This window comes from Python bivittatus, unplaced genomic scaffold (genome assembly GCF_059951505.1).
Source record: "Python bivittatus isolate LINGU-HERP-01145 unplaced genomic scaffold, Pbiv_v1 ctg000700_np1212, whole genome shotgun sequence".
In the NCBI taxonomy this organism is placed as follows: domain Eukaryota; kingdom Metazoa; phylum Chordata; class Lepidosauria; order Squamata; family Pythonidae; genus Python; species Python bivittatus.
The window spans coordinates 87,589,663-87,829,269 of NW_028277098.1; the positions used below are offsets into that span (position 1 = coordinate 87,589,663).

Consider the following 239,607-nt stretch of genomic DNA (forward strand, 5'->3'; position numbering starts at 1 on the left):
CAAACTTTTTTAAACTGGAACCAAACTGTTTTAGCCTGTCTAGGCTGGCAGCCTTGGACTTGCATCTGGATATTTTTCTATGGCATAACATTAAAAATGAATGAATAATTTTTTAAAAGTTCTTTCACAGAGCACATAATTAAGCTATAATGTTCAGTGATACACAAGGCTCCTAAATCTCTTTGCTTCTGGCTCCCAGCAATCAGATATGGCTAACCAAGAGCAGAGGGAGGGGGATGTGCCCAACAGCAGCCTGAAATGGCCAATAAGAACTTCTCACATCTCACCTGTTACTGGGAACTGGATGTTGGATGTTAAAACACTAATTTAACACTGGTAGAGCTAATAATGATTTAACCTTGTTTCACTCATGATCTGAGGACAAGATTGATTATGTTCTGTCAAGTTGTTGTCAACTCTTAGCAACACAGAGATAGATTTTCTCCCTGACAATCTGTCCCTAACCTAGTCTTTCAGGTCTTCCAAGAGTGCACTCATTGCCACTGTAACTGATTCCATCTACTGTGTTGCTGGTTGTCCTCTTTCCTTCCACCTTTCCCAGCATTACAGCCTTTTTCATAGAGCTGGGTCTTCATATAATGTGTCCAAAGTAGGATAGTTTAAGCCTGGTCATTTCTGCCTCAAGTGAGAACTGGGTTGATCTGTTTGATGATCCATATGTTTGTTTTCTTGGCTGTCCACAGTATTCTCAGGAGTCTTTTCCAACACCAAAGTTCAAAAACATCAATACTCTTCCTATCCTGCTTCTTTAAAGTCCAACTTTCACTTCCATAGAGTGTCACAGCGAATACCATGGCTTGCATGATTCTGATCATTGTAGGTATATTGACACATCATTGCATTTGAATATTTTTTCCAAGGCCTTGGTGGCTCTCTACCAACTGCTAGTCTGTGGCATATTTCTTGACTGCTTGTTCCTGTACTGATGATGGTTGATCCTAAAAGGCAGACGCTATCCACCACTTCTATATCTTTATTACCAGTTCTAAGGCTGGTTGTTCTACCTGTTGTTATTATTTTGGTCTTCTTTATATTTAATTTTAGTGCTATTTTTTCATTGTGCTCCTTGACTTTTATTACAAGGGCTTGCAGATCCTTTGCATTTCCATCACCATAATAGGTTTCTAATTCCCAATCATTGAGGAACTTTTAAAGAAAAATTAAGTGCCAATTTGCTATCTATTAACACTGCCTTAAATTGCCTTCCTGAAGCAACTGCCCTGTCTGTCAAAGGACTTTCAGACTCCAGTGCCTGAAAGGCTACATAACACACTCCTAACATAAATACTTAGAGGTAGTGGTTAAGACTGATTGAAATGTACATCAAAACAGTTGAATTCACATATTATGTTAATATGGTGCTTAGTGTACTCTGTGTTAAGTCAAAATGTGGCTTGTTTAGTTTTGGCTTAGCAAATGTGAATCCAGCCACTGTGGTTTAATCACAAACCATAGTTAAAGGAACTCATGCTTAGTGCAGTGTATGAACCCAACCAATATAAGCTTCAGTCTGCCCTGTTTCATATTAATAACTGCTCTACTATATTAAAAAAAAGGCCACCTATATGGAAAAATAGGTGGAAATGTTAATCTTCCATCTCAAAGGCAAATATCTTTTTAAATATGATAAGAGATTATTCATATAAGTAGTTCTGTCTGCAGTTGGAGGTGACTGGGTTCAGGGAACACTGTACTGTGTGCTGTTCCATTATGTCTTTGAACTGCACCTATTAAGCCCTTATGGGCCTGAATGCACAACGTTGGCTTGTATTCAGCTCAGCAGCTCAAGTTCAGAAGCCTGCCTTAACTTCACTCATGAATCCCAAAGTCCCAAAGCTGTTTGGAGGAATGTTGGATGGGTGATTAATGCCTTTTCTCTGGGAGGTGACTAATTTGTCCATTATTTTTTATTACTGAGGCAAAGCATTCGAAGCACATTACTCGGAGCTGTTAAAAGTCAGATCCATGGATTCTGATGGTTAAATATGTAACAAATCTCATTTTTATCCTGCAGTGTCCTTCTAATGAAAAGAGCAAGTCATCCTCCTCTTGACATTAAAGACACAAAGTTGCATTTTGACTTCTGATTCTGAAAGCTTATCTAGAAGTCAGAACAAAGCATTCTGGCTCTTGTCTGTCACATCAACCAGGATGACAACAGGCCTCATGAAATTCAAACCTGAGGACAGTTCTTCCCTCCTCTCCCTGCAGCTTTTACTTTTTTTTTTTCATCCATTCGAGGAGGACGGAAGAGGGAAAGGAGGGTTTTGTGCTGTAAGCCTACCTTTCAAAAGACGTAGAATAGACTCTACTGGCTGTGATCTTAAGATCAGTTTAAAGTATGGGCTGAGTGTTCAGTCATGATGCAAACTCTGTCCCTTATACATTTATTTATCCATCCATCCATCCATCCATCCATCCATCCATCCATCCATCCCTTATACATTTATAAGCCAGTTTGGTGTGGTGGTTAGGCACCAGGCTAGAAAGCAGGAGACTGTGAGTTCTAGTCCCACCTTAGGCATGAAAGCCAGCTGGGTGACTTTGGGCCAGTCACTCTCTCTCAGCCCAACTTACTTCACAGGGTTGTTGTGGGGAAAATAGGAGGAGGAAGGAGTATTAAGTATGTTTGCTGCCTTCAATTATTTATAAAAATAAGAAAGGCAAGATAAACAAAAGTACTAAAGTACTACTATATCTGATATTGTAACACCACAATGCATGTTTCCTCATTTTGATATTGTCATGGTTACAAATAGATGCCTATGAAAGAAAAATAGCTTTGCTAGTTTCTTCCAGGAAAAACAGCAGAGTCTTTTTCTTAATGCAGGGGTAGCTTTCACAAACTCTGAGAAGTGAATGATGGTGACAGAAGGGGCATCTCACTTCCAGTAACCCCACCATCCAAGCCAAGTGATGAAGTCACTTCTGAGATGTGATGTTACATGTACTCTCTGACACTCTTCTGCTGCTTCTCCTTGGGCACCAAGTAAGGTGATATTGGCCAGGTTTTGCATGGTGCAGGTATAGGAGGACAAGGGACTCAGCACACCCATCTTAAACTTGTTTTGACTCCTGGTGACTTCTTGAAGAATCATGTAGTTGGTTTGCCACTGGGATATCTTTTCAATTTCCAAGCTAAGCCTACAGCCTTAGGATGTCTCTCATCCAAGGATTAACTAAGTCTAAACCTGCTTAGCTTTTTGAGATTGCCTTAAGTCAGTTAGTTAGCTGAACCACAGGAAACCAAAAATCCTAGCCCCCCACATGGTAGTAGCATAGCCCCACCCACATTGTATCATCATTCCAGCCACTGTATCCTTTGGCTCTTAAAACAGTCTACCACCAAAAAATTGCTCAACTGCCTTAAAAGATGGATTGCAACCCTCACCAAAAGGTTTGCTAACTTCAAATACTTAATCAAATTCTAAGGGGAAAAGGCACATCAATCAGCTAAGTGACAGAAGCAGATGAAAACATTAATTAAAAGTACATTGCAGTAAAATTAATCATGCTATAGATATCAGTGATGCTAAATAGTATATAGCTCAGTGGAGCAGAAGGCATACTCTGGATTCTTTAGAAGGTTGTAGTAGAAGTAGGAGAAATGAGAGATTCAGATATTTCTGACCAACTTTTGTGTTCACGTCCAGGTTTTGAACTCTTTTGAGCAAAATAGGAACATAGGATAACTAGGATTAAAGTTCTCACTAGAGGTACAAATGACCCAGCTCAAATTATCATATGAAAAGACCTAATTTTCTTGCAAAGTTTATACTGCTGGGAAATGTGGAAGGAAAGAGAAGAGGATGACCAGCAGCTAATCTCATTTCATCCCACCTAACAGTTCTTCAGATCTTTCCTTTCTGAAGACAAAACCTTGTTGCACCTTGCTGCCGTTCTTCAGTGTTATTCTGCTTGGTGGGCTTACAGGGCTTGCAAAAAAAAATTAGCAAGGATAAGTGTGTGCATGTGTGCAGGCTTTAGCACTGTTTTTGTATAGCTGGCCCATGGGCCAGCTAAATGCAACTCTTGTCAAATTGTCAACAGCTGCAGAGAGGACATTCAAAGAGCAGCACTGTCCCAGCCTCACATATTTGTCTGGTTTAAGGTTGTAATAAATCCATCAGGCTTATTTCAGAGTCATAAATTCAGTTTCATAAATGCATGAACAGGCTCACTGGGCAAATGTGTTTCAAGGAGCAACAAGAGAGAGAGTGAAGATAAACTGAGTCAAATTCTCAAATTTCTTGGCTGCAAAAGTTCTAGGTCAGGAATCCATGGATGCCTTCACAAATTGGCATTGTTCCAGCAAGCTTACTGAGGCCTACTTGCTCTTTAAATACCAGATGTTTCTAATTCTTCCAAGCATTGCTGGGCCTCACCAAGTCTAGTTTCCTTCAGCAGATTATTCCTGAGCAGGCTTGCCAGATCCAGCTACTCCTTGGCATAGCTGAGCACTCCTCTGCCTGCCTGCCTGCCTGCCTTTGACCCAGCACTCTAGAAGGTTGGGTGATGGAGGCTCCTGGTCTGGAATGGTGATACTGATTGCTGATGCAGCATCATTGTTGGGCCTTGGCAGCACAGAGTCTGTCTCTTGGTTTGCTTCTTCCTGGTCCTCTGTCATCTGAGGGGGGCTCTTGAGTCCAGATGGTAAGCACAAGTCAACAACTCTGAAGGTTTGGCAGGCAAATGCACCAGCTATATGGAAGCGCCCATACCTTAGAATAGGGCAGTAACATTTGAAAGATCAAGCCTGAAACTCTATCTCCTATTCTTACAGAGGGCTTCAGGAAGGTGGGGTGACCTGATGGGAAGGAGTGAGACTACATTTTTTGGCCCATTATTCCAAGTTTTGGGGAAATTTAAGGGTGGAAATAGAAGTGAGAATCTTTCTTTCCAAATGCAAATAAGGGTCCCAGTTGTGTTGCCAAATGTCAGCATTAAAAAGATTGAAATTTAATTCAGTCTGAGGCAACTTTTCACACTTGGGGTAGTGGTTTAAGGATGGGACTCAGAGTGCTTTGTCTTCCTGAGGCTTATTGCTCCCATTCTCATTATTAATTTTGTATGTGCATACACACATGCACACACATACACACTGCTGAAAATTAACCCCTCTGTCACCAGAGCTCAGCAGTATGGTCTCAGGTACTGAGGTAGCATACAGCTACATGAAGCCTACTTACTTTTTTTAAGCATGAAGATAAATTTGGTCAATCTTGGTTTTGGGAAGAAAAAGCAGTTTGTAGAATTAGAGCCTTAATTATTGATGGAAACCTTGTTCCTGCTGAAGTTGCTGATTGTATTTTACAAAAGTATTTGCCCCAGATGGGTTGGTTTAGTTACTGGTTTCAAATGACTAAAATGCAGTTCATAAGCTATCTAGATCTCATCAAGACCTTAAAGAACATTTTGATGAATAGCCAAAATTTACTCCATTTAAAAGCAAGGGAATCTCATTAATATTATATAAAGCTCTTACATTAAGAATAACAGACTCTTAAAGGTTTTACAAGTTCTAGGAGAATTATTTGGGATTTGAATGATGTATCTAATTGGAACTCTTTGTGACATAGAATTCCATTAAAATGCATTCAGCAAGTCATAAAGACTTGACTATGAAGATCATCCTTAGTGCAATACATTCCACTAAAGTCATACTATATAATTTGTGAACTTTCTGAATTATTTTGGCACGCCTATAAACAAACTGGTACATATTCCATTTTTGTTGGCAATCGCCAATCAGTCTTTTTAGGTCAAGGCTATTGAAGGAATTCGGAAATCTACCCAGCCATGTTTCATACATAAGCCTGCTCTTGGCTGATTGTCCATATTCCCATATAAATTGATGTGACATAAGAATTTGATGTAATTCCTCTTGTTAGCTGCCAGGTTTGTTATTGCAAAATGCTAGAAAGCTAACATACATCTTTCATTGGACCAGTGGTACCTAAAAATGTAGGCAATTGCTCTGACTGAAAAATTAGCAACAACAAAGAGCTATGGGAAAGCCTCACAAAAAATAAATTTATTCAAAATCTGATCACCATTTATGGATACATTAATAGCAATGTTCCTATTGGATTACCGTTGTACAAAGGAGATTCTAGAAAGCAATAGTGAATATGAATTTTCAAAATGCTGTATTTCTCATTATTACATATGCATTCCTGTTTATCTGCCTGCTAGTCTGTCTATATGTCTGTCTATCTACTGGCACATCCAGACATCCATGTTAAATTGAAATCCATCAGTCCTTGAGCTGAGCAGAAAAGGATCCTTGTATAAAATTTGCATCCTTGAGGGTCAAGCCCTATTCTGTTCAGTTTTTTGTTAATAGTAATTTCATTGAAGATTATAATTTGCAATAAAAATGAATACAAACTAAAATAAAAGAATAAAAAGAACTAATAGAAGGTGCAGAAAAGGGGAAAAAAGATAAAAAATGTGAAAGAAAAATAGAAAAGAAAGAAAAAATAAAAATATAGTAAAAAGAAATATATGTATATATGTATATGTGTATATGTGTATGTATATGTGTGTGCACAGCCACACAGCCCAGAAGACCCACACCAGCCATCATATGCCAGCCGTGAAAGCCTTCAACAATACATTTACATTCCTTCCTTTTACTTCTAACGATCTTGATCTTTAGTCCCTTCAAAGAATGTCCTAAAACTTGATTTTTTTCATTTTTTCTTTGTCCCTTCTCACAAAATTCTTCGAAGTTTTAACAAGCCTCTTTTATAATCAATATAGGAAAAATATCCAGCTCACTCTCTTGGTTTGTTATTTCTATATCTCTTTTAATTATTAAGACATCAGCCAGTTTCTTTTGTGTATCAAGCGTAACAACTTTTTCTATGTCATCCTTGTAGCCTCTCATTTTTAAATCCACTTTTAAATCACTCTCAGTCATGTCAGATAATACCTGTTCCTCTTCCATAGCATCTTTTAAACACAATCTGTCTGTAAAGGTAGACACTCTTAGAATTAACTTCTGGTTCCATTGTTCAATATCCTTCAATATGTCAAATTTTAAAATATTTTGCTTCATTCTGTGTTAGTAAATTGAATTTGAGCGTTCTCCTCCTCCGACTGTAATCTTGAGCTCCTTCTAGTTCCCTCTAGTGAGAGAGGAATTACACCAGATTTACTTGAGAAAACGTTTGAGCAACTAGGCAGTAAGTTACCTGAATCACTTGATACTAAATTGAAAATTTCACAGCTTTTGAAAAAAAAGAATGGATAAAAGATGAGAGAGGAGATGAAAGAAGTTAAAGAGATGGAAAGCTCTGTAAAACAAGTGTCTGGAAATGTAAAACAAATGAATGATAAAGTTTTTGTTGCAGTCTTCTCATGAGCAGCAACTGTCTGGAGCACTTGTGGGTGATCTCAAGTCCTCTCCTTATTCAGAGAGGGATTATGAACAACTGGTCCACTCACCGGCTCTTCATTCCACCATAGTTGTCGGCTCTACTTTTCATGGAGCTGTCTTCAGTCCGCCATTTCTTCCCCCTATTCTGTTCAGTAATGAAGCTAGTGAGTGGTGGTGACCTTACAACTTTAATGTTGTCCAGGTGAAAGAAAGGGATGGGTTTCGTTCCTCCCATAGCTTTATAGTGCTGTCACCAAGTCTCCCCTTAACCATCAATTAAGGGGACCATCTTAATACGTATGAAGAAGTAGGGTCAGGCAACTGTGAATGCTTTGAATTGTGGGTTTAGCTACTTTACCAGGGCAAAGCTGCTCTGTGCTTATGACTCCTCACTTGGGCTATTACTGAATGTGAGTCTGGCATTGTCTTGAAAGAGCAAACTGTCCAAAAATAGCCCAGCTGACAGATCAAAGGTATGTAGAAGAAGCAGGAGGTAAAGTGAGAGGGAGAGTTCCCCGACCACATCATTAACCGCATAGTCAGTGAAGGCAGCTAGATTGTGTCCACAGAAAAAAATTATGTTGGGAGAAAAAGGGAGCACCTACTTTTGAACTGGAAAGTTGAGTTTAAGCTGCCTTGCTGTGAGTTGGGGTGAAGCAGAGGCAATTTTGTGAAGGTACACCCTATAAAAACAGGATCTTCTATTTCCAAATTTTTATTCTTGGTTTTCTATTTTCCTTCTTCTTTTGTCATTTTTTAAACTAATGTTTTTATTTCTAGAAATAGGAAAAAGGAGAAGGAGAAGGTGAAGGTGAAGGCGCAAAATTCAGCTGTGTAGTGAAGATTCAGGCCTCAGTAACTGTATTTTGTAGGGAGAAACTACACACAGTAGAATCCCCTGTGTACAGGGTGACCATGGGGAATGGTTTAAAAAAGTCAAGGTTGTGGCCATGACAGTGTGATGCACATAACAAAGAGGGGGAGCTTTGACTGCACTGTCATGGCCACCATGTTTACTTTTTGACCACACCCTGCAGACACCTCTGCCTTTGCAGCAGCATCAGCAGGGGAGCTGGGGGCAGAGGGCAAAGTGAGAAAAGCAACATCACACTGTTGCATTGCAACCCATCCAATCTTTTTGAAAGGTCTTCATGATTTACCTGGGGCAGAACCTGTGTTGTGAAAACACAACACAGCTTGCTCCATTTTGCTGACACCCACAAGCCTGCCTAATTTGATTCTTTCTCATGTACTCATTAAGTGGAAGAAAGAAGCAGGCTTGGGGTGTCAGTACGGATGCTACCCAAAATTAATAAACAATTGTCATGGTACTTCAGAACATTGGTTTTGACTGGAATAACTTGGCAGCAAGCTAAAAATATTCATGCTTCCTATTACAAATGAAAATAGACCTTGCATGAGAGTGGCTGTTTTTCAACAAGAATAGAAATTAGTTGTCATAAAAATGAAGAAAGATTTCTACTAAGGCAATATACGTAAGTTTTAATCCTGCAGGCTTCTTTTAACAGTTCCATGGTATCATAAGAGAATCCTATGAGCTTTTTCAGCATCTTCTTTCTACCAAGTCTCTCTCCAAGGAGGGAGATTGAATTCACTGTATCCCAGATAAAAATGTTGTGTTTTCTTTTTTTAAGACAAGAGTACCTATATGAGTTAAAGTCAGTCTCATTTTTCTCTTGATAACCAGTGTTGATGACATATGGTCAGCTCTTTTTAATACTTTTCCTTTTGGTTTTGGTTTTTCTTGCCCATTATGAATGAGGAATTTCTAGGAAAGCAGGGACCTGTCAAATCATTACTTTGAGGGGCTTCCACCTATCAAAACATAAAGGGTTTCACTCTGCCTCTGCTTGTCGCCTCATTACAGTGCAATCAATGAGGAATCACAGAATCATAGAGTTACAAGAGAACTTGGAGATTATTTCCCTGCTAAATATAGAATCTGCAGTGCAGCCACAATAACCAGAGAGATTACTTTCCTTTTTAACTCTTCTAAAATTCTTGAAGTGAAAGAGATTTCAGGAGTTCCAAACAGATCCTACCATTAGGAGATTTCTCTCAGTGTTTCACAGAAGTCTGTTTTCTCTGCAATTTCCACTCATTAGTTGTAGTCCCACTCTGGGGATCAACTGACATTGCTTGGACCCATGTTATATTTAACATAGTTTGTTTAACCATGGTTTATTAGCTAACATACAATTGTCTGGGCTTAGACAATAAGCCAGAACCAAACAAACCACATTATGGTTTAAAGTGGTGTAGGAATTTACTCACTACCACATGGCATATTCAGCTTCAGCATACCCTACTTTTCCCATCATTCTTCCACATCTGAGGAGCTCCCATGCAAGAGGTGTGTGTGTGCGTGTCTGCAGGGGATCAACAGGGTCAAAATGGCATGCATGACTGGGCAATTGAAGCTCTGCCTCTTTTTATGTGCATGCGGTACATGTTGCCCTGTTGACACTGGTGTCCCCCCTACTCCCTATTCCTATCCAACATCTTTCTCTACAGTTTAGAGGAGAGTTATTGAGAAAGGACAAGCTTCCATTTTCTCAGAAAAAGTAGATTAGAAATCCTTCTTGCTGCCCCCCCCCCGACTTAGGGGAAGAATTAAGTTCCTTTCCCCATGTGTAGGTCGTCCCATTATTTTCCTCCACAGTCACAACAAGGGACAGCTGCATCATATATATTAAACATTTCCTTCCTCCCTTCCTCCCTTTCGTATGGCCCTGCAATCCCAGACTCTTGGCAGCTTATCCTAGAACTGGAGTGTTGAAGATCAGACTCCTCTGGCTTCATCCATCAACCAGGGGACTAAGACACAAAGAGACTGATCCCATCTTGGCAAGGGAAGTTCAACCTGCCCTCCAATACATCAGCAAAGAAGGAGCAGCTTCAGGGAGCTTACATTGCTCTGGTCTGCCAAATCAAGCATTTAGCTCTCATTGACTGTTTCTCTGGCCAAAGGAACAGGGACTGCAAAGGGAAAGCACAAACAACGGAAAATCAGCTGGGTCCAAGCTGGGTGCACATGCTATCTTATAAACGTCCCCTTGAAGAATTTATCTCTATCCTCTTCCTTTTCCTCAGGGTCTCCTTTTTTTAAAGTGATGTAATCCATGGGAGATCAAATAATTGCCTGAACAGCAGGATGAAAATGTAGTTCATAAGTAAGTAAAAGTATAGATAATGTCAGTACATTTCCAGAAAACACCTTTCCATTGCAAAGCTCCAGTGGATGCATCTGGTTTGTGTGTAGACTAGCAACAGCAGTACTTTTAAGAGCAGTGGCTTCCATTAAAAAAATAAATTTACTCCAAATCCCTAAAGTTCTTATTTTGACTGTTTCCACAGCAGCAATGTAAGTATTACCATATTTTGCTGCGTGCTCTTCCAGATGGAACAATGCTCTTCGGTGGGCAAAGAGATGCTGGAGAGCCACCCAGTATGTTCCCTTCCATATTTGTTCACATCAAAATGCGCAAAGTATGCCTACTTTATACACATTGGAATACGCGCTAGCTATAGTAAGTGAACACCCCTTTCATCAGGTAGTTTCTGAACAACAATAAAAAAAACAACTCTGCTGCATCTTGCATTGAGGTAGGCCCAACTGTGATTGCAATGCTCCAATTTTACCTTCCTCCTTTGTGGATAATAGTTGGTTTCTAGAACAGAAAACACTGTATTTAATCCTGCAAAGTGCAAGGGAAATTGGTGGTACTATATTCATAGAGTTGTACGTCACTCGCTTTCCATTCTGTAAAAGTACTAGGCACACTGACATTCAGTAAGCCTGAATATCTGGCTTTCGGGGCGGGGCTGGAGGTGGAGGAGAAAAGGCCTAGTAGCTCTTTGGTGGAAGGAATAATAAGTAAATAAGTCTTCATTTCTCTTTCTCTTTCCCTTCCCTCCTGGCTCCATGAATGTGAAAACAAGACTTTGTGCCACTGCTGTGTCCCATATTGTAAAGTTTAAATTAAATGGCAGCAATCAAGCAAAATGTTTGTCTTCTTCTGCTGCCTCATCTCAGTTCCTGTAAATATGGGGAAATAAAAGAGATTGGCAATGCTAAAAATCTAATAAGCAAATTAATTTCTAGCACACCAAGGTAAGACTAAGGCCTTCTGAGTGAACTGTCTTGCCCACCAACATTGTATGATTTTCAGCTTCTTCAAAAGGAACAGTATTTAAAATGCAAATAGTTTAAATAACGTAAATGGAAGGGGAAGAAGTTTCTACCTGGGCTCCTGCAAGTGCATGTTTCTATGCACACGTTTTTTAAAATACATGTTTGCTTGTTTACTTATATACTGCTGAAACATCACTCACAGTGATTTACATTCATCTGAAAGAACTTTAAATTCCAGCTAATTGGCCTCATCAGCTTCTGCCAATAACCAGTAAAAGTCAGGGAAAGAAGAATGACTGATGTGGATTTGGATCATACCACCCACCTCCATCTTACCCATTCTTTCCTGTTCAGATAGGGGCAATCAACACTTAATTACTGAACAGTTGCAGACACTCCACCTGGATGTGCCCAGAGCAAATGAATCATAGCAGAGATAAATCAGTTTGAAAGAAACACCCAGGTTTTGAAAAAGACCATCTTACGGAAGAGAGGAATGCTGTCTTCTTAACTTGATTATCTCAGCAGCTCACTAACATAAAGGTATATCTCTTACTTGGATTTAGGTCTACCTGTGCTGTATAGCACATTGGGGAACAATTGCTCTCCAACAATTTTGATCAGCTGAGACCATTTCTATTTCTTTGCATGTAATTCTCATGTTTTACAGGGCTTCTTTAAATGTTTTGCACCAAGTCTTGTGCATCTTTTTCTCTTCCCTCCAGCACATAGCTGCCTTGGGACAGCATTTGTTAGGCAAGCATTGAATGTGACCAAAAGGTATACCTGTGCTCTAATACAATGTCCTGTAGCTTGCACAGGATGCTTCTTTGTAGGATCCCCTCCCTGGTGATATAATCACAGAAGCTATTGCCAAGGATCTCCTTTAGGCAGTGCTGGTAGAATACCTTGAGTTTCTGTGCTATCCATGTTGTCATCTTCCATTTATTGGTGTATACAGTAATACTGTTGATAGAAAGGCAGTATTGCAGAGCTGGACTTTCAGGACAAAGGAATAAACCACTGAATAAAGTTTGGAAACTTGAAGTTCTCCAGAGGTTGTTGGACTGCAGCAACTGGCAAAGTCAGTAGCCAGGGATAGAATAGAATCATAGATTTGGAATAGTCTTTAGGCCGTCAAATCCAATCCACTGCTTAATGCAGGAATCCAAATGGCTATCTAGTCTGTGCTTGGACACATTCAATAAAGGGAGCTCACCAACTCTCTGGGCGGTTAGTGGCATTGTCTAAGTGCTCTTACCATTACAAAGTTTCTTCTAAAATTCAATTGGAATCTGGGATCTAGGATTCAATAATACCTGGAAGGCTACTGATTCACCACCATTGCAAGAGAAACTTTGTCCTTGAGAGCTTTTTGAGCTGATGGGACATAACTCAACTGGTGCCCTCCAGCTGTTTTGGAATTATACAATTATGAATGTTGTGGATCGCTATCATAATGGATGCTCTTCAGCCTCAGTAGTATTGTTGCTATTGGTTGATTATGCTAGGGGTGCAATACCCAAATCCCACATTTTGTAAAACAAGATGTTTACCTGGTTTCCTGGGAGTAGGTCTTGCTGAATTGAATAGGATCCTAATCTGAATGAAAAGCTGATATGGTGCACCTCTCTTTGTCTTACGATTTATAGCTGCCTCCCCAGTAGCAGCACCTTATTTATTCTTGATCTTGGAAGCTAAGAAGCATTGCCATGGTTAGGATTTGGATGAGAATTCCAGGGATGTTGGCTGGGCTAGGAATTTGGAAAAATATCCTGGAAGAAGGCAATGGCAAACCAGTTCCATAATGCTGCCAATAAATCTGCATGGATGCCATCAGAAGCAACTAAACTTGATTTAAGGGCATCTGAAGTTTTTAAAACCTATTGTTAAGACCAATTTTCTCCAAACTAGTGGTAAACATAGCCAGAGGGCTCAGGAATAAGAATTTGGATGCTGGACAAGCATAACGTAAATGAATGAAATATATTAAGCCAGCTTCACAGAAATCATGGCCCATAAAGTTCCACTGAATATTATGAAAAGAGACGTTGAATACATACAGTCTTTCCACCATGAATAGCAACATTTGTGGTATAAATTGTACATGGCATGCAATATCATGAGTTTAAGCCATGTACAATTTTTCCCTTCTTGAACATCACCTTCAGTAAGAAATGAGCTGCTTTGGAAAAAAAAAAAAAAGCGTATTATTTTTTTCTGAAACTCTTCCTGCCAAGGTACGTTTTTCTTTTCAGCCACTGCTCCAGACTTAGACTGACCTTGAAAATATTAATCAGGATCCTTGTGAGGGTAAAGAGAGCTGGGGCAAAGTTGTTGAGGGAGACAAAATAACCCAGAAGAAAATGTTAAGCATTTTCTTCCCTCCCAGATCCAAATGTCTGTCTTCTAAAGGGATTTTGGAAGACAAAAAGAGCCATTCAGGTTTAATGTAATCTGCAACTTGCCCTTCCATTTTGGAGCCATTGATTTTCTGTAGGTCTTGATATAATTGCATTGGCTAGATCTGCTCACTTGGACACTGATTTAAATCAGGACATTAAGCAAAGGATTTATTTAATTCAGTTGAATCCATATGGTTGTTAAAGAAAACTGGAAAAAAATAAAATAAAGCCATACAGTAGACGGAAAGACTGCAATTTATTAAACTGCAAAAAAAAAAAAAAAAACCCACTCCACAGAAACCTGAAGGTACAGGGTAGAAATATGGCTGTAGAGCCACAAGGTGGTGTTCCCTTACCTTATAATCATTTCCTGTATACTTGAAATGCAATGTTCATAGGCAACAAAGGAAGAGGAGACTGGATTTCTCTAAAAGCAGTGTTTCTCAACCTTAGCAACTTTAAGGTGTGTGGACTTCAACTCCCAGAATTCCCCAGCCAGCATGCTGGCTGGGGAATTCTGGGAGTTGAAGTCCACACACCTTAAAGGTGCCAAAATTGAGAAACTCTGTTCTAAAGGTTTTATCCAGTCTGTTGCATGTGAAAAAATGTTGGATGTAGGAACATTCCTTGTGAGGGAGTGTTTCTGAGAGAGGAATCTAACCTGAGCAAGGATTAGGGAAGCAGGTTTGATAACTATAACCAAAAGGAAATGTATTTGCAGGCAATACATTATATCGATAGGCAAAGTCTAGTAACTAGCTAACGAGGTCCTCCCAGGAAGAGAGCTACAGGACATGGGCTCTGTGCATGTGTGACTGGGAAGAAGAGCAGAAGAACTGACCTCAGATTAGCAATCTCTTAGAGAAAGCGTCATAGGAGAAGAGCCATCTATGGTGGCAAAAATCAGATGGAGCCTGGTAGCTCCTCTTCTGAGTGTTGAACACACACACACACACACACACACTCATTCATATATATATTTCACCCCACCCCACTCAGTCCAGCAGAAGGGGCAGGTTGCAGACCCCACCGGTCAAGGAATTCCGATTGGTGGGGTCTAGGCAGGGGGCCTTTTCTGCTGTGGCTCCCGCCCTCTGGAACATCTTGCCTCCCGAGGTCGTGTGCCCCCTCTCTCATGGCCTTCAGAAAAGGGGTTAAATCCTGGCTCTGCCAGAAGGCCTGGGGGCCAGATGGGGGCTCGCACCTGTGGAGATGGCTGGTGGGGTGATGGGTTTTGGCTCCCCCCCAGCATCTTGAAGGTTTTAGGGCTAAAATTTACAGGGGGGGGTTAGGACATTTGTAATGCATGTTTCTATTTTAATTATTTATGGATTTTAGCCATTGTTGGAGGGATTGGTGTTTTTCCTTTTTTGTTATTGTGAGCCACCCAGAGTCACCTGTTGGGGGAGATGGGCGGCATACAAGTTTAACAATAAATAAATAAATAAATAAATAAATATTCATATATATATATATATATATATATATGCACGCACACACACATATACATACTGTATAATATATATATATATATATATATATATATATATATATATGGACCATTTCATTCATTGTTGCAAATGCTGTTCACACAAATAAATGTCTTTTTGTTTCTCAATGGGTGGAGAAAACAACACCTCAGCTGCTGAATAATGAATAGTTATTTATCCCAAACAGCCTTGCTGTCAAATATCAGTTCGTGAGCTTGATAGGCTGTATTTTGCATTTGTCTGTTTATTTATTTATGTATAGAGTCATTTGTATGCAGCCTACTCATCCGACTCAAGTGGCTTACAATATAAAAACAGAATACGTAATGAGTTAAAACCATAAATAACCCCCCCCCCCGCTGACACCTAATTGGGGTTCTCCACATCGTCGTCGTCATCATCATCATCATCATCATCATCATCATCAACATTATACACATATGTATTACCATACATAATATTTCATTCCGTTGGGTAGGCATTGAGCCTTAAGACTAATTTTCAGGAACATAAATTGCAATTTCAATTCATTACAAAAAGACCAATATGTCTTTACTGATATTTTGCTGTATATATATATATATATATATATATATATCAAACAGTTTTAGCCTGTGCGAGCTCATCCATCACAAACACACACACACACTTGTAAAAAAAGAAAGCTAGCAGGCAAAACAACTAGAAAAAAATCTAACCACAGAATCTAAGGCATTTGTCTTAAATGTTTTGTTAATGGTGTGGCACCTGTCAGATTCAGCCGGCGCAGCACGGCCGGGGACTTGCCCAGCTGCGTTGAGTCAGTTCCACCGCCCGAGCGCAAGCAAAGGAAAAAGGGGAAGTGGAAAAACCGCAAACTGATTAATGGGCCAGCTGGGACCGCTTAACTAAAACCGCAGAGTGGATATTTTGTATCTACCCCAATTAACCTCAGCCGCCGTAGACAAAGGGTTGAGCAGCGGCAAGCGGCAAAGCGATCAGTGCATGATTGGGAAAACCCCGGCTTTGCGCGCAACAGAAAGAACCCAGGAAGACCACGACCACGCCAGCGGGGTAAAGCAATCAAAGACAAAGGAACTGAACTGAATCTGCTATCTTGGCGAAGGGGGGAATTACTGCGGGTGATTTGTAACATAGCAATGGAGCAAAGCGTGGGAACAGGGGGACTATAAATTGTATTGCAAGATGTGCCAAGCCAGTCCTGGCTTTGTCTGTAATTACGTACGTTACGCTTGAGTAAACTTCTTTGTTGAACACACGTGTCACGAGGCACCTGCCTTATGGAACATCACCCCTCTACCCCCACCCCCACCCCCAGGTCAGACTGGTTCCATCCCTATTAACTTTTCACAAGTCCCTCAAGACTTGGCTACGTCATCAGGCTTGGGGGTCCCAAGGGAATGGTAAGTTGTTCAGATGGCTCCACTGTTGTTAATATTTGTTGCTCTCTCTTTGCCTTTTTTTAATTGTAATATTAAATTTTTAATAGTTGATTGTTTTTTATATCATTGTTTTAAAAAAAAAATTATAGTGTGCTGCCCAGGGTCACATTTTGTGAGCTGGGTGGCTATATAAATATGATGAATGAATGAATGAATGAATGAATGAATGAATGAATGAATGAATGAATGAATAAATAAATAAATAGGTTAGGATAAATAAGACTTTAAACTGCATATATTTTTAGGGCTGTGCATGGTTCAAAAAGAATTCAGAAGTTGTGCCTCAGAACATGTGGGGGCATGAGCATAGCACCTTATTAAAGCAGCCACGTCTCTTTTCAGATTTCTGTGCAAGCTTTTGAAAAAGAAGCAGCTGCTTTAACACAGTACTGTATTCATACTCCTGCAAATTCTGAAGCACCTCTTCTGAATCATTGTTCAAACATGCAAAGCCTAAGAGTTATTTGCCTCATCATGGAATGGTTTCACGTTGTCCCAACCAGTTTAGCAAATCAGAATCTTCCATATTTAAGGCAGCAGGGTCCATGTGCAAGGCAAGTGCTTTGGAGGCACTTGGAAATCTGGAGATGTGCTACGCATGCGAGAAGGGTTTTGTTTTTGTTTTTGAGTAATTGCTTCTATGCACTTTTCCTTAAGAATAAAAAGCAATCTCTAAGTTAATAAAAAGCAATCTCTGAACCATCTCTGGGGGTGGGAAGCACATTAAATGTTGGAGTGCATGAAGGGAAGAAAAAAATTCACATTGGTCCTCCTCCTCCTGGCTTACCAGGTTAGGGAACAGCCTGATAAAACAAGGTCATCCTCATCCAGTTGTGACTCAACCACCTTCTATATTCTTCCTTGTATCAATCCCTTTTATTTCAATAGCCTGAGAAAACTGTCTGCTGCAGGTTCCTACTGATCTCTCAACAGAGGCTGAGTTTCCATTGCTGCAGGGCTGCTATGGTTAATCTGTATTACTAAGAAATAAGGCTAGATAAAAATATGTAGCAATAAGATTCCTGTCCAGGGGAACAAAATGTAGCCCAGAGCAATTTCACTGACAAAGAGAGAAAAGTTTGGATATTAGAGATCTCAAGGAGTGGTATTTGCTTAAGTAACGTCTAAAGAGAAGGGAAACCTTGCTCTCTGAGCTTGGTTGTTTGTTTGCAGACGTTTCAGTACCCAACTAGGTAGCATCATCAGTGTGGGATTTTCTCCCTGTTTATATACCTCACCCCCACCAAAACTGGCAGGGCAAGCTACTGTATGTAAGCAGGGAGCAAACCTCACACTCCCTCGCACTGATGATGTTACCTAGTTCGGTAATGAAATGTCTGCAAGCAAACAACCAAGCTCAGAGAGCACCAAGGACTCCACAGTTCAACCCTGAGCTACAGATATTCTCTTCCATTAGTAGGGAAACTACTGAACAATTCTAAAGTATATGTGACCCAACAAGAGGATACTTTTCAGTTGTTCATACTGGAGATAATAACATGGATTTAAGTTGTCTTCAAGCTAAGTCAGATCAAGGTGGATTCACACAATTTTCCCTTGGGTGGGAACTTTTGAAGAGGTTGTCTGCTACGGAGGATTGGTTACTCCCTTTCCAAAATTGTTTTGTCCTGATTATAAATTAGGGGAAGTAGTGAGAACTTTGTGGCGCTCCACATGTTGCTAAACTACAGCTCTCACTAGTCTCAACCAGTGGATAGCAATTCAGCAATATATGGGAAGTTCATTGTTTCCTGGCCCCCAACCCACATTACAGGCCTTGGATCCAATGGACAGCTTCACCTATTGCAGTAAACTTACGTGGTTTCTTTGTGGGCTAGCAAAGGGTGGTTTTTAAACCATGTTTGAGCACTGTCTCCCCAATTTGGTGTTCTGCAGATGCATTTCAATACAGAATTCTTATCCAATATGGACAAAAGACTCTCTGGGGATTCTGTCAGTGCCAACGCAACAGAAGGATACTACCTTGGGGAAGACTGGCTTTGCCTTATGGGAAATTGAGGCCACCACAACCCATTCAGCAAAGCATGGGTAAAACAAACCATGGCTCAGTGTAGTGGGTTGCAAATGTATGATGAATGGATCTGTACCAAAGTTCAGCATTCACTAAAATAGTCTTGCAGTTGTGTTCTCAGATGCCCAGTTGGTAGCAATTACTTTAAATATCGCAGATGCAATTGCTCCTTGATCTGCAAGGGAGGCCATTCTCTGGAGCAGAGACTAGTTGAGCAAGTCTACCCCCTTGTGGCAGAAATGGAGAAGACCTTTCTGTGCAGGTAGCTCATGTTTTGTTTTCAAGGTTGTTACTGGGAAAATGGCAAATAGTTCATGATGGATAAACCACTGGGTAAACATATCTTGTGTTTATGAGAGACGCCCTAGCATCTATACACTTTTAAAAAATAAATTCCATGCAAATGCTGATTGTGTGAATGGTGACATGGCAAACCTGGTCCCTATAACATGTTATGACTTAAAAATCACACTGTTAGTTTGCTTTTTTCCCAGATTACATTTCCATTAGTATATTCAGAAACCCTTTTCTCCTTCTCCTGGCAAGTCTTCTGTTCATTTTTAACTATGAGTCTGGCAGAAATATGGGACATGGCAATTTTTATTTTTATTTTTTTGGCTTCCGATATCAGTAGTGGAGGCAGCTTTACCTATCACTATGCAACTGTTGAAGGCTCTGAACTATACCAGAATGAAGTGAAGAGACCCTTGATAGGGAATAGTGATTAAGGTGTTAGGTTAGGATTTGGGAGATCCCAGTTCTAGTCTATCCTCAGATGGCTTTGGGTCAGTTGCTGTCCCTCAGCTCAGCCTACCTCACAGGGTTGTTTTGTGGTGAACAGGAGGAGGAGGGAAGTGTGCTATGCATGTAACTTTGAAGTACTGAAAAAAGTTGGGATATAAATGTAATAAAAAAAAATTTAAACTCTTGCACTTAGAATACACAGAAAGAAAGACAAGGTAACAGGTGAGTTTATTACAAGAAATAAAATATTGGGAGAAATAGATAAATGGAATTTGAACCCAAGAAAAATTGTGTTCATACAGAGGAGGGTGAAAAGCATGGTGGCAACCAGATCAGGTCTAGATACGAGCTAGTAAAGATAAGAACTGATCTGCAGAAGGTTACAAGAAAACAATTAACCATGATCAGACAAGGACTGGAGGACAGCAACCAGAGATAAGAGAGTTAACAGTTAACTGCCATGCAGTAAGCCACATTTGACCCAGCAGCTTAAGAGTTGAAGTGACAGGCACTGCTGAGAGAGGGTAAAAGGACAAGCTATACAGGACTTTGTTGGAAGACCTCCAATTCATACATGCAACTATCATCTATGGAGCACCCCTGTCTTCTCCATCCTCTTGAACAGTGGGGCAAGTGAGTATGGGTAAGCAAGTGAATGTGTGCGTGCATGTAATGCTTTGGGTGAGTGTGTGTGTGTGCCTTTGAGTCACTGTTGACTCTTGGCAACTACCTGGACTAGTCCCTGCAGTTTTCTTGGCAAGGTTTCAGAAGTGGCTTGCCATTGCCTGCTTCCGAGGGCTGAGAGAGAGGGACTGGCCCAAGGTCACCCAGCTGGCTTTGTGTCTAAGGTGAGACTAGAGCTCATGGTCTTCTGGTGTCTAGCCTGGTGCCTTAACCAAGTGTTCCTCAACCTTGGCAGCTTTCAGATGGGTGGACTTCAACTCCCAGAATTCCCCAGCCAGCCTTGCTGGCTGGGGAATTCTGGGAGTTGAAGTCCACCCATCTTAAAGCTGCCAAGGTTGAGGAACACTGCCTTAACCATTACACCAAACTGGCTCTCGTATAATGCTTAAGCAGATGCAATTAATAAACCTTTTTAAGTTAACAGAGATTCTCTGTGTGCTGTGTGTTCCCTTAAGCATTTTGTTACAGCACAAGTTCCTACATTTGTGTACCTCTATTGATCAATGGAGGAATTTGTAACAGGTTCATACATTACAGTGAGCCCCAGTTGGACTAACCATAGCCAATCTTTCTCAAGCAGCGTATTTTAACCTAAGAGTTTACCAGAAAATATACGTATAAAAAGCTGAGATAGTCCTATGTTGATGTTTTGTTTTTTTTAAAGAAACCTTTGCTAGTTTCTGAATATTTTCTTCCTAAATATTGCTTTTTTTTTTTTTTTTTGCTGTTATCTTTGTTTCCTGGATACAGCTGCCTTTACATTCGATCTATTGGCCCACTTAAAATGAACCAAGGCAAGTGCTTTTTAAACTTTGGGAAACAATGACCTCCTTCCAAATAGAGGCACATAATCTCGCAAGGATAAAAAATTAAAAATTAAAAAAAGAACTGAATGTTGCAAGATAAGGATACACGTATCGCTCCTGCGTTGTGGAAGAGCAATGAAAGCAAGAGACAAAGCAAGAAAATGTTATGTTACAGCCATTTGCATGTTTACTTGTATAGGATTGCAGCCTTGGAGTCTTAAATATTTAATGGAAATAATTTTGGTGATGTGAAAAATTCAACCTTCTTTTGATATTTGGTGTTGCTTGAGATAAGCCTACCTATTTAAACAATGCTCTTTTCTCTTCTCTTCTGACATGCTTTGCTTTCAATTAGGTCATGCATCACCCAGTTCCCTGAGCAGTTAGGCTCATTTATTTGTCTAATCTAGTATATTGCCAGAAATATCAACAGATTTCATTTCCAACTGATTCCACATATGCTTAGTGTTACTATCATATACAATCAAATCTGATTGATGTAACAATGCCCACTGCCAATCCTTTTGCTCCATGTAGGATTACTTCAAGAAAGAGAAAGGATTTTTTTTAAAAAAAATGAATATATTTGTTAGGGTGGGAATCTTGCAGAAATCCATGCCTGAATAGGATGCACGAAAGCTCATTCCAAAACCCTGCCGACTATACAGAGACCAACATTGGAGAATATGCAGCAATGGAGATATATTTACCATAGAAGTCTAACTAAATTCAAGTTCCCTGACACACAACATTACACAGCAAGGCAAGCTAAGACATTTTGAATATGGATTTGACATGTGATTAAAAAATAACTGAACAAAATGATCCAAATAGATATAAGTGAAAGTTTAAGGCAAAATACTGTGTAAATATCTAAGTTGTAGTTAGTGGTTGGGAAAAAGGAAAATGAAAGGAGGAGAGAGGATGTGCTACTGAATGCTTCTTTTTACAATGTATTTTTTTTTTCCATTACAACTCAGTCTTATCTTACTTCAGTTTATGCTCTATCAGGCTGCTCCTTTCCTGAACTGGACTGAATATCTTTTTCTTTAATTACTGCCATCCTTGAACACACATTGTCGCAGGAAAGGAAAGTCTTGGTCCGACCCTGTAATTCAACATTCTAGCACATCCTTTCTCATCAATTTCAGCCAATTCGGGTGAGAAACATCCAACACTGAGGTCTTACTGGGTCCCTTCCAGGGGCTAAATTGAATTGAGAAAAAGTGAATATTTGCACAAGGTGTTTTCCAGATAATATTTCTACATTTCATGAAAAATTGACATAGGAATATGCAATGCCTCTTTTTTTGGCTAGAAATACATACTTGCATGATGAATCACACTTCCTACATAGGGATTGTTGGGAAATATATTAATAATACTAGTTCCAGAAAAGGAATGCATAATTGGTACTGGAATTTACTGACACTCATGTAACAAAGAGAACCCTGCAGGAAAAAAAATCTTAATTAATTAACCTTGGGCTTCATGACTTTGCAAGATGGTAGGAAGTAAGGTGATAGTTATTTTAAGAAAAATCCTTGGCTTGAAGGACTTGGAGAAGGAGGAACCCTCCCTATTCTCTTAAGTTTGCCTCTGCCAAGCTGGGCTGACAGATGTTCAGAGCAGCCCAGCTAGATCACAGTGTGTAACCAACCCTGGTCAATTTCCAAAAGCTAGCAGGGTCAAGCCTTGTTCAGAATATCAGGAAATCCTAGGATGGTAAGAAGACTGGGAAGCCAGGAAAAAAATTCAGAGCAGGCAACCGCAAACCACTTCTGCATATATTGCTGAGAAAGCTAGATGGAGGTTCCCAAGAAATCAAGAGGAGTCAAGCTCAACTCAAGGGAGGCAAGTTTTAAAATCATGTGACCAAGTATATGGGACAGGGGGCATTGATTTGCCCCATATACTTGGGTGTACCTGAGCACCCTTTTGGAGACACTGGCCATAGACCACAGGAAAGAAAGGGGGACCTTTGGATATTTATTGAGGTGGCTGAATAAGTAACATCAGTGAAAATTCATAAGATCCATTGATGCAAGGTCATATACAGGTAACAACATAAGATCTCTCTCTTTCTCTCTCTCTCTCTCTCACATATACACACACACAAATATTTCTATCCCACTGCACCCCAAAGACTCTTGGCAACTTCCATGATACAAAAAATTATTTTATTTATTGATTTATCACATTTCTATCCCACCACAATCCAAAGACTCTTGATAGCTTACACAGAACATCAAACTGATAAAATATTCATGGTATAAAATTCCATAAAAACAACAAAAGCAAACACCCACCAAACCTAAAGATACAAACAATAAAAATAATAGTTAAAGATGGCATGATAAAAATCAAGGGAAAGCTCGTTGAAACAGTGCTGTCTTTAAAAACTTCCAAAATATTCACAGAGAGGGACCAGCCTGATCTCAACTGGAGGGGCGGCTTCACAGTGTCAGCATTGCCACCAAAAAGCAATTCAAACATTCATGGTACATTCAGCATAAAAGGTTTTAAATCTACAATATACAATCATAACCTAGTGAGTCATTCACAACAGTCAGAAGAAGAAAAAAGACAAAGCAAAAAAAAGATATATGAAAGAATAAAATACAGTATAGTGTGAATCATGAACTCGACCGGAATGCTCTCCGAAAGAGCTCTTTTCAACATCCATCTGAAATTCATCAGAGGAGGCTCATTTGACCTCCCTTCAGAAACTCTTCCAAAACACTACACTAAAAAGCAGTGCCTGAACTCCCTTCATCTCCCAGAATCACTGATTAACCACTCCCAGAAAACACTGATGTACTTGGCCTTCATCTCCCAGAAGTATGAGACCTCCAGGAGTTTCTCCCTAGATGAGGGGAGGTTGAGCTGATTCAAGCTGGGGCAAGCACTTCTGCAGGCACCCACGGGTCAAGCCATAAAAGATTTGACAGGTCAAAACCGCCAGTTCGCTGCCCACCAGCCAATATTGATGTTACATGTTCTCAATGTAACACACAGGCTGCTGCATTATGGGCTAGCTGTAGCTTCCAAGTTGGCAGCTCTGTGGAGAGCAGGCATTGCAAAGTCTCAACAAGTGGTAGGTGATGAAGGTTTGTGTTACTGTAGCCAGGTCCTCCTGCACCAGTCCCCTCCATCCATCTGCTGCTTGAATAGGACCCCCAATTTGCTAACCTGCTCTTTTCACAGGTGGTGCAAGCCCATCCAAGGATAACGCTGGGACTGATATCAAAAAGGCTTCTTTGCATTCTTCTCCCTTCCTCTCCTGCATCCTACCCTCTCTTGCTTCCTGACAGCAATTCATCTCTGCATGGCCTTTAATGCAATCCTGGGGCGAAAACAAGCATCCAAGAGATCACCCACCGGGAGGAGGCTAAGCCTGCCTTGAGTATCAAGTTTTCTGCTCAATTAAAGCTGTCCTGGGAGGTATAAATAGACTTACTAATTGCGCTGATATTAATATTGCTACCAGTGTCATGAAGTTGCATTACACAGGGAGTGGAAATTGGCTCCGCTGAAAAAACAGTAAGAAATCTGGCAACGGAAAGGAACAGGAACAGATGTCTAAGACGGTCTGCACCATATGCTATATTCACACGTGCGGGCAGATTGGGGACTCAGTTGCCTAACTCCACTGCTGGGAAATGCCTACTCTGCTGCAACTCCTTGGATGGCCCATTGTAAAACATGGCCTACAAAACCACTAAGATCTTGTCAGGCAGAGACGTCCACAGGGAGCTCAAAAAAATCAAGATGGTGGCCATGACCACCATCGCATGCAAAAAGAGGCAGGGCTTCAATCACATGGTTGTGGTGGCCATTTCTACTTTTATGACAACCTCTTCCCCCCCTTGCAGATGCTCCTGTGGCCAGATATCTATTTGGACCATTTATCCATCATGTTCAGGATTGTCTGTTCCACCCAGCAGCACTTCTAGACAATCACATAAAGCCACAACGTCTTTAACCATTGTTTGCTACATAAACCATAATAGATATGGTTTCTGCATAATGCCAAGCCATAAGCAATAGCCAAGCATTGGGTCTGCATGTTGTATTAAGTGAAAACATTAAGAATTAGTGAGATATGTAAACCAAGTGGAGGGGTTCATACTACACACTACTGCAGTGTTTCTCAACCTTGGCAACTTGAAGATGAGTGGACTTCAACTCCCAGAATCCCCCAGCCAGAATTCTGGGAGGTGAATTCCACTCATCTTCAAGTTGCCAAGGTTGAGAAACACTGCAGTACAGTATAATGGCATTTGTTTGGATTGTGTCCTATATTAATGTATCCTGCTGTGATTTATTCAATCTGATGAAGTTTAGTAGCTGCTCAGTTTTTCCAGACATCTCCTCTATTTACATTCTAAGCATTCTGGGTTGCTGTGAATCCCAAATACGATAAAATGTCCAGGATTCCGCAATAATGTTTACAATTTCACCTTACCAGACCTTGCACAAGGGGCACTGAGGCAACTCTGCCCCATCTTTCCTAACCCACGTTTCTGCCCAGCAGGAAGTGAATGAGTGGTGATTATGCCAAGCTGGGTATCCTACAGACTGAGAGATCTGCACAGTGCCAATAGCTCACCTGTTTGCAACAAAGGGCACAATCTCTCCAGCCATAGGTATCATGCTCCAAGCCAGGCAGACAAATCCTTCTCTGCCAGGGCGAGAAACCAGGGAAGTGGCAATGGCTGGAATGGTGGTGTGGGCCAGTGGGTAGAAGGCTTGGAACATTGCACTGTCCCTTATTATCCAGCATAGGTCGTTGGTAATTGCGGGTGGGTCACAGAGGATGGCCCCCCGCTTGCAAAGCGCTAATCATATGAAGCACATGGAAGCTTCTGTGGTTCCGGTGGCTTGATTGGCCTGCCTCAATGCGATGGGCATTCTGGGCTCCAGATGGCCCAGGAGACTGCTGTGAGTGGCTTTATTTCTGCTCACCACTCATTGCAGCTCTGGGCTGGAGGAAGGGGGCAGGCAGCTCGGCAACAGGGGTCATCCTGCATTCCAGAAACAACCATGCAAAGCACTGAAATACACCTGAAGTGTAGGAAGTGTTGGACACTGGAATCTACTGAGGGATGAAGCCAATGCTTTTGGGAGGAGAAAACTCCTACTTTCTCTTCCTACCCCCACCACAATAAGTAGTATAGGATCTAAGATATTAAAAAAAATGGTAGCCACAGAGTAAGTATGGTTTAATAATCTAGATTACTTGCCTTGTTCTGCCTAACGGCAGGGCTGGCTGTGACACCTGGAACTGCTTTAAGGAACCAGAAGAAGGGAGGGGTGATAAATTGGGGATAACATGGCCGTATCAGCAAGCCACACATCACCTCTTGGCAGCCTGCAACTGGCATGGGTTCTGCAGTTGCTGCCCTACTTATGATCCTGTCAGGAAGATCATCTGGGAATCAGGACATGGAAAGACATGGCATGGGAACCAGCACACTGTACTGAAAGCATAGCTAAACAGAGACCCAGTTTCATCCCCATTCACTTGGGCCCGTGGCTTACTTTGCCCCAATTTGTTGATTAAATCACCATAACTGGTTCTGTTAGCTTTCAATCATGGTTGGTAAACCACAACAGCTGGCAGACTTAGGGCTAGGGCTGGAGAGGCAGAGTGTGTTCTGGGATAGGGGAAGGGGGGCAACTATCAATCAATCTGGTGTAGTCTGCTATGTGCAGCACATTGACCTCTGTCCCAAATGGTGCATTATTTTTTTTTTTAAGCAAGTTCAATTATAGTAGCATAAACAGATGTCTCAGCCCTTTGAGGTAGTCCAGACAGAAGCACCAACCGTGAGTACTAACACTACCTTTATTGTAAGGTTACAGTAACAGAATCTTGCAAGTCTGAAAGCACATCTCTCCCCCGTCACCTTAATGGTCCAGGAAACTAGGGACGGTCCCTTCTGAGATGCGTCCAACGCCCTGTTACCTTCTGTGGGCTGAGATACCTTTTGCAGGGTGGTTGCCTAGTCTGCGGCTCTTCCTTCTGCCTCCCAAGGTCATTCCCACGTACCATTACCAATGAGGGCCCTGGGTATTGCCATTCTAGGCATAAGTTTTTCAAAAACCTCATCAGCTATGTTATAATAATTTCCCCTTGGTGGGTGCAGTTGGGTGTATTGAAAGTTGAATAGTAACTCTTATCTCTTTCTGAAATCACGGCCTTGCTCATATGAGCCCCTAACCCTAAACATGCCATGCGCAAATGTGCACAAGCTGCCACTTTTTTCTCCTCCTTGCACACAGCCCTTCTACCCAAACTTTTGGGTTCCTGGTCTAAACTTGAAGCAACCACCATTTGTGGTTCTGAGAACTTGACCCCCCCCCCAATGGTTACAAAGCCTAGTTTGCCCAGATCTAAAATGGCAATAATGTCAGGTTTAGCTTTACCTAGTAAGTTTTGCCTAGTCGGACTTGGTGAAGCAGCAGTTCATGAGAGGGAACAAAATGGTGGCTCTCCTGGGCCCTTCACCAAGCTTTAGCTTCTCACGAGTTTGGAAGTGGTATTCTCTATCCTGAGTAGATGGTAGGTTTCATGATAGCATGTGAATGAGGATATGAAGCAGGCCACGTCAGGCTTGTGTTAAAGAAGTATAAACATCTGTAAATGCTCCGTCTCTAAAATCATGCACCTTTTCTGCTCTGCTCTTAAACATGAAAATTGGAACCTTGCGGGGGGAGAGAAAAGTTGAATTTGTACAGCATGATCATATTTTGCATACCTGGCATTTAATCTTAAAAGACGCAATAGCTTATCTACCAATCCCTCCATTTACTCTTCGATTGGGGGGGGGAGAGGGGAGAGAAGAAAGAAAATGCTGCCCTCACGTGGCAATAAAATGAAATTCTCTTGCATAAAATGAAGAACCTGTGGAGGAAATGTAGGGAAGTTTCCAAAGGCCTGGATAAATAAATTAAATTTTGTATCAAGCTGATCATCTAAGATAATATGAAAGGATCTGAGTCAAATTTAAGTGTTCTGTTTTGAAGCTTTCATATTGTGAGAGGCTTCCTGCAAAATTCCTTGCTCTCACTTACAATTTTCCAGGGTTTACCACACCACCTTCCAGCTTCCTTTTATCTTTTTCCTGGGTATTGGGTATCTCCACACCAAGCAGCAGACTGCAGGATCTGCCCACCGGTTGCACTCACACTATGTGTATTACCTGGATGTCTTATACAATATTGAACCATAAACTAACCAAATGGGTTGGATTCACTCAACACACACGTACATATATACATAGTATATGCAAAAACTAACCATGGTTAACTCTAACCAAGAGCAAATACAGCCACTGGGTCTTCACCCGATCCATTTAAGTGGACTGTGTGAACACAGATGCTGTATTGTCAAAGGACTCATCTTCATGTCCTTATAACTCTAGCATGAAGATGCCCCAACAGCTGTTTTTTAGGCTAGGTTAGTGTTTGGGTGGCTGGGGAATTCTGGGAGTTGAAGTCCACACATCTTCAAGTCGCCAAGGTTGAGGAACCCTGCTTTAGAGGATCTTCTTCTTGCTTCCTTCCCAGTTTACTTTCTCCATTCTCTCACTTCTTCTCCCTCTATATTTTGCTCTCCAATTTCCTCTTGCAAGACAGCAGCTCCAGCACCTTTTTGTAGAGTTGTAGTCCAGCTCACCCAACCCCCTAGCTACCTCATCACTCAATAAGTACAAGAATCTTCCCCTTTCCACCTATGATCATTTCTCCAATATTTTTTTCTTTCCATTTGAAGAAAGCAAGAAAGCAAATTTTCCATCACTGGATTGACTGAGACCTGGCAGAAGAACATGCAGGTTTGATGAGATGGATTTGGGTATGCTGGGACTGGGTGTGTTATTTCTCCAGCTGAGCTCTAGAAGAAGGAAGAGAACAAGGACCTCTGTCCTGCTATAACCACATTTCGTTGACACTGAATTGACTGATCTTAGTAGCACCACTGGATGTCAGTTTGTCAGCTACCAGGAAGTGAGGGCACCCTTAATAATGCTTTAAGCAGGGAGAGAGCTAACACATCGGTTTGTATATTTGTCTTAGCTTAAGATTATGCTTCTGGATCCAGTAACTGTGACTGCAGGAATGTTGGGGTGGGGAGGTTGTCAGAAAAGTCAAGATGGTGGCCACAACAACATGATCAAAGCTCTCCCCCTTTTTTATAAGTGGTACACATAAAAAGTGGGACTTTGATCACATAGTTGTGATCTTAACTTTTTTGCCCCCTCCCCCTCCTCTGCAGATGCCCCTGTAATTTAGGTAACCTGGGTTAATTTAGCGGCTTGAGAAAAGAATAGGCTGCCTATTTTATTGCCTCCTGAAAAACCCTACGCCCCAATAAAACAGTTAATTATTTCTACGCAAACCAACAAAACACTCTGCAATTGATTGCAACTAAGAAAGCCAACTTTTGCATCAACAAACTGAGCTCAGACTCCCCAGACCTTTGGCTCAGCACAGGAGATTTTTGGCAGCCATTCGCTGCTCACTCGCTTATATGTGGATAAACAATTATTGGTAACTGAATCTAGAGCTGGAGAAACTTGGTTTTTTGTTTTTTTTTTCATTTCAGCTAACCACAGACAGTAATTTGGAATGTTTGCTTAGGATGATGTCAACATAGGATGGCTTGTAACCTGAGGTCCGTCCTGTCTCTCTTCACATTTCAATGGACTAATATGTGCATGTTTTCTTCCATGGTTCATAGGCAGAATAAAGATGGTCTTTATCATACAGGCGGGGAATCTCTGGCTCTGTAAATCAGGGAGGTGCAATTTGCTCCTTGAGTGGCACAGACCAGAACAAAATGTGGGCTGACCCACAGCAACATCCCTCCACAGCCAGCACAGTGTAATTGTTAAGAGTGGAATTACAATGGAGAGACCCATCAAGTTTACGGATGGGAAAAGAATGGCGTTTGAAGATGTGGTTCGTGCATTGCACTGTGCAATGTTTCATTGAACAAACTACAGTGATTTGGTTTACATATCATGTTAAACCATAATTTAGAGACCTCATTTAATGGTTAGGTCAAAATAATGTATTAAGCTTAAACGAAACAAGCCGTTAGGATTTAATGCAATGTGTGAACCCACCTTAACTTTGAGGTTCTATCCTCAGTTGACCAATTTGATTAGTGAAAGGATACATATAGCTGTCCAAAGCAGCTGGAAGGACACTTTGTACAGAACACATTAGGACACTGATGTGATAGTTACATTTTTATGGTGAGATGCAATTATGATGCATTTTTATGATTGGAAAGTTTGTGATGCTTTTATAATTTTAAGGTTAGGATGGGTTTTATTTTTGCCCATAATCTAGCAATGAGGGCAGCATACTAATATTATAAAATTATATTATTTTAAAATAAATAAACCCATAAATGAACCTGCCTCAAAGTCTGTAAAGCCATCCCATCCTCTAGAAGGCTTGGAGCAGTCATTTCTTTGGCAAGGCACACACAAAGGCTTTTCAGGGTTGTACATGTCCAGCCACCCTGTTCCATTAGAGGCCCCGTGGAAGTGCTCCCCAGGCATGCAGACAACTCTGGAAAGCCTTTGGGGCCACTGTGTGTGTCATGCACAAAATGCAGCTGTGTCAGAGAGAAGCAGTTCATTTGCACAAATGGGCTTGGTGAGGGATCCTTTCTTCTTTGCGCTGCCCTACAGTCCGATAAGATGTGGCATTGCCTAAGGAAAATAATTCTACATCTTTTAAAAATCCACTTGAATCACTGATGACCCCAAATATGTCAGATGGATTTTTTTTTCTCTTTCCTTAGAAGTGTCAGGTTCAACCATCCTGACACATTCAAGCAACTATGGATATGGAATAACTCATTAGGCAAGTCTTGCCCCTGGCAGTCGTAAATAACGTTATCATTTGATACCGCCTGCACTGAAAAATCCCCATTGGCAAAGGAATGGCATACATAAGTTGGAATTAAACATTATGGAAGCTACACCCACAGGAGTCTTACTAATTTCAATAAAATGTATCACACAGCCACAGAAAAATATTTTTGTTAACATTGCAGTTCTATGCACATTTATGTGAAGAAAAATCCCACTGAATTTCCATAAAAACATATCTTGGCTAAAGTCATATGCCTTGTTCGCTTATTTATCTTGCTAGCCACCATTTCTTTAATCATGGATTACTGACTATAGCACATTGGTAGACTTTGCACAATGTGCTCAACCATAAACCATGGTTTAGAAATCACAATGACTGAGTTCATAAGTCACATTAAACCATTATTTTACTAAGCCTAAACTAAGCCATATTGTGGCTTAATTGCAGTGCAAATTCCTAATCAATCATGAGATTCCTCTGTACAACAATAAGTGAGGTCACCCTAGAGATCGCAGGTAAGATGACCTAAAGATCATACTGAAGTTGCTCTCATGGAATAGACATAGAATAATGTCTTTTTAAAGCAGTGTTGCTCAACCTTAGCAACTTTAAGATGAGTGGACTTCAACCCCCACCCATGCTGGCTGGGGAATTCTGGGAGGTGAAGTCCACTCATCTTAAAGTTGCTAAGGTTGAGAAACACTGCTATAAAGGCACTTTGATAGTAAATCTCATAGCTGCAGGATACATCTTAATGTTTACAACTGCTGGAATCACACACTACATTCTTTATCCATTCCTTCCGTAAGGTTTCTGGCTCTGAAGAGATGAAGACAGTTTAAACAAACATTCTTTACACCATTTTAGGTTTTTATTGTCACTTTTCATAAAGAGAACCAAACCAGCATTACCTTTCCTAAAAAAAAGAAGGAGAATTCCTACACTGGCTTACATTTCGTTCTGAACATTAAATCATCCAACCGGGAAGACTTTAGCAACACTTGCGCTCAGAACATCTACTCAGAAATGTCATAATCAAGTTGCCATGCTACTAAATGCAAGCATGCCTATTCCTAACCTTAAGTTTGAGCAAACACAATAGTGACTGAAGCATTTCACAATTCAACACCTTCAATCACTTGTAGAGCAAGTTGAAGGCAGAGACCAAAAGGAATGGGAGAAGCATGTTTTAAGGAGGACCTGCAGCTGAGAAGTAGCAAATGTTCAAAGGAGTCTAATTCCAGAACCCAAGGTTTTAAGGGCATTTGAGAAGTTCTGCACCTTGAATTCTTGAAAAGCTGTTTTATGAAAAAGCAACAGAGAGAGAAGACATAATGGCTGTAATTATTTGTTTATAGATTTATACCTTTCATTTAGGAGTTGAAGGCAGTGTATATACCACTCTCTCCTGTTTTCCCCCACAACAATAATCCTCTGAGGTAGCTTGCACTGAGAAACAGCACAACTGTCCCAAAGTTTCCTTGGCCAAGCATGGCCTTGAATCTGGGTCTCCCTGGCCCTAGTTCAATATTTTAACCATTATAACACACTGGCTCTTACATAGCATGCTTAACCATGGTCTGCTTGAGTATAGTTCATTAAATAATACTCAACAGTCTGAATTAATACAATATGTTAATCCCATGGTTTACAAACCACAGTGGTTGTGTTCACCCAACATAAGTGAAACTAGCTCATTACAGCTTAACTTGATTATGAACAAAATACATCCCTTGGTTTTAGTTTCACACTCACTGCTACAGATGACCCTAAATGTGAAGGGTTACTATTGATAAGAATCCACCAAGACCAAAACATTTTCAAGGGACCTATTAATAATCCATATCCTTACAATTAACAGCTGATGTTAAGCAAACACTAGACCATTTCATGTACAGTAATTCATTATCCATGATTTCCATTATATGCCGAACCATTATTTACTCAATCTAATTTTTCTGGACTCTCATAATACACTGAACCACAAATTAATCATACTTGTTAAGTTTGTATAATATGCTAGGCTAAAACAAAATAAGCTGATTTGCGCTGTGTAAACAGAAACATCATGTGAAACCATAAGACTGTCCTAGCAATGAATGTTGCATATTTCTTAACGGCTTCATCCCAGATAGCTGAAGCCCAGGATCTCACATTCACACATCACACTAATCTTGGCTAATCAAGCTACTCATGGCTTATTTGCCGTTCCAGCTTGCTGGAGAAAGTAGATAGGTTTGTCTCTAAGCCAGTCTCATGTTTTAGCATGATGTACAAATCTTTAATGGAAATCAGTGATCATTTATACCTGGGGCAGGCAAGTGATAACAGTGCTAGGTTAATGCTGCCAGCTGGAAGATGTAGCCAAGTTTCCTTTATGACCATGGTGTGCTACTGCTTAGTTATCTTCTAAGTGAAGTAACTTCACATTGTGAATGTTACCCCTGTAGTGCCATACAGAGACCAGGTTCACACATCATGGTAAGCTATAGTTTGCTTAACCAAATTTATTAAATAAGCCTTCATTGGCTGGAAAGTGCAAAAGCTAAAGTATGCTTGTCAACATCTTGCAACCATGTTAGATTTTCTTTGGATGTGTTCACAGCATAGAAAGTGAGAAATAAGGCAATGTGGTGGACATATCTTTGAGTTTTACATTGCACAAATGGGCAATGTTTACTTAAATGAATAACTGATTTTAATCTTCTTACAATTATGTTTAATAAAAAATCATTGCAAAATGTGCTGTCTTTGAAGAAGCATTCCTCTTTTTCACTCATATTAAACAGCTATTGTTTTATTCATATGGAAGTGGGTGACTATATAATTGGTTCATCCCTGGACTGATTAAAACACATTCAATTAAATAACTCATGTCACAATCCTATGCACACTGAGTGCAATGGGATTTACTTCTGAGTAGACAGATACAGAATTGCTGTGCTCTGTAAAATGTCTGTATCTGGGAAGGTACCCAGCTTAAAAGGCAGCAGTAGTATGCTCTGCTCTGTTTTTAGTATTTGGAAAGAACAATCTTCAAATCCAAGCTACTGTGACATGCATGGATAATAAAGTGATTCATCAAGGTCTCACACAGAATGACAGTATCAAGTTCTATTCAGATCTTCTGGTTTCAACTGAAAAAAGAACCAGATGCAAACAAAGAGTCAAGTAGCAGGTGAGTGATATTCTTCAGGAGTGCATTGAAATACAGATGATATATGTTACAAACATACAGAAATATCTCCCTGTTAGTCAGGTAGCTGTTGGACAGATAAAAGAAAGATATTGTGATTTATATGAAAGACCATTTTAGACTTATTAATTTCTGTCATGCAGAAAGGTAACTACAGAATCAAGTTGCAATGTGTCCATTAAAATAAAAGCTTGAAAACTCAACCAGATCAGTGTAAGTCAGATTTATCAGTTTGCCAGAATTGAAATCATTCTTGTTTGTATTTTGCTTAGCATTTGTTTTTTTCTGTAAAGGTACATGCAATTTCAACTTTTACAAAGGATATATAAATCAGACTTCCCCAATTTGGTGTCTTTCTGACTTTTTAAAAACTATAATTCCCAGGTTTTCAAGAAATGAAACACCAAGAGGGCATCAGGTTGGCCAATAGAGATGGGGGAAGAGCAGGGGGATTGTGTGTCAAAAAGTCAAATGTGCAATCAAATCCCAAGATTGAAAGCTAGGCTTCAAACATGTGACACCCCCCCCCCCCTGCAATGGGCATTTGGAGTAACACTGAACCTTCAAGACTAATAGATCTGCTGTATTCCATGTATTCATCCCATCTCCTTTTAAAGCCATTCAAGTTAGTGGCCATCATCACTTCTTGTGATAATGAATACCAGAGGTTAATTATCACTTTAGCTCCCAGAAGCTGTAGCTGACAGAGTCCTTAGACAACAGCTATGCTAATTAGAAATGAAATGACAACCAGTCTGATCTAGTGGTTAAAATACTAGACCAGGAGTGGGAAAACCCAAGTTCTTGTCCTGCTTTAGGCACAAACTCAGCTGGGTGACTTTGGACCAGTCACACTCTCTCTCAGCAAACCACTTCCGAAAATATTGCCAAGAAAACTGCAAGGATCTGTCCATGTAGTTGCCAGGAGTTGAGTATGACTTGAAGGGGGAAAAATTTGTTTAGGACTTCTAGAAATTGGAATCCAACATGTTTGTGAAGCACCAGATTAGTCTTTTTCCACTCAGTATGAACTTCTATGTGTGGCTCTATGTAGGAAAATCAAGATGGTCAGAATTCTAGGAGTACAGAAGCTACTACAGTCATGGTATTCTGATGTCTTTAAATAACTAGAAATACAGTCTAAATTTTGCTGTGTGTAATTTTGTTGAGACCTTGCAGTGTCATCCACCATACATAAACTATCACATGCATGTAGGTTTTATGTGTGTAAATTGAGAATCCTGCAAAAGACAGACTCACTTTAGAGCATTGTTTGAACATGTGGAAATCAGCAGTAATATTGATAGATACACAAAGAGTGTATGTACACAGGACATTGCTTTATTCCAAACTGGACAGTTATTTCCTTCTTTAAAACTCTGGATTTAATGGAAAGTACTCAATAACTGTGTAAATAAATAATGCTCCAACTGCATTTTTAACATGGTTTGTTGACTGAGCCTTAGTGGCCTAGCTTGTGTACTACACTAAACCAAAAATGTACAAACCACAGTATGAAATGATCTTCCAGATTGCCTGCAAAGCCATATCATTGCAGGAATAAGTTTAAGTTTTATTCAGTAGCAATACATTCCCAATAATGCAGTAAAATCATTTCAGCTTGTTGTACAAGTAAACAAGTCTAGCTAGATCACAATATATTCCTCTGTTTAACATAAAGGAGAAAGGAAATGGCCATTACAAACCAGGGATGCCTCTTAAAGAGACAGGGCACATATACTACACAGAATGTTCTTGGTTCTCTTAATTCAAGATTATCTAATTGGATTAGTGGCTCCCTAGGATCCCAGGAAATAGGTCATTTGACTGGCAGTTTCTTCATGGAAAGCCTGTGCTTGACTAGCTGAGATCCTTCCCTATCAATTAATAGAATTGTGTTTTGTATTTATTCCTATCTGAACAATGTTAAAGAAGATGCTAATGCTAAGGAATAGTTATAATTTTACAAAATATTTTAGATTTCTACAGAGGCCCCCCAAAAAGAAGACAAAGGATGTACCTCCATTGACTGCTAGTACTCAATATTATAAACCAAGGTGTCCATGAGGGTATTGATGGGTGTGTATGTGTGGGTAGAATGATCAAAAGAGTCTTGCACCATCACAATACAAACTCTCCCTCTTTTGAACATGAATTGTGATGGCACACGAACAAAGGGAGTGGAGCTTGTGTCGTGATGGCATAATGTTGCTTTTGTAATTTTGATGGAAATCTCTGAACCTGCTGATGTGTATGATTATAAACATCCTATTCTATCTGGGCTATACTGCTTGCTTTTTCCAGTAAGACATTGTCACAAATAAGGTGGACAGTTCATGTTGATCCTAGTAACTCTGCATTATCCAGCTTTGAGAACCTTGAGACTTGATGGTTGAAATCTGACATAGCATACACGAAGCATATAGCATCTGGAAGAATTTATTGTTGGAAACGTATTGTTTTATTTAAAAGATGGGTATTCATTTCATGGTCCAAAGACATGGGGAATTTCTGGAATGTCATCATTCATCATCATCAGAGGGTCCCAATTAATAAGAAGAAGCTTTGTAGGCCTTTGTTCACATTAGGATTGTTCAGTAGTGTTTTCTACTTTTGATGGGTGGTTTGTAGCTCAACATGTGCCATGTGAACCATATGTTCCATCTGAGCAAGTTGCGGGTGGGGGGGAGGGTGGAGATGTTGAAAGATGTGGTTCTGGATCAAACTAAAATATTTGGCACAAGGATCTGCTTATAGTGTAAACTTATCTTTCCGTTGTGACTTCGTTCTGTTCTCTAGAGAAAATCAGCTTCCCCAAAGAAGGAACATTTTGGAGTGGAGAGAAAGTAAGTGGAGAAAACCTTGATTATACCCCAGCTGGACTACTGCAATGGACTGTACAGGAAGCTTTCCTTGAAGGAAGTCTGGAAGCTACAGTTGTTAAATGCAACAGCTAAATTGTTACTTGCTTCCGAAAACCAGGATAACATTATCTTCTTGCTGAAAGATATACCCTATCAATTATTTTCCAGGAACAATTTAGGATGTTGGATTAACTTTTAAAGCTTCAAACAATATGGAGCCCATTTCCCTGAGAATGTCTATCTCTGTATGAACCTTACAAGACACAAAGACTTATAGGACCATCCATGCCCTTCAACCACAGCTCTCCGTAGAGAAGCAAGAAAGTGGGCAAATGACACCACATGCCTCATCATGTAAATGATGCAAATTATGTACTTTACTGAATTTGCATCATATGAGCAAGGATGTCATCATGTGGATGGCATCAGTGTGGCTTGTACTGGATAGCTATGCCTTAACTTATGGAATTTACACTTTTCTGGAAATCGCTTAGCCCCAGTCTCTCCAGTTTGAAGAAAAGATTCAGGACCTCCCTTCTCAGGCCTTCTCAACTGAATCCAAATAATTTCAGCTGCTCTTTTAACTGAGTTTTATAACCAAACTGGGAAAGCTGAGATTTTATCTGTTATTTGTTTTGCCTGTTTAGCTTCCTTGAACATTCTGAGAGGGAATGGTAGCATACCAATTGAAATGTCAAAGAACTCAAGATGGATGAAGAATATGGATTGTCTGTTCAGAATCTCTTCTCAACGTGTTTCTTTTCCCAAGACTTCTTTTATAAATGTCCACTGGGGCTATGCTGAGTGCATTTAAAATGGAAATAGAGTTGACCTGAACCTTTAAGAGGAGCAGATGACTGGAATAACAAATGTCAGTTGGAGCCATAATTTATGTGAGTCTTAGGCTGAATCTTTAACATGAGTATTTGTAGAGGCTGTACAGTATAGTGTTCATGCTGTTTGAAGTTTAGTACGAAAGTACTTGAGTTGGATGATTTCTGCTTCAGCTACTTCATCTTCAGATGGATGACTAGTGATTCATGACTGTGAATCTCTTGCTCCAAGGAGAGGCTTCAGATTCTATCACGGGCTGAGCTTGACCTTCTCAGAACTAGACATTCAGAGCCACTGAACATTCTTAACCTGATTTACATTAAGAATCTGATTTAATACAAAGCTGGTCTGTGTGTCACCAAACCTACAGTACTTAGGGATGTTTTTAATTCAAAAGGCACAATCTATTCCAAAATTAGCTTCATCAATTTTATGTTTTGTTAAGAATCAAAGGCTGTGAAGCCCAATACTTGGCATAGCCACGTTCAGTTACCAGTGAAAATACTTTTGTACCTAAATTGATAGAATCTTCTAGTATCAATTAAGTCAGTTCCAAATCAAACCCAACTCTGGTAACTTACATGGGCATCTCAATGCAATTTCCTTGGCATGATACTGAAGTGTTTTGCCGCTGACTTCTTTCAGAGTATTTTATCTACCCTAGAACAGTATAGCATTAGCTATAATATTCCTCCATAGAATTCATTCTCATAAAGCCTTCTGCCACCCTTCTGCCAACAGGAGGAGCTCTAACTGTGAACATTTTAGGTATTTTAGATAGATTATTAGGAAACAGTGTACTGGCACACAAAGAGTATACACACTGGTACAATAGGAATTTTATACCAACCTATTGAATGAACAGTCCAAACAACCCTCCTGCCCCCTCCCCCCTTCCAAAATGTGCTTAATTGTCTCACCTGGTGTCTCCTGTGGCTGGTTGCTTGCTGCTGGCTTCATGGATCATGTTGTCAATCCCCTCTCAATCGAACATCTTTCTCCTCTTGGGTTTTCCTTGCAGATGAACTCCCAGCTCTTCACACCACTTTGTTTCCATTGCCGGTCATTACTTTAATATTCTTGCACAAATTCTTATGCCTTTTCTCCTTCACCGCTTGCTCATAAGTGGTCCTTCTGCCAGTGGGAAGATTCCCTTCCTCTTTCTCTCTTTTGTTTATCTCTTGCCACACCAGAAATGTGGGTTTGAGCTCACTCGCTCTCTGCTCTCTCTCAAATTAACTTCCTTTCTTCCATTCAATCGCCCCTCCCTTTGCTTGACCTTTGGGGTTGGGGCTACTTAAACTATAACCTGGTGTTATGTGTCGCAGGAGAATCTTCCCATCTCTTCCCAAAATCTGTACCTCTGTTTAGCTACTTAGCCACCATGAAAAAGTCAAGATGGCAGTTATGATTGCAGAGCCCTGCCCCATTTTTACATGCACTGCACATACAACCTGCATAAAAATGGGACAAGGCTTTGATGGTGCAGTCGTAGCTACCATTTTAATTTTTTCCTCCCTCCCGATGGTTGCCCCCAGTACCCATTTCAGAGGATTCTGTTTCCTGCATCCTGCAATTTAACTAGGTAGCTCATACTTCAATCTTTTCTGCTTTGCACCCCACTTCCCTGCCAACCACTGGGTTGTAATACAGTCCCAGAATTCCCAAATGGCCCCCACATCCAAATATTAACCAAGGCTGACCTTCTGTACCATTCTAGGTCAGTCAAGATCAAGTAGGTGTTGCCATCTACCTGGTCGTCCTCCAATATATTCTGTATGAAAAATACAACGATCTGTATATCCATTAGATGGATTTATAAGACCTCATTTCATTATTCATCTGTATACCAATATATATTTACTGTGTACAAGGCAGTATGCTTTGATGCAGTGCCTAGAAAGATATATAGGAAACAACTTCAGACTCTAGCCATAAAATTATATGTCCATTGCATGATAAATCATAATTATAGTTTCAATTTATACTCTGCCTTTCTGCTTAGAGGGCACCCAAGGTAGCTAATAATAAAAAATTAAACCTAAACAGCTAAAAAGCAGTAAAACAATAAATTCACTATTAACTAATTAAAACTGAAAAGGGCTGACCCAAAAGAAATGTCTTGACTCCTTTCTTAAAAGCAGAAAGAATGGGGGCCCAGTATAACTCTAAAGGGTGTCAGAGAGTGAATTCTGTAGCTTAGGAGATCCACGGGAGAAAGTTTGTGCCCTTTGTTTTCCTGGAGGAATTCTTAATTTTATATTTGAAATGACACATATGTGCATGCACTCATAAAGTGTATAATGTGAATATCTCATGTCATGCCTCTGTGTTTTGGGTCTTCCTAAAATTCATACTGTGATGTCTGGTGGTCATTACATCATCTAACCTAAAGGGCAGTTGACAGTGTTTGATCACTATACAATAGAGAAAATTGGCACTACTTCTTCAGATGGTAGTTCCAGAGGCATGCCAGAAAAAAATCCAATTCTATCTTAAATTAGACACCTTTAAGAGTGGAAGCCAAGGTTATGTATTGACCACTCCACCCCAGTGTGGAGCGGGGCTACGGTTGACCCAGTTTAGCTTCCGGTATAAACGCAGCCAACTGGCTTCTGATATTGTTACGTATAAAGTTGTATATAGTGTGGCACCAGGATACTTGGCTGCAACCTTCCTGTGTCCCAAAATAAAAACTTTTTTTATTTCAATGACCCTTTGATCCTAGTCTGATTGTGGACAACCATCTGATACTGTTATCAATGTTAGTAGTAATTTTGATTTAATGGGCTTAATGTCTATTTTTTCTTTGGTGTACACTGTCCAGACACCTGTGATTGGGGCAGTTTACAAACACTGTGCACAATAAATAAATAGTTCCCAGAGAACACCTTTTGAAAAAGGCTACTGCCTGATGTTTTGCAGATGTGCTTTCCATAAGAATCTGATGAGTTGTGGTAAGAAACAGGGTGCTGGAATAGGATTGTTTTTTTCTGAATGTTGGAGAGTTTATACCACTATGTACAAAAGTGTGTATATCTGATGAGCAAGGGGATTGGAGACTCATTTTGTATTTCTTATATTTTTGTGGTGGTGTTGCAAAACTAGATATTTTTAGCCATAGTATATAAATTTGCCATTTGCTATGGCTGGTGCAAAAACTTTGGGCAGAGAATGAATTCCGAAGCATCCTGAACCTTAGTGGAATACAGCAATATATGAGTTGGCTGATTAAAAAGTCTGCAAGCAAAAATAATCTAATTTTCTTTATGGCCTCCAAAGGACTTAACAAATTCATTGTTCATGTTAATCAGATTATTTATGCATTTAGTTCTATGTGGGCAATTGTATTGTTCTGTACAATTGTGGTTCCAACTGAAGTAACTTGCATTCTCTTTAAATCTTTGCAAGGTTTTATTCCCATTAAACCCCAAAGGGCCACACAAGCAGAGGTTATACACATACTCTAGAAGAATAGCAAGTGAAAGAGTGATGGAAAGCTTTGTTGAAGAAAAGTGTGAAATATAATGTGAGAACATTTTAATATGAGGCAAACTTGGGGTTTAGATTAGCTAGGTTAGCTCACCCTAATTCAAATAATTAGAGGTTGACCAGACAGAGTAACAAAGATATTATAATCAGCATAAAGTCTGCATAGTATGATTCTATTCGCTAACTGAATCTTGTCAAAGAGTTAATTATTTTTTGTCGTCTTCTCCTCTTTTTCATTCTCATAGGTGAAGGATATAAAATATACCTACTAAGGAAAGATGGATATTATAGAACAGTATCCTGTGAGAATGTTTTTATCATCGATTAAAAGATAAAAGATTCCTTAGATGATGCTATGCTCCACTCCTGATGACTTTATGGCACTTCTTTGTAGCCTTCTTGATAACAGTATAGAAGAAGTGTGCTATTACTTTATTTTGAGATGCTATTCAGTGGACCCCAATGCTTGCAGACTGGAATCATGGAAAATGGAGAACCTTGGACTGAACCCTGGAGTATCCAGCTGTATGTGCAGGGCCCAATTCTGCTTCACTGCTCCATGTATCGTTTGTACCTGTTTTGGGAATGTATGCATAGGACTTGGAGAAGGACTTCTACCATCATTCTTTCCTTTACATGCTAGATATTTTGTTCTTTTCATTCTGAGGGAGTATTCAAACATTGACACATTGCTTTGCAGCATGCCAGCTTCTCAAACGAAAACAGTTAAAAAAAAAAAAATAGATGGATGAGGTGGGAGTCTGAAAGCACTAAGGAAGTTTCAACTGGCACATTAATGCTTGCTAAAGTCCATGAGCACCCTGTTACCTATTCTGGCCATATGATCCATGTGCACACTCATGTCCCCTAAGCATGGCAGTAACATGCTGTGATAACTGGGTTGGTTTTTTTTTTAATGCCATGTCCTCATGATACTGCCTTCATCTCACCCCCAACCCATCACAGAGGCAGCTTAAGTCTGTAAGTATCTGTTCTTGTTTTAAAATAGTGTTTTCCCTTTTCTGCAAGCACAACCTTCACTAGCTACCCCAATCAATATGCTTTGGCAGTAATAGGGAAGATGATATGGTCAAGAACTGGGTATGCTCAGATCCTATTGGCCACTTTAGGCTGCTACAGGCATGACTGCTCCCCTCTGGTCTCTGGGCACTGTTTTGCAGGGCCATCTGCTTTTGCTGTAGAGAATTAGGCTCTTTCAAACCATGCCCCCCGGTTCTTGCCAGTTCTTTGATCTCATGGAGTTGATCCCTGGGAACCAAAGAACTGGTAGGTAAAGAGCCATTTCCCCCCACTTCTTCTACCATGGCTGCTGGTCCCCAGGTTGGCAATGAGAAATGTCCATGTTGGGGAGAGGGCGAATCTGGCTCTTTAGCTGCTAATTCTCTACTTCCAGGGATCAGCGAAGTGGTGGTGAAATTCCCTCCATTCCAGCAGCCAGAAAATGAACTGATAGGCAAATGAGGAGCTTCTGTTCTGCTACGCAGCTAACCCCACACCAGTCAAGCCCTTTCTCTGGGTACATTTAAGCATACCTCTGGCGCTCTTGTGGAAGCGCATAAGACCTGTGTTTAAAAAGACCTTTTGCCTCTTCTCCTGCCAGCCTGAAAAACAGGTTACAAGTGAGAGATGCATGTGAAGTTATTACTAAATGTGGGTCTTGTAGTGTTCCAAAACAGCACTAAACCCATGTTTAAAAATAGCTCTAAAAACAAATGACAAGTAGGTGGGAGGCCACTGGGTGCAAGGGGAAGTGGGGAGGAGGTGCCACGGCACTCAGCAACCATTGACTGTTTAGACGGAATATCTGGGAGGTGAGTGGGCGCTTCCTGATAAAGCAGGAAGTCTGACAGATTAGGCCTTGGCACTGAGGGTGACACTAAGTATGATGGTACACTTTTGTGCTGCCTCACCAACTGGGGAAAAAAAAAGCACATTAACACAACTCTGAAGAAGAGCAGTGAGCTCTGGGCCCACACACCTCATGTGCAAGACAGGTTATTTGACAGCAAGATTTCATAGCATCGTAGCTTAATCCTTGACTCTTTGTTTTCCTTAACCTGCATTCCTGATGGGAATTCTAAACTGGTATCATTTGAACCATGAAGCAGCTGTACATATTTTGGGCAACTCTCCATTTGCTTTTGTAAAAGAGTCTGCTTGACTCACGCATGACTAAGTGAGCTGTGTCAGGAGTGATATCAACTGAGCAAGACTAACTACAGATCTCATTCACAAATCCTGTTCTTTTCTATGCCGTAGTGACTGTTGCTATAACAGTCAGTTGCTAGGCAACTGAGAAGCTCCTTTGTTTCCTTCCCACTCCTTGCTCTTCCTTCTTTTTTCTTTCCAAAAGGACCAAATGCATGGCAAGGCACTTCTGGCCACTGAGTCTCCCCAGCTGTACACTTTTAGAGGCTGAGCTGACTCATGTTTTCTGCCATAACAATGACTTTCTTTTTCATAAACAACACTAATCCTCCCACATCCTCCAAAGAATTGAAGTTGGAGGTTTCTGGGCGACTACAAGGAATATTGACTTAGTACCTACATGCACACACAAATCTTTAGGATGAAGTGGAATGTAGAAATGACAAAAGGTACAGTTCACAGGGAAACTCATGAAATGAACATGGGCCTTATGCAGACAATGGGTTATATTCAATGGATGTAGATCAATTTTCCCTAATCTCCCAAATTTGTTAGGACTGTGAACTCCTAAGAATTCCTATCCAACATGGCAGTGGAGTCTGGAAGACATCAGGTATAGATGGACCTGGAATGACAAACAAAGCATGTTCATAGTAGCATTTAACCATGGCACTATTGTGTCCCCATAGCACAAAATTTTTCCCTTAGTTCCATGACATTGGTCTTATCTCTTCCCCAGCCCATCTGAGGGAAAATCGTAAGCCAAAATTAGGTGTCCTGGTATTTAAGCAGTGCCTCCCCTCTATTAATCCCATACTGTCCAAGGTCAGCTTCACGATGTGTAACATCTGTGACACTTTGGCCACACAGTATCCTGAAGGCAAACTTAGGGAATTTTAATGGATGTAATTGGAGGTGTGTTTGGGAAATGCTCTATGTTTTTTTAGCACCATCTTTCAATACCTGCATGTTGTTACTGCTTATAAAATTCCTTCTAACATCCATTTTTGCCAGAAAGTATTTGAAACAAGTTATAGGATTCCTGAACTTGGCCTCCATATGGATTACCATCTCAACTGCCAGAATTCCCAGTTCCTACAATCAATGTTAGGAATTCTGGGAGGAATAGTTCCAATATATCTGGATATCAACAGGATGAGAAAGGCTACCATGCTGTGAGGCAGCTTATATACAGTATATATAGCCCTGAAACATTCATACATTACTTCTTTTTTCCTCTATCTTTAATTCCATTTTCCCCTTTCTTGTACTGTTGAGTTTGTTAAGACCTTTGGGGTCATTAGCCCATTTGTCTTTTATGCATGTTGATGGTACCATATAAATAAATAATTTTTAAAAACCATTGGTTTCATATACCAACCCATCTTTACTTATTAGCTGCAGACCCAGCGTGTTCCCAAAGGAATATGTTGCTAATTTGGACATTTTCTTGAGCAAATGGAAGAGGATCAAAATTTGTAGTTCATTATTGCTCTCTCTCTCTCTCTTGCTCTCTCTGCCTTAAAATTTGCCAGACCTTGAGGTTTCTTTCTTCTCTTTTCTCATTAACAATGTGCACCAGTTGATATGAAATATGACCATCTGTGTCATTGCTGAAGTGAGAATACTCTGCTCAGTGTGTGGCATGTTAACATGAATTTATTTTGAGGTGTCAGATCAGAGCTCCACGTCAGTGGCTTTCCCCAAGAAGGCAATGCTGTGCAGAATTCCCTTTTCCTTAAATGAGGGTTTGGTGGGAAAGCTGTTTCCTTTATCCCAAAGACTCTTCTTCCTTTTACACAAGAAAGATTTACATGGTTATCATAGTATAAGGTTTTGTGAATCACAGCCAATGTTATCAGATGCATGGCATATGGACCTGAGAGAGGAACATTACATATTATATATTGACACTGTTGTGGGGGGTGGGGAGAAGCAGAAGGTACAAGGAGAAGTAAAAACCCAACACTACTGCCATGGCTTCAAATCCATGCAGAAAGTGAAATGAGCCTTCTCCCAACACGCTGATGGCACCACTAGGCAATGCAAAAGGCCTGGCATGATGAGAAATGCCTATGGATGCCATTGCCTGATCGATGGAAGGAGAGCACATTTTGCTTCCTATGTATATTTGACACCGTATTTGGTACTGCAGGGAGAATGATCTTACAAGGCAGCAGTTGGGCGCGATGCATAAGGTAGGCACAGTCCTCCTTCTGTCAAACTGAATTCCTGGTAAAGGTACGGGTGCTTCCATTCAAGTATCTGGCTACAATGCAGAAATGGTTTGTCATTCCCTACTTTCAGGATGTTTTCAATGTCTCCATCTAGCCTGCAGCCCTCGATTCCACAGAAGTCTCCATCCAAGTAGTAGCCAGGCCCACCTCTGCTCAGCAGGTCAGCCAGGTGCTTGAATAGTGTATGTTGGGTAATAGTAAATCATGGTCTCTATTTAATTTATTTATTTCCCTTCTCTCTCTGTCCATCCCCCCCATGGGATGCATGTTTCTTGGAACATGCTCTATGTTATAATTCAAGAAAACATGTGCAACACCACATTTCCATAAGATTATTTTGCCATTTTCCGTCTTATGCCCAAACAGGGCAAAAATGTGTCACGGCACACTTATTCTCCCCTTTGCTGTCCCCCTTGATGTTGTCTTCATCTTGTCCCCAGCCATGAATGAGACAAGCTTAAATCATCCTTAGCAGTCCTGGTGTTAATATAGTTTTCTTCCTTATTCTATCACCATCCAAGGTATATAAAATCTATTAGGCTTTGTCACTCATTAGTTTCTTCAAGGAGCTGGCAGTGACTGGGAACAGAGGCAGGATAAGATGGTGGTCAGCAACAAGGAAAGCCAATGTCACACTGATACCATTTCTTGCGCATTCAAGGATGGGCAGATAGCATACTACATTACACTTGCTGCAAAAAACTAACTTCAATAAAAGAGAATATATGTAACTGAGGGTTGAACTGTGGAATTCTTGGTGTTCTCCGAGCTTGGTTGTTTGCTTGCCCAACTAGCTAACATCATCAGTGCAGGTGAGTGTGGGGTGTGGACTAACTCCGCTTCTCCCACAGAAAATGACTTTTGGGCATAACTGCAAAGGCTTTCTGTATTGCAGCTACATATCTCAAATATTTTAGTGCTTGTACTGAAAGCCAGTGTGGTGTAATGGATAAAGGGCCATACTAGAAGCATAGAGACCAGGTTTCTTCAAACTCTGCTCTGCAGAAAATAGGGCTCAGTGAGAAAAAAATACAGTAGTTCACTTGAACACAGCCAGTTTTCTATCACGAGAGCAGTGTTTCTCAACCTCAGCAACTTTAAGATGTGTGGACTTCAACTCCCAGAATTCCCCAACCGGCATGGGGCTAGGGAATTCCGGGAGTTGAAGTCCACACATCTTAAAGTTGCCAAGGTTGAGAAGCCTGTTCTAAACCATGCCTGGAGAGTAATGGTTGCCCTATATTCAGGAGATGAGACAAGAGTTCCAGCCAATAGGAAATGAATCACTCACATGCTTACCAACGCTGCAGTGTTTTAAAAAGGAAACAAGCTTTGCCTGGGTTTCAAATAAACTCATTCAGAGCCAGAAATAATTTGTCTTCCCTCCTCAAATAGCCAACACCATGGGACTGGAAAGGTCTGAAGGTGCATTTTTACTCCACCACTTCATGTGGAAATGCTTGGAGATTGCAATGGCTAGTTGTTCAACTAGGAATGTTAATCTTCTTAGCAAAGCTAAACTGATTGTTCATTTGCAAGAGCAATTATTTGGTAGACATTCTGCATGCCTGTTGTGCATACATTCAAGCTTTAATATAGTTTTTGGAGTTGATTCTGCAAACACTCTATGCAGCTGATAAAATGGATTTTTATCTGGGTATTATAAAACTACTGTCTTTTTATTTATTAGATGTATATCCCACCTTTTCTCCAGGAGATCAGGGCAGCGTAGAAAGGGATTGTTCTCCATTTTAACTCCACAAAACAACTCCATGAAGTTGGTTGGGCTGAAAGAGAATGACCAGCTCAGATTTCTCAGGGACCTTCCATGGTGAATGTGGACTTTAACATGGGCCTCTCCAGTCTTTAACCACTACACCATGCTGGCTTTCAACCCTGGAAACTTTGTATTTAGACGCTACTGCCAGCAGCATCAGGGTCAAACTGAGGCTCCAGATAATTGCTTTTTTTTAATGAATAATTTTTATTAGAAGATTTCACAAAGATTGAAAACAACTACAGAAACAGAAGAAAAAATACAAAAAAAAAAAGATTATAAAAGGGTAAAAGAAAATGTGAATAAAAAGGCAAGGGAAAAAAAAAGGTATCTAAAGCAACTTCCCATCTTCTTTGCAGCAATTATAAACATAGCAATTGCCATCTCGACTCTCCCAGATTACATATCATAGTTCCATTTTCCCATAAACAAACCTTTTATATCAATAAATCCCAAAATCAGCAGTTCGTTTTTATCCATTTTCAGCAAAAAGTCTATAAAGGGTTTCCAGTCAGCCTCCAGATAATTACTGATTGGGTAAATGGTCCCCCAGCTCAAAGCTGAAAAAGAAGCAAAGCCCTACTTGAGGGAATATGATTGTGCAACAGGTTGCCTTAAGGGCCAGATTTGGTAGCTTGGCTGTCAAGGGAACTCTGGGCACAGCTAGTCCAGATCATGCCCCATAAGCTCTTGCTTCACAGAAAGTGAATGGCTTAATTGGATCAGTCTATCGTTCAAGGAGTGCTTAGAACGGTGTTTCTCAACATTGGCAGCTTTCAGATGTGCCAAGACTGAGAAACACCGGATTAGAGTCCCACAAAAATCTGTCCAGTGTTCCTACCAACTTCTTATGTTCACTGGATCACAATCATCTTTCTTGAACTACATCGAAGTACAAAGTACAAGAACACCACACAGGAAGTAACTGTTTGTCCTTTGATTTATTGCTGAACTTTAATAATACAAGCTGTATAAAAATATTTTACAAATAGCAAAATCACAATTAAACTTGAGATTAAAACATTACAGGGGGGAATAGAACAGATACAACCCACCATTCCTGTGGGGTTTTGGTTTTTAGTTAAAAACAGGTGAGCGAGCAGTTTAGTCGTGTGTTAATATTTGAGCAATAAAGCTGCTTTCCCTTTAGGTCTATGACTCTGTTACTGCAGCAAGCAGCAATGGCTAAGTGCAACTCAGGCCAAATATTTACCTTGCAGCCCTTGGAAATACATGTTAATATTGACTTCCTTGCAGTCCAAAGATACTTTATTCCCTCTTAAGGCTATTCTTAAAGTTAGTTTGCAATTCCTGCTTGTAAAACATGCTGATGACTAGAAAGAAGCAGCAAAGAATTATTTTGAACCAACTGTACAATTTGGTGGTAGAGCTCTTCAATTTGGCTTACAGATTTGGAAAATCAGAAATCTTTGGTGTCGTTTGAGAAGAGCCCTGCCTGATCTGACAGAGTCCAGCATCCTGTTCTCATAGACATGACTGAAATAGTCTTCTCACACTTGATACCAGCAGCTGGAATGCAGTGGCATGATCTTAATGGGTCAAAGCTGCTAATGGAGCAATGCTCATTCACACCTTCTCTCTCTCTCTCTCTCTCTCTCACACACACACACACACACACACAATACTGAGACAGTATTCTTAATTTTATCTTTAACCTGATGCTAATCCCCATTTTCAGTTAGCAATTCCAGTTGATGCTTGGTAATTCACTGAAACCTTTCAACGCTGCTGAATCAATTGTGAGACGGGGGGGGGGGATGGGGGGAGGAAAAAACTCAGTAACAGTAGACTTCATTTTGATATATTTTACATTCTACATTCTTTTTCACCATTTGATGGCAACTGATATTAGGAACGGACAACAGGAACAAGCTGAATAATTACATGCAGAACATAATTTGCATTTCATTTTCTCAAACGCAAAAATTACCAGTCTCTTGTAGGGTATATAATGACCACAATCCTGAAACACCAGTTTTGTCTGATTTAAAAAAAAAAAAGTCTGGATTGCAATCTATTGTGCTTATTATTTACAATATAATAATTATGACAGTCATTTTCCTCATCCACATGTGGAGACTGAATTATTCTAAGAGTCTTAGGATAAATTTGTGCATCCTTTTTATTGCATCCTCCTTTCTGATTATTTTTTTGTCAACATATTTTCAGTCACCTATTTTTGTAATTGTGAGGACTAACATTTACAAAAAAAACAAAAACTGGGATTGTCAAAATTCTCAGTCTCTGACAGACCACGTGCAAGAGGATTACAGGGTTCCCTTGGCATATTCCACTTCAGCCTCCGTGAATCTGTACAATTGCTCTCAGCACCTTCCTTCAACACTATGTACAATGCCCTGGAAATCCAGAGATGCAGATACAAACATGTTAAATTTGTTATATACAGGCATTCAGAAATAAGCAAACCTTTTATAAGCAGGATTACTGATTAGCCAATGAAGCAGACAATGAACATTTGCAAGTCAGCACTGCTGAAATTAGGAAAATGCCATTTCTTTGCTTGTTGTCCTATGTCCTTGAGCATCCAATGTAGCAAGATAAAGAATGATTCATGGATCACACCAAACAGGCACTAAAGCATCTATGAAGGTCACATACGGTATGAGTCTATACAGGGTGTCAGAAAATCACAGCATTGGAGGAAGCAGTGTAAGGTCTTCTAGTCCAACCCTTGCTTGATTCATTGGGAGAGCATGAGTGGAAGCAGCTGGTAAGGAAAGGATTTATTTAAGAAGCCCTGAGGGAGCTTCCTCACATGCTGCTCTCCACAGGCACAAGAGTTCACTCACTGAGTTTGACAGTACTTGCCTCCACGGAATAACTTTCTGAAGGCTTCAGCTGAAGAAAAGATACACTATTTAGAAATACCACCATGGAGATGTTTCATTATTTGTGGCAATCAGAAAGCATCATAGACAATTTCTCCTTTTAAAAAAAATCTCATAGTACAATATATATAATACCCCCACAAAAAAATACAAGATGCTAGCTAATTCTGACAGTGGGTTGAAATCAACAACTAAGAAGCAGCTTTTCTATATAACCTCATGCTCTCTTTGCAAATGTTTATAACATGACATATTCCAACAAGATGCATAGATTGGCAGAGTCCAATCAAGCCAAAGGCACGCATCTTCTCAAATCCCACTGCCACTAATGTATGAGGAAAAACAGGGATTCTCAAAGGGTGGATTACGAACCTCTGGGGGTGGGGGGTGGGGGTGTTGCAGCATTTTCAGTTGATCTGGTTGCCCAGGCAAAGCAGCCAGCAGGGCTGTCAATGTTCATTTCTACTTTGCTTGAGAGGAAAGCCCAGGAAAGCTAAACCTGTGGGTCTGGCCAACTGTCAACACCATCTGCCAATCAGCAGCGCTGTGATTGATGCCAGCTGGTGACTTCCCATATGGCATGTAATAGTATAGCTGTAATTTTGGTGTGACTATAGAAGTAAATTTCAGTATTTTTACCCATTATGTTAAATTTCTAGCCTTTCAAAATGGAAACTTTTGTTGGGTGGGAAGACAAGAGTTAAAGGCGACCAATCTACCAGTCGTGCTCGTCCAATTAAGATTAAGCCAAGAGATTATGATGAAAATGACATATCTTTTAGTAATTGGTATGTTTATTTCTTGCCCACTCCTAACTCCTATTCATTTAGTTATTCAAATTAATTCATTATTTTAGGGAGGTATAGAATCACAAAGTTTGAGAACCCTTGAGTTAAAACACACAAGATATTTTCTCTCTAAATTCAATGGAATTATACAATCTAGATTACATACCTATTACACAAAAAGATCTGGATGTTGAACAGAATAAAGCGAATAGCTAATTATTATATTAAACTACTATCGAGCAAAAGATACAGAGAAAAGTGCTTCAGTTTGTCTGAATTGTGCCCACAGGCAGTATTAACCAAATCCAAAGCATAAGTATTTTGTCATTCTTTCCATCTCAGTATCACTGTTATTCAAATAAGCCTACATTCCTCCCTCAAACACACAGATTAAAAACTAGAGGGAAGCAAAAGGAAAAAGAGATTCCTCCCAATGAAACTATATCCATTAAAATGACAAATTATTCTCACATGCAGTTTTTTCTTTGGTATTCTTGAATGTGAAATGCATTCAAAAGCGATGAAAAGCTCTTACTAATATGAGTTACCTCCCCAAACACAATCTGACTGTTTACATATTAAGATGGACGACTTCATTTTCTTGATATTGTCTATTTAGTGCAAAAGTTTATAGAAGCTCATCCTGTAATGTGTAGGCCTAAGCTGTGATTTAAAAAAATGTTGAAAAAAAATGCCATTGAGTTACAATACGCTGCTTCGACTTTAGCATAATAAAACATTAATGGAAAATGCATTATAGTTGTTCACTGGATAGACAATGCCTTGGAAGGCCTTTTGGTACAATGACAGGAAGGCACTTGTCATGAAGCTTTCAGATAACTGAGGAAAAAAGAATTTCCTCCTATGCAGCTATGGCTGTCTTCCAGATAAACTGAGAACAAATTACTCACACAAGGCAATTAATTGTCCAAGGCAAACCTTATGTTTCTTTAGACCAAAATAATAATTAAAAAAGTTTACATGAAGTTTACAAATGTTAACACTGTAGAACTATTGCAAAACCAAAATAAATAATTTCATTCATGGAACATTTCAGAATTACCTACCCTATCTTAAATGTATCCAGTTATTCTTAAAGACAAACATCTGTAAAGAAGGTCTTTGCTGCAGAAATACATATTTGGTTAAGGCTTTATTATGAACAATGGTTGCTTGCTAAATATTTTAAATCAGACACAGTAGGATAGCTTGCCAACACATAGCCATTACATTTTTGAAAAACATGTAGTCTATACTACACGTATATGAATGGATAATGCAGCAGGTAAGGGAGATGCTAAGAATACTATGCTTAGTATTCCAAAAGCTCTGTTTTCTTTAGATATTGCAGAGCAATAGACAATGAAGCAGTATGAACTATTCTGTTGTAATTCATTATGGTTCATTAATGAATGAATGAATGGTTCATATTCATTAATCCATAGAAAGTGAAAGAGAACCAAGAGCTTTATGATTACTTTTCATGTTTCAGTATGTTTTACAGAAAGCTTGGAAGAACATTTGATCAAGTAGTTGGGTCAGCAAGCATTGGAGCTCTGGATCTAACGCCAGCTCTGGAGTGATGTTTTTAATCCTCTGCAGTGATTCACTGGGATAATAACATGAATATTCCTGGTTCACAAATAATATTAAGCCATTATGTGGTTGGTTGGTTTTTTGACTTAGTGAAATATACAAACCCATCTCTATAAAGAAGCAGTATTTTATAAGACAGAGGTGGGGAATTTCACATCAAGCCAAGGTAGAAACAAACGGACACATAAGGGTTAACTACTATATATAAACCAGGGATGCCAACGTGGTAAGGAAACCAAAAAAGCAGACCTATGAAACTGCATTTGGAAACAGCTCTGCTACCTAGCTCTTGCATAGAAAAATGAATTCCAACATCATTTCAACCCCACTGAAACATTCAAATACAGCCAATCAGTACCAAATAGATTTAAAGTGGGTTCAAACTGACTCTTTTGATAAGCTGCATGGCTTATCAAAGGATTCTTGATGCAAACATAGGAGAGGTGACCTCAGGATTTCCTTAAATCAAGGAATTTGGTAAAAACTATTTTTAAGAAAGCATACAAAAGCTGAGGATATGGTTGTTTTTCCTGTGGTATTTTACTGGTTGTACAGTATTTAATTGTTCAGGCATTTAAAATAAATGGCTGGTGTGGGTCTTCCGGGCTGTGTGGCCGTGGTCTTGAAGTCTTGTTTCCTAACGTTTCGCCAGCACCTGTGACCGGCATCTTCAGAGTGCAGGAGCACAGACAGGAGCAGTTCTCTCTGTGCCACACGGCCACACAGCCCGGAAGACCCACACCAGCCATCGTATGCCGGCCGTGAAAGCCTTCGACAATACATTTAAAATAAATGTTGCCTAGGATCCAAGTAATTGCATAAGTAGTTCCACCTAGCTATGGATTTGTCACTCTCCTATACCAACCTGCCACTCCAAACTTTCCCAATTAATTGTAAAGATCTGGAAAAACATATCCTCATGTCAAATTGGGTCACACATCTACGTGCTTCTTTTGGCTTTTTAAAGCTGTCTCAACAAGGGGCAGCCCCTTAATTAAGCTTGAAACCAAGCCCTATTAGACTCAGTACTTGGATGGGAGGCCAGCAAAGAATTGCAAGGTTGAAGGCGAGACTGAGAAATTAAGTCTCTCTCTCCTTGAAGAAGGCAATTGCAAATCATTTGCACATTGTTGCCAAGGAAATTATAGGGATATATCCATGGAATCAAAGGAATCAAGCTCAACTCAAAGGGGACTTTACTTTTTATCCAAAAATGCTACCACATTTGTCAAGGATTTATTTCCTACAGCTGGTGTTTCAGAGTTTAAAAGTCAAAGCCAAGTTGTATCACATCCTTAAAAAACTCTGCAGATTAGGCAGACCAAGATAAACAACTTATCTAAAATGATGGTTTTCTCATGGAAGAACAATAACCAAGAAAAGAAGTTCAAATAGGAAGTTTGTCTGGTACTTTATACTTGGCACAAAAATGACTCCAAGTTGTGGTCTGAAATCTAGGTATCTAGACAAACATCTGAGGATTAGCTGTTAAAACAATTATGAAGTGTATTCAAGGACTGGCATTAAAGGATAATTTGAAGCAAAACTGAAAACTGATTCATATAATAAAAGTTTTACCTAACTTCCAGTAGGCAGCTTGGTTGCAACTAGGACATTACTTTTGTATTTACTACTACCCAATTCAGCTTCTTTTCATCACTTCCTTTACACCCTACTTCTTTGAATCAAGCTGAGGGAGATATGGACAAGCAGATTTAAAGATGAAGGAAAAACCTCTAGTTTCTGTTTCCAAGCCAGCATAAAATAGTTGGCGGACTATCTGTCATATATGGCAATATGGAAATAAATGGTTATTATCAGAGCTACTTGGCCACAGACAGCCTGAAGTCTCTTCCCTGACTTAAAACACTCAACTTTTCTCTACACTTGAAATGCATTATCAGTTTAACACAGTATTTTTCAAACTTGGTAACTTTAAGATGTGTGGACTTCAACTCCCAGCATGACGGCTGGGAAATTCTAGGAGTTGAAGTCCACGCAACTTAAAGTTGCCAAGTTTGAAACACACTGGTCTAACATTTACATATAAACAGCAAGTCAGTGGAGATAATTGCCAACTCTCCCTTCTTTAGAGTATTTTGCTTCTGTTAAATTTCTACAAGGTGTTTGAATGTTGCATCATTTTTGGCAAAATTGTTACTATATATTTAGTATAATGTTTGTTATAATATCCTGCCATGTGCAACCATACATTTAATTTCTCAGGTACATATTTTATTTTACAGTTGAGGATACTGAGAATAAGGGGCCATGAAGCTATGACAGTATCTAATTTCACCCTGATGGTCATTTGCACAATGAACTTGAATCATATTTATGCATCAAGTGAAACCGAGTGATACACTGAGTTTCCAATGTGATCTTTTAAACAAACAAAATCTTTTGGTGATAGTCTACATATTAGAATGCAGGGGTCGCATGGGGGCTGTTTATTATTTGAAGTGACAGACTTGTTATAAATGTTTGTCCCTGCTAATCTTGATGTAAGAACGTGCCTTGCTAAACAAGATCACCTTTAACTGCATTTTGGCTCCTACACCACAAATTGGGGGGGGGGAGGGGGAAGGCAAATATAATAGTTGTTTCTTTATTGGCATATTCTTAAAAAGAAACTGCAGAACTCCCAATTTTCACTAACTTTCATTGAAAGTCACTGAATAATGATGGATCTAATAATTTCTAACTTGATCATCTGCAAGGGTGCTTTTCCACCATAATTTGTAGCTAAGTAGCTATATTTTCTTGCATTGCATAGATAAACATATTGCAAATGTACTACTACGAGTCCTACTTTCTATGCCCATTTATAAACTTATACATTAGGATCCACTACACCCAAGAAGCCAGAATTCAATTGTTAGCCAGTATTTAGCAAGTTTTATTAGTTCTTTAAGAACCTTATTTGATGGCGTGTGGATAAGTCTAGGTGTGCTGCTAAAACATGTGGCAGAGTTGCCACCTTCCCAACTGTAGTCTGAAAATTATGCAGTTCCAAACAAGTTGTACCATGTGATTTATCTAGACTCATCTAGTTTTAATTTTGCAAGGGATGAAGGAAAGAGACTACCACATCTACTGAGCAAAAGCGTACTGTGGTTTCTTCTTGCAACAGAACTTTGAGAGAAACAACATCTAACTGCTGGATACACGGTGATAGTCCTTGGTGGAAAAAAATTAACATTCTGGAGGGAAAACACCTTGTTACAGCACAAATAAAAAGGGACTCTGAGATTTCTGGGCATTTTGGTAGCTGCTAGAATGAACACTAAAAGCCCTACGTGCTTTAACCAATTAAGTTACTCTTCATCTCACATTTCTTTGGTTAACCAATTAAGTTACTCAGCATCTCACATTTCCTATGAATGTAATTATGTCATCTTTGTGATTTTTACCATGAATTCAAAGATTTGATGGATCTGCAAAATTCCCACTGTAAAACCATAGAAGCAGTTTCCAATTCAAGTTGAGATGATTGTTTTACTTTTAAAAAACATTGCGTTATTCGTAGGGATAGGAAGGAATCTAAAATAAATCAGTTTCAATTCTGTACACTGTACAGTGAAATGCTGCATCCAAGGAATTTTAAAAAATAGAATGCATACTCCAACCAAAGTTAAAATATTTTAACTTTAACATTAATTTCAGAGTTTCAAGTATAAATTCAACTCTCTTCTGCTGATATTGGTAGGCTTTAAGAAAACTTAATTGTTGGCTGCATTGTGTTTTGAGTTTATATACTTTCTGGTCCACAGCAGAGAAAATATGGTTTTGGTGCATCTTAAGAACACAGTAAAGATACATCTTTGCAAAGATACATTTGGTGCATCTCGGAACAGAGCAAAGCTACAATCCATAAAGCTACCTTACATTTTCACAAGAAGCTGTGCCCGTATCAAATGATTTTCACCCATTCTCCATTGCAGCAGCCTCCTTGTTGCACTGCAAGTTTTTTGTTTTTTTTAAACACCTGTGAAACTGCAGAGTAACAGTCATGCTTCTGTTTGGAAAAGAGCAAAAATAATGTTGCATATGCAGATCTGTTCTCTTACATTTGGGGGGTTCAATGCTTGAGTATTGGAAGTTTTAATTTTTGTTTCTGGCTGTGTATGTGACCATTGGAGAAACCTAGCTCATTATTTTTTTATTGAGTTGGCAATTATAAAATTCATCCAGCATCCCTAACATGCATTCACATACACAACCATGCTTCAGTTCAATCCAAGTTTCTGGACTGATGCCCCTTTTCTGCATTGCTGTTTACAGTCCATGGATGCATCCGTAGACATCTCAATAAACTGTGTCAGGCACTTGCAAGGTTACATGAGAACTACATGATCTTTGGACAAAAGGAAGAGAGTTTTGTTTAATGTTTACAGTGAGAGGTGCTGAGTGGCTTACTCAAAATTGTCAGCTGGATACCAGTGCATTGTTCCTGGTGTTGAACTGGTGCCTTGAGATGATCAGCTGAGGAAACAAAAGGCAGGCGGGACAGAAGAGCCTAAGAAGTCAGGTACGGAAGAATTCTGCAAAAGTTGTCTCACAAACCTCATCTTCTATGTCTGACTTCTGGCAGGGAGTCCAGAAAACTCTTTCCTGATAATTTCATTAACTGGGAAGGGAAAGAGGAAAGAAAAACAGACAAACAGAAGTGTTACTGTGCAGAAAATGAGAAAGAATCTAAAATAAAGCCATCTGTGCGGTTGTCCATTAAAAGCTGGCAGGCAATAATGGTCATAGGTTAAGACTATGAAAATCTGAGTGCAAATCCCAACTCCTGGAGTACAGCCATGAAGCCTGCTAAATGATGTTGAGTCCATCATTATCTTTCAGCCTCAAGTAGCTTGCAAATTGTACAGAAGATGGAAAGGAAAGAAGAAACCCTTTCCTGAATTTTTAGTAGGGATGGGAGTTTTCATTTTTGGTTTACTTAAAGTAATATAAGATAACAATGCAACACTTCACTGACTTTTATAAATACAGATGTATCAACACAGATGTAATGAACTTTGATTACTGAATCCTGCCCAGATTGCAAAGAGTACATTCTTGTGAGCTCATTCTCGCAAGCTCATTCTCACTTTTCATATTTTGTACCAACTATGGATTATTCAAACCATATTCTGCAGTACCAATCAAATTGTGACTTGGTAAACTATGGCCCTGATAACTCCATAGTTCAGCCAGGTGAGGACAGTTTTAGAATGGCCCATAATGCTCCCCCTTTAAAGCTTCTTTATCTTTAGACCAGACTTAAAACTGTGCATTCCTTCAACCAGAAAAAGAAATCTGAAATAGAAGATCTCCTTTGATATCTACTATACAGACAATCAACATAAACATGCATTCCCAAGAATGTTTCACAATCCTGCCCCAGCAAAATACAAACATAAAATAATATAAAACCTCACAAGACCCAGGAAGGTACATTTGCCCCTTACTTTCCCACTATTTAGAGCAGTGTTTTTCAACCTTAGCAATTTTAAGATGTGTGGACTTCAACTCCCAGAATTTCCCAGCCAGCATATCTTAAAGTTGCTAAGGTTGAGACATAAAATTTAGAGAAATAGCAGAGATATATCTCAAAACACATCTCTTTCACCAAGCTTTTAACAGATAATTGATTTGAATGAGAATGTTTTTAATCTTAATTTCAGTTACATTGAGTTTACATTTTGTATTTTGTAATAATTGTTATAAACTGCTTTGAATATACATACAAGCAGAAAGGTGAGATATATGTTATGAATAATTATATAAAATTAATATTAATAATACCAAATCCTCTATTTTTATTGTTATACAAAATTGAAAAATACATACACCTTACTTATAACTCAGTGGCTGATATAAAAAGAGGTCCAGAATATAAAACTACCAGACAGCCTCACAATTTTGTTATAAATAAAAAGCCATCAGAGCCAACATTTCTAGAACTCTACTGGCTGATCCGATGCTATCAGTTTCATTTTCAGATAAGAAAATATCAGAATTGATGTACAATATTTACCCCAAATTTAAAAACCCTGTAGAACATTAACTCTATTTCCATGAAGTGCCAGCACAAACAGGATTTTTCACAGAGTCTCCAGGTAATGCAAGTGAATATGCCCAAGCTAAGATTGTCAATCAAGCCACGTAAACATCAGAAAATCAATTATGTCTTCTCATTTGGAAAATGATACGCATTGTCCAAGCAGTATACAAAGCACCCTCAATACATTTATATTCTCCAGTGTCTACTGAGTATGTTGGTGATTTCTTACAATAAAGCTCTGCTTACTAGTGTGTGTTCTCCATGTCTATATCCTGCACAAATTTACTTTGTTAAGCTGACAGTAACCACAAGAACTCAGTGAAGCAGTTACTGGCAGACAGTCTTGGCAAAATGTATATGAGGTTGCAAAGTTTTGGAAGTGACTAAACAACCATTATACAGTACTATACGTTAAAGACAAAGCACAGTACTGTGTAATCACTTGTAGAATATGGTATTACCATTATTGTTGTCTATGTAAAACCTACACACAGCACAGAAAGCAACAGTCTGGTTGGAACATGGTGAATCAGACTGGCTCCAGGTCAGCAAAGGAATGAGACAAGGGAGTATATTCTTCCTTTATGTATTCAACCAATACGCTGAATATTTATTGAGAGGCTGCAATGGAATAAAATCAGCATGGCTTCAAAACTGGAGGAAGAAACATCGAACTATTCCTGTTGGGAATAATGGACTTTCAAATCGGAAAGCATCTTATCAGAATTACTCAGTACATGATTACTGCAGCAAGACTTTTGTATGCACAATTTTGGAAAACCCAGACACTACCAACAATACAAGAATGGTTGCTAAAACTGATGGAAATGGCAGAAAATGATAAATTGACTTGTTTATTAAAAGAAAAATCAAATAATTATTACCTTAAGGAATGGAAACCATTGATGGACTATTTGCAAAATGCAGGCGGGGCGAAGCTTACATGGGGATTTGAAGATTAGATTATAAATGTAATGGGATATGTTTTGACAAAGAACTATTCCTATTTATTGCATTAAAAACTAGCACCTATGACACTCTTACTATTCTCAAGACCAGAGATAGATTGGAAGCTATCTATTTTTCATGCCTTTCTTCTTTTCCTTTACTTTATCTCACGTTTTCTTTTCCTTTTTTCTATAATTTGTATTTTTCATTTTCTTTTTCATTTCTGACTTTTAACCTTGTAATTTTAAAATTTCAATAAAATATTATTATAAAAACTGGAGGAAGAAACATCAATAACCTGCATTATGCTGACGACCCTACTCTGACAGCTGAAAATGCAAATGTTCTGGAAGCTCTGCTAATGAAAGTCAAGGTGCACCCAAAAAAAAAAAAAAAAAAGATTACACTTAAATATAAAGACCAGACTAATGACAACAGGTACAACAACCAGCCTTAAAACTGACAAAGAATATACTGAAGTGGCAAATAGATTTGCTTTTTAGGATTGACTGTCAACACTAAAGGAACCAAGAAATGCACTGCAGAGTAGCATTTGGTGGGGTTGCAATGAAAGCCTTAGAAAATATGCTCAGATGGGGTGATGTGCCTATATCTACAAAGGTCAGAACTCTGCAGGCAATTGTTTGCCCTATGACACGCTACGAAAGCAGAAGCTGGACTTTGAAGAAGCAGGATAAAAAGAGTATTGAAGCTTTTAAACTTTGGTGTTGGAGAAGGCTCCTGGGAATACCATGGATAGCTAAGAAAACAAACCAATGGATCATTGAACAAATCAACCCAGAGTACTCATTTGAGGCAAAATGACCAGGTTCAAATTATTATATTGTGGATACATTATGTGAAAATCCAGCTCACTTGAGAACTCTATAATGCTGAGAAAGGTGGAAGGAAAAAGAAAAGATGACCAGCAGCAAGGTGGATGGAGTGGTGATGGGAGACCTGAAGAACCAGGTTGGGAGCAGGTCATCCTGGAGAAGATCTGTTTGTGTGGTCACGAAGAGTCGACACTAACTTGATGGCACATAATCAATTACTGTTGTCATTGTTACTAGTTCAAACTGCAATCTGCATTTCTGACCAAAATTTTGGTCAATATGAAAAAGATATTGTGTTGAAAAAAATGCAGCAAAGGGCCAACCAAACTGTGCAGAAGAGTGGGTCAACTCTTAAAGGAAGCCAGGTGATACGTGAGGCTGATCTGGACTTACAAAGTGATGAGTAAGGTGGGAAATAACATGTAAAATTATAAATACCATTCAAAGATAACAGTTGTATTTCACAGAGCTCTCATTTAAACTGTGGAACTGCTTGCAGAAGATACGGTGATTGCTGCCAATTTGAGTAGCTTTAAAAAGTTATTAGGTACATTCATAGAAGATAAAGCTTTAATGGCTGTTAGTCATAATGACTATATATTAGACTTACAGTACGTTTCTGAATACCAGTTGCTGAGAAAAAGGGAGGAAAGGACTATTAGTAGAGCTGTGGAAATGTCAAGGGGGTGCTTTGTTACTTCAACAAAGATTCAAATGAAGCACCTTTCAAAACTACTTCACAAAGCAACACAGCCCCTTTGTTTCTAAGAGAAAAATGAAATAGTTGTGCTGCTGTTCTTTTCCTAATTCCCTTACCTCCTCCCTAGCTTTCTCTGACATTTCCCCCATGTTCAGAACACTGTGAACCACTTTCTATCCAGAATAATAAATTCTAGAAAACAATGAACTGGTCCTGTAATGACCAGGGACATTCTGGGAGAAAATGGAATGTTATAGTGGACACTGGAATGTTCTGTAATCAGACATGAGGTCTTGTACATTCTGGTCTGAACAAGCATGAGAATTAACTGATAGAATTCACTGGTACTTCAAAATGGGCTTAGACACCTCAGTGGTGGAACCTGATGCAATTGGCTGAAGGAACAATGGCCATTAAAAATTCCCTCTATATTGGAATGCAGCGACTACATTTTTGGCCAATCTAGGGGTGGCTCAAAAGCACCATTTGCTTCAAATATTCAATTTGCCTCAACTTAACAAGAGAACTTTCACGGACTATTATTCCTTCTCAATGAAAAAAACAAAACAAAACCCTGAAAACTACTGATGTAACACAGTGGTGCACTTTTTAATATTTTACCCATGGTTGAAAATGTATGTGGAAAAAATATTTTTTTTTAAAAAAATCAATGAACTCAAAAATATTCCAAGCTTTTCTCTTACAACTATGTAAAAAAAAGAGAGAGAGAGAGAGAAGTATTTTAGCCTGTGTCCTTATCCACACTTGTTGCATGGAACTATGTTACTAATATACCAGATTGTTCCTCAAACATCATCAGTGCATCTTAGTATATTAAGGTTATAAGTTGGTAAGTGCTTCCTGCTCTAAACATTTAATCAATGCGCACGATATGAGTAGTATTAGTGAAGGTGATAAGTTACTGAAATTGTTTGTATTTGTGATGAAGGGGGAAGTCATAGCTAGCTAGCTAGAACCAGGGCCTGAAGGAAGAACTAGAGAGGAAGTGGAAAGTCAAGGCCAAAGTGGTCCCAGCGGTGGTAGGAGTACTTGGGGCTGACTCCTAAGCTGGGAGAGGGGCTCCAACAGACCCCAGAAACAGCATCAGAGCTCTCTGTCCAGAAGAGTGCAGTGCTAGGAACAGCTAAGATACTGCGCAGAACCCTCAAACTCCCAGGCCTCTGGTGGAGGACCCGAGATTGAGGAAGACACATACCACCCATAGGGGTTTTTTTTAATTCTTTTTTATTTTTATTATTTTTTTCTCTGCACTTTTTTTCTTCTTACAGTACTTTTTAAATATTTTTCTTGGTTTGTATTAGTTTTTTATTTTCGTACCTGTAAAACTTTAATAAAAATTATTGTAAAAATATGCATGATATGGGATCAATCTGTCCTCAGTTATACTTGAGACATCTGATTAATTGCTTGTGGGTTTCTAAAACAAGACCTTAAAACACACAGAGTGAACTTGCTGACTTCTAAAAGCCTTGCAGTGTCCTGAAACTGCCAGCAGGGGGTGGTATGGATCTAGTTTCAGGAGAAACCCCCAAATGAAGACGAAACTTTTTCTTCTTTTTTTTAAAGGCTTCCTGTTTTCTCTACCCAGGAAATGAGAAGAGCAGATCTTCAATGGAAAGTTTTTGGTCTTCTGACTGCTAAAAATAGTATTTAGGTAAAAAAAGGTGGGCACCAACCTTAACAAGGGAATGGAGGGTCATTTCCTTTCTGTAAACAAGTAGGATGAAGTTGCAAGCTGTTTTATTTATCAGCACATTTGTTCACATGGTTAAGTGTAGAGAAAGAAAAAAAATCCCTTTGCATCTCTAAAGAAAGCCTTCCAAAGAAATCAACCTGTTTGGCAATGTGACATTTTTCCTGTTAGAAAGCAGTGTGATAGCCCAAAAGGGACTGGCTGGGGCCGGGAAATGCTCATTTCTGTGTGTTGAGGAGCAGCAATGGGCAAAGGAGATTAGCATTCTGATTCTGAATCAAGAAAAGCTCTCTTAATTAATTGTCCTGAACTTAATGAGGCAAAAATCTCATGGTACGGATAAAGCCACACACCTTATACATAAGCCCAGATGGGTGTCCGCAGTATGGAGTCAAAAAAGTCAAGATGGTGCCACTAAGGTGTGATAGGAGCTCTGCCTGTTTTTTTAACTTGCACATGGGCAGAGCTTTAATTGCACTGCAGTGGCCACCCTTTTGATTTTTTGACTTTACCCTGAAGATACCCTCGAGCCTCGAAAAGTTACTAGCCTGCAAAAACCAGAATATTAGGACAGGATAGTCTTCGAAGAGGCGGGTAGCATGCATTTCCAAATTGGTGCAGAGAATCAGAATGGGCAAGATTTCATTTCAAGGGGCAAGATTTCCATCAATCATTTTCGCCAAGCTGTCAAATTCAGTTCACTGAACTTGGGAAAGTTTGCTTCAAAAATTGCAGTTTGGTAAACATACTCCTAAAGGTGTGCATTTGTGTTGGCAATTTTGCCGAATGCCCTCAGTTTCTACAAATTTCCTGTAATATAATGAATCTTTCTAAATTTTTATCATACAAATTTGTATTTTATCATACAAATTTATGATACAAATTTATGGGTGGCATACAAATTTAATAAATAAATAAAACACCTTTTTCTCCAATTTGGCAAATTGCATTGACAAATTTAGAAATGTCATGTATTGGTTTTAAAATGTAAAAGTAAAAAAGCTCACACTCAGATGTGAACTATATGGACTAATTTTCTCTCAGAAAAATAAGTCAACCCCTCAACAGCTATATGGACCAACAGATACTTAGATTAGTTTTTTTTATAAAATCAAAACCTTCTACTGTACTAAAAAGTCTGTTAGAACACAATTGTGTGTCTCTCTTCCCTTCCAGCCTCCTTCTACAATTTGAAGTTGTAGACCTTTCTTTCTAAGGATGGAAAAGGAAATCTACCACTGGGGGACCCTCAATGCAATTAACCTAAGATTCTTCTAACTCTAGTGCAACAGCAGAATTATTAGCTGAGCATGAAACTTGGTTTATCAACTCTAAGGGAAGAAATTCACTGACCCTATTTGGAGATTATAACCCCAAATAGCTTATCCTTAATTTTGCCTGCACAATGAGAAGCAGATGACTGGGTGGAATCTGTAAAGCATTTTCCTAACTTCTCCAGACTAATTTCTGTAGAACTTCCCAAGTTCTAACATACCACTTAGCCAGTACAGTCTTCTAAAATGTTATGGCTTAAGCACATCTGAAGATTAAGCATATGAAGGGTGGCACATTTCTCTAACGGAGATCCTTGCTTGGTGGTCCATGCATGGATAACCAAACTTCAAGTGCATGCCAAGGTGTGATGGAGTAAGAAAATAATGTGCTAGAGAGGCCAGGCTTCACACCATTGGAGTCCTGAAGCTGATGTTGGTGTAATTAATTTTGGTGCAGTTATAAACTCAGAATCCAGTGTGGGTAATGGGCTGGTCTATGTCACACAAGTCATGCTTGTGTCTTAGAAGTGCAATGTATCTCAGGCTACAAACAGAGGTGGGGGGGGGAATGAGTTTTTTGTTTTTATTTTTTAAGATAAAGATTTTCCTCAAGGCAAGCTCGATTTTGGGTGATTAGAAGAGCACCACCTTCATGTAGTTTTCTTGGCAATAATATAGAACCAGGTTTTCCATTTCCTTCTCCCAGGATATTTTTTAGATTTCCCAGTCAAGCCTACAGCTGTGGGATTCCCTGGTAGACTTCCATCCAAATGCTGACTAGGTCTGACCCAATTTAACTCTTTTTGAGATCAGATTAATCAATTAAGTTTGATTAATTGACTGGTAGGGGCCAACTGGAAACAACAAATTTTAGCCGCAGATGAATCATGTCTGTATTTTAAAAGCCGTCTTTCATTTCAAATTATAGGAAAGGTAAAAGAAAATATAAATATATAAGTATGAATAAAATATGAAAATAAAAACATGGATATAATAATATTTAAATACGTCAATGAGTGAAAAAGCCATTAAACTATAGGCATCTTACATTTCTTTGAATGTTTTAACTATAGAACCAGTATTATTTTTTAAATTAATAAACCAAGGAAGTTGTATCATTAATTATACATTTTTTATTTCATGACTATTCTAAATGGGATGTCACCTTGCACCTTCTCCTCTATTGGAGCACTCTGTGAAATGGATGATCCCGAATCATCAACTACCTTTCCTTTGCCTACTTTGTTTTTGTACTAATTGTGAGTGCCTCCTCTAAGTCAACTATGTACTGTTTGTGTGGTTTTTGGGGTGTGCGAGAGAAATCTCGCTGTTTTTTAACCTGCTGCACATTCATGTCAGTCTCCCCGATCCCCCTGGTCCTGATATCAGATGAAAGGGTAAACAACTGTTCCAGTCTCACTTTTTCCAATCCACTCATATTTCTATGTGCTTTTGATGATTGCACAGCAGATATCTAGAGCTTATTATGACTCATTCTGCTTTTGCAACCGAGGGGAATGGGGAGACGGTGGTAAATAGTCCAAAAATTCCTGAGGCCTGAATACTGTGCTTTGATTCTTGTAAATATCTAATGAAAATGTGCCCTCGTGTAGCCAAATGGCTGGGAAATCATCCAAAAGATTAAGATAATCAGAGGTTTAGATAATGGGGAGTGCTGTGTACATAGAATTACAGTGTTGTGGGCAACAGATTCTGAAAGCGGATGTGTACCCAAGAACAGCCTGTGTTCTAGAATACAGCCACATGCACACAATTCAACCCATGTGCCATGCATTTGTTTTGGCATGTGCTAACGGAGCAACATCACTCACATTTGCTAAATTAAAGCTGCATTCACTTTTACTAGTATTCTGATGGAATAGCCAGCATGGCTTGAACTACAACCACTGAGAATATCCTTAATCTCTTCAACACAAAATACTGTACGTTTGTATTTCATTACCTGGTTGTGAGAACAGAGTCTAGATCCCTCTTGTTCTAACCTGGCTAACTTCCAGATATCTTGATGTCAGTTCCCAGAATTCTACAGCCAGATAGCAAAGAATTCTGGGAACTGAAGTCCATGGGTATGAGTTTGGGAAAGACTGATCTAGAGACCACTGCAAAGCTTAAGTTGGTAGATTTTGTCCTAGTCAATTGTTAGTGCAGAGGCTGAACACAAGGATTTAAGGGTCTATCTAACCCTGTGGTCCATTTCTCACCGTCACTGTTCAGATACTTTCCCTAAAGCCCTTCTGTGTTGCAGTTACCTCCCTCCTGGCAACAGATATTCAAAGGTATTTCACTGCAAGTTATGCAAATACGGATCTCCTGCTCTCTAAACCTGGGATAAAAAATAGAAAGTTAAAAGATGGCTTGGGCATTGTTCGCTAAGTGGGTGCCCACTTTGATAATATGCACAGCCATTCCCTGTCCAGAACAATTTCTCCCTTCTTTTGTTAGTAGCAATCAGCTTTACTATTTCATGCACAATGAAATAAGCTACGGTAAACCCACACTTTGAAGCAAGAGTCTGCGAGCCAAATTAGACATAATAAAGGCAGCCAGCTATATATCTGTCATACACTGGAAGGGGGGATGTTAAATCCTTATTTCAAAAGGGATGGGGAAGTATGAAGATAACATATCTGAAATGCTTAGGTTGCAGCCAAAGATCATTTTACCTTTTCTAAGAACAATTTTGGCTGGTGTTCTGAAAAGGTAATGGAGGCATAATGTGGCTAACATTGGGTTGAGTCATAAGTTGGGCTCATGGATTTATTAAGGCTGTGCTTCTATTTCCCCCTACTATTTGATGTTGTGTACTGTAATACCCCACCTGGAACTATAGCACATGACCATGTAAGACAGGCAAGAAATTGCTGGTAGGGTTCCCAAATATGGCAACAGATTATGCCAGAATGGGCATAATATTGATTGAGAAGAATTACTAATTTGTAGATCACCTGGGGGAAAAGTCAGAATTATAGAATGTGATCAAGCCTCTAGTCTTTGACAAAAAGGAGCTAATCTTCTTTTAAAAGACATTCTTTTCTTTGACCTGCGCAACAGAACAGAAATGCAGACAAGCGACCTGCAGAAGCAGTTCTTGTTCTGAGCACAGACCATCACAGAATGTTACTGGGTTGTTGTATAAAAATTAGTTCAGTGTAGATATGGAAGGAGTCCAATGCAGAAGAGAGGTGTGCTAGCATTGCAAGAGAAGAATATGTTCATTTTTTGCAACAGACATATGTATGTGAAAATATTAGCCAAACGTCAGATCCTAATAATTTAAAACAAATATCATGTTTTTTTAAAAACTTCAATCTTTTTGAAAGAAAACATATAGCCACCATCCAACCCTACCCCAAGTGCATTTTCCTTCCCACCAAATATTAGATGTTTCTGCAATTAAATTTTCAACTGAACAAGCAACCAAAAGGACATTTGCAGAAGACCAGCCAAGTCAAAGAAAGCTTAAGGAGAACTGCAGCTAGACAAAAGTCAGGAAAGAAAAAAGAGTAAATTACCTGGGACTTTGTTTGCTTGGATCAAAAAAGCACAGTCTTTCTGTTTCATATAATGTTTTGTATCCAGCTAAGGTGTGTATCTATCAGCTCTGAAAAAGATTTGCAAAACCATTTTTGAGAAAGTGTAACTTTTGACCCAGTGGTAAGGTCAAATGTTACAAGCTTGCTTTCTGTTTCATATTACATGCTAGCACATGGACTACTTTCCTGCACATATCTGGACTACCCAACCACCATCCTCACAAATTGCTTGTGCAGCAGGGATACAAAACGTGCTCCAAGTATTCTATGTCAGCAGGATGCAGATACAGTGAAAAGATACTAATTCAAAGTGAGTAGAATGCAAATAGTAAAACATGCCCTTGACTTTAAATACAATTATGCAGGAGGTAGAAACATGGCCCTCAAAAGAAGCCTATCATCCCTAGACCCTTGGAAAACATCCACCAGACCAATGATCAAACAATCAACAGATTAACTCTTGCAAGATTGCAAAATTTCCTGGGATTTCAAGTATTCTCACCTCAAGACTAGTGATTTTGGGAAAAAACATCTCACGTTAGCTATTTTTAACAGCTAGTTTGACTTCTTTTTTGTTTTTGTTTCAGTTGTTTGCAGGGCACCCGCACCATCAGATAAAATGGCATGATGGCCCCGGGTGCCTGAAGGGAGTGTCAACTCCTATAACAGTGCCACGTAGTTTTCACAATAGACTCATGGAAATTGTATATGATTAAAAAAAAAAAAAGATTTAGTTGGATGATCAGTAAGTTCTATCAATGATATTGGTATGAATGCCTAACCTGGAAGTATACAATTTTCAGAAGTTATGTAGTGCCTTAAAGACTGGGCCTTATACTGAATGGTATTCATCCATCAATGAATAGCATCTGGCAATGGAACAGATTATCTTTTTTCCTTCCATCCCCCTGTATATTCCCTTAATCTCTGGTATTCAATATTTATAAAAGGAGATTTAGGGCATGCATGGGGGAGGGGAGAATGGGGACAAGGAGGAATTCAGGAAATGTCTTGAAAAAACTGCCAAATATTCTTATTGCAATCAGTTTAATTTAACCACATCTCTTTTTAAATCCTATTATTTATGAGAGTTGAAACACTGTGCCAAGAAAAAACACAAACATAGTATGAGCGTGTATGAAATCAGTGTTGAACTTTTCCTGAAATGGTGTGGCATTTTTTGACATTCTCAATAGAAATTCAAAGGCTGTAGAATTCAGGCAAAGGAAGCCAGGATGTAGATAGTGCAATGCTGTAATCCAGGGTTTCTCAACCTTGGCAACTTTAAGATGGGTGATTTCAGCTCCCAGAATTCCCCAGCCAGTGCGGGCTGGGGAATTCTGGGAGTTGAAGTCCACCCATCTTAAAGTTGCCAAGGCTGAGAAACGCTGCTATAATCGCATACACTAAGGCTGGATACAGTTATTCACCACTGGATCTTTGGTACCCACAGCATTCAAATCATAGGCCCGTAACTGGTCTCAATATTTGTTTGTCTCAAGTAGGAAGTATTTGCAAAGGGCCTTTTCCTCCCTGGTAACTGCAACCCTGCCTCCAAACTTTCCTTTAAAGTAAAGGAGTATGTCTTCAAACTGTCTTATTTAATGGCACATTCTGGGCACAGGATGTTTTGATACTTCAATCCTTTTTTTTTGCACTGCCACTAAACTAACATCACAGCTTTTTGGAAATGTACTGGGGCTCCAACTGTCAGAATTTCCACCAAGAATGGTTGTCCTTGCAGTTCAAGACTACCTATAATTCCCCAATGACTTCAGTTAAATCAGTTTATGTTCTGCCGGTTTCATTCTCTCTGGTTTTTAAGCTTATTAATTTTTATTGTAACTAATGAAAGGATAAGTGATGTATGGGTGGGTGTATCACTATAAATCATTGCACAGCTATTTTACTTTTTCTATCTCTCAGTAAGAAAAAAATGCAAGCGCTGGGAAATACTGGAGCGCTATAAAGAAAAATTATTCTCTGGTTCATCCTATAAAATTTGATACTTTAGTGAGGAGAACTGCACAGTAAAAACTTTGTCTGAAAGACTACAAGATCTCCCACCTTTGAAATAAAATTGGAGTGGCACTGCATATTGCAGAAAATATTGTGTTATCATCCAAAATGACAGCAGGTTATGGAGCTTTCATTTCAAGAATGTTCACTCAACTTTTCCTTCCTCTGGGCATCACCCCAATGTCTGTTTTCCTGAAGTACTACCAGCAGGAAAAGAAAAATATATGCTGTCTTTGTTGAATAAACCCTTCCGGGAAACAAGAGGGAAATTTGCAGTATACTACCCATGTTGATGACCCCCTGTAGCTGAGCTTGACTCGTAATTATGTGGACATTTCTCTGTAGTTTTTTTTGGCAAAAACTTTTGCAAGGTGTTTTTCACTTTTCCAGACTAGCCAAAGCACTGGAATTTCTTTGTAGTCTCCCACCCAAATACTAGCCAGATCTGAGCCTGTTCAGATTTTTTTGAGATCACACAAGGTTGACTACGTGCTGCCACCTGCTGTGACAACTTCTGTACCAGTCTGCTTTTTGTTGGGTATTTGCAGAGAGCAAGATTTTAAAAGCTTTTCTTTCTGCCTTTGGAATGTAAAATGCAGCCTTATAAGAGTTCAGATTGGTACTGGAACAAAACAGCCCACCCAGGGGAGTGTGACAAACGCACACCCTGAAAATAAGATGAATATAGGGTGGTGGACATTACTGATATTCTGTACTTTTTTTTTTTTTCTTTTGTGGTGGTGGTGGTGATTCTGGTTTTTTTCCCCCCCTTGTCAGTGAAAAAGGAAGGAAAGAGGACTGATCCTTTGTGCTCTTGCTTAAATGTAAAATCAGCATCTCAAAAAACTAACAAAAATCCTTAGGATCCATACATCCCTGTTCAGGTCCTCCATCTTTCACAGGGACAAGGATTCTGGCATAGGGTACTGCTCCCAGGTTTAGGCCAGACCATTTCTTTATCTATCCTAGTACTTCCTACTCTGGCTGGCAGCAGCTCTTTCCATAGACAGAGAACTTGCGTATCATCTGCTATCTTCTGAGCCTTTAAGTGGAGACATCAAGAAGCTAGATGTTAGCCCTATAGGATAGACCAGGCAAGGAAACCAAAGTCATACATGCTAATACTACTATTATTATAAGGTTACAGAAACAGTACCAAGTCTGAATGTGCTTCCCTCCTTCTCACTTTATCTTCATGTGAATTAGGGAGAGGCCTGTCTGAGGCGTTTTCTCAAGTCAGTTTCTTGGAATGGGCTCAGGCCATGCTTGTCTGATCATTGCCTTGGTAATGGATCTTCCCACTGTCCTTCAAGGCCATTCTCTATGCCCTTTACGCTAATCTGAGACCTTCTTTAGTAACAATTAACCATAGTTCCTTCCTCAAAGTTTTAAACAAATGGAACAGAAACAGGAATGGAAATCATTGCTTATGGCAAGATGTCTTCTGAAGACCCAGTTGCCCTGAGCCAGTCAGCTGTTTTCCTAGTTTGCAATGCCCCATTCTAATTTGCCACTGAAATGGCAACAGACTGTCAATCATTAATGTCATACCTGAATTTGTAAGGGATTAGTCAAAAAGTCATTACACTCCAGATAGCCAGAGGACTTTCACACAGTTAATCAGTGAAGGGAGGCTCTGTGCCCATGCCAGCTTAGTTTTCTGAAGACCAGACTACAGTAGCATTATTGTAATATAAAATAAATGCAAATTATAGGGATAAATTTCAAATGCGGAATAGAAAGAAATGTAAAAAGTAAAATCACCAATTAATTATATATGTGTGTGCATGGAATTAAGTCCCACTGAATTCAGTAGGTATTAAGTAACTATGCATTAGTTAATGATGCATTAGACTGCAACTCTGGAATCATAGGCAAAAAATATAATAATCACATACAGTAGTTTAAACTAGGAAAGGAATGAATTTTGTTTTATCTGCATTTTTAAGCAAACTATCTACTTTGCATTTCCAGATTAATATCTGAAGTGTGCAGTTCTAAGAATTAATGATGTAGTTTTAATGATGTAGAAATGCAGATAAATACAAATCTTGGGAACTGCTGTAGACACACACACACTTTCTGTGGTTTTATTTTATTTTTTTAAATAGCAAATTGATTTGGGAATTGTATGGAACCGATAAGATAGAATACATGTGGACTTCATGTATTCTGTTGACTAAACAGAACTAGTTTAGCCAACCATATACTAAACCCATATGATAAGTCAGTACTCCCCAGTCTTTTACTATCTGAAATATCCTTTTGCAGAAAGCTCTACCTACTTTTTATCGTATTCATTTAAACCTCAAGAACATGTCTTCTATTCTCTTAAGCAAGCTGAATCCCTGAAGAATGAGAACTCTAGAAAGCCATGTTTTAATGAGTCAGGCCTCTTGTAAAGTATTCAGTCCAGTTCCAGGGATTGCAACTTTAAGGAGAATGAGGAAGGTCATGCAAGGAAAATCCTGGTTTGATGCTTTTGCAGTTTCCCCCTTGTTAGCTTAGGTGAAACCAGCAAAGCAGGAAAGACATTACTTTTCCAGATTCCCCCCTTGTCTTCTGCAGGATACAAACCACCATGGAAATTTCTTGTCCTTTTGTGAAGGGTTTTTCCAGCAGCTCAGGGTGAGGCAGTAATTTTTGTCTCAGCATGCATTTCAAACCAGAAGATCACAAATGACTTTCAAGCTACTTCTGAAGATTTGAGGAATGAAAAAAACATGCTGGTTTAGAAAGGACCAAAGATGCCTGCTATGGAAAAAATATGTAGCTTTGAATAATTTTCCTCAAAAAATAAATGAACAAAAACAAAAACAATGTTTTTGACTCATTTGTTTAATTGGGTTCTTTTTATCTAGTTTTAGGACTTGCATGGGGAAGAGAACATGTTTTAGGTCATATTTATGCACAAATACTGAAAATTCAAAAGGGTTCACAAATTTTTAAGCACCATTGTATCTGAAGGACTGTTGGGTTCTTGGTATTGTCTGATTTTGGCTGTTACCTTGCAGACGTTTCACTGCCAAGCTAGTAAATTCATCAACAAAATAACATGAGGTGGTGCTTGGTGGCTGTTCATATACAGTAGCTCATCCTATCAGTCCTATGTTGTGTGAGTATTGTTTCTGGTTTCTTCTTTATTGTTCCTGCTTTTCTGGGTGCTGGTTAATAGATGTGTGATAAGGGATGATGTGCTCAGGTTGTTTGCACTTTTCTTGAATCTTTGGTTATTCTTTTTTAATGATTTGTAACTGGGGTTTAATTCTGTAGGTTAATGGCTGATTTGTCAGAGTATCAATCTTCTAGAAATTATCTTGCATTTTTGGACATTGCTTGATCTAAAATATTACAGTTTTCCAGCTGAAACTGTAGTTGTGAAATTAGACATACAATCAATGGGACCTTCTTCACAACCAAATTATTAATTTACTATACTTATACCCAGCTGTTCCATTAGTAATAGGCTGCAGCTTGAACACATGTATTATGGGTAATGATACCTTCCTACAACCTCATTTTAAGGGGTCTCTTCTCCCAAAAGAGGGAGCTCATGATTCACAGGTCTGATAATCCAAAGACAAGCATGGTATAACATGCCAAGCTTTTGATTAGCCCAGTCAGCAGATAATTTGGACCTTCTCATTCTAAATGACACCACCAGGGGAGATTCTAATGGAGAATTAAATTGGGGGACTCTGGGTGGGGGCAGTGTGATTGATTATATCTTGTTCCATGCACCCAGGTTCATTTAATAACTCATTTTTGTATTGGAACTCATTTCAGCTGCAATCACCTCCCTGTAATTTGTCTGCTGGATCCTAAAGCAAATACTAAGTTCCTAGAAAAAGCCCATTGTTGGATTGGTTCCACAAGAAAAGGGTTCTGAATCAATGGTTCTCCAGAGTTGTAAAACACCTGCTTGGTCTCTTGAACCTCTTCTTCAGTTCACTCTCAAATCTGCCTAGCAGACTCTTCTGAAGAGGGGTTAACATCTTACTATCCTTACTCTATCAGGTTTCTCTATTGCAATGACCCTCAGAGTGTTCTAGCCACTCCCATATTAAATCCAAACTCTAATTTGACATTGATTATATTAAAGCAAAAAGGCCTTGCTTGCAGCAGTAAATGCCTTCTGAATTACAGTAATCTCCCCAGAAATGTTCCCATCAATTCTAGAGCAAAAGAAAAGCTTCAAAACCATAAATCAAAGAAAAGAGAAACTATGAGAGAGGAGTGGGGGAGATTAATTACAGTTGCTAAACTCAAGAACCCTTCTTGATTGTGGCACTTAGTTAACATCTCCCTTAAAGACAGAGGCCGTTGTCTGATCTGCCAAATACTAGCAGAATCTTAGAACCATTTCTAAAGTATTTTTACAATGGCATCACTAGACAATCCAGCTGTGACTTGAAATATTCTTCCTGACTAGTTTCCTGTGTCCAAATCTTAGGTTAAGGATTTTACCTCATGGTTAAAACCTAGAAAAGCCCCAGGAGGATATTTTATCCCCCACGGAATTACTAAGGGAGAACAAGGACCGGGAGACTCCAATGCTGGCTGCCCTATTCACTAATATTAACAACTCAGCATGATTAGAGCAATGCCATTGTTATCCCATTCTACAAAAAACAAAGGAAATAAACTAGATCCTGCCAATTATAGGCCGGTTAGCTTGCTTAATACAGTTAGCAAGATATATGCTAAATATCTTTACTTAAAACTGTTGGATTAGATTGAAAGTGAAAATATTGAGAAGCAGGCAATTTCAGAGTGAACCAATCTACTCTCAAGTACTGTCTGGCCCTCTACTATGTAGCCAAGAAATACTCTTCCTAGCCCAGAGATTCTTTTTCATAACCTTTGTTGATTTGGAATCAGCCTTTCGTTTAATTCCAAGGGAGATATTGTGGGACTAACTAAGGGGATCCTCAGTAGAAAAAAAGTGACTTCTTCTCATGGATGTATTCTAGTCCCTCTACTTTTTAACTTATATTAGCTCAGTAATCCAGGCCCTCTCTGTCCCCACTCCCCCTCCTCCTCTATTAGCAGACAACATGGTTCCAGTTTTTTATATGTACACAATGTTGTAATCATGTCCATCCAATGGGAAGGGCACTGAGGGTTTTGGCCCCTTTCTACACAGAGGAAAAACTAGTAATACGTTATCAGAAAATTAAAGTCTTAGTGTTTGCATGAAACTATCATAAAATTCATAATTGGGAAGCTAATAAGGATGCTATTACATGGTCTTCGTAATGAAAATCATTTCTCAGCTTTTCTACATTGTCCAAGTTTGACATCCTTGAAGCCACTCATTCTAAGTTATTAGAGCTATCCATGGTGTTCCAAGATATCACAGACACGCTGCTCTACATTTAGAGATGGGTTTGGTTTCCATGGATGGTAGTAGCTTAGAACTACCCTTTTAACATTTGACTAAAGTTAACTTTCTTCCCAGTAGGTCAGGCCCCACTGGTTCTTAGAGACTACTTTAATTTAACTTGGTTAAAAAAAGTTATTGGCAAGCTTTACTCCATAGGACTCCTGCTGGAGAGTCTCTGCCCATTAGGCTTCAAAAATGCCAGAAGTATTCTTAAGCAGCGTATTGAGGATGCTGATCTTCAAATCCCAGCCTGACAGCATGTGCAGTTTTTCCAAATGGGCACATGACAGCTTCCTTCCTCTCCACTATCACAATTCTGACATTTCTTTGGCCAGTTTGAATCTATTGCTTTCTGCTCTTCTACTGGAGAGTTTCAAAAATACTCCTCTATACCAATATATGTGTCTTTGTGGGGACAGCTTAGTATAGTCCTTGAGCCACATGCTCCTTTACTGCTTCCCCTACAGGGAGTCCTGCACAATTTTTATTCATCCTATTCTGAAGAAATTCCCTTGCAGAGAACATGACTTCTATTTGTTGCTTCTCCTCTTTGACTATGATTCACTAATGTTCTCTCTCTGATTATCCAAGTTTGTACTTCTATATGCACCATCTGTCTCTCAGGTTTGAATGACTCACACACACGTTCATTCATCTGTATTTTTTTAATCTGTATTTGACTGATGGTCTTAGGGACATCATAAAGATTTGATTTGATTTGATTTGATTTGATCTGATCTGATCTGAATTGGCCCCGCAATCATGGAATTCCAGCACAGTGCAGTCAAACAGTGGAAAAGATTCAGAACTCAAGCAAAACTTTTTTTCCCTTTTTGCTCACTGTGCAAGACCAAATGGAACTAGCACTAGTGAACATTTGAGATATGTTGCTTTTGCATTGTTCAGGCATTGTGCATAGATTGGTGATTCAAAAGTAAACAACTGAGTGGATTCAGAATGGTCTATTTGTATCTTTTGAGAATGCAATCTGTAACTCTCAAGTTTCAAGTTGCAATAGAATTCTTCTTAAGCAGGAATCAGATTTTTCTTCCAACAGAAAATGATTCTGCGCCCCTCAAAAACATACCACAAATTGCCTCAACAAAGCTGTAGCTATAATATGCATTATCAAACCAAAGATTTATTCTGTAGCTATAATATGCGTTATCAAATCAAAGATTTATTCATTATTTAGGATCAACTTGACAATACGTTTAGTGAGGATAGAAAGAGAAATGAAAGGATCCTAAGTGCTATGGAATTTTAGCATGCAGTATGTTAGATTTTGGGGCTCTGCAGCATTTCAGACTCAAAGGCCAAGATGGACTTCAGTATGCCCAGGGATGCACAGATGGTGTCTGCAAATCCTTAAACTAAATTTATATTTCCACAGGATTGGGCTGCAGCTAGAGAAGGCAGCTGGTTTAAGGAGCTGCAGACAGGTGCTATGAAGTACCTTTTTGCCTTAGAATTCATAGCACTGTGTAGCCCTACTAAATTTATCTAGCTTTAACTTTTTTTTTTCTAAAACTTTTTTTTAGTTTTGCAAACATTTTCTATTATAAAACTTCATTTCGCGAATGCTGATTGCCAGATGGTTTAGGTTGGAAGAGCAGGAGGGGGCAAGAAAGACCATGTGTGACTGAGTCAAGCATTTGGCTCTCCCAGGTTGATTGCTAGTAAATTACAGGGAAGATATTAAATGTGTGTTTAATATTAGTTTACATATGATTGAAATCAAGTGAAATATTTCCAAGTAGGGTGTACTCACTCATGGGCTGAATTTCTTATGGAACAGAAACAATTCCTCTAAATTAGAGAATTTAGCTTGCCGCAGACATGCCAGAAAGAAAATATTTCACTCAGCTTCTCAATCTCTTCCTAAAGTTCTACCACTGACTGAGGTTCAGATTATGGGAATAAGGGAAATAGCTTTTCTGATTTGTGGTGAGCAGATTATGGGATGACCTTCCAAACATCAGAGAAATATCTGATCCCCACATTGCCTGCTTTTCAATGGACACAAAACATAATCTTTGTTTCCTAATACTTTGGGTAAAGTCTTCACAAGTGTTGCTTCTAGTGCTTCTTTCTGCTTCACATTTCTGATTTTTAGTTGCCTTTTTATTACTATTTATTTATTAATCAAATTTATATGGCCACCCATCTCACAAAAAATGACTCTGGGAGGTGTACAACAAGCCAATAAAACTCTCACTCTCTCTCTCTCTCTCTGTCTCTCTATGTATATATACATACATACATACACACACACACACACACACACACACACACATAAACATTACATAATAATAATTAAAAAGCATTAAAAACTATAAAAACACTAATACAGGAAAAAAAAATAGAGGGATGTTAACAATACTGGAGCCACTTTATTAATTCACCCATCCCCTGGGGTCCCCAAGCCTGCTGGCATAACCAAGTCTTGAGGGACCTTCAAAAGTTCAGAAGTGATGAGGCCAACCTCAACTCTGGGGAAGACGATTCCACAATGTAGGCGCCACAGCAGAAAAGGCCCACTGCCTAGGGCCCACCAAATGTAGCTCCCTGGACAGTGGAACCCGTAACATGCCCACTCTGCTGGATCTAGTGGGATGGGCAGATGAAATCAGGGAGAGGCAGTCTCTCAAATAACCCAGTCCCATGCCATGAAGGGCTTTAAACGTCAACACCAGCACCTTGAATTGGACCTATTATAAATCAATAATGGGGGATGTTGGGCATTAAACTAATACTGCCATCTTCCAAACGGAAGATATCACAAACATGGCATTTTACAGAGCATAAGAAACCATATGACTAAGTCCCTGCTCTAAGAACCTGACAATCTGAGTATCAATAGAAGTGGTAAATAACAAAGAAAGAGAAGCAGTGAGAGGAGAAAGCCAAGTATAACCAATCTATATACAAGTTGAAACTACAGTATATGCTAGAGTTGTATAAGGCATTCTGAGCTCAGAACGTTTTGAGATTGAAACAGCTATTTTGAGTGTCCCAAGTTTAAAACCAAGCATGCCTGTTCTAAGAATACATTTCTAGCAATGCTGGTGTGATGCTCCAGACCGTTCTAAGCACTGATTTCTGTGGAGGTTGGTGAGTGGGATGGCTTTTTACTTGTTAGATTTATATCTACCATGGGCTCAAGACAGCTTTATCTCCACAACAATAAAATAAAATAAAATAAAATAAAATAAAATAAAATAAAATAAAAGTCTCCTCTACATCAGATCAATTTTACAAAATAGTTGAAAAGCATGCCTGACAGCTGAGTTAACTTTGAGTACGAGGCAGAAGTTTCTATTTTTCCAGGCCTTTTAAGATCACTCTAAGGTCATTTAATGTATACATTTATAATATTGTTTAAAGACTGATATTAAGGTCTCTGCTTTTGACAGGGTGGCTTTGATTTGCTTCCAGTGAAGTGTGAAGCAAAGATATTTAGGTCTCTTCACATTTTTAAAAAATTCTCTGGGATGATTCTGGAGTGTGAAATTTAATTTATTAGTGCATGCTATGTTTTAACTTTCTTTCAGATGTAAATATTAACAAATTAAAGTGAAAGAAAGGAAGGGGAAGATTAATTCACTTTTGCAAATCAGCCCAACAAAAGTTCTTTTGAAGTACATAAACCATAAATCAATCAGTTCTACACTAATAGATGTTATATAGAACTGTGTAATTTTTCTCATGATGACAATTCTGAAGCACTTCTGGAAACTCTGCATTTCAGTAGCAAAATTGAGAAGGAAGTTTTTCAAGGTTCTGCTTTTCTTTCTAGAAAAAGGATGGCATATAAGCCATAATATAAGGTCTGTGTTTTGTTTCTAGGGTGGCGTGTCTTCTTATTTTATTGTTTTTTTCACCATAATTTTCAAACTGTGATGTTTTTAACCCTTGTCAGCTAGGCCCAGAGTTGCTTGGTGAGGCGGCAGCTATATACATTGAATTAATTAAAAAAATAAAATAAAATACATAGGTACTGCTAATTGTGGAAGCTATCTTTATAGGGCCAAAAGCAGTGTGCATGGATGTGAGGGTGAATGGGGATTCTGAGAGCCAATACAGTGTAGTATGATATTATCACTGGGACCCTCAGGTTTATAGCCACCCTCAGCCATGGAACCCATTGGGTAAGTTCGGGCTAGTTGCACTCTCTTCAGCTCAACTATCTCACAGTCGTCGTTGTGGGAAAAACTGAGAGAAATGCTACGTGCATCTCCTTGGATGAAAGGAAGGGTGTAACTCTTAATTTAAAAAAAAATCGATAACCATTGCTAGAAAGGGAAAGAACTAAATAGCACTTTTCACCACCATTCTTGTACTGAAATTTGCAGTCTTTGAGGTTACACTCATTTTTTTCAAAACTGGAGAAAAGAAACCTAGTGTCTGCCTTCACTTCCAAGTAAGTCACTATATGACAGCTGAATTCCTTTGGCCTAGCCAACTACCTTCCCAAATGACCAGTTCGTTTAAACACTGAAATATAAATTAATATTTTTAGGTACACAACCCCCCCAGCATAATCCTGTAAGCTACCCTGCAAATTATTACAAGACCATGTGGAACTCATATTGTGACCCTCTTTGTTCTCCTGTAAGTAAGTTCTGCAATGTACTGGAAAAACTCTGCCCTCTGAGAGTTTGCTAGTTCACTCTGAGATTGTAGTAGGAAGGATCAGTTTTCAAGCACTTTCATTATGAGCACGTGAAACTGATAATAACGTTCTAAGTTTGAAGGAAGAAGCAGTACTGATGAATGATGCCTTCATGCCCTCTGATTTTAAGGGGGATGGAGTGAAAGGCACGCTTTATTTAGTTAGAAAATTAATATGGCCACCCATCTTAAGTACATAAATGTGGCTGACAAACAACCAGTTTGCAAAAAACTGTGTGTGTGTATGGATGGATGGATGGATGGACAGACAGAATAAAAGTGAGAGTAAGAGAGAGAGAAAACACACTATAACAAATCAGCAAAACAGACACAGGTGTATTGGACTCCCTAACATCCCAGTCCGAAAGCCTGGGGAAAACTTAGGTCTGACTTCTAGAAAGCCAAGGAGGTCAGGATCATATGATCTCAAGAGATGCTATTCCATAAGCCAGGGGCCACCGCAGAGAAGGCATATCTTCTTGGTCCCACAAGATGACACTGTTTAACAGAGGCTGTTTCATTTTCAGATGGCTTACATCAGGGGTAGATAACCTATATCCTGCATGTTTCCCCTCCCCCGAATCCCATTTGTTGCTCCCTCCTGACAAAGAGGCAAAATTAAAACAGTGCAATTTGGCCTGTTTGCAAGGTTTGGGTGGATGCAGTTTTAAGGGTGGAAATTGATCCCTTTGACTTTGATCTTAAACCCACTCAAAAAGGGACCACAAAACCTCCAGACTCACTTCTTCTGGTGATATTACTATGTCATCAGATGTCTTTTTGAGGGTCTCCAGAATGCCAGGAGGCTAAGTTATGGCTCCCAATCCTGAAACTGCCTATCCCAGCTTAGATAGTTAATTACAAATCATGCTGGAAATGGAAGTCAAGGCCATCAAAGCAATGCTTGCCAAGGGAGAAGTTTGCCAACAACATATTCTTTTTTCTGCTGGTAGTCTAGCCATGCAAGTTCCAGTCCTCTCATTCAATGCTACAGGAAATCCATCTTTCACATAAAGGACTTCTCCCATCCTTCACCAAGAGAATGAGATTGTTTTTCTCCTCTAGGCCTATCCTAGACTTCTTTGTTCTCCTCAATCTTATGCATGCCTGAGAGCCAAGATGGTGTAGTGATTAAGGTGCTGGACTGGCCTCAGGGAGACCAGATTCAAGTTTACCTGCAGTCACAGAAGCTCAGTGACATAGCTATCCTTCAGCTTCTGAAGAAAAGACGAGCTATAAATCGAGCAAATAAATATACATGCATGTTATCTGAGAAGTATATCCTACCACGTTCAATGAAACTTACTTTTAATTAGAACGCATAAGAGTTTTTCAATTACCTGCTTTGCTACTCCCAATGTTCCAAATATGGTTTATAATGTTTGGAGGGATGTTAGTGAGATGACACATAAGCAAAAATAGCACCTTATGCATTAACAATTATGAATAAATACTGTATTCCTGTAGGCTTTAATGTCTATTACATTTCCATTTATATTTCTACCTCATCTACTGACTTATGATCCTTGCTCTCTCCTTGTGCACATATATCTATCTAACTAGGATAACAGTTCACATGAGAGCCAGTGTAATGTGGTGCTTAAAGTGTTCAATTAGAACTAGGGACTTACAGGTCCAAGAATTTCCTTAGCCATAGAAGCTCACACAATGATTTTGGGTTAATTACTCATTCTCAATCTGTCTCACAGGTTTGCTGTGGAGGAAAAACTGAGAATCAAGCATTATATACCCCCCCCCCCACACACACACACTTTGAGCTTCTGAAGGCAAGGCGGGATATCCATCCAATAAATAAATATGATAATATGGCCTCTAATCCATGAAACTTGTGCCACATTAAAGTTGTTAGGTGCTGCAAACCCTTATCTCAGAAGCAAATGCAGTATACTGGAAGCCTACAGCTGATTTAAAACAGAACTTCAGCATTAGGGAGGAATGGACTCTTATTAAATGTGGTTTATTATTTAATTAAGAACATGACTGACTGATGACAGATATTACTTTGGGGAAGAACTGAAGTAGCTTTTTCAGAAAGCTCAAGACGATGTGAAAGGAGGTTTACTGTAGGGTGGGCACTCATCTCACTTTCATCCCTGGGCCAACCTGTTTCAACCCACAATAGTGTGCTTGGACAGATGTGCAAAGAAAAGACCCCCCATGAGTTTTCTTGGCAATAACATGCAAGTGGTTTGCCACTGTTTTCTTCCCAGCCTGTAGCCTTGAGATTTCTGGAGTTCTAACAGAGTATTAACAGGTCCAATTCTGTGTGGCTATTTCAAGATCAGAAGGTCAGCTAGATGCCAGTAGCATGTCAAATGCAATAAGCTAAATAGATTTTATTTATTTGTTCGATTGATATGGTTGCCCACCTTGCTGTAGCAGGTCTAGTTGGCTAGCAACATATAAAAGCACAGTCCAAATACATATCAAAAGAACATCAGAAAAAGCTATGAAGGCAGCTGAAGTAGATCTCCCAAAGCAGTGCCTTTTTCAACACATTTTCAGCTCAGTGACAAACTTTCCTGTGGTTCTAGTGTGTCGGTTTAAAATGCATTTTTGATTTGCAGAACAGCTTGTTTTTTCCAGATTCCTGGCTTTTGAAGCTATACTAGGGAGGGAGGGAGGGGGGCAGGGCAGGGAGGGAGGAAGGGACTGGAGATTAAAAATCGTAAGGACAAATCCAACTTTTACAAGCATGTTGAGAATGGGGTCATTCCAACACTGTTACTGAGATGATCAATGGAGAAGTGCCTGATTGAAAAGGAAAAGGAAGGATTTCAATGCAAATCATGATGGGAAAGAATTCCAGATGAGCTCAAGCTCAAACGAAGACTGCCCTGTAATTCACTGTGCTGTAAAGACTTGGCTGGAGAACGCTGCACACACTAGGAATTCGTTAACAGCTGGATGCAGGCTGAGATGGTATTTCCCTAGTACAATGTGCTCTCCAGTCACCTATTTGTAGCCAACAGTAGTCAACTATCTTCCAGGCTTGGATTACCTTCCCTGATTGCCTGGTCATGCCAAAAATGAAGTCCAAAAACATAGCTGGAAAGTACTTTGCAACCAAGCAAGTCCACTGAGGTAGGGGGACATTAAAACCTCTGTTTATGAGACACAGACAAGGCCTCTGTATACCCTGTGTTTCAACATCAAGATTCTTCATTAACAAAAGTTGAATTTTAAACTCTGCTGGCAAATCAGGCAAGGTGATGTGAAAACGTAGGTACTAATAAAGAATGTAATTTGTGGCACGTTTGCAATGTACAGGAAGTTCACAACGTTCTACACGGCACTGATCATCCAACCAACTTCTGACAATCCTGCTGGCTGGTTTCTCTTCTGCTTATTTGGCAAGGATGAGATTCTTGCTTTTTTAAAAGAATAAAAAAGTGTTGATCGTTATGATCATGAACTCTGCTGTGTGTGCTTAAGTGAATTAGTTAAGGATTCTACTTAAGAGAAGAAGAGCTACCGGTTTGAAATGTTCCCCTCTAAATGGGCCCATTCTTTAATCCCTTTATATATTTTCCCATTCTTCTACCTTTCTTGGGCTGCATCATAGGGAATGGTACTTTTGTTTTTTTCAGTGATCAGTTTTCATCCTAGCGCACCCAAGGAATTTATTCTTTCTTTGGGATGCTGTTTTTAATCTTTGCCTTCAAAGTACACAAGTAATGCTCCAACAACAGGCATTCGAGCTGTGGGAATAGCCTTTCCAGAGAGATCTGGCTGTCCTGATTGCTGTCTCTTTAAAAAAAAAGAAAAAAATCAGTGAGCGTTTGCAGACTGCTGCTAACTTTATTTTATGCTTCTCCTTTTTAAAAACTGTTTTAGTCTACGTTATAGATGACTGTAAATTGATACTGGATTCATTTATTTCTATAATTTTATTACCCCTGTGAAGTTAGCTGTCATGATTTGACAGAAAAGCAAAGTATAAATTCCCCTGGGGGAAAACACAGAATTAAATAATGAAAACATTCTGGGCTGCACAAACTTCTTTGCTTCAGGGCCCAATCACGCTGGGCGTGATGGACCAAATGGGACACAGCTGCTATCATCTCCACTAGAGGTACATGGTTACCAATTCTTCTTGAGGCTTGTTAGCTGCCATATTATTAACGTTCCTGTTAATTTCTGACTTAGTTGTTGAGTATTGATTTGGATATGAGCCTCACAGAGAATGCCTTCACATATTTTGAGACACGCAATGTCCCTTCCTTCCCTCCTCCCTCCCTCCCTTGAAATCATCAAGGCTTTAATAGTAGCGAATATGTGTAGCTCAGGGTCGAACTCTGGAGTTCTTGGGGTTCTCTGAGCTTGGTTGTTTTCTTGTAAACATTTCATTACCCGGCCAGGTAACATCTTCAGTGCAATGAAGATTTGCAAGAAATGAAACGTTTGCAAGAAAACAACCAAGCTCAGAGAACCCCAAGGACTCCACATCAAGGCTTTGTTTGCTTCTTGTGGTTCGAAGCTGAGTCCCTATGCTACAAACATCACACAGATCACAACATTTAGCTAGTCAGTGTCCACTATTCCCAAGCAGAAAAGTTGATTTATTTAAAGGCAGTTCTTAAAATTGTAATAGCACTGATGAATTAAAAAGGTACATTAAAAAAGGGTAGAAAAGATGATTGTGCCTAGACCACATGATGAAAACTACATTATACAAAAGTTATTTGATGTCATAAATCAGCCTGAAAAGGTGACAACTAGCAGCCCACAAGCTAAGCCAGACCTGGGAACAACTTCTATTTGGCTCATCACTCATCCTCAGGGAACAATTTTTTTAAACAAAGAAATTGAACTTTGTATTAAACAAAGAACACATTTATTTATTTACTACAACTCCAGTCCAGTCTCTAAGCATCTTACAAAATAATTCAAAAAATAAAAATGAAGACAGTAGTAAAACAATTTGTAAAGCAAATTGCTCAACAGCCTCCAAACCCATAGCAGGAGGGTCCCCTCCCTCATCACAAATCTATTCCCAACAGCCGGGTTCTAATGGCTTTCTGAAAAACCACTAAGAAGGGAGCTACCCCAGTCTCAGGAGGAAGGCGGTTTTAGAGAAGGAGGACACAACGAAGATTGGGCTCGTCTGAATGGCCAGCAACTCTGGCTTAGAGAAATACACTAGCCTAAGTGAAAATACATGTCCTCCCCAGAACGTGCATCAGAGATGGTGCAAAATCTTCCTCTTGTTATTTACTTTATTCGCTCTAAATTATTCACAACCTTCAGAAATTCTGCACTTTTAAAGTAGGGTCCTCAAAACATCATCTAAGGTAGCTTTGGCCACATACAGGAAATGCATATTCTGCTTTTTTGATTTGGGAAGAATTTAATTTTAAATGAGTGAGAGAGATATTATGGATGAAGCCTATATTACAGTGTATTTGAAGCTTAAAAAATAAATTATTCAGCCATTTTATTATGCAATATGCCAGCAGTGACCATCAGTCTTTGTCACACAAGTGAAAGCATTGTGTATCAGTATTTACACAATGAAGAAGAGTAAAATTAAAAAGAACAATGCTTTATAAAAATGAATTGCATTAAGATGCAATTTTTTTAAAAAAAGTTTCAAGAATGGAGGAAAGTTCTAGTCTTTTCTCATTTTAAATCAATTAAATTAGTGACTCTCAAATTTCTTCTGCTGATTATTTGAAAACTGACTTGGCAGACAATATAATGAACGTTCTATTTACCAAATCGTATACCTTATTCCATTAATATCTTCACAACCATATCTGCATTATGAAAATCATAGGCCTTTTATGTAGCAAACACGAAACTGAATGAAAGTGAACTTGATAGATTTGTATATATTGATTCTGAAAGGATATATACAGAACTGTGCAGTGAAGGTTCCAACTGGTCTCATTTCAACATTCCTATGACTTCACTGGATAACTTTTGACTGATGACTATTTCTTGGCATCAGTTTCCCATCTGTATTTTGAATCAGCCTACCTTTCAGGGTTGTAAATATTTCTAAACTAGTTTTGCAACACACACTTTGGTAATGTAGTAATAATACTTCAGTACTTTCCCCCCAGTTTTGATTGATATAAATTATTTTAAAGTTATGTTAGTACTCCTGGCTTATAAACAGATCTACCTAACTTGAAGCCTGCATAATCTTCTGCTAAGTTGCTCATCCTTTTTTTCTCCTAAATGTCTTATACAAGCACATTACCAGAGGTAATCTGAACTGTGTCACATTATGAATGAGCTTTGAGTGTGTGCACAGTTTCAAGGAAATTAGTGAAAGGGAAACTTATTACCAAAAAAAAAAAAAAAAAGTATGCCATAGGCAGGTAATGACGAAAGTGGAAACTTTATTTTTCCTTTCATCTAGAAATCAAAATATTTTTTTTGAAAAGCCAGCTTCTGGGTAAAACAAAATATATGCCACTTTGATTTCATGCTATTTTCCATGCACAGAAAGAAGGCTTTGCAACAGAGCTTCCAACAGAGCTTGGACTGCCAGCAAGCCTTTAAGGGGGACAGAAGAGAAAGAGGGAACTGAAATATGTAGCCCAGTCCAGAGGATGAAAACACAACTGCTGTTTATAGGGGGAAACCCAAGTTGTCAGCCCAAATGAATTCCTGCGCTAATCCATGCAGACCTCATGTTTTCCACCATCCTTGGCCACTGTATAGACTATCTTTAGGAGGCAGCACCACTCTGTTTGGAAAGAAATAGGAAGGTGTGTGCGCCAGTTTGGCAGGTCTTCATCTTGGGTATGGAAAAAAAATAATGTTCTCTCCTGCATTCCCCAGTTCCCCACCCCAGAATCCAGGGATCTCAACCCAGATCAAAACAATGCCAAACACATCAACCCAAGGCTTTCCCCAGCTCTCCTGTGTCTTCCTGCACAATGGTTTCCATAGAATTTGTGTTGCCATCACAAGAAAGCCTGATTTAGCCTCTGCTAGAGCAGGCTTTATGTTCTCAAAGTAAGAACTTTAATGTCCTGGATTTGGGTGTTATTGCTGTTATTACAGCAGCCTTATTATGACATCTTAAAACTCTTTCCAAACTAGTAAGGGTCGGAAACATTTGTATTCCCTAAAGCATTGGAAGTGCAAAGCCAGTGTGGTGCTGGACTATGACTGGGGAGACCCAGGTTCCAATCTTCAATTAACTGTGAAGATTTGGGGTCAATCACTATTTGTATGCTTATTTATTCATTCACTCCTTTTACGTGGCCCCCCTCCAGAGACTCTTGCTTTAACTTAGTTTACAGGGTCATTGTTTAAGAGGATAAAAAGGGAGGGAAAAATGCACTGTCTTGAACTTTTAGAAGAAAGGTAGGAGAGGAATGTACTAAGTAAATAAAACACATAACTCCAAATGGTGATAAATTTATGAGATAATAAGTAACTATTGCCAAGTAAACCTACAGTCTTTCCCTAAGTATTTGGAAATCACCCCAGTAGGATATTTCTTCAAAACACTGGGGTTTTTTTTCCTTTTCCTGGTGATATCACTGCTGCAGGCTTAGGGTCTTGTTCATCTGAATAACTGGAAGAATAATTTGCTCTGTTTGAGAAACCAGCACCTTTGGAAAAGGGCTAGAGTAAATATTCTCAAATGATTCTCAAACTGCAGGTCAGGATTCCCTAAAGGGCCACAAGCAACTTAGAGAGGGTCAAAAAAAAAAAAAAAGATCAGATTTGCACAAGTAGAATGGGAACACCATGAAAACTTGTTCTGGTCTTTGCTCCACATTTTGTCCATGCAAGCCTACAATGGGCAGTTGTTGTGCCACGAAGCTTGAGAAACCCTGAGATATATAGTTATCTGAGGGACCTCCTCTTCCCAGTTTCCTCTGCCAGTCCCATCAGGTCTGGCAGAAGAAATACGTTGCAGGTCCTGTCTGTGAAAGAGGTCCATCTGGCAGGACCAAGGAGGCGAGTCTTTTCTGTCATGGCTCTCAGCCTCTGGAACATCATTCCTCCTGAAGTGAGGTTAGCCCCAACCCTCATGGCCTTCTGGAAAGCACTTAAAACATGTTTTTTTTCAGCAAGCCTGGTAATAGGGATCCCCTGGTAATAGGGAGCCAACACATTGGCTTTATTATATGTAATAGTCTCCCACTTGGGTGGTCTTTTTTTAATTTACGTTTATTGCTTTGTCTTTGTCTTCGTAGTATGTTTTAATACTTTTGTACGCCGCCCAGAGTTACTCTGTGCGAGATGAGTGGCCATATAAATTTGGCAAATAAATAAATAAATAAATAAATAAAATTATTAAAAGGGATACATTTACTCCTTGCTCAACCCTGACACCAATGAAATCATTACACTAGTTTTATTTGGGGGCAGAGGGGTCACACAAATTTGTTTATCATTTTAAATGGCCTCAGGACTTCAGCTTTGGGAACCACTGCTCTACGTCATGGTGATTCTCCAAGGAGAGGGAATTCTGCCCATAGGGGAACATGCAGATGTGCTTCTGCAACCTCACAAAATGGAGAGGTAGAACCAAGAAGAGAATCACCATATGATTTTTTTTTATCCCGCCTTTATTATTTTTACAAATAATTCAAAGTGGCAAACATATCTAATCCTCCTTCCTCCTCCTTTTTTCCCCACAACAACAACCCGGTGAGGTGGGTTGGGCTGAGAGAGAGGGACTGGCTAAAGTCACCCAGCCGGCTTTCATGCCTAAGGCGGGACTAGAACTCAGGGTCTCCTGCTTTCTAGCCTGGTGTCTCCACCACTGGACCAAACTGGCTTTATTGTCCTGCCTGCGAGAAGTGGATCCTGGAAGTTAAACACTGGCAAATTGCTTACGTAATCACTGCACGTATATTAGTTTCAGCACACGTGGAAGTTTACCTTAGGTTCCTCTTCCTGGGATATGTTCAAGCAGAGGTAGATAACCATTGACTGGGAATCCATATGGATTCCCGAGCAAGGGTTGGCATGAATGGTTCTTTCCTGGCTCTAAGATTCTAGCATTTTAGAATCTTTACTTCCAGAGCAGCCTGTCCAAAGGACACAAAGCAAGCCTAACATGAGGGAAACTATCTTTCCTCCTAGATTCTCTTCCTCCTTTGCCTCCCATTTATCCCAACTAAAACCCTTGTTGGGTTTTGTGTGCAAAGCATCTGCGTATAGCAACACGGGTTTCCTGCCATAAACCAGATGTGCCCTGCATGTATTGCTTGCTGTCTTGCTACATACAAAAAAGGAAATAAACGTATTCACCACAATATTGTTGAAACACTAGTAAGTATTTTGGCCTAGCGATGATTAGAGATTTGAGTTATTTGTACTGTTGGGTAGGTGGGAATACTTTCTGTGCAAACCAACGAGGAGGAAGGCTTGGTGGATTTTTTTTCAAAGTTTTGTAGAAGGCACAGAACACTTAGGGCAAGCGCCAAAGAAACTTCTCCAATGGCAATAATATTCTCCTGATGGACTGAGAAGACACCTCCCCCACCCGAATATTCATTTAATTTTGGCTCTGTTAAATAGGATTTGCAGATTTTTTTTGGTAATGTTTTCAAACTTGCAAAATCTGATCAAACAGAGCTGATAGAGGGACAAAGTACTTTCAGCTCCCAGAAAAACAAACGCTCTTCTTTTATCTTATAGGGAAGGGAAACCATCGCTCTCCATATGTTGCTGAACTGCAACTTCCAGCTTTCTTCACTTCTGGCCATAATGGATGGAGTTGTGGATGTTATAACTTAACAACATGTGCAGCCATGCCACCCCCCACCTTTCCTCACTGAAGGCATGGGTTGTCTGTTGAAAGTGTTTTTGGCAATCTCCAGCCCACACCGATTTCCTATATTCTTTCCCTATGATTATTTTTTTTTTTTAGGGGGGAAGTGGATATAAAAATTATGTCCAAATACATCTGAAGCAGACATACTTGAGAATAAGCGTATTCTTATAAATGCTGAAACAGAGGTGCTTGTTTGAAAGGGGCGGATGAGGGGAAGAATTATTACATGTTTCACTGGGCTAAATAGAGGGAGAAGAATGGGACACAGATGATTGCCTTCTCAAAGAGTTGAAGCCTAAAAAAGAACAGAGTTTGCTCTGTTGAAGGAAGAGAGGACTGAGAGTTGGCTGCAGATTCTACTCATCCTCTTTACAAGCCACTCCCAGAGGCAAATCGACATGAACAAAAGGCAAGGCAGGGGATTATGGACTCTTTTCAGGCAACAAAGAGCTCCCATTCTTTTCAGCAAGGGTGGATAGCTAGAGGAATTATTGTATTTGTCTTAGCAGTTGAGATGCATTTGGATTGGCTCACAACTTTAGATCCTCAAGCTATTTCCTCCCTTGATCTTCAAGCAATTGATAGCATGTTGGATGAAAAACGAGACATGCACTCCCAGGGAAAAGCCCAAGCCATCAGAGCACTGCTGGATATATGGGGAGCTTTATAAGATGAAACTAAAAGCTCAGGATATTTCTCATAGTGATCAACCAAAGGCCTTCAGAAAGTCTACAAGAAAACCCCAAGGCAATGGTTTCGCCCCTTGTTTGTTCCTGTCAGCCCTTCTACAGTTCCTTAGAAACTAGTTTTTTGGGGGCACTGCATTTGGTTAGTGTGGCTATTATCCACTTGCCTTCTGTGAATTTGTTCAATCCTAGGGAGAACTAGGTATCTGTTTGCTTGCTTGTTCACTCACTCACTCACTCACTCACTCACTCACTCACTCACTCACTCACTCTCAGCCAGGCAAGTGCAAAGGATGACTTTGGGCTAGTCTCTGTCTTCCACAGCGTTATTGTAGGAAAAACAACTGCAGGAGGACTATGTGGATTAGCTTGAGCTTCTGGAAGAAAAGCAGGATATCAATTCAATGAATAAAATAAAATAACTTTAAGCCAAGGCAGTGTGTTTCAATTGTAAAGAAATAGTTTCGTTACCAGCCAATCAATTTCTTGAATGATGTACAGGTAGTCCTCACTTCCTGACCGCAATTGGGACCAGCAACAGTATCGCTAAGTGACACGGTTGTAAAGTGAAACATCATGTGACTGCGCCCGACTTACATCAGTTCCAGCTGAGGTTGTGAAGCAAATCATCCATGCTCAATAAGTGCAATGTCATGTGACTGAAACTTGAGACTTCCCGCTGGCTTCCCCATTGACCTTGCTTGTTGAAAGCTGGCTACGAAGGCTGCAAGTTTGAGGACTGGTCATAAATCTCCTTTTTCAGCACCATTGTAACTTCACAGAGTCACTGAATGAGCAGTCGGTAAGCAAGGACTACCTGTAGTGTGATTTCTATTGTTTGAACATCAGTGTATTTTTCTCTGCACTAGCTTGAACATGTGAACACGAGACTAGCCCTGCTGGATCAGGCTTGGGGCCATCTGGCCAGCATTCTGTCTCACATGGCAGCGCATCAGATGCATCTAGAAAGCCACCAACAGGAGACCGAGGCAGCCTTCCTCTTCCGTTATATCTCCTGTGCACCTGGTATGTATAGGTGGATTGCCTCCATGCCTGGAGGCAGCACCCAGTCATTAAGGCTAGTATCCACTGATAGGCTTGTCCTCTAGGAATGTATATAATCCTTTCTGTAATCATCTAAACTAGCAGCCCACAGCAGATCATGCGGCAGCATATTCTACAGGTTGATTAGATACACATTAAGAATATTTCTTCCTTTTGTGGCACTATATTAAATGATTCATTTTATGTTGGGAGTTGATAACTCAGCATGATTGTTACATGTACGAATTATATTTTTCAGCCAAAGACACTGATATTCCTGCCAGATTGCTCACCTGGCTTCCTGCTCTTGAGGTTAAAAACGTTACTGTTTGGTTAACACATACCAGAGGTAATGTATTGAATGGATTCATGTACTATGCTAAGTCTTAAACCAAGTCAGGCTTAAAAACCAAGTCTTTAAGCCCAAATAAAGCAAACCATATTATGATTTACTGCATTGTGTGAACCAGGCTATGATCACATTATCCTTCTATTCACTTTTCTTTTCTTTTCTTTTCTTTTCTTTTCTTTTCTTTTCTTTTCTTTTCTTTTCTTTAAAAAAGCCCTTGAGAAGCTGAGCATTTTTACCCTTTCCTTTATGTCTTCACTTTTTGGTACAACCTTCCCACCCGACACCAACTTTTCTAGCTAGGACTAGAACTTTTCTAGGACTGATTACTGTAAAACCCCCAGGCCCTTGCCAGTATAGAAAGGTGACTGAGCAGAAAAGTGACTGGGGGAAAAGGACAAAACTTACTGATTGTTTGAGTCTACTTTTTGTTTAAAAAAAAAAGGTCACTTTTATGTGAGATGGGCGGCTGTATAAATATGATAAATAAAAATAAAAGAAATATGAACTGAAGGAACATCTGGCAATGCATTACAGCCCATTAAGGGTTAAGCTGTCCCTCCTGGCAGGCTTTGGTTTGGTTAAACCCTTAGCCTCTCAGGGATACATTTGGTTAATTCTTTTTAAAAGGAAAGATACACACAACTGCATGTCACAGCTAGTATTAAGTCAACCTCACTCTTTCCATTAAGGTTTAAAACCACCCAAATAAACGAGCACCAACTGAGACACTGAACATGTCAGAGGCGTCATTCATACATTTCCTTCTTCTTGGTCCTATATTTGACTTGACTCATTCATAGATGATGAAGTAATTTTATATTAAACACACAGACAAACCAAAAGCAACTTAACCCAGCCTGCATTTAACTGGCCCCTACTCAATTTGCATAGAAAATTGAGAAAATAAGTTCATACTGGTGGTATTTGCTTTTCTTTTTCTCATTCAAATCATTTCGTGCTTGGTGGCAGTCTCCATGTTAAATTAAAATTACCGCATGTCCCTTATTTTAAGGAATGTCTCTTGGTTTGATTTCAAAGGGCTGCCCCACGTCCTAGGACTTCACAGTTCCATAGAATATAAAAATGCTCCTTACATTAGAACACTATGGCACCACTGAATCTGGATTTAAATAAAAATATTTTGAGGTTTCTACATCAGGAAGAGAAAGAGAGAAGATTCCTCACAGTGTGTGGATTAAAAACATAAATCTGGATCTGATTTGTACAACCAAAATTAATCCTGTGCTGATAGAACGATGAGCACTGGTTATTCATTAAGGGAGCATTAAATCATTCTTGATTCAAATTTAATAATTTTGGGGCTTATGGAGTTTCCTTTAGTGGGCTAACACTCAGGGTCTTCAGGGTATGAAGCCCAACTCTTGATGCTTTTGCCACCAAATCAACAGCTTATGTGGAATTAAAAGGCAGAGTTTTGAATGGTATCGTTTCAAACTACAAGTGAGTATTTATAAAAAAAAAAAAAAATCCCCTCTCACCCCTATGAGTCTTCCTCAATCTCAGGTCCTCCACCAGAGGCCTGGGAGTTTGAGGGTTCTGCGCAGTATCTTAGCTGTTCCTAGCACTGCACTCTTCTGGACAAGAGCTCTGATGTTGTTCCTGGGATCTGTTGGAGCCACTCTCCCAGCTTAGAAGTCACAGCCCCAAATGCTCCTACCACCACTGGGACCACTTTGGCCTTGACTTTCCACATCCTCTCTAGTTCCTCCTTCAGGCCCTGGTCCTTCTCCAGCTTCTCATACTCCTTCTTCCTGATGTTGCTGACACTTGGCACTGCTACATCTATCACCACTGCTGTCTTCTGGTCCTTGCCTACCACCACGATGTCTGGTTGATTGGCCAGTACCTGCCTGTCTGTCTGGATCTGGAAGTCCCACAGGATCTGTTATTTTCCACAACCTTCTGTAGAATCTCCCATCTGGACAGGGGAGGGTCTACCCCACACACTGTGCAGATGTTCCTACACACAATGGTTGTACCTACTTGGTTGTACCATTCAGCGTATGCTGTTTGTGCCTGTATCTTACATCTGTTGTATGCTGTTCCTGCCTGCACCTTTTGCCACCAAATCAACAGCTTATGTGGAATTAGATGGCAGAAGTTTCAGACTACCATTTCAGACTACAAGTTAGTGTTTATGTCTGTGTGTGTGTGTGCGCGCGCATGTGTGTAATTCTCCATCACATAAGTTGTCTAAATGTTGGAGAGTACCTATCCTCTGGAACAACCTCCCTTTAGAAACTAGGCTATTCTCAGTGATGGCATTCCAGAAGATAGTAAGGACCATACTCCTCATGAGGGCCTTTGGGGGTTGACTCTCTGCCATCTGGAATAAGACACTTTAGTTTTATTAGGGAATTGACTAATTTGGTAGATATTACATATTGCTTTGTGGCTTTGGGTAAATTTATGTCATTGTTTTAATTGTGTTTTTATGCTGTTGTAAACCACTGTGAATCTAACAGATTTGGCAGCCTACAAATTTAATATATAATGATAATGATTACTACTAATAAATTTCTGTAAATATATGGCTTCATTCTCGTCTGCAATAAAGATGCTAATCATGCTTGAGAACTTTACTCCTGAATACATCTGGAGAGCCAAGATTTACAGCTATGCTTGGTGTGAAGCTTGGTCCCTGGATTTTTTCTTTAGCATAGTTAAGGTGCAAAAGACACTGAGCAAAGGCCTATATGTTCCCAGAATCTGTGCGCTGGAAGGGCTCTATTGTAATCAACAGAATAAATATTTCCCACCAGATGAAAGGTTGGCACAATTATACTGACCTGGAAAATATTCAATTTTCTGTAGGCTTCCTGCTGAATGCCATTTTCTAGGAATTCCTATCCAGTATTGCCAATAAAAAGATGTAGAGATCAAAAGGTTCCCCCATCCTGGGGATCTTACCCACTGCACTAAGACTTTCTCCCTAACTTGAATAAATAAAAGCTTGGCTTCTCTACAGTATGCACCTTCCATCCTTGAAGCCTGGAAAACTATGAAGCCATAGATATAAACCAGGCAATCAATCAATCAATTTTATTTCGGTCATAGACCAGCATATAACCAGTGACATTGCTCTTACGCTACAGTAAGTATAAAAACAAAAATCATGTTAATAGCATAAAATAGGATGTGGATAGAATTACTGAGGTAAAATTGCAGTGTGAAGATATTATAAACAAAGAAAATCTTTTGTAGTTACGTAATTTTACAACAAATAATCTAAATACTGTAATTGACTAAAACAAATAACTATAAAATGGTATAAATAATACTAAAATTTATAAAAGACTACAAGAGTAATAATTTTTTATACTAACTTGTCGTATCAGATCGATTATTATTTGGCCACAGAGTAGGAAGTTAGACATAAGATTCACACCTGATTAGGGATGTTACAGCGTATTGTACAGATTGTAAAACAGAATTTAGCTGAGGACAATGAAATAAGATCAGATTGGTCTGATAGGAGCAACTTGAGATAGAAGGAGTCCAAGCGACCTGGGTGTTTATCAAAAAACTGGGATAATAGTTCCTGGCAAGCATCTGCATAGAGACGGCAATATAAGATGACGTGTTCCATTGTTTCAATTATTCCTCTGCCAGATGGGCATAGTCTTTGATTGAGGGGAATATTTCGATATCTGCCTTCAGTGATAGCTGCTGGAAGGGCGTTGAATCTGGCCAGGGATAAGGCCCTTCTAAATTTTGGAATCGTTATGCAGGTAAGATATCTAGTTGGTTGGAGAAAGTGTGCAGAATGACCCAAGAAACTGTTCTTAGGTAGAAGTGACAGATCTGATTGTAGCTCTAGATCGATGACCCACTGTTTAAGATTCCCTAGTGCACGTTCGTAGCCCAGCAAGGTAATGGCTGCCCCTGAAAAGCCATATAGTTGCAGTTTAGCATGTATTGCCTGGCACCAAGAGGATCGAAAATTATTGGTGATAATCAGGGGAGCTAGGCCATCTGGGAAGAAGGAGAGCTTAAGCCAGTAGGAGAAAATGTAAATCCAAGCAGAAGTTTCTATTTTTAGTAGGCCAGCTTCATGGCGTAGTACCACGTTGGAGATACAGCAAGGAAAATAGATCCTAAAAACTTGGATTGGACTCTCTCAAGAGAAAGGAATGACCTATAAGATATAGATATAAACCAGGCAGATGTTGGCTAATATGGAAATGTTAGAACGTGCATTAATTTGGGGTTTACGATTGTTTATGTAGATGACTGAGATAGATGAATTGGTTCTAGACATGCTGCAATGTTAAAACTTCTAATTATAGATGGAAGAGGGTTGTTATATCAATCCAGGCTTTAGCTCTTCCAAACAGAAGCTTCCTTAATAATATATTCCTTTCTAATCCTTGTTTGCTTTAACATTTCTCCAGAAACTTAACAGTATTCAATTTAAGAGTGTGTCCTACATTTGGTGAATAAACTTAATTGTACTTTCATGCCACTTACAGCTGTGTGTAGATAGGCTTTCCCTAACATACAACTGTTCTTTACAAAAAGGATTGGCAAAATCGATGGAAAACATATGATTCACCAACAGGTAATTTCTTTTGCGTTATTGGCAAGGGCAGCAATGGCAAGGGGACTGGATATTTAAGCAAAATATTTAGATGATCTAAAATACAGATTTTTGAATATTTAAACTTGGAAAACCAAGAGAAGGTCTGACTTCTAGTTTATCCACAAAGTCTGAACCAGATCAATAAATCATGGTCACTTGAAATATGAGAAGATTGCTATACAGAAACTGCTTCTTTACCATTCAGGGTAGTTTGTCAGATGTCATGATTATGTAAGTCTGCATCTTGATACGGGTAACAGAAGAAAACAGGTCAGAAATGAAGCAATGTGTTCTACAATTCAAAAGTAGATAATGTTAACTATAAACATATCAAAGTGATCTACTGTACTCTAAACAATAAAAAAACCCAATAGAATCTTAAATGCTATAAATATTTCAACTTCATAGAGCTGTATTCAAATTTATTTACTACTGGAACAGACACAATAGTGAAGAAAACTCCCCCTCCCTCGGGCATAACATTAAATCTTGGTTTGTGGGTTGGAGCCCTGGTGAAAATGAAGGAAGCAAAAGTATTGCTGTACTAACAAGCATAATTTTTACACTTTTGAAAAAAAAATATAACCACTGTTGTTTCCTTAAATTGTTGTTTATAAACATTTAAATCTGTTTTTAATTTATTTCCCCTGCTCCCCCACCAAATATTTCAGGGATTACTCTGCCATATTTCTGTCTCTTAATTTTCTCATAGTAAATGAACTGACTGCACTTAATTCTTATTTATTAAGAACAGGGTTTTCTGCACAAAGTAAACTTGTCAATTTTGCTTTGCTCAGATAATACAGGTCTCATCCTGTACGTCTGTATAACTTGGCAAATACCATTAACTTATTGGGTATAAATTATAAAACAACTAAGTCACTTGGCTAAAAAACTCAATCCATACCTAGTGTCTGATATTGAATGGGTTAAAAAACAGTAGATTTGTTTGTTTGTTTGTTTTTAATAATTGGAAAAAGGAGAAACAAAATCTGAATAAGACTGCTCAATTGGATGGCAATTGAAAGATGCTTATTCTCTGGAGTATCTAGAAATGTATCCCCTATTTTAAAAATTCTGGAGTCTAAAGGACTTTCATAGCTGCATTTCATAGTCACTTTATCTCAAGCCTTTGCAGAACCAACTCAGAACCATACAAAGAACCCCAATAACTGGGCAGGTATTTACCAACAGGGGAAAAAAAACCAAACCCTGGATTTACAGCTTTCAGCAACTTCTTCAGCTTATTACCCAAATCTGCTGACTGCCAAAATCTGCTTGTTTGAGCAGATTCAATTAAGCCCCATCATCTTAACTTTCAAATTAGCTTCACCGATTAAGACATCTGGCTTTTCACTGTTGATAATAGAGCACCTGCAGCCAAAATCAGAGCACATATGCATTTACCCAAGTTTTCCTCCACCTTCCCTTTAGGGAAAGGAGTAGGCCACCAAGTGCTACATTATAATTATTGGTTGAATAATATATAGGGGTGAAAACTATTTAGTTGACACAGGCAAATTCTCAAATCACAGAATCCATCAAACCCAATTTGGTGCAGTTATTCAAATTAAAGCATCCCTAACAGAGGGCTGTCTAGCCTCTCCTTGAACCTATCCAGTGGGGTCCTACCTCCTTTTTTCAGTGTCTTCTACACTTCAAGGGCTCACAAAAAAATCTACCTCAAAGGCTACAATCTATATGCATTTACCTGACAGTAATTCATATTGAAACCCGTGAAATTTACACCTGATTAGAAATCTATATGCCTGCATTGTTAGATTGCAATCCTATGAATGTTCAACTGAGAGAAATTCCATTGGATGGAATAGGATGGTTCTGAGTAGGCATGTTCAGAACTTTGCTCTCATGTCTGCAGAATCTCAACAAGCAAACATTTTGCTCTGCCCAATATATATTTTTTTTAGTTTTCTAAATGTTGACTACTGTTTTTAAGGCTTGTGGCCAAAACAAATCAAACTGAAACAAATTTATCTGTAATTCAAGTCCAGTGTGGAGCTATGAGTCCACCAACATCTTCCTTGTTGGCCACCAGGCTCCCTGCCCTGTTGGATATGTGCAGATTCAGCACAACCTATATTTCCAACAATGCCAAGGAGCCCCACATAGACCCTAGAAGAAGTATCCTTAGAAAATAAAATGCTGTCTTTAGAAGATGGCCTAACTACAGGCAACCCATAGTTAAGAACAGAGCCTACTGTAGCAAAATTTGAGTTAAATACAGAATGTGATTCAAGTTAAATACACAATGGTTCAAGTTCATTACATAATACTACTTTTACAGTATTGTACAATAAAACTGTTCTGGCTTACATACAAATTCAACTTAAGGATAGACCTTGGGAATGAAACTCATTCTTAAACTGGGGATTACCTGTACTATGTTTTCAAAACAGGGGATACCTGATCTAGAACACTCCAATGTATCTGTTACTTGGAGCCTGCCTTAAAATGTTATAAGACCCCACTAAATATGAACAACAAACAGAGTAGAAAATAATGTATAATTTTATTTCAAATTTATTTTGCAAAAATGGCCTCCAGACTTACTACTCCTTGACATCAACCTCTATGCTAATGATCCCAATTAAAGTGGTTATGAATTCCAATCTTGGCAAGTAATAATGTTTCCTTAGTCAGAGCTGCATAGATTAGGGTGGACATTTTCTAGTAATACTCCTTACTTTTTAAAGTCCAAAAATAAATGAACTTTCCCATCTCCCTATCCATCTTAGAAATATCAACTGTTAAACACGGGCAGGGGTTAATAGAATTATAAATATTGGTAGCTTTGGGGATGGAAAATTGTCCATGCTACTACAAAACAGGAGACAATTACTACTTACTTTCAACCTAGCTTATCTTAGATCAGTGTTTCTCAACCATGGCAACTTTAAGATGTGTGGACTTCAACTCCCAAAATTCCCCAGCCAGCCATGCTGGCTGGGGGGTCCTGGTTGTTGCAGTCCACACATCTTAAAGTTGCCAAGGATGAGTCAGTAACACCGTCTTAGATAGATAAAATCAGGATTGGAATAACTTGTCTTGAATTCCTTGGAGGAAGCCGGCAATGGCTCTGCGGATTTCACACACTCTTTTATAAAACAGATTAGTCTAAAAGTAAATAACTCAGCATGGCTGCATAAGCCATTTGAATTTGAATCTGACTTCGGCAGGTTCAAACCTGGTTGGCTTGTGGATGAGAGACTGTTGAGCTGTAGGCTAGACTTGGAAGTTGAAAAAAAAAAAATCTCAGAAGGCAATGCCAAGAAAATCACATGGAGGTATCCATGAAGTCATTACGAGTCAAACTCTACTTGAAGGAGTCTTTACTTTTTACTGCCTGGTCTATGCTTGACTCCCCCTGCCATATTGTCAGTGTTACTGTACATGCATATTCCAATCCTAGCAGGATTAAGTGCTGGTGCTGTAGAAAAACCATGGAATGATCTTGTTAGGGACTACAAGGCAAAATAGATAAGAAATGGAAAATTAGACAGGACATCTCCAGTGTTGGAATGGCTTTAACTTCTTCAAGAGGTCAGGATAAAAACTCCATAAACATGGAGAAGTCAAACTAGAACAAATGCAAATTGTACCAAGGCACCAATAAGCTAGGCTGAGACAAAATCAGTTCTGAAACCATAATCTTGACAGCAACTAGAAATATGTATGACTTGGTCTTCAAACCTTATAACTGCATGGAACCATTATCAATCTTGAGGCTTCATGCAGTTGATTAATAACCATGACTCTGCAAACATTTTACAGAAAGAATCAGTTATATTCCAGCATGCATATTCCAGTTTTAAAACATTTAAAGTAGTTGCATTTTATTGAGAAACTAATTTTTCAGTGTTGATAAATTCTATTTAGTTTGGAGTCCGAATGGCCCAGTGAAAACAGAGATCAACAAAGTTGACTCCAGGATGGAGTCACTTCCTTCCCTGTAACTTTTGCAGTGTGTTCATTTTTATGATGTTTTTTTTTTTTTTTCTGTTTTCTACTTTTTACTGTAAGTGAGCCACCTTGGGAGGATTTTTGTCCTCAAAGGCTGCCTAGAAATGTTAAATAAGTCAAATACCCTTAAGAGCTTTCCAGATTTATCAAAAAATGTTATAGGTGAGTTAAAGAGGCAAAAATTTCATGAACAACTAGCAAAGTTGTCTGACTACTAAAAGCACATACAGGGTACCAGAGGCAAAGGAAGACAAAATCTTAGGACTTAAGCAATTTTATAAAAGTATGAATTTCACTGAGTACATTTCCCCTTTCCTCCCTGTTAGATGACATGCTATGTCCTCTCTTTCTTTTTAATACCTCATCTTAAAAGAGGAATTTTGCATACATCTTGCTGTGGCCTTGGCACAAAGCACAACTAGAAAAATAACTGTATCTGAATGGGTGGATAGCTCATGAGGTTGGGATCTGGTGTGCTGCCTACACTCTTAGGGGAGGTACCCTTTAGGTTTGAATGGATGTGTGTTAAAGTTTGCAGCAGGAGGAGCAAGATCAGGGAAGCCTGTGGCAGCTCCTTGGCCAGAATGAACATTTGGTCTGGCTCATTTTCAGAGCCAAATGCAGAAACCACATAGAAATACTTCGCCCTGGCATGGAAATTTATAGATTCTGCCTCTGGCAAGGGACCTGGATTAAATAAAATATTTCTTCTCCCAGCCAGTCCACTGCACAGAGACTGAGAACGTGCTGCTAAGCCTGGTTTCCCATCTGTCTTTATCTGCCTTTAACAAAATCCATGGAGCATTTGATTAGATTTTAAAGGCTTTGATGATAATCTGTAATCCTATCACATGTAGAGGTATGGGGAGGGCAGAAGCAGTGCTGATAGACAAAAAGAAAGGGTCCACTCACTGGTTCATGAGTGCTATTATCCAACCAACTCAAGTATTGATTGGCATTTTGATTTTATCTAGGTTGTTTTCTTGTGTTTTTATATACATACATTTTCTAGAGCAAGCAATGTTATGCAGAGCACATAAAAGTAGTAAGAAACAGTAAACCAAAGAAGCTAAAGACATAAGATAAGGAAAGACAGCTAAAACTAGTTTACACCACTACCATTCAATATTCCTCTCCATGCCTTTCTATCCTTTCAAACCACCTTTGCTTCTACTGTATCCATACACTACTTCATACATTGCCTTTCATATCAAGCTTACACTTCTAATTTCTCCCTTTCTGAGGATTTCAACTTCTCTGTCTAACCACATCTTTCTTGTTCTCCTCCCCCTTTCTTTCAGTCCATTTCCTTCCATTCATATAAATGCTCTTCAATTTCATCCTTATTCTTTCTCTTTATATGACAAAACCACCTCCATGAACATCTTTCATATCGCTGACTCATTTTTGCATATAATCCATGTTTGTTCTGTACTCATTCACTCACGATCCTATACTTTCTTGTTTTATTTATTACATTTATAACTCTCTGCAATCCAAATTAACTCTTGGTGGTTTTATCACACATACTTTTAATTATCCCATTCCCACTGTATTCAACTTACCCTTTTACTTCTATATAATAATCTAGGCATAAAAACACTTTTATACACAGCCATCCTTGCTTCTTTCAACAAGCATTAATTCCTTGCAACAGAAGACATACCTTTCGACCAACATTTGCATATTTTAAAATTTCTCCATCCATTTTCCCATTCTAGCAAGGCATAACAAATTCACCTATTTGCTCTAATTTTTCACCACGTAATTATAATTTGCAATTATTCAATCCATTTTAAATATCAAGCACAATTTTATATTGCTGTGATATATTAATTTTTGGATCCATGCTCCTCCTTGTTGCATCATACAATCTATCTAGCATTTGTTGCAAATTATTCAGGATCTCAACCAACATCATGACATAATCTGCATATAAAAGTACACATATACTCATGTCCCTAGGCAACACATGTCCCCTCTGTCGCAAGTATCCCTTACACATTTGCTGCTAAATACATTAAACAAGGGACAATATACATTCTTGTCTTACTCCTTGCTCTGAAACATTCCCTTTATGTCATTCTCTATTTGCTTCATATATCATCCTTACTGAATGCAGCAACTAAACTACTTCTTTACAAACATTCCAAAATTCAGGCCTATTCATTTTATCACATGCTTTCTCTCAATCAACAACCATACAATAATCGTTCTCCTCACATTCATACACTTCTCAATGTTCTAGTGAAGCACAAAAATCTGGTTTGCACATCCCCTGTCTGGCATAAAAATTCCCAAATTTTGCTCACAGGCATCTCTTGTATGCTTTCAATCAAAATCCGCCAAGCATCTTCCCAGACAAACTTAAAAAATTAATCCACCTGTAGGTTTTGCAGTCACTCTTGCTGCCTTTCCCTTAGTACAAGTGAATAGTAACAGTATTCTTCCAGTTCTTAGCCTTAGATGTAATCTTCACATACATGTTAAACAAGTCACACAGCCTCCATAAGCAAACCTTGTTCATACGTTTACATTTCTCCAGTTACACAATTTACACCTGCAGCCTTACCATTTTTTTAACATTTTCATTGCATCACTGACTTCCTTTTTGTCAATTTTTCTGCACTAACATTTAAAACATTTGATTCAATTTCACTTTTCAATTGATTGATCAACATATCAATATATAATTGCCCTTCATATCTCTAAAATACTCCTTCCAGCATTCCCTCACTTCTATTTCATCCCATATCTGTTCATCATAGTCACTCTGCTGGAGAGTCCTTGCTTAACCCGCTTCATCCATTTTCAAAACAGTTTTAATTTCTACTCTTAACGGTAACCCTACATTATTACACTCTAATAATAACAACTGTAATCTTGTATCTACTTTCCATCCAATCTGTAGTGAGATTAGGCTAAAATGCTTTTTTTTTCCTGCAATTGTTCTACTTTTACTCTTGTTTCCTCACTTCTTTTATTTTCTTCTATGTCCTTTTTTTCCAAAGATTCTCTTCACAATACAAGAAATGGTCTGTCCCACATTCAGAATCTCTGATTCCCTTGCAACCTGCACTACATCTTTCATTCTTTCATCATAAACCATCAAGTCAATTATGGTTTTAGATTAATATATTCCTTTGCCACGTACACATATAAAACATTTATGTATTGGGAACAGGCTTCTTTCTAAGCAAATAATCATTATTCTCATGCATTCTTGGGTCTCCAAATGGCCTAATCACTTTTTCTGTATTTGTTCACACCCATCCATTCATATCATTTAGCAGAATTGTTTCTTTCCTTGGATTGCATTCACGAAGAATAATGCACAATTTTCCTTACAAAATGGTTCTTCCATTGTCACAATTCACTGGAGCATAACATGTAATTTTATGGATTCCTATTTTCATATATACCCACAGCAACCTAGATGACACCAATTCATACTTTCTACATTTTAGGACTTTCATTCATAATTAAACCTGTACCTTTACTTTCCTGAATGTAATTGTCAACACTTTCCCACAAGACCTGACCACCTCCATTCAGATCTATTATATTATTCCCCTTTCTTTTAATTTCATAGACACAAATCATACCTATTTTTCTTTCTTTCGTTTCTTTCATTATTTCGCACTCATTACCATTTATTCATCTTACATTCCAAGGGAAAATCTTTCATATGCCATGGACATCATGAGATGGGCCTGTAGATATTGACCTCTATCACCCATCAAAACTTTGGTCAGTTAACATTTTCACATGACACTTTTTAGTAAGAAAGAGAAGGTGTAGATTAGGTGGCCAAGCTCAGTTGTACCCATGCCATATCCAGCATCGCCTGCCAAAAGTAAGACTAGCATTGGTCAGTTTGGACACATTTTGGGCAATATGCCATAAAGAGAATCAAAGCCCAATTGCACGCTCACACAATTCTATGCAAGCTAGAAACTCTAATCTAGAAACTACTTAGCAAACAAGATACTGTTTCTCACATCCCACTAATTAGGATGTATATGCAGTGTATTAATGCCAGATATTGTTTGTTCTTTACTTGTCTGTTTTACCAATTATTTTATTACTTTAATTGGTTGCATCCCGCCCTGAGTTCTACTAAAATAAGGTGGATTGTCAATATTGTCATAAGTAAACAAATCACTTTCCCTGCAGTGAAACCCTTAAGATATTTAGTGAATATTGGGCTATTTGGACTTTTGCTATGGCAATTGCATTGACCAGCTCCAGAGAATAACCCAGCTGAGTATTTACTTCATCTCCAAGACTGGAAAATGACTCACTGCTCTAACAGTGACTGCATTCTAAGCTTGCTTAGAAGACCCCAAATCATTCTGAGGTTAATTCTTTTTAACCTCAGAATGATTTTTCCTGAAAGGACTCAGCACCTGCTCCCCTACAAAAATCACAAAGCTAGTGCTATGATTCAGCTTCACAACATTATTTTGCAAAGATAGGAGGGATTTTTCACTCTGAAACAGAGCCTCTACGTGAGGAGTGCAAGGACAAATTGTGAATGTGTACTCTGAGTAAGGCTCAAGTTCCGTTTTGTGGTGCTCTTGCTCTCTTAATAGATTTTGTATGTTCTTCTGAACAGGAAATGCTTTATAGCAAAACTTGCCTGCGGGCATTGTACTATACCAATTAAAGGATTCCTGAATTCAAGAACAAAGAAGTACCAGAAAAGCAACTACTATTTTTTTTTTTTTTTAGTAGTTCAATTTATTTTCTTCCTTCCTCTAGTGCTGAATTTGGATTTATCATTTTGGGGTTTGAGTTGGTTTTTGTTTTTGTTTTTGGTAGCTTGCATGTTATTAGATGATTGAGCAAGCAACTGAGGAGTAGTGCTGAAGGGACCATTTTTAAAAGATATCAGACACTGCAGTATTTAAACTTTTTTATCCTTATTTAATGCTTGCAATGTGCATATCTGCAATGAAGCCAAGGCCACGGCACCTTTAATCCGAGGAATTTTGTATACTCTTTTGAAACACCTTTTAAACTTCTGTGCAGCTTCTATGAATTTTATGAAAGCTCTGAAACTGCATAAAATTCCTCCTGAGTATAATCCACTGTTGTGTTGAAATCCACACAGCAATTTCTAAAAAGTTTTCTTCCTGTGCTAGCTCCTGTTTTTTCAGACTTATTCAGAGTGCTTGACAATGTATTTTAAATGATATTGGTGGGATATTTTAGCTTTCTTTTTTGTTGCAGGTGGCTAAGGAAAGTGCTGCTGGTGTTTTTTCCTAATACATATCTTTCCTTAACTCAGAAGTTTTCCTACCTGTTCACACTTCCCAATGTGAAAAAGCCCAGCGGGAAAAGTTTGTTTATGATGCCTTCTCTTGAGATTCAAAAGAAGTGTGCAATGACAGCTGGAAAGATGATTGTATAATGGAAGATAGAAGACTTCAGATACATCCTTCCTCCTCTTGTAACGGAATGAGAATACCACACACTCTTCTGAGTTCAAAAGTCCACTCATCAAACTGATTGAGTAGAAAAAATATACATCACCCAACACAATACAACAAAAGCAAAAAAACGGCCGAATGCCCTGCATATGTTTATATTTCAGTTTAATTCACTAAGCATCTCCATTAAAAAAAAAAAAAAAGCAGCACAGTCAGAAACAGTGCCACAGACTTAGGAAAATAAAATTCATAATTTTTATCCCACTGATGAGAATCCAAATCAAATCAGTTAAATAAAGTAGATAATACTGGGCTAGGTAGATCAAGAGCATGACTTAGTCCATGGAAGTTTCATTCTTGTACAAACTGAATTATACAGAAAAAGAGAGTAGAGATTTCAGCATAGATTATGTACATGCTACGAATTAAATGTTGAACAGAACTGTAAAATGTTCAGATAAGCTTCATCTAAAACTAGTCGGGGGGGAGGGGACTTCAGCTGCACACTACGATTACAAGAGAAATTACCATATTAGTTATGAAAGCTCCTTCTAATTATAAATCAAATTAGAAAATACAAGAGATTATATCACTTTAGTTATAAGACTGCTTCTCTTGTGGCACAGATATAGAATAACTAAGCTTTCAAAACAAAAGAATTATTGGTTATCCTCTCATTCTATATATATTTCAAAACCTACACCTTTCCTATATAAGCCAAATCAGGTATCATGGCCAAATTATGGTTCTGAAATTTTGACTTTCAGAACTGAACTTCAGACTTGGCTTTCCCTCCTGTCATTCATAGATTCTCCCTTCATTCTTTTTTTTTTCCTTTAACAATTTTTAATCCTTTGGTTTTTTTCCATTCATGGTTTCTCAGCTTATTGTTTCTTGTGACATCTAAATCAGGTAGAGTATGGTTTTGCCAATAAGGATCCAAAATAAGCTGTAAAACCAGGTTTGCAAAGTCATAATAGATTATTCTGGTTAAGATAATCTGCAAACAGGAGGAGGAAATCCAAATATAGAATGTGAGATGACTGACAAGGAGAAGGAGGCACACTAGATTGTGAAGAATCCAACCGTGATGTGACTGTGACATCTGAAATGGTTTGTATTCCTGCTTGCTAAGGAACTCCTATCATCACTACACTGAGGATTCCATCTATTGCCTATGAAAAAGATCTTTACTGTCCTGAAGCAAGCTTCACTGAAACTGGTACAGTTTCATTTCTGTTCACAGCACAGAGGCGCATCCTACCCATATCATATCTACTTTCTATGAATAAAATGGAAGAGAATGCCACACAATGCAGTTTGCAGAACAATGGATAAACCAGGATGACTAAATAAGGATTATTTACTGCTTGGGACAGGGGGAAATCAACACCTTTTTACAGGGAAAATATTTCATATATAAGCACTGTATATTCAAGGCATGTGCACTAAGAAACAGGAGTCACTGTTTCTCAGGGTTTATGCTCTGAATATACACTTTCATATTTTTGCTTTTTTAATGTTCAATTTTTTATTTTCAAATGGTAAGGATCCCTGGGCAGCTGACCACGCAGTGAAGCCATACTTCAACAATAAGAGGCAATAAAAGTAGGCAAAGCATTACATTAAAACTGTACAACCCAACCCACATCATTATACAGAACAATAAATGTTATTTATCCAGCTCCCTCTGAAAATGTAGTACTTTTATTTTCCAAACACCACTGGCAGAAAGGCAGGATATACATTAAAATACAAGCAACGAAGTAGGCAACAAGGCTGCTTCTAAACAGGATCCCATAGTTGTGGTGCTATGATTGAGAACTCCTTGTTCAAGGTAGCCACCTACTGCACAGTATGTGGGAAAATACAGAGGAGTAAAGCCTCCAATAATAGCCTGTAAATCACATGGGAAGAGGCAACTGCTGCATTAGTTTAGCTTGATCGGTGATTCTGGACAGTACTGGTCCAATGAATCTTACATGAACATCATAATGCAGATGCAAATCCACATTTGAATATTCACCTGTATGAGAGACAAATGTACTTTGTGCCTCTGTTATCCTAAATTGGCTGGAAAGAGTCTGCTCCAAGTATTTTTTCTTTCTAAAATGGGACCAGGGGTGCTTCTGAATGGTTTCATAATAATTATGGGATTGATTTTGAAGAGGCTGAAATCCAAAGAAGTAACATCTACTTTGCAAGTGGAGATTTCCAAATTGAGACGGTCTCCAGTTTAAAAGTCTGCCCAGAAGACTGAGATTTGGGAGGCCTGCTGTCAATCATAGTGCTGAGTCAGATAGACCATATGCATTTCCTGCTTGGTTTTCACTGCCAGATTTTTCATTGCAGTGGTAAATTTTCAGTGAAGATGAAATGGGTATGAGCTTTATGTTGCTTCACAGGGTGGAGAATTAATTTTTATTTTCAAAAAGTATTTTGTAAGTGATTTAAAACCCTTCCAGGAAAAAGTTCAATAAATTGTGCAAAGAAATCAGCCCTAAGAATCCATGCACGTATTTCACAATTCCTATTACACCAGTTACCCATTTATAGAGGGAAAAATATACAGTTTTTCTCTTGGCATCTGCCATTCCAGCATGCTGAATATCTCTCTGAATGCAGAGAGACACATTTGCAAGGGGAATTCTGGTAAAGTTCCTATGGGACAAATCTAATTTATGCCCATTTTACTGAGTGATAAAACTACAGAAATTGTATTTATCAAGAATACACTCTGAGCAGCATTACCCATTCAGATACCTTCTAGTTGTGCTGGAGTAGAACTCCCAAATTTCAGAACGAGCACAATTAAAAGACATCAACTTGTAGAAGCCAACTCAATACAGAATTAAAGCTAGAAACTGTCACCATACAATAATGGGAAATTATGAAGGACTGGGAGACAGGGTTAAAAAAAAAAATCAAGAAGAGAAGTTAGCAATAGCAAAAAGAACTAATCCGATTGAGAAGGAAGGAAGGAAGGAAGGAAGGAAGGAAGGAAGGAAGGAAGGAAGGAAGGAAGGAAGGAAGGAAGGAAGGAAGGAAGGAAGGAAGGAAGGAAGTTCCAGAACACAAAAAGATAAAGATTGAACCTTCTTTCAGAAAGGGGAAAGCAGAAGGTGCAGAGTCTGGAAAGGGACACAAACCAAATATACTGGTTGCTTCCAGTATTAATTTTACTGGAAAAATTAGCTACCACAGGTATCTGTTTTTCATACTCCATCTGACAGCTGTCCTAAGTATGCTTAGTTACCTGTGTTTTGTCTGTTTGTTTGTTTTCCTTTGGGAGGAAAATCATTTCACACTATTTAACCTTCCCAGTATCCCAGATATAAACAGAATGTATTTCCTCATGGCCGTGCAAGCTATGCACACCTAGTTCTTTTTGACAAAGCTTTGAAAGATCCTCTGCCTCATCCAAAGCACTATACAGGGATGCAGTTGATTACAGATCCTATTTATAATTCTTTCATGCTTTCTTAGCACTATTTCTGTATTACTTCTCTCTTTCTCTCTCTCTCTCTCTCTCTCTCACACACACACAAACAAAGGTGGAGGAACAAATAAACAGAATTCCTGCACTTATTTTTTTTAACTAAGAACCTCAGGAACCCCTCTGTCTGGAAGCATCCACAATAAACTAGTGAACATGTTCAGAAATCATGTCCAAAACACACCCAGGGCCAACCCCTGTGAGTATTTTTAAGCGGATCCAAAATCACAAAGGGGAACCAACACAAATTTACTAGGAAGTAATTCTTCCTCTCAGTGGTCAAAGGTCAGCAATTTACTCCATTCAAACTCTAGTCTTAGGAAGTTTTCTTAAGGAGAATGACTAACAAGAGAATGTTCATGTCTCAAAAGAGTGTATCAGTTTTAAACCTGAAGGGCTAAATAATAGCCTTCATTCAGTTCTGCTTGACTTAGAACTTTATTTAGTTCTGAGGTAAAATATTGACCAAGAATAGGAGGCACAATCGACTTTATGAATTTGTCACAAAAACTCAAAATCATCTGCTCCAGGTCATCATTTATTCATATGGATAAGGGAAAAACTGCACTTTTAAAAACAGATCTGAAATAGATTTATATCTGCTTACATACACCCCATAATTAGCATTATAGTAGTAGACATTTCATTCTAACCTTGTAAATAATATGAACTGCATTTCAGTTTTCCTATTTTTCCTCAAAGTGAAAACATCTGAACTCATGACAAAGAAATGATGCTTTCAACACGTTCTACATACCTCAACAAATATTTAGAAATGTATGTTCTGCAAGCCAACTGCATCCTTCATAAAATATTTAGTGAAATATCTTTCAATTTGGGAGGTATAGCATGTAATAATACTACTATGACTACATAGGTTAGGTTTAAGATATCTATTTTGAGCTGAAACCCTTCCAGATTCCCCATCTCCAAAGCAGACAATTTCAACTCTAGCCATTCCAGTGGTAAAATCACATTGCCAGCCCTACTTCCAACAACCCAAATAACCTTCAGGGTAATTAAAAATAAGAAACAGCAAAAGTGTTGCTTTTGGGAACAAAAACTTCTTAAGTCATTCAGCATGCTTCAAAAGAATTTTACAAAAACAGAATCTATACTTATTGTCTATTAATTGTTTTTAAAAGCATGAATGTTAGTGTCTTATTTTATCCTTCCAATGTATTCATTTGCTTGGACAGTTGCAAAAATACCTGATACAGTTAAACAGTAAAGCTGTGCTTTCCATTAAAACAAAACAAAACAAACATTTCTTATTAGGTCAGTACTATTATTAAGCCAGGGAATTTGATCCAAAGGCAAACATGTTTTAGAGAATTAAAGAAAGAGCAGGCTTTTTCAATAGTTTTAAGCCACAGATTTTGCCCTGAAATATATAACATGATAAAGCAGGATCTTGGAGGTTTTAGTTTACTGATCAGGTGCACATTGCCTGAATGCGCCCTTAGCTCCTCATCTCAACAAGCTTATCTTTGGTAACCAGGAAGTCACCACCAATAAAAAAAATCAGCATTATCTCTAAAGCAGAACTCCTGGCTTGGGATAATCTAATGAAAGTCAGAGTTTGAAATCAAGATGTGAAGTTAATTTATGGTTCCTCTCTTGTTTGGTGCAGCTAAATTCCCTCATAACATTATACTTTTTCTTATTAATGTTTCAAAGGTATTGAAGCTCTTTTTACTGGCAGAAGAAACCAAGCAGGAGAATTAGGGAGTGTGTTCCAGCAGAGCTGCATATGAATAATACACCAAGATAGTCTATAATTCTAGGCTATCATTTTGTGCAAATGCAGCCAATTGTATTCTCCAAACTACAGATTTGCACCCTAAGAAAGAAGCAGCCAAACTGATTTCTTCCAGAAGGGCAATCTGGGGAGAGAATAACATTTTAAAAACGCATGTTGCTTACCATCATCCAAATAAGCTTGGTCGAGATTCTGTTCCTGTTTTACAGTGACTCCAGCTGAGACCATTTCCTTCTGATCGCTTACTGGTGGTCCGTTTTTGGCTGTTCTCTGCTGCTGAATCACAGTAGGATATGAACTTGGGCTTAACCTTTGTGCTTGGCTGACCTGAGGCTGGTGGGGCCTCACTCCACTGGATGTGAAATTTTCACTACACATTATGTGCTGAAACTCTTGATGGCTTTCACATCTCAGCTGATGATTGGCTGTGGGCGAGCAATGAATCACTGGAGAAGATGGCTGATTGGCTGGAGAATGATGGAGCATTGCTGAACTTTGGCTAGGGGATCCTGTGTGCACAAGCACTGACCTATGAACATCTGGGATGGAAACCTGGGCACCCATCAAGTTGGACTGCTGGTAGCCCAGGTGGCTTGGACTGAGAGACTTGCTTCTTTGATATATTATAGCTCCTGGGTTTTGTGAAGGATATTGGGATTCAGGAGAAGAGAGATTTGAATGCAACTGCTGGCAGGAAGCCATTGTAGCCACAAGACAGGAAGGAGACTCCGAGACCATTGTATGATGTGAATAATAAGGCTGTGTTACTGTTCTCAGACCACTGTGTACCGTATTGCAGATTAAACTTGGATCATAGTCATCAATGGGCTCTGTTTTGATGGAAGGCACTGGAACAAAACACACAGAGGATATCAGTTTTAAAACACTGCTAATAGATAGTCAAATAGATGAATGACTCTGACGCCGTAATTCCCCACTACCACAGTCTTCAGCTGGTTCACATGTACATATTACTGATGTCTACTGAAGCTTCAAGCAACAGGCCACATCCGCAATTTGAATTTTCATGTCACCTCCTTTTGCCTTGTCCCCAAATGATTTTTGATGGACTCAGTTCATGTGTACAGCTACCAGATGTAATGGTATTCATGGGCATATAGATCACCCTGATGATATACATAATGACTACTTACTGAATGTGTGTACTTAATTCCACCAAACCCAGTAATATGAAAATATTGCCTGTATTGTTCTATCTACTAAGTCAGCATCAAGTGATGTAATATGTTGATATAATGGAACTGAATGATCTCTGTGCACGTAAACAAGTTGACTGCTGCCAGAAAAATTACCAATGTATCAGTAATGTGTATCTTGATTAGACGTCTATGCCAGGCCAACTAAGTTGGCTAATGCTGTCAATTTTTTTCCCAGCAACTGGAGGCTGTGGGTATCTGGATGAGGAAGAAGCAGCTTTTACTCAACCCAAGAAAGATCTAGTGTCTGTGGTTATTAGGGATCCCTAGATCTGAAGATTCTCCATTTTTAGTTCTGGATGAGGTTGCAGTCCTCAAACACATGTATACATCTTAGACGTGTGGCTCCTGCTTGAAGGGCAGGTAGTAGCTCTGGCCAAGAGGATATCTGAACAACTCCATCTCGTGAGCCAAGTGCACCCATTCCTGGATTGGGAGGTCCTGCTCATAGTCACTCATGACTTGGTCACTTCCTGTTTGGACTATTGCAGTGTGCTCTACATGGGGCTGCCTTTCAAGAACATATGGAAGCTACAACTGGTCCAGAATGCAGTAGCATGGGTAGTTACGGATGCACCAAAGCACACCTATATACAGGTAGTCCTCACTTACTGACCACTCATTCAGCAACAATTCAAAGTTACAACACTGAAAAATGAGACTTAAAACTGATCCTTGAAGTTGCAGTCATTGCAGCATCTCCATGGTCATGTGATCGCAATTCAGGTGCATGGCAACTAGCACGCATACGATGGTTGCAGTGTCCTGCAGTCACATGATCACCATTTGCAACCTTCACAGACAGCTTCCGACAACCAAAGTCAATGGGGAAGCTGGCAGAAAGTCACAAATCATGGTCATGTGATGTTGCGCTTAACAACCACAGCTGGAACTGATGTCATAAGTTGCCATGGTCATATGACATTGTGCTTAACGACCACATCACTTAGCGATGGAGTTGCTGGTCCCTATTGTGGTCGGTAAGTGAGGACTACCTGTAATATCATTACTTCGTGAGATACACTGTTTTCGTGCAGGCTTCTGAGTACAATTCAAAATGTTGGTTATTACCTATTAAAGCCCTTCGTGGCACAGAGCTGTATTATTGTTGGGCCACCTAACTCCAAGAGATACCACAAGAGTGGGCATGCTTTTGGTATCTTCAGTAAAAAAATGTCATCTACTGGGACTTAGGATGTGTGCCTTCTGTATCCTGACAGCCTACTTCCTGAGATTTGAATGACCCCAATCCTGCTGGCCTTCTGTAAAGCCTCAAAAACCTGGTTATTCCCATGGGGGTTCAGCTAGAAAAGTGAATGAGCCCACTTGGTAAATGGTTTTGGAACATGAACATGCTGTGATTTGGCTCTGGATATGTTGTATAGTGTGTTTCTGTGTTTTTTATGTTCATTGGTTATTTTCTTTTGTGTTTTTAATCCTATGTTAGCTGTCCAGAGTCATAATCTGCAAATTTGGTGGCCGTATAAATTGCATGCACAAATAAATAAGGAGGTGGAATGCTGTATAATGCTGCTTTGAAGAAAGGCAAGATAGAAATCTAACAAAACACCACAGGGAAATAGTTGCACAAGTTGGTCCTCAAAATGGGAATCTTATAAGCAATCCTTTATAGGCAATCCTCAAGAAGGTGTTTCTGAATAGAAATCCCAGGATCTTCTCTTAGTATCCAACTTGGCCTAATCTTCAAAGATTCCATCCAGATTTGAAGGTAAAGTCTTTGAATTGAACTCTACTCCTGGTACTTCATGGACACATCCATTCATTTTTCTTAGCAACAGAACAGAAGTGGCTTGCTATTGTCTTCTTCCAAGGTATTTCTCAATGTCTTTACTCTGCAACCCTGGTATTCCTTGTGGTTTCCCCTCCAAGTGCTAACCAAGCCCAATCCTGCTATATTACAAACCTAGACAAGGTCAGCCAGGTGATGCCATAGCCAATAGTTCTGTGTCCCTGCAAAATGTTTGTGCTACATGTCCCTTTCCATAAACAATTACCTGGATGGTAGGTAAAATGCTGTGGCTGACTTTTTTTCCGTTTCCCATTGATCACATAGAAATTCACCTTGACAGGGGCACGAATGTGCTTGTTCCGATATTCTGGAATCTCTACAAACAGCATATTCTGAAAACAAGAATGACGATAATAAATAAGTGTGGGGACAATACAGTATAATAATGTCATTAATTTAATATTTATAGACATACCACATCTAGCCTGCAAAAATCCAGATGATCAACAGATGGCAGGAAATGAGAGTTTCCCGTGTCTATTTTCTGCTACCTAGTAGTTGTACAGATTTTGCACCTCAAATATGGTAGGCCTAAATTTTTGCAATCAGCTAGAGAACACTGGATTATAATCTTGCAAATATGAGCAACCCTCCAAAACAGGGTGGCTGATTTATAGTATCTGAAGTTTCAACCTTAGAGAAGCACCTTATTCATTTTAATCTTAATTAAAATGTTAGTTTTAATATTTCTCTTACTTATGGGAATCCCACCTGCAAGACATGAGGACAAGAGTGGATTCTTGTTCACTATGGCCAATGTTAAGCATTCCAGGAGAGCATGGTTTTTCCATTGCTAGCTATTATTTTTCTTACAGAGAGGAAGATTGCATTTCTGTGGCTAACGATGGAGTTACTTACAGATTGGCTCTTATCTTTGTCCACTGTGGCCTCCATCTCCCAAACCTGCTGCCCATCTGAAAAAAAATGGATGAATTAAGTCATGCTTGAAAATTGTTCCAGAACGTATGGAAGACAGATGTACAGAAAGTCATTATGAGTGTACCCTCCGTTTTTTTCTTCGTTATGGTGCTCAGAGTACATTTTTGCATGTTATCCTACAATCATTCTTAAAGGTAGATGTGATTATTATTATTACATGTCGCACATGGAAAGATAAGGTTGAAAGCATTGTGGTTTTTTTTTCCCCTAGGACCAGCTCATGAATTCAGAGCAGAAATGAAGTTCCAATTAGAAATGTCAAGAACCTGACTTCAGTGAGTCATGAATGGGAAAGCTCACTGAATTTCTTAACTATTACACCACATTAAAATTCACTAAAATAGAACTCAAATTCAGCTGCAAAACTGGGTTTATATGGATATGGTATGTGTATCTCTGTCTCTGTCTCTATCTCTATCTCTGTCTCTATCTCTATAGCCATATCATCTGTTCAATTGTGTCTGATTCTCAGAGACTGCCTGGACAAGTCCCTGCAGTTTTCTTGGCAAGGTTTTTCGGAAGTGGTTTGCCATTGCCTTCTTCTTCCTAGGGCTGAGAGAGAGTGACTGGCCCAAGTCACCCAGCTGGCTTTGTGCCTAAGGTGGGATTAGAACTCACAGTCTCCCAGTTTCTAGCCTGATGCCTTAACCACTACACCAAACTGGCTCTCAATATATGGATATATGTGTGTCTAAATGCATGCACAAGGTTTCAGAAAGCACAATACTAATTTGTCTTTCTGTATGCCATTAATTTATCACCCTAAGCATTTCTGTTATATTACCTAGGTTTATTAAAACCAGAAGCCTTCTAATGTTTGCTATTTCTGTCCAGCATTGAAAATGCTTCCAGACGAAGATGCTTCTACTATCTAAGGATAAACAGTTGGTGGTCACACAATCTTTCCCAGTGTGAGACCCACACCATATCTTAATCTTAGCTGGCACAGAGGTTGGGGGGGGGGGGGGACTGATAAGCATCCTGCTCCAAGCAGCCATCAACAAAGCTAAAAATTGTTATGATGTTCCCACAAACGTTAGCCTCTTCCTTGAACTAAAACTTTCCTAGTTCCTCCAAACTTTCCTTGCAACTCTTAAGACCTTATATGAGTTCCTTTCCTTCCTCTCTACTTTGTCAGCATATTACAGGCATTGCAAAAATTACACAAATCTTTCACTAGTACATGAAACACGCTTCCATATCCTTGATTTGGGATTTGGGGGGGTGGGAGTGGGGGAATTGCCTCTTCCATAATTAGTTCTACCAATGCTCCTAACAAAATAATTTGCTGATACTTTTAATTTCATAATCACATTTCAGTTATGGCTCTAATCCTTTGGTCTTTCTTAATGAAGGCTATAAATTGGCCAATTCTTTCCAACATTTCACATGCCGAATAGCAAAAGCTACTATGGTCCAGTGACCGCAAAGTAATTTGAACCTAGGCAAAATAATCAACCAACATATCTTGATAATGTAAGTATTATTCTCAACCACTAACAAAAAGAGAATTGTTTTAGAGTAGCATTGCCACATACTGAACTATGAATGATAATATCATATTCTATAGAAAATAATTTAAATTAAATTGAAGCAACAACATTCAGGAACTGAAACAACAAAGAATCTTGGAACACTTTAAAGACTAGCAGGATCCTGTGTTGTTTTTGCTGCAAACCATGAAGACAGCAAAGCATTTATGGCATTTGAAAAAGATATGTAAGAGAAAGATATTTGCCGTAATATTAGGCGAAATATCTTAGCAAAGACCTAGATTCTGCTTTACGTTAGACTAGCAATCTTACTGAAGAGGTAGATGTTTTCTAGCAACAGACTAAAGCTAGATCTAAGACAATGACTTTCTCTAAAAACATGTAACTCTAAAGTTCAGCTTTTCTCATAAGGTCACACGAATCAAGGAACTACCAAGGAGAAAACCACATCCCCACCAACACTGGCGGGGCAAGCTAGTCTATATAAACAGGGAACAAACCCCACACTCACCAGCACTGATGATGTTACCTAGTCAGGTAATGAAACATCTGCAAGCACACAACCAAGCTGGGGAAGCACCAAGGACTCCACAAAATAAGTTTAATTATGCACAACAATTGCAATTACTCTCCCTGCCCTTCCAGGTTTTAGCATTGTGCTTAGTTTGGTCTTTAATGCTGGTGACAGGTGCAAATAAGCCACTGAACAACTTCTCAGTCAATTGCATGCACACCAATATCCAAACTGCCTCCATGCTGAAAACTGTTCTATATTCAAAGAATGTGAAATGAATGTTGGTATGTTGAGAGCTAATGCAGGCTCAACATACTAGCAATCTGGCAAAGAAGAACCTTAACCTCTGAGAAGGAATCTGGCCAGAGTGGACCTGTAAGTGCCCACAGTTAGCATCTGTTCATATGTAATTCTAAACTATAGCAACCAGGGTCTTCCTCTCCAAAATAGCACCTTTTTATTCCCAGGACAGAAACTTGTTTCAATCTGGACCATTCCAGACAGAAGTACGCTTGTCTCTGGATTGTATCACCCTAGATCATAGATGACGGCTGACATTCTCCTAAGAGAAAATATTTCTTGCCTATAAAAACAACCTGGGGTATCAGTGAAGACTCCAAGTGCATGGAAATATTCTGTTGCCAAAGAACATTCAGGCCTATGTTAAGAATCCCCCATCTGCAACCTGAAATGGTGAGCTGTTTCAAAGAACTTATAAAACAATTTGCCCTGAAGGTGTGGGAGCAAGAGAGGAGGAGGAGGAATGGAAGTGGTAGAACACTGCAATTCCCAGTGGGAGCCAAGATTACGTTGAACAGGATTTATGTTGGGATTGACTTATTAATGGATATTTCTGTTCCTTTCATGGTTGCCTTGTGTAGGTGCAATTTTTCCACTCCTTGTAGGTTCAATATGAGGCATAATAAGCTGCATCTAATGTATGCCTTGAAGATATGGAGGACACCTGGGCTCCTCTTTTAGTTCAGCCAACTCTGGATGTTTTTTAGATGTTGTTAAGGAAGGAGTTTGTTTGATATCCCTGAACAACCAGTTCAGTGAAAATAACATGGAAGTAAAATGTCAGTATTGTTAGAAGCTGGGAATAAAATCATTGTCTGTAGGGTGAGAGAAGGGGAAGGTAAAGGAGAAGTTATGAGTCAGATTTACTGAGTCAGAGGGACCTCTGGGACTACCCCAAGGGTGACTACAGTTTATATCCCAGCCCTTGCTCAAGGGGGGTTCATGCAGGCATAAAGTCCTCCATTGTTCTTGAAGTCAGCTAACACACAAGGGTTCCAGTTTTTCACGGAGTGTGCTAAAGCATCATTACCAAACCACCCTCGGGAAGCACCACAGCTGCAGAGCTGAAGAAAACAGTCAGCCTTCGATACAGGTTAATTACAGCTTTGTCACACACAATCAGCCAACTCAAATGACCTAAACTGAACATATTAGACTAAACACACTGGAAAGATATTTAAGCCTAAGTCTAAACCTTGTAGTAAGGAAACAAGAAACACAATTCTATGCTGAAAGCAACTATATCCTATGTTTGCAACTCCTAAAGTCAATTCTGCAAAGTTAGCAAGTTTATACAATTCATTCTCCTTCTGCTAGTCATGAAAAAGGGCAAAGAGCTTGACAAGATGCCAGTAGCCACCTCCACCCAACTGCTTGCAATTGTTTTCAGCCAACCATCTCTTAATGACTGTAGGGACTGGACTGGGGCACTATGGATCAAATGCTGGTTGTCTCAGGGGGTAAGCCTGCTGGCTGGAAAACAGCTGCCACCACTGTCAAAGATTTACTAATTCCCCTGATGATTTTGCAAATCTATATGCAAGATTTTAAATATCTTAGAAAGCTTCTTTGGACAGAAGTTTGCCACACTGGAAAACAACACTTTCTACCTATAAAGGAAGAAAAACAGGTTGGAGCAAGCATGCTCATCCTCATTCAGTTTCTTCAAATGTGGAAATCATTCATTCATTCATTCATTCATTCATTCATTCATTCATTCATTCATTCATTCATATATCTGTAATGTCACATGTTCATTTAGGCTGGACAGAGAGCTTATATATTCATTGATAAGACCTGAATTCTTTATTGAGTTTGATGCTACTCAAGCTACTCATCTCCTTTTGTTCCATCAGCCTAGCCATAAATAAGAAAACCATTTCATTTTCTCTTCTAGCCTCCTATATGTAAATGAAAGGCCTGAGAGCTGGAAACACTTTAAGAGCTGGGTAGCCCACAGCAGGTGGCAGCATCTATCTACCCTTGGCTATCCTTAATTTTCTCAATAAAATTAAATAGGATTTGACCTGGTTGGTACTTGAATGAGATACCTGAAAAACTCAAGATTGTAGGCTGGATTGAGAACTGAATAACACATCCCAAAAGAAGGCAATGGCAAATCATTTCTATATTACTGACAAAAAAAACCTACATGGATGTATCCTTACAGTTGTCAAGAGTTCATGGAGGTTAACTTTTTAAATTCAAACACGGTAAATCCAAACTGAATTGATCAGTTTCTATGGGACACTTGTGATTTTACTTGTTCTATGCCAGGCATTTCATAGATTAAAAGTAGGTTGAAAGTATGGAGAAGAAACAGAATGTTCCTATCTCAAGAGGTTCACAATCTCAATTCCAACTTTGCAGGAAACAATAGAAGTTGGGGAAGAAAAGAGGAAAAATTAGCAGGGTATGAATAGTGATTATTGCATATATTTAGATTCATTTTAACTGGAACAAGAAAAGAGAGAAGATAGCACACAGATATTCTGGAAGAGTAACAACACCTGGATTACAAATGATACAGAATAACATGGTAGAATTTGGATTTGACAGGAATGGATGGGACCATTTTGGCTGCAGACAAGTAACTGCCATTTTAAAACCCTCCCTTATGTAAAGCAAGCAAGCAAGCAAAGAAAATCCTCCTGCAATTTTTAAACAAAATTGCACAATGAAGAGAACATTTCCAAGTCAGCCTATCTACTATAATAGGTGTCAGCATTTTGCATATGAGAACACTGAAAACTTTTCTCTTCCTTCTATGTAGTCTAAAATGGTACAGACCACTTCACCACATCATTTCCTTCCCTCAAGCAGCAGTCTCATTTGAATGCCTGCTGCATACAAAGACTAAGGTACTGTAAATGAAATGACACTAAGTACTTCAGAGCTAAAGCAACAGAAGCATTTGATTTTATTTAGTGGGCAAACCACTCGGATAATACTGATAAAAACTCATGAATCCAAAATGTTCAGACAACCAGATAAAGTTTTAGATTGACCCTAAATTCTACAGAAGATGTCACTGTGTGTCTGTTTGGGGATGGTAGTGAAGGCATATACATTAAATTAATGAAGCTTTCTCCATCTGATGAGCGTTTCATTTATTCATGACACAATGTTCTAATGACAACAGATGATCCTACCTGGATAGGCCCACGTCTGCAGGAAACAAATGTTTTCCTGGCACACCTGTCTCGTGGAACAATCTTGGTTCTTTAAACATGGTAGCCTTGTATATAAAAAAGGTAATAATCTCATGGCAATTGTACTGACCTTTCTGTTTGTATATCATGTTCCATCTGTTTTGCTACTATGCTGTTATAATCTTAAGTGTACAAGCCCTAATTTTAGTTAGTCAATATTTGTGTTTCCCTTAACATCTCTGAATGTTAGCTCTGAATCTATGGCAAAACAGGAGGTAGCTTGAAATATAAGAAATCAGGTTTGCTTTGTTTGGGAGAAGAAAAAAAAAGACAGACAGTCTTCCTGTAACCTATTACTTCCTACTTTGAATAAACATTGTGCTGGGTTTTCTACAGAAAAGGGGAGCAAATGTGTAGTTGATACTTGGTAATTTTAAGAGTGTTTGGAATCTTAGAAACATAGAGATGGAAGAGATTGCTTAAACCGTCAAATCCAACTTCCTGTTCAGTGCAGGAATCCAAATTAAAGTATCCCAGATCAGAGATCCAGCTTTCACTTGAACACATTCAGTGAAGGGAAGTTTAACATCTCTCTGAATAATTGATTCCACCATTAAACTGCTTTTTTACTGTTCTAACATTCAGTCACAACCTGCCTTCTTCTGCATGATAACCTTTCATGTATTTCAAGTGTGCTACCATAACTCTCCTCAGTCATCTTTTCTCCAAATTAAACATACCCAGCTTCATCAATCTTTTTTCAGTTTATAGTCCTCTAAACATTGTCATTGTCTTTCTCTAAGCCTTGTCCAATTTCTCTGAATCCTTTATATTTAAAGAAGGACTGGATGTAATGCTTGAGGTAGAGTCTACCAATGCAGAAAAGAATGCAATTATTACTTCCTATGTTCTGAATTACATACTTCTGTTGTTTCAGCCCATTTCTCCAAACTGTCAAAATAGCTATAAATTTTATTTCTGTCGTACTAGTTATCCACAACCTTTTTCTATCACTTGCCAGTCTGATAAGCATCCAGTCTACCTCTTCATTAACAAAAATATTGAAGACCCAGGAATGATCCTCATGCACTTCACTTGTTAACTCTTTCCAATCTGATGAAGTTCCATTAATGAGCATTCTTTGAATATGATTTTTTAGCCAGCTAGGAGTCCACTTAATTTTCATGTCATTGGTGCACATTTAACTTACTTTCTCAAATGTTTTATTCTACCTTATCTCAACCAAATTTCAACCAGCTGAAACTGGCATGCATAATTCTTTCTTCACCCCAACAATCCATCAAATAGGTTAGGCTAGAAGATAGTGAATGTCTCAAGATTAGCCAATGCATTTTGCAGTCCAATGACTAATTCAGTTCCAGATTTTCATAGATCTAGTCTAACATTCCAGCCATTATCCACACTTCCCCTCTCTTAAAATTTCATCTGACTCTCAAACCAAGGGAGTCTTCTAATCCCAGAAGCAGCTGGACTGTTTGTAATCAACTGCAGTGATAATAAAGAAACCTGCACATACTGAGAGATACTTATTATGTAAGTACACTACATAACAAAAACTAAACAAAACACTAAAATACAAAGAAAAAGACGAAGAAAAAGAGAAAAAGAAGGAAAAAAGGGGGGGAATCCTACTTTTTACAGTTTCAAAATATTAAAGGTACAGTATGTTATCCAATTTTTAAATTTTTAGACCATACAGAATCATATTATTCAATCTTGTTTCTCCATAAATGCAAGGCCATTTTGAAGGTAAAGAGCTGACATACATCATTAAGTGAGACTTTAAAAGTTGATATACATACTTATTTTCAAGAATACAAAATCACTCTTGTTGCATATCGCAAGCAGGATATATCCCAAGCTACTCATATTTACGCAAGTTCAACATTTTCAGTTCAACAAATTCAACATTTAGCATCTATTTACATCTCTGAACTTGAACTTTTTATGTTAGATAGTTTTTGTGATTACACACAAAATGAAATTTACTAGTTTTGTTTGCAATTGTTACTATTTGTATTATCTTTATTTTTAGTATGGGTTTAAAAATTAATAACAATTTTAAATAATCAGAGATACTCTTTAATTGATTCCTATATTACTCATTACTTATAATTAACTTTCAAGTGCAGTTAGCCTCTCTTAATGGTTATTGGTGGCTTATCTGTTAACTTTGTTTATTAATTAATTAATGATTAATCGGATACAGTTATATCCCGCCTTCCATTATGGAACACAAAGGGGGCAGGAGGGATTTTCAGTTGGCCAGAAATACACAACAGAAAGCTGTGCACAAAAGAACCTCAACAGAAGTCCCTTATCTTAGAGAGATTCATAAAACAGCAAAGGACAATGTCTGCGGATAGCTTAAGCCCGGGGAATTAATTCATTCAGATTTTGCAGATCCTCACAACAATACTGAATTTAAGAGGGGGGAAAAGATAGGAATTCACCATTTTTTCCAGGAATTTTTTGCACACAGACAACGGGTGTCTGCTATTTTTATGCCACAGTGCTATATTTTATCTTTTGGCTACTTCTGAGCTGCTGCTTGAAACTAACAAGGGAAAAGGAAGTTTTATGGCAGTTCTTAAATCCTGGCATTCTTAACAGCCACCTACCTGTTTCAAATTGTTATATGTTGTTACAAGCCAGTTAGCAATCTGTGACTAAGGAGGGCGGAATATGTCACAAAATTTGAGAACCTACTTCTACAAATTCATCCGTGCCTACAAATTACAGTATGTGCAATTGGCCTAACTTGGGGGTTCTTCAACTCCCAGAATTCAGGATGGGTATGGCTAAAATGCAGGCCTGTCTGTCCCATTTCCCAACTGGAACCAGTCAATGCAGGAAGAAATTCCAAGATAGGAATGTACCATGTAGTTCAAACTATTTCAAGGACCTTCCTTTGTGGGGGCTCTCAGTTGAGATCGCAGATGTCACCCAAGGGTGTTGTGCAGCTCAGAGCAAGTTATTTAAGGGCCAAACGGACCCAAGAAAAGTTGGGCTTTTATGGGTAGAAGCAGTGAAACTGATGTACCACTGATGGGGCATGGACCTTTTCTACAGACATTCCAGGATCATTCTGATGGTTACTACTCTGTCCAGATCACCAAAAACTGTTGATGCCCCCAGAATCCATAATGTCAGCCACTGTAATACAGGTAGTCCCCTGGTTAAGAACGCCTGGGTTACAGACAGCCCATAGTTAAGAAAAGAGCCTACTGTAGCAAAATTCGAGTTAAATACACAATGATTCAAGTTAAATACACAATGGTTTGAGTTCATTGCACAATACTACTTATACAATATTATACAATAATACTGTTCCGGCTTAGATACAAATTCAACTTAAGGACAGACCTTGGGAATGGAACCGTACCGTATTTCTTACTTTGGATTTTACATAATTACAGTAACATAATTGCTGCTTCTAATTATGGGTGGTATCCTTTTAATACTGGCCAGTGGAAAATAGGGTAGGGTAGGCATTCATAATGGGAGGTAAACTGAGGTAGTAAGCCAGAAGGATGATTACCTGGATATGAAAATATTTATAGTATTTCAATAAATTATACGAGATACATCTGGTATGATTATTTATCTCTGGTTTCTTTCTTTTGGAAACAGACTATGTTATGAACAACTAGGGACCATAAGAAGCTCTCGTACATAGATTCTGCCCATCCTTATTTTTGTTGACAGACACTTCAGAGTCAATAAAAGCATGATTTGTTAATTGATTAGTGGCTTCATTCTCTGATTTCTTCCACATTTCCCAAAGTAGAGTCCCATAGTTGTACATACCATTAAGCTTGGCTGTCTGAGGTGCAAATTGCTTGTTGGCTACACCCTCTTTCAATCAAAAATCAGTAGGGACACACGAGTGCCTTCAGCACCAAGCTAACCATATGAATTCAGGTTGTGCAGAAGATCACATACAGTAAATGTATAGAATAGATTTTGGCTTCTATTATTCTCACATCTCTTCCCTTCAGACACATTTTACTAAAAGATGTACTAAGAAGTTATTAACACATTTATAAGTATAGTGAGGCCACCCCAGCCACGCCTATAAAAAGACTGAGATGAGAGAATGCTATACACACATATCAAAAAGTTTTTTCTTGAGTGACGTTTTAACTCTGTAGTACAACAGTAGGTTTTGTACTGATTTTGTATGGAAGCATAATATGAAATTAAGCTCTAGCAAAAGATCTAATGGTGTCAGCACTCTTTACAGAACTAAATGCATTTTTAAGGGAAAAGTGTAATTCTATCTCATCTAGCTCAAGCTGTGATTGGACCACAAGTTTTGTGCCAAACTCTAGGAGAAGTCAAGATGTCAGCCTGCATTAGGTAAATCTTGCTTGATCTACTACAGTACCCTCAGAGTTGTTTTGCTTAATTAGCCAATTAAAGGGTACCCCAAGCCTGTACACATTACTCACAATCCCTTACTCATTAATAGGGGTTTGTGAAATGGCGGCAAAAATGTGTTTTCCGCCACAGCTTAGCTGAGCTGGCATAAGAGATCGACCAAGAGGTTTGGGAAATTCTCTTTGCATTTCTCACAAGCTTACTCTGAGGTTTTAAAGCAGCAACTTGACAGACTGTCAAATAAAGTGTCCAAAATAAGTAACATTTATTTAAGTTATTGTGGAGAAAGAAAATCTATTGCAGCTTCCAATAGTACATCTGATCCAATCAACACAAGTGGGTTTCAGCATGAGTGATCAATCCAGGCTAGTGTTGCCATGGACTTGAATTTGCTGGCTTAAGTTTTATGATTTTGCTTGATGCATGAACTCATCTATTATGGCTTATTATTACATGCAAACCAGGCCATTGTGGCATGCTTATTCCTATTTCTTTATTTCTGCAATTAATATGGCACTTAATTTCCAAAAAGGCTCCGAGCAACTTACAATAATACAAAAGTAAAATTATGGGAATTGAGAGAGAAAGAAAAAACCCAAATCACCAAACACCAGAGAAACAATTCCTTACTGCCAGAAAGGATACCTACCATAATATCAATCCCCCAACCAGGTCTTGGTGGCTTTCCTGAATGCCAGCAGGGCTGGTGCTGACCTGACCTCAGATGGAGCACTATTCCAAAGGATAGGGGTAGCTACAGAAGTGTTCAACAAACCAGTCTTATAAAATCCTGACTTGGTGTTATGAGTGAATGCATTGACAATGTTTCCTCTGAATCAATCTCGACTCCTAGTGACTTCATGGATATATCTATGTAGTTCTTCAGCAACAATATGGATGTGGTTTGCATTGGCCATTTTCCAGGATTTTTTTTTTTGAACTTCCAAATCTGTCTTACAGCCCTCAGATTTCCTAGTGATCTCCCACCCAAGCACTAGCCAAGTCCAACCCAGTTTAATTTCCAAACCCTGTGTTCAGACTAGTTCCTAAATAATGCTTAACTAAACCCAAACAGGTTTGTATCTTATCACTGGGTGTTAGTTCATTATCTATAAAATCTAAATAGGTATCCACAACAAAATCAATTTGTTAGCTGAATAAGCCTTATAGTAGTAGAACAGATGTGGAATTTGAACAGTGGTCCAGCTAAGTTTAAGGGCTGGCCTTAGCTATTCTATCATTTACCTAACCCTCTGCATGAATCAATATTTTTGTTCTGTAGACAGAAGGCATTTCCATTTTCTACTACATAAGGAACTTTTGACATATGCCCCCATCATTGACATTAAGGGGAACCTGCTAAAATATTATATAAGATCTTTTGTTATAAACTGCCATCTGCAACATGCAACTGGCCCAAGGCTTATGTAGAATTATCAGTGAGGCAACAGTATGCTACCCCATAAAGTGTAAGCAAGGCTTCATTCATCTTTGAAAGGTCATCTGTAGCTGACAAAATCCTCTGCAAAAATTCTTGCAGTTCCCAATAACAAAAGACCTGGATTAACAGCTTTCCTGTGCACTTTCAAGCTTCTGAATGCACAGCTAATTCTGATGCAATGCACACATTCTCTGTCATAATTCCTATTCCGACCCCACTAAATAGTTTGGATACATCTGTTGTGGCTTCCAAAGTTATATGTTAGCATCTCCCCATAACTCAAGTTCGACCCGGGTCGGCGTGCCCACAGACAATTCATTACATACCCAACTTATTGTAATCTTCCACAATTATCTGGCTTGATGGCCTGGCGATATAAGTTCTGAATTTCACAGAAGGTTGTCCTGATCAAGTAAAACAATTCTTGTGTATGATTAATCAACACAGGGGCACTTCTGTGATTTTAGAAAAGCTATTATGGCAGCTTAAGAGAATTTGATCCTCAGAAGGCAGCAATACATTTTCTTCCTTCAGAAGGGCTACGTTCTATGGTCACCTTGTTTGTTCAAGTAGGTGAAGAGACTATAGTCAATTGAACAGGCTGATGATGAGCTGTGGCCAGTATTTTAATTTCACCAAGAAAGCACCCAAGGATGACTCACCAAGGCCAAACATGCATGTCAAGGTCTGGCCGGGAAAGGGCCAGAGGTATTAGTCATCCATGCTGTAGCCCAACCCCACAATTGACATTTTGCACCAAGAGAATAATTTTAGAGGCATCCCCTTCTTTAGCTCATCTGAACAGAATATAACAGTGACCGAGCAGTGAAACAGCAGGGACTGATGTGGTTCTAGGTTTATTTCAACTCATATCTGATGCCAATTCAAGGAACAACACAGAAGAAGAAGAAAATGCATAAACATTTAATGAAACAAAAGCTCCACTCAAAATAAAACCACTGGGAACCACCGTGTAATGAAATGAGTCACACCAGGATGCAGTGACTAAGTGGGAGAATAGGGAATTCCACTCCTTGTGCCAGGTTTTTAATGGGATCAATTAGCTTTCAACAGGTGATAGAAGATTCTTTCTCTTCCTCCCTCTGCCTGTCCTCGGTTCCAAGACAAATGCATTAAAATGCAATCGCTGCTTTTAAACAAATACCCTGCAAAGCTGGATAATCACTGACAGATTGGTTTCTAGGCGCCCCCGTAGTATGTAGCAAGCCAGGGAATCCAAGCCAGCAGTAGTTGCCTTTGTTAACCGAGAGCTCACCAGTTGCAAAATTCCAAAACCATGTGTCATGCAGGGAGACCTTCCAAAACACTGGATTCCACCCTGTCACTGATTCTCTTTCAGTTATGGCAACTGAGTTTCTACGGCCACTCTCTTATTTTCTCTTAAGTGTTTATTTTCAGATATCTCCCCCCACCCCCGCCCAAATTTTGCAAGATTCGCCTGGGATTCCCCTATTTTCCATCTGACATTTGCTGACCGTATTACAGAAATGCTTGTACAAGCTGTCAAGGATATAAAGAGCTGCAACACAAAGGTAGACATTCTCACAGTGCATTCACAGAGCTACATCCATCAATGTTCACATTATTCTCCTTGCCAAAAATGCCACAGCTTTATAATTCTGCTACCCTCTCCTCTATACATGTTAGCCTTGCGAGGTAGTCCAGACAAGCAGCACAGCCAGGAGAACTAGCTCTGTCTTTATTGTAAGGTTATACTAACAGAATCTTGCAAGTCTCAAAGTACAGCTTTCCCCTCTCGCCTTTACAGTCCACGAAACTAGGGACAGTCCCTTCTGAGATGTTTGTCATTCCCACATTCCTTCTGCACACTCAGCTGCCTCTTATCTGACCACCGTCTAGTCTGCATCTCTTCCTCCTTTCTCCCAAGGTCATTCCCATGTACCATTACAATACAGCAACCCTGAAAGCAGATCCAGATAGTCTCAGTATAAAGTCCTCAGTTGCTTTAGTATTTCAGTCTCTGTTCTATTCAGAGAAGCAGGATATTTCATTAAACTGTCCTCTAATCCATTTTCTGCATGGTCTTTGCATTCCTTTTAACACTCAGTTAAGAAAAGCCACCTTGCTTTAAGGTTCTAAGCAATGCAGCTAAATGATATCCCTATTACATGCCATTTTATATATGTTGTATATTATTTCAAGTGCTTCAACTGCTTTGGGCTACTGGGTTGAAGATTTAATGCATATCTTCTTTCTATCGCAATCATGGAACATTTTTTCCCCGCCAGAAATCTTCTGAACAGAGACAGGACCAACTGTGGAATATTAGCATTTTCTCTTGCATGGGGTAGGCAAAGCCATGTCTATGGACATCAGCATATACACAGACACTTCCCATCGTACTTGTCAAACTCCCTCCCCTGCTCGATGTCATTATTTTTATGAAAAGAATTTTCTAATTCAGACAAATGAAAAAGAATACTGCAAAGAAAAGCACTAGCCTTTAGCTCCCCATTCACAAAAATAACTTCGAATCCCAGAGAGGCCACACAGGCACTCCTAAAAAGTAAGAATGGTCTAGAAAAAAGACAGAAATTATTTAGGATAGTGGATAGTATCTTGGGGGTGGTGAAGAGGGTGATAGGGAAGTTTGCCTTCTGATAAATCAGTATTTTAGATTTATGAACAGGAACATCCTCTCCAGACCATGAGCCACCCAAACCCCTCCATGGCCTACCAGCCCTCTAAATTCGCCTATCCATACTGTACAGTACTGGGAGTATAATACCAATAGAATGGAATAAATAATTGCTGATAAATGAAAATAACAGTAACTACATGTCTCTATGGATTCAGGACCCAGTGTACAATTGTACTACATACAACAATACCAGCCAGTGCAGAAAATTCACAGCTGCTAGATAATCATCACAAAGTCAAACTGTACTGGGTCAAAACAATCTTGGAGGCCTGCTGGGAAGAATAGGGCTACTGTGACTGAACTGATGAATCTTGACACTTTTCTGCAAGGCAATTTGGGTTGGTCTCTTGCTGAAAACCAAGTAATCCTGCTGTTGCTTTGGAACCCCATGTCAGGTAGTACTTCCCCGGGAGAAAGAAAAGCGAATGCTCCACTACCCAGCTAGAAATATTGTGGGTTCCATCCCAATTCTCTTCCTAATGTTATTTTCATTCCTGCCACTGATAGAAATGAAAGCCTGTTCTATGAATTAAGTTATAAAGTAAAAAAAAAAAAAAAAAGGCCTGTTATATTTCTTTACCACCAAGAGCTGTTGTTCTTGGTGGTAAAGAATTATAACAGGCCTTGTTTTTTTTTTCTTCATAACTTAATTCATAGAACAGGCATTCATTTCACTCTTGGTGAAGAACTTTAGGAAGAACATTAAAAAAAGTGTGCAAGGCACCTTTTTGGGGGGTGCAAGAGAGGAGGAGACTTAAAAGGTAAAAATAATCGAATGATTTAGCAGAAAATAATCACAGAATATTGTTTATGAGTTTTAGGAAGATAACAAGTGATGTGAAAAATGCACAAAACATGGAGGTTTTATATCAATATGCCATTATTATTCTCTAGCTTTTGTACAGCTTTCTACAGCCTCAATTCTATTAACTAAAAAAAGGGCAGGAGGAGAGGGAAACTCTTTGGAGAATATATTGATACCTAGGCTTTTTGCCTTTTTTTTTTTTTGGTGGAACAGTACTCTACAAGAAGGAGGTATTAAATTCTAAGGAGATTGTCTTGCATTAATGTAACGAACAGATGAACATCTGTAAACAGGATTCATCTTTGGGCCAATTCCTCTGCTCTGTGACAACTAACTTGGGGGTTTTCTCCTTTGCTTAGTTGAAGTGCTATTACTGCATCCTTAAGACACTAGAAAATGATCCCAGCACAAAACAGGTTTTCCCCATTGCCAATCCCTATCCTGCCTCTGCTCCCAGTTAGTCACCTGATTTCCTGTAGAGGGTTATGGAGACACCCTTGAGGAAGGAATGCAGGAACTCTTAAATAAACACCAACTTAGCCCTGGGAAGGAAGAGAGGGTGATAAAGAAACTCAAGACAACTCAGCCTTGATTCTGTTTGGTATAAAAGGACAGAGAGAGAAACTCTAACACTTCCTTCCAGGCTAACAGGTGACAACATCTAATAGATTTTATACATCTTGAGGCTGCTCTTTGATAGTGTCAGAGGAGGGAAAAAACAAGCACCAATGAAGCTAAAGGCAACTTAAAGTTCACTCACTTGTGGGGATAAGACCAAAAAAAATAAATTGGGATTGTTTGTGCTATGGTTAGGCGTAATGGTGAAAGACTCAGAGAAAGTGTATGCATTGCCTGTGAAACCCAGTATATCCTAGGCATGAAATGAGACAACGAGCAAGGACCTAGCAGGCTAAAGCAGATCACACATCTATACACAAGACCACGCTCTGGCATTCAACACTTGTTGCACTGATAAGATTCCTCTTCCTCATTTTCTTCTCCCCCACTTCTGTTTCCCTCCTGAACTTTTTGGCACTCCAGATCATATAAACATGTTGCTAAACCAAAGTTTGGTTCTATATCTTTATAAAGTCTAGAGTAATTAGCAATCCCAAACCAGAAGGTTCCACTGCAATTAGCGTTTCATTTTAAGCCCTGGGAAATAGGATTCTGTACAATAGTAGAATTTATATTTTTAAATTTTAAGGAAGGAGCAGGTTGATGTGATTAGAATACTACAAAACCCCTTGATCTGTGGATGTGCGTGAGCGTGCAACACATTCATATTTATTGCTGACAGCCAAGACTCTCATTTTCAGGAGTTGAGAACAGCCTTTGCTCCAAATACAATAATGATTTCAAGTGTAGTCCTCTACACTATCCCTACTTTATATTAGAAAAAAAAAAAGAAAATATATTGTTGAGAATACTACTGATGAGAAGTACCCATTGTTACATTTCAGGCAAAATGAATGCCTTCCTTGATCATAGTAGAGCATGACAGAATGTTGGAAACTGACACATATTTTTAACTGTTACTAAAGGCTCACTAGATGAAAGGGATAGTGAAAACCCAAACAGCTTTAACCATCACTCCAGACTGCACTGTCTTCGAGAGTCGTAGCAACTTAAGAATTCAGCCATTTATCTAGTAGATGCATATCTGGCCTCCAAGAGCTCAAGATGGCTTCTGTGGAGGTCTCCCTTCATTTTATCCCTTAAAAGAAACCCAGTGAGGTATGCTGGGCTGAGAGAGATGGTCTTCCCCAAGGCATCCCATGCTTCCATGCTAAGAGTGGACTTCAACTTACACATCCCCAGTTCTACCCCACTACCTTAACCATTCTACCACATATTACTAACATTCCTTTCCCAGAAACTACTGCTACTCCTCTCACCATCACTGCTCTTCAGGGGAGTATGTAAGGGACTCAAACACTGCAAGGTTCATTTAAGCGAGTGCAATATGCATTCCACTCACTATGCATCATCCACAGATGGTGCAAAGCACACACATACTACATGTGTATTGCATACATTGGTTTTCTTTAAACACAAGAGCTTATTCAGATGCTGCTACAGCACAAATTTGCAAACTCCCATTCCCCCAGAGTTCACTTCCTTCCACCATTTCCTGTGCCAGGTTTAGAATGACTGGGTCTTTTTATAAACTTCTTGCTGATCTCATTAATATGTAGTGTAGTCAAGCCAACATAACGAAGGTCAGTTATTTTCATGGCGCAGGCTCAATGCATTGCAATTTAACACCTACTTCGCTTTCAGGTTGAGATCCAGATGATGCAGACAAGTGGCTTGACTTCCTCCCTCTCCCTGATTAGAGAGGCTCTAGAAGTTCCAAGCATTCAGCTTGGAACTGATGACCTACATTCCTGGCCTAAATTGGAAGAGGGTTTTTGAGCTGGAAAATGTGGGTACAAAATCAGAGTGAGGTATCTGTCCTACCTTTCTTTTCAAAGGCCTGGAAGCAGTGCTTGATTGGGGGAGAGAAACAGTCTTGCTCTAGCAATGGAAATTGGGACTTGGCTGGTCCCCTAGCTCTGTCCTTAAGATAACAACCTCAGGGAGTATAAGATGTTGAGTAAGTTAACTGCATGGAGTTGAGAAAAAGCTCAACTCTCCATTTCCATCATACTAATGAGTACCTCTCAGCCCCCTTCAGCTGCAGACAATTAACAGTGCTGTGACCTATGCTAGGTGGTCACAAGTTAGGGCTTTGGAAAATATCTCACAACAGGAGCCTTGCAAAGTGCCACAGCATATACAAAGCACCTCTTTTCAGACCATTAAAGCAGCCACTTCATTTGCAAGGCTCATGATGCTGTCTCCATTCCCCATGAGTCATCCAAATGAAAGGGAGAGATAAGGGAGCATGTTTTCCTTTCCAACTGCTGGCATGCTTTTCTTCACTTTTTGCTATTTCCTTTTATAAAAATGCAACTCTTTTCCTAGAATCAACCATCAGGAAAAGTAACTGACAGCCTCACCAGGAGGATATATAACCCACTCTCCAAGATCTTTTGGTGGTTTTGCTATCCTTTGAGCTATTCATTAACATCATGTATGAAATATACAAGTTGAGGCCTAAGTATAGACTTATATATAAGTTCCCATAGATACCTTTACATTTGCCTGTATTTGAATCCAGACACATACATGTCTGCAACTGCTGCATAGAGGTGGATAGGCTGCTAAAGCAAGCTCTTCAAACCCCCAACTCCAAAGTAAACTGGAACTTTGGAACTCCAAAGTAAAAATGGCAGTCTCTTGAAACCAACATTTGCAATCATCATAACCTACAATAAGGTGTGAGCCTAGCAAAATAAAGAGTAATGAACAGGTCATTTTAAAACATAACACTGCATAAATGGAAGGATACAATGTTCAGGGGAGCTGCTCCTGAGGTCTGAATGACTCCATTTGAAAGGGCAGTCTTCAGAACAGAGGAAATCATGTACAGTATTTATTTCATTTATTAGTAGGGCTGATATGCTGCTCCAACCGAATGCAACTCTGAATGGTGTTCATTCCAAGATACAGTAATTAGATTACAGCAACTAAGGCAAGCAAAGGTAAAACAACTACAACAAAAAGAAAACAATCTAGCATAACAATAGTAAATCATCCTAACTTAAGAAGTGAGAGCCAATTTGGTGTAGTAGTTAAAGGCACTGGATTAGAAACTGGGAGATTGGGAGTTCTAATTTTGTCTTAAGCACAAAACCAGCTGGGTGACTTTGGGCCAGTCATTCTCTCTCAGGCCTAGGAAGACAATGGCAAAACACTTCTGAAAATGTTGCCAAGAAAAATGGATGAACTTGCCCAAGCAGTTGCAAGAAGTCAAAACTGATTTGAACGCGCGCACCCCCCCCCCCAAACTTAAGAGCCTTGCTAGATAATTAACCAACCAAGTGGGTTTGACGATATAATCCTTTCTACTTAGCAGTCCATAAGATCTGGTGGCAAATGCCACCAATGCTGGCACAACTGCCAGGAATTTGCAATATTACTATCAAAGGCATAGCATTCTTAATGGAGACACCTGATTGTGGAATTCCCTCATTTAGAAATGACTGGCACCAAAATCATAAGGTTTCATTTATCAGCTGCGGACACTGTTCACCAAAGCTTTTAACTGAGTCTATGCTGCTATGTCTCGTTGTTATTGTTCAGCTTTAAAAAAAATAAAATAATGGTTTTACAAAGTTGGGATTTTATACATTTATAATAATGCAATTTTATGACCTAACGACATTAGAATTCCATAGTTTTATGATGGTATAATTTTGTGGTTAAATTCAATTTTGTATTCCTATTTGGAGATGAAAAACTCAACATCTGCTTAATAAAGCAGTAAACCTTGTTGCACTCCAGAAACAAGTATTAAAGTAGCATATATATGTATGTTCATATCTGAAGTTATGCTTTGATGTGATGGACTCCCTAAAAGTTCAGAACAAGACAACAAAGTGATAAAAGGTTCTGCACTTAGATCAGCCTTGCAACTCCCTTAATTCATGTCCATTAAGATCCATTTGGCTGATTACCTGTGAAAAGTAAAAAAGAATTCCCTTTAGGAATTCTGATTAGAGCTGTATTCCCTTCTCCACTTTTTCTTTAAGCCATCATTCCACAAAGTGGAGTATTCCACAAACGATTACACTGGATACCTATGGCAGACAAGCTAGTTAATATTCGGATGAGCGTGTATATTTTCTGCATCTCTCTGCATCACCATGAGGAAACGTAAGCGACTTTTATAAATGTAGGAAATGTTGTAACATCAAGCTGACGATTCCTATCAGAAATCTCCATTATGACTGAGGATTTCAATTTTCTCTTCAAAGAACACTGAGCTGCTTCTACAAGTTGCAGCTTCCAACATGGCATACAAGGGACGAGGAGGGAGTACTAGGTCTCTTTCTTCTTTTAAAATTTAAAACAGAAATGCACAGGACGTCCTCTTTGCACATTTTTGAATGTGAACCAATAGCTGAGAAATTATAAAGCTATTGTTAACTGGTCCTTGAAGGTAGAAGAACTTTAGCAGTGATCCATTAGGGGTGGGAATGCTAAATTTCTATCCTCTGTTATTAGCATTGTTTCAACTTCTGCACTGCTTACTTACCAGAAACAATGAGTCCCTCCTAAAGATTTTTTTTTTCCTTTTCAAGGTCAGGTATGATTCAGGTCAGAAATCAAAGCTCAGTGGTGATTATTCAAAGCAAGCAATAGCAAATGAAAAGGAAGGTATAGTGAAGATACACTCCAAAAGACACATTTGCTGTATATTGATGTATGTAAGGATTCAGCAACACTGACAGCCCCTGGCCTAAATTTGCAGTAATTACCCCAAAAGTTAAGAAAACGACAGGGAGGAAAGAGCAACAGTATCCAGGAGTAGCAAAGGGGCCATTAGGGAGTGCAAATATTTGGGTGGAAATATTCAATACAATTATCAGTTCCAGAGGAACAAAGGCAGGAAAGAGAACATCTCTCAGTGTGTGAATTTCATGTGCTGTGACTCACCAAATTTGCTGAGAGAGAGATACAGAGAGAGGGAAGTGGACCCTAGTCTTGACTTCCATTCTGAACTTCCTCCCTCTTTCCTCTCTTTAACAAATGTGGTCTTCACAATCTTAATTTGTACCATGCCTTACTGTGGAAAGACATGACATGGTAGAGTCAGAACTTCTAGTTATCTACTGGAAATTTAATACTGGCTTTCTTAGGTATGGACGTTCTTAGTCTCCCCTGCTCTATTAATGTGACTGGGGAATTTGTCCAAATAGTGAGCAGAGTTTTCACTTGCAGTTGGTTGCAATTGGGGCAGAAGACACTTCTAAGAAGTGACAAATTGCTATTTTGTTACGCTGTGCTGGGGAGGAAGCACCACAGTGTTTATCCCCAGCTTGTGAGCACCCCAGAAGTATCCAGTTGTCACCGTGAGAAATAAAATACTGGATTAAGATGGGTCTTGGCCTGATCCAGAGGGGCCAAGGATTCATTCTCAAAACAGAAATGTATATAAATTTTTAAAAATCTATTGTATTACTTAAGGGTAGTAATATCACTAATTCTTCCTAAATGCCCAGGGTTGTTTGGTACAGGACAGGTGGTCATCCAAATCTTTAACTAACCAACTAACTAATTAATACATTTAATTATCACTTGAAGTACAGCATTTTAGTTTGGTTTTTCCAACGCAAAGCCATACATTCAAAAGGGAGCTTTTCTTCCCTCTTGTTATTATGGTACTAGTGAAAACTGAACAATCTGAATATTGCTCAGCTTTGGTGACCATCCTGGAAGAAATCTCTCTACGTAGTCACTAAGAGTCAACTTGATGGCACGTAATCAATCAATCAATTAATGATCATGGTGATGATGGTGGTGGATTGTCATGATCTGCAAGACAGCAGACGTGGCATTGCAGTTGAAGCTCTGCCTCAGTTGAAGGCCTTCAATCCCTTGATGCTGCCCCAGTCATCTTGCAGATTTTGACCCCCTCAGGGAGGCTGCTGTTGGTAGTGTTTAAGGAACAAGAACACATGAACCATTTGCACATATATCTCAGTGAAAATTCATTTAAACTGACCTATCATCAAAGCAAATCATCCATTGTTCTTAAACACAGTTTCATTTCTTTGTTCCAATTTCCCAGTTCTACTGATTAACAGTCCCCTCTTCTGACTCATGCACAGCACATTAACATTCTTGAAATATTTGTACCTCAGAAGTCTCCAGGGTTTATTTGGGAGGAAATTCTTGCACAGAGTTCCATAAGAGATTACCATACAAGTATACTGTTGAATGTACGCTCCTAACATCCGCCACCTCAGGCTGCCATCTTCCACATGTGTTCCAACTACAACAACCACTTTCCTTTGGTAATGTGATGACAATGTGACGCATTCAGCCTTTGGAAAAACTGCCCTATATCATATATCCTAGAATGACATTACTAGTAGTCACCCAATGTTTTATTTCAGAATTATTTATCTGACTTGGGTAACATGCAGAAGAACGGAGGAGTGATTCCAATATCCTCACAAACTGCATACAGTGAACTGCCCTTGACAGACATTCCCTGCCCCAGATTATCACAACCCTCTTAGTGCACAAGCAACAGAAGTCTGCCAAACATATCCCAATTTAATGCACTGCAGAGGTGTTGGAATTATCACTTCCATAATAACTGGCCAACATGGCTGATAACAATGGTTTGGCTGTAGTATTTCCCAAACTGGGAGACACCAGGTTGAGGAACAATGGCCTAACCTGCCTCCCAGGGCTCCAGGTGGTAAGTGGGATGTTTCTATTTCGAAGAAAGAAAGGAAACAAACCTGAAAGGGGTCAAGGCAGCCTGTGGCAGAACTTATCCCTGATTTTTGCAGAATGCATATAGCTGGGTTTGCCAGGATTGCAGGATGGCAAGGCTAGCAACTGACAGCACCTAGCATATCTTGGAGAATCTCAAAACAAGGAGGGTTGGGCCCGATTCGTACTTGGGTTGGAGCCACTATGAAAATCTCAAGGCTCCAGGCTACACTGGAAAGGAAAAACTGAATGCAATAGCAAAACTATAGTAGGTTCGTATGGTTATAGAAGTCATGGATATGCTCATGTAGTCACCACTAACTGAGCCTAACTTGAGGGAGTCTTTACCTTTTACTTAGCTAACAAGTTGTGGGAGGCAGACAGGAACACCAAAGACAACTTTCACTCTTTAGAACAGTATTTCTCAACCTTGGCAACTTTAAGATGCGTGGACTTCAACTCCCAGAATTCCCTAGCCAGTCATGCTGGCTGGGGAATTCTGGGAGTTGAAGTCCACGCATCTTAAAATTGCCAAGGTTGAGAAACACTGCTTTAGAATCAGAGTTGGAAGTGACCCAAGAGGTCATCAAATTCACCTCCCTGCACCCTATAGGGTTCACTACACTATCTGTGATAGATGACCATCCAATCTCCATTTGAAAATCTCCAGCAAAAACCCTTGTTCAGGTTTGGTTGCTTGGTGCTAAAAATGGGATACTAAGTTATCATACTACCTCATTCTGTCTTCCTGATACTTTGTGAAAAGAATTATAATAAAAGAGCTCCCTTACTTACATTTGCTGGCCCTATTTTAATATTTTTTTTTAAGATTGGGTCCAACAAGGCATGGCTTTCATGATCAGCCCCATGAGAGAAAGAATGCAAAGAACACCATACCTGGTGTCTTCTCTGTGAAGACGACTTTGGATTCTGCAGTAAAATTCTGGCCGGTTAAAATCATTTGCTGTCCACCATATACAAGGCAGGTGTCCACATCTTGTCTTTCAACCATCGGAAGTTCATGAGCGGAGCGCTGGGCTGTGGACCAAATACAGACTAGAATTAAATGAAATCTTAAAAAAAAAGGGGGGGGGGATTTCAGAAGTACCCACAAGATCTATTTTGTCAATATTGCCATTTCCTCACTGCCAAAGAACTTCTCTGTGAGGCTAAATTTAGGGCTAAAAAATAAAAGAGGAAAAATAAATCTATACTGAAATAATAATCAGGAGTTGGCTCCAGAACTGCAGCTCTGCTGGCCTTACTCTTGTTTCTGACAAACAAGAACTCGGCTGAATGAGCTGGAGTCAGCCCATGTCTCCTTCCAAGTCAGTGACCAAATTTCCAAGTGCAAGTATGTTACATTCCTGAAACCTAAAATATGGCACCTGTAGACTCAATTCCAATCAATAGGCCTGACTTCTTTACAAAGAGCTGCAGCATAACTTATTCCAAGATAAAACAGGACAACATTTGAACCAGTTAAGTAGCAAGAACATATTTGGTTGGGATATGCGAAAGCAGAGGAATCTGGGAGCCAAGCTGCAGAAAAAGGTCTTGCAGGAAGCCTGGTGGCTTTTCCTTGTAATGTATTCTAGGCACCTTTGATGAGTATTTAAAAGGTTTGAAGCATTCTATATAGCATTTTTGCATTTAGTCCCTTTTGTCTTTGCAATAAAATATTTCAAGAGGAAAGAAAGGAAGGATTGGTAAGAGGTAGAGAGAGACTAAGTTCACAGATTCAAAGTAGCCAGGCAAACCTTGAGTTTCAAACCCCTTGTTACCTAAATTCACAGAACCACCACCAAAGAACTCTCAGTCACAAGTTATCTAGGCCAATCATTTGCTATAAGGCAAGACATCCTGCCCGTAAAAGGTCCATCCATACCATAACAAAGACCCAGCTAGCTTCCTTGCTGGACCGTCCCTCACAGTAATGAAATGTTCTGAATTCCGTCTTCCATCCTTTTTGTCATTGAAACACCACTACTTTTGGCAGCCCGCTCAGCAAAACATAATGAATACTGCTTGTCTGCCTCCTGGTTCTGTCTAGTCAAAGGTGTTACATCTCTGGGTTCCATCATATACCTTCTTTAGCAAACACCTTGCCTTCTTCAAAAGACTAACCACAGAGATGAACTGTGGTTCCATAGGAACCTATTTCAGAGGACAGATGCATAAGATTATACATGAAGCCCAGCAGGAGATAACAGCCATCCAGCTTACCTTCCTTGCTAGTTACCATAAACCAGATGAAACTGAAAAGCTATCATTAGGGTTTTGTTTTTGTTTTTTTTCCACAACTGAAACAACTGAAAAAGGTCAAATATTTTCTTTTGGCTGGTCCTAATATCTCTCAAGCAGCTGTTTGGATTAACTGACCTAGGAGTTCAAGACGTGAATTCAAACTCCTCCATACTAATCTCATGCCTTCAAGGAAGGCCTCTGGAGAATTTTGTTCAACAGCTTAATCATCTTCCTAACTATCTCCTTACACTTTGCCCTGAATCATGGACCGCCAACTAATTCACACAGCCCTTCTGCTTATAGATGGGCATTTTCCTTCACTCCTGCTTAGACTGAACAATAGCCATGGTTGCAAGGAATGCCTCCATACTATGCCACAAGCATAATCCTTTTCAGGTGCACCATCACTCAGCCTACATTTTGTACCCTGGTGCACAAAAGCTATGACAAAGCCTTCACAATTTCATGTGAAAGTTTGATCATGGCAAGATTTTAAAGGAAGTGACAGCAGTAGCTTGCTAAATGATGAGCAGGAAATGAGTATGAGCAGAGTAGATGTACTAATGGGCTTCCAGCTTTCAGCAGCTACTAGAGAGTAGAGATCATGGAGAACATTGTTTAGACATGATTTAATGAACTAAATGTATAATTCCTGGATAAATCTGAGGATTGGAATGTAGCTAACTCTGCTTTTTTCGAAAACTTCTATAGATATTCTTAACCCCAAAAAAGCATGCTAAAATAGGTTTTTGGAGTTGAAATACATATAAAAACACTTATTTCAAGAAGAAACTATCAAGTGCATGTCTCAGAAGAAAATGTGTATACTATAAACATGAATTTCCGTGTATTGAAAAACAAGCGGGAATAGTCTTTAGAGTGAACTTCTTTGAAACTGACACAGAAAGAGACTGATGTCATCATCTCTACAAGAAAAAAAACTGCTTTAGATTTTGGGAATGGTTTCCATGTGCAACCTAAAAACTGATATTCAGGCTTGAATATATAAAACTTCCTACACAAAATGGCAACAGGATTAAGCTAGATCAGAACTGCCTCCTGAGAATGGGGCCACCTTTTTTAAGATCTCAAAAGGGTTTTGTCCCCAGTGCTGCTACCCCTTTAGGTACAGATAGCAAGATCACCCGGGGAGAAGAGGTCTACTGATGCAGTCTGATCTTCTCCAGCTATGTTGAACAACAATCACCCATAGCTGTTATGATTGTGTTGATATGAGTTGCTCAACACATCTGGAGGACACCAGTTCTTTAGATTTCTATCTGCCTGAACAGACTTGCTGTAAGCCTATTAAACTTAACTTGGTTATATCATCACAAAAGGATTCCAAAACTTAAATCTGGAACGAAGATTTATTGCATACATGAAACTCAGTACACTTCTATTACCAAATGCATACATACTAAATTTCAGAGTACTATCAGGATATCTATTAATATTCAGTGGGCTATACCCATTCCCTGGGTGATTAAAAATCACCTTTCAAATTACAGTTCAGCAGTGATCACAATTAATAATTTGTACAATGTGGGGTATGTTTCTTTTTTTCTCTTTAACTTAGGGCACTTCATTCTTCATTATTCACACAGCTGGTCCACAAAGCTGCCAGTAGTTTATACTGAGATTACTTTCACAGAAGTTGCTTATTCCTTCCCACATGGTTTATATGATTAATCATTCTTTGTAAACAGTCAAGGTCTTGATGAGTTCATAATTGGATTTACCACTAACAGAAGATTTATCATTCTGAAAATGCAAGGTTAACTGATATCTAAAAAAATAAATCCAACTACAGGATTCAAAAGAAAATAAGTTTAAATGCTATTTGAGAATATTTTTGTACAGCTAATTCTGAGCCTAGAAAGTTCTGGAGAAAAGTTCAGTGTAGCTCAGCGAATAGATACACCCCGTTATCAAAGTTTCAAGGTAAAGAAACAGAGATTCTTTCTGCATTGAATTAGACCACCTCTGGTTTTGAGAAATTGTATTCACTTTATTTAGGGTTTAAAATCAGATCTTCAGTTTGCAAACATTCTTACTCTTAGATGCAGCTTTGCTACAGAAGTACAAGTATCTTGTCCTGGGAAATATTTCAGTGAGATATCTTTTGCCAGCTCAAGCTAGACAGGGATGGTCTAGTTATGGTTTGCCTTTGAAGTGTGAACTCTTCTCCTAAGACAGCTTAGAAAAATGCAGCCCATAAGAATAAGCTGCAATAATTCGTTCATAATAAATCTCACTCTTGTTGAAAAAAGTCAACCTGCCAATCAACCAGTCAGTGCTTTTCTTTGTGTGCCCCCGACGGAGATTGGATAGGTGATGACTGGAAAAAGGACATTCGCCACTGTGGAATTCCTTCCACAAGATTTGCTAGATGCCTATACTGTTATCTTTTCAGAATTAGACAAATGACTCCCCCCACCCCCAGGCTTTTAAAACTATTTTAAATTAATTTCCACCTTTAAAAATGTGCTGATCCAATGCTGTTTTGTATTCCGATGTATGTTATTTGATCAAAATGGTCCTACACTCTTATAATGAACAAGAGTATAGAAACAGATGCATGCCTTATGCATATATATGGCGTACCAAGCAAGTTATTAAAAGAATAGCCTATTAAGTTTAATAAAATTAAATCAGACTATTCTTATTATGGCTTCTGAAAGCTATAAGAATATGCACAAGGATACAGAAAGTAGCCTTATGACAACACACCATATACACTCCAAAGTCCTATTACTAAAATAACATTGAGCAAATTAGACAATTGCTCTAATTCAGTATTTTCCAACCTTTGCAACTTCCAGATGTGTGGACTCCCAGAATTCTCTGCAATGGCCACGCTAGGTGGAGGATTCTGGGAGTTAACCCACATATATGGAAGTTGCAAAGTTCGGGAAACATTGGTCTAGCAAGCCAGTCTGGTTCCCATTGGTTTGAATGGCTCTCCATGTCTTCAGACAAGCATTGTTCTGTTGATGTTTGTTTCAGTGGAGATACTGAGAACTGAACTTGGAAGTTTCTACAGTCAAACATACATTCTGCCATTGAGTTATGGCCCATTTTCAAAGTGTAGATCTCTCCGAGGTGCTACTCTTAGGAGAGCCAAAGCAGCAGATTTGCATTATGTATTGTGCATCAATATCTTATAAAAAGAAGCCAACATTTGACCCATCAGGAAACTTCCTTTATGCTCAGTCATTTTTTTGACTGTACATGTAGGCCAATGTCCAGTGGGGACAGGACTGAGGATGGGACTGGTGCAATCCCTCTGAAGCTCCCTGGTCAGGCAACGTCACTACTTTGCTTGTGCCCATCAGCCATGACTCAGCAGGGAAACCAAACAGTGTGCAATATACAAATAGAAATTAAAACATAAAAGCCAGCTATAAAAGTCTGCAATGCATAAAACATGCTAATAATAAAATAATGAAAAGGGATGTGTTGGCCCTGTTATGCCTAACCACATTTTGGGCAACAAATTTATTTATTCTTTTCTACGCTGCCAATGCAAAGAGAAACGCCTTATGTGAGTCACCATTGTTCCTACCAATCAGGAGAGAGCAAACCTTCACTAACTTGGAGGTCGCAGGAGGAAAAAAATTACTTACCAAAATTTACTCTGCTGCTTTTACATGAACAGCCATAGAAACATGCCACGTGTACCCAAACTCAGTATTTCAGAGGTACAAAGAATATAGCAGAGTAAAGACAGGACAAGGAAGTAAGTCCAGGACAAAATGAAATTAGATTTCATGCAATTTTAATTTTATTCCTGGTGACCTACTCTTATATAAAGTACGTATTTTGAAATTTGCTAAATTAAAAGTGAAACATTATTAGGAAGTGATAAACCATTAGGAACACAGAGATTTGCCTTAGACCAGGGTTAAACAAGGACACAAGGACTCCCACGGCCCATGACCACCTTCAGCCTAATTCCAAACATTTTCCACAAGAGAGCAGCTTAAGACCCTGGTAACAAGTCCCTGCCCATTTCCTGCAGCCTCCTTCTTGAGAGACAGAAAAGAGGGCCCAAAATAGGAAAGAAGTGGAGGGAAAGGAAGTATCAAATAGTGGATACCCACATTTCTTTTTGGCTCTGATCCGGTCAGCAGCGATCTTCTCCTGCATCATGCAGAGTTATTTTAGGATCTAGCTAGCTAACTATTGTGTATCAGGAGTAGGCAAGAGTGGCACTCCAAAGCTGCTGAACTACAAATCCTAGCATCCCTAGGAAACATAGTCAAAGAATGCTCAAAGTTGTAGTTCAGCAACTTCTGGAGAGTTACAAGTTGCCTTCCCTGGTTATAACGATTGGCAGCAGCTGCCCCAGGTTTCAGAAAGGGATTTTTCCTAAAATGGGGGCTTTGCACCTCTGTTGCCACTTAGAAAATGTAACAAATAAATGAGAAAGGAAAGAAGGAAGCAAGCAAGCAAGAATATTGGGGAAATGGCTGAAGAACGATGAGGAAAAACACAATTCAAGATAATAACCCAGATATGGCAATTAATAGTTGAGTGGATAATAGCAACAGTAATAGCAATAGCAATAAAAGTAGTGAGGAGAAGGAGGAAGAGGGGGAAGTGAAGGTGGAGTAAGATGTCATCTAGTTAGGTTTGACTCCTGGTGATAATATGGGCAAGTATGGTCTCTTTGATCTCCTCCATCTACTTATTCATTTTCCTTTCCTCTTTTATTTCCTTCAACCTAGCTAAGCATAATAATTGTTTCTTGGACGAAGTAGATGAGTTTCTGCTCGCTCACCATAACATTAACGGAACATTCAGCTTTTACTTATGCCAAGACTGATTATCAGCCCATAGTACTGTTAGGAACTCTCTCTAAATCCATAATACAGGTAATCCTCAACTTATGACCACAACTGGGACCAGAACTTCCACCGCTAAGCGATGCAGTTGTTAAGTGAGTCATGCCCAATTTTACAATCTTTTTTGCCATGGTTGTTAAGCAAATCTAGCTTCCCCCACTGACTTTGCTTGTCAAACCCCCTTGGGAAGGTCGCAGATGGTGATCGTGTGATCCCGGGATGCTGCAACCATCATAAATACATGCTGGTTGCCAAGTGCCTGAATTTTGATCACATGACTGCAGGGATGCTGCAACAGTCATAAGCGCAAGGACCGGTTGTAAGTCACTTTCTTCAGCACCATCATAACTTCAAACGGTTGTTAAACGAATTATTGTAAGTCAAGGACTACCTGTATGATAGGCTCCATCTTCTTTACCTTGCTTTTTCTCAGTGTTTATGTTACACAGCTGGATGATGATGATATAAATATCTGTTCTTTGTTGACAAAATCAGTTGAATGTGAGGCCGATAGCTACTAATGCTTACAAGATTCATTAGGTCTCTTAGCTGCTATTCTGTCTTTCCAGTAGTGCCTGATTCCAGTATCAGATCCAATGTTTCCAAACCTGTGATTGCAGAACTACATATATGTAAACATTTCTTTAAAAACTGATCTGATCTGTTAAACATTGTCATGAGGAAACTAACTTTGGGATTTTATTGTTTATGCTTTTGGTTTGGAAATGCAGTCATCCTATGTGAACCTTTTAAAAAAATCTAATATTCCAAAAAACAGAAAAATAAAAACAAATGGTAAGAAATCAGGAGGCCTGATTAATTTCTTCCAGTATTTCCAAATTTGATGTTCTCCAATGTGTTGGCTTGAAATTGCCATACTCAGCCAGCAGGAATAACCACTACCATACTGGGTGGAGATTGACTGAGTTGTAATTCAAAATATTTGTACGGCACCAGATTTGGAAAGGTTTGAATAGACTAATGTATATTTGAAAAGGGGTTATGTATATTGGCATAGACTGTTTCAGGGTAGTTTTTTGGGGGGATACGCTGTCTTGATCCTTGGTAAAGATCCCCTAGGGCTTGGGAATCAGTAGAATTTAGACTTATAATTTCACACTAGACCTTCTCTTTCCTTCAGGGGCTGGCACTTCATAAAGCTATTGTAGTTTAAGAGCTCTGTACATCACACCACTGACTTATGCAGTTGGGGCGTTTGCTTTCAATAGCAACAGCCACCATCATAGTACAAGTAAGCTTCTGTTAATGAAGCATTCACATTTGCTTTGAAGCAGTTCAATTCTTTTAACAGCAATGGCCATTTCTTTGAGTAGTTTTATTCAATCACTTGCAAATTAGAGTTACAGATCCTTGATGCCCACAATATGAAGGGCAGAGGAGGATGGCAGGGAGAAATTTGGAGTATCAGGGATGTTTTGCTTCCCAAGCTTTAGAACTGGGACTGAAATGAAGAAACCAAAGAATTGACTCGGTAGCGTCAGACAGACTATGGCTCAAAAACCAGGAGTTGTTCTGTTTCAGTTACTATCACAATTGCAATTACTCTTAATAAAAAACAGTTCACCTGGCCCATCACAGGGATTCTGCATCAGAATAAAGAAAACATCATATAAAGAAAATAGTGGGGTAATGTACAGGCTTGGGGGTCATTGGTATAACATTTTTTCAAAATAAGATAGAGTCTTTTCAACTTTTCAAATAAGTTCCATAGTTCCCTCCAGCCATGAGGGATATTAAAATGGAGATGGATTTGCCAAGGGACAGATATCTGCTCCAGCAAATTTATATCTAGATTTTTCATTAAAATGTTTGGACATAAAATTTGCAGGTCTGTTTAGAAGCAAAGATGGTTTTACCTACTTTTGAAAATGTACATGGTGGTAAGTATTCTCACTTTTCTTTCCTTTCACTGCAAAACCCACCTCCCCAAACAGGCTCAGAGCAGTGCAAGATTCTTCTCAAATACTGCTATTTTAATGCAACACTTCTTTGGCTGACCATGTGACCATGAAATATTGCATCAGTATATGGTCAATTTAGGAAATGCTACAAAGGAAAATCAACGACTCCGAAGAATCCTGCAAAGCATTTTTCTTTTGAAAAGAAAGAGAAAGGCAAGCGTTCTAGCCATCCTGTTTATTTTTGCTAGCCTTTTTTTCCCCTGGGGAAGGACAAACACTAGCTGAATGTCAGATGGCAAATTTGTCCCACCACAGATCTTTGGTGGTAGAAAAACCCAAATTCTCTTCCAGAAAGAAATTATAATAAAATTCTTTGACATCTGTAGATGTGATTAAGCAACAGTTGATAAGTCATTTACATAAAACTAATGCTACCTATGCGAACTTTCATGTCACAGCTTCTAGCATGGAACTATCATGCAATTAGCCACCACATATTGAATGCTTTAAAGCACCTCACTGTCTGCTGACTGGGTCAGAAACCTCTCCTCCCTAGTAAGTAAAAGCATTGGATTCATTCTTCGGAGCTCAATTTCCTCTTGAATCTAAATGCTAAAAATGGATTTTGTTAAGGGAGGTAAGGGATTATAAATCAGACATGAGACTCTAGTAACCTGTAGTGCTTCAGTGAAGTGGTCCTTATTAGTCCACACCTACCTCTACCTCCATTTGTTTGTTTGAGTCACTCTGGGCTATGTAGCAGCACTCTCAAAACCAGTACCTGCTCCAACTATTGAAAGTGTAAATAGAAGTGCCATTCCTACAGAGTAACACACTCCAACGTGGATTTTGGCTTCTATTTCTCTGGTTTTTAAAAGGGATGTCTTCTAATCTAAATGCAAGGGGGTGGGGTAAGAAAAGAAGGATTATGATTTTACAAGTAATGTTTGCTGAAGTACCAGAAATTAAAACTGGGGTTCAGCTAAGTTTTCTATTAAGAACGTAAGAAGATCCCTGCTGTATCAGGACGAAATCCAAGAAACCAAGTATCTTGTATCCAACAATAGTTAACTAGATGCTTCCATGAAATCTACAGCACAGAAGTAACAGCCCTTCCTGTGCTATTTCTTCCCCACCCGCCCCCAACTTGCACCCATTATTCAAAGACAATCACTCAACTTTCTACAACCTGCCATTTTCCACATGTTATGACTTCAACTCCCAGAATTGCAAGCAAGCATGAAGTGCATCAGAACAGACATAGTTATACTGTTTCATATTTCAAGTAGAAATTCCAACAATAGGTGTGACAGCTGTTGTTGGCTGTGGATAATACACAGCTCACTGAATACAGGCTATGGCTCCCATGGTGGCCATCACTCTAGGATAAGCTCAAGATAACTTTGCAATCTATATCTGACTTTTCCTTCCTGCCCTGCTTAAAGTGTGAACTCAAGAGTTAGGCACTCAGGAGCCCAACAAAGCTCAAAGGTGTTTGGAACTTCCATACAGTATGGAGGTGAACTTACATGAACTCAGATTAATTTGTTTAATTTAAAACACAAGATGCTGTCCATAAAGTTAGAGAAACACACTGTAGAAAAATATAAATGGTTCAGGGAAAAGAGTTAATTGTTTAATCAAGATGTACTTTTATTTTTGAGTCTTTAGAAAACTAGGCTGCCAATTTTCTAAACTTTTTTATTTTCCACCAATATCATGTGAATAAGAAACATTTATTTTAAAAGTACTGTAAACACATTTCAAAGGAGTTCTCTGTTGTACCTTACAGTACAGGACTTCTGCACTCTGTTCACCTATCCATATCTTTCCTAGAATAACAGTGTATTTCTGTTCCTGCTATAATACTCTTCCTCCTATGCAAACAACATTCATTTATGAAAAAGACTTCCATTTACATCTATGCTATTAATTTTCATCATTCATAGTAAACAAGGCACTCAAGTCTGCTTGAGAGAGAGGCATCATAGAAGAGCTATTAAATTAAAGTAATATGAATTTAATATGAGGAAGGAAGGAAGGAAGGAAGGAAGGAAGGAAGGAAGGAAGGAAGGAAGGAAGGAAGGAAGGAAGGAAGGAAGGAAGGAGGGAGGGAGGGAGGGAAGGAGGGAGGGAGGGAAGGTAGGAAGGAAGGAAGGAAGGAAGGAAGGAAGGAAGGAAGGAAGGAAGGAGGGAGGGAGGGAGGGAGGGAGGGAGGAAGGAAGGAAGGAAGGAAGGAAGGAAGGAAGGAAGGAAGGAAGGAAGGAAGGAAGGAAGGAAGGAAGGAAGGAAGGAAGACTTTTAATTGTTTTTGAGCAGAAAATGGACAGCCCTCATAATGCCCTGCCTGAAAACATCAGGCTGATGAATCCCCTGAGAATCCTCAGAATAGTTTGATGTTGCTCTTTAGTTAGACTTCTGTTGCCATTCTCCCAGCTGGCTTTCTTTGTTGCAGGAAAGCCACAAAAGATTTGCCAAGATGAAGACATTCTTTCCATTGCACTTGCAACTGTGCCACATATCACAAATGCAGAATATCTAAATTTTATGGGAAACTTGGCGAACAGGAACAAAAATTAAAAAGGAAAACTGCCAAGGAAGTTGTTTTAAAAGAATGGGTTTGATCCAACTTCATCAAAATTGAAACAGGCCTTTGTAACTAAATAGAGAAATGTCAAAATTAATCATGTAAATCTTGAGGGAAGAGTAAAAAGGTAACTTTGCACTGATAATATTTATAGTACCCAATATCTGCAAAAGGACAGTTAAAAGATAAGAACTAAGAGTCCTGCTAGTTCAGATCGCAGGCTTATTAAATGCAGCATTCTCTTTCCACAGTGGTTACCAGATACTTTGGGGAGTGTGTTCCTCAGCCTGCCATTCAAAGATCAGGTGTGGTCCTCAGTCAAAAGAAGGCAGTTCTGATTTACCCTAATTGACAGCAGCTTTCCAGGGTTTCAGACTAAAGACTTTCTTGGGGGTGTCTGTCTGAGATGCTTTTGTAATCCTCCCCCATTGTTGGACTCAAGCAATGTTTCCCTTTTTGTTCCTTAGTAACAAATCTTTCCTTTCTCCATCAAGGTCATCATCTCTACTCTCTACAAATGTTTGGGTTCCCCTGAGCATGGCAATACTTCCATTTTGTTCAAATATTGTGTCTTATCTTTCAGCTATTCAAGGAGAATAATTACTGACTTATTTTTCTTTCACTCAATATTGCCACCAGATTTCTATGAAAATCTGCACAAAGTTCCTTTGAAAATATAACTCAATCCGTCACAAATATCCAGTGCAGGTGGAAGGACCTAGTCAACACCATCTGATTTAAAAACAAAATGCTAAGCAAGATCCAATCTGGACAATTTTTGATTAATAGACCAAGGCTATAGACTAGACTGGGAAGTTGAAAAAGCTCACAGAAGATGGCAAGAGCAAACCAATTCCATACTGAGACTATGAAAACTTCATGGATGTTTTCATGTAATCATTAGGAGTTAATCTCAAATCAAGGGAGTGTTTACCTTTTTACTTCCCACACATACAGCTTCTTAGTACATTACTTTATAATCACCATACTTTTATAAACATCACCCTTTCAACTATCAAGAACACATCCCTCAAGACCCATGATGAGGAATACGACATCTCTACTCAAGTCAGTTCTCTGCAGCTGCTGATCTTCTCCCTGGAGCTTTCAGATGCCTTGTGGGTAGCAACCACCAGCTCAAGGGACTACAATTGGTGGGAGCAACAGATCAGCTAACTAACTTGATAGTATTATTTCATTGGGTTTTCTCTAAGGATGAATATCTATAACTCCAGTCCCTGAGTAATGCTCTAGGGTGATTTGTCAGTAATATGAATCTCTGTAAAGGTACAACTGTATAGACCCTTGCACACTGATGCTGGGAAACTGGAGAGATCTACCTCTTTTTTTAGTTCCAGGGCTAATAAATGCCTCTTGACTTTACAATCATGCTCATGTGACTCCTCACCCCCATTCATCAACTATAAAGAATTATAGTTCTGATAAACTAATAGGGTTTGTCACTTATCTGTAGTTGGCCTGCTGTTCATTAAATTGACTATTTTTCAGAGAGTAAGATACTGTAACTAAGAAGTATCATCCATACATAAATCTAAGGAGAAAATGTACAAAATTGGTGAAAAAAAATTAAAAAGCTAAGGAAGAGAAATCCACACAAGTATGACTATTGTTTTATCATATCAAGACTGCAAAAATATAGACCAACAGATGCCAGCAAAGCAATACAGAAACCTCTCTTTGTTGCCACCTAGTGAACCTCTGGAAATCTGCAACCCAGATAAACATTAAAACCTGTCTGCTAATTGCAGATGAGAGGAGAAGATATCTATCTTCCAAGAGAAATTACTGGGACAAGTCTCCAGTATGCAGAGATAGCTCTCCATGTAAAGACACTATTTACTCAACTTACAGAGAGGAAAGAAGATGACCCTGATGGAGATACGCAGAACCTCCCACCCAGGCTAAAGCACTGTTTAAGTCCAGAACAAGATCACATTCAGAAGCAGCTCAGGCAGAAGCCTCCCTAATTAGCTGAACTATAAAAAGGAGGAGTAAGTAGAGCACAATCAGACTTGCAAGAATCTCTTTTACAGCCAATTTCATTAAAAGTAGGTTTAGCCTTCCGGTGGAGTTGGTTTCCTAGTCTCATTTACCTAGTGGGGTTGACATAAGCAGAGCACAATAAAAAGGAAGTGATATAAAACCTGAAGTATTGAATACCTTAAGTAAATGAAAAATATTTTTCATAATGGCTAGGTCTCAGCATCTAACCAGGACATCAGTTCTGCTACAACTGATCTTGTGAAGCTGCACTGTCCCATCTACTTGACATCTATGAATGTCAGGCAAAGCACAGACCTCCAGGTAGAACAATGGTGGACTAACACACCTCTGCTAAATGGAAGAGATGATGCTGAAGCAACTACCAGCTGACTAATTTAGAAGAGAGGTTGGAAGAAAGATTTATAAATATGGGAAAAAATGGATAAAAAATTGGAGGATGCTATAAAAAACAACTGGAGAAGTTAAACAGAATAAAGAAAAATAGAAATTTTGGATAATAAAGCAGAAATAACCAATAGGGAGATGGAAAAGGCCTTAGATAATATGGCCCCTTTAGAACTAAGAGAGAAGGAATTTTGCTTGAAATTGAGAGCAGTGTGAGAAGGATCTGGTAAAGATACTTGACAGAAAGTTGTAGAGTCACTATCCAAATTTTTGTAATGGGACAAAGAAGATGTTGAATCAGAAGTGGATAATGTGTACAGAATTAATACAAGATATGCAAAAATAAGAAAAATACCAAGGAACATAGTTGTTCACTGTCAGAAAGAAGACAAGGGACCAGATTCTCCAGCGACCTTTTAATACTAAATTAAAAATAAATAATACACATCTAATTTTGCTGAAAGAGATACCAATTAGAATTCTATGGAAGAGAAAAGAATATGCATTTTTGACAGATAAATTTAAACAGAAGGGGATACCATTCCATTGGGATAAGTTGGAAGGATTAATTTTGACATTTAATCAACAGAGGTACAGGTTGAATTCTGTACAAAAGGCAAGAGATTTCTATAAGAGGTTTAAAGAAAGCACAGTTGGAACAAGATGAAGAGTTGCTACAACAGCAGGAGGAGGAGGAGGAGGAGGAGGAATATTGAGGAAGAGACAATATTAGGCACTACAGGCATAGACTTTTCAACATTTACAACATAGATATGGATCTTTGTGCCCAATGGGGCTAATGCCCCCCAAAAGAGAAAAAAGGTTATTTCATTATTTGAAAAAATTAAAACAAGATGCAATTTGTCTACAGGAAACATATATAAGAAAAAAAAGATTAAAAAAATACTTCATTTACAAAAAATTGGAATAAGAATTTATATCTGCAGGGATGACCAAGAAAACAATGGAAGAATAATGAAATGCCACAGTGGAGGAATGGATTGTGAAATTTGTCGGAATTTTTTGAGATTGCAAAGCTGACCTGTTTGGTCAGAGAAAAAACAACAAAAACTTTTCTGAAAGACTGGAAACTTTATATGGACTTTTTGCTGAAAGAAGAAAAAAAAATAATGATGATTTATGTTCTGAAGATTAAAAAAGATGTCGATTAAGTGAGCTGAAGGAATCTATATAACACCTAAAAGAGAGGAGGGATTATAAGGTTTTAATTATCTGTTGAAGAAAAGGTCAAAAGTCATTATATTTCATAACTATTTTTTTCTTTCTTTCTTTCCTTTCTTTTTCTTTAGATCTGTCTTTTATCTTATATAAAATTCTTAATAAACATATATAAATTTTTAAAAAGAATGTCAGGCAAAGCACCAAGATACTGAGTACATACTGAGAATATTAAACCAAGAGTACTTTATGGAATGCTCAATCAAAGAATTGCCCAGGTGAAGTCAAAGTTATAAGTTAGGGTATAGGTTGTATGTGTGTGCTTTAAGAAATGTTTAAATTCTTAATACAACTTACAATCAACAGGCAGATTAACTAAAGGAAACCTCCATGGAAAGAGACAACACAACTTTGATACAACATGCAAACCATAAGCAGTAACATATTGCCACCAACACACGTGTAGATTTATTTATCAGGATGCAACAGAAAAAGAACACAGAAGTTATAGGGACCTTGTTCTGATCCAAGAAAACAAACCCCAATAATTAATAATTACTGTTCCAGATGCTTCAGCTGCAAACCTAACACAATTTTTAGCAGGGTGCAACTCCAATACAGATGTGCCTTAGGGAAAGCATTACACTACAATCAAAAACCACAGAGTAGATCTTTCAAAGCCTTCTTTCTCAGGCGGTTTATTGTTACAACAAGGCTTTGTACACTAATATGAGTCATACAGTAAAAGATGTAAAAATGGTTCGTTATGACTATGAAATCCCCAAACCACTGAAAAAGCTCAAGTTACCAACAAAAAGCACTGCAGGATGAGAAAAGATAGTCACAAGGGCAAGCTCTCCAAAAATGACTAAGCCTCCTTTGAGGTGCCAGAATGGAGGTTATGCCACAGGTCTCAAACTTTCAGACAGTGAGGGCCTGTAAATGTTTGTGTCATCCTCCTACCTCAAAGGGAGATAAACTGGAATATTTAAGAGGATGCCTACCTGCAAGTAAGCCAACATTTTCCCCATGGAAAAAACATGGTGGGTATACATCCTGAATTAGTTAGATATGTTTGGTGGAAATCCTTCTTCCCCAACTCATACCCCCTTTTTTTCTCTTGGACTGTGGCTTATCCTAAAGTCTTTTGGAGTACTGCCTGGAAGCATAAGATGCATTCACAGTCAGAGTTATAAAACTCCCATTTTTTAAATGATCAGGCAATCTTAGAAGCACACACACAAAATCACACTGTTCCATCTGTTCTGGAAGAATCCTGCTACGTTTTGGCTGTTCTCTTATAAGTCTGCAGCATCTCTCTGTTAATGGTGTGATATGCAATCTTAATCTTCAAGTTCAGAAGAGAGCCCCAGAGAAGTAAGCATGCATAGCACAGGATTGAAACCCAAGCCCTAAAATTAGTTAATTATGGATTAACACACAGGAAACAAAGAGGGTGGCGTTTGCTTTTGGCAAGAGATTAGACCTGTGTTTCTGAACCTTGGCAACTTTAAGAGGTCTGGACTTCAACTCCCAGAATTCCCCAGCCAGCAATGCTGGCTGGGGAATTCTGAGACTTGAAGTCCAGACTTCTTAAAGTTGGTAAATTGAAAAACACTGGGTTAGACTGTTTTCCAGATTTATTTCAGGTCTTGTAAAGCTTAACGGTTTCAAAAACTGTTACTGAAAATAACGAAGTGACTGGAAAAATATGACTCACAGCATTCAATGGGGTTGGAAGCAATTTGCAAAGAAACTATCCGGCCACTGGATTCAGGGATGTGCACACGGAACACCAATCGCACACGAGTGTTCTTTCGGCCAATATCCGTTTCTCCTTTCCGTAATTCAATGTCTGCATTTCTCAGCTTGAGAATTCCTGCGCAGTCAATGCTATGGAGCAAACAAATACTTGAATAATCTTTTGCAAGGTAAACACTCCCCCCCCACTCCTGAAATTAATGTATGTTTTTTTGTCTCTCTGATTATGACTATAGATTTAATGGTCCAGGTATGCCTAGCTTCTTTCTACATAGTCTCACCAAGGGGTGGGTAGATTCTCTGTCTTCCCTTAGAGTAAATGGATCACTGTATCTCTGCAACAGTATGTGTTCCCATTTATCTCTGTCAGCTTACAACCCTGTGAATCAAACAGTGGTTCCAAAGCAGGAAGTGCGAGTAATTCCAGCGGGATTATTCATGAAATACTTTATATACTCCTAATCTGGAAATCACTGATACCAAAGGACCAGTGCAATAGTGCTGGCTGATAAAAACATTCCTAAATCTGCAACCCTTCATTATTCTAGGGCAGTGTTGTCCAAACTTGGCCACTTTAAGATGAGTGGACTTCAACATGCTGGCTGGGGAATTCTGGGAGTTGAAGTCCACTCATCCTAAAGTGGCCAAGTTTGAACAACACTGTTCTAGGGAATATTTTGTAGTGAGCTCTCAGTCTTAAGCAGCTGACAATGTCTTTCCTATCAAGTATCATGCCTGGAACTGGGGTCTTGATATTCTCTGAGCTTAGTTTTCTTCCTGTAGACATTTTGTTTCTAGACCATCAAGAACCAACAGTTCAACCCTGAGCTACATACATTCTACATGTGCAACAATGACTTGGGCAAGTGGGATTACTGGTCTAGCCATACTGTTGCATCCATCCATCCATCCATCCATCCATCCATCCATCCATCCAAAGGTGAATGCTCATAGAGATTAGAGTATCTGATGGTCACCTCAGTTCAAAACCTAAGAAGAGAAGTCAGTTCAAATGTTAATTTCAAATTTTGGGAGGAGGCTGATTTATTGAAAGGCCCTGTTCTTCCAAGGACTGGCAAATCAGAAAGTCCTCTTGGTGCAGAAATCAGAGCATCTAATGATCAAGGGTTTGCACTAAAAAGACTCTAAAGTTACAGGCCTTGAGAAGTAGGAGCTTCCAGGAAAATCAACAGCTGTGATTTCAATAAAAAATGGTGCAGGAGTCATTGTCTATTCTGCTAACAAGATCTCCAGCAGAAAAACGTCTTTCCCCTATTGTGCAACCTCGGTAAGGGACTGAAAAGGACACGCTGCATTCTGTATTCTATCACTGAACTATGTGCCATGGTCAAGTCACACTGTGAAGCAAAGTGGGTTTACACTTGAGAGTTTTCTCTACAAATTAATACAGGCATCTTTTACATTAAGATTTTAAGTTTTCCTCTCTCGCTATCTTACAACATTTTCTAGTATAAAACCCTTACGTTGCTTTCATGTTGTTTTTTGGCTCCAGAGGGATTTCCAACACTTTGGTGTTGCCAATGATTTTCTCAAAGCTCGTGGTAGTGACTGTTTTCCCCGTGATACGATGGACTTGGTAAAAAGCATGTGGTTTAAGAATCCGCTCATCTGCTGTTCCAATGAAGATCTGAAGGCCCAAGGGCTTGTGGTCCATGTAGCCATGAAGCTGGCAAGAGAACAAACCATTCACACCATTATCTCAACAACAAACAGAGCAACAAATTGAAATATTTTAGCATTGTCAGATAAACAACATGAAATGCTTATAAATAGTTGCTCATCTTATCCCCTGTGGTAAGTGAGGATCACCTCAAGATAACCAGACAGGAAACTTTAATAACTAAAAGACAGATGGTTCTTTTCCTATCCTTCAGGCTAGAATAGTTATGCATACAAAGAACATGGATAAATTGACTAGTGAAGAATAATGAGCAATAATATTATTATCTCTTGTGGCTTTATTTTGCAAGGCTGAAATATGACTATTCCCCGTGAAATAGCCGATTAATTTCCAAAAATGTGATATTCGATAGTTCTAATAGGAGTACAGTATGCTGCTTTGAAGTTTCTAACTTTATGTTACTCAGTAAAATGTTTGCTCTTATTCTAAGCATCTTCACATTCTTCATAATCGGAATGTAACCCATTGAACTATACAGAACCATCAACCATTTTTAAAATATCAATCAAATAAAAATTTGTCTGTCTAGATTCCACATGCTCAAAGGAGACTAAGTAATACCTCTACACTAAATGTGTGTATGTTTATGTGTGTGTGTGTGTGTGTGTGTGAGAGAGAGAGAGAGAGAGAGATGGGGGCAGTCGTAGTATCAAAGTGGGAAGGAAAGTAGTTGTAACTTCTCTTATGAGAAAAAAAAAAACCACATGTACACAGAATTATTAAGGCTATTAAACATAACAGTCTAAGCATTGGTGAAAGTGAAAGTATCAGTGAAAATTGAGAGAGAGAGAGAAAAGCTAGGACTACAATACTTAGTTAATTGATACAATTCGTTAATCAAAGGCTTCCTTTTGCTCATCTTAAAAGGAACCAAAATCAGTCAGCCTATAGTCATCACAGATCTTGATGAGCATTCCCAGTCTTAATTATGGGTTCTTTGTCACAACCACATTATTAAGTATTCCAGTACTCAAGTCAACAGAAAACCAACCAACCAACCAACCTACATTTTTAAACCACCTAGTAGCTGAAGCTCTCTGAGCAGTTTACAATAAACACACTAAAATACAATTTGAATAAAAACATATACAATAAAATGCAAAATAAAAACCATATAAACTAGGCAGTTATTCAAAAACTAAAACAATATGAATTCAAATGTATTTAAGATACAAGAAAAGCCAGGTAAGAAGACTGGGAAAATAGGAAGGTGGCCACCTGGAATCAAAATGATGCTAATATGGAGGCCAGTCAAGCCTCTCTGGGGAGGGAATTCCATAAACGGGTGCCACCACACCACCACAGAAAAAGTTCTTCCTCTTGTAGAGCTTTCTTTGGTAAGGGGACCCGGAGGGTGGGCTTCATTAGATGATCTTAAGGTCTGGGTAGGTTCATATAGGAGAAGGTGCTTCTTCAGGTCATCTGGTCCTAAGTTGTTTAGGTTAAAGGTCAAAAGCAGCACTACGGATGGGGTCTGGAAACAGCCTGGCAGCCAGGGTAGATGATAAAGAACTGGCATAATACGTGTGCATCGGCCAGCCCCAGTGGACTGAACTATTCTGAACTAATGGAAGTTTCTGACCATTTTCAAAGGCAGCACTATGAATAATGCATTGCAGTAATTCAACTGGGAAGTTACCAGAGCATGAAAAACAGTTGTGAGGCTGTCTTTGTCCAGGTATGGTCGCAGTTGGTAATCAGCTGAAGCTGATAAAGGGCACTCTATGCCACTAAGGCTACCTGGGCCTCTACTGACAATGATGGAACTGGGAGCACCCCCCAACATGTGACCCTGTTCCTTTAGGGCAAGTGCAGATCCCTCCATGACTGACAGGCATCACTCAGCTAGACAGATGCAGCACCCATAAACACCATCTCTGTCTCGTTTGACTGAGTCTCAGTTTATTAGGTCTCATCCAGTTCACTTCCCTGCTCAAGCACTAGTTCAGAATGCCAACCACCTCAACCATGTTAGATGAAAAGGGGAAGTAGAGCTGGCTGTCATCCACATATTAATGGCATCTCAGCCCACATCCTCAGATGACCTCTTTCAGCAATTTCATGTAGATGTTAAAAAGTAGGGGACTCCTGCGGGACACCAAGACCTAACCCAACTCAACCACCATGGGGATGAAGAGTAATCCCCAAGCACCATGTTCTGGAAATGGCCATCTTCTGAGTAGAACCATCATAATACAATGCCTCCACATCCAAACACTGACAGCTTGTCCACAAGGATACCATGGTTGCTCCAATCTGCATCCATAATAAGGCCTTCAAGTCATCTCATCCTTACACCTTTACCTTGGGACAATTTAACAGTAGCAATTGGTAGGGTCTCCTGGCTTTGTTTTCCCTCTCATCCAACAACACCAACTGATGAGAAAAACTACTACCAATTGTTGATGACATAGGAATGGCCTTGAAGGACAGAAGGAAGAGCCGTTACCAAGACAACAGTCAGATAAGAGGAGCTTGAGCCCAGACCAAGAAAATAATTTGAGAAAACATCTCAGACAGGCCCCTCCCTACTTCACACAAAGATAAAGTGAAGAAAGGGAAGCACATTTTGACTTGCAAGCTTCTGCTACCATAGTTGTTACAATAAAAATAGTCCTGACCTATATGGCATTGGTTTCTTAGTCTGGTCTACCCTGTTGGGTTGACACCAATCATGGGCTTGGGCAAGTGTGGCTAGAGGCTTGGGACAGAGGTTGTAAGAACTTTTCAAGTTGCCCATTTGATAAGTTGCCAGTGTAGAGTGTTTCACACCGGTTACCCATTGTTGAGCTATTTGTGAAAATGGATCTACAGGCCTAGTTTAAAAGACAGCCTGGCTAACAGGGGGTGAGGTGGATGAGGGTATGGGGTGAAGTTCACATGGCACATTGAGACAGTTCCTTTCCACTTCAACCTGGGCCCACAGACTTGTCAGCCAGGCTATTTGTTGATACAGATCAGTCTTTCTATCACTAAGGCTAGAAGGAAAACTGGCAGAACTTTTATTTCAGCTTTGCTACCAAATGTCTCAGGTCCATGAGTGCTACAAATGGCCGTGGCCAACAGAACCCAGAATTATCCAGTAGCGTATACAAAATAGTCCTGTCTCCCCTTCCCACAAGCAATAAGACCAGTAAAAAGCATGGACATGTGAAACTCCTTGTCAGCAGATGTAACACTATCATGACTTAATTTTGGACAGAACAAATAACTTACAGCTGATAGGACCCACCCCTCTTTCCTTTACAGAGTGCTAGTCCTGTTTATTTAAACAAAGGTCTACCACTCTTTCAAGTGATTGTTAACATGTGTTAACAGTCTTCCAGGATAATGTTACACCAGTGTTTCTCAAACCTGGCAACTTTAAGATGTATGGACTTCAACTCCCAGAATTCTCCAGGCAGCATGGCTGGCTGGGGAATTCTGGGAGTTGAAGTCTACACATCTTAAAGTTGTCAAGTTTGAGAAACACTGAATTAGACTAATGTATATAAAGATCCTGCATAAGGCCCCTACGAAAGCCAGATTCCCTGTCTCCCCTGCAGCCCAAGCAATGGGCACAGAAGGCACTGTCCAGTGAACAGAGAGGAGGGGACAGCATTGGGAAATGACCAGTAAGAACAGGTAGATCCCAGCACCAGACTGCATCATCACCCGCGCCATCAGTGAGGCATCACAAAATGTGCAAATGGCAAGACTGGAGGCCAGAGGAAAGGAAAAACACTTTAAATCTGAACTGCTGAAGTCACGTAAGCTGCCTCCACAGTGGGCTGGGGATGAGATAAAAGTTGCATCTGAGAACATATTCTCTAAAAATGGCGAGTAGGGCCAGTATTGACAAGCTGTAAGAATGAAAATATTCTCATGAAATCACCGCACAAAGTCATTTTGGAAAGAGTCACTACATGAAGCAGAAACTGAACTCTCATAAACGAATGCTGGGTTGTCATCTGAAGAACTGAATCTCTCTTGAGTGACTTTCTGAGGACAATGGCTGCTCCTTCTTCCTCTCTGGCAAAACAACAACAACAACAAAACACTTCCAAGGCAGGATGTCTACAATCTTCCTTATAACATGCAAGGAAGAACTTCAAAGCTAACTCTGAAGGCTTAGTTTCAATAGGTAAGGCATCAAATGAATGCTTAGCCAAAGTTTTTGGTAGTTTACATTTCCAGCTTACAGAGCATTTCCTGCTTTTCAATAGCTGGAAATAATCTAGCAGTAGAAAAAATAATCTGCAATCATGATTAGATCAAATCCAAGGAAGTGTGTGTGTGTGTGTGTGTGTGTGTAATTATGCATATCTGTGTACTGTATGTAAATACAACACACGCACATACACACACACCATATTGCACATGTGTATCCAGAGAAAAAGAGAAGAAATGTTTATATTTTTCATGAAGACCAACCTGTAAGTAAATGAAGTTTGTTCATAGAAAAAGTAGTTGAAGCTTATAATGCAAGGAAATGGGGTTGCAGTAAAAAGGAGTTAAAGACAGCATTACAGTTGCAAAACCTAGTCACAAATTGAGCCCCAAAACACCCCATTCAATCATAGTTTTTTTGTTTTGTTTGTTTTTCCCTTCCAGAGAATTCAAAAACAGATTTGGAGTGGAGATGGATATGTGAAGCATCCAACAGTCCACATTTCAAAATTTAGGTAATGTATTCGATTTAATGATTCCAAGTTCTGGAGGTTCAGCAAAGGACATACTGATCACTTTGTGAGAAAGGCTCGATTCAAAAGGTCCCTACGAATCATACATACACACAAATGCAACTCCATACCAAAGGTTGACGCATGAAACCTAAAACACTTTCAAGCATTGTGATGTTCTATTACTTCACATAAATAGCTGTGGAACATGTTGTCCAACAATAGTATGCAACACCTCTGGCTAACTGTTTGGATCTCAGTGCTCAGTGAAGTCTATCCTGACATCTGTGCCAGGCTCCAAAGTGATTCCCCAGCCCCGCACCCCACTTGGCCTTGATCTATACTCAGCAGAAGCCGCCTTTCCACAAAATCTTTGATGTGACACTACTCTGAAACAGTGTGCAGCTGATCTAGTTGACAGACCCAACTGCCTATCACTTATTTCAACAACCTCTCGCTGCTGTTGTTCAGTACACCATGTTCATCTGACAACACAGCAGGGACACAGGAGATCTTTCGCTCAGACTTCCCATTCAAATATGAAGCCAGCCCTGCAAAGCCAGGTTACATATAGCTATCATGTTATCTTATACTTGAGTGCAATGAGTTTTGCTGTAACTCTACCATGAAATGCAATCACACTTTGCATGTTCTGTAGAAATGGTTTGAGAGGATGCACAAGTAACTTGTGCTTCCTGTCTCTCCCAGGTTTTGAGAAATGACAGGAAATGCTCGCACCCATCCTTTGCGTGAAGCTCAGAAACAGAGGAAGAGGAAGCACAGGTCAATCACAGAAGAAGGTACACCATTACGGACCTGAACATTGTCTCCCTCCCAATACAATCTCAGGACAGGAAAAGTGCAACCCCCCCCTTGGGAGAAGCTGAGGTTGTCTCGGAGGGGTGTCTCTTATTTAAAATGTCACTCTGGGGTTGTGTGAATTTGCAAGATTCACAACCTTAAAATCCACTGCCAGTGTGACAAAACAAAAACCCAAACAAACAAACAACTAAACAAAACTTTAGGAAGAAGTTCAACCTGTCCTTAATGTGAAGCTATGATCCTGGGAAAGCACAGTGGAAATCTATTCCTTAAAGCTGCAAAACAGCTATAGCTTCTTGAAAGCTTGGCAGAGTTGTCTGGAGGCTGTCCCAAGGTTTCTAGGCCTGCAACCGGGCAGTAATGTCTCCTGCATGTGCTCAGCCATGCTCAGGTCGCAGCAGGGCCTCAAAATAGTCACACCAAGCTTCTGAGCAGTTGTGGCTACTTCAAAAGCGGATACAGAGCAAAGGGCCTCCATGGAATGATTTACACAGCCCTAATATATCTTTGATCCACCTAGCTAACTGTATGCTTTAGGGTAGCGTAAATCACATTTAACGTCTCCTTTCTGTAAGGAACTCAGAATGGTACACCCAGTCCCACCTCTCACTGATGTTAGAAGCATCTCAAAGTCTTAGCTTTCTTCTGATTGCCTCCCTCAAAACTTCTTAAAAAGCCTTTCAACCAAGGTCTGAATGACAGAAGTGTGTGGGGAAGGGGAAAATGCTGTGCTAACCCACACATCAGAAGCCAGAAAGCCACCTCCTAGCCTTGGAAGCACAGAAGCTGTATAAAACCTGAGCTTGTCTGACCAAGAACAGAGAAGTTCTCAGTTCTGATAGAGTTAAAACATAGGGACTGCCTTTTGATATATTCTCTATCTTGAAATACTTTTCCTTTAAACTCTGAAAACTCTTTCAAGCCACATTAGCAGTAACAGCCATACTGTGGCACTGCCTAAAGTCACATGAGCTGGAATGAAGGTTTACAAACATAATATACTGTAGATTCTGAGGTTAGGAACAGCCTGTAGTTTAGAATCTCCTGGTTCCCCAAAAGAATATTAACAGCTTGGCTTTGGAGACTCCAGTGTACAACTGCCACAGTAACACACCAAAATATCCCCAAACCTTTGGATTTTCAGTTTTTCATCAAATGATTATTTACAATCAGATATAAAAATTTGAAGACATGCATCCCAAATCCCCCCAAATGAAGGAGAGCACTCCATAAAATACATGTTTGGATTATGAACTGTTTCCTACTGTTTTGATACTGACGGTGACAGGCAGAAGCAAAAAATTTATCAACCGAAATATGTATTTAAGCAAACAAGTTTTCAAAATGTTCATGGCAATCTTTCTCTATGCAAATATTTATGTATCCTGTATGCAGCATATGTTTGGAGGAAGTAAAAGGAGCCCTTGGTTTATTTAAAAAGCGAGCTGAGCATAAAAATTTTCAGTAAAGAATAACAGCAGGCTTTTGAACTGGATTTTGTTACGTGAAGCATAACAGAGCCAGAATTCCTGTGCAGACTCCAGACCAGAGAATATCTCTTTCATTATTAACACTCACAATTACAAATCAAGCCATTCTACATTTCTCACATCACTGAAAATTGAAAGCAGACGAATCTACCGCATAGCCAGCCATCTAGCTGAAAGGGAACTTGATGGTCTAAGACACGGTAAATTTGTTTTCAATTACTTGGTCCACATATTAAAAAAAAAACTTGATTAAACTGTACAAAGCAAATAGGCAAGAAGATCAGAGAACAGAAACATTAAGCTAATAGCATCTATAGTTAAAAAAAAGTTTCTTTTTCTTTGTTCTCTAGTTTAACAGTCAGCAGGAGGTATCTCTGCCTAGATTAAACCACCATCACTACCTACCCCCTCCCCAGAAAAAGACCACATGCAGCTTCTAGATTGGCTGGCAGCTTTCCATAGCATGGTTAATGAAGAAGAACCCACGAGACACACAGTCTTTGAACCGATTTTGCTTTCACAGATCTAGCATTAAATATACAAAAGGCCAAAAAATGTTTCACATCCTTTGTATGATTTTAAGAAAGGGGGGAGAAGCCTGCAAGTTTTACTTGTACAAATAACTTCATTAACTTGGAATACAGTTCTGTGTGTGTGCAAACAGAATGGACTCATCCACAAAAATGTGGACTTCATCATTAAACCAGCATAAGAGTTTGTGGTTTTGCTTTATAAAGTAACTTTTCTCTCTCTGGCTTGCACTGGACCAAGCTCTCTGTTATGATAAATAACTTTTATAAACTATTTAAAATGGTCTTTTAATTCTGAATGATACCAAAAAAATACACGACTTCCCTACTAAAAACCCTCTCATGCTATATGCAAAGAGAATTTTGGGGGGCATCAGTTTTGGAGAACAGCCAGCCTTGGATCCTCCTCAAGGGAAGGAGCACTCTTCAGAATGAAAATGACTACTTTAAGCACATTTTTTTAAAAAAAATTCAACATCTTGATGTGCTAGAACCTCCTTAAAATAATTATTTCCAGGTTACATAGCAGATTCTAAGCCGGTCATGAGAAATATCTCAAAGCAGTACCCAACATTAAAGATTACACAGGGATAGCTGCCAACAGGCGGATGGTGATGATTCAAAGCAAGGGTGGAAAAAAATTAAAGGTGGACTAGCACTTACTGGTAGAAACCTGCTGAGCTACAGTAGATTAACAAAGTTTTGATAAAAATTGCATGAGTTGATCTTGATTGCTGGCTATCAAATAGAAGCATCCATATCATTTTCTTGGCAACAAGTGGCTGGTCATTGCCTTCTTCCAGGATTTTTTTGATTTCCCATTCTAGGCTAGAGCTTTGGAATTTTGTAGTAGTCTTCCATCAAAGTACTATCGAACTCCAACCCACCTTAGCTTTTTTGAGATCAGCCAAGTGATGCCATTTGCCAAGATAGCAACAGTTAACCTCCCCCCATTCCTTCTTTAAATGCTGAAACAAACAAAATTGGGAGGGGGGAGGGAAGGAAAGCAGACATTTAAATCAGGACTGGATTTTGGCAGCGAATGGCTCAGAAATTCCTGAAAATATAAGCATATCTTTTGTGTCTGTTTGAAGGCAATCTTCATCAAGAATCTAGGACAGGGAAGATTCCTTCAAGCTTGTAGCTTGAAAACTACGTGCAGCCACCCCCCTTACAAACATTTTCCAGAAGCTGCACCAAATTATAATTTTTAAGGTAACCAAAGGGGTAAATTATTAAATACATTTCAAATAACCATATGTTACACGGTATGTGGCCTCCAGTGTGCCATTTAAAGGCCAAATGCAAGTTGTAGAAAAGTTGCATGCTATGTTCCTGTGGTAGCAAACATAGATTTCATTCCATAAGATAGAAAGCCATCTCTTCCTCACATCCATTTAAAGGAGTTATTTGCCCTGCCATAGTCATGATATACAGCAGCATTTCTCAACCTAGGCAACTTTTAGATGTGTGGACTTCAACTCCCAGAATTCCCCAGCCAGCATGCTGGCTGGGGAATTCTGGGAGTTGAAGTACATACAACTTAAAGTTGCTAAGGTGAGAAACACTGGTATAGACCATGGGCCACCATACTATTCCAGTGCCCGGCACAGATATCTCTATGACTCTCTGAAGGCAACGGATGAGTTTGAGAATTCTCTGTATCAAGCAGCAGAATGCCATTGGGATACCTAGAAGTCTCTTTTTATGTTGCAAATAAAGACAAATAGCTGACACTATCCTCTGCCCTGCAGCCAACTCCCAGCCATACATCCAACAGCAATAATCTGATGTTTTGGAGGGAGGAGGGGGAGATGGAGAAGCCAGATTCAGCATCACCAGGAAACATGGCCAGGGATGAGGGATGTGTCAGCTACAGTTCTGCAATGGAGAGGAACAGGTTGTTGGATACATTCCCCTGTCCATCAAGTTGCTTCTTTCATGATCTAGAATAGAGCAGGGATCACTTGGTGTTCTACTTCCCATCTCTATTCTGATACTGTTATGTACATAAAAGGGTTAAGGCTGGAAAAACCAACGGCCATTGCCTTTGGGGCTTTCTAAGTTAATTGCCCACAGAATTATTTCTAGTGGCTCTGGAAAAGGCTCCATGCCTTTTGATCTATATAGATGGATACAGATTGTTGTTATTAAGTCCTCTTCCCTCCCTTTTATCTCTCTTTTGTCTCATTTTGCCAGTTAACATTTTTTCTAATATATGCTGATATTTAATATATAAACACTGAATTCTATTCTTGCTTGCTGAACTGAGTGACATGTATACTTGCTCTGATCTGGATGGGTTGACTGGGAGGGTGTTAGGTGCAAACTACTATAAATTGGAAATTACCCGCCGTAGTTTTCTAACACAGGCTACCTGCCCCTAGCTATAGTATCTACAAGCAGCGAATTGTAGAATAGCCTATATTCATCTAACATTTCTTTTTCCTTCACAGAAAAAAAAATATTTCCACTCCAATATTTCAGCAGCCTTTTCCATGATAATTGCTTTTCTAAACAATGTTACTGTGCTTAACTGGATCGTAAAACTACTTCAGAGTTTGATTGCTATTTGATTGTTGTTGATTCCTCTTCGTTTCTAAGCTATCCTTCTTATGCAGAGTTCACAGAAATAAACAGTGAATTTGAATACTTCCCAAGGTTTTTTGTTTTGTTTTTTTAAATAAACCCTTCTCTGCAAATGAAAAACATTAGCAAAGCTAACTAGGGTTTTTTAATTGCGAATAGATAGAAGATTTTGCTTGCTTTTTAGATAGCAGGATCAGATAGGTGACAGCACCCAGTCAATCTTCGCTAATCTGAAAAGGTTATGCAGGGTCAGGTTCAATTGGTACAGATTCAGGAAACAGCCAGGCTATAAGGTAGACCAAGTCATGGGAATAACATCCTGGAAAAAGGCAAACTACTTTTATCAAAGGCCAAACTTTTATCCTTGATTTTTGCTTCTAGGGACACAGAGGATACATATCAAGAGTTAAGGACAGCAATGGAAAAAAAAATAGAAAAAAAGCAAGACATTGCAAATAGATATTCTGAAAAGGATCTCATCTCATACTAGGTGAGCAACTCAAAACAATCCTCCCCCAAAAGTGTATATATAGACTGGAGAAAAACCAATGTATTTGAGTCACATTTACCAAAAAGGGAAAGACTAGCCAGACATGATGTGTACCTTTCCATATTCTATTTTGGGGTTTTATTTCTTTCTTTTGGTAGAAATCGGCTCTATTCCTTTTTCTTTTGCCTACTGCTGGAATATTAACATGGCTAGACTTGGTCTCTGACCCGAAGAAATGCCAGGTACTCAGGCAGATAAATAAATAACATCACTCTGAAAACAAGGAGACTTTTATTGCAGAAAGTGGTTTATTAGAAAAAAATGCACGATTAAGTTTAAAATTAAATTACCAGTTCACCCTATCACAAAGAAGCTTAAGCTGATAAAAATCTGAGTGTTCTACTTATAATTATGTTGTACTGCTTTTTTCTGTACTGTTTGTTGTGTTAATAGTCTGAATCCAGGCTGCCTGTTTTTGTGGATTTTAATTGTTTTTACTCTTTTTATGGATTTTGTAAGCTGCCCAGAGTCTTCCAGAGTGGGTGGCCATATTAAATCAAATAAATTACATTACATTAAATTGATTAGCATTATATGTACAAAAGTAGCTCCTTATTTCATATGCGCACCCAGTCAATTGTGACTCAGTCTATAAATCCTGGGTAGAAATAATAGATTCACACATTGCCCTAAGACCCAATGACTAGATTCATGTCAAAAGCCAGCAACCACATTATGGCTAACTGTGATGCTCAAACCAAGCCAATGGTTCACATTATGGTTCCAACTAACTCAGTATGGTCTGTACTGATCACCAAAGTTCAGGCAAAAGTCATTCTCAGCCCCATCTGAAGATTCCAGGGACTGGATTAGGTCCTTCTGCCTATTATTAAGAAGCTACAGAACAGAACAGAATTACTGTATATAATAAGATCATTGGTTAATCTAGCACCACACAATCTGTTCTTGCCTTTCCCAATCTGGTATTTTCCTGAAGTGTTAGACTTGGATACTGTAGGGAATAATGAGATAACCTTGAGGAAGGAATGCAATTTATGGTTACATAAATCAGGCTACATCAGCTTAGCCCTGAAAGAGAGGAGGGGGTGACAAAGAAACTCAAGATTGCATCCTGTGCAAGGATGTAGCACTGACTTTAGCAAATTATTTCACAATATACCCCAAGACATGCTAATTAAGGTAGCGGGCGTGGTATGAAAGCTGAATGGCCATTTAAATCTCTTGAGAAGGAAGGAAGGAAGGAAGGAAGGAAGGAAGGAAGGAAGGAAGGAAGGAAGGAAGGAAGGAAGGAAGGGAGGGAGGGAGGGAGGGAGGGAGGGAGGGAGGGAGGGAGGGAGACTGAATATGAGCTAGCAGTGTGATGTAGCTACAAAAAAGGGAAATGCAGTTTCAGGCTGTATCAACAGAAGCATAATTTCCAAATCACAGGAAGTAATCATTCCACTCTATTCTGCCTCGATCAGACCCTACCATGAGTACTGTACCACACCTTAAGAAGGACAGAATTATGACTTTAAGTTGCAGGAAGGACATTCTGACTGAATGTTAGAAAAAAAATTCTTAATAGTAAAAGCATTCAGTGAGGGAACTAATTACCATGACAGGTAGTGGGCCCCAGTTGGCATCCTCAGGGGGCCATCTAACCAGGCAAGATAACAGTTGCAATATTGAAGCCTTACCCATTTTGTATGTAATGACATCTTGCACACACATACAAAGGGGCAGGGCTTCAATCACAGTGCTGTAACAGCCATCATGCCTATTTTGGGTTGGAATCTGGCCAACTCGAGGATTCTATGATTCCACAAAAACAGCAGTCATGATGGATAGAGCCATTAATTGCCAAGCCCACCTATTTACCAAAAGACATACTAGAGGTAGTCCTTGACTTACGACCACAATTAGGACTGGAACTTCCATCACTAAGCAATGCAGTCGTTGAGTTGTGCCTGATTTTACAACCTTTTTGCTGTGGTCATTAAGCGAATCACCGTGGTCATTAGGTGAATCATGCAGTCGTTAAGCGAACCTGGCTTCCCCCATTGACTTTGCTTGTTGGAAGCCCCTTGGGAAGGTTGCAAATGGCAATCATGTGACCCCATGACACCGTGACCGTTGTAAATACATGCCGGTTGCCAAGCACCCAAATTTTGATCATGTGACTGGGGGGATGCTGCAACAGTCATAAGTGCGAGGACCAGTTGTAAGTCACTTTTTTCAGCACTGTCGTAACTTTGAATGGTCATTAAACGAATGGTTGTAAGTCAAGGGCTACCTGCACTGAGCTGTCTTCCATCCTTTTAATCCTCTCCCAATCCCTCCAGATCACTTTGGCCTATTTCTCTGAACAGGAGAGCACACTTTCAAACATTTTTGTTAGGGCTACTGAAAAGCCTGAGGTTTAGCAACCGTATGGAGTTTTTCAACTGAGAACTCATAGCTCTGTTTTTATTTCCTAAGAAAGGTGATGGGTTACCTTTATTCTTGGAAATTGGAATAGAAGGGCGGGATCTGGCACTTTGATTTAAAGTAGGCCAGCTTCCATTGTGTGTGTGTGTTTTTTAAATTAAAAATATCTATTTTTCAAATAGGGGAGGGAATCTAAGGACACCAACAAAGGGGTCCACGGGCAGTCTATTGGAAATCCCATGAGCACACACTGGCAGGCAAAATTATTTGATTATAGGTGGTTATTTTGTGAGGGAGATCATCAGTTCTAAATTAATTCCTGGTGGAGCCTTTTATAATCTTACGGGAAGCAATTTTAGCATCAGTTCGAATAAGAGTATGTATGTGTGTCATCAGCTCTTTCGAAACAGTGTGGTGATTCAGAAACGCATTCATCAACCTTTAGTTAAAAAAAATAGGAAAACAGAGTCCCTGCTGCCTGCACTTAATTAAAGGCAAATACAAACCAAGTGAAAACTAACTTCCTCCAACCTTTTCCTTTTCCTGCTGTGCACAAGAAGATAAGAACACCCTTGAAAGAGAGTTTTCCCCTCTGGTGTCAAAAAATGCCTAAGAATTTCAGCTCACAACTGCCACTGGCTAATAACAATAATAATAATAAGCACATTTAGAGTTAATTCAGGCTTTACCCCAAAGTCTAAGAATTGTCCAACTATCACTGTAATATACAGGGTGTACCAAAAATCAGGCCCCATAGATAGTCAGCCCTCACTGACAATTTATTATATAAATTATATTAAATGTTTGAATTGGTTGCCATTTTCTTCTGCACACTTCTTTACTTGTTTGACGCATCACCCTGTAGGCCAATTGCAATGTGCTTTATTAATTTTTTTTTTTTTTTTTTAGAGAAAATGTTACTGTACTTAAGAACATTCCTATGGGACCTAACTTTTGATATACCCTGTATACATGGTTCCAGGCAAAGCTGCTTTTTTGCAAACTGAATGTTGTGAGGGCAAATAATTCTAAATTTGTCAACTCTTTTGACAATTCCATTGTTATAACTCCTAATGCTCCAATAATTATGAGGAAAAGTTCTGCCACTTTATTCCATAACCTCTGTATTTCAGCCCTGATATTTCACAGTATTTTCAAGTTTCATTACAGCTTACTCTAGTACCACTTGGTATTGACACATCTATCAGTAAAACTTTTGTTCAACTACTGTGATGTCCGGTGTGTTGTGTCCTGTTGCTGTTTTTGAATGTGCTAGTGTATAGAGAAAGGATTTGTGTTTTTCACATCCAAGCCCTAACACATTATCTGTTATTGCTCTACAGTGATTCCTACAGCAGACCTGACATACCTTAATTGTCTTGATTCTCCAGGTATAAAGCCATAAACCAGCACAGGAGAATATTCTTCTGCAGTAAAGCAGCGTAATGTATCATAGAAACTGTAATTTCTGAACATAAAATATTGTAACTGTATAACTTATACTAGGGGACCACAGCTGTCAGTGCACACAAACACACGCAAATACAAAGACATTTCTACATAATGCATTCTGCATTCTTAATTTATTCTGTCTTTTTAAGGAATTTGGATTTTTGAGCAGGGGGAAGGGAAGGAAATAGACAATTGTGGAGTCTAAAGTCACAGAGACAGTCTCTCGTTGGCCTGCATGAATCTTCCTCAGGACAAAAGCTGTCATTAATATGGTAGCAATTCTGACCTGAAACCAATCAGCCACCATCTGATTTCTTAAAGGAGAGAAAAGTCAAAAGGGCAAGTGAAGTTCTCTAAGCATTCTTCTGTGCCTTGTGCTAACCACGCTATCCCTCCAAAATCAGAAGACAAATTCCTCAAACCAATGGGAATTACATCTGAATACAGTCTACCCAGAGAAAAGATGTTACTAGTGCCAAGCAAAAAAGGACAAAATTCGGTGTGATCTATTTCCAAAAAGAGAGAGAAAGCAAGAGAAAAAAGACAGACAGAGAGAGAGAGAAAGCATGCCTTTTCTAATTCTTACCACTTCCTTCCTTTTGTTCTTTTAATACACAAATACCAATATACTTTGCTCTGCACCAGACCAGGGAGGTCCATGCAAGCGGTATGAAAACAGTCTGCAAAAAATGTTGGCTTCATGTTAACAAGCCAGCATTTTGCAGGTGCTATGGCTCCAGTTGGCCAAGGGTCTATCTGCATAGAATGAAGGTAGGTAGACAGACAGACAGACAGAAAGATACATGGACATGTGCACACATGGAGATACCTTATCCCAGCAACTGTTAAGGAAAAGCCATTTTGGAAGAGGATGGTTTTCAAGAGAGAAGCTGTATCTTTTGCATGTAGGCATGTACATAAACATCACCTTAACTTTTCCCCTGCCTGTGTTTTTTCCAGAAAAACTTTCTTCTGTATTCTGTCCCTTTACCAGCATAATTTTAGATCCTGGGTGACTAACACATTTTAGATCCTAGGTAATTAACATGACACAGGGTGGGGGTGGAGGAGGCAGTATACCTACTAGTATCTTCTTTGATACCTGGCAAGCTCCATACCCCATCTTTTTAAAAAAAGATTATTTTAATTAAAAAGTTGGTGGGAAGCTAGCATGCTCAGAAGCAAAGCACCAGCCTAAACTTAACTAATATTCCTGGCAATGCCTCTGGGCTCCACCAAGACCCCCAAAGCATTCTTAGAAGATAAATTGGTGGCTGGATGGATGGCACCCTAGTGCTTTTTTGCCCTCCAATATATGGGCACCCTCAGTATGGGAACCACCTGGTGAGACTGCTCAATGGTCTACTGAACAGAGTTTGGTGATCCTTGTTCAAGAGGTAGCCCCCGCCCTTTGGAACATCTTGCCCCTAGAGGTGAGACAGACCCCCTCACTCCCGGCCTTTCAGAAGGACTTGAAGACCTGGCTCTGCCATCTGGCCTGGGGTGGGGAGGGAGGTCATCAGATATGGGCTAGCCCCCTAGAGGCTTGGTGTTGCTTCCATCGGCCTCCTGGATTTTTCCTCTTCCTTTATTCTGTGTAAATGTGTTTTCTTATAAATTTTAACTATATATTTATTTATTGTTTTAATCTGTTGTAAGCCGCCCAGAGTCCCCCACTGGGGGGAGATGGGCGGGGATAAGTTTGATAAATAAATAAAATATACATTTGTAATGATAAGCAAAATAAATATTCCTTCAAGTTGGACTACATGAACACATCCAGGTAGCTCTCTTGACAGTAATACATTGATTTGCCATAATTTCTTCCATTTTTGTTTTTTCAATTTCCAAGTCTAGCCTACAGTCCTTGGATTTCCAAGTAGACTCCCATCCACTACTAATACAATCCAACTCTGTTTAGCTTTTGTGGGAATCAGCCAAAGCCAGCTAGTTGCTGCCACCTACCAAGACCTTAATGATAAACAGGCATCTTAACCCCAGGTGGCAGAGAAAGGGGATTTTTGTCTGAATCACAGATCACTTCTCACGGCTTCTGAAGGAAATCCCCTGGCTAACGCCAAGCCAAATTGAAAGGAAAAACCCTAGACTCTTGGGACCCCAAAATTGATGGACCCCTTCTTCATTTATTACAGGAATAGGCACTTTTGTGACCTTTGGTTATCATGGATGGCTCCCAAACCCCTTTCCACAGGGTGTCCTCTACAGGGCTGAAGTGTAAAATAGTGGAGGGCAATGGCTACCTCCACATCCTTTCCCATCTACTTTCTGAAATCATTTCCTCAAAATCCCTCTTTTATCAAAGGAAAACCTGCATCTGCTCAACACTCTTTAAGTGGGGCATCTCATCTAAGGAAAGTCTTTCCCAAGGTATCTGTTTTGCACCAACAAGCTGAGCCTCTTTGTTCTCCCAGCAACTTAATGTTGCTGCTTAAACAGCTCCCTGTTAATGCTTTACACATCCACGTCACGATATAATTTTTGTGGCTGCAAACTGCAAGTCTTCCCTACAAACCACGGAATACTCCCACACAAAGTGTTCTCCAAAATTCCAGTCAAAGGTAGTGTGCACCTGTTTACCTTCTGTGCTATGTGGCTTTTTCATGGCAAAGAAAAACCAAAATAATGAAGAAAGCCAAGAGTGTTACAAGTAAAAGGTAATATAAACTCTCCTCAGCCATTCTTTTGGTAAAATTCTACTAATTCTGCAGGGTGAGTGCATGATGTAGAAGTCTGGTGGTTATCTTGAAGAGGGCCACTATAGAATTTTTTTAAAAAATAATTTAAGTAAAAGTAGTATTTGAAATGTCTTAAAATAATTGCAGAAAAATAATTGTGGCTAAGAACTTGTGGCGATCTCTTCATTTCATTTCATTCTCTTCAATTCCATCCATTGTGGCTGTTTTCCTCCAAAACTTTTTTTAAAAAATGCCAAAAGCTGTACTTCTACTATAAAAACACTTGCTGGTGGATTGTTAGATATAGTGCGACTAATATGAAATTACATCTTATGTACTGTCAGTTTAATGAGGTTTAAATGAGTGGAAGCTTTGAACTTTCATCCATAGTGTCTCTATTACAGTAAAGGTAATAATAGTTAATGTTTAAGTGTTAAACCACATTTTATCTATAGATGTTAAACAACTCTCAGATATGATTAGTCAGATACCCAAAGAAAAGTGACAAGCAGGACATGATAGAGAAAACTGATTACTTCTCATTTCTTGAAGCTTCAGCTCTGAATAAGTTAGTTCTATTTTTAGCAATCGTGAGTAATAAAATGTGTGAAAAACTCCCTAAGTCATATATACATTTACTGCCCTTAGGTTACAATCCTACAACCACTTATCAACTGAGCTGAAGGGGATTCACTTTTTAATACACACACACACACACACACACACACACACAGGATTGTGCTGTCTCCTCACAAAAGTACATGAATTGCATGAATCACATTAATTATGGTCTTTCTTTTCTCTGAACCTGAATCCAGATCTCAGTCTGACTGCTCAAAGCCTAGTACCATCTATTCAATGATGGGAAAACAAGTGCCACATACACAAGCTGAATACAGTTATCAGCAAGGAATAATCATTTATTTATCTCCATCTTTCTGGATTTAGAAGAGTTTGAGTCCCTATGCATGTCCTCTTGCATTCTTTTTTTAACTACAGATGGTTAGATTCATCTTTATCAAGAGGCAAGGATATGTTTGTCACATCCTCTCTGAACTGAGCATCTGTGCCAACCTGGAGGGAACAAATTTTCATGTCAACACCAGCCTTTGTCCCCAAACAGAGGCAGTTATTGCTAGCCTCAGCCCTTGAACAAGACGTTAAGCACACAACAGCCCATGTCCTCGCTGAATGCCTCTCGTCCTGCCAGAAGCTCTTCATTTGAACAGACAGACAATTGTTCTGGTGTTCTAGAAGCACCCTACAAATGCACACCCCTCAATGGAGAGTGCCAACTCCTGAGACCAAGCATGCAATGAAGAGGAAGTGGCATCAGTTAGCAAAACCACAAGATAAAGCTTTGGAGGATGTCAGATCCAATGGAGTACAACATTCTTTTCATGCACACAGAGAACGAGATATTTTTTTTAAAAGGAGTAGTTGTTTTTCAACTCCTCACTCAATGTAGCGGCTGTCCTCTTCTTAAAACTCTTTCTTGAATAATGTTAGTATGGGGGCATGTACTTCAACACACACCACATCAAATTGCTGAATTAGAATGTATTAATAGATCTGATTCTGTTTAGGACTTAGAAGCCCAAACAGACTTTTTTTTTAATCCATTCATTTGGAGTTCCATCTTACATTTTTGGTCACTGTGCTACCTCAGCTCAAGAGTTCAACGTGTTGCAGAAAAAGTAGCAGAGGTTTAAGAGATTTCTTGGAGCAAGAACAGTGACTTGGATGATTAGAAAGGGAACATAAACTTAAAAAAAAAAAAACATGGTTCCTCCATTAATTAAACAAGAAGCAGAACTTGCAACTGACGGCCAAATTTCACCGCTTGGCTGGTGAAAACAACCTGACCAGTGCAGAATCTCAGTACCACAAATGGCCCAATCCTGAATGGTGAACTCCTGAGAATGCAATGTGAGCACATTTCCTGATTTTGCATTGGTTTTACAAATTGATTGCTACATCTCTGTAGTGCTCTTGTAGTATGTATTATACTGTATTACTCAGCCACCCAGATTTAAAAAAAAAAAATCAACCAAATAGCAAGAAACTTAAACATTGAGTTGAAAAGGGTCATTTAGTCCATGAAGTTGAACCCCTGTTCAGTGCAGGAATTCAAATTATAGAACCTGGACACATCAAGCAAAAGTGATCCATCAGCTCTCTGGGTAACATGTTCCTTTTTCAAAGCACACTTACTGTTGGGAAGGGTTTTTTCTAATCTTGTCTTCTTAACTTAAGACCCTTATTCCACCCCATGCATTCTAGAATGATAAGAACAGGCTTTGCCTTTCTTCTCTACCTGAAATCCTTTCAGATACCTGAACAGTACTATCATATACAGGTAGTCTTCCCTTAATGACCACAATAGGGACTGGAAAATTCATTGTTAAGTGAATTGTGCCCAATTTTACGACCTTTTTTGCAGTGGTCATTAAGCAGATCACACGGTTGTTAAGCAAATCATGCAGTTCCCCCACTGATTTTCCTTGCCAAAAGCTGGCTGGGAAAGTCACAAATGGTGATCACGTGACCCCAGGATGCTGCAACCTCATCGTAAGTGCAAGCTGGTTGCCAAGCACCCGGATCACAATCACATGACTGCAGGGGTGCTGCAATGGTTGTAAGTTCCTTTGTTTAGCGCTGTTGTAACTTCAGATGGTCACTAAATGAATGGCTGTTAAGTTAGGACTACCTGAATCCCCACTTAGTCTTCCCTCCTCAAAGTTAAACATTTTTTTTCAATCTCTCTTCATAGGGGTGATTTTTATTCTTATTGTGCTGATCATCTTCACGGCCCTCTATTCTATTCTCTATTTCAATTTCTCTGACTCCTTCCTTAAAAAGTGGCCCCAGAAATGGCTACAAATCCTGGGGGGCGGGGAGGTCTAACCAACACAGAATGGAGAAAAAATATTTCTCATGATTTAGAATTTATATATTCATTGATGCAGCCTAAAACTGCATTTGCCTTTTTTGCAGCCACATCATGCTTCTGATTCAAGACCTATTGCCAAGGCTGATATTCCCAATTCTATAATGTACATTAGATATGCTTCTTAAATGAGTAACTTTGTCTTCATTAATTTTATTCTTAGCCCATTTCTCTAACCTATCAAGACGTTATTTATCTTTTGGGTACTACCTTGCCCATCCAATTCCTGAAATCTCCTTTCATTTTTCTGGACTGTTTGCTCCTTTTGTTATTTTCTTCTCTGAGCATAGTCCCAAAGCCAAGGATCCTTTGTACTCTTTGTTATAAGCCATAAAGTTGTCTTTCTCACTGCCTGCTTGTTTCTAAAGACCAATCTTCAGAATACATTCCAGCCAGTAAACATATTTTTACACAATGCCATGCTACATTTACTATGGATATGAAAGCTTACTCAAGATACATGCTCAGATGACCAATGAACTGCTCCCAATAGTACTTTGCAATTCCTCTACTCCCTAGCCTGGTTTTGTGGTGGTTTCCTGACCATCATTTCCAGATTTTCGGTTTGTAAGCAGAGTCACGGTAGGAGAAACTTAATTCCTCCCCTAAAACTTTTGCTCTTATAACCAACTACATACCCAAGCATAGAGGGTAAAAAAGAACAGGCTACAGAAACAGCTAATGTCTCTTACTTGCCACCTTTATCTACATCTGGGCTAGAAGGGAGAGTTCACCATTAGTTAATTATCCTGTCTGATTTCAAACAATATGTGATTCCAAGTCTAAGGAATATCTGAAACAAATAATGATTTCATATTGTGGCTAAGATCCTCTATCTTGCCACAATCTCAAGTCATGGTGCATGTTTATACAAACTGCTCAGCTAAGGAAAATATAGTTTGGTATAATAAGCAAATGTACCCAACACAGCTGGGGTCACTTATTGCATATGTGGTTGTGTAAAAACCACACACAAGTAGTCTGAAAACCATAGTTTATGGCTTTGCATGATGTGTGAAACTGGCTGACTGCATATTTAGCAAACCATGGCTAAAGAAATCACAGCTTAGCATGATGTATAAACCAAGCTGGCACCGAGCATTGTTATCACATGATTTCTATAACCATATTGCAACTCCGAATTTTGGTATTACAGTTCTGAATAGTGGCAATAGCAATAGGTGACCTCAGATACCTGAAAGACTTAAGTAAACAAGAACAGACTTATCATGTCTTTCAGTACTCCAGCAACTATTTCCTGGAAAGCCAGCACAACTGGAGGCCCAAAGTTACACACATATAAAGCAATTGCAGGTAGCAGTTCAAAGAATCAATGAGAAAATACGTCTGAGCTCACTTGACAAAACAAGTTTCAAACTGTGCAAACTATCACCCCAAAGTCCAGCATAGATTTCAGATGTAATCATGGATGCTGATAAAGCCACCTGCTTTTGAAGCATACAAAGGATCATCTGTGAATAAGTCCATACAGGGAAAAAATTAAAAGTAACTATTGGCTATGGAAGATGGCTGTGTCTTCTTTTGACAAGGCACAAGTTGCACAGATGGACTGAACACCACTCATGTAGATTTACAGCAAAAAAATCCTTAGCTTGATTGGGCATCAGTTACTACAGGAGAAATAATGCTCTGGCGTATCAATAGAGTAAGCCAAATTTATATACAACTTTAACTATTGCACTTTCCTCCAAAGTTACATTGACCATACTGTGTAAAAATAGAGAAATCCCCTCCTCCAAAGAGGGGGGTGGAAGTCATGTAAAACCTCATACACAGGGGTATGACACAATGTACCATCCGTATATCTGTCTGAGAGCTCAAGGAAAACTGGATTGTACTCTATACACCATTCTGATAGTTTCCTCCAAAGAAACATGAAAACTGTAGCTTAAAAAGGATGTTGAGAATTCTGTTATAGATGTGTCACAGCCTTACTCCTACACAAACCAGCATCCCTGGATTCCATGCAGAGAGCAAATGATCCACTTTCTACTTCCACAACTTGGGTGGGAAGACATGGGACAATAAGAGTACTGTATTATCTATCCACATGGGACCTGGATAGTGCCAACTGAATCTAGTAGCTCAACCATCCATCAGCCTACAGACCAAGAAGAAAGCTCTGTAGAGAATCCATAGGAAAAGAGAGCTGCCTTCTTCAAAGACAACTTTCTCACTCACAGTTGGGTGATCAATGTCACAGTACAGATCACTTTTAAGGCAAGTCACTATGTATAAATCCATGTTGTTGAGCCACAACCCATGTCCCCCCTTTTTTTTTAAAAAAAAAAAGAGATTTGTAGGGGTGAAGGACAGGATATTTCCTAATCCAAAGTACTCCATCCTTCCCCATCCTAAGCACTCTAAAAGCAACTTAGAAAGGGGGAGCTGTCTGGGAAAATTCAGAGCAAGAGCACATGAAGCAGAGGAATATATAAGGCAGGGACCTTATATTTAGAACATCTATGATCTCCTTATCACTTCTCCGCAGCCTCTTCCTTTTTCTTCTTTAAAGTTAAGGAAGTGTCTGGGGAACGGTATAGACTTAAATGTAGAGACGGTGGTTGGGTTCATACAGCAAGCTAACCCCTAAAACCATGTTAACAAAACCCTAAAACCAAGTTAACCCAGTTTTAGAATTGAGATGTTGCAGAAACCCAGCCTCTATCTGTGCACTGTATTATGGCTTAATAGGAAGGCCTGGTTTACACAGAGTTAATGGCTGGGATCCCACTATTCTCTGAACCCCATTTTGGTCTGATTTGGTTTGTGGTTCAAACCCAAGCAATGGGTACTTAGCCACATATCTAAAGGGTACATGGAGGCATACCAGCCCACACACCACACTCTTAATCATTTTGTCAAGCCAGCAGCAGAAAAGAGCATCTTCCTTCCAATTAAGACTTTCTTACTAGACCACAAAGAGCTTATCTACCCATCTTCTCTTCCTTGGATACTTTTTAGCATATCTGATTAGGGCTGGCATCAAAGCCAAGCTAGAATATCAGTGTTGCTTCAGCTCGTGCAGTGTTATAGTACCAGAATGCATGAGACAGGTACTCCTCCATCAAAAAAGAAGGAAGAAATTCTTGCTTGTAGTAAAGGATTCATGCATTGGGCAAGGGGTGAGACTAGATGATCTTTAAGATCCCTTCAGTTTGCCTCTTCACCTGAAGGGCCTGAAAAAAAAGGTCTTGGAGAAAACAGCGCAGTCATGTTTCTGCTTTGGACCCCAGACATAACACATTATTTACTGCGGAGACCTCAAATTTTAATTCCATCCACCACTTAGAGCTAAACGTGATTTATCCAGCAAGGTTGGCCTTCATTTACACAACTGTAATAAAGGCAACAGAATATTTTAAAACAGGGTGGAATCATCTGTGAACTTCCAGCTGTCATCTGACTACAAACTCCATCATCCCCTCATTTTCTACTGTTCATACTGACTAGGCTGATCAGAGACCAAAGTTTAAGTCCTCTCTAGGGACATGTTTATCCAGACACACTTTGGGGCATATAATTGGGCTTGTCTATTGACACAAATTGTAATTGGTGGGTTTGGTTTATTTGTTTTTGATTGAATTATATTTAATGGTGATTTTATTTGCCCATTTTCAAGGTTTAATTAGAGTTTTGTTTTTACAATTATGCTGTATCATGGACAGCAGCCTCATGTGCTCCTTTTGTTGGAAACAATGGATACAAATTTAATAAATGGGGAGGGAAACAGCTTTACTATTCTTGCTTTAAAAATGCCCCATGGTATCTGTGACCTTAGTCTAACTTGCAAAAAACTTAACAAAACCTGCTCCAACTCATTCACCTTTCTCTTACGAATTCATGAACCCAATTAGCCTGTGTCGCTTTCTCTTTACAACAACATAAACTTTACAACACACCATCAAACGCCTCATTAAACCAAGTGCCAACTGTGATGGGCTTCAACTGACCTCCTCCTTTCCCTTATCACACTTCCAAGCTTGCAAATGAAAAGATCTTGTACTGGCGTCTCATAACAAAGATATTGCAGAAGGAAGAGGCAGTGCAGCCAATAACCACCTAGCTGTCTACTTGATTTAGAGTACCCACCCTACAAAAAGGCACCAAGGTGCTCCAGTCCACATTTCTCCAGCAGAACATTTACAGCTGATGCAAACCATCTAAAAACCGGAAAAGGGAATTCTTCCAAATTTATCCCATACCCAATTATACGACAGCCAAAATTAATTTTTTGCAAAGCTTTCTACTAAATTTCAAAATGATTCAAATATGAACACAAGGGACAACTTAGGAAGTCAGGAGGTATCTCTTTAGCCTTATTGATTAATTTTAAGGCAACAAGGTTGATTCAGCTGATGCTTTTACAGCCTGTTCTTTTCTGCAGCCTTGGGAAATGTCCCCTTTAATTCTTCCCTCCCTAATACAAAATGTGCTTATTACATGAAAACAAAAGCTTTATTTATCTGTATATAAGATGGCATCTTTTGGAACTGAGCATTTCAGCTGCATAAGCAGCCAGAAGAGAACTATTTACCAGTAGAAGCATGTGTCTTTGGTTTCCAAAGGGGCAAAAGTACAATTCAATCTCTTCAGCATGAGAGGACAGCAGAAAAGAGGATCTGCAGGCAGGCTGTGAGTTGCCAACTCTTGTTTTGCAGCAATAGTGCACTGCTTTTCCAGACCTGATAGAACAGGATTTTTCAAACTTGGCAACTTTAAGATGTGTGGACTTCAACTCTCAGAATGCTGGCTGAGGAATTCTGGGAGTTGAAGTCCATACGCCTTAAAGTTGCCAAGTTTGCAAAACACTGTGATAGAGCTATGTTAGATTATCAAGAGATATGGAAGTCCTAAAATAGCCATTCAGATGCCAAGTGATCAAGGATGTTTTGGAACTGGCATGGCATCCTCTCTCTACCTGTCAGGTGATCCTTGAGGAAGCTGGGCTTATATCTGGCCTCTCATGCTGGAGGCCCACAGGCTCAGGAAAATATGCCTTAGAGTTAAGGAGAGGTTAAAGAGGCAGAAGTAGGGTGCCACCACATCGCCTCCTGACTCAAACAAACACGTAGGTTCTTGAGCCTACTTGAGCCAGAAAAAGGCATGGCTTCTTTAGCGAGTAGCTAGAGATTGGTAGGGAGAATGTGCCCACACTGGATCCAAGCATCCTTGCCTGCTATGGGTCCAAATACCACACCACACTATACAATACCCCACACAAAATGCAACGTACCTGAACCACAGGGTGTCCCCCTGTTGGGGCTTTGACTGCCCCCCGACTCCCTTCTGTCTCGTAATGAGCGCGATGGTGGGGTTTGGGTTGCACCTCAATCTGTAATTCGTAAGAGCCTGAATGGCTGGAAAGGGGCCACTCAAGCGGCGGAAGAGACTGTACAGGAATGCTGGGGAGAAGAAAGTTTGGATCTAAGTTATGAAAGAAAAGCAGCTTAGCTCAGCATGCACATGACAAGGACAGGATGCCCAACAATTATCCTAACAACTGGAAATCATTTTCTTTCTTTTTCAAAATACAAAAGATTTGGGTCAACCACTGACTGGCAAGAGAGAGAGAACAAATAAAAATGCTTTTTCACTTAACTCACATAAATGGGATGAATTCTTTGCCTCAAAATTTACCAATGATCACTAACTGGGATGCCTTTAAATAAAATAAGGACCAGTGGCAATTAATTCAAGGAGGATCAATGACAATGAACAATCAGATTGACCCCAGCCCTGCTGCCTATTCACAAGGCCCCGAAGGACCCAGGAGCATGATGAAGTTGGTGTGGTGGCTGTCCTGATTATTTTGATGAATGGAATTACCTTGGCTGTGGGTTTTATGTACAGTAGTCCCCGGGTTAAGGACGCCCCGGTTACAGACGACCCATAGTTAAGAACAGAGCCTATTGTAGCAAAATTCAAGTTAAATACACAATGAATTGAGTTAAATACACAATGGATGGAATTAATTACACAATACTACTTATACAGTATTATACAATAATACTGTTCCAGCTTACGTACAAATTCAGCTTAAGGACAGATCTTGGGAATGGAACTCATTCTTAAACTGGGGACTATCTGTATTTTATGATGGATTTTGATATGCTTTTAGGTTATTTCCACACTAACAATGTATAGCATCTTCAGTAGCCATCCAATCATCATTGTGTGAAGGCAGGCTGGTAAGGTAGGCAGACTTTTATTATTTCAGCAATGGCTAAGTGATGCTGTAAAGACACTATACAACTCTAGAGTCGAAATGGCCTCACTAATATCATGAAAAGCATACTGACTTCATGCCCTGTATTTCGAAAAAGCGTCATGAAGAATGAGCACTTGCAAAGGCATGGCTAAAGAAAGCCATTGTGGCTCATTTCACAAATTCTCCTACCACCTATGGCCATTCCTCCCTCCCCCCAAAAAAATCAGGCTCAAAAAATAAAAACTGATTGATTTGTCACTCTTACCTATTGTTTCCTGTTAGTACCCCACTTCAATATTTTCCATATCAGGTTGGAGTCATTTGTTGGTTTATTTCCAAGTTTAGGAACAGGGTACAAATAGGCTGTTCTTTACATGCATCCATTTACTTCTGTCTATCATGTAAAGCTCAATTGATCAAGGCACAAAGGACACGCATAATCACCACCACCACCACCACCACCACCACCACCACCACGGTGTGCGATCTCAGGTTTCTCATATTTTGAATGTAATGGAAGGTAGAAAATGGTTAGTTGTTTCCTTGCCAAGAAGGAGGAACAGATTTTGCTGATTTCTACACTGTATTGATTTTGCTCCCCTCCCATATTAAGCGCCTTGATTTGCTGGGGGAACATGCATTTGCTGTTGTCTCAGGCAGAAGAACATCTGGGGCAGCTCAGGAGAAGAAGAGGAAGAGGAGAGTTAAGAAGCAGTCTAAAAAAACCCTCCTGCATCATACACAATCTATCTCACAGATATACATACCTGGAATAAGGGCCAAATTCTATAAATATTTGTCAAAATGCAAGACGTGCTACTTACCTGCAGATGGGTATCGCAGGCATCAGCTGCTTTGGCCAAGATGGTGGCACTAAAAGGATTGAATCTGGTGGTGGGTTCCTTCGGTTGTCCTGCTCACAGGACCCAATGTATTCAATGGGTTGAAGCACATGACATGGCATACTGGCTTTGTGGGAAGCCATCGGCGAAGGATCTGGGGTGGTCCTCCATATTTTTGTGGGAACTCCACAGGAAGGATCAGTGGTGAGATTGTTCATTGCATCCATGAGACTAGAGGAGGTGGACAACTGGGTGTAAGTGACTGTTGCTCCGTCTTCTCTCAAGGAGACGTGGGGAGAGGCCTGTGGAGAAGGGGTCCTCGACTGCCGTGGAGAAGTGTTCGGGTGCTGACTCCCGTAGAGCTCAGTGCAAGAGTACCTCCGTTTTGCACCTGGCGATGACGACCTTGAGTTGGGACGTGGTGATGGTGAACGTGGCCCCAAGCAGGTATCCTCCACGACAGTTGCTTGTGGGGACATTATTGGCGAGGTTCTAGGGGAATAATGAGCATGGGTGTTTTGAAACTGTGGACAAAGGTCATCACTAGGGCCATTATTTGGTGAAACGCATGGTGAAGTATAAGGAGAGAAATTTGTCTCTGAAATGAAGCTTGCAGAGGAGCCACTGCTAGGAGGGCTCAGGCACAGCGGTTCTCGGTAGCTCTCAAAGCCAGGGACTGGCAGGGTAAACCTTGGGCTAGCAGTAGCTGAGCTGGACTGATGCTCTACCAATAGATCTGTGTCTCTGCTGCTGAAGGGGCCCCCCGAGTGAATCAGTTCATAAGATGGTGTTATCTCAATCCTAGGGCTCAAAGTAGGGGGACCTGCAGCCTTGACAGGGTCCAAGTAGCATTTTGACCCTATGCTATCTGGCTGTCCATATCTGCCCATGTGATCTGCCGAAAGGCTAGACAAAGCGAAGGGGTATGGCTTGAGGCCATAATCCGAGACATCATCATGAGGGTAAGTAACTCCAGTGGGTGGGCTGATGATTTTATGTGAAGGAGTCGGTTCTTCTGGAAAAAGAAGGGTCGCTTTTAAGACTAGACATACCACTGCAGAAGCTGAGTAATCCTGGGTTAACAAGAAGGCATTAGCAATAGTGCTTTAGGCAAAGGTTGCATTATACACAGACATCAATTGCATGCATAAGGCAGTAGGTCAGCCATCTCAGAGTGGAAACCCACTGGGCACTCTCTGAGTAAAAGAAGGAGAATGAAAAGAACTCTACCACCACTGCACTCAAATTATTGCGCTGCCTTCAAAATATTTCATCCACCCAATCCAGCATTTCATCATCAGCTGCCTTCTGATTATGTTTTTGCTATGACTACTGGCAGCGGCGTACCTAGTGTACTTGACACTTGGTGTGGATCAGCAGTTGAGCAGCAGCTGCAGGATTATGGCTGGCCCAACCACACCACTGTCAGCCTACCCTGCTCTACCTTTGTCACTGCATCATGCCACCGACTGCCAAGTAGCTGACTGGCGCACTGGCAGCAGCGGCCCAACTCCACACTCACTGCTGACCCTCCAGATAGACTTCTCAGACAATGCACCCCTTACTGCCTGCACCCAGGACAGCCTGCTTCTACCACCCCACTCTTGGTATGCCACTCACCACTGGTCGTTTGGGTGCCAGTGTTCAATCTCCAGCCCATCGGTGATCATGTTTTCTATCTCTGGCTCATCTCATCTGATCTTTGTCTACCTGGGCACGATCAGATCCTAGTTGCAATCCTCCAAGAATGTTAGAAGCCAATTTGGATACATCCCAAGGTTGAAATGTCCCTACTACTTAATTTCTAAAAGAAAGAAAATGATACACCTATGGACAAACATACATGCTTACTTCATAATTTTCAAGCATTTCTAGCATTCTGGTTGTTGAACTGCATTAGACAATCAGTAGGCCAACACTATAAACAGTAGACCAACACTCAATCTGGACTGAAGGATAACTATTTTCCCTGTTGCCAAGAAGATAATTCCTTTCCCTTAATTATCCTTGATTCATGTATTATGGATGACCAAATCCAAATATATTAGATTGTAATCTAATATACATTATACGTATATTCGTTATAAAATATGCATGTTATATACATAGGTCTCAGCAACTGGCAGAACTACCTGGTTGACCTTGTCTGAACTCAAGACTAAGCAGATCAGCCCTAGTTGGTAGTTGGATAGGAGAATTTCACAAAATCCCAAGGTCTGTAGGTGGGAAGTTGGAAAAACAACCCAGAGGAAGAAATGTCAAAGCACTTCTGTGCTACTTCCAAGAGGACTGCATGGTTGTGTCTATGTAATCATAATCAGCCAAATTTAACTTAAAAGGAGACTTCACCTTTTATAGTATTATACTGTATATGCATTTCACAGAGAGAGAGAGAGAAAGAGGGAGAGATGCAACCCTGCCTGGATAACCTGTTGTCACAGAACACTTTCTTTTTAATATAGATCTATATAGCTATGAAAACTTGGTAGTGAGGGAAACATAAATTTTGCGCAGGCTCAGGTAGAGCATTCTACAACTAGTGGATATTAGCTGTGCATCCCAACTGACTGAAGGGAGAGGTGTGATTCAGAGTTTTCATGGTCACAAAGGTGGCGCCTGTTGGAAACACCTTAAGAGCAGCTTTTCCTGGGAACACATAGCTGCCCTCCAAAGCTGCCCCTTGTTCCTGAGCAAAGACACATTTAGTTTAAGGTGTTTACAACAATTGCTACATGTACATGATTTCTAAATGCCAAACAAGTAGGGCCAAACTCAACTCTCAAGGTAGTACTTTCCATCACATGGAAAGGATCCATCACTGAATGTCATATAGAAGAGCCAAGCCACCAAGGATATCTTCAGGAGGCTTGTCCTTCCAATCTTAACAACTGGACAGATCATAACATGAAAGGCATTCCCTTAGCTACTTGCCAGTCTTTACTAACTATATCCTTAATATTACTTATTTAATAATGTAATTGCATACATATATACCCATCACAGTACAGTATTCCCTTTTAGATTAAGCAATGTTTGGCAGACTGCAGAAAAGGAATAAGGGAGCAGCTAAATCTAGTTTACCCCTAACACCAGTCACCGTTCCTCTCCGCATCTTTCTATTCTTGCCAATCATCCTTGCTTCCCCCATATCCATAAATAGTGCCTTGTTCTTTACATTTCTTACCTGTCTTTTTCAGTCAATCTCTTTTTGGTCCAGTTCAGAGTCATTCAGCACTCATTCATTCTTGACCTTGTCTCGTTTTACCATGTACACTTAAGTTCCCACTACATTCAGTTTACTATGCTTCTCCTGACATTCTAAGCTCTTACTTCCATATAAGAAAGTGAGCAGACACACACTCTTATACACAGTCATTTTTGCTTCTTCTGACAAGCATTAATTTATTGTAATAGTCCACACACTACCCTTCTACTAGTATTTGCACACCTTAAAATTTCTCCATCCATTTTCAGTAATCATTTTACCAAGGTACTGAAATTCATCTACTTGCTCTTAGCCCAACCTACCCTACAAGGTTGTAGTTGTGGTGAAAAAATTAAGAGGAGGGAGATGCCACCTTGAACTCCCAAAGGAAAGACAGTATATAAAGCTAATTAATAAATAAAATGAATAAAAATCTCAAATAGGTTTACATCAAGACTTTTCTTTCAATGTAGTTACTATTTTTAAGAGTATTCCCTAATAAAGGAGTATTATTCAAAAGAACACAAGAATAAAACACTGTAATTTAGTAACTCCTTTGTTTTCTTTGTTAAACTTTACAGCTGCCTCAATCCCTAAGGATTTTTCAACTTAATTACTGTTCTACTATGGATACTGATTTTTTTTTTTTTTTTGCAGACCAATATGGCTAATTTGGTTTTTGCCCATTTAAAAAGCACATTCTATGATCAGAATGCCCCTTCAAAGATGGCCCTTTTGTAACATAAAATTATATCACCTATATTGTCTGTTGTTTTTCTGTTGCGTCTTTAAAAATATTTTTATTAGAACTGAAGATTTTTAAAACAGAGAATCTATAAAAACCATGGCTTCATCTTGCACAAACCAAAGGAACATATGTAGTACTTACTACTGAAAAATGAAAAATCTAGGAAAACTATTTTTCATGCAAAATGTACTCTTTTAAAAATTATGGCAACATATGCCTTTAAATATTTGAAATACTCAGCTGAACAAAACCCTTGGCAGTTATATAGCAGTCAAAAAAGAGAATGGGTATATATCAATAAAACTCACACTTTGCACAGTTCCATATATAAATTTAAACAATGCTTGGTTTTGTTCCATTGGACAGCAGTGGGAGAATTTATTTAACCAGTCACTGATAATATATGGCATCCATGGAACTCTTAAAATCTCACCCAAAACCTAGATCTTAGATATGTTTCCAATTATATTCTTCATATGACAGCAGTAAAAGAGTCTAATGTGGTATCAGAAAGCTGATGAAATGTCATTATGACCTTCTCAAGACATTATGAAATACTACTTTCAAATTATAGCAAGGATGTTGATTACCTAAACCTCTAAGCATTTTTCATCACTGGCCACGAGGGCTGGAGCTCCTAGGAGATCTACAGGTTTTCCATCCTAGCTCTCTGGAATATAGATAGAACCAAATTAAGGGGCACTGGCTGACTTCATCCATCACACTAAGATATAAGGTTGCTTTTTCAGGCCTTAGATTGTCCTATGATCCCAGCCACTGTGGTCTATTCAATGAACTGTGGTTAAAACAAAGCATGACTTAACATGATAGCTATATTAAGATATATACCATTAGGTCTCACTGATCTACCTACCCAGCATGTTGTACTTTTCTACTAGTCTCTTCAGCATTAGTATTCCCTAATTTAACAGCAATTGATCATCTTTACTGTAAACTGTGTTCATAAAAGGTTTATGTGCTTTTTGGAATCCACATGTATTCGTCTATGGTATATTTGCCATTGATAGTTTATTTTTACAGCCCTTTTTGTTTCTGAAACAAGAGAAATGTTGTTTTACTTATGCTACAAAGAAGCATGGAGATCTCTTTATTTCCAGATTTAAAGCATTGCAGAATAGTTAAGTGCACCCTTGGATGTATGCAACTTCTCTGTAGCAGTGCCTGCCCTCTGGGATGAGGTTCCCCCTGAGATCCAGATGTCCCCACTCTACTGTTGTTTAGAAGAGCTGTGAAAACCTGGTTCTTCACCCAGGCCTTTGGCAAGGGAGAGCAAGACACCATGCCCTCTTTTACCTTTACCTTTTATGTTTTGTTGATTTTATTGTAATTTCTTTGACTGTTATAAGCCACCTAGGGTCATTGAAAGTCAGGTGGCATACAATAAATTATTATTGTTGTTGTTGTTGTTGTTGTTGTTGTTGTTATTATTATTATTATTATTAATATTTCTTCTTCTTCTCTGGCATGTCCAGTAATAAATAGGAAAACTACCCATTTATCTCAGGACCAAGAAATACATGCAATGCTGGATGTGAGAGTAAATTCTGTTGATATGCTGTAGGGCTCTGTTAGAAAACTGAATCACAGACTGTTTCAAATCAATCACATTTTGAGACTCATTAACTACTGTTATCTAATTTCTGACATTAATTTTTTTTTTTTAATCACCCAGTATAAATAGAATGCAAAACAATTTCCAGCAAGTCCCAAATTATCTGGAGGGTACCAGGTCAGGGAAAGCTGATTTAGAAGGTCAACGAAGAGACCATATTCCTGCCAGCCATCTTACGTGTGAATTATTCATTAAAACGAGCATTAAAACGCTACCTTTCTTTCAAATCTTCAATTTACATTTCTAATTAACTCGAAACATCAAGCGATATTCTAGATTCAATTGCAGAATTACTAGTATGAACTAAATTAGAATAGCCAATTTTTTCCCCTTGGTTTATAGAGTAAAAGCTAAACAAGAGGCCATTTATGACTAATTACTAACACAAAAGGATGGCATGGTTATGATGCACAACAATTATCCTAAATATGTGCCCATGTAGAGAGAGCTTCTATTTCCACATTCATTTAGGATCAGACTAACTTAACAAAACAACTAAGTTAAGTTGTGATGAACTGCTATGAATTGGAGGCATTTTAGACACAGAGAGGAAGCTAAACCTTTTTTCTACCCCCTTTCCTCCCCACTGTGGTCTCTTTCAGGTCTCAGGCCATTTCTTCAGTATGATTTCTATCATCTTATAGCATCACTCAACTAGTCTTCATTACTGATATACCGGCACAGCAATGGTGGGATGACTTTATTCGTTCATTTATTTATTTGATTTATATAGCTGTCCATCTCATGAAGCATGACTGGTAGGCATACAAACATATTAACAATTAAAACCATAAAACAAGCGAGCCTAAATAAAAAGCATAAAGACCCAAGAATGCAGGAGAACAACAGTCATTTGACATCCTATAACCATCTTGCAGGCTCACCGTGGGATCCCCAAGGTTGATGGAAAAACCAAGTTTTAAGGGTCTTCCAGAAGGCAGGCAGGGATGAGGCCAACCTCACCTCAGGAGGAATAATGTTCCAGAGGGCGGGGGCCACAGCAGAAAAGGCACGCTGTCTGGGTTCCCCCAGATAGAGCTCTTTAGTAGATGGGAACTGCAACATACCCCTCCTGCTCAACCTGATGTAACTGGGAAGAGGCAGTCGCTCAAATAACCTGGTCCCATGCCAGGTCAAAACCAGCACCTTGAATTGCACCAGGAAACAAACCGGCAGCCAGTGCAGCTCGCAGAACAGAGGTATAACATGCACAGCCCTGGGGGCGCATATAACTGTGTGCGCAGCTGTACTCTGCACCAGTTGAAGTTTCTGGATGCTCTTCAAGGGCAGCCCCATGTAGAGCACATTACAGTAATCCAATCTGGAGGTGAGCAGGGCATGAGTGAGACCATTAGTGAGGAAATGGCTTTAGAAGTTATTAAGAACAATCACAAAAACAGGGGACTAGGAAAAACTACAGAGAGGGCAGTGAATTCTGAAATACGAGTCTACCATATCATTTAATTTTGCTCTAGAGCTTAATATAAACATGCACTGGGAGCTGTAAAAGTGGGTAGATTATGAACAACCTATTTAATTATGGTTGGGTAGATCATATTGATATCATGTAGCTTTCTAATTGTTACACGTTAAATCACTGCTTCACATGAAGCAAGCAAATTCAGTGGTCCTTCCTCCTTCTGCCAGATGTTGGAAGACATTATTGTATTTTATACAGATCATCTTTGTAGATAGTACAGTTAATGCCTTAACATCAGGGTTCTAAGTCTGGGTAGATACATTCGCTAGATGCCCCTACAAAGATGAACACATGGTAAAAAAGCGAGCTTCATGCATCATACTAAACCATAATATGATTTGCAAATGATAGTTTATGACTTTCATTATGTATGAGCCCAGACGCTGTAGCTTATTCAATATAGCATGTTTGAAACAAACCATGGTTTAATGCAATGTTTGAATCCAGTCATTTCAAACAGATATATGTTGGATTTCTAAATCCTGCCTGCCCCTGGATCAAGGTCCCTCCATAGAAGAATGCCTTCCCGCACCCACCACCTGTTCTTTCTGCCAAGGCCAAATTCTGGAGAGAAGTCAAACAGAAAAGCCCAAATTTGTTCATATTTTAAACGAATCCTATTTTAAAACTCCCAACACAGAATCATGCTCGTCCTGTTTTAAGAGATTTTCTGGCTTGTTCCAAAAAATGCTCAAGATCCTAGCAATTTAGACACAAAAGGTTCTTAAATAGCCACAAACAATCCATTTTACAATTTAGCCAATTCTGGGAGTTGAAGTCCAGACATCTTAAAGTTGCAAAGGTTGAGAAACACTACTACACTAATGGATTGGTTTCATTTGTTCTTTTTCAATTTAATGTGAAATTATAGCACTTTCTCTCATTGTAACCTACTAGCTCAAACTTGTTACATTCTATTAGCCTCATCTACATCCAGGGGTAATGAACATTTTGCAGAGTCGCACAGCCAAAGTTGTGCATAAGCTCAGACAAAAAATAAAACGTGATAGTATTTACAGTTTAATGTTTTTTTATTATCCGCACTCAATTGTGACCGATTCTGCGGCGACTGCCTGGACGAGTCCCTGCAGTTTTCGAGGCAAGGTGTTTCGGAAGTGGTTTGCCATTGCCTCCTTCCTAGAGCAGAGCCCAGCTGGCGAGCGCAGGAGGCGGGTTTTCCGTTGCTTCACGCCTTTTTTGGGCGAGCGCGGCTTCCACGCTACTGGCAACTGCTCTGGACTCCCTTTGCAAGGCGCCACCAGCATTTTTCCTCCCACCAGAGTGAGAGTCCCCATTTATCTACTCACGTAAGTTTTCGAGCTGCTGGGTTGGCAGGAGCTGGGGAGGAAGCAGGAGCTCGCTCTGCTGCGCGGAGCTGGGCTCGAACCGCTGAAGCGTCGACCATTTCTGGCCGGCAACTTTCAGCGTCATTAAGCCGCTGCGCCACCACGTCCCCTTTACAGTTTAATGTAATTAAAGCTAAATACAGTTTATATGATTATTTTTCAGTCAGATATTTCTATCACATTGAAAAAATACAATCTGGTAACAACTTTTGATCCCTTGGACCTGAGTTTTCAGGGGTCATGATCCTGGGGCTCAGGTTGCACAACCTTGATGCTTCACAAGAGATTATTTTGGTATGTTAGTCACTCATTTTTCCCTGAGCAGGAGAACAATCTAGTGAAACCAACACGCCCTTTTTTCATACTGTATATCGCAGAAAGAAGAGAATATGAGAATGTTGATAACTCCAGGCAAATTTTGCATGCATGCAAAATATAACACTGCCAATTTTGATTGATAGTAGCTCCCTGCAGGGGACACAAATGAGGATCGAATGCATCTTTTTGAAATGCTGAGTGCAGGTTGCAGATGCCAATAAGAATACAGTAAACTCCTTGCATTCTGCTGGGCTCATCTCAGAGTTAGAAGGAAGGTGATACTCACTGAGTCACCACATCCTGCAGCTCTTAGGTTTTTCTTGGAGATACATCCCCACAACCTTGCCACTGTCTAAGCTGGGATGCCACAATGCATGTGTTTGTGACATCACAGTCGGTAGTCATGGGAACATCTGGGATGGTATATTGCCAGCCCACTATTGAATAGACAAAGCACGAGGCTAATACAAAATCGGCAGTTCCTGCTTTTAATATGAAGTGATCCAATTTGGTCCAATTTAAATCCTTCAGACTCCACTGCCACCAAAACTAGGAGCCTGTAATTAATAAACTCAGCTGCTAATCATGCCAACCTGGACATGGCTTAATGCAGACTACTGTTGTTTTGCTGGAATGCCTCTGCTGAAAAGACAGGAAGACCAGCCAACACTTTATTGAACACAGAGGGACAGGTTTTTTCATTCCACCCTGACTACAATGGCATTGCAGATTGTGCCAGTTAGTATGCAACAAATTACTGTGCAGCTGGACACTCTTCAGCATTTTTTTTTTCATAATTCATAATCTAGGTAGTGTATAGGACTAATTAAAAACAGTCTCCATTGAGCATGCAAACCTCTATAACAAGCTCACTGCTAATACTATGTTGTTGTTGTTCAGTCGTTAAGTCGTGTCCGACTCTTCGTGACCCCATGAACCATATTGCGCCAGGCCTTCCTGTCCTTCACTGCCTCCCTGAGTTTGCTCAGTTTCATGCTCGTTGCTTCAGTGATGCTATCTAACCATCTCATCCTCTGCCGTCCCCTTTTCCTTTTGCCTTCCATCTTTCCCAGCATCAGGGTCTTTTCCAAAGAGTCCTCTCTTCGCATAATACTACACTATTCTCTAACAATCCAGACTTCATTTTAATCTATTGTGCTTATTAGCCTAGGCTCATCCTGATTCTATTAGTGTAAAGCCAATTGCCAAAGCTTAAGAAGCATTATATACTGACACAGAAAAACCATAATCTCGGGTACTATGAGCATACACAGGCAGTTTTAACCCACCTCAGCATACCCCCACACTCCTGCATAATTCACATTGTCTCCCTATATTTAAAACTGTAACATTTTTGAGGCAAGAAGTTTGGCATGGCTTACAGAAAAGTATTACTCAAAGTTCTGCTTTTGCATACCTGAAAATAAAATCAGACAAAGCACCAAAGTAGTCCAAAAATGGTTCCATCTTTAGATGTTAAGATCAGAAGCCAAGCTACAACTCTGATAAAGCCCAAAAGTGCTGGAATGGCATAATTCTCCTTTTCCACAAACAAAAATGTCCAGTACCTGGACCTGCATTGTGCTGAGAAATTATTTCATGAAAGAAAATATCCCTTTACCCCTTGAGATACGAAAATATTGCTTATAGCAATAGGGCCTATAATTCAGTGTATTCTCCAGAAAATGGACTAATTTCAGCGTTTTGTGCAAATACAGCAAACCAGCTATTTTTTTCGAGATGTCTACATTTCACTACTCATAAGAAACAGAGAAAATAAACTCTAACAGGAACAACTACCTGAGATTAATAAAAGAAGAATATCACAATCATCTTCCCAGTTGTTTGTATCCATCCTACCTAATCAGGCAGGAGAAGCACGCTCCGAGTGCCATCAGCTAAGGAGTGTTGGCTGGCAGGGTCCAGGAGGAGAGCCTTTTCTGCCATGGTGCCCACCCTTTGGAATACCATTCCCTCAGAGACCTGATTGGACCCAACCCTGCCAGGCTTTCACAAGGCCCTGAAAACTTGGTTTTATGCTTGAGCCTGGGGCCCCAGGTAGGGGACAGAGCCCATCCCCTGGCTTTATTAATGGCTGTTAATGGTTGTTTGATGCTCAGCTGCTATGTATTTTTATTTTTTATACTGTATGTACTCTACTTTATCTATTTTTATTGTAAGCCCCCTAGAGTCACGTATGTGAGATGGGTGGCTATATAAATCGATTAAATAAATAAATAAAAGTGTTTGAGTAAAATGAGATTTCTGAATAAGATAAGAAATCTGAATAATGTTTCCTAACAGAGGTGAAGTTAAGGCTTAATGACTTGCCTAAGTTAGTTTGGGAAGATCATTAGATTTGAATTGTCTTGTCTTCCCAGCTTAACCTTTTCACTTCTCAAGCCATGGCGATTTTTACAGGAAGCAGCTGGATGAGGTATCTAGCACAGATTAGCTATTGTAGAGAAGCACTTCTTTCCATGCGAACAAAATCCCTCAACAGGCAGACATACCAGAAGAAATGTGATCACAATGACCCCACGTGGGTCCTCTGAACTGGGCTTCTCTATCTTGACTGCAGAGAGTCTACATCACACTAATGCCTCCTTCATTAACATTTTTGACACATAAACACACAACTAAATCTTGGGGAGATGTCTTCTAGCTTATATATATGTATATATATAAATATACGTGTTTATTTCTACTTTATTTTCATTTTGTATGAAGGAACATTAAATCAGGTGAGCCTACCCTGTAGTAGAGCCCAAACATGGGATCAGGAGAACTAGGCTTGGGAATAATGTAACCCTCTCTTGTGACTTAAACTGATTCCGTTCTTTTTGCTCCTAGGATAAACATTCTACACTAGGGGGTGGAAATGTAATTAAAAAGAGCCATGCTCGATCAGCCCACAAGATGGATGTGGGTACAACAATACTCTCAGCAATCAATATTCAAATCTACCTCCCAATCTGGTATATTTATAGCCACTGACACTCATAGTCTTTACATTTATCAAATTCCCTTTCCAAGTTGGCAGCCAACTCTATACCTTGAGGTAACAAATTCCCCAGTTCAAGTAGATGTTGCGTGAAAAAAATACCTCTAATTTCCTGTCCTAAATCTCTAATAATTAAACTTCCTTGGATGACTGTTACATTTCTTTAATATAAAGACAATAGGAACATATGAGTTTATCCTGCTGGATCAAGCCAAAGATTTATCTATTCCAGCATTATATATTCAAGGCAGTCACTATCCAGATGCCTCTAGGAACTAATGAACAGGACGTAAAAGTTATAGCCTTCCACTGCTTGCTTCCAATATGTGACACTCCTGAAATATCCTGAAAATGCTAAGAGATCATTCCACAGAAAGGATGCAGATGCTAGCTAGGAAAGAAACACTGCCTTGGTTTTGACTCCAGCTTGAGGTTGTCTTAAGTGAGACTTTATCACCTGAGCCAGTTTAATACAGACAACTGTGACAGCCTCACAAATACTGGGGATCAGAACAATATGTATTGCTTTTTAGTAGTTGTGCTTCCTTCCCCAGACACACTCACCACACGCACCAATACTAGCCTTTCTGATACCAGGTTAAGGCCTTTTAGAAAACTTGTTCTACAGAGCTATCTTAAACCTAATGGATTAAACATTGTCTCCCTGAAATTCCATCTGTTGTTGTTACTATTTTACGGCTGCTTCTATCTGCAGATTGCTGCCTTTTTCATTGTTTTTACATTTTCCTCTTTTACACTGAATTTTTAATAGATGTTCACAAATTGCTCAGCCAACTGAAGTTGATGGAGAGTTCAGAAATTTAACAGAATAATTATGCTCATGCATGGGGGATTCTCTATTCCCTCTTTCCAATGAAGATCACTACACCCTCCAGAGAAGTGGAAGAACTCTCAGAAAAAAATCTGGGATGCAGATTGACAGCAGCAGGAATCAGACAGCACTTTCCTCTCCATTCTGACACCTTCTCCTTGGAATCCCAGATTCCCCATCTCAGAACTTTCCTAGCAAGAGTCAAGAAGCAGAGGATGGGGGAGCTGAAACAAGCCAAGAAGGCAGAGTCCTCCTCTGGCACATGTTTTTCTTGCTACCTTGGGTACAGTTAAATATGCCAGTTTCATGGGCTTAAGAGTAAGCTCAAATGAGCAGGTCCATCTGAGAGCTGTTCCTGCCATACTCAAGCATACTATCCATGTCTACCTCAGCCTTCTTCCCCATGCTATTCAACATCTATAGGAAGCCACTGGGAGAGGTCAGGTAAGATCTCATTAGCATACTGGTGATACTCAGCTGTACACCACCAGTCCAGGCTGAATTGGGGATGGAAGTCCTACCTAGTGCCAGGAGGCTGTGATGGACTGAATAGGTCAAAACAAGCTCAAATTAAATCTCTGCAAGGCTGAGTTGCTGTTTGAACAGGAACACCCTGGTTTTGTTCCAGATCCAGTAACAGTTCTGAAGGGGATGGGATTCCCCATGAAGCAGCAGGTGTGCAACTTAGGAATTCTCCTGGATTTACAGCTCCTGATGGAACAGCAGGTAGAAGTCATGGCCAGGGCAGCCTTTGCTCAGCTAAGTTGGTGACCAGTTGCAGACCTTCCTGGAATGAGAAGCCATAATAATTATAGCTCATGCTTTCATCACCACAGGTTTAAACCGCTGCAAAGCACTCTACATGGGCCTGCCTTGAAGACCACCCGGAAAATGCAGTTGGCACAATACACGGTAGAGAACTGCTACTGTAATATAACACTAGATTTGCTGATTTCTGATTTCTTGTTCCAGTTCAAAGTCCTGCTCTCAAAACCCTGCAGGCTTTGATTATTCAAGAAACTATCTCCTCCAAATGGATTCTGCCCATACTGTGCAAACTTCAGGGAAGAGATGCTAAAAGTCCTAATTATGCTAGAGGTACTGTGGAGCCAGAGACAGCTCTTCTCTGTGGTGGCCTTGATGCTGTTAAATCATCTGCCCTCGAGGTCATCCTGACACCATCTCTCTTGGCTTTCTCCAAAGCTGTCAAGCCTCTTTTGTTTAGATGGGCTTTTGAATTATAAGGTATGAAGTTTGGATTTTTGTACTTTACAGTAAGGTTAGGTAACAGTTTTACTTTTATGGTTTACTGATGCTTGAGTTATGTCAATTTTGGAGTGACTGGGGATTTCTTGTGATGATATTATGTTGTTGTTCAGAGTCTTAAAAACTGGGCTATATATAAATAAATGTAACAAACATGCATTTCCTGATGGGCTTTTGAACGTACTAAACTCCACTGAAAAACCAGGGCATCCAATAGTAGAAAATGTTGACAAAGCTAGAGCAGCAAGGAGCCCTACCCATGTGCACATAATGTTTTATTGTTGCAGGCTTTAATATATGTAATATACGTGTATCTATGAAAGCTAATTCTAAAGGCTCAAAAGATCTTACTGCATCCTCTTGATTTTGGAATTTCTTTGGGGCGCATTTTGAGAACATTTACAGGGAAGAAGAGAGAGTGCAGGAGCACAGACAGGAGCAGTTCTCTCTGTGGGCACAGAGAGAACTGCTCCTGTCTGTGCTCCTGCACTCTGAAGATGCCGGTCACAGGTGCTGGTGAAACGTTAGGAAACAAAACTTCAAGAACACAGCCACACAGCCTGGAAGACCCACACCAGCCATCGTATGCCGGCCGTGAAAGCCTTCGACAATACAAGAAGAGAGAGCTTGGGATCCTGACCCATGGCTAAAATTACATTTCTGGTGAGTATCCAAAACTAACTTCAGTTCCAATGAAGAATTGGAATAATTGGAATAATTGAGAAAACAGTCATCTTCCACAACTGCCAGGCACACTTAGACACGTGGACTAAAGGTTTTTCTTTTTGTTTTAAAAATCCATCTCTTTGTAAACATGCCTTAATGTTAGAACATTAAAGATCATTGATGTACAAAGGATTACTTACAGACTCATAATGGTGTCCTCTGAAAGCAAGGAATATCCTTCAGATTATATGTTTTGTTGTAATCTCTCTTACACTAATAATTTCCATCTTGAAAATACAAAAAATTAATAATCATGGTATCCAGGCACTCAGAATAAGGAAAACAGTCTCTGGAAATGAAATGCTTTCCAAGCTTGTTCAGTGGCATTCTCTACTCACCATTCACACTGGATGAAAAGTTATAATGATAATTTCATCCTTCCTCCAAGAAGTTAAAGCCAAGATACATTCCTCTCCCACTTTGTCTACATATCAACCTTGCAATCTAGATTAAGATAAAGAAAAGTGATTGCCCCAAACACTCTACAACCTGTGTGACTTAAGTAGGAATTTGAACTCAAGATTTTCTGGTCAGGGCCCAAACATTTGCACGATGCTACATGCTACGAACAACAGGCTAGCGTTTGGACAGTATTCTTTCAGAATGAATCAATATCCCCGCATTGCAGTTTTTCTAAACACTTTGCATGTTTTCTCAAAGGTAAGTCCTACTGGGGGAAGGGGGCTTGCAGCCAAAGAACAATGGTCAGGATTGCAATCTAAGATATATACTATGGAAAGTAGGCCACCCAATCAGTTTGTGAAAGTGGAGAGTTTTGAGCAAACAACTTTCTGTTACACCAGCTCTCCATCAATGCTTTGATTGTTGAAGTAAGCTTGATCCTTAAAAATACTAGTTTTTTTTAATATATTATTCTAAGCAGACTTGCTTTAGTAGCCATTTTATTCCCATACTAGAACTAGTGCAATTCATACACGATAGGTTTCATACATTACATTACAGGTGATCGGCATCTTTCCCATTCAGTTCTTCTCTAACGAATGTATATTTTTACCTCCAATAAAAATAGCTTCAGAGGGCCGATGGCCAACTCTAAGACCACAGCTCTGAGTAGACATATAATGTTCCAGCAGGTTCTTTATCCAACATTAAATTAAATTACTGTATTGTGACAATATTGTGAATTAAATTAAAAGTATCGTGACAACATCAGTAATCCCATTCAGTTTTGTTCTGCAGTGGCAAACAAAGCAAATAATGTTGCACTGGATTCTATAAGCACGTCTAAAGCTTGTAGGAGTTAGGAACAAGAATGCACAGGTCCAAAGGACATTTCTTTTACTGTCTTCCATTCACCTATTGCATTCATTTTGCCAAGTTTACATTTCAAGGCTGATCCAGATCATTATGGTTTATTACATTTCCACATATTAAGGCCTTGTGGCAACATACTGCATTATTACTGCATTTACATCTCACCTTTTTTCTAAGAGCTCACAGTAGCTTACAAAAAGCCCAAAGTTTATCCCTATAACAACAATCTTATGAGGAAGGTTAAGCATAGAATGTGTCTACCCCAGATTCGTCCAACGGGTTTCCCGATGCAGTATAAACTCAAAACGTTGAGCCAACTGTAACCATCTTAATCACTACACTGTACTATATGCTTAAACTTTTTCCCTGCTTTTACTCTCCTTGAAGGTCAGTCAGCTTGAGATAGTGATTAATCCAAACTACCAAGGAAGCATCATAACCGGCCATGAATCTGAAGCCATTTTTTTCCAATGAAACACTCTGCAAGACTTCTTTTAACTATGAGATGCTGGAGAAAACAGCATTTTGATTCTCACATAATGCTCTTCTGTGTCGAGCAGGTTTGCATACCACATTAAGGTAGGGCGACCAAATCCAGGTTGCAAAAATCCAGATGACCACTATATGACAGCAGAAAGATACTGAAATCTCTAACCCAGGGGTTTTTAACCTGGGATCTATGATAGATTTCAAGGGATGTGTGAACTTGGATGAGAAAAAATTACAACTTCATTTTCACTAACCTCTAATTAAAACGTCATTGAGAAGGGGTCACTACGCTCAAAGGGATCAATAGCACAAAAAGGTTAAGAACTCCTGCTCTGTATAGAATAAGAAAGGTGACCTTGACAGAGATATGCAGGTACCATTACTGAGGCAAAAGGGGCTGAAACATTTTTTAAGTCCAGAACAAGAGATAACGTTCAGAAGTAGCTCAGGCAGATGCCTCCCCAATTCACTGAATTATAAGGAGGAGGAAGAGACACAGCACAGTCAGACTTGCAAGATTCTGTTATTATAGCCAATCTCAAATAAAGGAGTATTAGCCTTCCTGGGGAGTTGATTTCCTGGTCAGGTCTACCTAATGAGGCTGACACTGTAACTCTTTTCTGCTATTTTATGGTTGTCAGGAGGTTGGCAGCTCAGATCTGATAACCCCAACTTAATTGAAAATTATTATAGCTTAGCATGATTGCGTGAACCACATCACCGAGTTCTCTCTATATTATATAAAGAATCGGATACCTCCATAAACATAGGTAAAAGAGATTTCCATCACAATCCAATGCATGCATTTTAATTAGTGTCACTGAATTCAGTGCAGCTTACTTCCTAGAAAGGGTATTTAAGTTTGCAGTCTTACTTTTGCTTTTGGTTTAAGGAAATCACTAAAATACAAGCAGGTTGAATAAGAAAATTACTGACATTTTTCCTCTATATACCCAGGAATCAAAGATAACCCCCAGATTTCTCAGAGTTCAGTAAACCCTAGTCTGAGTTTATTGTTTAACTGAATCTCTGCGCTAAACCTGTAAAAATATTGACAGTGTTCATTTCTCTAGGCCTACCACTGGAAATGTAAATTAACTAGTGTTGCTTTTATTTCACAGGAAAAGATATTCTCAGTCACGGTTTTGGCCTTGTAAGATTATACCACTTTAGCACATTCTAAGTTATGTCCACAGTTTTTATTTGTTCAAAAGGTGTAACATGAAAGCAACTTTAGTAGGTGCACCCTCTGGTACAATCAACCACTCTTGGTTATATACCCTCTTGTCCACATTCAGAAGAAATCAGTAAAACTTTGTTCATCCTATAAATGATATGGTCATTCACAAGAATGTTTGACTGCATTCACTGAAGTTGCATATCTAAGCCTTCTCTGGATAGATCCCATCTAGACGAAGACTGCCATATAATGCCAGTTTCATTTACAAAGTCAGCCCCCAGCAGTAACATCATTCCAAAAGTATAACAGGCCCAACCTGGCACATTTTGGATATTTGGCCATGTTTGTTGAGAATGTTGACAGTTGCTGTTCTAATGCAACCAGATTAAAGAAAACTGGGCCAGGGGGGTGGGGGAGATTACATATAGTTATTGATCATATTCCATCCCAAAAGGGCAAAGCAAGCAGTATGTTGGTAAATAAGAAAATGAAAATTGTTTAACATTATGCGATCATAAAAATGCCACAAACATTAAAAGTCATAATTTTAAAAGAAAAAGCTTTAATTTGTATTTATAAATGGCTGAGAAGCATGCAGTGAGGAATGCTTTGCAGGTTTCCGCATGTCTGTATTTGATTATATCTGAATTACAAACAGTTGTTCTTTTTCAAATGGTATCATGGCTTGCAATTCAAAACTCTTGGGATCCAAGTCAATTGCTCTCTCTTTCTAGGTCAAAGCAGCCCTTCAGCTTACTGAAAGGAGCAAGGAATATCCTGTGTGCCTTTACATTTGCAATTATACCTTTGCTCACTCCTTCTTTATGAATCTGCCTCTTCTATCTCCGGGTCATGAAAAAAAGAGCCCTTTGATAGCTCCACTGTTGGGTATAACAGGCAGGCAGGATCAACTCCTGATTCACAGACTGACCTAAGATATTCAGTATTAGCATCAGTATCACGCTGTGAGTCAAGGAGGACTTAAGAACTAACCCCCCCCCCCAAGTCAAAGATTACTGCGTCCCAGCAAGGCTTTTTCTCCCAACTCTTGCTTCATTTCTTGGTAGATGTGGTTAGTGCTGAACTGCAGTAGAGAATTCAAAACAAATTGCTGGAGAATTTGTTATGTTAATATGGTACAGAAAACCCTGCCAAAAGAAAACTGACCATACTCAGAAGATCTCTATGAAATTATACTGCCCATTTTAATGACTAATTAGAGACAAACTCACATCAGGAAGTGTGATGTTGTTTTCCACACTGTCTGCAATTTCTGAAACACATTAAATGTGCCCCCAGGATTTTTCACAGATCATATTTGCCAAATATCCATGTACTATGAAATAAGGATACATCGCAGAACCTTGATTTTTAGATATTCCCAACATGTGACAAGAGTGTGTGATGCATGAATAAGGTGTGATATTCACACAGGACATCAAAAAAAATGGTTATATTTTATCACATGAGAACATGAGCAATGCAGTCCTAGCCCTGAGGCTAGTAGAAACAGTAAGACATTCTATGGCACCTTACAAATACTGTATGAAATTACAACTGTTTTATTCTTTGGCTTTTAGTCAAGGCTTTCAAGACCTGTTTGCCTTCTGTTACTCAACCTACTGATTCTAGCAAGCTTGACTGAAGACCAAAACCATTGTCCAATATTAATTTCAGAGTCCTTTCTGGCCCTACCCTGTGGATCTGTGCTTTGCATTATGAACCAACAATTATGAGTGCAATGAAGTTATAATGCTGTCAGATAAAACAGAAAGTCATGAAAAGTAAAAGTTGTTATCTACAGGACCCAGACATGTTCAAGAATAGTCTTTTGATGTGCTAAAATATGATGCTATTGGTACTATAATTTTTATTTTCTTTGCAATTCACTTTCTGCCATTCCCTGTTAGATATGACCATCCTATGAAGTAAAAAAAAAGGGGAGAGCTTCTTATTATACATCCCTCTAGAGATAAGCAGAAAGATATTCGCAGACTTTCAAACCCACCTTAAGTCTGATGGAAGAAAGGTAAACTTTCATAACTGCAGATGATCCCAATTAACCTCAGCAAACATTGTAATGTTTCCCTGCTGCCCTCTTTAGGGTTAATTGCAGAAAACCACTTTTTCCTGTACAGGCCAGTCCAGTCCACCTCTTGCTCAGATAGAGTTTCCAACCCAAGTGCTAAAGAAACATGATCTGATCCCGGCCACCCGAAGTGACACCAACTACATTTTGCACTATTCCTTGATCCTTGGGAACAAGCATCCTTCAAAAAAACATCCGTTCCAAATACCCCATAGGTTCTACTGAAAAGCATCTCTAAAGATGAAGGTGATGACAGTAATACATTCATACTAGTAGTAATAGGAGTAATCAGAAGTCACAAACCTGCTATTGGATGCGAATAGTCATAATCAAATAAAATCGAGAAGTCCAGCTCTTCTTGAGGGCTGATATTTGGATTCGGATCATTGTCCCCTTGCTGGGAGTTCGGATCCGAATCATTTGGACTGGAAGCCATCTCTACGTCTAAGGGTGACCTCTTTACAGTTCTAATTGGGAAGAGGCAGAATAATGCGGGAGAGGCAATTCTGCCCTCCCCTTCGCAAGGTATCACAAGAAGAAGAATTAATGCTAGCCCCCGCTCGTCTAAATCATGCAACTCGAAAAATGAAATGCGCGCTTCCTTTAAACTTCTCGGGGAGGGGGTCTCCTAGGAGGTCGTTTGCCCCGAACCCTGGAATCGCCCTCCGCCACCTCGCGTGCCAGGAAGAGGCGCCTGCACGCGGAGGAGCTGCCCCGCGACCTGGCAGCGCTCGCAACTTCTGCTGCTGCTTCGCCCCTGGCCCTGCGCGGCTGCAGCTTCGCTCCCGGCGCGTGAAGCCCGTTCGAGGCGGGGCAAGGCGACTTCCTGTTCGCGGCAGCCACCTGGGGCGGGAGGCGGCGCTGCCTCCGGGAGGGGAGGGGAGGGGAGGGGAAGGGAGGAGCGGTGCTCTCCCACCGCCGCCCCGCAGACTGACCCGGCGGGAGAGAGACCTGGTGGAAGCTGCGGGGGACCAGAAAGAGGGATGGAAGGTGGCCCGGGTGGGCGGACTTTTAGCGCACGCGCGCCCCCGAGAACGTGAGAATGCGGGCGTGTATCTCCACGGGTTACGCCTGCCCGTGCTGGGTTGCTAACCTGAGGATTTGCGTGCGCCCGACATGCTGAACCATCACCTAACCTCGTTTTCCTCCGGAGAGGGAAAGGCGGGGATCGACGCCTCTTTTCACTTCGCTGCAGAAATTCATCACGCGGGGAAAAGCGGAGGGAGGAAAGTAAACTTCGCCGGATGCGTTTCTTCCTACTATCAAAAGAAGCATGGAAGTCGGGCTAGGAAACTGGCGCTCAAATCATGCATACATATATCAATACAAATAAACAAACACACGTGTATTCCCTTGAATGGGGCAATGGGAGGGAGAGACAGACGGTCTTAAGGATGAATTTTGCGAGGTATATGAGGCTGTATAAATGGAGAGACTCTGAAGGTTTCCAGAGGCCTTGGATTTAGCTCCAAATATTATGATACCAAAAGGGGAACTTGGTTAAAAGCAAGGGAGTCAGTGTACTGACCGTATTTGATTTGATTTCTCTCGGACCTTTCAGGATACCTATATGCTAATTTTAAATGTACGAGTTGCATAAATGTGATCACCGCCTCTTGTACTGTTTATTGTATTACATATTTGATTAAGGCATTTTGTGTATTTTAATTATTCAAAAATTCATTTGTGGTTTAAAGTACTGTAAGCTGCTGCCCGGGGGGGGGGCGGGGGGGGAGACTTACAAAATACACATTTTGAAATGAATAAAATTTAGATAAAATTAAATCACATTCAATTTTTGGCCTGATCCCACTTATTTTTTGCAAATCTATCCCCAGGCATGCTACCCAAAATGTAATACTGCCCTTTGCCCCAGAACAGTTGTGTATATATTGATGCACTGATTGTAATGAACACATGAAAAACAAGTGCATCACATCCATATAAGATCATTCCACTACTGCTCTTCACTACGGTAAACTAAATTTTATACCAATTTCTGTATGCAAACTTGGAAGCTGACAGCATGTAACTGAAAATAGGTACAGGAATGTCAGAAAGGAGAAACTGCTGAGAAAAATCTGGCTGGCAGTGCAGGTGTTTGGCCAGTGCGTTGCAAAATCCTGAACAGGTTTCTAGGGGTATCTTTTGCAATATGACAAAAGTTGCCTGGTCCAAAACTCATATCACGGTATCCTTTGCAAAAGATTTTAGGACGTATCGTTTTAGTTTCTGTAATTATCACAACCAAGCCAGTAATACAAAACTAGAGACACAAACAAAAAAAGATTCATGTAAAGGGAGGGAGGGGCTTCATTTGCTCAAAAATCACTATTTTTGAAGTACGCTGTTTCCTCCATCCCTATTTCTCCAATTTGGTTTGAGAATTGCTTTCAGAACAGCATTTAGAAAATAATGAAAGGGGTGAAATGGAAGGAAAAATACTTAGGTTGGAGTTCACAGGTCTTCAATGCACAAGCCCAATTCCATTCAGTCAAAGGCAGTTCCCAATCAATTGATCATAGGAAGAAAAGCAGCATATTTAAAACAGAGGATATCTACAATGTGCAGACTGAAAAACCGAAGTTTTAAGAGGAGGTTACTTTTAATCCAGCCTCTGTATTGGACAACTCATAGAGTTATATTTGCATTACCAAATGAATAAATGAAAATGAACAAAGTTCATTTTCTTCCTGAGATGGAAGACAAATGCAAGCTGCAGGCTTTCGCATATATATATATATATAATATACATTTTAGCAGACCAATGCACTCAGTTGCATGACTAACTTTTGCAGTGATGGCAGCACATCAAGGAATAATGGAGGATGTCTGAAGAATTAGCAAGTAGGGAAAAAGTATAGGACATTTCAAAACAGTAGATGTTGGAGAGGTGATAATAATTAGGATAAACACAGCTATGGGGGGATTTTTCCTTTTCTTCCACTGAAGCAATTCAGAGTGAAGTATGAAATTAGCATTTGCATTAAGAGAAGTCTATATTCAATTCATGCCAGCATTCCTACAGTAAATCACATATTGTTAGTATACAATTAATATCCTACCTTTATCTCCATCCCATCCCATCTGATATTTGCATTTTTTCCAAGTCTTCATGTGAAATGTAAGTTACATCTTTTAATTTCACTTCTAAAGAGTCCTCAGATAATCAACAACATTTGCAAAGGCTAAAGTCGGATTGCTGCTAATCCAGAGCTTGCATACAAAAAGATGTGCTCTATGTTCCTTTCCCAATCTGGCAACTTCCAAATTTGTTGAGACTGTAGCATGCTACTAAAGAATTGCAGTCCCAACTGGTTGCAGAAAGCCAAATCTGAACTAATTGTAAAATATTTTGGACACAGTGGCCCATCTCAAGGCCATCTATCAGTATAATTTTAAAAGTAACTATTTAAAAAGGCATTAAAAACCTAAGTCATTTATATTGATAGACTTTTCTGTCTTCTCAGAGCATTCTTTGGTCCCAAAGCTCAGTGAGCAATAACTCAGCCCTATAATTTGAATCAGATTTGCAGATGACTTCTCATACATCAGTATCATAAAAATGAAACGGAACAAAGTACAGCAGGTCAAGCCAACATTTATGGTGCTTTCTAGTACTTACGTAAAACACTAGTGATACACTTCTGAGCTTACTGTTTTACAAACACACACATACACTTTAACAGCCCAGACTTAACATGTCTACACTTGAGAACAGCTAGATGCACATCTACAGGGCTGCCAAAACAAGCATTACGGAAGGGATCTGGATGTCATCCAGCCGAGAAGTGCTTGAACAGCAAACCAGACAGACTTTTAACCTCCCATCTTCAGCTATCCTTTCTTCTGTTTACTTTTCCTTCTCCTCCTCTATTTTTTATTTTGACTGCAACAAATTAATACAGTTAATCCTCTGAAAATTATTAGAACGCGCCAGATATGAAACAGAAATCCATCACATCATCACAATACATACGTTAATTAACTCATTAATACAAGCATGTCTTTGTCACACCAACATCTGTTTTGTGAATGGCCATTATCTATAGGTCAGTATTCCTGCCTATACTTCCTACCTTTGACCTCTCTCTAATCTCCTTTTACTATCTTCTCCCACCCAACTGCAAAAATACTCTACCCATGTATTGAAGTGGACTACCTACTTTATTAACTGCGTATTATTCTACAGGAAATTTAGTAAGGCTTTAAGGTGCCACACAAGACTATTTTTTACCATGGCCTGTCTCTTCCTGACATCTCATTTGTTATTTTACCCATTACTAATATGTAGAATATGGAAGGCTACCATCTCCATGTTGTTGAGATACCCACTTTTTTTACTTTGGTCTCAAGCTCCTTCCTTTCTTCCTCAACAACTTTTGATGATTGTTACTGTGACGATGAACATAGCTTTAAGTTATATTTGTTTGCTGGCTACTTTCACCATTCATTCTCAACTTTCCATGCCTTTATGAGGATGACCTATGTGGATTTTCATGTTGGTACAAATGTGAATGCATCTGTACCTTCAATGAAACCACATTCACATTTGCTGGCATGGGAGAAGCCATCTCTGGGCTAGAAGTCAAGCTTAGCTGCTACAATTCCACATGTTACTTAAGAAATATAACTGAGAATGAATCAAAGTATGCTCTGAAGATTCCTTCAAAAAAAAATCAAAGATCAGTTGATGTAGAGATAGTTATTCGCATGTTTTTAAAGCATTTGCTTCCTTACAGGCGAAGGAAGTCAGATATACAACTTTAAATACCAACCATTTTGAATACCATTTATTTCATGCCTTGTCAGTGTATACCAAAGGCAGCCCCACAAATAGTACGGTAATGCAGAGTTATGTTACTGAAGCAGGGGCAAAGCACTGAGCAGAAGAGTGTTTTTAAGTCTAAGAGATCATTCTAGTTGATGTATACTGCACCAATGGGCAGCAATTTTAGTATCTGCAATTACAGATTAAAATAACAGTGCTCACTCCAAAGCCTTAGAAGAATCTCCTTGAGAACCAGTATGATGAAATGGTAAAGATCAGAACAGCAGGCCAAGACCAGAGACTCTAGTTCAAATTCCCATCCAGGCTAGAAACCTGATGGAGAATCTTGAGCCAACCTCTCCTTTTCTCTCTCTTTCTCAGCTTAACCTACATCCCATAGTTGTGGGCTTGTAGGTGTGCTGTGCAGCATGGATAGATATGAATTGTTAATATGTCTATCATTAATATTTTTCCATCCCTTTATCATTGAATCAGATGTTATTTCTTCAGGTGTCTCTGTGCTCCCTGAGTAGAGAGTGGTGGCATTTATACAAACCAGGCAATCTTGATGTTTCAAGAGATAGCCCTTAAGTGGTTAATACCACCTCCTATTCCAGGAGAGAATTAGGCAATTATGCTCACTGAAAAGACATGAAATACACAAGCTGTTCCTTGCTATGTCTAGGGCTGGTCCTTTCAGAGCCAAAATCCAGGATGCTACAACTTATGGGAAGGGGGAAATGACCACTTAAAGAGAGCAAAAGTTGATAGGGAGAGCATCAAAGAGTTGGGTATCAGCAGCTGGGCCAGAATGGAAATGCCAGGGTCCATGGACAAAGCTACTGCTGATTAATTGCATGCTATAGGCATACCTATCTCAGCTGCAAAAGACTTGAAGGCCACTAGAGGCAGGAAAAAGATACAGAAAGCTCTCAAGGCTTTCTGCCACCTAGAGGTCTCCTGGACATTTGCAGCCCAGTTTTGCTACACAACTGAAGCCAACATTTCATCCACGACTGAAAATCACCTAGCTGTATTGCTGGATCCATAAGCTAGATATGAACCCTTACTAAGAGTTAGAACCAAGCTTACTTCTATTCATTTGTAAACTGACTTTCTCTAACCCACACTCCCTGATAGCTGACAGATGCATCAGTCAGCCTCCCCAGCTGAGAAACAGTTGGAGGGAGTCTGAAGAGGCTTATGCATGAATAGATGGGTGGATGCAGGCCCCCCCTCTAATGAGACGCAGTCAGGTTCACATCACCTTGGAAAGAAGTCTGCTTATATATTGCTACATGTGGATGTCCCTTCACACTTGAGCTGATCACACAGAGTATGAACATGTAGCTAACATGGACTCTGGTATCTAGGAAAACAGGGTCAATTTGCTCACACAAATGAGCCCCTTTGGGCATTTCTCGTGAAGGCCTGAGAAAAGGTCCCCCTTTACCCAAACAACTTCCTGTGAGGCACATTGCTAATACTGATGCATTTTTAAGTTGAATCCATGCCAATGAGAAAATGTATGAAGAATCTTGTATTTAAGGGACTGTAAGGTTCAGAGAACTGGCTCTAGAACCAAATAATTAGATAATCTTTCCCTACTCAGTGTCCTCCAGAAGTGGTAGCTGGAAATTCTGGGAATTGTCAGGGAATTCTGGGAAATCTGGAAGCCATCAAGTTACAGAAGGCTATAGTAAGGGGTCAGGGAGAGAAGGAAGATTAATTAACAATATTAGTATTGTTGATGTTACAAACGAGCATAACTATATATCATATTTTCCAACTAAAAATGAGTATTTTATAAAAATTAAAAATGAAATATGAGTACAGTTCCCTTAAAAAAGACATTCAATTTTGGGGTCAGTCTGAGTCAGAGATATTGCTCCCAGTTTGAAGCATAATGTGGTTTTGGTAAGGAAGGCCAATGGAAAAATTGCTCATAATCTCCATGTTCCCATTAAAACTGCTGAAGGCAGCCTTGAAAACCAATGGAATGTACATATCATAATAAAAAGCATATAGGAAGCCAAATATTGGAAAAGGCTTCCTAAGATATTATTATCCCAGGCCTTTTCTCCACAGAGGTGAATGATGAAATTATTTTAGTTGAGAATTTGTTCAACTTAAGAGAAGTCCACACCCAATATCTCCGGAATAGGAATTTTTGCTAAAACTTAAGAATTTGCTGTTTGATATGTCCGAGGATAAGATTCTCTTGAGCATGCAAGAATGTTTGTAATTTACATATTTTGTAATTTTTATTCCTATGCATTTTTTTTTTTTTAGCATATACCTGTTTAGCTGTTTTGGAACAGAAAAACAACAACCAAGTATTATAGCATATTAAAAACTACAGGTTGAATCTGTTATAAATTTAGGTTAATTTAGAAAGTACTGAATTAGTGGAAAAGTTAGTCATGACTTAATTTCCATTAAAATCAACGGGTCTTCATTTAATTTAGCAATTAATAATTGGATTCAGCTCTAAACATGTTTAGACTTGCATTAGGTTCTATGGTCCAAAGTCTGCCTTATCAGAAATATTCATGGCTTTTTTCCCTGCAATATATTAACAAGGATAATCCATTTTAAAGAAAAATGCTATATATGCATATAGATACATATGTAAAATAGCATAACTCCTTAGTCACTAACTGATCCTATTTTGCATAAAATCTCACTGTGTAAAATTTGTTCATTAATGAGAGAAAAGCATTTCTATCTATTTAGTTTTTAGGTGCTAGCAGAATTACAAATTAATTTGCTAAATTATAACAACACAGACCATAAACATGAATTTATTACTTCTCTCAAAGGTTACTTCCACTTATTTCTTTTTTTATCCCTGCCACAATCAAGGAAACTCAGTCTGTTATTCAGTTTCATAGGGTATAGCTTCATCTCGGAATCACAGAGTTTAAATGATATTATCGAGAACAGATACAACTTCAGAATAGCCATAACCAGACTCCTTCTGATGTTTTATCTGCTTTCTGAAATGGTTTGTACATGATTCTTGTCTTGACTGTGCCTGTCCTGTACTCTGATCTCGAATGCCCAGATTTCAAACAACAGGAGTAAATTCTCATCCGTTTACTAGATTTCATGGAATATTTTCATATATTTTGCTATTCTGGAACAACTTCTAGGGCATCAACAGCCCACTGGTTCTCGAACTTTGCAGTACAGTGACCTACTAAATTGAGAAATGAATTTGTACGACCCTCACATATGAACAAATTTAACAATTTCACTGGGGTTAGGATTGGCCAAGAAGTAAATATACCACTGTTAATAATAAACATGTAACCTATATATCACTCTGTGTGTGCGTGTGTGTGTGTGTGTATAAAAATTTGGGAACCACAACTGCCCACTGAGGATTTTAAAATGTGCAAACGTCCCCTGCAAGCAGCTTATGACCCATGGAGGTCCCAGCCTACAGTTTAAGAACCCTTCGCTAGTCTGACCAGATTAATTTTATTGCTTCTTGTGAACTAACCAACCATCCTCCAAACATACCGTACAAAATCAAGGCAGCTAATTAGGGCACCTTATAATGGCCATGGCAGTGTAGACTGACTGTTTTATAGTATGATTTCTAGAAAATAATAGTTAAGGTTAGTTATATATTTTGCCTGAAAAAAATAAAATTGCTGCACACTGAATATGAGCGGGTCATGAAAAAAGGAATGTCACAAACCTTGTCCCTGGATTATCGGAATTTGTTTTAGTTAAGTTTAACATAATATATACATATTTATGACATTCAAATGTATGAATTATATATGTAAATAACTAATAATAATAATTTATTAAACTTGTATGGCACCCAACTCTCCACAACCCTGGGTGGCTCACGACAATCAAAGAAATTACAATAAAATCAATAAAAGATAAAAGATGGCAAGAGGGATGTAGCAAGGGGTCTCACTCTCCCTTCCCAAAGGCCTGGGTAAAGAGCCAGGTCTTCACAACTGTAATAATAACTTCTTAATATTTAAGTGTCAAGGTCCCATGATTGATATTCCTATAATTATCAACCCCTCTAAATTAAGATAAAGTCTCTTTTGAAGCAAGCATAACTCCTGCTGATATTTTGACACTTCTCCATAGTTTTTGTTGGCACCAATACAGAAGTGGCTTCCCACTGCCTGCTTCCACAGTGTTTTCCAACTTCCCATCTAACCACCCTGGGAATTCCTGGTAGTCCCCCATCCAAGAGTAATCAGGCTCTCAGGCCCAGCCTATTATTAATAATAGTTTTGGATACTGAACCAAGCCATGTGGTGAACTAGATGTAAACCTCAATGTATTTTCAACCCCCACCTCTCCAGAGTGGTTTCCACCCCTATCCAACTGCATCAATGTATGTAGCTGTCAGTCACCTCAAGAAGGAACCCCATCCGTCCCCTTACCCAGTGATGCACACAGGCCAGTCAGCTGCTGTGAAGATGAGCAGTGGACAAGGCTTGTCCAGAATGGAGTCTGCATGAGAATCAGTCATTCCATCTTTCTGCTTAGGCAGAGTGTCCCCTTGGGATGTCCCTAAATGTATTCATTGTGACTAAAACTCCTGTGGAGATGTCTCTAAAGGGACAAGTTTCTCCTTGTCGGTGTTCAACAATCTATTTTCATCCTTTCAAGGATAAAAGCACCTTTTGAAAGCTTAAGCCGAGAGGTCAGCTACTCTCCCATTAGAACAGAAAAAGCCCTGCTTCTGTTTCTAAACCTCCCATTTGAATTACCACCATGGGAACCTCTCTTGAAATGTATGGAAGCTTCTATTAGTCTATAATACTGCTTAGATACTATTGAGTTGGGCAATATATCATACCAGTAATTTGCCATTTTCATTGGCTTCCAATCAATATCCAGGTTCAAGATCTTTTTTAGAGAGTCTTCTCTATAGGTCTTCATTAAATAAGCTACAGCAGGTGATTATGAAAGGGTTTTCCCCCCTGTAGTGACATATCTCTTGTAAAATACCTTCCCATGAGAGGCATGCCAAGCACCTAACTTGATAACATTTCAAATGCCAAGCAACTAGATTTTAAATTTGTTTTAGCTGGACAAATCTCTTTTAGCCTACTTTTTCTCCTGCATGGTATTCTTGCAGGATTTTGTTATAATTTTTTTTTTTTTTTGGTTATAGGATGCACCATGAACTACTCTGAGCCAGTCTTATGAAGTGAGTGACACACAATATAAAATAAATGCATAAACATTACTATATTCTTATTTATTAAATTGATTCTGGCTGCCCATTCCAACAGACTATTATGTGATTTTTTTTTTAATCCTTTGTTTCTAAAGTTCATTATCTCAAACATATGAAATGTCGCCTGCTTCCCAGCATGCAGTGCCCTTGACAGGTCTTAAAATGGGCTCCTTATAAACACTGGTTGAGTACTCTTTTGAAGGAGTGCTAGACTTGTTTAAAAACTAGAACTCTTTGATAGAGCTGTAGTCCTGTGCTGCACAGAGGAGAGCTAGTTTCTCCCAGCCCCATTGCTAGTTTGGTCACCAGTAAATCAGGCAGAGGTGCCATTTTGTCTACACAGTGTTTCCCAATCTTCCCAAGACATGTGGACAATTCCCTAATTCCCCAGTCAGTTATTGAGGCTGGGAAACACTGGCCTATCCCTACATTTTACCTATATCACAGGCTATTTCTGGGTGCTACAAGCCACTTCCTGCCAGTATGGACTCCCTAACCATAACCTTTGCATCTCTAATTGAGGATTGAGCTGTTCAAGATTAGCTACCCTCTCCTACCTATGACCCTGACAGATGGAGTGAAGCAGGAGAGAATGCCTCCAATGCTCCTCATAACCTGTGACCTGTTAGTTGAACAACTTCACAAGTTGCTAGACCACCATTCAAGTCACTCACCAAAGTAGGCCCCATCACAACTAAAGAAGAATGAATGAGGACTATTTTCCCCACTGGCAGGTGGAGCTTAGTGGGAGGAGAAATCAAGCCGGGGATTCCACCAAGAACGTCACTTGCCAGCCTCATTCCTGAAGAAGAGGACTTGTCCATTGAGCCAGCAAATTTTATGCCAGCATACTTTTCTACTGGCTCAAGGACTGGTGAATTCTACTTTAACATGGCCATTTGACTGTGTCTATTGATTATGATCTAATCACATGAATGCAATGGCTGGAATTATACCACCTTCTGCTCTGTGTGACTTCTGCCTTTCTGAAAGGGAGACTGAAGGGAAATGTGCTCTGACAATTTTTCTGCCTGTGCCTTTGACAGATTTCTCAAAGCCTGGGGAAAAAGATGTTGGTTTGCAAAATGGGACAAGCACAGAACATCTGCGCAATCCTCCTTTATCAGAAAAACAAGTAGCTACCACCACAACACAGCACTGGGTAGTTAGCAAGAGTACCAAGAAATCTCTGCCCTAATAAGCTTAAGAGATAAACTGGTTTCTGCATATGATCAATCAATCAGAGTAAACATAATCAGTTGCTAATCCCCTTTGTCAATAAATATGGTAAGAAGATTCTTGGAAAATCTTGTTTTTTAGTTATAAGTGACTAAGGGGCTTGATAGCTCCTCTGACAGATCCAAATATCTCCCCTCTGTTTCTCATCCCCAGCAGATGACAAAGTTAAAGAGAATTGGGGGGTGGGGCAGCAGAGAATACCGGATTGTAGGCTAGACCAGGTAGCCTACAGAAAAATCCCAGACAGAAATATTAGCAAAGTACTTCTGCATTGTAGCCAAAATTACATGGACATATCCATCAAGTCACCAGGTTCCAAGGGTGACTCAAAGGAGACCTCTTACCTCCTAAATAATGCAGTTAATTTGGCCAATCTATCTGATCATGGGATGCTGACACAAGGAGGAACAAGGGAAGCAGAGTTGCTCTGATTAATTATAGGGTGATTTTCTTCCCCCTCCAGCTATAGCAAGAATCTCTCTAAAGCTTATTCAGCTGTTGAAACCAGCCACACGGTTCTCTACTCTTGTTTCTTTTTCAAATCATCTGCTCTGAAATGATCATTTTTTGAAATGTAAGATAAGGTGGGTGTAGAATGAATGGATATTCATGGAATCCTTTCCCATGCAAATGTTTAAGGCCACAGAAGCAGGATTATCCTATCTCTGTACTCCATGTCTGTTAAGCCTGGGTTATTATCACCTCTATATTCAAAATCATTTCACTAAGCTCATTATGAAAAATGGGCATAAACAAACAATCTGGTTGTACAAGTGCATGAATCCAGCCACTGTGATTTATAAACCACAGTTAATTTAGAATTGTGTGTGAACCCAGCCAACTTCAACAGACTGCTAAGCTATAGGCTTAGTTCACACAGGAGGCTAAAATGTTCATGGCTCAGTGTGTTGTGCCAACCCAGGCAGATGGGTTTAATTAACTATTTATTAGCATACTGGGCAAACAACAATAATATGGTAGATTTCATTTTAGTTTGGGGTGATATGAAAACCCAGTCATTACAGCTTTGCATGTTCTATGAAGCCAACCAATTTTGCTGCTAAACTTCACAAAGCATGATCAAGTACTATATTCTGCATCTGGAATACTACAACCCCTGTAGTTGCCTACCCCAGTTAAGTTGCAGTGTGAACCAGCAATTCAAGCTTTGATTTATACTCTTGATGATGGTCCATAGAGTGAGTTACAACAGGAGTCATACTGGCTAAAAAATTAGGAATACAATCCTGTATTTGATGATGCAGAAGGAAATCTCACAGCAATGGATGTAGTCCCAACTGAAGATATACAGGTCCCAAATATACTAAACACTACCTTACCTAAACTACTCTTTAACCATCAGTGTGAGCTATTATCCAAGAAAGACTCCAAATCTCATTTCCCCAGCCCTAAATGCACACCAAGTGGTATTTCACTCAGCTACAATTGTTCACCCACCCATCATGATCAATAAGCAAGCCTTAAAAAGCCAAGTAATGAAATGTTTCCAAGAAAAGAACCAAGCTCAGAGAACCCCAAGGTCTCCACAAGCCTTAACATACTCCTACAGGAAGATTGGGGAGAAGAGGGAACAGGTGAAGGAGCAAAATTCAGCCCCACGATTGGAAGGTCTGGGGCAGCCTGACTACACCAGTGCTAACTAGCACTGCTCATTAATGCGAAAAGCTGTTTTCGATTAATCAGTTGCCCTTCCGCCGAGCAAGCCTTCCCCGCTCCTGGAACTCCTGCTTCAGGTATAAAGAAGAGTTGTAAGCGATGGGATCGTTACTCCGGATTAATTCACAGTTCGAGTCCTCAGCTGGGATTGATCAACCCTTATTTCGCAACCCAGCCTGATCTGTGGTCTGTTCGGCTATTCAAGGGTGACCTCGCCTACTTTATCGTGCCAGACCCTTCCCAAACCACCTCGGTGCCTCCACCGCCCATCCCATCACCCGCCAGCTCCTCTCGCCAGCTCGTGGTCCCGCGAGGCCGCCGCGGAGGAGCGAAAACAGGGCAGGCGAGAGCTGACAAGGGAGACGTCCCCTTCGGCAGGGAGGGACCGAGGGAGGGCGGCCGAGCGTGCGTGGGGGCCAGGGCGGGCGTGTGGCGAGAAGACCCGAGGGGCGCTTTCCAGCCGGCCGGGCGTTGGAATACCGGGCCGGGCCTCCTACGCGGTCAGAAAGTCACGCACACCCAAAGCAAAAACGTGCGCCTGGAATCCTTTCCCCGCCACTCCCTACGAGCTTCACCTTAGCTGCACTCTCCGCCGCTGCCTCTCCTTTACGCCCTCCGCGCTCCTCCTCTGCAGTTTCTCATCTCTGGAGCTCTTACCCCGGGCGCGCTGCGTCATTCGCCCCGGACCCCGAGACCCAGGCACGCGAGGAAGCGCCGAGGGAGGCGTTACTGGACAGCCCGACTCCCGGGAAGAGCCGGTGCCGTGCGGGGGGCAGCGTCTGGGCTCAGCGCAGGGGCGCAATCGGAGGCTGCCTTCCCACCAGTGGCTTAACGTGGTTCTTGAATCAACCCCTTTCTGGGCTCGAACGACGCCCATAAACAACGCAAAAGGGTTCGCACCAAACTAGCCTCCTCCCCTCCATCTAAGCAAGGTTCATGCTAGCCCGTGCCAATGCAGACGTTCGGCCTTCAGCTGGTCAAGGCCTTGGGTGAACCCTGCCAGCCACATCTTAGCCCAGCGCCAAGAGCAGCCTTTCAACCATTTGCTGCTGATGGCTCTTCAGGCTGTTCTTTCGAAGTTTCCTATATTCTCATCAGCCTCCAATATTGCTGATGGTTCAGCTCGAGCCGGGCGCTTAACTCCCCGACATGGAGAGAGAGAGAAAAAGCGATTTTGAGCCGGGCACCTGAAGCTGCCCGTTCCGTCCTCACTCGCTCAGCGCGCGGCCTCCAGCGCCGGACTTATGGCAAGCGAGAGACGCCACCACGGCTCTCCTGGCTGGAAGGCCCGGGCTGGACCGGGGAGCCGTCCCCGTTGAGCGCGGCTGAAAACTCCGCCCCTTCGCCCTTCTTAACCCTTCTTTCCCTCGAAGACCGGGACACGCAGGGACGGGGCGCACGCCACCAAACCCGGCGGGAGGGGGGCAGAATGGCGCTACCCGCTTCTCACTAGGTCCGTGTAGGATTTTTGCTCCAGTACTGTGTTCCATTGAAGTCCTATTTGCGGGAAACCCAAATACTGAAATATTTAATAGACTTCATACTTTTAACTGATTGCCTCTATCCTCTTTAACGAAAGGTAGCGATCTACCTGATATCAAATATTGAAACACATTTTGGATGGGCCCTCTTCCTTATCTGAGGCTTGGAGTAATTGCCCCCATTTTCACTCCACCACATTCCCATTCTCGCTGGAATTCCCAATCCCATCCCCCCCCCCCGCCGCCCTCGCCCTCCCCCAGCCCTAACTTGAGCCCTCGATGTTGCTGCTATACCTCAACATCCCCAGATCGGATCTGCTGACAACCCTGAAGCGAAATCGCGCGGTCCCAATAAAGGAAATAAGAATATGCGGCCACGTTATTATGTCAGAGTTGCAAGGCCGCTTTTACAAAGTACGGTTCTCCTGCCCTAGTAAGAAACATACAAAAGAATATTACCGATGCGCCCTTGGGATGCGATGCTGGGACTGCATGAAACTAGGTAGGGCTAAAAAATATTAGGGGCGAGTGGATGGATGAGAAGCAACCTGAAGGCGGAGAGTTTTAGGCATACTTGGAAATAAACCCTGGAAAACGCGGGGGAGGGACTTCTGAGGGACATCGCGCTCGAGCAGATAGGTTTGGGGCAAGCGCCGCGCTAAAACTCTGCGCAACTTATGTCTGCGCAAGCCTGGCAAGATCGGGCGCTCCGAGGTCTGAGTCTGGGTCTGGCTGGTCGAGGGCAGCCTCCTCGCGTGTATCGGGCGCAGATGATTTCAGGAGAATGCCCTCTCCCCACACTCATCCCCATCGCCTTATAAAAGCCCCGACTTCTGAAATCCGCCTCTTTCCGAGTTGGATCAAGAGTTCAGTCAAAACCACCCCAGCGGGTTAAGCGACCCCGAAGGTCTGCGGCTACGAGGAGGGGTTTGTCCCGGAGGAAACGTCTTTTCGGATGGAGCTGAAAGGCCGAGTTTCCAGCACGGATTGCGGAGGGAAATTATCCCGAATCGAAGGGGGCATCTCGCGGACCCTCGCCAGGAATCCTCTCTGTCCTCTATCTCCCGCTAAAGGGCGTCCCTCGGGACGCGTGGGCGTACGTGCTTGGGCGTGTGTCTCCTCGCGTGAAAGCTTAAGTGGGACTTTTTATTCCCCCCGCCTTTCCACGGAATCCTATTTTCACCAACTCTCCCCACGACCACCTTAGCTCCAGGATCTAGAAGGCGGCTGGTTGGAATGCCGCTCTCAAAGGGGGATGCGTGACAGCTCCGGCCTGCCCGAATCCCGCGGGTCCCAGCGGGGCTTTCTTGCCTTCTTCCTAGAGGAGACGCGCGCAAACGACCGCCAGCGAGCTTACAGGGAGAAACAGAGAGCGCAAAAGAGCGGCAGGGAGGGAGGGAGGGGGTAGAGATCACCCACCCGGCGATCCCAATTTACGGCCCTCGAGGCATAGCGAAAGCGGACAAAGGGGGGGGGGGGAGCGCGGAAGGGGGGATTGGAATAAGTAACTGGGGAGGAAAAAGAAGAAGTGCGAGGACTCTACCTTGATCCACAGACCTCATGATGTGGTGATAATGTACCAGCCGGCACGCGGTTTCTCTCTGCATTTGGATTTTGAAAATTAAAGATACTCAGAGAGAGAAAAGCAGGCCGAAGGCGGGCGAAAGCGCGAGCTGGCTGGGATCGTCTTCATTCAGACCATGGTCGTCCCGCACCCATTCGCCGCCTCTCGCTCGCGTGGAAGGATCCGCGCCGCGCGTGGGTCCTGCGGTGCGGAGGGCGCTGCTGGATCTGCGTGCTGCGAGAGGTGGGTCACCCGAGAGGGAAAAGCCACTTCCTTCCCTGCTCTGAGTGTTTATAGTCTTGAATGCTGTAAAATAACGGGATTCCCTCACTGTTTCCTCCTGTTTATGCCCAGTGCCATGGAAACCCCTGGATCGCCTCCATCGCCTGAACGGAGGGCTTTCCTGCAAACTTCCACACTCCGGAATCCATGACGTCTCCTTGCACCGGAGCCAAAAGGCGGCCCTGTGGCTTCCCTCTCTCTCGCTCTCCTCTTTCTCTGGGCCGCGACACAAGCAGCCGATTGTTGAGCTGCGCCAAGGGGGGAAGAGAAGCAGGGTACGCCAGGACAAAAAAAAAAAATTTGAGAAGATGGATGGACGGACGACTGACGAACAGACAAATGATAGGAGTTCTTCCTTCTTTAAAAATCCGGGGGGGAGATATACCCCACCGTTTCAGAACATTTTTAATTAACCACTCCAGTTTACCTATAGAACAACAGCAAGAGAGAGAGAGAGAGAGAGAGAGAGAGGCCAAATAACCAGAATTGAAGACAGGCCTCAGCTAAAATTCCTTTTCATGGCTGGATGTTTTACATTTGCATCTCTCATTGCCTTCAGTTCTTCTCCTCCCCCCTATTTTATCCTCAGAGCAACCTTGCAAGGGAGGCTGGATTGTAAGAGAGAAGAATGAGGGAGGGAGGGAGGGAGGGAGGGAGGGAGGGAGACCAATTTAGACAAGGAAGTATTCCTGGATGAGCAAGTATATGAAACTGGATGTCCCCAGTCCTAATCTTAATGCTAACAATACGCGAATGCCTCTCTCTATGGGGCTTAAAATCTTGTGAAAAACCAAGGGATACATGAACTGATTTTTGGTGCCTTTACTTGAGAAGGAGGACCCTTGAGTTCAGTGGGATTCTCTCCCGAAGACCAGTGCACAGATGGGTTGTCATCTTTGGCCTATTAAGTAGAGCTAAAAATGGAATGAACTGGGATCTAATACATGGATAATTTCTGGCTGGGTTGTGATCCAGCTCTTAAATCAAACTGCTGCCACTTGCAGATAGCAAAGAATTATTACAGAGAATTTTGAAGGAGAAAGGAATAAATAGAAATCTACCATTACTGAATATATTAAGTAGCTGAGATTTTCATTTTTGGGATCTAATGGCATTCATATTAGATACTCAGCAAACATCTCTGAAATCTAGTAATAACCCTTTTTTAGCTATGGCATCATGCTGAAATCGCTGGATGTTGGCTATTTGTTTAACAAGTGTAGATGCTGCTTGCCATCATCGTGATGCTCGTGGGCACCAGTGTGCCCTGCAACATTACTTTTAGTGCCCACCAGGCTCACTGCTGATTTTACTGCTTTTAATTTGAATGTGCTCTTAATTAGAAAATAAATAAGGTGCTGGCAGGCTGCCACAGAAAACACCAACCCTAACCCTCATTTGTATTTCCAAGGGTTCCTCTGCATTCCACATAAACCTTAGCAGCTTTGGTGGCTGCCAATTGGTGCTCTTTTTGGAATGGTGTCCACTGCCCGTAAAACACATAATAATAAAGGCAAAGGGACAGCGAGGTAGTCAAACGCAACCTAGAAAATGGATGATGTAAAGCAGTGTTGTCCAAACTTGGCCACTTTAAGATGAGTGGACTTCAACTCCCAGAAGTCCTCTCATGGCTGGCTGGGGAATTCTGGGAGTTGAAGTCCACTCATCTTAAAGTGGCCAAGTTTGGACAACACTGATGTAAAGCAACCTCACCAGTTTGCCATCTGATCCTGTATGCATGCCCAAGCCCATTGTGACAAGTTTTTTAAAGAAAGCTTCCATGCTTCTGAAATTCTGAATATGCCCCTTGGTCCAGAAAGTTTGGAGAACTGAGCCCTGTCATATTAAAAAAATAATAATCTTGAGATATTTCAAAGTAGTGGAGATATTTTCAACTTTGTTTCTTCTAGATAGCAGAACAAAGCTTCTATGTTCAAAAAGGGTACATCTCAGGACCAGGACAAATGACAGAGTTTTTGCTTTTATTCTCTGGTCTCAAAGCTGTATGAACACTGCCCACCCCAGAAGTCTTACCTGTTGATCCCTGAAACTTCTCCAAAGGTTGTCCCAAACTATAATCATTAATATGAGGAAAGGGGGAGACACTGTTCTGGGGAGGGGGGAGGAAATGAGGGCATTGTGTACACCACCTGGAGTTGTACAAAATAAAGGTGGAATATAAATCTAGTGATTAATTCACTCGGATTCACTCTGCATTGGACACCAGCCTTGAAGCAGGGCCAGTGAAGGCTATGGGGGCTAACTCTTGCAAGGTTATTTGGGAAAAGTGTGATCCTGTTGAGCCTGAGGAATTGGACAGGGCTCTTGTTGCTGTTAGTTCAGACACCTCTGTATTAGATCCATGCCCCTCCTGGCTGGTCAAGGCTGCCAAGGAGGGGATGTGTGATTGGGTCTGGGCAGAGGTTAATTCTTCCTTGAGGGAGGGAGTGGTTCCACCAACTCTTAAGGAGGTGGTGGTGAGCCCCCTTCTCAAGGGGCCATCACTCAACTCAACCACCCTGGACAGTTTTTGTCCAGTTTCCAACCTTCCCTTTCAGCTTCAAAGAACTCTGGATGAAACAGATTATCTGGACCCCTTTCAGTCAGGATTCAGGCAGGGTATGGGATGGAGAGGGCATGGATTGTACTCTTGGATGACCGCTGGTGAGAGTGGGGTGAAGGTAGTGCATCCATCCTAGCTCTTCTTGACCTCTCAGAAGCTTTCAATACCATCAATCATGGTATCCTTCTGGACTGGCTCCAGGAGTTGGGGGTGGGTAGCACAGTGCTGTGTGGGTTCTCCTTCCTCTGGGGCTGGTTCCAGTCAGTTTTAATAGGAGGGGAGAGGTCCAGTCCACAACCTCTACTATGTGGGGTGCCTCATGGCTCTGTTCCTTCTCCCCTTCTGTTTAACATCTATGTGTGGCTGCTGGGTGAGGTCATCTGACAGTTTGGGGTGAGGTATCACCAGTATACTGATGATACCCAGCTTTATATCTCCACTCTGGGCTGCCTGAGTAATGCCATGGATGTCCTATCCCAGTGTCTGGAGGCTGTGGGAGCCTGGATAGTGCAACAGGCTCAGCTCAACCCAGGCAAGACTGAGTGGCTTTGGGTGTTTGGACCCTCTGATCCCAGGGACTTTCCATCATTGGTCTTGGATGAGGTGGTACTATCTCCTGAACTCATGGCTCCTGCTTGAAGAAGAGCAGGTGGCAGCTGTGTCTAGGAGGGCCTTGTACAGCTTCAGGTTGTGCGCCAGTAGCATCTGGAGTGGGAGGCCCTGCTGACTGCCACTCATGTCCTCGTGACTTCCTATCTGGTTCCACTGCAGTACATGGGGCTGCCCTTGAAGAGCATTTGGAAGCTTCAACTGGTGCAGAATGTAGAAGCATAGGTGGTAAATGGCACCTTTACAAGTGAGCAGAAAATGCCTGCTGAAGGTTCCTATCTATCAGGAGGTTGGAAGGGAGGAGGTATATGGCCTCTCCCTCCTTTGGAGTAGCTGGTGACGTGAGGCATGGGGAGCTCCCATTCTCGCTGCCTATCCAAAAACTTGTTAAAACTTGGCTGTTTCAAAAGGCTTTCAGTGACTGATCAGTTATGATTACCGGTGCAGATCAATGAATGGTTCGTGGTTGTAATAGGTAATGGTTTTATTATTGTCCTATTATATTGCATTGGTCTTCTATACTCTTGCTGTTATGTATACCACATACATAGAATGTATCTCTTTATATTGAAGTGGTCCTTACAACCAACCAACCAAATGAATAAACTGAAGCTGATGGAAGTCCACAGCTTTTGAAAGCTAGAAGACAAGGTTTGGCAGGGTGGGCAAATAATAGGGCAAAAGTCCACTGTTAATTTTTTCAGCACTTGCTGAAGTGGGGATCCTTGTTAGCAATCACGGATTAGAAGCACAAAGTGAAAGGCTGACAAGTTTCCTGGGGTTTTAATACATAGTTCAAGGAGGCAATTATCGTATGTTGACTCCTAGCGGTCCAGTAATGACTTTAAACCTTTAAAGAGTCATCAGAAGGTGAGGTGGGTGGGTGGGTGTGATTTATGCCTGAGATATATTATTACATCTAATTTATAAAATGTTTTCTTTCTCCTTTGAAGGGTTTGCTTATAGGACCTGATAGGAGAATGGAATGAGAGACTTGTGGCTGTCTTCGAGCAATTAATTTGAAATTTTAAAAACTGCATGGGTTGGAATCATTAAACAGAGTTGAAACTTCTGCATTTAAATGGTATTATGTAGATTGAACACGATTTGTAATAACCATAAGCAAAGATAGTGCAACATTTAGAATATTAGATAAGAAGTGGAGAGATCCTATTCAGATATCCCTGTTCCTGGTGACCTTGGACCACACTTCACAGGATTGTTGTAATGATAAATTGGAAAGGAGAGAATCAGGTATACTATAGTCAGCTGTCAGAGAAAGACAGGATTTAAGTTAAATAAAACTAGATTTTTAGCCTTCACCCTGAACCTGACCCTTTGAGATACCTTGAAACTGCTAGTCTATATCTGAATTACCGTCAGGATGAGTGTTAGCTATGGATGCTCTGGGACATCTCAAAACTGCCATTCAGTACAGAAATTGCTGTCAAGGTCAGAGGTGGTCATGGGAATAAGCAGAGGCTGAGTCATCTCCTTCTGTTCATGAACTTGGATTCTAGCTCAACAATACAGCTGGCTGGCATCAAATGACCTTTCCATCTTGCCTCTCCTCTGTTTCTGAATTGCATCTCTGGAATTTTTGCTCCTGGATTTTGTTATGGTAAGGTTTGTATAGTAGCAACTAGGAGGGAGAGAGGGAAATACATTCCCCCGCCCCTTCTGTCCTGTCACTCTTGGAAACACTTAGATGGAAATATATCGGTGCCCAACGGCACACGTTATATAACACAATCTCTGCTGAACTCTTCAGAAGCTGCACAAAGTAGCCAGTGTGAGCTCATCTGGAAAAGACGGGAAGACTGAACCTGCCACGAGCAAGGTGTGAACGATGCAAAGACTTCCGTCGCAAAGGGAGAACCAAGAGCTGTCTTTTGAACCAGCACTCATCTCCTCTTGATGTTACAGCTGTTGCTTCCTAAAAAAAATGAATATTGTGGATTATTAGTTATCTCTTTTTACATGGTGGACTTTCCCCCACTATTGAGCTGAAGTGGTGGGCACCTGTTTGAAAACAATGCCAACATAAAATGTGCCATCCCATTGCCATACCCTCGCTTTGCCTCCATGGTGTCTGTTCCAAGTCACTGCCCAAAGGCATTGTTCTGATTTGTGACTCTGCTACTTGCTATAGGCAAAGTCTTCTGCTTTGGCTTCCAGCACCCATCAGTCATGGCACTGCAGCAGGAGTGAGGTGGACCTGCCTTCAGGATTCTGCCTGCACTTTCTAGATCAATTTCTCTACCCTTCTTCTCACAGTCTATTTGGGCATCTCCCAAGTTAAAATAATGTGAAATAAAGAAATATCAGAAAACACCAGGACGGAAGAAATCCCAAAGACTAGGAAGGCAGTTGCCATGATTCTGCATCTAGTTCTGTAGAGCAGAATAAGTGAAACTGATCAGCGTGGGCAACTGTATCTCTTGAGGCAAGGGGAGAGTGGTTGAAACTGACAAGTACAGGGAAACTGACAAATAAGTCGCAGAAGCCAAGTTCAACATCCTTCATTATTTTCTGGACCCTAAAAGAGCTAAAGCAGCAGAGGTCTGTTGACCTCTTTCCTGCTCCTTGGGAACCTGGTTTCAAAAATAGGGATGGTGAAGGTGTTAGGTCTCAAAAGAACTCAGGAAACAAAATACAAAGAGAGAGAGCAAATGCTGGAAGAGAAATGGCTGTTGTGTATGAGAGATTGTAGGGACCCTGGAAAAGGAATGGAAGCATAAGTGATGGGGGGGGGGGGAGAATCCATTGGCAGCTGACCTCAAAAATGGCAATTCAGCCCATGTGGCAAGAAACCTAGAAAGAAACATTTCAAATCATTTCAAGAGACCCTGCCTTAATGAACTTATTATAAATGAGGGTTGGAAGTTCCTCTTGCAGTTTCCAAGATTCTGCATTTAACCCACACCGGCATTAAGGAGACCTTACTGAGACAGGTGTTGGCCTCGCTTCCTTAATCTTGCCCAGTTGCGTGGGGCTTGACAGCTGGCTAAGGACCAGAGTGGCAGGGGGTCGCTTGTGCCATCCAAAGCACACCTCCAATCATACCCACAACAGGTCACTGGACTTTGCCCTGAATGTCATGGCTGTCAAAAAGTTTTAGACTGTATGCCCCTTGAAGATGTGGTGGGGCAATGTGGGCTAAAAGACTATTTCTACATGGCACACTTAGGGATGACTTGAGGCTGTTTTCTCATGGGCTAGAGATGACATAAGATGAGATGATAGTGAGGCGATTTTTTATAATTCTGAATTATAGTAGCTCAGAATCAGGGGTCAGTATGTTTAATGAGGGATCTTGGTGAGAAAGAACGGAGACTATATCTGAAAGAAGCAGACACTGTGAAGTCCTGTAGAGTATATCATTTCATGGCATTATTTTGGAGGCTTTCACGAACATCTCTGAAATTTAATAAGCCAGCATTTCAGGGGGGAAAAAGACTGCCTAGACCAATCTCTGCAAGGGATAGCTGACTTCCCCCAATCCAGTCCATATTACTCTATTTTTAGGAGCGTCTGCAGGAATGGGGGTGTTAAAAAAAGTCAAGATGGCCACTGCAACACACCTGCGCTTGCAGGTGAAAGAGGCTTCAATCACATGGTTGTGGCCACCATCTTGACTGATTTACCCCCCACAGAGGGCCCAGTCCATTTCATTCCACTCCATGTGAAGACAAAACCCAAGTATAGAACATTGTTGTTAAAGTTAGTCCAAATCAACCTTTCCTCATTTGTGGCCTTACAGATGTGTTGAACTATCTTCCCCAGTCCTCCGTTTGGGGGCATGCTGGCTGGGAATTAGGGGAGTGGAAGTTCAATTTGGAGAAGACAGCTTTGAAATAATAAAGATCATTTTAATCTCAGTCTTGAATAAATGAAAACTGGCTGGCTTCACTCATATATATACCAAAAGGCACTGGCATCTTCAGGGGAATGTCAAAAAAGTCAAGATGGTATTTGTGGTATTGTGATAGAAGCTTTGTCCCTTTTGTGTGTGAGTGTGTGTGCATGTGTTGCATGCATGTATAGAAGGACAGGGCTTCAATCATGCTGCCACGACCACCATCTTGACACACACACACCCCGCAAGTGCCACTGCCAAAATATCTAGTTCACATACCATATGAAGCAATACTGTCCTTAAGTCCTTTAGTCCTTGAATAAACTCCAATTTAGCTGGAATTACACAAAATCACCTTCTGAGTAACAGGCCTCCCTGATATCGAAATGATGGAAGATCAGAGGCTACTTTTTCCTCAATTAAATGATGAATAACTTCACAAGATTGTTGGGCTTCCAGTCAGCAGTTTTGGGAACCCTTAACTGGGTGATTTCCAACTGGCCCCATCCTGAATTAAAATATAGAAAGTTAGGAGGGTCATTAAAACAATCTTACTCTGAAGCTACAGTAGAGTGTTGCCAAAATGGCAGAAAATGGTAAGAATCTTTTGAGTTCTCCAGAACCTTGGGTGTTAATCATAAATGGGGTGGATACAAAAGGTATATCCTCTTCCAAATTCACTGAACCAAAGCAGAGTCTGTGTATTAAGGAGGTTTCTCATACCTTTCTACAAAGGTGAAAATATTTCACTTGCAAAGGCAGTTGGTCTCATGCTCACATTTAAGCACAAAAGTCAGTTTGAATTTCTCTGGTCTAGTTTGTGCCACTTCTGAATTATGTTTATGTGAAAGCAGGAGAGAAACTGAATGTATGTTCCAGCCAAGGTACACTGACTAATTTAATCCCAGATCTGTTTAGACTTCACAATTGAAACCACTGCTTGTGGAGAAAAGCTTTGCAGAAATAAATCAGTCACAAAGGAACTCCAGAAACAATAGGTATAACTCAGCCTCACGTTAATGTGCATCATTAAAAGTAATTGCAAACACAATATTCTGAATTCAGAGCACAGATCTTCCTTTTTTACTTCTTTCAAAAAGATATGGGCCAGCATTTGTCACTATTCTCATCCAAGGCAATTAACAAAATATCAAAACAGCATAAAACAATCTTTGAAGATCTCATTTGACAGTAGATCCTGTCAAAGAAATATATACATATAGATCTTTTTTATAAAAGTATTTTCTTTCCTTTGCCCCTATTAAATATGTCATTTAAAAAAAATTCTCATGAGGATGCTAATTAGAGATGAGAGCAGAGAGATAGACAAGAAATCCTGAAATCTTATTGAAGTGAATGGAAAATATGTACTGAATCCTATTGATTTCAATGAGAGAAGATTCCATACGTTATTTCTACAGATAAAATGGTAACATTATGTTGCATATACATACTTTCTGGAAACTATATCAGAAATAAAATGCCATTTGTGTGTCTTCCTATTTCCTGAAGTAACCAATCTGATTACTTCATCTGTAATCAAGATGCCACACTGTTCTATCATGAATTTTCACAATGGTTTAAAAACACTCCAAAGTGCTTGAGTTACATGAGAATGAAAGAAGCAGTGTTATATTCCTCAGAATATCTGAACTAGCTTTTTATGAGCATAGACTTGCAATCTGCTTAAAGTATACTTTTGAAACTGAAGTGCAGAGTAACGCAACATTAAAGGAACACGGGAAGCTGATTTTCAGTGGCTGATTTTGCACATCACGCTAAGCTATGATGTAGTTTGTTTTGTTCTGGCTGTTACAAAAGTTAGGGAATGACAAAAAAGCAAAAGGAGAAAAATGTCTGCACAGTTAGGCATGAGCTGTCAGCCATGCCAGGGCCAGTCTAAAATAGAATTTGGCTCACATCCATTTTTGTGACTTCACTTGGCCCCAGTAAAGATATTGGCAAACCTTTAGACCTGGTCTAGACAGCTGTGCTTCACCTCCGCTGGGCTGTAGAGGCCACACGGCTCTTCTTGTGGAGGCCGTTTCACTTCTTGAGCCGTTGTCCTAGGCAATGCTTGCAGGAGCTGATGGAAGTTCTTCCAGTACTAAGCCAGCGGAACGACTAGCTCGGAGCCGTGCAAAACGAAGCAAGGCTTCACTTTTAGCAATGGCTGGTGAGAGCCCCATTGCTTTGCAAAGCAGCATCCAAGAGGGGCGTTGCATGACCTTCAATGAAGCCAAGACCCTTTCAAAGCTTTGAAAAGCTCTACTGACAATGGATCTGGAGTACTGTATCTCTTTGGGGGTCAACGTGTGATTGCTTTTTCTACCACCATAGGCTGCACTACTGTATGTCTCAACTTTCCGGGCTGTGCCTTAAGCAGAAATAGTTTACTCTCATGCAATTATGGAAAAAGTATATATTTCACAATTTTTCAGGGCACGATTTCCCACTGAAAGAGCCAGCTTGGTATAGTGGTTAAGGCACCACCTGAAGCTGGGAGAACCTGAGTTTTAGTCCTGCCTTAGGCCTGAAGCCGGCTAGATGACTGTGGGCCAGTTCCTCTAGGAAGCAGGCAAGGGCAAACCACTTCCAAAATCTTGCCAAGAAAAGTGCAGTCAGGCAATCGCCAGGAGTCAAGACTGACTTGGAGACACATAAACACAAAATCCTACTGAACTATACATTTACACACATACACATACACACACACACAATACCTGGATTCACACATTACATTAAGCTGACAAGTTGTTTGATTGTTTTGAAGTTCAGCGTGTTGTGTCTCCAGCTATGGAGATGTTTAAACCACAGTTTATGGCTTACTGTACTGTGCAAATACATCCAAACAAAGGTTTAGTGAAATGTGCGAACTCAGAATTTATTGTATATAATATCTTACGTATGTCTGGGGACAGATGTCTATAGGGTTTGCATGGATTAAAGAAAAGCACATACATGCTACTGTTCAACCTATTTTAAATATTCAGGAATGTAAAGAATGTTGAAACAGAGGTGAACAACAGAGAGACTGACACCTTCAGGCAAGGCCTTAAGAAGTGGCATTTTTGAATCTGTAAATAAATCATAAAAAAAACAACAACAGATGAGCAGATTATGTTTACCTGCCAGGGTGGATATGATATGGAGTTGCTCAAGGAAAGACTTGATCAGAGCAGTATAGGAACTCCTGCTTCTCCTCGGAGACAGGAGAGTTTCCTAAATCAACATGTTTCTCCAAAAGAAGAGAGAGTTGGGCTCCCCAGGTGGAAAGATCTTCCCCCGCATTCCTGCATTACAACAGGGAGAATCCTTTTTCCGTGGTTAGGACACTTTATTTGGCTCTCCTCAGCCAGACCGGTTCTAAAAATACATTGTCTTTTCTTTAAATAGCCCCCAAATCCATCTGCTCCTGCTGCTACACATGAGAGAATTTTCCTAAAATATCTCTTTTCCACCAGCATTTTTTTTCCAAGTTTGAAAAATGCTGAATCCTGCTACTCCTACTATTCCCATCCAAGTCCAGAAAGGATGGTTGGCCAGAAAGGCTGCCTTCCGAATGATCTAACATTCCCCAGCCAACCAGCTGCTTGTCGAAGGCCTGGAGAGAAGGCCAGGAAAAGCCCATCTGTGTCCTCCACAGACTGCTCCTCTGCTGCTGAGTTAAATTTTCCTGGTGGGACCATTTCTGTGGCTGGCTTTGCTACAGGAGACCTGAGAGTGACCATGTGTTATATAACCTCCAGGAACTCCCGAGGAGGAGGAGAGCGAGTTTCCCTGGAAACCAGAAGAGTTTTCAATATAGTTATATATTTCAGTTTCTTTCAGTGGAAGATCAGACGCCTCCCCCACTTTTTTCCTTTCTTTTTTTAGTAACAGGAACATGATTTTTAGTTTATTTAGTCAGAAAAGAAGCCTCCTCATTCCTAATTCCTTCCAATGTTCCCCCTGTCACCCTGTTGAATTCTCTTGACTCCCATCTGGAGTGAGTCTCTTGTTCCTATTCCCACTATATAGGCAAGGATTGAGCTAAAATGGCTTCTTCTGGCCATACATTCCTCAGTAGGGTTCAGCTTATTGAGGGACACCAATGAAGGCACATGTCCTCTCCCTAGATCTTCATTTTGTAATTTCAGAACCAGAAAATAACCATCCTTCCCCGCCCTAAAAATGATCAAGGGCAAGATCTCACAAGAAAATCTGCTGTCCAGATTTTACAAAATGGGAGTTGTGCAACAGCACTTCTGTACATTTCAAGAATATAAAAAGATAATTTTCTGCATTGTGACTGGAACTCTGGAAGGCACCTAAATGAATTAATTCTTAAATGCTGGATCATTTTCCATCTATAAAATATGGATGCACAGAAAGTATTAATTGAAATGTATGAGATCCTGCAGAAGAACAGTATACTTCAAGAATTATGGTTGCAAAATACCTTGTAGGAAATGATATGGCCAATCAAATCAAGCTACAGAGATTATTCAGGGAAAAAAAAAGTCAAGTCAATCACACCAGAGGAGGCTAAATATGCCAAACTCTCCTGCCAGATTAATTTGGAAGTCATTCCTTCCCAAATCCTGAACAAATTAGGGTGCTTCTTGCCCTTAGATTTCCTACGTTCGTAGCATTAAGTCACAGAAGGAAAAAAAACCTTGCAGATATGGCAGGATTCATAACTTTCCTCCATATACTTGAAATAATAAAGCAAGATTTTAGGAAGGCTTGAGATTGTTGCTTTAGAATTAAGCTGCCAATTATCTTAGAAATTAAGCACTACCTGCATACCTCTTTACAGTATGCTGAAAACAGTTTTAACAATTGTAATAGAATTACTTGTACTATTACTGTACTGTACTATGCTATTACTACTACTGTAAATAATATTGTAAATGCTACTAGCTCTAGAATGCAAAAACCCAGATGACTACTAGGTGGCACCAAAGAGTTTGCCTTGTCTCTTTGCTGCCACCTAATGTTTGCAGTCCTAGAGAACTCTGTTTGTCATATATATACATATACATACATACACACACACATATATATATATATATACGCGCATGTGTGTGTGTGAATTTTTATTGTAATAGTAAAATCAAATACATACTAAATTTAAAGAAAGAAAAGAAAATAGAAAGGAGTAAAAAGCACAAGACAAAAGCAAAAAAGAGAGAAGAAAGAGAAAAGTAAGAATCTAATAAAGAGAAAAGATATAAAGAAGTAACTTCCAGCCTTCATCTTTACAAGTATAAACAAATTTAGTAACTCTTCATCCCCTCTAAGGTTACAAACATTTATCTCTTCATCCCATATCCCACCTTTTATCTATAAACAAATCCATAAAACATCATCTTTTCAGTGCTGGTATCAGCAGAAAGTCCATAAAGGGTTGCCAGAAGTAACAACATACCTTGTTTTAACCTTGATCAAATAAACCAACTTTATATTCCTTCCTTTTACTTCGAACAGTCTTACTTTTTAGTTCATTCAAATATTGTCATAGGATTTGATTTCTCTTCATTTCTTCTTTGTCCCATCACACAGAGTTCTTCAAGGCTTTAACAGCCTCTTTTATAAATCCAATAGGAAAATATTATCCAGGTCACTCTCTTGGTTTGTCATTTGTTTTTCCCTTTCAAATGTTAAAACTTCAGCCAGTTTCTTTTTGTAAATCCAGTGAAACATCCTTTTCTAAGTCATTCTCTTGGCCTGTCAGTTGTAAGTCCACTTTCAATACCATCTCTATCTTGTTGGATAACATTTGTTCTACATCTGTCATTTCTTCCATAGCATCTTTTGGACACAGTCTGTCCATAGAAGTGGACATCATTACTGATATGTTGATATTGTGGCTACTATTTTCTGATTCCATTCTTTAGAAATCTCCTTCAGTATTTTTATTGTTATAACATTTTACAACATTTTACAGGCTTGTAAATTTTTCCTCTGCCTGAAAACTGTAGTCGCCTCCAGTGTCCAGTTTTTGAAATCATGAAATTGCTTATCTCTGTTATGTCTTATAAAAACCAGAACTGAATCTGTTTCCCATGAGGAGCTGTTTGTTCTTTAAAATTAATTCCCAAATCTTATTGTAAAAGTTTCAATGCTCCAATTTTATCTGGACCCCTAGTCCATAACTTTCTAAGATCAAAATCTTATTTAGCTTTTTGCTGTTTATTTCAGATTTTTTAAATTCTTAAGCTTATGATTAAAAGTTTCTTTCATTCTGGATTGCAGGCAGATTCACCCAGCATTTTCAAACTTGTTGTTCGAAAGGTCTCTAGTAGCTTAGAAGTAGTTAAATAGCAATTTCCAAAAGTGACTAGAAAGTGAGGTTTGCAAACTTAGTGTCCTTTAAAAAACTCTGCCACAGTTGCAAGCAAGCTGGCTAATCCAGTCGTGTCCCAGTGCTCAAACCTGTGGAAAACTGTTGTCCTGCAAACCTCTCGTGAAGAGCAGCTGTCTGGAGCACATATGGGCAATGTTCTGTCCTTTCCTTATCTGGGAAGGGTCTACACACTAGTCCCTTGGCCTTTGCTGCCATCATTGGCCCCGCTTTTGTAGAGCCATCTTCAGTTCACCATACCTCCCCTGGAAGTCCACAGAACTCTGTTTCTTTCTGATTATTTTCACTTACTTTCAGCACTGAGGAAAAAGTTTGAATGTTTGGGGCTATCATTCACTTGTACAGATGTTCTCCTCAGATACATACTGCAGCATCGCCTACATTTTTAAGCACAGCTTTAAAATCCATTAATCCATTAATCCATTCCCTGTGGGTAAACCAGCATATAACTAGGATTCATTCATAATAAAAATAGAAGTGGGTCCCCTGAAACAGCCTCATTCATCTGGTTCAATGCAAAGAGAATCAAGATGATCTCAAACCAAATTATTTTGAATTTTGCCTCAGCTATTACATAGTTAAGACCTCTAAAGACTTTTCCCCAAGTTACAATATCCAGTTCAGAAGAACATGCTACCTTTTATGACATATGAGCACCCTTTGCCAATATTTCTTAGAAGATTATCATTTACTGGGTGATGCATTTTAAACTACTCTTTTGCCAAAAAAGAGATCTCAGAATGGCTTCAAGAGTTCTGTAATGGATGTACCTGCCCACAAGTTTACGATCTAAAAGATAACTGAAAATAAACGCCTTGGGGAGGGAAGAGGAAAAAACTAGGGTTTATATTCAAGTTATAAACCAATCTTCCTCACCCTACTCCCCTCTGCCTGTGCTGGGACTGCAAACAGCACAATTTTCAACCTATTGTTTAAAAATTTAAGTCCAATACATCTGGAGGCTATCCGATTGGGGAAAACAGACTGTCTTAGATTATGTTTTATTATGTAACTATATTTTATTGCCTATGTATCCATATTATAGCCTTTTTGAACTACTGAGAGCAAGAGAGGGATTGGTTTAGCTGTTCGGTATTGTAAGAATACAGAAACAAACCATTTGCACATTGGCAGATTCCAGAAGCCAAGAACTTTGGGGGACATGGGCCAGGTAACAGGCCTTCTCAGTGGTGGCCCCCATTTGATGGAACATTCTGCCCCTGGAGATATAGATGGTCCCTATTCCACAAACATTTCAAAAGCAGAAAAAGCAGCACTGTTCTAATTAAATGAATGATGCTTTTGATGCATTAGTTATGTTATTGTTGTTTTCTATTATTTATGTAGAATATTTTGGGGGTTTTTTTTGGAGTTTTTTGTTTGTTTGTTTTTGGAGTTTGTTGTACCCTGCTCAGAATCTGTTAGGACTGGGACAGGCTATAAATATTGTAAAAATACGTAAATAAACAAACTATTCATTTGCAGTTGAAGAATGTCTATTTCCTGCAACCTTATATATATGTGTGTGTGTGTGTGCATGTGTGTGCGTGCACACATATATTCTTTTGAGTTAAATTGCAGTAAACTTTGATCTCCTTGATTTGAAATTGTTGTGGCTCTTTCATAGGAAAGACTACCAAATCAGACTATTTTCCATTCAGTATCTATTACTAACTGTCAGATTAACAGCAGTTTTCCAAGCTGTAAAGCAGCACTGAGTTTTCCATGTCCTCTGCTACGTGATCCTTCTAATTGGAAAGAGCAGGGATTGAACCAGTAACCTCCTATATGCAGATTATTTCTCCCACTGAGCTTTGGTTCCTGCCCAATAGGAGCCAAATTCAGTTGCATCAGTGAATGGTTCAAGGTCATAGGTGCTAGCTGACCCTTCTTGATCTAATATATTGGCTCAGTGGCAGGATGCAAAGAGATGTTTAGGGAAGCAGAACAAAGGCTCCAAATGGCCACCTTGGTTTGCAAGTTCTTGAGAAGATCAGCCTTTAAGGTTTCCTGAGGATGTGCCCCAAAGTTCCACAGCAGCTCTTTTGGGCTTATCATAACAGCCAACTCTGTTTTTTACTTGCAAAAGCATTCCAGTCTCACGGCAACAACACTTAGTTTTGACAAAGGACTCTCGTCCTTCCAAAATAAATACACAGACTCTGCCGCTGAAAGCAGATCTTGAACCAAATCCACAAGAGTGGAAGTACCAAGCAAAGTATATATAATAAATCATATTTGATAAAAAGAATTTCTTGACCAGATGTGTTTAGTCCCTTATTATCTTCTACATCTTTACTAGACTTGGAGCTATTTCAGCTGGATTTTCTGATATTTGAGACTACAGATTTAAGACTCTTGCCTGGATTTTGAAAAAAAAAAGAAGTGCAAGAAAAACAAGGACTATTGAATGTAACAGATTCATTGATTATGGCATAGCCCAGATAATTTTCATGTTTCTAACCACATAGCACCATAGGAACTACTTTACTATGCACCAAGCTCCATCACTCCAGAATTATACACATGTATAGTAAAGAATAGGCATGAGGATTATTAGGGAAGGGAAAGTTAATATTTGGAGGAGCAAATATTAACTTTATCCCCTGCCATGCCACGTGGCAGCAGGAAACAGCCAGTTTGCTTTGGAGGTGGAACAAATGAAGATTGGACTATTTTAAATCAGCTGAATTCCAAAGGTAATTGATTTGGTCCTAAGTTAATATACTCAGCTCATTTTATATGAACCGGAAAGTTTACAGTGAATGACAGATTGGTTTTTATGTATCAAACATTGTTTTACATCCAAACTGGATGTATACCCAAGAACAATGTACCATTAGTGATTAGTTTTGAGGATTCATGTTCTATCTGCAGATGTGCAAATTGCTTTTTTTAAATCCAAACAATGTAAAAGCAAAACGGTGGAAAAAACTAACTCTCAAACCCTAACCCAAAAGTTAAGAAGGAAGAGGACATTTTTTTTTTCATTTTGAAAATTACAGAAATAAGGGTATTATGATGTTGTTGCAGATTGTAAGCCAGTGTAACAGAATGATCAGGAACACAGTGTTAATGGAACTTTTCACTCAGAATGAAATCCATGAAAATATATTTGCAGCATCTGGGGAAGTATGGAGGCGGGACTGATTCCAAAGCTGAGTCAAACTCCTGTAGAACTTTAAAATTTGACAAAACTTCAACATTTTCCTGGTGTGTTTTTGAATTCACATCTGAGGGATACTTTTGGACAGTTTAGATTCTCCTGATTAATGCTTAATAAATTATGTTGTACACTGGTGTTGTATGCTAAAAATTCTAAAAGCAGAATGCTCATTTGAGCCCTGCATCTTTCTTTTTATTGCATCCTGTGTCAATGTATCTCACCGCCACCGCCACCACCACCCCACTTTGGGAAATTGCCTTCCCTAAAACTAGGCAGGTTCTGTGTAGGAAGATCATATTTGTTGTTCGCTTCTGACCATGTATTCTGGCTCATTCACATAGAGGATCTGTGGAAGAAGGTCAAAGTCCAAATGCACCTCTCCTCCTCCTCCTCCTCCTCCTCCTCCTCTTCCTCCTCTAAAATCTTTGGGAGATATATGTTTCAAAAATCTCGTAAGATAAAAAATTTACACATTATTATGAATAAACTATCCTATGTTCAGACCACTGATTTATCTAGCCTGGTACTCTGTGCTCCAAGGATAGACAATCTTTTCTTCTCCAGATATTATTTAGTTTCTACATTCATTGCCTGGCTGTGGAAGTATCTAGAGCCTCAAATGATTTTGTTCCTCTTCTACCAGATCTCAGTTTTGTCTGGCATTGCAGCCAAGATTATCTCTGTACATGTCCGTTTCAAGAGACCTTGCTTGTAGAGAAAAGGGTCAAGGGGTCAATTTTATTAAACATTCAAGATGCTAAAACAAAGGAAAAGATGCACCACTTACGGGCTAAAACTGGCACTTTAAACTGTGCCTGAAAGACAAGTAAGAAGCCACCGTTGGAAGCTCTAAACTGGTTTAAATGAACTCCCCAACCCTAGAAACAAGCAATACCTGCTTCAGATTAAAAATGTATTGAAAAATATACCCTGGGGGAGTGATATCTTTATTAAATTTTCTTCCTGAATATCATTAAGGCTGTTGTTTGTATTCCAAGGAATAAGGGAGATTAAACATGAATTAAGTCCTGATTTCAATAAATTAAGATGTGAGAGCTCTTCAGATTAATGAGATAATTTAGTTATAATTAGCTTTCTCTTCCAGTAGTAATGTATGGCTGTGAGAGCTGGACCATAAAAAAGGCCGAGCGCCGAAGAATTGATGCCTTTGAACTGTGGTGCTGGAGAAGACTCTTGAGAGTCCCCTGGACTGCTAGGAGGTCAAACCAGTCAGTCTTAAAGGAAATCAACCCTGATTGCTCATTGGAAGGATCGATAATGAAGCTCAAGCTCAGATATTTTGGTCACCTAATGCGAAGAGAGATCTCTTTGGAGAAGACCCTGATGCTGGGAAAGATTGAAGGCAAAAGGAGAAGAGGACAGCAGAGGATGAGATGGTTAGATAGCATCACTGAAGCAATGAGCATGAAACTGAGCAAACTCAGGGAGGCAGTGAAGGACAGGAAGGCCTGGCGCAATATGGTTCATGGGGTCACGAAGAGTCGGACATGACTTAACGACTAAACAAAGCTTTCTCTGGAGAAAGTACTTTTTATAAGAAAATTAGTTCCTCCAGATATTTTGGACTGCAAATCACAGACAATGGAGCAAAATGGGCAGTCCTTATAAAAATATCCAAAATCTTTAGTAGGCGCCAGACCTGATGGCCCACATTATGCAAATCTTATGATATCTTAAAAATTGGCTCAATTATTATGGCATAAGTTTTCATGAACTTCAGCCCACTTTAACAGATGCACAAAAGGATACACACACACACGCACGTGCACACACACCACAAGACTTTCTTTTTGTTGTTTTGGATTGTCTACAACAAATGAACATAGCTACTCTTGTGTAAACTATCTTTGCAAATTAACCCACAGCCGCAGGTGAAAAAAATTAGGAGAAATCCACATTCAATTTTTCATGTAGAATTGTCGACTTTATTCACCTACTTTTTGCAGGTAGTCTTCATCTGCATTCATTCTCTTGGTTTCTCTTATCCTTTTTTTTTTTTTTTTTTGTTCAGGCCTTTAAAAAATCCAACTTTTGGGGAAAGAATGGAAGTTTCGTTTTGTTTGTTTTTTTAAACAAAGGAACTGTCCTTGCAAAAATGCGGCATGGGGAAATAGCACCCAACATAAGATCTGCGCACAATTTGCTATTCATTACTGTGGTCACTGGCCACACCCTGCAGCTAATATTGAATTTTACACATTTAATGAACTCCTTATTTGGAAGAAACCACCCAACCAACCCATGTGATCTGTAAATTCTTGTTTACGCTATTAGAATACCTGTTAATATAAAAGAAAATGTTGGAAATATTTGAATAAATATTTATTCAAATGAGTATTAAAAACAATAACAACCACACAAGATATTCACAACCTTAGCCATTAAATGGTCTGAAAGCCTAGCTCCCCCCCCCCCCAATTCATGCAAACATTCTTTCTGGTGCTGTATTTCTTTCAGCACTTCAGATTTAGCCACATTCTGTTTCAATGGCCAAACATGCTAAGTTACTTAAGGATGGAAAAGCCTTCACAATGTAATTATTGATCCTTGGGACACTAAGTTAACTTGACAAGTCAGTTCATGATGCAGTCCAGATTCTAACATGAATGTGCTCTTCTTTGCTGTAATAAAAATCCTCAGCACTGGGTCAGGTTTTGTCTGGCCTGTTTAAGAGGTACCTTGCAATGGGCTTTGATTCAGGTGTGTTGAGCTCTTATTAGATGTTAACACTTGACGTTTCCTTCAGGCTTTGGGTCTACTGAATGCTTTCTTCTACACCTTAAAAAAAATTGTGCTGCCAAATCATCAGCAGGAGCTGCCTTGAAACCTGGAAGAGTGTAAATCACTTAGTGAACAGCACAAAGAGTGAATACAGCAGTAACTGTTGAGTCTGTAGCAACAGCCCTGGGTACAATGAAATTAAAAACTACACGAAGTCCTTATTGTTGATCACCTAGAAAAAGGCCTGCCCCAATGAACAGCATTGTTACATAAGAAGAAAGAACCAATGAGATGAAAAGACTCTGATGACCTGTAATTTCATTCTTTGGTGCATCACAATGGTATATTAATCTCAGTCATCAAGGCTCTCTTTTGTGACCAAATCCACCTTTGGCTGTGAAAACAGAGGATTCTTCTATAGAGTCCTAAACTGTCAATTGGGCATATATCACATCTGGGCTTCAAGAATCCAGAGGACCTTCAGATAGCTAAAAGTTTCTGTATTTCCTTGCTACCATCTTGGACTTTTACAGGCTAGATATAGTATGGCTACTGTAGACCATCCTGTCAGGGGAGATATAGGAAAACTAAACATTGTTTGATTTCCCTACTACATTAAGCCATGGTTTGCTTGTCATAGTTTCTTAAATAACCACAGTTGTCTGGGTCTGCAATCATACTAAGCCAACATCAAAACCCACAAACAAACAAATCCCTACGGTATGGTTTAGTATGATAATATGAAACAAGTCACTGAGTTTAATGATTGGTCAAATTAACTTAATATTCTGTTAGCAAGTTTTCCCCAGTCTGATGCCATTCGAGAAATATTGGCTACAGTTTTGACCCCTAATTCCTACAGTTCTAGAAGCTATAGTCCAACACATCTGGAGGGCACCAGGTTAGGGGCAAATGTTCTACGTATGGGCTAGTAGCTTCTGTCTCCCATGTTGTCAACCTTACCAGGTAGACCAGACAGGAAACACAACCAGATAAGTTAATTCTACTTTATTGTAAAGCTACATTAATAGAATCTTGCAAGTCTGAAAGTACAATTCTCCCCCCATTCCATCTCCTTTACAACCAAGAACTTAGCAAGGGTCCCTTCTGAGCCTTTTGCCCCACCCACTATCCAGCTGTGGGCTATGCTGTCTCTTATCTGACTATTCCCTAGGCAGCATCTCTTTGTCCTGTCTTCCAAGGTCTTTCCCACATACCATTACATATGTTTCAGGCAGGGACCTTTCCCAGTCTTCTTAGGGAAGATAGCTTTTACACACAAAGTATATGTTCTAACTCTGAACCACAGCCTTTTCTCCCCATTGCATCCTCCACATAAAGGCCTCAGCTAGGCAATAGCTCCTAGTTG

General features: G+C 39.8%; 1 protein-coding gene across 5 annotated transcripts; it reads right to left on the reverse strand.

Moving 5' to 3' along the window:
• Positions 1 to 50,290: 50,290 nt before the first annotated feature.
• NFATC2 (nuclear factor of activated T cells 2) lies at positions 50,291 to 219,101 on the reverse strand. 5 transcript variants are annotated; one of them, XM_088153536.1, is made up of 11 exons: positions 203,013 to 203,487; positions 183,101 to 184,133; positions 181,302 to 181,470; positions 155,717 to 155,919; positions 154,192 to 154,364; positions 138,175 to 138,315; positions 115,067 to 115,122; positions 114,414 to 114,540; positions 111,346 to 112,029; positions 67,945 to 68,033; positions 50,291 to 57,514 (listed from the first exon to the last, which is right to left on the reverse strand). In XM_088153536.1, exons 1-10 carry the CDS (start codon positions 203,143 to 203,145, stop codon positions 67,990 to 67,992), a joined length of 2,763 nt encoding a protein of 920 aa, XP_088009662.1. In that variant the 5' UTR covers positions 203,146 to 203,487; the 3' UTR covers positions 50,291 to 57,514; positions 67,945 to 67,989. The 5 variants fall into 5 exon arrangements, with proteins under 5 accessions (XP_088009662.1, XP_088009665.1, XP_088009664.1 ...); XM_088153539.1 differs by lacking the exons at positions 67,945 to 68,033; positions 203,013 to 203,487 and adding an exon at positions 218,648 to 219,101 and having other exon boundaries at positions 183,101 to 183,610; XM_088153538.1 differs by lacking the exons at positions 67,945 to 68,033; positions 203,013 to 203,487 and adding an exon at positions 218,648 to 219,101 and having other exon boundaries at positions 183,101 to 184,130.
• Between the last annotated feature and the right edge of the window lie 20,506 nt (positions 219,102 to 239,607).

Coding starts and splice junctions, on each gene's coding strand:
- NFATC2 (XM_025163772.2), bottom strand. CDS start 203,145: ATGGCTTCCAGTCCAAATGATTCGGATCCGAACTCCCAGCAAGGGGAC. Junction 138,316..154,191: donor TTCCAACCCCATTGAATGCT/GTGAGTCATATT, acceptor TTTGGTCCACAG/CCCAGCGCTCCGCTCATGAA. Junction 115,123..138,174: donor CTTCACAGAGAAGACACCAG/GTATGGTGTTCT, acceptor ATTTTTTTTCAG/ATGGGCAGCAGGTTTGGGAG.